General features: G+C 40.5%; 1 long non-coding RNA gene across 1 annotated transcript; it reads left to right on the top strand.

Annotated features, from left to right (window-relative positions):
* Nucleotides 1–40,339: 40,339 nt before the first annotated feature.
* On the top strand, nucleotides 40,340–172,325 carry LOC134608057 (uncharacterized). Its single transcript, XR_010090712.1, has 3 exons — nucleotides 40,340–40,413; nucleotides 102,756–102,965; nucleotides 172,253–172,325. It is a non-coding gene; the product is annotated as an uncharacterized LOC134608057 (long non-coding RNA).
* Nucleotides 172,326–288,358: the final 116,033 nt, after the last annotated feature.

Raw genomic sequence — 288,358 nt, forward strand, 5'->3', positions numbered from 1 at the left:
TTAGCAAAGTATTTTTTCTTACATTTATTACTGTGAATGGAGACACAATGCTCACATATGATGCATTTGTACAGAGCACTGGACAATTTGAACTACAAAGAATGGCATTAGGAAGGGTTCATATACGCAGCCTTTAAATCCCAAATGAATTCTTTGGAGCTCTGCATTTAATATCCCGCAGCAAATCCAACCACCCTCAGGCCTCATCTCACACTCATACTCATTGGAGCTCTGCAAATGTACCAGTTTAGGGATTCTTTGTGGTCAAAGTTCAAGTGTACTGGCTCTATGAATGATCACTGGGCACAGGGGCGGTCTGGGCCGGGGGGCAGGGAGGCAATTGCCCCCCAGGCCGCCCGAAATTCTTTTAGGACCGGCCGCGGTGGGCCGGCCCTTTAACCCCTTAAGGACACATGACATGTGTGAAATGTCATGATTCCCTTTTATTCCAGAAGTTTGGTCCTTAAGGGGTTAAATGCTGCAGCCGCCGAGCGCTCTGTAAAGAGTGCTCATACGGCTGCAGCAGCTTCTCCCCTCCCTCCCCTCCCCTGTAGCTGGCCGAGCCGGTCTCCGGTCCGCGGTCCCGGCCGGAGTGATGGGAAGGTGCACACTAAGTGTGCACTTCCTGTCAGTCCGGCCGGTTACAGGAAACAGAAACTCCTGTTCCGCGTGGAGTTTCTGTTTCCTGTAACCGGCCGGACTGACAGGAAGTGCACACTGAGCGTGCACCTTCCCATCACTCCGGCCGGGACCGCGGACCGGAGACCGGCTCGGCCAGCTACAGGGGAGGGGGTAAGAAGAGGGGAGGGGGGGAATAAGAAGAGGGGAGAGGGTGGGGGGAATAAGAAGAGTGGAGAGGGTGGGGGGAATAAGAAGAGGGGAGAGGGTGGGGGGAATAAGAAGAGGGGAGAGGGGGGATAAGAAGAGGGGAGGGGGGATAAGAAGAGGGGAGAGGGGGGGAATAAGAAGAGGGGAGGGGGGAATAAGAAGAGGGGAGGGGGGAATAAGAAGAGGGGGGGATAAGAAGAGGGGAGGGGGGATAAGAAGAGGGGAGAGAGTAAGGGGAATAAGAAGAGGGGAGAGGGTGGGGGGAATAAGAAGAGGGGAGAGGGGGGATAAGAAGAGGGGAGAGAGTGGGGGGAATAAGAAGAGGGGAGAGGGTGGGGGGAATAAGAAGAGGGGAGAGGGTGGGGGAATACGAAGATGGGAGGGGGGGGATAAGAAGAGGGGAGGGGGGATAAGAAGAGGGGAGAGGGGGGAATAAGAAGAGGGGAGAGGGTGGGGGGAATAAGAAGAGGGGAGAGGGTGGGGGATAAGAAGAGGGGAGAGGGGGGGTAAGAAGAGGGGAGAGGGTGGGGGGAATAAGAAGAGGGGAGAGGGTGGGGGGAATAAGAAGAGGGGAGAGGGTGGGGGGAATAAGAAGAGGGGAGAGGGGGGATAAGAAGAGGGGAGAGGGGGGAATAAGAAGAGAGGAGAGGGTGGGGTGAATAAGAAGAGGGGATAGGGTGGGGGGAATAAGAAGAGGGGAGAGGGGGGATAAGAAGAGGGGAGGGGGGGATAAGAAGAGGGGAGAGGGTGGGGGGAATAAGAAGAGGGGAGGGGGGTAAGAAGAGGGGAGGGGGGATAAGAAGAGGGGAGAGGGTGGGAGAATAAGAAGAGGGGAGAGGGTGGGGGGAATGTGGAGAGGGTGGGGGAATAAGAAGAGGGGAGAGGGGGGTTAAGAAGAGGGGAGAGGGGGGATAAGAAGAGGGGAGAGGGGGGATAAGAAGAGGGGAGAGGGGGAATAAGAAGAGGGGGGAGTAAGAAGAGGGGAGGGGAGGGGGAGAGTAAGAAGAGGGGGAGAGTGAGGGGGGAGTAAGAGGAGGGGAGGGGGGAGAGTAAGAGGAGGGGAGGGGGAGAGTAAGAAGAGGGGGAGAGGGAGGGGGGAGTAAGAGGAGGGGAGGGGGGAGAGTAAGAGGAGGGGAGGGGGAGAGTAAGAAGAGGGGGAGAGGGAGGGGGAGTAGAGAGAGGGAGGGGGAGTAAGAAGAGGAGAGGGAGGGGAAGTAAGAAGAGGGGAGGGGGGAGTAAGAAGAAGGGGTGGGGAGTAAGAAGAGCGGAGGGGGAGAGTAAGAGGGGAGGGGGGAGTTAGAGGGGAGGTGGAGAGGGAGGTGGGGAGTAAGAAGAGGGGAGGGGGAGTAAGAAGAGGGGAGGGGGGAGTAAGAAGAAGGGGTGGGGAGTAAGAAGAGCGGAGGGGGAGAGTAAGAGGGGAGGGGGGAGTTAGAGGGGAGGTGGAGAGGGAGGTGGGGAGTAAGAAGAGGGGAGGGGGAGTAAGAAGAGGGGGGGGGAGTAAGAGGGGAGGTGGGGGAATAAGAAGAGGGGGAGTAAGAAGAGGGGAGGGGGGAGAGTGAGGGGGAGTAAGAGGGGAGGGGGGAGTAAGAGGAGGGGAGGGTGGAGAGTAAGAGGAGGGGAGGGGGAGAGTAAGAAGAGGGGGAAAGTGAGGGGGGAGTAAGAGGGGAGGGGGGAGTAAGAGGAGGGGAGGGGGGAGAGTAAGAAGAGGGGATGGGGGAGTAAGGAGAGGGAGGGGGGAGTAAGAAGAGGGGAGGGGGAGAGTAGGAGGGGAGGGGGAGTAAGAAGAGGGGAGGGTGGAGTAAGATGGGATGGGGGTAAGAAGAGAGGGAGGGGGAGTAAGAGGGGAGGGGGGGTAAGAAGAGAGGGAGGGGGGAGTAAGAAGAAGAAGAAGGGGGAGTAAGAATAAGAGGGGGGAGTAAGAAGAAGGGGGAGTAAGAAGAAGAAGGGGGAGTAAGAATAAGAAGGGGGAGTAAGAAGAAGAAGGGGGAGTAAGAAGAAAAAAGGGGTAAGAAGAAGGGGGGTGTAAGAAGAAGAAGAAGAGGGGGTAAGAAGAAGAAGGGGGAGTAAGAAGAAGTAGGAGGGTTAAGAAGCTCTAAGGGACAGAAGGGACAGCTCTATAGGACAGGGGGCAAGACAGGGAGCTCTTTCACACTATGTGCACACACACACACACAATGCATCCCTATACATACACAGAAACACACAATGCATCCCTATACATACACAGAAACACAACGTGCTTCCCTTACACACAGAGAAACACACAATGCATCCATTACACACACACACACACACACACACAATGCAACCCCCACACAAAGACAATGCATCCTTTGCACACATACACAGAAACAGACAATGCAAACACACACACACACACTGCTTTTCTTACATACCCACAGAAACACAATGCATCTCTTACACTCAATGCACACACATACAGATACACACCTTGCATCCCTTATGCATACAAACACAGATTCACACAATGCATCCCTTACACACAACCAGAAACACATAATACATCCCTTATACACAAATACACACTGCTTCCACTACACACAAACACACTGCATCACCTGCACAAACTGGTATCCCTATAAACTACATACCATAAGCACACATATTAGATCCTCTACAATAACTCATAACACATCCCCTACACACTCCACTCCCTGTGAGCGAACTCATGGGTGGGTGGAACATATAAGTGGACTTATGAGTGGGCCTTATGGGCATACTCACAGTCAGGCCCTGGGGCCCAGACCTTGAGCTGTGTAAGAGGCCCACCAAAAATGGAGCTGCTTCTAATTCTCCCAGAACATTGAATTTTGTGACCACAGTTGCAAACAGCCTCCAGAGATCCTGTTCTACACCAGACCAGTGGAGCCGAACTGCAGCTCATCATCATCCTCATCTAATTGTAAGTAGGCAATCTAGTATATTATTAGTGACACTAATCTATAATTTACCTCACATTAAAGGGACACTATAGCTTAATGAAGTGGTTGTAGTGTCTATAGCTGGTCCCTGCAGGCTTTTTAATGTAAACACACACTGTGTGCAGCACTGGCGTTAGTTCATATGGCAGATAATATGGGTGGGGCATTGTGATGTCACATGGGGGGGCGGCAAATTTATATTTTGTCTAGGGCGGCAAAAATCCTTGCACCGGCTCTGATCCCGGGCAGGTGCACCAGTCTACTGGTGACCCACAGGAGGGGAGGTCACTGATTGCACTGCACTCTCCTCCTGCCCAGACCCGTCTTGACCGCAGTGCAAGTGCCCTCTGCCCTCTGCCCCTAATTTACAGTGGCTCACACTCACAACAAGCAGTGCCTGGAACCCTTTGCAGAGACGGAAACAAAGAGGTTCTGCGGCAGCTGGCCGTCCTGCAAGCATTACATTAAATAGCTGTTCCCCATGCAGCCACAGGTGGCGTTGTGCTGGGAGACTGTGATTACTCTTCACTTCCTCCCAGCCTACAGAGCAGCGCATGGGGGAGAGAGAGGAGGAGGCATGATTTAATCTTACAATACATCCTCTAAGCAAACCTTTATAAATTTGGGGGGATCAGCTCTGTTTCCACAGTTTATTGGTGTTTACTCTGATGTCTGTATTAATATTGAGGGATGTCTAAGTAGTAACGTCAGTGTGTGTCAGCAGGGCCAGCCGTTGGGGTGGGCAAGCTGTGCGGTCACGCAGGGTGCCATGACAACAGAGGCACCCGGCGGCCAACACAGCTCAAAAGTTGGGTACACCAGCATATTTAATTTAAACGATTCACTGGTGGTCCACTGGTGCGCACCAGCAGTAGGTGCAGTCAGATCATATCCTCTCCCTCGTGGTTCCAGCGCTCAGTTAGTGAGTCAGAGCACAGGCTCAGAGATTCTCAGCCTGTGCTCTGACAACATTGAAAGTCAGAGCCGTGAAGGAGCGGGTATGGCAAAGAGCTACTGATTAGCATAACATCAATATCCGTTATAAAACCAGGAAAAGGTGGGCATGGATGGTGAACTGATTTGGTGGCGCAATGGGCCACTTGACTGGTTTTGCCCCCCAGGCCTAAGGCTGCCAGCCCTCCCCTGACTGGGCATATAGACAATGGAGAAATATATGCACAAAACAAACAAAATTTGCCAAGGCCCAATATTTCTGTGAAAATCTGAACAATAACCTATCAAATCCTAGAAACTTTTGGAAAGTCGTAAATAAATTACAAACTCCCCCAATCCACTCCCAACTCTCCACTGTCAAAGTGGATAACCAAACCCTGCAACTTCCCCTAGATGTAGCAAATGCCTTTAACAATTATTTTGTCGGTTGCTCCACTGCCCTAATTGCCAAGCTAATAAATGACACGCATCCTGGAACTACAAATGTTGATCAGGCCCCACTAAATTTGCAAAGGCCCAATTTTAGACCTTTACCTATTAGTGTCATTAACAAACACCATAATAATTTAAAAATGAAAAACCAGTCCGGACCTGATCAAATCCCAGCAATGCTGTTGAAGCTCAGTGCGCCGGCAATTGCTAAACCCGTCGCAACCCTAATTAACGAATCCTTTTTTTTTTTGATTCTTTATTTTTGTTGTGCATATGTTAACAGATCTTCCTGCACTGTCGCAGTGAGCAGATGCAGGAATGCATAAAAGACATAATGAAACATGTTACATGTTATATAAAACTCTTTAAACTATTGATTTCTTCCATTTCGATGAATCGGCACATTTTTTAGTAAGGTTTGAATACGAGTGAGATAGTTGCACACATGGTTAGTGAAGTAGCTTGAACATTGATTAATCAAGTTTGACCTATGGGTACAATTATACATGGTGGTCATTGTGTGCTATTACTATGTGTGTGGCTATGCGATAACGTTTGTGTGATGTATGCTTGTAAGTCTCGAGTGTCTATAAGGAAAAATAATCATGAAATTTGCCAGACAGGCAGGCTTGTCATTTTAAGGTTAATAGGCAACAGGTTAAAAGTGGGGATGCCTGATGCGTGTAGTAAGGCACTATACATATCTGATAAACTTATTAACAGGATGTTAAACAGGTGAAAGCGATCAAACAGAATAGAATTAAACTTTTGGGAGCTATGTCGTTGGTTAGTCTCTGTTGGGGAGGCTGTAGTGTGGTATGGATAGCGTCCATTATAACAGAGGCTTTGGGCATGTACCCCCGCTGTTTCCCGTGAGTTCTCTTTCACCCTATGCCCAGCGCATAGAAGGGTGTCTGGTATATTTGGAAGTCCTGCCGGGGCACAGCAAGGCGCAGAGTAAGGAGCTCCAGTGACCGTCTCGCCCACCTGTTACTGTAGGGGCCCGTTCCGATGAAGTGGGTAAGTAGAGTTTCTCTCCGGTATTCTGGGGCTCTCCGTGTTGTTGAGCGGGTTCGGAGCTTTGAAGCAGGCTTGTCTGTTGTTGTCTGCTTTGCAGGTCGTGGCTTCATGCGGGGTGTTTGTAGGCCACTTCGAGCTGGCTTTACTGCGTGGTGCTTTCCCGCCTGTTTGTGTGCCAGCAGGGGGAGTCTTCGCTTTCGGCACCATCTTTTAGGTCCCTTTGGGTGGAGGCCTGTGCGTCTGTGGTGGAGAGATGCTGTTTTTTCATTAGGTGAGTGCACTGGGGCTTTGGTATGCCGCTCTTTATTAGCCAGGTGTGCCCAGAAGGCCTTGAATACGGAATCCAGCTTGGTCAGAGTGGGGTGCCATTTGAGGCAATAGTCGTTTCTGCATGCGGCATCCTCCATTGTATGGGCCCGCTTGGCTAGGGGTTGCCTGTGAGGTTGCGCTGCCTGGAGAGGTTGGACCGGGATCACAACCACCGGTCCCGAGGGGGGGGAGCGGGTAGTCTGTGGTTTGGTGCCTCCGGCGTAGGGGCGAGGGGAGCGACCCCCCCAGCTCTGTCCACTGCAGGCCGCGGCCTGCCACCATGGGTTCTCGATTGCGGGAAACACTTGAGTTTGGCATCGAGTGATTCACCAGGGTGCCCCCATCATGAGTAGCGTACCCCAGTATTGTTTTAGGCATGAAGTCTGTGAGCATTTCCCTATAAACAGTCTGTGTGGCAGGAGCTCTTCCACCATGCGACCGTTCAGCTTGCAGGTCAAGCCCCGCCCCAACGAATCCTTGGTGTCTAGATACATACTCAAACTTTGGAAGACTGTAAGAGTAGTGCCTATCCATAAAAGTGGCGACACTACTTTGGTTTCTAACTATCGCCCAATATCATTGCTCTCTGTGTTGTCAAAAATCTTAGAAAAATGTGTCCATACGCAACTATGTGAGTATTACCAACAATCTAACTATCTGACCCCTGATCAATCGGGCTTTCGCCAGAATAACTCCACTACAACTGCCCTATTAAAAGCTTGCAATGACATCCAAACTGGCATAGAACAAGGAGACCTAACTGGAGCTATTTACTCCCTCCCTCTCCAAGTCACGTGTGGTGTTCCCCAAGGTTCCATTCTCGGCCCCCTACTATTTACAGTATTTATAAATGATCTGCCTAATGTCTGCAAATCCTTAAATGTACACATGTACGCAGACGACACAGTAATCTATGCAAGCAAATCCAATCTACCGCAGCTTGAGGCTGTGCTCCAAGACCAGTTTACAGAGGTAGAAAAGTGGATTGCAAAAATAAACTCTTCCTAAACACTGACAAAACTGTCACAATGATATTTGGAACAGTACCTAAATTACACAAATTACACAATTCCCACCTATCCATCAAAACAAATAGCACACTGACCGCAGTCCACTCTTCCAAATACTTGGGTATGTTGTTAGATCCCAATCTATCTTTTGGCCTTCACATAGAAAAACTTGCATCTAAACTTTATCCAAAACTAGGTGCCCTATACAGAAACAAATCCTGCCTAAGCCCTACAGTAAAGGAAAAGATTGTACAGCAAATGCTGATGCCAATTATTGATTGTGGGGATGTAGTATATGCATCTGCACCGCAATCCCACATTAATAAACTCAATACATTGTATAACTCGTTCTGCCGATTTGTGCTACAATGTTATTATATGACCCACCATTGTGACATGCTAAAAGAACTAAACTGGCTGTCGCTGGAATCCAGATGCACCCTTTATCTTTCCAGCCTTGTGTTTAAAAGCTTTTCTGGGAAACTCCCGCCCTACCTGAGCAAAATGCTGTCTTTGGCTGTTCCCACCTCCTATAACCTCCGATCCAGTACCAGCACTTTATTTAGTCTACCTCAATACAAAAAGAAAGCAGCCCGATCCTCCTTCTCCTACAGAGCACCTCAATTATGGAACGACCTCCCGCACACTTTAAAATCTTCCCCAAGCCTAAAGTCCTTTAAGAGATCCCTCTCTACATACCTCAAAACAGAATGCACCTGTCATGGTGGATTATATATTTCCTGTTCTATGTGAGATTTTTTATTTATTGTGTATTAATATTGTTTTTGTATTTTATTGTACCATCATGTATCAATGCAATGATTTGTGGACCCAGGACATACTTGAAAACGAGAGAAATTACAATGTATCTTTCCTGGTAAAATATTTTATAAATAAATAAATAAATTTAACATCCTGCAGCAAATCCAACAACCCTTAGGCCTCATTTCACACTCATACTCAGTGGAGCTTTGCAATTAACATCCAGCAGATCCTACAACTCTCATGTACTGACTGAAGCTTGGAAGATACTCCACCTCATTTATTCTCGCATTGCTACCATATTAGCATGTGTCACTATAGAATTGTTACCATTTATACCTGGATTTTTCCACTGTAATTTTCTATGCATGCAGTTTGTATTATTGTCATTTAATGTTTCTGACCAATATTTCATGTAGACAGTTATTAATATTTTGGGTGTTAGAATTTGGTTACTAAACTTTTCAATAGTATATAACACATGGCTACTCTACCCTCCCCTCCTCCCCTTCTCCCCCTCTTCCCAGCTGTAAATACCTTCATATAACTGTTCCATATCTGTCCTTCAGGCCCCATCTCACACTCATACTCAGTGGAGCTCTGCGTATAACTTCCTGCAGCAAATCCCACAACCCTCACCACTTCCCTCCCGCCCATCCAGGTTCCCCCTAAATATATTATTATTATTATTATTATTATTATTATTATTATGATATTTATAGAGCGCCGTCAAATTCTGCAGCGCTTTACAATGGGTAGACGAATAGACATGTAGTTGTAACCAGACAAGTTGTCTGATTGTAGAGATCTTGTCAGTGAAGTGAGTTGCAAAGTCTGAGGCGGTCAAGTTAGTAGGTGGAGGAGGAGCAGCAGGGCGAAGAAGAGAGTTAAATGTGTGAAATAGTCGTTTGGGTTCGCGGGAGAGTGTGGTTATGAGGGTATTGAAGTAATTAACTTTTGCAGAGGAAAGAGCCAAGCTGTATGAGCTCAGCATAAATTTATAGTGGAGAAAGTCAGATGCACAGTGAGACTTTCTCCAACAGCGTTCAGCAGTTCTGGAGCATTTTTGGAGGTATCGAGTGAGCTTGGTGTGCCAGGGTTGTTGTTGGGGGGGGCCTGCGGCGTTTACATGTACAAGGTGCCATGATGTCTAGTTGAGAGGAGAGGGTGGAATTGTAGAAGGAGATTGTAGAACTAGGACAGGTGAGGTTTGAGGTTTGAGATAGGTAAAAGGAGAGTTTGGAAATTAGTGTAGAAATTAGTGGAGAAATGCTCTAGGTCAAGACATTGGAGGTTTCTGTGAGAGTGATGTTCAGATGGTGGTGTCAATTGGGTCTTAGGTATGTCAATGTCAAAAGTCAGCAGATGGTGGTCAGATAGAGGAAAATTAATATAGGAGAGATTAGGGCAGTACAGGGGTTGGTGAAGGCAAGATCAAGAGTGCTTCCATGCTCCTCCAGCTGCTTGAAATTCTCCCTCAATTACCTCTCTATTCCCTTTATATTTTACCAATAGCTGCTTCTCTCCATTACCTCCAAATGTCCCCTGCTACCTCTTGTCTCAAATCCCCATTTTATCCTTTAGATTGTAAGCTCACAGGCTATCTAGCTAAGCACTTTGTATAAAAGAGCTCCAATGGCTAGTTATCAGCTTACAGACAGGGCTCTCTCGACCTCTTGTATTTGTCTGTGTATATTGTACGTTCTCCACTAATTGTACAGTGCTGCGGAATCTGTTGGCGCTTTATAAATACCAGTAATAAATTAATAAATAAATCGTAACCCTGTGTTTCTTTCTGCACACAAAGCTGACTTATTTTGGCAGACTGATACGGTACCAGGGGTTGGCTAGACTATTCACCTCTTATCCAGCTGTGCGAGAGACCTTCCCTGCAGCTCCCATCCTTCTTTAAGAGATCATGCTTGTAATTGGTATAGCACAAGTATTCCAAAGAAGCATCTTCCTGCTATCTGATTGACAGCCAGAATATGGCAATTTAGGAGTTTCCTAAAAGTGTTGCTTCCTTGAATTGGCACTTTTTAAAAGTACAAAAGAAGGGCCATTCTGTTAAACCATAAAGCACTGCAGATCTTAATTGTTCAGTTTTGGCATTTGACTAGAAAGTGTAAAGTGTCAAGTTTATCCAGCAATATTAAATCGAGGCTCAAGTGTCAAGCGAATATACTAATATCCTTGGAGGAGAGATGGTAACTAGTAAGCAGGTACATCACGTAGCAATACCGGTGGCTAGTGCAAAAGGACAGAAATATGCTCATTTTAAGTAAAGCAGATGTTCCAAGGTGAGGAGGTGCACATAGAACATAGAATAGAACATAGAATGCACATATAAGGAGATGTGATTATACCGACACCGATGCCAACTAGATCACTGAGTGGCAACACAGTGCAAATAGTAACAAAAACAAACAGTAAACAAAACTGCAAACTAAAGGATGAAAGGATAAAGAATAAAGGAGCTGAAAAAAAAAGTTTTTACAATTTCACCACTGAGTCCTGTCCCCCACCAGGGTAAAAGGGAACCAATGTGGTAACGTCCCAAGTAGATCTTGATGCTTCTTTCTCATCTGAGAGCCATAAGAAAGATGTAGGCCACTGGTGGAGTGGTAGCTTTAAATATTTTTCTATACTTAATGACTGTGAGGGACCTCGGAGCCATCCAACTGTATGACATGCCTGCCACTTGGTTTAGTTTCGAGATAATGGAAAAATCTAAGGTGACGTGACTTGAAGTCATAAGTTACTTTCCCCTGGATGAGGCCATTAAACAATGCTTAACCATATGTGTCTGACAAGGCAGAATAATATCTTGAGGGGCATCAGAAGGTGCGTGAGGAATCTTGGCAATCCGATTAACACCATCAAAAATAAAATGCCTGGCTTACGCTTTGTGGGGACTATCAAGGGCACCAGGCAACTTTAATGTGCATCATTTGATAAATCAACAGAGACTATGTCTGCAAATATTATTTTTCAGTTTGGTAGAATCCCATGGATGGATATTCCAGGTTAGTTGTGCACTTAATGAAAACTATGCATTAAACATGACAAGTTTCTGAAAATAACTGTCTTTGAAACTGAAATATTTATATGGTGGATTTTCCTTGATAATGTTGTTGGCTCGGAGCAAAACTCATTTTTCCATTTTCTGAAAATAATTGAACCTAACATATAATTCACTTTGTCACAATTTGATCTTTTTAATGTATTTCATCTGAGTGTTTGGATTAAGACGCACACAAAAAAAAAAACCTACCCAATTACCTGTATGGAAATGTATTACCCACAGTTATGCTACCAAAAAAAACAAAAAAAAAACGAGGGCCTTAACCCTTTTTGAAGAAAGTTGGACAACTAATCACACTGATGCGTTTTGCACAGAAATGTGCAGAAATGTTCTTCTACAAAGGCTGGAAAAAGTTGACTTTTTGAATGATTGACGGCAAATTTATCAGTGACGATTGTGGCTGATTATATAACTGACTACAGAAATCACACAAACCAGATCAAGGGTTCTGACCATCAGAGACCAAAGGGGATTTAAAATTTTAGATTAATAAAGGTAGTTTGTTACAATTCAAGGTAGTATTTACTAAGAACTTAGCTGAGACAAAAAAAAAGTATTAAATAAAAACAAAGTAAAAATCTGCACTAAATAAAAAAAAAAGTATTAAAGGGAACGAAAAAAGGTGCCTTCCAGAGGAATTAAATATGGGCAAATAAATAAATAAATTACAAAGTGTTTCCATTAACTAATATATAAACATGAGCTGAAACCAGTGTGAAAAGACATAAACTGTACGCTCGCATATAAAAAACTTTAAAAAGGGGGGCGGGGCCTGACCGGCATGGCGGACGGTCGCAACTCGTGGGAGCTCCCAACTAACCTACACTCCCAAGCGACTTGCAGGGGCTCCCACCGCACGAGAACCGATCCAAATAGAGACTTACCTACCGCAGACGACGGCTGGAGTGTCCCGACGCAGAAAGACAGTGCGGAGCGGCTGCAGCCTAGCAGGGGCTCCGGGCGGGAGAATCGGCCGGTCTCCCAACCCTTGCCTCTCCTGCCTATAAGACCACACAGGGTCCTGCTTCCCCCCCACAGGGCCGGGGGGGGGGATATCCCGGTCCACCACACACAGCATAGATCTGGTCCCGACCCAAATACAGGTGACCAACATGGCCGAACGGAGATAGCTGTGACAAACGCCACGAGGGCGCTCGACAAAGCAGAGGACAAGCTGGGACATGATTCCAGGTTGGAGAGAATCTTCCGAGATTTTTGGCACAAACTGGAAGTGCTGATGTACCGCCAGCTCAAACCCACCTAACTACCAGCTTCCCGCACAAACGCCAGCCTGACCCGCTGCAATTAAACAAGCAAACTGAGATAAAACAAAACCCAGCTTCGCAGAGGGGAAAAAAGGCATTCAAAACCCAGGCCGGGATACCCAGCTCAGTCCGTGAGACTCTAATCAGGCTTAAAGATTTCCCTCCAGGCCCAAGGCTACACCCACAGCGGCAAAGGAGCAGTGATAACAAATCGTGACCCACAAACCAACGCCTCCGCTACTTAATGGAGGCTACTACGGTGGGCCGTCCATATTGCCTTCCCAGGCCAAAGACCACAAGGAGTCAATCTCCAATACACCGACCACATCGCCGGAGGCTTGTCAGCCGCTGGCGGCGGCATAACACCCAAGCCCCACCTGGCGCCCGACGAAGGGACGACCCGGCCTCTCTGAGCAACCGAGTCGGTGGATCACAGGTGCAGGCTTTCATCACGACCTGGGGCCAGAAGACGGCCACCGCCAACCCGCACCATGCCCCTGGGGCTTGTACAGAACGACAGCACCACCATGCCCACTATGCCAACCTGCGCTGCGGCTCTACCCAGCAGCGGTATAGGCTGAACTAGCCCCTCAAACTGAAAGTCCCGCCAACGACACTACCGACCGAGGGCAACTGGGGACCTAGCCGGAACAGCCCGCATGGACTCTCCTTGCTAGACTTTGACACACAGATAAGCGCACCAAGCTGCACAAGGGCATAAATTCACAGCCACATACAGCTTGTGGGCCGGTAGTCGGAATACCACGTGCAGTTATGCTTTAAGTTTTAATGTTGTCTTATTGTTGGTTAGGCATAGCACCACGGGTATAGATAGGGTATGTTATGTTCTATTATTATGTTATTACACTCATGTAAACCGACCCTCGAAATATAGCCTGTAAATGACAAGCGCATTAAACCCACGAACATGCCATGTTGGCCCACAGTTTAGCCTTAAGTACCCAGTCACCCTATCTGTGCTAGGCTGAAAAGCTGCTGCAAATGCGTGCTTCACGGCTAAAATGTTCAGATATGTATTGTTCAACTTGTTAGTATAACTATGCTACACTTTATTAACATAAAATGAGGCTGACACTCATAGGAGATGCCATATTGGGTTATCTTGCTCCCAATCTGTACAAAAATGTGCATTCCCTACTCTTGATTCTGTACCCCGACTTATAAATGCCTCAATAAAAGAAAGATTGACAAAAAAAACAAACTTTAAAAAGTATAAAAATATTGGGGGCGGGGCTTGGCCACCATGCTGAGCAGCCGCATGGAGAGCGAGCTCCTCCCTTAATTCGATTTAACCACCATAATCCAACACCGTCGCACGAAGTATAGCCAACTTGCTTGAAGTGCGGCCTGGTGTGGGCCCATCCGGGAGCTGCGGCCAGACTCCTCGGAGGGACTTCACCGACGAAGCTGCGGCTGAATCCCGTTTCCCCCCCTTTGGGCCGGTGGGGGTTATCCCGGTCCCCACAGAAGCTGACTGCGTTAAACCTGCTGCACCTAACTCCAGCGGCAACCTCAGCCTCACTGCTCCCTCAAGATGGCGGATACACCTGGCCCAGCCTTACAGGGCCTAGGCCCATCCCAGCCACTTACTCGAAAATCCATGGACACTGTCCTAAATCGTCTAGACGCAATCTTCCAGGGCTTCTGGCAAAAACTACAAGAACGGCAGAGATCCCAAGCGGCTCAGCCCCAGGCAGACAGGCAGGACACCATTACAATGGAGAAAGGTGGGAACCCTCAACGTAAGGCAAGACAGCTTACTTATCTGGTCACTAACCCTCTTGGGTCGGGAGCCTCCAAGGGTGCCACCCCCAAGCTCAAAAAACAACCGCTGAAGATAACGGCCCCAAAGTGGGTCCGCAGAAGGCAGAGCGGAACACTCCTCCGCAAAATGGCGAGAACAAGGTCCCATCCACTACACACATCCTACCCCTGTCCTGACCAGACTCGAGCGAAGCACCAGCGACCTGCCAGTCATGACAAGCCAGCGGCGGAGAGCGGCTGTCATGGATTCCGCAGCCCACTGTTACACAAGCTGGCTTACCACAATACCGGCCTCCCACGGGCCCGAACTGCAGGGAGATGGTCCATGCGGATCCTGCTGGGCTGGAGCCATGACAACTTCTACGCTCAAGTGCCTCTCAGCCTGCTGAAAAATCTCCCAAGCAGGGTGTCTGCTTTACCTCTGCAGGGTATCGGCTGAATGGTGATCGGGACTGTACCTCTGGCATAGTGCTGGTATATCACAAATGACCTTCTAATGAATAAGAGAAAGATGTATATTAGAAACCCTATGTTTGACTTCTCTTTTAACACACAATTTAGTTCAAAGGCCTTTGACATACAGAGAATTATTAGAAAGCATTGGGGGCTATTAATCGAAGATGATTATTTGAATATGCAGATTCCCCAAATTCCGAAAATTATTTTCAGGAAGGGAACGAATTTTAAGCAAATTCTTGCACCTAGCACTTTTCGATCAGAAAATAAAAAAGTCATAAATAAAGTAGGTTTCCACACATGTGGGAACTGTATTAGTTGTAACCATCAGTGTAAGGTTGTTTTGAGCTTTAGCAGTATGCAAACTAAAACGAAGTTTAAAATTAAAAGTTTGGTTTCCTGTTCCTCAACACATGTTGTATACCTCATCACGTGTGGATGTGGGTTGCAATATGTGGGGAGGACGGGAAGGAAGGCTAAAATCAGATTCCAAGAACATAGGAATATTATCAAAAAGAACCTGTTAACCACACTCAGTGCCAGTGCACTGTAATAAATGCCCTTCTTTTAATTTTAATACTCTTCAGTGCATTATTATTGAACAGGTAGTTCTGGATGAAAGAGGTGGTGACCTTGGATTATTGTTGAGGAAAAGAGAGGGTTACTGGATACACAATTTGCAAACTTTGCAACCAAGGGGGCTGAATGTGGATTTTGATTTGGTCTGTTTTCTTTAGGACATTTTGTCTTGTCTTGTTAAGACATGTTTAACTGTATTTTCTTTTGCTGCTGTTTTTAAGTTGTCTTTATTTTATTTTATTTTATTTTATTTTTGGGATGTTTTTACAATTTAAATGTGTAGGAGAAGGTTTGTTGTTGCTTGATATTGTGTTAATCACCAATATGTGTGATATTGGATTGATATTGGATATGTTAACTTCCGTTTTTTTGTATTATGGCTCTTCTTCCGCCCTTATGATGAGTGGTGGAACGCAAACTGCTGAATGGAACGCATCACAACTTCCGGTTTTGGTCCGAGAGTGAGGCTAGAATCGCATTTCCGGTGACGCCATACGGATGCACCCGGAAGTACTGAAAGCGACGAACCCGGAAGTGTGTTGCCGATAGGCCTGGATACATTGCGCGCCATAATCAGATGAGTTTTAAAGAAGATTGGGACTTGAAGGACTCTCATGCTGACAAGGAGTTTTATTTTCCCCTGAGGAAGTTCAGGTTACTGAACGAAACGCGTAGGGCTCTTCTATTTAGTGCAGATTTTTACTTTGTTTTTATTTCCATATGTTTTATATTCTGGATAATGTTCTTCCGGTGTTCCTGACTCCGGAATCCTGTGATTGAATTTAATGATGTGCCGTTTTTCCACTTCAATTTTGTAAGTGTATATGTTTATTAAAGTGTCTATTTTGACTAAGATACTCTGCACTATTATTTTTTATATTTTTTCTCCTTCATATTTGCCATGATGTTCCACAAGTCCTGAAGTTTATGATACGCCTACAATTAATTTTGGTTTGTCAGTGTGATTATTGCATTTACTTTCCATCTTTAAATTGCTGCAAAAGTTTTTCTCTGTTATTATTGTATTGTAGATTTTCTGTTTTCCATATCATTTTGAGGACTGTGAGGAGTCCTTATCTACAGTACTTGTAGTACAAGGGTAATTGTTTTTAGAGTTTTTTTCTCTATCTGTTGCACACTTAGTGTGTGTCTATTTCAACGTTTCGGTGTATCTGTAGATTTTTTGTATTTGGTATACCACAAGTAACTCTAGAACCTGCTGAATATTTGTGTGTTTTTTCTTTTTTCTCCCTTTTTTATTTTCTTATTTGTTTTTTCATTATGCCTGCTATCCACTTATCTTGTATGAGATGCCTCTTGGTCATATTTTATTTTACTTTAGTCCGTATACATTCTGCTGCCTATGCAAATAGTCTTTAACCAAATGATTGCTTCACAATCAAATGTCAGCTAGTATAGCCTGTTAATGTTCATGTAGCATGTTGATAACCCCCTGACATAGCGAAATAAGCTTGTTTAAATCGCCTATACCTTAAACTGGGTCGCTACCTTAATGCCATACCTGCAAAATATTGTGATAATGTTGCACTTGGCAGGAGGCCAGTGAACCAATACTATCTGATAATTTACAGCCCGTGACAGGTTTTATTTGTAGCTTGGCATAACCTTGCCGTTTTACTATCTTAACGCAGAACCATAAGCATGTCCCACAACCTACGTTCTTATCCCTATATACATGTCACATGCATAGAATAGAAGCTCTATCTTAAACTCTCATCTAGACATGTTCTGACTAGCTTGTACCCCATAACACTTAAAAATGTGCAGTACAATCAAATGCCTTATATATGATATATGCTGTTCAACTAAATGTCTTGCCACTGCTGTTGGGGCAATGCAAGAATGTTTGTCACACTTATGCACACAAAAATAAAGAATTAAAAAAAAAAAGTATAAAAATATTAAAATATAAACATTGTGAAAATATAAAAAGATTGCTAGAAGGTGCAGCAAAGTCTTCATCATCTAGCCCTTGCGCATACGGTAAGAGGATAACAAAGTGAATAAAAAAATAAATAAAAAAAAACCCAGGAGCAGCTGTAGCAGGGATTTACTAAAGGAACACGCCAAACACCATAACCACAACAGCACGTTGTATTGGGTCATTGTGTTTAAAGTACTCGTATTGTTTCCTTAAGCAGGCCTGAGCTTGCATGTCAAGCTTTGGGCATGTTATAGGACACAATCTGAAGGATAAGTTGATGGCATTGTCATTAGATATCATTGAATGAAATTCTATCACACTATTAAGGGGCTATAACTTGGACAGGAATTCTGTCTAATAGGGGCATGCCTATAAAGAAGGTAATGCTTAAAGGGGAATGATGCTGATGGTCCGTAGTACATCACTTAAAGTCATTACATTAGAAAGACATAAAAAGAGTCGTGCAAAAGCTTACTTATTCGATACATATGGCTCAAGTACTATAGTACTGTAGTGAGAGAAGGTAATTCAAGTTCATGCCCCAGTATGATAAGTATTTGCCCTGGCCCTCAATTAATGTTAAAATTGCTTTTAAAAAGAAAAAAAGTGTAATATTATTTTGCTTTATTATCATTCATGCATTAGATATCAAAAAATTCAGAGGACTACATAAAGTAGCTAAAGATTTTATAACTTTACATGTGTTTGGACTGGACTATACCCAACAAGAGAGGAGAATGGATAGATACCGGATGGCAGTCATAAGAGGTGGCCTGGCTTAATGTAAAATAACAAAGGGAAATTGCAAAAACAATAAACAAGCCAAGGTACTGGAGGAGGGAACATGGACACACCCGCCTCAAAGTTATTTTAATGCAGTTTCCCCAAAGTAATGGAAATATACGGGGGGAGAGGTGGGGGGGGGGGTTTATGATTATGAAGGAATTCATGGGATACTGGTCTTTTTATTAACCCCTCGACCCTACAAATGAGATGAAGATAGACAAGACCTCTAAGACTAGCTTGTACCCCATAACACTGCTCATGGAGGCGGGGTGGAGGGACGGGAGGATGGAAAAATAGGATCACTCCTGGTTGCAAGGTTTTTTAAATTAAGCAATTCTATTTAATTTATTATTTATTTATTTTTATTTTTTTGGCACTTAACAAACTTGCAGGTTTGTGTGTTTTTTAATTTTATATTGCATCAAACGTTTACGAATACATTTGACAGTACAGAACGTTGTAAACCACCCACCCCAACTCATTTTATTCCGTCGTCAAACCATGGTCTTTAAGGTCCCTATGCAGGCATGAAACATTCAACGTATATAGTATGTGCATCTGTACAAAGCTACACTGTCACTAAACGAGAATAATATCACTATTTTTGTGACTAGATACCACAACGATGCTATTATCTGTGTAAATTAACATGAAATCTCTTAGCAAGACATGATACATTTTTAATGAGTGCAATTTAATATATCTTTTCATTTTCATGAAAATAGATTACTGCCATTCCTTTTAGTCTACTGAAAAATAAAATATAAAGAAAATACATATAAAAGAACGGTGGACGTTACAGGTTATTCTGAATGAATCCCTGAGGCTTTCAAATATAATGAGAAAATATACTCCACTATAAAATAACAATACATTAGCATTTATAAGAGGCCCTAATTGTCTGAACATGTTACAGTTTTTCTCATATGATAATTGCCCAGCTCGATATGTTTGTTCTTGCTAGATGATTGACATTTTCATAAAAGTGAACTCATGAACTCTGTGTGATTATTCACTGTACTGGAACTATGTCATTTTCATCACAGTAAATCCTTTACATTAATCTGTACTGTCACTGCTCAGCTCCCACATGTACTCTCTCTTGTGCATTTAAATATTTCGTGTTTTTTGCTGTATCAGATATATTTCAATCTTGAGAGACAGACATAAGTTGATTCGACAGAGACATAGACAGACAGACAGATAGATAATAGATAGACAGAGACATAGACAGACAGATAGACAGACAGATAGATAGATAGGTAATAGACAGACAGACAGACAGATAATAGATAGATAGATAATAGACAGATAGACAGACAGACAGACAGACATATAATAGACAGATAGATAGATAGATAGATAGATAGATAATAGACAGACAGACAGACAGATAGACAGACAGACAGATAATAGACAGATAGATAGATAGATAGATAGATAGATAGATGTGGTGGATCCCAGCCAGTCCTTCTCCAGCTACCAGGACACTGCCCAGAAGGTACGTTTTCCTTTCTACTCCAGCTGGATAGGCTGCCCTTTTGTAGTGATTATAACCCTGTTGGGATAACGGAGTGATGCAGCTTTCCAACTCAATTGGTATAGTCTTTCCCTGGCAAATGCACAAAAACACTAGCCGAAACGAAATGTGGTGGATTAGAGAACTTTCTTTAATAGGAAACACAGAAGGCACATATATATAACATTGTTTAAACAGTAAACATTTAACAGACAATCAAAGTCCTGGGTTAATGTCCAATTTTCCAAGATCGCACTATTTGATTGCAGTTCATATCCTTTATAGGTTTCCCAGGTGCTTATTTAAATATCTCAGCTTTCTGGTGGAGCTCCCTGCTACACCTAATCAAAGGCTATAGACAAGAGATCTGCTGCTTTTGCTAGTTATTAGCTATCCCCATAATGAAAAAATGCATATGTTTTCATTGGGGGTATATATAGTGATTTTATTTATTTTTTGTATTTGGACAGTAAACTCTCCCTTTAAACTATCAATGGATAATTATAAAATACGTAAAAATTACAGATCACATAATATAAAAGTTACAAAAATAAACCTTGCATTAAGGACAAATAATGACCTCTTGGGGTTCTATGGACAATATGAACCAGTCAGCCTATGCTTTTATGGTTTATGGTGTATCTGATATGTCATAAAAGCATACTTTTCTCATGACACACAATTCACCATTATGTATCTCCTCTCAGTATACAGACAGAGAGGGAATGTGCAATTAACACATATAAAAGGAAGCATAGAACAAACAAAATTAAAACAATAAAGTAGGACTTTTCAGGATAAAATGAGACAATCAGTATGCTGGCTTTGTTTTGTTGTGTGTATTCTTAGAACTGATGATCCAGTAAATGACTCATATCCATTTACACTCAGAAAGCCTATGCATCATTTTTGTTAAACAAAAGTCCAGACAAGTGATAAATAAGTTGATACAAGAGTTCAATGAATTCATGAAAAAGATACATAATCTTCATTTAATTTAGAAACTTTATACAGCCATCAATAGATTATGCGTGATAGTCTGAGCTCATATCACATCGCTCATCATATCCTCTATGTATAGTTATTGGAATTAGAAAAAAAAAGCAGGATCAGCTTGTTAAAGTCATACTTGGCCTGATGTCTTCTATTAGATCCAAGAACTGGCTGCCTCGTACATTATTTATTTTATGACATGTCTGTGATAATGAAATAGAAGGATGAGTAATTATGGTGCTAAGTGACCCCTGAGTGTTAATCTCTTAACCACAACAGCATATTTCCTCACTATTGGTCTCTTAGTGAGAAAGTAAAATGATCACTTTTCCTTTGGAGTAAACAGCTGTAACAGTGGCAAAGTGTTTACAATCTACATACTAAGCATCGTGTCTCTACTGTTTAACCCTCTGCATTTCAGTGGTCTATGTCTACAAAAGGGTTACCAGTGGCCCAACTGTGTGTGGGATAAAGGATTAAAAAACTCAGTAATCAGTGACTGAGCTAAACTTAGATTCTTACTAATGTGGGTTCTAAGCGTGAGATTGCCGGATGGTAACCCAACCGCTGAGCTATCCCTTTTCATTTAATTGAGGTAATTCCATAATGGGCTATGCATCTAGAAGTTGAGTCAATTATATACAATATTACATATGCCTTTTTTATCCCCACAAAATGTCAAGCAGACCTCAAATGGCTTGCAGGTTATCAACTGGGGTGGTCTCTTTTTTTCTTTTGTGGGAATGGAGGAGACAAGGGAACTCTCCAGACAAGGCATTACGGTAAGCCATACTTCTAAATTTACCAGCGAAATGTAACAAAACGCAAACATAATTCACATTCAGAATATACATATGTATCTTCATCTTTATGCTAGATACGAAACAGGTGCAACTACTACATTTTAATTGACTGTGGAAAGTCTTTGCTTAAAGGGATTCTCCAGTGCCAGGAAAACAAACCTGTTTTCCTGGCACTAGAGAATCCTGGAGTACCCCCCTCCCACCCACCCTCCATCCCACGTTGCTGAAGGTGATAAAAAACACCTTCAGACACTTACCAGAATCCAGCGCTGATGTCCCTCGGCGCTGGGTCAGGCTCTGCCCACGTTCCTCCCCCATCAATGGTCACCGGCGGGGGAGACCTAATGCGCATCTGCGGCAATAGCCTTGTGCGTGCATTAGACCTCCCCATAGGAAAGCATTATTCAATGCTTTCATATGGGGATTTGTCTAAGAAGTCGGAAGACAGCCACTAGGAGGACTTAACCCTGCAAGGTAATTATTGCAGTTTATAAAAACTGCAATAATTACACTTGTAGGGTTAAGGGTGATGGGAGTTGGCACCCAGATCACTTCAATGAGCTGAAGTGGTTTGGGTGCCTACGGTGTCCCTATAAGAAATGTAAATCCAGGAGACTGCACAGCTCAGGAGAGTTAATGAATGTTCCTTCTTAGGAATCAGTAGTGGAGGAGGGGAGTGTCACCTGGTGGACCACAAGTAAAAATTCAAAACTCCTTACAATTTAGGGGTGCCAGGACACTCCTGGCACCATAACCACTACAGCAAGCTTTGAGTGTTAACTTTAAATATTAAACTCAGCAGGAATCATAAAGACAAATGCACTTACAATGTATCTCCATCACATAGATCTGATAGGTGGGTCAAAATAAAACCTTCATCTGAAGACTAGCTTGTAGCTCATATTAACATATTATATCTAATGAGAGCCTGAATCAAAGACTGAATCAAGACTGAATCAAAATACCTAATTCCTTGTTATCTTGAAAAGCGTTAGCAATGCGGTGAAGGAAACAAACGCATACATTATTTAGGATGTAGTGCTTGGATGTCAGCCGTAGACTGAATTTACCAGTAGTAATCTCTTCAGTTTCCTCAACCTATGGTTAAAAAGCAGTAAGTAAGTCTAAATCCAAGACTCACATTCAAAGGGCTTCATAAGGAAATACTCGTAGAAATACTCATAACTGGTTTCTTTGTTAAAAATGGCTTCTTCTATCAAAAAATACCCTGCAGTAGTACAGGTGGTAAATCCCTATTAAAACTGTCCCATACAGTCAATAGTGAAAGGTGAAGTTTAAAAAAACTTGTTTTTTGAGTTTTTTTGGGGAGTGGGAGCAGGGGTAATATGGAGATTTTTTATTTTGCTTTTTGTGCAGCATTGGAGTTGTTCTTCTAATGCTCTCTTCAGATGAAGGGCGAATATTTAATTCTACGAAAATAAACAAAACGAGCATATATGAAAGGAAAGTGGAGGTCATTTACTCCAACTCTAACTTTCATAATAGACATGTGCAATTTGTTTTGTCCGAGTTTAAATTTAGGCGAATTTCGGCAATTTGGACATTGGGATGCTTCCGAATGTCTGAATTGCCGAAGTGCTGAATTCCCGAAAAAAAACATCAAATTTTTTTAAAATATATTTTTTACACCTTTTTACCTTCTGGTTGCTTTCTATAATGAAAGTAAGAGCTGGAGCGAATTACCTCCACTTTCCTTTCATATATGTTCGTTTTGTAGGAACTTAACATGTATGGCTTGGAGGAAAGACGAGGAAGGGGGGGATATGATAAAAACATTTAAATACATAAAGGGAATCAACACAGTAAAGGAGGAGACTATATTTAAAAGAAGAAAAACTACCACAACAAGAGGACATAGTCTTAAATTAGAGGGGCAAAGGTTTAAAAATAATATCCGGAAGTATTACTTTACTGAGAGGGTATTGGATGCATGGAATAGCCTTCCAGCTGAAGTGGTAGAGGTTAATACAGTGAAGGAGTTTAAGCATGCGTGGGATAGGCATAAGGCTCTCCTAGCTGTAAGATAAGGCCAGGGACTAATGAAAGTATTTAGAAAATTGGGCAGACTAGATGGGCCGAATGGTTCTTATCTGCCGTCACATTCTATGTTTCTATGTTTGTTTGTTTTCATCACTTATAGGAGTTACCCCCACAAGCTTCATTAACAACCTGACACACTCTCCCTATAATATACTCTATTACAGTTATTCAATTCTATTATGTCTCTATTATGTCAAATTTCTAACGATGCAGTGAATAATTGGTTTCTTAGAAATATACTGACCTCTGGAATTGTATGTTTATGTCAGACATGAAAGTGTTGCCAAATGAAATGTCATTAGATTAATTTGTTGATATTTCAAACTTGGTTACACATAAGGTCAAATTAAGGCAACCGTGTTATTTTTTTTTTTGTACCTATAGTAATAATAATAAAGGCACTATTTATATTGTACCTTTACCACTCTTGAAATACTAATTAAATAACATAATTATCTCTATCCACTGTATAGCACCATTGTGTTATAAAAGAATGGGCATTTTGTGAAAATATATCTGTGTCAGATTATATTGTAATTTGCATATCTGGTGAATGTTAAAGGGACGCTCCACTTCCCAAATACAAAAATAAATAAATATCACAGTTTAGTAGATATACCCCCAATGAAAACTTCAACTTCAAAAGCTGCAGATATCTTGTCTGAAGCCTTCACAAGCCCTCCCTTTCTAACCTTGCCTAGACTTTCTGTGGCTGTCCAATCACAGACTACCGAATGCAGCTCAATGAGAAATCTTTGCACGGCAGGTGCTCTGGGTAACCCCCTGCCTCATGAGTTAAAATTGACTTTGCATACCAAAGCATTGTAAAACAAAATTTAGCCCACTTTGCCCCACCACCACCCACATAAAGAAATTGCGTGAGAAAGCCCATTGGAAGAAGTGGCGATGCCCACAAGGGACAGGTTCAGGTAGGTAAATCTCACCTAGACCTGCCCCGCCAGCTACTGGCACCATTAAAGTACACAGACATTGACAGTACCACTTTAATTGTGTCTCTTCGCATCCCTGGACTGTAAATGATACCCCTCCCATACTACAGTAACCTTTGTAGATCAAACTGCATGGTGGCATTCTAGCAGAAAGCCAGGGGAGAGGGAAGAAGGTGTAGCTTTGGGTACACTTGGAACACAATGATAATTATTTTTAGATTATTTTAGAAACCTGCAAAGATATGTTTAATATGGATGCTTGATGCAACTGAATTTATTGTATGTGGGTACTATGTCCAATAGTGTTTCTTCACATTTGAAATTTACCATAGTGAATAACCCTGTACATTAAGTTAAAAAAAAAAAAAAAAAGAATAAGAGACCTTGGTAATAAAAGGATTAATCTGCACAGTTTCCTGGGGGTTTTATAGTCCAATCTATAGAAGACATTTTATACCACACAAATGATGAATCTACTTTATGGTGAACTGTTTCAATGCTGATTTCTTTTTCCCAATTAAACTCACTATGTTATAACCATTTTGTGCACTCGTTAAAACCACCTGCTTTCCCTTCTAATTTAGGGTTAAAATAACAAAACTGGATATGTTTTTTTCTGATGTGGTTGTTTTGTCCTAAAATGTACAATTCCCAATTCTCCATGATGGATTTTAGGGGAAAAAACTCCAAAATATACTATTAAAATGCATCTTTAATTGTTTGAATTAATGGCAACACTAAACAAAGTATAGAAAGTTCTTTTTTAACCCTCTGTGGATTAATGTAAAGATTTCTTTTTTACTGGTCTGCTTCCATTTAGAAATGACATTCCACAAGCCAATATATGAATCCCAACCAACCTTAAAAAGACCGCTCATGCTATGTGCTTTTTTTGGCCTAAAGAGATGTGTAATGGTTAAAATTCACAGAGGGGTTTCTGAAAATATTGGTTTAAGTGAAACATAGATCTAGGTGTGGACCGCAGAGGAAGAATGTTTCCAATCCTTTACATTTACATAGCTGTCTGTATATGAATATACTGTAAAGTAAGTGTTTAGAAAAATATAAACAAAGTTATTCTCCAACACAAACCCGGTCTCACCTTTGCAGGTCTCATCATCATGGACCTGTCATACACATATGGTGTGGATAACAAGATCAACCTCAAGAAAATACTGTAGCACGACTGTCACTTCTGTGATCATTGCATTTTTCTGTAAAGACCTCCCAAGGTGACATGTCTGCTTCCATGGTGTCACCCAGGGAGAGGATAAAGGGTAATATACATATACATGAACCTCTTTCCTTAGAATGGACAAAATCATTTTCAGCTCATAGAGATCATCATGCTGGTGTACTCTCCCTTGTGTGCTACAGTACATAACAGGGCTCAATATGCAGCTACCCAACATGAATTCAGCTTACTATATATGTTTTATTATTTCGACTGTTTACCAAAATAAATTCAAGTTACAGTTAAGGATGAATGGGCTTAAAGTGCAGGTTTACGTCTCTCAGCTTAAAGGACCACTCTAGGCACCCGGACCACTTCAGCTTAATGAGGTGGTCTGGGTGCCAGGTCCTTCTAGGGTTAACCCATTTTTTCATAAACATAGCAGTTTCAGAGAAACTGCTATGTTTATGAATGGGTTAAGCCTTCCCCCTATGTCCTCTAGTGGCTGTCTCATTGACAGCCACTAGAGGCGCTTGCGTGCTTCTCACTGTGATTTTCACAGTGAGAGCACGCCAGCGTCCATAGGAAAGCATTATGAATGCTTTCCTATGTGACCGGCTGAATGCGCGCGCAGCTCTTGCCGCGCGTGCGCATTCAGCCGACGGGGAGGAGAAGAGGAGGATCGGAGGAGGAGAGCAGAAGGAGATCTCTCCGCCCAGCGCTGGAAAAAGGTAAGATTTAACCCCTTTCCCCTTTCCAGAGCCGGGCGGGAGGGGGTCCCTGAGGGTGGGGGCACCCTCAGGGCACTCTAGTGCCAGGAAAACGAGTATGCTTTCCTGGCACTAGAGTGGTCCTTTAAATTTGAGGGTATTCACATCCACACTGGAGGAAGTGTTTAGGAATTACAGCTCTTTAATATGTAGCCCCCTCTTTTTCAATGGACCAAAAGTAATTGGACTATTGACTCAAAAGCTGTTTCATGGACTGGTGAGGGCAATTTTTTCTTTATCAATTTGGCAGGTAAAAGGTCTGGAGTTGATGCCAGGTGTGTCATTCACATTTGGATGATGTTGCTATGAACCCACAACATGTGGACAAAGGAGCTCTCAATGCAAGTGAAACATGCCATCATTAAGCTGCAACAAAAAAATTAAAAAGAAATCCATATGAGGGATAGCAGGGACATTAAGAGTTGCCAAATCAACACAAAAAGGCCTGGATGTCCACGGAAACAACAGAGGTGGATGATCATACAATTTTTTTCCATATGAAAGAAAAACCCCTTCGCAACATCCAGCAAAGTGAAGAACACTCTACAGGAATTAGGCATATCATTATCACCAGAGTAAATACAGAGTTTTCACCATAAGTTGCAAATGATTCTTAAGTCTTTAAGAATGGAAAGGTCACATTAGACTTGGCCAAAAACATCTAAAAAAGACAGCCCGGTTCTGGAACAGCATTCTTTGGACAGATGAAACTGTACCAAAAACCATGGGAAGAAATAAGTATGAAAAAGGCTTCGAGCGGCTTATGATCAGAAGCATACCACATCATCTGTAAAACACAGTGGAGGCAGTGTGATGGCACGGGCATGCATGGCTTCCAATGGCACTGGGTCACTAGTGTTTATTGATGATTTGACAGAAACAGCCAGATGATTTCTGAAGTGTGTGGGGCTATATTGCCTGCTCAGATTCAGACAAATTCAGCAAAGCTGATTGGACAGTGCTTCACTTTACAGATGGACGATGACCTAAAGCATATTGTGAAAGCAACCCAAGAGTTTTTCTAATGCAAAGATATGGAATATTCTGCAATGGCTGATTTAATCACCTGATATTAACCCGGTCAATCACTTGTTGAAGCCAAAACTGAAGGCAGAAAGACTCACAAACGAACAGCAACTGAAGACAGTTGCAGTAAAAGCCTGACAAAGCGTCATGAAGGAGGAAACCCAGCATTTGGTGATGTCCATACATTCCAGACTACAAAGGATTCTCGACAAAGTATTAACAATTATTATTTCTGATTTTGTTAATTTGCCCAATTACATTTGAGATCCATAAATAAGGGGACTGTGTATGAAAATGATTACAATTCCTAAACGTTTCATGTTATGATATTTTTGTTCAACCCCTTTAATTAAAGCTGAAAGTCTGCACTTCAACTGCATCTTGATTGTATTATTACAAATCCATTGTGGTGACATACAGAGCCAAAATTATAAAACTAACTGTACATCCAAGGTCTGAAAAAAAAAATTACATGTTGAAATCCACAGTGCTGTGTTTACCTCTATGGTGGAACTTGGTGCCCATAACTTCGCTCTCTGACTATCATTGTTATAAATGCAGCTTTTTTTCTGTCATTAATTCAAGTTAGTGGTAGAAAAAAAAGAAAGAAATAAACCCCACTCCCTTTTACCGACATAAACCACCACTACCTTTCATGAGTTGCTATAGCAATGAATTGCTAAGGCAATATTTGTTTTATAGATGCATGTTAAAACTGCAAAATCAGGGCTCGAGTCCTGCAGGAACGCATGGGAACGGCATTCCTGCACTTTTTCCAATGCAGGAACGCCGTTCCCGTTCCCGTTCCCAGTCCTGCAGGACCTGCCCTGCTACCTGCACACAGGGCCCATCACACGCTGTGTTCCCTCTCCAGCTCTAACTCTCGCGAGACCCGCCGCTGTGAGAGCGTTGCCACGGGTTACCATGGCAACGCTCCGCACAGGCGAGTCTCGCGAGAGTTAGAGCTGGAGAGGAAACACAGCGTGTGATGGGCCCTGTGTGCAGCGGCTGGCTCCCCCACCGGACCACCAGGCGATCTCCCCCCTCCCTGACAAGGTAAGAAGCAGGGAGGGGGGAATAAACTAAAAAATATACACACAAAGTTTTTTTAAAAAAATGCTCCCCCCCCCCTATCATCCAACACACACACACCCATCATCCAGCACACACACACACACACACACACATCATCCAGCACACACACACACATCATCCAGCACACACACACACAAACATCATCAAGCACACACACACACACATCATCCAGCACACCCACACACACATCATCCAGCACACACACACACATCATCCAGCACACACATCATCCAGCACACACACACACACACATCATCCAGCACACACACACACACACACACACACACCATCCAGCACACACACACACACATCATCCAGCACACACACACACATCATCCAGCACACACACACATCATCCAGCACACACACACACACATCATCCAGCACACACACACATCATCCAGCACACACACACACACATCATCCAGCACACACACACACACCATCCAGCACACACACACACACACACACACACACATCATCCAGCACACACACACACACACCATCCAGCACACACACACACACATCATCCAGCACACACACACACATCATCCAGCACACACACACACATCATCCAGCACACACACACACATCATCCAGCACACACACACACATCATCCAGCGCACACACACACACACATCATCCAGCACACACACACACACACACATCATCCAGCACACACACACACATCATCCAGCACACACACACACACATCATCCAGCACACACACACACACACATCATCCAGCACACACACACACACACACATCATCCAGCACACACACACATCATCCAGCACACACACACTGCATTCATTATACACAATCTGCACTAATTACAAACACACTACATTCATTATGCACACTCTGCACTCATTACAAACACACTGCATTCACTATACACACTGCACTCATCCAGCACACACACACACACACATCATCCAGCACACACACACATCATCCAGCACACACACACTGCATTCATTATACACAATCTGCACTAATTACAAACACACTACATTCATTATGCACACTCTGCACTCATTACAAACACACTGCATTCACTATACACACTGCACTCACTACACACACACTACATTCATTATACACACTCTGCACTCACTACAAACACACTACATTCCCTATACACACTGCACTCACTACACACACACTACATTAACTATACACACTTTGCACTCACTGCAAACACACTACATTCATTATACACACTGCACTTATTACACACACTACATTCATTATACACACTCTGCACTCACTACAAACACACTACATTCCTTATACACACTCTGCACTCACTACAAACACACTACATTCATTATACACACTCTGCACTCACACTGCACTCACTACACACACACTACATTCACTATACACACTTTGCACTCACTGCAAACACACTACATTCATTATACACACACTGCACTTACTACACACACTACATTCTTTATACACATTATGCACTCACTACAAACACACTACATTCATTATACACACACTGCACTATATGCATATGAGTGTAAAAAAAAAAATGTTTTAAGGGGGAGGGGTGGGAATCTTGGGTGAGTTCCCACACTTTTTTCCCCAGGACTTGACCCCTGTGCAAAATGGTACATTTTCAGGTGAGCCTTGTTTTTATTATGTTCTTTTTTTTATTAATTACCTCTATATTGATTGAAAGAGGGGTGAAATAAGTCTGCCTGCATAATAAACAGAATACATTCCAAGTTATAGCTATTCAAGTTTTATATAGAGCATGGGTCGTCAACCTGGTCCCTACCGCCCACTAGTGGGCGTTTCAGGATTCCAGGTGGGCGGTAGGGATTTTCAAATTTTTTTACAGATTGGGTGAGCGGGTGGGTGCGAGCCGGCGGTACCCCTGCGACCGGGTACCGCCATCACCACTTGCGGCCCCGGCCCGGGCGGCAAACCGCCGGGGCCGAATATGGAGGGGTCCATCGGGTGGCCCATGCTGTCAGGGCCACCCGATGGATGTGGATTGTGAGGAGGCCCGGTCAGCGCTGGGCGCTTTAACAGCGTGACCGGGCCCCCTGTGATGACATCATCTCTGCTGGGAGGAAGTGATTCCCCGGTCACTCCTCACAGCATACAGACAGCCTGCGCGGGAGGAAGAAGGAAGAGGGAGTCAGAGTGGAAACTCTGACTCCCATCCACCTGATCCACCACTGGACTCCAGGGAAAGTCACCCTCCTGCACCTTAAAGGTAGGAAACAGGAGGGTGACTTAAATATGTGTGTTTGTTTGTGTATGTGTCTTTGTATGTATGTCTTGTGTGTGTGTGTCTGTATGTGTGTGTCTGTATATATTTGTATTTTCTTTGTATGTATGTCTTGTGTGTGTGTGTGTGTGTGTCTTTGTATGTATGTCGTGTGTGTGTGTGTCTTTGTATGTATGTCTTGTGTGTGTGTGTGTGTCTGTCTGTATGTGTGTCTTTGTATGTGTCGTGTGTGTGTCTGTATATATGTGTGTCTTGTCTTTGTATGTATGTTTCTTGTGTCTGTATGTATGTGTCTTTGTATGTATGTCTTGTGTGTGTCTGTATGTGTGTCTTATGTATGTGTCTTGTGTGTGTATATGTCTGTGTGTATGTGTGTCTTGTCTTTGTATGTATGTCTTGTGTGTGTTTCTTTGTATGTATGTCGTGTGTGTGTGTCTTGTGTGCGTATGTGTCTTTGTATGTATGTCTTGTGTGTGTGTATGTGTCTTTGTATGTGTCTGTCTGTATGTGTGTCTTTGTATGTGTCGTGTGTGTCTGTATATATGTGTGTATGTATGTGTGTCGTCTTTGTATGTGTATGTTTCTTGTGTCTGTATGTATGTGTCTTTGTATGTATGTCTTGTGTGTCTTATGTATGTGTCTTGTGTGTGTATATGTCTGTGTGTATGTGTGTCTTCTTTGCATGTATGTCTTGTGTGTGTGTGTCTTTGTATGTATGTCTTGTGTGTGTGTCTTTTGTGCGTGTGTGTCTTTGTATGTATGTCTTGTGTGTGTGTCTGTGTGTCTTTGTATGTATGTCTTGTGTGTGTCTTTGTATGTATGTTTTGTGTGTCTGTATGTATGTGTGTCTTTGTATATGTCGTGTGTGTATGTATGTGTGTCTTGTTTTTGTATGTATATGTTTCTTGTGTCTGTCTGTATGTGTGTATGTCTGTCTGTCTGTATGTCTGTCTGTCTGTATGTATGTATGTCTGTATGTATGTGTGCCAGTCTGTTATAGTGGGATACCTAGCTCAGCCTTCCTAATGGGCATTGCTATAAGGAAGGTTAAAAAAAGGCAAAAAAAAGGTGGGGAGGGGAATTGAGGAGGGAGAAGAGGGGAGCTGACGCACAGATGAGAAATCATATTATGCGCAAACAGAGAAGTCGTCTGAATATCACCGAAAGAGGAGACCTTTGTTTGTTCCTTACGAAAATCGAACCAGATATCAAATATTTAGTCTTGCAGCATCAAACTCAAGGGTCTCATTAATCACTAGTAAAGGTAATTTAAATTTACTTTATTGTTTTCTCATTAAACTTTATAAAGTTAAAAACATTATAAACATGCATTAATTGGAAATAAAAAGATAAATGTACGTACACCCTCCATTCGAAAAAAAATATTCTGCACTTGCGCGAAAACTGGTGGGCGGTAAGGACATTTTTTCAACCAAAAAGATGCATTAGTGGGCGGTAGTTAGAAAAAGGTTGACTACCACTGATATAGAGGAATAATTCAATATGTTTTAACATACTAGGAATCTTTTTACTTAAAACAATTTACTTAGTGTAGCACTAATGGGTTTATTCCGTAAACTTAAAATGTGAAGAACTGCCAAGGAAATTGCAACGTTTAGGCAAAGTTGCAATGGTTATGGTGTTCAGAGTGTAATGGTATCCTCCTAGGGTAAGTAGTCAAACTGTTTAAGAACAGTTTCACAGCTTTCTTGGTTCACTCTGGGTGCCCGTCGCAGCCTTCCCTCCCTGCCTTCCCTAAAAGAAGCTTCTATTAGCTCCACTGAGCTAAGCCCGGTGAGGCCCTGTATGACCAGATTTAACACAATGGCAGATCTACCAGCAGCAGGGATGACTGTGGTGGGCACCCAGCATGACCCATGTAAGCTTTCAAACCATTCTTAAATGGTTTGACTTATTATTTCTGAAGGCTGCCAGCCAGGGGCGTTGCTAAGTTCCAGAAACACCTGGGTCTTCAATTTAAAGGAATATTTGATAACCCTTTCACTAACAGAGAAATATAAGAGGCCCATGCTGTATAGCTAGCTATTCATTGTAGTCCCACCACGCTACCTAACTATTAGAGAGGCAGCATCTGCCCCCTTGAGAGAGTTACCTTGGGGGCACCAATTGTCCCCTAACAAGCCTGGGAGAGCACTATACTGCCCTATAGTTTATAATAGGAGGCTGTTTTACTAACTGTAGAGATAAGCTGCACACCTGAGCACCATAATAGATACAGCGAGCTGTAGTTGCTAAAAATTCTCAAAAAAAGCCTTTACACTATGAGAATGATAGAGTTTAGAGACAATGCTGCTTATTGTTATTTGTGCTCAATACAAACATGTATTCCTGTCACTATAGGTATGAAAACACATTTTAGGCCCTGGCCCCCCCTGACAGCTAAGTGAAAGGTTAGATTACTCAGTTTTCTTCCAGTGCCGTGCAGCCTGTCGCATCTGGCCCCACCCATGCTCCATCCCCCCTGGCTGAAACAATGCAACCCTCTGAGGAACGTTCAGTGTCTCCATGCATGCAGTGGCGGATCCAGATCCTGATCTCGGGAGGGGCACTTGTAGATTATTTAAATGAATAATCTAGGCACAATAACCACTACAGCTCAGTGTAGTAGTTATGGCGCCAGTAGTGCCAGGATCCCATCCCAAAGTAAGTAGTCAAACCGTTTAAGAACAGTTTGACAACTTACCTGGGGTCTGCTGGGATATAGGGCATAGGAGCAGTGGTATGTGTTAGGGGTGAAGTGTGTGTGTAAAAGGTGCAGTGTGTGTGTGTGAGCGATGAAGTGTGTGTGCGAGTGGTGAGGGCGGCAGTGTATGTCAGGGTTGCAGTGTGTGTGTTAGGGGGCAGTGTATGTGTGGGGCAGTGTGTGTATGAGAGAGCTGCAGTGTGTGTGTGAGCGGTGCAGTGTGTATGTGAGGGTGGTAGTGTGTGTTAAAGTTGCAGTGTGTGTGTGTTTGGGGCAGTGTGTGTATGGGGGGCAGTGTTTGTGGGGCAGTGTGTGTATGTGGGGCAGTGTTTGTGCGGCAGTGTGTGTAGTGTGTGTTTGGGGGCAGTGTTTGTGGGGCAGTGTGTGTATGTGGGGCAGTGTTTGTGCGGCAGTGTGTGTAGTGTATGGGGGCAGTGTTTGTGGGGCAGTGTGTGTATGGGTGTGCAGTGTGTATGGGGGCAGTGTTTCTGGGGCAGTGTGTATTGGGGCAGTGTATGTAGTGTGTGTATGGGGGGCAGTGTGTGTATGGGGTGCAGTGTTTGTGGGGCAGTGTGTGTAGTGTGTGTATGGGGGCAGTATTTGTGGGGCAGTGTGTGTAGTGTATGTATGGGGGCAGTGTTTGTGGGGCAGTGTGTATTGGGGCAGTGTATGTAGTGTGTGTATGGGGGGCAGTGTGTGTATGGGGTGCAGTGTTTTGTGGGGCAGTGTGTGTAGAGTGTGTTTGGGTGTGCAGTGTGTATGGGGGCAGTGTTTCTGGGGCAGTGTGTATTGGGGCAGTGTATGTAGTGTGTGTATGGGGGGCAGTGTGTGTATGGGGTGCAGTGTTTGTGGGGCAGTGTGTGTAGTGTGTGTATGGGGGCAGTATTTGTGGGGCAGTGTGTGTAGTGTATGTATGGGGGCAGTGTTTGTGGGGCAGTGTGTGTAGTGTGTGTATGGGAGGCAGTGTTTGTGGGGCAGTGTGTGTAGTCTGTGTATGGGGGCAGTGTTTGTGGGCAGTGTGTGTAGTGTGTGTATGGGGGGCAGTGTTTGTGGGGCAGTGTGTGTAGTGTGTGTATGTGGGGCAGTGTTTGTATGGTGGGGAAGGAGGGTAGGGAGGCTTTTTTTAAATTTAATTAAAATAAATATACTCTATGTCCCTCTTTCCTTCTTACCTTTACTGGGAAGAGGGGGTGGGGGGGCATTTCTGGATCCCTGGTGGTCCAGTGGGGATTCCCTGGTGGTCCCAGTGGTAGGAGTGAACTCTAGCCCGTAGCTCCAGGGCTAGATTTCACTCTCGCGAGATTTGGAGCGTTGCCATGGACCCGGAGGAGCTGCAGGTAAGAGCTCCCAGGTCCTCTCTCCTCCCTCTCCCTCCCTGCTGGCTGCCAGCACAGTGCCTGCGGACAATGCCAGCCCTGAATTAGCCGGCAGGGGAGAATCTGGGGGGGGGGGGGGGGGGGCAATTGCTGAACATCAGTGTGAACACACTGAACACACTGTGCAGCACTGACCCACTGAGTGACTGCCACTAAAAGTGTCCCTAGGCAGTAATGCAAGCATTGCCTTTGACATTGAAAAGCCTGCATGGAGAGGCAGTGGAAACCCAAACAACTACATTAAGTTGTAGTTGCTCTGATAACTATAGTGTCCATTAAATTTCTCCAATTTCTTCTTTTATCATCTGTGTAGAACTATCCACCATGTTTGATTTGTTTCTCTCCTTATTAGCTTTCATACCACCCACTTTATGAGATAATTTGTTAACAATGAAGAATAAAGAAAAAAATTTTACAAGCAAAATGCCAAGCTCTCAAACTCTCATTGTACTTACCTTCTGTATTTACTAAATTGTTCCTGTGCAAAAAAAACTTGACACAGCTATATTTGGTTTTAACATACTACATGACCCAACAGATACATCATATGTTATGTAAATATTGCTGGGGGAACAGGTGTAGTGTATATCTTCATTTTACAATGTACTCATCGATGCATTGCATTGTTTTAACCCCTTAAGGACACATGACGTGTGTGACACGTCATGATTCCCTTTTATTCCAGAAGTTTGGTCCTTAAGGGGTTAAGCACAAATGTTAAGAATTTTTCCTGAATGTCGCAATTTGGAGTCACGTTTAGAGTTTAATTAACAACCTCACAATGAATGTTTAAATAAGCTGAACTTAAAGAATAGCTGACTTTTTCCGTTTCAGTAATTTTGACTTTAACCCCTTAAGGACTAATGCTGAAAATTTTCCGTCACGCTGGCCTTGCTTCTGAAGCTGTGTCCTTAAGGGGTAAAATTCCTTGAATTCACCTTGAACAACCCTGTAAGTGTTAAATGATGTGTCTAAATTAGACCTTTGTATGCTCTCTATATTCTAGCACACCTTTTTGATTACATTTAAACAGAACACCCCGAGCACCATAACCACTACAGCTTTTCGTAAGGAGTCAAACCTTTTTTTGAATTGTTTGACTTCTTACCGGAGTTCCTTTCCCTTTCCTTTCCCCTGTCATAACCAAGCACTAATATCTCTCTTTAACCAGACCCAGTCTATTATCCAACCTGCAGAGAGCTCTGGAGGTGTTACCAACTGCTACATGTGTTGATTCCATTACAAGTAAAGATTTGTCCTAATTGGCAAGATTTCTTATCTGTAATTTTGAATTAGTGAAGAGCAAAAATGTAGGGCCTTAGCATGGCAATAGTGGATAAATGAAGTAAATGCTGTTAGTGCATTAACCCTTTGTATACACATGCCAATTAGCAGGGCATGCATTTCAAATGTCACTGTCAAAATGACAGATCTTGAACGTCAAGCTTGTTAGTGTCATTAGTAAATGGTGGTGTGTGGAGAGCACAGCATCGTTTCACCTTGTTTAGAATGACTGCCTTTACATCTCACTCCAGGCACCAACACATGTTTATGTTTATATTGGCAGATAGCCTAAATAATGAGCTATGTTTCTTTCATAACCAATGTTGTATTTGCTGACAACAACAAAAATGATTCACAGCATTCTGTATCTTGATCCTGCCTACTCTGTCCCATCTTTTGAATCATTTAAAAAAAATATTCCTGGTTGAAATACATGTTCAATCCTACCAACAGTCCTGCTTTGGATGGGACAATGCTGATTTCGGGGACCTGTCCCACCATCCTGATTTAGTTAACTAGTGTCCTGGCAACTGTTTCTGAGCAGCACAGCACTCGTGAATCATGAGACTTGCTCCCCTAGTCCTAATTGCATACCTTCCATTAGCCAGTAGAATAACACATATGTAAATTTCAGCCTATAGAGTCCTCCCCCAACAACGCCAATGGTCATCAGTAAACCCAGCAAAGTAAGGAATTGTAGTTCAGCCAACAGCTTTTATAGGTATAAAGCTAGTAACTAGAAACACCTTTCCTGTCATTTGCACAATAGTCTTTGATGTCTGCTAGTTTGCCCTTTACATCTGCACTTTAGCCATTCAAGTTCTGGTTCAAACACCTTAACATGCCAGGAAATAAATTACAAGGCTAATTATATAATGTGGATGTGCACAAGTTAAATAAATTTAAAGAACTGTCACTTCATTTTTTTTTCTCAAAAACATTTTTATTAGTGGAATCAGATATAGTACACATATACCTTATAACAATATCACAGATTCAAGGTGGCTCGCAGGCCCATGATAAATTATAGACATGTGCAATTAGTTTCGTTCCGAATGTACATTCGTAAAAATTTCATGACATTCGGATGTTTACGAATGTCCAAAGTGCTGAGGTTTCGAAGCGCCGAAGTTCCAAAGTGACGAAGTTCGATAGTTCAGAAGTGCCGAAGCTCTGAAGTGCCGAAGTGCCAAAGTGATTCGGATTTCTGAAAAGTGGCAAAACAAGAGAGAGGGAGGGAAAATTACGTGAATAATTACCGGAATCTTGACCAATACGCTAATTCCTTTTGTGCAATGTAATACTTGCTTGCCCAATTTGGTTTCACTATTCCTTGTCAAATAAAATGAGCACATTTTTGTGATCGATGTTAGAGGACAGCCAATTAATGGTGATTTTGTCACTGACACTTGGCCAATAGAAGCACACAGAGTCATTGAGGTGGAATAGTATATAAATCAGGCTGTCAGGGTGTTGGCTTGCATTCATGTGACCAGACTTCTTGTGATAGCACAAGAGAATGAGAGAGATAAATGATATTATCTATAACAGGGATGCCATGTCTTATTATTATTATTATTATTATTATTAGCATTTTTGTAGCACCAACTCATTCCACATGGCTTCACAATGTAATAAAGGGGGAAATTTAAAAACAATTGAGATGGGAGAGTAAATACAGGAGAGAAAAAAAAGCGTGGAAGCAGCATTTATTACAGATTGTTGAAAGGCAATATGGTTTCTGGGGAGGCAATTTTGATAATTACAGTAGTCAACGTGAGAAATTACAAAAGCATGAACAATCTCCTTAGTAGCAACTTGAGTAAGAAAGGGGCAGATGCGTTCAATGCTTCTAAGGTGGAATTGGAAGGATTTGGCAACAGACTGGAGCGCTGTAGCGTTATGGAATTTGCTGGCGTTATATAAATAATAAAATAATAATAATAATGAAGTGTAAAGGTGAGGCCATAGTCAAAGATAATGCCAAGGCAGCGAGCTTAGAAGATGGTCTTACTATCAACTTACAGGGAGAGTGACTACTGAGGTATATTATTATAAGCTCAGTTTAGAAATATTGAGTTTTAGAAAGTGGAAGAACATCCGGTTGGAGAAGAGATGGCAACTGGTGGCACATTCTAGGACAGCGGGAGAGAGGACAGGGAAGGAGAGGTATATCTGGGTCTTATCGGCATACAATTGTTAATGGAATGCAAAATAATTAATACGTGTGTCTATAGGAGCAGTGTAAAGAGAAAAGACGGGGATCAAGTACCGAGCCCTGGAGGACTCTAACTGGGGGAGAATGAGGGGAGGAAATGCTACTAGATGTGGTTCACTGACTGTACAGGCATGGATAGGCTGGCTGGGGAGCTCAACAAACCAACAGCCAACTAAATATCCATGAGCCTAAGGTTAATGCTGTAGGGTGGCCGACATGTCTGTGCAGAACTTCTCTTTTCTGTGCAACCATAAAGGATAGTGAAACTGATGCAGAGATTTGATGTTACGTCACTTTCTTCCTCTGCCCCCCCCCCCGCCCCCCCGATCCCCCTACTCATAGCCCTACTGCCAGTTGTGCAGGGCTATAGGCTGCACAGACAGTTCAGCCACACTACATGAAGAAAGATGGAGATAATAGGGGGAACTGGGAAGAAATAATGGGGGGCTGTTGAGAGATAACTGGGATAGATAATGGTGATACTGGGGAGAGATCATTTGGAGAGAGATAATGGGGAGCGATAATGGAGGAGCAGGTGAGAGATAATTGGGAGAGATAATGGGGTGCTCGAGAGAGATAATGGGGACCTGAAGAAAGATAATGAGGGGCTGTGGAGAGATAATGAAGGTAGCTGGGCAGCGATACCTTAAATTGCACACACAGAGGTACACTGTAATACACACAATGAAATTGCATACACAGACACATCAACATACTCATATATTTACATTAGATACACACGAACACCAACAAACTCACATACATTGCATACAAAGGGATCAAACTAGACACATACTGACATCACCCAAACACTGAAATACTAACCCAAACATACTGATATTTCCCACATATAGGGACACTATATGTACACATAATCACATTTTCCCCATTTGGTCATTGTAAAAGAGAATAATAAATTCCATGTACCACATTATATGAGGTCCATTGTTTGTGCCCAATGTTTGTGCCTGTGTGTATGTATAGCTTTGGGCTCCCCATTCCTACTTCAATGCACTATCTGGCCCCAATAACAAGCAAGTTTGACTCCCCCTTCATAAATGCAATGATTTCAGCCTGGAGCACCCATTTAATGACACTGCAAATGAGAGGTTTGTAGTGTCTCAGTGTTATATAAGATGTTAGACTAAGGGGCACCTGCCTTCAACAGGACATGTAGTGTCCATAAATACCAGCAAAGTCTGTCTTTGAGAGTGATGAGAGTTACAGTCCACAGCATCTCCGGTTCTCTCTGCTTTATGAGTACAGAATTGCAGTGTTGCTCACTGCTGTACCCAGAAGCACCATCATATTTGGTGTTTGGGAATGGGGTGGGGGGGGGGGGGGTGGATATAACAGATACAACCGAGGCTCACAATATTTCTGTTTCTACAACAGCTGGAGAGCTACCTGTATTCTACACTTGCTCTGCACAGCTTGGAGCCTCACATGTCACACTGCCAGGCTGGCACACAGCCCTGCACCTCCACAGGCCCCTGTTGGAATGGAGATATTTCTAGCAATGCCCATTTGAACTCCTGTAACCTTTCCATCTCCCCATTCACTGACAGTAAGCCGGGTCTAGTCCCACATGGCACCAAACCAGGATCCCTGCTCCCATGCAAGCCCTGTCACCATCACCTAACATCCTACAGCTACAATGTTACAAGTTACACAGCCCACTGTCTGCCCCCTGTCATGGCTGGCACTGCCTTCTCTCTTGATATTTCTGATAAATAAAATAGCATTGCTGGTTGTTGATAAGCCCAGCGATCTGTCTGTCTATTTCCCTGTGTGTGTGTGTGCGTGTGAGGAGGAGCATGCTGTGTCTCTGTGTGTCAGCTCTGTATAGATGGGAAGCAGAGGCTGCTGCCTGTCCCCTCCTCCCCATGCTTTTCTCCCCCGCCCTCCCTATCCTTGTTCGTCCTACCCAGGCAGGGTCATTTCAGGACAGCCCAGCGCCCTGCTGCAGGATCAGCTGTAGACCTCTCCTCCTCCTGCTGCCTGTTCTGCTGCATCTGACTGTCAGGTGAGAGCTTTTCCCCTTATTTTCTGCTTATTCCCAACATGTGTAAGTCCAGGCAGGCTCCCGTGTGTGCCCTATGGCCCTGGACCCTGTGGGGTGCCATGCAATGATTACACCAGCTATGGCCACAGTGCAGATTCTACTAGAAAAGTATCCTGTGTACCCAGATTGTGCAATAATATCACAGGTCCCTTTTGGCAGGGTAGGCACAAGGTGACATCCTCTCATTATGTTTGACGCCTGCCTTTCCATTTGTAAACAGGTTTTAGTTTCTCTAGTGACTGATCCTCCAGTAACACAGGGAAATGTCTCTCTCTCCCTCTGCCCATGGGTCTATCGGTACAATATCTGATATAGAAGGGGAGACTGATCAGCATAGAGACAGTAGAATTGTTGTACTGTATGTGTATAAAGCTTGCAGTATCCCCTTGGAACGTTGCGGTAGGACAGAATGTAGTGACAGCTCACCAGACACATTGTATACTGTACTGCACATAGCATGTGTGTGGGTGTCCTCTATAGGAGGGTTTGCATTACTGTTGCACACACTGCTTTAGACACTTTCTCGGATTCTAATGATGTTTAGAAAGGGCCATTTTGAAAGATGCGTGGGATTGAAAACGGTATAAACATGCCTCTTTGTAATTGAATCTTGTGTTGCTATTGAAATGTTTACCACTTTCGTGTGTGTGGTGTTTTGTGTCAGAGTGAAAGACCCGTAGGCAAGGTATGATACAGCACTGTCTGACGAAGCCAGGATGCTTGTACTATCCCATTATACTGCCATTCGACATGTAAGAAAATACTGGGATATATTTTATACAATAGAAAGTAAAAATGTAAGAATTGGATTTTTAGAACATTAGAACTTTTTTTTATCGTTTAGAATTTTAGTGCTGCTAAAAGAAAAAAATACCAGTGTTGTGTCAGTTCACTTTGTTCATTATTTTCTTTTGATAAAAACGTAGTAGGGACATTGACTTGTATACCATGACAGGTTGTGAATACCATAATGGGATTTAAATTCACCTGGGATTTTAGATTCATGATTATGGGGCTTATTCACTAAACAATGGATTTTACTGAATTGGAAATTGAATTTTAAAACGTGGGCAAAAATATCTGTGCTGTGACTAGAGTTGAGTTTGAATTTTTTTTTTTTAAATCAGCACCTTTTGCTTAAAGTTTGTTATTCAGTTTGGAATTGACACAATTCCGTGTTTAACTAGTGATCAAAGTGATAATATTCTGAACATTACGCAATAGTTTGGCAGTGTTAATGTTTACATTCTCCTATATAATTCTATACCATTAACTTGAGGGTTCTGAACTCCTGAGGTCTCTGGGATCTTTGAAAATGCTGGTCTCAATAAGGGTGACCCAGCCGGTGATCCCTCCAAAAAAACTAACTTTGTGATCAGCAAAGATTTATTTTGTCTTCCTTTAGTTTTCCTGAAGAATACAGCGTGCTCTTTGCTGCTTACAGGGCGTCCTGAATTGTTCATGAAAATATTTCAGAGAGACAGGTCAGATGAGAAAGTGTGCCAGCCAGTCTTTTATTGCAGACATTTTTGTGTAAACTAACCTAGTTACTTACATGCCCGCCCCCCTCCTCCCACCATGGGCATTTACAGACACTTGGGCGCTTGCCAACTTTGAAGTTCATATGCTGCAAGTGCAGCTAGCTTGTCCTTGTTTAAAGGCCTCCACGCTTACAGATTTTGCTCCTGTTGCTGTTATTTGGGATTGATAGGTAACTAGTTACTCGTCCTTGGGGGGCTGCTACAATAAATCTGTTTTATACCATTAGTCAGGCAGAAGTGGTCTTTGATATCTTGGCCTTTCAGGTCATCAATCTTATTGGGATTACCAAGCACTGTCGCTATGTTCCTGAACAGCAGGCCTGGAGAATTCCCCTCATGTGATCACACTGTTGCTCTTTTCATTTTACTTTTAATTGGCTCCAAATGAATAGTAATTTATTTTTAATGAAGGCGTAAGAGATTGTGTATGGGACAGGATTTGCCAGTACAAGTTGTACCAGCTTTTTGCTGTTGGATGTGGAATGGGACAAAACGTATTTGTAAAAAGTCCCAGTTAGAACTGAAATATCTGTTGTAAAACACTGAATTCCTTTTTTTTTTGTAATGTTGATGAACCGTCGTCTTGGAGACGGAAGGTGTAGTTCTCATAGTTTTATTTATTTATTTATTTTTTCTTCATTGTTTGTAGGTAACAAAAGTTTTTCACTAAACTAGTAATTATGGAAAATGTACAAGATCATTTTAATTGTGTTTAATAATTAACAGCTTTATTGAATATGCACATGGTACATAACTATGTACAATATAAAAATGGAGCTATATTATAGCAGAATGGAGCATTATTCAAACCATGAGATTTTCTAGAGTGCTATTTAATTCCAAAGGAACAATATAGCGTTAGGACCACAAACATGCATTCATAACGCTTTAGTGTTATACTTCCTATTTAGATTATAGGGCTCCTTAAATTTAATAAAAGGAATAGAAAAAAAATGTTTAACTTACCGTTTTTCAAGCATCGTGTCACAGTTCAGATCCTCTTCCTCCATCGCTATCTGATCTTCTGATTCTTCTTGCGATAGAGAATCATTACGGACGAGAAGCGCATGCGCATACAATCAAATGCTTCTCATAAGGAATAATTGAATCCAGCAAACAGCGTTTGATGAAGTTCACCATCATCATGGACATCGAACGTCACATGATCAAGGTGGACGTTTCTCTATTGGCTGTCAGGAAGACAGTTTTTTAGAGGTGCCTTTAAGCCTGCAATGAAAGCATTGCCATTTGTACAAAACAACAATATTTCAATTGCCGAACTAAAAGTATAGGGCCTCCGCACCCAGACTACTTTAATGGTTCTTTAAATATTTAATAACAATATATCAAAGTATCAGAAGTGTATGTAAATATTATAGCTATGCATTGTTTTGTCTTGTGTATGTGTTATTGCTAATGAAGTAATTAACATTTTTAAAGGGAAACTATAGTTCCAGGAAAACAAACTAATTTTACTGGCGCTATAGCTTCCTCCTCTGTCAAGGCCCCCTCCCCCCCCCCCCCCCCCCCCGTGGTGCAGATGGGGTTACCCCTCCTGTCACTTACCTGGGTCCAGCGCCGATCTCCTTAGGCGCTGCTTCAGCTCTGCCCGTGCTCCTCCTCTGGCGACAGGGAAAACCTGATACGCATGCGTGGCAATGGTCACGCTCGCATTAGGATCTCCCCATAGGAAAGCATAATTCAATGCTTTCCTATGAGGATTCCGGTTACGCTGGAAGTCCTCATGCATAATGTGAGGACGTCCAGTGTCGTTTAGACGACCAAAAGTCGTCTAATGATCGGGAAGTCCCTCTAGTGGCTGTCTGGCAGATAGCCACTAGAAGAGGAGTTAACCCTAGCAGGTAATTATTGTAGTTTATAAAAACTGCAATAACTACATACTCAGGATTAAGGGTGATGGGAATTTGCACCCAGACCACTTCAGTGAGCTGAAGTGCACTGGGTGCCTACAGTGTCCCTTTAATCTCTCATCAATAATGGTTTTTGAACTTCTTTCTTGCTGCCGCAAAAGGTGACAACTGAAAATAGTGGGCAATTTTTGAAAATAAACAATAATAATCCGAATAGCGTAAGGAGCATTTGTGGGCAAGACCAGTGGTAGGCAACTTTTGGCACTCCAGATGATGTGGATACATCTCCCACGATGCTTTGCCAGCAATATGACAGTAAGAGCATTAGAGAGATGTAGACCTCTACGTCTGGGATGCCAAAGGTTGTCTACCCTTGGGCTAGACAATAAAATAGCATTGTATGTTTGTATTGGGAGGAGAAATGGCTTAAACTTTGATGCATTTTTACAATGATTATGTCAACTAAAATTGCTTCTATGGTTAATGTTATACAAATTCTGCACACTCTGACCACAATCCCATAGCTGTATGTAGAGGGACTGCATACATTCTGATGAGTCAAGCTAAACCTGGTTTTGGTTTGGTTTTGCTTGTTTCTCACAATGAGTAGTGGAACACAGAATACCCTGCAGCATTTAGAAAGCATTCTGTACTACAGGACCTGAGCTTGGTGATATTTAATGTCAATGTTAGGGTTGGTTGCAAATCCCAATTCTGGACAATTTTAATGCAGATCAGAAAGGAATAACTGCAAAGAGGACCTGCATACTCAAAGGCCCATGTCTTTTTTTTTTTTTGTTGACTTGCTATCAGTGTAAATTGATGGGAAGAGAGAGTGTCTCAGTAGACCCCGTTCCCTTCCAAAAAATATTGGAAGGATTTTATTACGTTGTGGTTAAAATCTTCTTGGGGCTTACACCATTCAAGAATAATGTATCTGAAGTCTCAAAGATATATCTGCATTCCTTGATAATGAACTGATACGTTCTTCACCTTAAACTGGTGGAATAAGAGTTAGTTTTGACACCATCTGTGCCAGAATCATCTGTATTGCAGCCACATGTCACCTTTCTTTTTGCCTGTCCTCGGTGAGTGGATTAACTCAATTTCAGTCTTACATCTTCACAATGAAAGTGTGAAAAGCGGAGACGCCTTGCTTTTGAGAAGAATGCACTGTAATAGAAGTGAATTGAAGCTGGAAATATAAACTTACATACTGCACATACTGCATAGTAAATATCTACTACCTTCAATATATCTGACAAACAAGTATACTATGAGTGAACTGCACAGAGAAAACATCTTAAAGTTAATTTGGACCAGGGACCGAAGCCACACACATTCTGGCAAGACGTTTTCTGCAGAAAGAGCAATCAGTCGATTAAGGCCATTAATGGGTAGGTTTATAGTTCGTAACCACATGTATAGTTGTCACTCTGTTCTGTCTGTTCGATGTTGACACTGCTCAAGTCACACGGGTAATCTGAGTCTCGAATCTGTATGACAAACATAGCTAAGTTCCAGAAAGGCAAGAACGATTCTGCATTTTAGTAATAATGTGATAAATGTGTGTCAGATGTGATAACATATTTCTTGCAGCTTGTGAATTGATAGATAGTGAATAATCTTTCTATAAAAGAAGACTCTGTGTAACCTAACCGATACAGTTTGCTGTAGTGGTCATGCTGGCTAGAGTCCGCTGGTTCCATGTCTTAGTTTGATATTAAATAGTTTACAAATTGCTTGATATATTATAAATCAAGAGTCTTCCTAGTGCCTGGAGAATGCACCCATTTTGGCCGTATTGATTATGCAGAATTACCACATTCATTGTTTGAAACTGCTGGGCTAGCTCACCTCCAATACGCTCACAATCAGTATCGTGCAGGTTGGATGAAATTGACACTGATCATTAAGTGCAAATCCACATTAACAATATTGCTGAGGAGCAGAGTTCCTTCGGAACCCAAAAGACCCTTGGTTTATGTCAAAAGGTTTTGTATTAAACTGAGGGATAGCACCAGGGTACTACAGGCAGCATAACCACTACATGAAGCTGTAAATACTTTAAACAAAAGTATTCAGTATAGTTGCAGATATCTGTAAAGCAAGTCACATATAAGCAAATGAAATGGATTCATAAATAGGCAACATAGCATATTTAAAAATTAGCACAATGCTGTCAGCTGAATCCATTTGGGTTACTCACTAACTTTGTATCTTTGTATTGTCAGGAATTCACTACGTACAGTGGGATTAGGGGTGGCTGAACCTTGACTTAGAGTTCAGATCTGACTCACGGGGGTATCAGCCCTTTTTTCAGTGCTGCACAGACTGATAAAACTCTAGAGTGAAGTAGCTTCTTCTGTACTATACAGACACGAGACAAGGTTGGATATGGCATGGAGTATGAACTAATGCATGCTTGTTAGAGAAGTCAATAAATGCAGTCCAAACACCGACAAAAGTCTTATTGGTAAACTTGAAGTATTTGCTCCACTATCCCTCTGTTCTGGTCAACAGTTTGACTCTAAACTGATAGACAGCATCAGGAACATGCTGCCACCATAACTGACACGGCAGGCATCAGTGTTTATGGTGCTGAAGGCCAAAATAGCTGATGTGGAACCATAGTTTACTTCATTTCTTTAATTTATCTATTTTGGCCTAAAATTTGAAGTTCCCTTTATTCACTGTTTAGTAAATGACACTGAATGTGTCTAACCTATCTGTAGCAAAAAACAAGTTGGAAGACCATGACTTCAAAGTTTCGGCGTGTGACATGGGTGCAACATTTGTGCTGATTGCCTAACAGCTGGCACCAAGTCAAGTCCATTGCATAGTCCACTGTGCAGCTCAACTATTGAATATAAATAATCAACTAATTTTAACTTTTTAAATTGAACTGCTGTATTAAGACATTAAAGGGACACTATAGGCACCAAGACAACTTCAGCTCATGGAAGTGGTCTGGGTGCAGTGTCCCTATTGCTCTTAGAGAAAATAAGGGGGATGAAGGAGACAGAGGAAACTATAGTGTTAGGAATACAGATTTGTATTCCTAACACTATAGTATCACTTTAAGAGCAGTAGTCAGTCATCAACCCATAGGGTAAGACAATCCACCCAAAAAATCTCCAGAAGGTAAGGCATAAAATAGTAGCATTTCTTGTAGAATTCCAATATAAACAGAAAACTGGCACGACAAACTAGGAGAGACTAACCACCACTCAGACGAGAGCCGCCTAACGCGTTTCATGCCACTAAGATACTTACTCATGAATAGGACCTTATTTCTTGGAGACCTTTGGTGGGATTATCCCACCCTATGTGTAAAAGTCCGACCACTGCTGTGAATTGTTATTAGGAGAGTCTCCTTAACCCCTGAACTTTTATATATACCAATGGATAAGGTAGGATTAATTTATTCTGTATACGTATACAATTGTTCTTTTAGTTATTTATTTTTTACATATTTTTTCATTTCCAGTGCACTTTGGTTATAATTTAGATGCACCTAACTCTAGATTACGTTTTTGAATCATTAAAACTTGCGAGGCTTAGAGAATCCCCCAACTTTAATTGTAAAATACAAATTAGGGATTTTCTTCACGAACAGCTGTGTTATCTTGAGTAACAAATAACATCATCTACTTCACAGGACACATGGCAAAATGCCTTCTTTATATGGTGCCAGGGAAATTTGCCCAATAATAAAGTACACATACCCACTGTATGCTGTTGCTTCAAGGCAGTCTCTACAAATTACTATTAATTTACAATGTTTCCACTAAGAAAGTGCCATCTTAATTTTGATGAGCAGTTATACAAATAGTTTGATAACCACATATCCGTTTAGAAACAAAAGTAGGTCTATATTAATGGTCCATTCGGTAGCTAAACATTTGTTTTTAAATGGATACGCCATTGCCCAAATACTAAATAGATTAAAAAAAACACGGTTAAGTAGATATACCCCAAATGAAAACTTGCATCCATTTAATTATGCATTTTATTTATTGGAGGTATATATAAAAACAGCTTGCAAAACTGCAGATCTATTGTCTACTGTCCAATCACAGACTTCCCAATGCAGCTCAATGAGACGTATTTCCACAGCAGGTGCTCTGAGCAATTGCTGCCTCTTGAGTTCAGTGAACTAAGCTAACCAAACCAGGAAGTAAAAGGGCCTATTGTCTGCTTGAAAAGCCAGGAAGTAGTAAGCAGTATAATTTTTAAAAGTGTCAATTTTTATTTTAATCTGAAATTTTCCCAAACTGAAAAAAAGAGGACACACTCTTCACACATACAGCTTCTCAGCAAGATAAAGTGCTTTAAGGGGCTAGGTGACCCTTTAAGTGCTAGCATTACAACAGTTAAATTCATATATGCTATCAGACTATAGATGTTGTCATGCTTTATTGTAGTCTTTTAATATATCAAAGTACCAATAGTTCTATGGCTTTCAGTAGGTGTCCAGATGAAGCCCAGTCATCTGAACACATTTGCGTTTATACACTATTTCTGATGAAAGAAATTCCAGTAGAAATCTCTCAGAGATCCCTGCAAAGCTATATACAGAATATATAAGCAATATGAATTGTTTAAGATTAGAGTTACATTTTAATAAATAAAAAAGACAGTAGACAGTATGACACAATGCTCACTCTCTACTTCCGCTTACAACTTTGATTTAAAAAAAAATGCTAATTAGTAGACTTGTGAACAAATGTTTTCGGAACAAGTCAAATGCCTGCCAATCTGTAGACAAATTAATCGATTTGTTTAGATTTGCCTAGTGAATCGATTCGTTCATCTGAAGAATGACAGGTATTTGATTCGTTCACAGCAACAGAATGTAGCCCAGGGACCAGCAAAGCTAAGGGAATGGGCCTTGACAGAGCTAGGAGGTAGGCATATAAGAGTGGTTGCTATTTATTGGATAAGGTGTCTGTGGGGGGGAGGGCTTAAATTGAAATCAAATATTAATAATGGACATTTTAGATTAGGCGCCATTTTAGTTAGCCAGACTTATATGGATTATTGTTATTTTATGTTATAGGTCATTGTCAATGGGTATAGTAGTGTTAAAAGTTGGGGTGAATTCATGTGTCTATGTTAAAATTGGGTATGATTGGCAATGACCCATTTTGTTATTGATATGTTTAACTGTACATATATATTTTATTAAAGCCGTGATATTTTATCCACTTTAAATATGGTGTCTGTGTCTTTTTGGGGGTTTAGGGTTATTGTATTCATGATGTATGCAAAAGGACGACTATGCACATGTCAAGGGATTTGTGCACAAGTCTACTAATTTGGTTCCCAAAAAAATGTCCTGTCACTTTAACTTCCTCCACCACAAAAATATCCTACAGTTTAAGCTTTGTGAATTTCTTTAAGTATAAGATTTCCATCAATCTCCCAATTGATTATATCCTTTTTTGATGATAATCTGTTCCTTGAAGAACATATGCCAACATGGAGTGACCTTCTCGCTTAGCATCAATAGCTCCATACAGCACTATAGACCATCATCGCTTCTTATGGGGTTAAAGTAGAAACATAATATGCTGACACATCACATTATCAGGAATTTTGCAGATAAATTGCGTCTAATATAAAAGATCACGTTTAAATGTGAACATGAAGTATCTTTTCGAGCACTATAGTACTTTCTGCATTTTTTTGTTTTGCTTAAATTCATATACTGCATGCTGTTGAAACGCCATTGTATTTTACCATACTATCTATTAAAGCGACACTGTAAAAAACACTTTTTTACTATTATGCCACATGTAGATGGTCTTGGAATTTGTAACCAAAATTGTTTTTGGATGCTATTAAATTATTTTTGGTCTTAGACAATATCAAAGACTGTAGAGAGTGTTCACCTGCATAATCAATGTTGCACTCACATGTGCGTGGAGGTGTGGAGAACAGTCACAGGTATCTCCCATTCAAAAAAAATAGACAGACGTATGGTTGTATTGCACCTGTCTGAGTGACCACAGTCTATTTCTATGGAGAGAGCATTGGACATGTGCTGGAGAATGTTTCTCTCATTGGTTTCAGTTGGAAATGAACCAAATAATGGAACACTTCGGCACCATAAACATTCATTACTAACCCCGTAGTCTCTACTCCACTGCTTTTCTGCTCTGCCCCACTGTCCTCCTGCTTTCTGAAATTCTTCATAAAAGAAGGTTCAAGTAGGTCACTTTCAATCTTGGAGTAAAGATGCTGTGACGCAGTGCCCTTCGCCACTTGTGCCTGGAGAGGACTAATTGCCAGCCTCCTGCCTTGTGACTATGGCCCCTGGAATATTTGGCCCTTTAAAAACGTTGTTTGGGCATATTGGATTTTATTGTACTTTTTCTGCCCCTTTAAATTGTGTTGGAGCCCTCAGGAAGTGCTAGGAGCATCCTTCAACAGAGGTAACCAGTCGGGGTGCCAGGTGATCCGTTACAGATGCAATTAAAATAAGCCTCGTAATTAATTGCTCACCAGTTAGAGGTGCCCTGGGTTTTTATACCCAAAAGAAACCTGCATGTTTTTACTCGGGTTGGGGCTTTTGAAGCAGGTTACCACTAGAAGCAGCAGAACTGGTCGATGAATTCTGAAAACTGCAAGTTGTGCGGTTAGAAAGTAAAAGTTATAATTTCAAATGTAGCCAAATGAGAACTATAAATATTACTGCCTTTTAATAAGCCAGACACCGAAATAGAAACTCTTATTATTAAAGGTTACACAAGGCTTTGTTTGCGCTGAATACTGTATAACTTGTGACTAATGTACATGTACTGTACATTAACTTTTATTGTTCCTTCTTATCATTTTAAAGGCGCAGTCTATATACCTTGTTCATTGTATTACCAGAGAAATATTTAACTTCCAGCAAATATAAAAGGAGCAAATGAGGCAACATTAAGCCATACAAAGGTCACCCCCTTAATGGAAGCCTGTGTTTTCTAGCCACGGAATGTTTTTATAAAGAAAATACAAACCTTTTGTCCTACGTCATTGAATATCAGTATTAAACCACAGAAAGGACAGCTCTTTATTATTAACACTACTGTAGCCAAGGGTATATCGGGGCTCCACGGCATTTATTACTATGGTAAGTAAATTTTAGTTTTTTTTGCAGATAGAGAGGGCAAAATTTGACTTAAACAAACATACAGTAAGTAGTTGTGGTCTTATAATGGGGACGTTTCAAGATTTTCCAGTCCCCTGGAAAGTGAGTATTTATAAGATTGTATTCAGACAGAGAATACATATATTTTGATAAGAAAAGTATATATACATACACCTAGGTGCTGTCTTATCTGCAGTGTTAAATCATTTTAAAACGGTTTAACAATTAAGTTCTGTGCTCAAGCACCTGTCACACTGCCCCTTTGTTTTTTCCATCGGGAAGCATTGGATTGCTGGCCAGGATAGGCTGAGAACGTCTTTCATCCCACCACTGGCTGCAAAACAGTGCTTACCTACTAGCAGAGCGGCCAAGGGAAAGACAGACAAGGTGACATGACAAGCATCCGGGGACAGAATTTTGGTGGTGAACTATTTCAAAATGGTTTAACACAATAAGAGGGACTGTGAAAGCTTACTGTCTAGCCTAATTAGAATTAGGTGATTGAGCTTGACCTGAGGTAGTTGACCCAGACCAAAAAACACCATCAGTGTTCTGTGCCATACATCAAATCTACATAGTTGACATTTTCTGCTGCCCTTGAACTTAATAACATACGTATTCCTTCATAGGACATCATGCATCATCATTCTCAGGCAGAAAAGAATGCAAATGGACAATCGTACTGCAAACACAAACCTTGATATGATTTTTATTTGACTTTTTCTATTATCTTTCTTTTATAACCAAACCTATACAAGGCCAGCTATGCTCGTATTACCACATTAAAAAGTTGGGTGATGTAACTGTAACTTATGGACTTTTTAGGATTTACTTTCCTGCTGCTATGGCAAACGAAGCCACAGAATTTATTAGTGTCCTTTCATTTTTTTGCTTGACTACTGGCTTGAATGTATGTGTCCTAAGGAAAATCTAAACACACTTGATGTGATTAAACATGAATTATTACTGTGTAGTGTTTTGTGTACTCATTAAGTAGCAGGAATGATTTCCCAATGCTGTATTTATTTGTAATAGTGTTATAATTATCACGGCATCATTAAATTAATCCTGGCCATTTTTGGATAGTGATTTCTTGTACAATTACCTGCAGTTTACATATATTTTTCAAAATATTTTATTGGACTATAGAAAGGATAAAGAAAGTGAACAGGGGTGTTGGGGATCTATATAGATAATTCATTGTAAGATAAGTTAAAATAAACAAGACAAGTAACAACAGCCAAACAAAATATTTATTTGAAGGAACACCATAGGGTCAGAAACACAAACATGTATTCCTGACCCTATGGTATTAAAAATACTATAATACTATATTTCCTGGCAAAAGCTCAGTGGATACTGGCACTAGACTGCGGGAGGGCCTGAGAGCCTGCAAACTTACCTGCATATGGCCTGCCATACTGCCTTGCACAAGATGGCGGATGCACCAAATACTGCCACTCGAGACCCCTGGAATCTATTGAAGTGCGGCTGGATTGGATCTTCGCTGCTTTGAGTAGAAGAACCGGACCCCTCGTCTGCTGCAGAACTCACCTCCTGGTCACCACCGAATCAAGCTGGGCCTGTCTCAGCGCAAGATATCGGTATATCCAGGCTTGTATCATGGGTCTGCCAGGCCCCAACCTGCCAGTGCTTGCCAAAACACCTAGGTGGCCGGGCTACGCTACCGCCACACCAGGATGAGGATCTTCAGCGGACAATCCCCAGTGCTTCACCTACTTCTCCAGAGGCAACGAACACGACGCCTCATTACTTTTTGCTCCTCTCGGGACATTGATCACAGTGCTGTGAGCATCAGGATCAGTGGGGATCGCATGTGGGCCCTTCTTGCTCCCTAGGGCTGGTGGAGTGGCCAGCTCTGGCTAACTAGGACTGTGTCTAGCTGTGGGGGTAGGATGACGAGCACAGGTGTCGGTTGACCGCATGTGTAACGACACACTTAAGGGTTGTGGTCCACATTCGGCCTCCCCCTTTTATATTATTATTATTATTATTATTGCCATTTATCTAGCACCAACAGATTCCGTAGTGCTTTACAATATTATTAGAGGGGGGATTTAACTATAAATAGGACAATTACAAGAAAACTTACAGGAATGATAGGTTGAAAAGGACCCTGCTCAAACGAGCTTACAGTCTATAGGAGGTGGGGTATAAAACACAATAGGACAGCAATAGCAATCAAATAAGGTGGGAGTGAAGCAGAGCTGGAGGAGAGAGTAAAGTGCTGCCATTTAGGAGAGAGCAAGAGACAGGTATGTGAGATAGAGGTTACTCTAGGAGGCCATAAAGAGATGGGTTTTGAGACACTTCTTAAATGATTAAAAACTAGGGGAGAGTCTGATGGCGGTAGGCAGGCTATTCCATAGGAAGGGAGCCACCCAGAGAAGTCCTGCAAGTGTGAGTTGACCATACGGTGCGAGCAGCGGATAGGAGAAGGTCACGGACAGAGCAGAGAGACCGAGAAGGGACATACCTATGGATCTGTGAAGCGATATAAGAGGGGCTAGAATTGTTCAGTGCTTTATAGGTATGGGTTAGCACTTTGAATTGACTCCTATAGGATACAGAAAGACAATGTAAGGACTGACAGAGGGGTGAGGTGTGAGAGGACTGACTAGAGAGGAATATTTGTCTGGCGGCAGCATTCATTACAGACTGTAGTGGGGCAATCCAGCTTTTTGGAAGACCAATTAGGAGAGGGTTACAATAATCCATGTGGGAAATTACTAGAGCATGGAGAAGCTCCTTAGTAGCATCTTGCGTAAGAAAGGGGCGGATGCGGGCTATGTTTTTAAGATGGAATCTACAGGATTTGGCAACACACTGGATGTGAGGCTCAAAGGTGAGGCCAGAATCAAGTATGACGCCAAGACAGCGCGCTTGCAAGGATGGCCTTATGTGTATACCACTAACTTGAAAGGAGAGCAAAAGAGGAGGATCAGTATTAAGAGGAGGAAAGACAAGGAGCTCAGTTTTAGAGAGACTGAGATTCAGAAAGCGGGAGGACATCCAATCGGAGATGGAAGAAAGGCAAGCAGTGACACGTTGCAGGACGGCAGTGGAGAGGTCTGGGGAGGAGAGATATATCTGGGTGTCATCAGCGTACAGGTGGTAGTGGAATCCAAATGAGGTAGAAAGTTTGGCAAAGAGAAAATAAAAGGGGACCAAGGACAGAGCCTTGGGGGACTCCAACCGAGACAGGACGAGGGGAGGAGGTTTCATTAGAAATGGAGACACTGAATGAGCGTTGGGAGAGATAAAAGGAAAACCACGAGAGGACAGAGTCACAGAGACCAAGCGATTGAAGAGTTTGAAGAAGGAGAGCATGATCAACGGTGTTAAAGGCAGCAGAGAGATCAAGACGAATTAGTATGGAATAGTGGCCTTTGGATTTAGCTGCGATTAGGTCGTTAGTAACTTTGATAAGAGCAGTCTTACTAGAGTGGAGAGGGCGGATGCCAGATTGAAGAGGGTCAAGGAGAGAGTTGGAATTGCAGAAGTGAGACATACGGGAAAAGACAAGTCTTTCCAGAAGCTTTGAGGAAGAAGAGAGCAGGGATATGGGATGATAGTTAGACGGGGAGGACAGGTCAAGAGATGTTTTTTTCAGGATATGTACTACAGTGGCATGTGTAATGTCAGCAGGGACAATGCCAGAGGAGAGAGCAGTTGAAGATGTTTGTTAAGGAAGGCACAAGACGGGGAGAGAGATCGGATAAGGTGAGATGGGACAGGTTCAAGCAGGCAAGTGGTGGGGTGAGAGGAAAGGAGAAGCGCAGCCACCTCTTGTTCAGTAGCCAGGGAGAAAGTCTGAAGGGTAGGAAGGGCATGATCTACGTGTGGTTGAGAAAGAGAACGGCAAGGTGGGGAGAATTCTTTCCTTGGCTGTTCAATCTTGTCGGTACAGTAGCATGCAAAGCTACTTTACCGACATAATTAACACCATATTATTAACCCCGGTTTCTCTGGATTGTCCATCCCGTAGTCATCTGCTTTAAAGGAACAACATTGCGATATCATTATAATTTCAGTTTTGTTTAATTTTCGTTTACCAACATCATGATCTGTTAGCTACTCTAGCTTACAGCAGTAGGCCTACTAGCATACCACAAAAGTCATTATACGACCAGATTTGCTTATTCTGTGCTAATTGTATACAGCTCTTTATCGTACATATACCTGACAGCTATTTATTATACTGGTGTTCTTACTCATCAGAGCCATTGAGTATTACTAACACAGCATGATTTATTATATACAATGCTTATCATGTCTTGTCTCGGTTCTTAGACAAAATGTTTGCATATCCTACTCATATAGACATGTTTGTCTATCGTGTATCTCTCTGTATTGTTAGCAAAAAAAAAAAGAGGCTGTCATACCTAGGAGTTACCTACAAGGTGTTTGATTTGTGTTGAACTAATATAACTCCTTTTTTTTCTGTAATTCATGATTCAACTGCCTCAATAAAGAAAGATTGAAGAAAAAAAAAAAAAAGTAAAAGAAATAAACATTAAACTCTTAAAATCGACAGGATACCAACTCAATATTAAGTCAAATGTAAACAAGTTTCTGGGCCTAGCAAGCATCTCCCATGAGATTTTGCTTTTAAGTTCATGAAATACAGTAAATACTGTAAGCTGTCAAGATGTCCGATCCTTCTACTAAGTCTGGATGCAAAATTCATCAGAAGTATTGAAAAACATTTTTTTTTAAATATTACATGTAGCACAGCTAATTATAAATTTATATTCATTTATTTGGATTGCATACATAATTGTTTAGGTTTATTGATGACAGTTTTTTTTTTAATTTCAAATGGTAACGAACATTTTCTAAAATAAAATTAATTAAATTTTTTTATAAATAATGCTTGTTTTTTGTTGCTTATTTCTAACAGTAACTAAATACAGGGAAAAGCATAACCAAAGAAAATTGATGAATATTTTTAGATATACATACTAGATATATCATACTCAAAATTTTGTCTTTTTAATTTGTAATTGTTTTAGTAATATTTAGTCCATATATCTTCAAGTACAGGAAAATATTTTTTATCCTGATTTCTCCAAATGAGAAAATTATTTTCTAACTGAGGAGTTTTGCTGTGTCCTGCTCCCCTTCAAGTGGTATTTAATTTGTACCTCATGGTATAGTTTTTGGACTTTTCCATTTAAGGCATAGACTTATGTCTCTATTTTGCGGTTTATAAGTACCATAGCCTATTTTTATGTCTGGTTCATAAAACTATATTTCTTGGTTCAACCTGTTTTAGTTTTTTGTTTTCCACTATCTGTATTATTTTGGGGTTTCTGAGGAAATCCCCTGCATTTTATGCGAGCTGCCCCCTATTTTTGTTTAGTTATTAAGCACTGGTCCACTATCCCTTTTTTGAGATATTTTTATATATATATGCATTCATATTTAAAATCAAATATTTAAATAAAAAAGTATGCTGGCTAATGTAGCCACGAAGGACATATTTTCTCAATACAAAACCTACTTAAACAGAGGTGAGTTGTTCAGAAGGAACATGTGAATGAAGACTAGACTGTTGAGATCCCTTGATTATTGGAATTTGGCACAAAAAAATATGTATTCCTGACTGAGTTGTAAAAACAAAATTAAAAGATTTCAGAAACTGTAAAGCACAAACTTTGCTTGTCGAGTTGGAATCAATTCTCAAACCACCGCACGTAATAAAAATAGAATCTCCAAATGTAGTTTACAGTGCGGTGCTTTAGATTCCAATTACATCCTCTAATTTCTCGCGTACTCCGTTCTGTAGAAATTTTGTGACTTCTGCAGGGAAGATTTATAAAACCACAGACTAATATTCTGTTAGCTCTCAGTGCTGGGTGAGGATAAAATAACATGCCAACAAGTTGCCAAGGTCTGTAGTATGCAAAGCAAGATGTGTATCTGTACATTTATTCATGCTGGAAAAAGATGCATAGACATTCAATAGGAATCAGCACATATATCATAATTAACACCTTTACAGCCCTACGGCTATGCCAGGATATTTATTAAGATATATCAGGATATGTCCTAGATTCAACAGAAGTAAATTGGTTTAAGTGTTTCTAGGGAGAGAGGAAGAACAGAAGGGGCTGTTGTTTGGGTCAAATACAAAGTTTGCACTTTTCTCCCAGGTAACTTGAAGAAGTTTTTGCTAATGTCATTATACTGAAAGTATTTAAGTTTAAACCTCTTGCAGTCAATAAACTTCAGCAGAGAGTTCACTAAGGGAGATTGAATCAGTCTGCTTTAGAATATGTAGTCTAATTGTTCATGGGGATGTGTAAGTCATTTTTGTAACTTTTTATTTTTATTTTAACATTGAGTAACATTTCGGTAATACTAAGCGTAACCAATATATGTATTTGGATCAGACACTTTATAATAATAAAAAAAAAAAAAAACATTGAATGTTATATTTGGCATTATGTAGAAATGACTTGCAAACAAGGGATCTTTAACTGAATGCCAAATGTAATTCTTGAGCAGAACTTAAAGTTTTATGTAATCATTTGATTATGATATAATGCACATGTGTAGCTGAGATAAACAAGCGTTGATTTCCTATTTGGCATTAAAGACATGTGTATAGCAACGGCTTCCATTTAAGGGGCACATATCAATCATCAACTGTGCCAATATTCTGCAAATACGTTATATTGTTACATTTGTATTTGCCTATTGTCTATAACTACTGAGAGTAGATTATTTTTATTTTTTTTTTAAAAAGGTTACCTGCATGCTACACCAAATCGTACCAATTTAAATGAAAGCTGTCATAATTTTTATAATTATTTAAAATAATAGATTGTATTTTTTTTATGTATTATTTGTATATGTATTATTTTTTAGTACATCTCCTGGATCACTCTTGCTGTGTGGTGTCAACCATCTTTAAGAGTATTTGGTCAAAAGTACAGCTTATAGTGTGTTTACAAATTATGATATCAGGCGCAGGCTCAGGGCATGTAAAAAATGGACTCTGGGACAGTTTCAGCAATAATTAAAGTGATGACAGTTTTCCCATTAATGACAGAAGCATTTAATACTATTGTATAGCCACAAAGTATAAGCTCACTGGCCAACATCAATAGAATCATGTTAGTGGAGTTCTAGACTAACCTGGTAGCTTTCAACTCAAAGCCGAATCCTCTAATGAGGCAGAATGCTGATAACACCTTGCAGATGAACTAAGTAAAGAGGGGACACTACTACTATTTGTGGTCAGAGACAAAGGCTGAAGAAAACAACCTTAACCCCTTAAGGACCAAACTTCTGGAATAAAAGGGAATTATGATATGTCACACATGTCATGTGTCCTTAAGGGGTTAAAGGAATAGATTAGGCACCATAGAAACATATTTGAAATTACATTGTTATAGAGCCAGGAGGTCCCTGGAGTTGGCTCACCGTTTGAAAACGATTTAACCCCAAAATCTTTGTTTCTGGATTGAATCTCCCTGCCTATCTGCCCTTCCATTTTCTAAAAATCTCTAAACCCAAAGGCTGTTGCAGAATCAAGCCGCAGCGCTGCTGGTTGGCTGAGAGTGGTCAGCCAATCAGTAAATCCACATAAATTTTTGCATTTTTACATTAGTAGTAGGGATCGACCGATTATCGTGAGTCCCGCAGCTGTCAGAGCGTTGCCATGGGTTACCGTGGCAACGCTCCACGCGGCACACAGGCCGCAAGATTTAGACAGGGGAGCTGAAGGGAGCTGCTGGAAAGGTAAGTAAGCATTTGCTGCTGGGCCCCCACTGCACAGTCCATGCCACCGGACCACTAGGGAATACTATATCCCCCCTCCCTCGTAAGAAGCAGGGAGGGGGGACTAAAAAAATAAATAAAACATTTAAATATATATATAAAAAAAAAAAGTAAAATAGAAAAATTTGCCCTCCATCCCCCCATTTTACACAAATGATATCCCTACACAAACAAACAAACACACACTCTGCATTATATACATACACACACTACACAAACACACACACACTCTACATTATATACACACACACTACACACACACACACTCTGCATTATATACACACATGCTACACAAACACACACGCACTCTACATTATATACACACTACACAAACACACACACTCTGCATTATATACATACTACACAAACACACACTCTCTGCATTCATTATATACACACACTGCATTCACTATACACACACTACACAAACACACACACCGCATTCACTATACACACACATCACAAACACACACACTCTGCATCCACTAAATATACACACTACACAAACAGTCACTGCATTCACTATACACACACTACACAAACACACACACCGCATTCACTATACACACACATCACAAACAAACACACACTGCATCCACTACACACACACACTCTGCATTCACTATATATACACTACACAAACACACTCTGCATTCACTATATATACACTACACAAACACACTCTGCATTCACTATATATACACACTACACAAACACTCACTGCATTCACTACACACACACACTCTGCATTCACTATATATACACACTACACAAACACTCACTGCATTCACTATACACACTACACAAACACAGATTATCGGTATCGGCTCTAAAAAAAATCAATATCGGTCGATCCCTAATTAGTAGTAATTTACTAATCAGATAAAATATTTCATAACTGTGCAAATATATATTGACAAATAAACTATTTTAGCACACCACCTTATTGCGTGTTAATAAAGTACAATTTTCTTTTATAGAACTGCTTTCCGTAAATTTAAAATTAGTGGTCGATCTTGCCTAACAATTGCAGGATTACTGTTGAGTTAACACTAAACACAGTGCCCATAATTGATGTCTATTTACTAAACATAGATTTGTGATAAGAGGATAAGTAACTTAGAAAATGTAGTCCTACTTGGCTGATTTTGAAAACAGCTGCATTGGAGACTTTTCCAACTTGGCTGTGTTGGACTATGTTTTGTAGTTTATTTGATATTTAGAGTGTAGTTAATAAGCCCTAATTGTACTTGTACATTGTAATCTTAGTAAGCAGCCTCTTAATAAATTGATGTGTGGCCCTCCTATCCACTTTATGAAAGCTTCGCTTACAGAGACATTACACTGTGAAATTACCCAAATGAAAAAACGAATTTATTTTACCTGACAGCATAATGAATAGGTGCTGTCATGCAATATATTACTTTTTTTTTTCTTTTGGAATAAGACAAATATTGCTTCCAAACTGTAATCAGGTATAGTAGATATCACAACCTTCAATTATGTACCATAATGTCTCATTATCACACAGTGTCCCCTATCATTTCCTGTACTGTAAACATTGGCCTTTTCTTTAAATTTGCTCTGTGATTACATAAATCTGGTTATTAGCCAGAGTGAAATCTATCCTATTCTATTCAACGTGGTCACATGGGTTCAGAGTCTCTGCCAAGCTATAACATAAAGCACGCAATATAAGGATATATATTAGTTTTACTGCATTATTAATTCCAACTACAGTAAAAAGAGATGTTATCCCAAGGAGTATAATATGTAATATAATCAAAAATGCTATGGAGACTTTGTTTGCAACAAAATAAACTTTATTGGTAAGACAAATTGAGTCAAGGTGAAGGGAGGACACAGGGTAAATATGGGTCACACTACCAAAAATACTTATTGTTCTGGTCAGTTGGTGTGTCCCGTAGACTAGTTTAAAATGAACAGTGGCCCTTTCAAAAGAGATAGCGAATGCAAACTTTAGAAGAAACTTTTAAAAATTATAATTAATATGGGGTATGTCCCATATACTTGCTAATGTAGGTCTTGATTTAATATCAATATATTAAATTTTTTATAGATATTGATATATATATATATTTTTTTCAATTTGTATTTTATTGAGGTTTCTCACACAAAACACACTATATCAACTTATGGTAGAAATATTATGTTAAGGACAATGGTCAACAATTTCTTATTCCAGTCCATCTGTGTAGGCTTACATCTTTATGGTACATCGTTTGGGGATGCTTCATGTGGGGACCCTCTCGTGGACCAGTATATATGTGGGCTGCCCTGGGCTTGGGGTCTCCCTTCCAGTCACAGGTTAACTAGGTGCTAATGCCCCCCCGTGCAGCGGTGGTAAATTAGTGATTATATTGTAACCATTTACCTCACCTCTGAGCATTCTCTGGTTTTTTTTTTGGCTGTAGGGGAGTGTGTTATGTGTTTGTCTTCTGGTCATAAGAGAGACCATGACTTCCCCTGTCTGGGCCAGCTTTGCAATGTCGTGCGTTGAACAGTCTCCCCGTGACCTACGTGGTCATAGTGGGGGACTTGTGACGGCCTTAGGTGTGCAGTGTGTGGGGGTTTAGCGGTGTGCGCCAGATCTGGCTCTATGTACCCTCTCTGGGTCTCTCCCAGTTACCTGCAGGCTTCTGAGGAATGCCGCTTGGTCTCCCTGGGGGGTTAGCGTATATGTTTCCCCTTCCCTCTGGGCCACTAAGTATCCCTCAGCCCCCCATCTATATTTAATGTCTGCCTCCCTCAATTTTTTTGCCACTGGTGTGAGGTGCCTCTTTGCCATTAATACGGCAAACGGGAGATCCCCATATATGGCTATTATTGAGCCCTCAAATCTGATATTTTTCATCTCTCTGGAACGGGACATTATGGTGGATCTGGCTGTGATGTCCTTGGTGACTGCAATAACGTCTCTTGATGCTTCCTCTGGAGCAGCTGCCGCCTTTCGGATCTGAAACGCTGCGGTCACCATTTCCATGCCAGCACTTCTCGTGGCTCCTATGTGATGCAGTAAGCGGTGTATGAAGGGCAGTAGGTCTTCTCCCTGGATTCTTTCCGGCACTCCTCGAAGGCGTATGTTCTTCCTTCTGTGTCTGGACTCCATCACCGTCACACTTCTGGCAAGTGTCTGGACCTGGTGGGTGAGTTCCTGAATCTCTTTCTATGCTGTTTGTAGCTTTTGGTCTCTGGCTCCTTCTCTGGCTTCCCCGTCCGCAATCCGTGTGCGCAGGGTTCTGAGCTCGGCTTGTGTTGCACGTAGGTCCGCCTTCCACACTTGCCTCATTTCTAGCAACAGGTCCTTTATGACCCTTTTGGTAGCCAGTGAGGAGTCCTCGTCGGATCCGGATTCGCTGTTGTTACCGCTTGCAGGGCCAGTCCCGGTATGTTGCTCTGTCTCATGTGTTTCCTCAGAGGCTTCGCTATCGCTCAGCTCTGCCGGCGCCATTTTAGGAGCGGCCCGTGGGTTAGGCCTTTCAAATGATAGCCTGATATCAGGCATTTTACGGGTCTCCTGCATTTTTTTTTTATTTTTTTTTACGCCCCAGTGTGTCTACTGGGTGGGGGTTTCCGTTTTCCTTTGCTTTTGGAGCGATTTCAAGGGTGATCAGTCAACTTTTTTATAGTTTCTCTGGCAGAGCTCCTTTCAAGCATGTCTTGCCTGCAGCTTAGTCAGCCACGCCCCTCGATTATTTTTATTTTATAAGGGATATATATATATATATATATATACATACATTTATATATACATTTTTTTTGTAATACTTTATTTTTGCGGATTATTGCATAAGTTACAACATGTGTATTGCTTGAGTACATGATAATAAAATAAATGCAATGACAATAGAACCACATTGCAAAATACAACCCAAGTTTAAATGTTATTTGCCTGAAAAACCCTCTCTCCCCAGACTAAAATAGATGGTACCCTGTCTCTGGGGGTTTGCAGGTAAAGAATTATGTGCCCGTAGGCTTATTATCGTGGTGCTATTAGTAGGGGGTATATTCAAGGCACGTGCGGGTAATTTAAGTACAGGCTGATAAACCTTTGGTAACTTGTGGTTATAACTAGAGTAAACCAATGTATAATAATAAGGCCTAGATCAGAAGCTGAGCGTGCAGCATTAGGCGTGAATTAAAAAGAAAAATAACACAGCTTTTTAAAAAATAGGGGGAGGGGGAAAACTAGAACAAGGGGATACACCATTTGCTTACGTAGCCAGGGTAGATAGCAATAAAACAATATATGAAATATGTGAGCTCATACTGATTGTCCCGGTAAAAATGGGACACAGATATCTGCAGTTATCAAATAGGTAAAGTAGGTGTCTTCAGCACTTCCCTCTGGGCACAAAGGGAGTGATTCCTGAAACAGTCCAAGATGGATGATGTACTGTCAATGCCACATTTACTGGTAGACCAAAGGACTGAAAGACAGCAGGTGCTTCAGAAAGTTATGATAGGAGGTGCGTCTTGCCGACTCTGTCCACCATTAATCAATGCCAGCCCCACTTGTATGGAATTGAATTTCCATAGATTGCTGGTTGCGGACGCTCAAAGGACACTGCAGGGAAATCCCGCGCGGCCCCCATGAGTACCCCCCCAGTCAGAGTACCATACAAATTTTAGCAAGACATCCCAAGATGCATCTTGGGGTTCTTTAGTAGCCGTGGTGAGACGAAAGCAGTGGTCGAGCCCCAATTGTTTTGCTTGCTTGGATGTCCATAAAGTGGCAATAAGCCTCTGGCAGTGATGGGGAGTTCAGATCCAGAAATCGAAACTTTGTGGATTCTCAGATTTCATGTCTTTGCTCTGTCCACCATGTTAGCTCTTTGCACATTGCCTTTGCAGCTATCCTAGTGCAGCATCAGTAGCTGTTTGCTCTAGTCTGACACCCCCCATGTCTTCCTCCACCAACACCACACGGCTGGTGAGCGTGGAAACTTCCTAGTGGACTAATGCCATATCTGCATTAAACATGGATTTTATATCTATTTTATTTTTATATCAGCGCCTTGATATCGGCCTTGGTAGATGGAGCAGAGTCTCCTGACTCCAAAGATGCTGGTGACACAGGTCGTGCCCGTGATAGGGCTGGGAGGTTGGCAGGAATGCTATTGTTGCCCAAAGATGGCGAGGTGTAGGCCTCAATGGGCTCCATCTTGGAGGTTTCAGGCTGTGAGTCATGTGCATGAAAACCCTGGTATCTTGGGAACCTGACCCTGGGTACGCTCGCTGTTTTTTATTTTTCTTCTCCATGGTGCTGGGTACCCGGGTGTCTCTTCCAGAACCTGGTAGTGGACGAGTGATGGTAAAAAGCCATTTGGGTAAGTGTACAGAGCAGCCACAATGTGCGTCCGGCTCATTTGGGAGATGGCTCCACTCCACTATTTTCATATTAAAAAAAAAAAAAAAATTGTAAATGTTTGTCTTAAAGTATTAAGTCTTCTGAAAATTGTATCCAAAAATATTAAATCAAGGATAGATTTTTATAACTTTAGCTAATAATCTTCAACATTCTAACATTCTATAATGAAGGTTTTGTTATCCATTGGCATATGTAGGTATCTAACTAGGGCATGCCATAAAAGCGAGTCCAGATATCCTGAGTGATCAAAAAAAGGCTTGGAGTTGAAAAGATAGAAAAGGTTGAGGAAAGAGCAAGAGAGAAAGGAAATGTTGAGAGGAGGAACATCCTTAAGACCATCGCTAAAACCATAAACCATAAAACCCTAAAACATAAAAGAAAAAAAAGTATCTAAAAAAAACAGACAGCATTATTCACTTATCAAAGTTCCATGGGTTGACCATGTAACACTCCAATAAAATTAAATCGGGCAACTCCTAGTCTTCCGGAATTAGTGCCTCACCCAGTGCTCTTTCCACCGGTATGCCTACTTCTTAATTGATTTATTAAATTATATTGTTTTTATAACACCACTCTGATCAAGACACCAATGTATTTTCCTGCATGGAAGCTATCTGTTCGGTTTATTCAAGTGGGACAAATTTGCTGGCTTTGCCACCCTAGAGTAGTCTGTGACTACTGGCCATACTACAAGTTTAGAAAGGTCCATCTATGAAATAATGCACCAGAGGATCATCAATGCTATTACGAAGCCATATGCATATTCCAGAGCATATACAGCACTCAGGACTTGAAGGTGGTCTACCAAGTGCTGTCTACTTCTGAGTGATGCTGAATAATGTGTGTACGTATTGTTCTTTGCCAAATCATGTCAAGGAGCCAAAGTAACTGAGAATATAATGAAAAACTCTCATAATACAGTTTATAAATAGAGGAAATAGACTAAGAAAATATTGCATGGGATTAAAATGACACTCCTTTATATTATTGTAATATGAATAGATGATGCATTCTCAAGCAGAATTGAAAAGTGAAAAATGTAGGTTAAAGGCAGATATAGTTGGTCAGTATTGTGTACATTGTGTTTATCTGCATGACAGCCATAATGCAAGTTTTGTGTACTTTATACATATGAACGCACAGATCAAAGGTAGATGACTGCACTATAGAATTTGTATGGATTTTACTGTATTTTTTTTATACATTTGGTGATCAAAACCTTCAAATTCTGCAAAGACTTCCCATTATCTGTTTATATGTTAGGTGGGTCATTGGGCGTGGGAGTCTATTTGCAGTTTAAAGAATGGAATAAAATTAGGAGATGCAAGGGGGGTCCCAGTGGTAAGTAAATATAAACAAGTTAACACACACATGCACAAACACACAAATTACAGTACAAATAATAAAAAAAAAAAGCTTAACCCCTGATTCGTGATAAAAGATTGGGTTCTCATGCTATTTCTATAGGTTCCTATTAACTGGAAATGGCACATCGTATTCGTCATGCACAGGCAATTATCTACAGTAAATGGCTTAGTGTTGCAATCCTGCCTTCCTTGCTAGTATTTCTCCTGCATAAAGTATGACCAAGCTCTCCAGCGTTCAATGTTTTTTATGTGCAAGTGTCTGTACTTGACTGTTTGTGTTGTGAAGTTCAAGGCCAGACCAGTTCTCTGCGCAATTATTTGTAAATGCATTTGCTTTGAATGAGTGAAGCTGACTGCAGTCAAACAGTTCTCATTTTAGATACAATATAGAGCAAAATGTGTTACTCCTAAGGTTGTTGTCATTAATACTTTTTTTTTTTAGATTGTTGCATTGTTTGTAGGAAATTATGAACTCTTTTAAATAGTCGCTAAAGAATCTTTGTTAATGAAATAAATTTCTTGCGAACCCAACAATATCTACATATTATTGCTCATGCATCACTTTCCCACACTTTACTAAACCATACAAGGTTCTACATCAGGGGAAGGCAACCTTCGGCATTCCTGATGTTTTGCACTACATCTCCCATAATTCTCTCACAGCCATAATGCGGACAGTGCATCACGGGAGATGTAATTCACAATATCTGGAGTACCAAAGGTTGCCTACCCCTGTTTTAGGTCAATGTGACACGATGTGTAGAGCTGTGGTTACACTGCATTGCAACTCTCTGTACCCGCAGCCAAATGTTGTTGATTCCTTCCTTGGGAAATGTGAATGGTAACTACAGATGCTGCTCACTTACCGACCGTATTCCGTTCTTACGACTAGTTGTAAAACAAATTGGTCTGTAAGTAAGACAAATGCGCACTAGTGCAGGTCCATGTTCTGGGAAATTTCCCCCGAACGTAGATGTATGCACCAGAGCAGGAATCCCTCTAATATATGAAATTTAACCGAATATAGACCAGCTCTATAACGTGGGGAATTCTTTGAATCCCCACGCTAGAGAGCTGGTCGTAAGTGCGATCTGTCGCAAAACGAGGACCGACTGTATGCTAAAGCTCAATGTCTGTGAATAGCATTGTGACGATTCTAGAGATGTTTGCATAGCTCCTTCTCCATGCTCACATCCTGCTAAAACAGTAAAAATAAAAGCAGGTTTAGAATCATGGGTGATGCAGTTTACAGACACACGCAGTGCAAATGTTAACCTTATAATGTAATAATTATGCCCAATTCTAATTAAATGCTTCACAACATATGAAGAAGGAAATCAGGTTTTTGTGGTTTTTATCTTTTTTTATTGAATTCACAGAAATCAGTTCAATTCATTTACTGAAAGGTTGTTACATTCCACCATAAAGTAATGTATGATTTTACTGTTCAAATTACTGCCTGTCTTCAGAATGGATTTATTAGCGTCTTACTTGGTGATGAATTCTCAAAAATACAATATTCATCATAATTATCATTTCATGTGAAACTATATCTGTTATTGTCAAGTGAAAGGTCGGTATATGATTTCAGCACAAATTATATGTTCATTAACTGGTTATTTGAGTCACATTTTTTTTTAAAACCATAACACAAACTCAATAAGCTTAATTGACTAGTCATGGATGAATCCAAGCCTTTGCGCATAGATACGATTAGTATGTTTTGATACATATTAATTGGGCTGTAATGAGTGTCACCGTGAACTCATTCATATGATTGAAAATGTGTTTTTATCATCAAAATACGATTGTCAATATAAAAAAAAACCTTTAATTAAAAGAAAACTGCCATAATTTTTTTGTATTATTAAAAATGGAAGATTATGTGCAACACGTGGCATATTCCTTGCATTCCATATTAATTAATTGCCATGGAACAATGGAATGGGCAAGACTTAGCCTTAGTGGGTAGATAGCTGGAAAATTAGCTTCAGTGTCTATGAATTGTGTATTAGGTTGTGAATAACATGATAATTGAATGGTAATAGTGGTGTGCTAATACAAAAATGATGTGTTTTAAAGTTTTTTGAAATCAGTTGGTTTTTAATCAATCCCAAGTTGTGAAACCATATTGTTTTTAGACTAAACAACGTTTTGCTTGTTTAGTAAAAGTTGTTCAGGTCAGGATCTTATTATTATCAATTAATTGGATAGTGGAATGTTTAAAAGTGCATTGTTAATGCATTGTCATGCTATCACTTGAAGTCTCTTTATAGGAAACAACTTTTAGTACATACATCCCAATGGGCCTGGGTTCAGTGGAACAATCTCAAATTTAGTTTTCAATAGACTTTTATTTAGCAATATGTTCCATAAAAAGAATGTCATCACATAATCTAACAGAAAGGAAAAGAAAAAGCTTAGTACCATATAACAAGACACACCAATTGTACAAATTAAAAAGTACATTGACAAGTATAACCAAAAACATAGCGTTGCTACAAGAAACCCATGCAGGCACAAAGATAATATAGTGCTAGGGTAGATTATACCCTTGTTATTTTTATTACATTATCAGAGTAAAGGAACCAGTCAGTCTACCACCCTTCACAAACTCCGTAGCACATTAATAATATCTCAGTGAAGCCCTAATCAGGTTACAGCTGTGATCCCCACCCTGGATCCCAATCTCGGCCGTCCAAAAAAAGAGAGGAATTCAGTTTAGCTTTTCAGACTTTGGAGTCAACATGAACATGCTCCTGTTATGTTCGAGGACATGGTATAAGCTTACACGCAGAGTGAGTTGGGAGAAACACTTGGAAGGCGGGAAATGTGGGGCCATGAACACAAAGACAGTAAGCTGAGAGAAAGAAATAAGAAAATGGAAAAAAAAAAGAGGGGGAAGGAGGCAGGAGCAAGGAAGCGAAGAGTAGTGGAGTAGTGGGCAGACCTGTTGAGCCACTTTCCAAGCGATCTCAGATTTTGTATATTCCCTCCCAGTGTTTCTGTGTTGATCCCTGGTGTCCCGTGTATGAGCACACCTGGGTAATGACCCCGGTCAGCATAACCTTAGAGCATCAGTATACATACTCACACTACATAAATTGCTGTCAGGTTATTCGGTACAGTGTGCACCTTGTCAGCCCTCAGTGGGTGAGGGCCAATATGTCTGTTTGTTAGCCTGGCATGCATTTCCATTTCTCCTTTTGGGGGGTTCTGCCCATTTTAAGCTTTGCCGGTGAATGCCTGCTGTGTTTCCGGTAGGCGCAATAGGTCCACCCACTCCCATTCTAATATCATACCTCTAAACATTGGAAGGTATGTTTAATCTGTACATTGTGTTAGTCAGACTCATAGCACATATATTGTTATTGCAACATTAGTGTAGTTTTTATTTTTTTAGTTAGACTTGTTGGATGACCAGTAAAGTGATATTTAGTAAATTTGTTGGTGATTCTGCAGAATAATGTATTGATTAAATCCATACCAATACGAATTTGAAATTGACATCCAAACAATTTGTGAATGACAGATTATCTTTAAGCAACACTGCTAATTCAGATGTTATTATATGTATCTTTCATTCATGTGGATGTAATATACCTAGTTAATTGATTATAAATGAAAAAAATATATATATATAATATTGTTCCATAGAAATATGTATATACTTTGTTAAAGGAAATATGTACGGTATATACTTTAAGGAAATCTTATAAAAAATATTCATGACTTTCATGAAAAGTTAATTTATTCATACGTTTTATTTTGAATAGAGAAATACACATGATAATGTTCATGTGAAGGGTTGCATTGCTGTAAGTTTGAATTGTGGAGAACGGACACGAGAATTGTGAATTTTCAGCCAAAATAACTTAGTTGGAAAAACAGTTGATTTGGAGAATTTTTCCAGTTTCACCTTTTTTTGTAATAAAAATTCTAGTTCCCTTTGCTGGTTTTCCCTTTTTAGTGTATAAATCCAAATGATGTATAGTGTTGTCAGGATCAATATATTTTCATAGCCTATTTTCCCCCTGATCCGTAGCCCCCCACACTGTGCGGCAAGCCTCCTTCTTGACGGAGTACTCCCTGATCTCTCGTAGGTTTTAGCACATTGAAAGGCTTTCTTGTTTACTTTAATAACAGTGTTGCTGGCTTGAGGAACTAAGTGCCGTTCTCTAGCCAGTAATATGTAAATGGAAAGAAAGTAATCAGGGGAAAATACATTAATAGTGTTTTGTTTTTTCCATTCCTTGAACAACACCCATGAGTATTGCTGAAACTCTAAACTTCACCTGCACGAATAAAAATACCTACTGAGAATTTGTGCAATTTCTCAATAGGGTTTAGCTAATTACTGTATGGAGATCTCTTACCTTCATAATAACATAGAACATATAATGAGCTTACCAGGTTTTTAAAATAATTTGAATATTTTTTTGAATGCTCTGCATATCCTTAACGAATCTGTTTTAAACTGGGAATCTGTATGACTCTGGAGTGAATTACATTGTACGCTTTTAATGATCAACAGATACAGAACCAAAACACAAGTTCAAGGAGGCAATACATTGTCAGGTGTAAATAGGATTATTTACAGGTATATGGGATTTGTTGAAGAGTTTGATATTAGTGTACCCGCAGGAAAAGTAGCACATCAACAGAGGTTTCACTCGTATTATTATTATTTTTAAAGCGCCACCAAATTCCGGGGCGCTGTACAATGGGTGGACTAGCAAACAAGCATTTGCAACAAGACGAGTTGGACACACAGGGACAGAGGGTGTTGTGGACCCTGCTCAAATGAGCCTATATTCTAGAGCAGTGATGGCTAATCTTGACACCATAAATTGTTTCTGGACTACATGACTACATTTCCCTTGATGCTCAGCTAGCTTTTAGAGTCTAAAAGCAAGCTGAGCATCATGGGAAATGTAGTCCAAAAACAATTTATGGTGTCAAGGTTAGCCATCACTGTTCTAGAGCGAGGGAGGTTAAGTAAAGCAAGAGTTAAGGGCAGTATGTATTTCATATGCGGGAAAGGTAGGTTGCTAGAATGGCTTACAATGAAGGCTTAGTGTTTTTTTGGATCACACAGTTGCAGGAGCGGAAGGTGTGGGGAGTGAAAGCTAAGAACAGTTTAATTTATATGCTTTTCTAAACACGTGCTTTTTAGAATAACGCATCTTTCTGTTCAGTATAATAAATGGATGCAAGTGATTATTAGGGTTATTCTCTAAAGTGAGATTTGCTAAGACTACGGACAAGTATGCATATGCAGTAGAGATGCAATTGTTTTTCTATTAATCTAAAATTATGGATACTCTAATACTCTCTAATACATCTCCACCCCCACAAGAGAACCTGCAAGTTACACATTTGAATGTAAAATAAAATAGGAGGAAATATAATTTTAACAATCTTAACACGGGGGGAGACAGGGACGTGAAAATCAAATTGCAAGATTTAGGATATGATAACTAAGCTGTGGATGTAGCTGGAGTTGGAGCTATTTTTCCAAAGCCGGGCCTTTTGCCTAAATTTTACAATGTGTGTTTCAATGAACTACATCTCTGGGTTTAGTGAATAAGCCCCAACATGAGAAGCTCATGTGTAAATATCTAGTTTATAACTAGCTGCTTAAATGTTTGTTTTAGGACTAAGCCAATTCAGAGAACAAAGTGTATAGCCATCTGTCAGATTCGGTGTGACATTGAAATCATGGTAACGTCTCCCCAGAAGGCTTGTTGGTAATCTGAGGGGGCTAACCGATTTGATGAGCATTATGTAAACTAAACTGGTTCTCACAATTATAGGCTCCATGTGTGGAGATAGAACAAATGTCATGTACAAAGCCAATTAGTGGAGCTTTTCTCTATACTACAGCAGCCGGGTTAGCTACTGGGCCTAATTTAGATAAGCGTCCCGATGAAAGATATAAGGCACATGAATTTGCCATGCTATAACTTGAGCCAGCTGCTTCATTACATTAATTTTGTTGGTAGCACTACAAATATTTATGACTTAAATAGATGGAGCAGATCCAATTTTGTAAAATATATATATATATTTTCTAAGCACCTACCCATTTGCTCTTGGCATTGGTCGGGAGTAATTTTCCTTTACAAACTGTACTTTCTGTATGGCAAACCATTTCACTGGACTGAAAATATGGGGAAGTATTGTCGATAGTTGGTGCTAAAACTATGTCTTCTCCTATCCTCTATAATATATTAATATTCATAAGTCACCCTGGCCACCTGTCACCGATTTTACACCAAGTTCCTTGTGTAGAACATCCCCAAGATGTAGTTTTGTTAAAACATGCCACCAGACGTGGCTGGCTTATCTCAGTTCTGCTTTGATGGACTGGTTACCTGCCCGACCTGTTCTATGTTGATATTGTTGCACACAAGCCTTTATTGTGGGTCGTAGCAATAAATCAATTACTTTAAGCACTTTTTGATAAGAACTTGTGTGGTATTGTTTTATATCATAGCTGCTATACTGGAGTAAGTTATATTTGTACATCATTTAATTTAATTTGTATATGCATCATTTGTTTTGCGTGCTATGTGTTGGAATACATGATACTCAATTCAATGAGGTAAAATGGTTATAGTCGCTACAGTGTCCCTTTAAGTGAAATTAAATTGCAATTTTAAAAATCAAGTCTGAGCGAGGTCATAAACATGCTGACTTGGAGCAAATCAGACAGACAAGATAATAGGAAAATTAAATTAACCCAAATAATAGGTGTGGTTTTACTTTATCTTACGCAGTGTTTCTGCGTATTAACATGAATAGTGAAAATTAACATGAATAGTTTCCTTCTGCTTTGAGTTTTGATGAGGATTTACACTTGGCCTCTATTTATTTTATATATATATATATATATATACACATCCTTGCCTGACATAATATTATAGGAAATATAGACCTGTATTAGTTTAAAGGCACATTGCAAAGTATTTGGTGCAAGGAGGCTCTCTTGTCCTGTCTCCCTGCATGTTTGCCTATATTTGCAGCAGTTTGCACAGATATATGTATATATATTTTTAAGCCTGACCCTTTTCTCTCTAACTTTAAAGGAGGAATTTCAATCTCCTCCTTTCACTATACAAATATTTGTATGGGATTTCCTTATTGTACAATTTCCCACATCCCTAATTCAGCTCTCTGAGACTGCATGTATGCATGGTCAGCAACTTGGACGAACTTTGTTTACGACCCTATTCACAAAGCTTTTAATGGGAATGCAGACCTATAAACAGTCCCACTTATGGCCGGACAGTGACATTTTTGCAGTCCTGTCCCCGATCCTGCATCAGTACCCTGGCGTCTTGCACCTGGGGACATCAGGGAGCCCGAAACCTTTTTTTGAACAAGCCTGTCCATTATGGGTGTTACCAGTGACACAGCTCGCGCCAGAGGTGATGTCCCCTAGGGCCCCACCCCAATTCCATGCCACCCATTGTTGGGAGGTATGAAAATGTTAGTTAGCAGTCATGATGTAGCTGCTATCAACTTAATGACCAGATCTATTCATCGGATGTAATGAATGAAGCTACTGCTGTGGGCTGAGCTGCATATCCATGCACCTGCTGGACAGAGGTTTAGGAGTGAAGATCTGATCCCGCAGACCAGAGTGAAAGGCCGATTGTTGGACACTATTCCTGATTTAGGATTGGCTGTTTGCCCGTCTACTTTCAGCAACAGCAGCAGTAGGGACTTAAAGGATCCCTGCATTGAAAATGATTTTATTTTGTAACAATTTAGTATCTGTACCCCAAAAGAAAGTATGCATGTATTTTTTCTGCATTTTTTTTGAGAAAATAAAGTAAAATAGGGAAAAAAAGGTCTGCAACATGTGCAGGCTCTCTCCTCTTTCCACAGCATAGAATTTCAGTCTGTACTGGGAAATACTCCAATCAGAGACTGCTCATTGAACTGGAGCCATAATCGCGTGTGCACACGCACACACGTGATCGCGACTTTCCTATGCTTTTCAATGAGCTACAATTTCGCTTAAATGCTTTATATATGTGGAGTGTTAGTTTAAGTCCCATTTTTATTTGTCATATACAATTTAATAATGGATTATCTATATAATGTGTAAAAATGGCGGGAAACGTTGGAATGTACGTTTTATAAGATTAACTTTACAGACACTGCACATAGCATATTTTATTCCTTTACTTCATGAAATTGTCCGTATTGTCTCATGTGAGCTTACTGGAAACTTTTCATATACATATTTTTAATGCTCATTCCTTTTATGGTGTCCTGCCAAAACTGAGCCTTGCAAAGTTGGATGTCAATCTGCAGCTATACTATTTATTTTTCCAACCTAGTTGCTCTTGCAGCTGGAAGCTGTTAAATATGTTGCTTTAATCAGGAACATTTGTTGTGGTGAGATATAAAGTATATATATATTTTTTCTGTCCTGGTCAGCAAGTTATTCTGACTAATTATGTCCTCCCACATAGCCTGAATAAAGAGGTGAAGGAGTTTACCGTATTTATCGGCGTATAACACGCACTTTTTCTCCCTGAAAATAGGGAGAAAATCATGGGTGCGTGTTATACGCCGATATCCCACATTTACTTACCTGTCTTGAAGCGTGGGCCGGCTTCACAGCGCGCACCGCGGAACTGGAACTTACATTTCAGGTTCCGGTTTCCGGCGGGACTGAAAGGAAGTGTGCACACTATTGTGTGCACACTTCCTTTCAGTCCCGCCGGAAACCGGAACCTGAAATTTAAGTTCCAGTTCCGCGGTGCGCGCTGTGAAGCCGGCCCACGCTTCAAGACAGGTAAGTAAATATGGGACAGAGGGAAAGTGCACTAGGGGACACTATGGGAGGGGGACACACACACTATGGGGGGTGGAGAATACTATGGGGGGGGGGGGGGAAGAATACTATGGAAAGGGGGGGGACACTATGGGAGGGGGTGGAGAATACTATGGGAGGGGGGAGAATACTATGGGAGGGGGGAGAGAATACTATGGGGGGGGAGATTACTATGGAAAGGGGGGGGGACACTATGGGAGGGGGTGGAGAATACTATGGGAGGGGGGATAGAATACTAGGGGGGGGGGAGATTACTATGGAAAGGGGGGGGAACACTATGGGATGAGGGGGGGAATACTATGGGAGGGGTGGAAATTTCCTGGAATTTCCTTCTGGAAATGAGGTGCGTGTTATACGCTGGGGCGTGTTATACGCCGATAAATACGGTAATTTGTTTCATTATTTGCAATTTTTAGACCTGTAGCTGTAACGACCATTAACCCTCTCATTGCCAAAAAGAAGAGTTGATCCTAGACCAGGGGTAAGCAACCTTCGGCATGCCAGATGTTTTGGACTACATCTCACATAATGCTTTTACAGCCATAATGCAGATGGCCTGTGGGATATAGGAGGTCTTGCATTTAGCCACATTTAATAAGGAGTATAATGTCATGCCTTCTCCTACACCACTACAAGAGTGTGTTCAAAGGGACGGAGAGGCTGGCTTGGTGTCAAAGCGACAGCCTTACGGTGTCATTATCCAACTCTGTTTGAAAGTGTGTGCAATCTCCCATCAGGCACTCAAAGGGTTAAGCTAAGGTTTTGCCCCTCTTCGTAATGAATGAGTAGCTGTTGCTACAACACAAAACACCGCAGACTTAATTAAAGTCACACATTACAACTGCAGAAATCACAGCTTAAGTGCAAATTAGGAGAATTAGGATCTCATTACATGACTTTGAAAGCCCTGCAAGTTCTCCTATTCTTTAATTTGTGAAGTAAAAAAACTGCTCGGATCTGTGGGCCTTTGAGGAATGCAGTAAGCAACCCATTAACTTAGTTCTGTATTGATGTAGAAAAGCATTAAAGCAGTGAAGTGATTGCAGATTCAAGTTTACACAGAGACATGCAAAGCAACGTTGATTTCTCTTTTGGTTTCGCCTTTTAGAAAGTATTCACGCCAATTTGGCTGGTTGCTCTATGTATAATTCATGAAGGCCAACCAGACTGGGCCCAGATCAGCTCAGTGGTTTGGAGTACTGACGGTAATAGTTACATAATTCAGAGCATGTGCTGACATTTGGTGCACTTGTTCTTTTCTAAACATCAGGTATCACTAACATGGTGCATGGGTTTTACAAAACACACCATGAAAGCTTCAGTATCATAAAACGTACAAGTTAGAGAATAAAAGAGAAAGAGGAGATTGCTAGGATGATTGAGATGCACATAGGGCTGTTCTGTAGAAAAATAAATCCGAGATTTAGAAACATAACAATGAGGAAAAGGTGGCACACTCGGAACGTGCATTTCGCAGGAATGGTGCTGCCGTAGAGACTAAAATGTATATATAATGCAGATTTAAGAACAGCGCACACATAAATACACCATCTAAAATGTTATAAGGCTACTTAAAATCGCCTATCTCAGCAAACAAATATGAGGATTCAGTTCCACCATATGGCCATATTGTGTTAAGCCCACCACTACTTCACAGTACCCAATATCGGTGAGTCCTACATGATTCAAAAGTGGGAGACAAATTAAAAAGTGCTAGTGCATCTTAATAATCTATGGTAAGCACTCTCAGTGCCACCATAACGGTTATCCCAAAGGAGGGGAAGGACCCAACTAGCTGCACCAGCTACCGCACAATTTTCCTCCTTAACACAGATTTAAAACTCTTCGCTAAGGTCCTGGCATTGAGAATCGGGAGGGTGCTTCCACGTCTGATCCACCCGGATTCAACCAACATGGAGAAGGCCTTCGACCGGGTGAATTGGGAATTCATGCTTGACACACTGCAGACCATGGGCTTTGGCCCCCACATGCGATCATGGATCTCCTTCCGCTACATGGAGCCCAGTGCGCAAATACGGATTAATGGGGCATTATCCCGACCTTTTACAATCCACAACGGGACGCATCAGGGGTGTCTTTTCTCCCCCCTCCTGTTTCCTGATCAGACGGAATGGGGGTATCACGGGGTTCTTATATCATGGAATGGTACCTGGGTATCTAGCTAACTAATGAGTTAACCCAGCTGTACCCCGAAAACTTAACACCCATACTGCGGACACTACGGTCAGATGTCAAGAGATAGGAGGGACTTTACATTTCCTAAATTCGGTCAGATAATGCCATTAAAATGAACCTGCTGCCCAGACTGCTTTATCTCTTTCAAACCATACCGGTTGTACTCCCTAGAGCCTTCTTCCAGTCTATCGGGTCGGCCCTGATGAGGTTCGTGTGGAAGGCAAGATCGCCAAGGATAAAAATATCACAACGGACCATGACGAGACGCCTGGGTGGAGTGGATCTCCCATCAATCCTGACGTACTAGCGGGCAACACACCTCCTGCGACTCATGGATTGGCACGCGAAAGACACACAGAAACTGTGGAAACCACTGGAGAAAGCTCAAATAAAGGGTGCCATCCCCGCCCTGCCATGGACGAACAATCCGCTGAAGAACGCGACTGCCCGCAAACACCCTCTAATCAGCACGACCCTCAAAAGTGTGATGCTCAGTCAGAAAAACACTACAACTGTCCTCTACCCCCTCCCCAGTGACCCAATCACCCATAACCTGGAGGTAGCCGGGGGACTAACGCCAGCAGACTTGAAAGGCCTCACAACGTCGGATTGGATCAATGGAAGGACAGCCTGACCGTCAAGTCCCTTAACACGCTACTTGGAGAAGGTACCCCCATTGGTCTTCGGAAATACCGCTACCACCAAATAACGCAACACTTCAGTTCACTACCAGGTGCGCACCTCTTACACAGAGACCTCACCACATTCAAGCCACAACATTTCTTTACTCTCTACTTCTGACAGCTAGCAAACTGGCTCCTATGATCTATATGTTGGCATGGGAAAAGGACACGGGGGTCGCGCTGACGGATAACCAGTGGGAAAAGATACATGAACTGGCCCACCGAGGAACAGTAGACACTAAACTACAGGAGCTCAACTACAAGATTATTACCCGCTGGTACAGAACCCAGACTCGATTGCACAGAATGTTCCCTGAGCACTCCAAGTCGTGTTGAAGATGCGGGCGAGCAGTTGGAGGCACCCTGCACATCTGGTGGTCCTGTCCGACAATAGTACCATACTGGCAGAGGATACACTACCTGATCAAGGAAATCACTGATTCAGACATAGAGCTGCAACCACTACCGATGCTGCTCCACCACACAAAGCTCCCAGTCCCCATTTACAAGAAAGGCCACACAAGACATCTCCTAAACACGGCTAAAGCACTCATAACCGCAAAGTGGGGAAAACCAGAAGCACCAACGATTAAGGAATGGCTAGACTATGTAGAGACAGTACACAGCATGGAAAGTCTCACTGCTGACATAAGGGGCAACCAGGAACGATGCGCCCTGCTCTGGACCCCATGGATCGCCTACACCTCCTGCAGGGAGGGCGGCGCCAAACCACTTACACAACTCTACTCAACCACCCATACACCCACATCGGAAGCCCAACCCCCCAACAACAGCAGAACCACCCAAATGGTGGGAGAAGCCCAATAGACTCACTCAAGATGGAGAAGAATGAGCGTGGCTCTGGGAGGGACCGGGAGGTATACTGCATGAGGGTGAGTGCTGGGGCAGTACCAGAGAATAACCCAAGACAACGGAGAGTCTCCTACTTCTCCTCTCCCCACTGCTTGTCTCTCTCTCCACCCCACTTTTTATTTCTCACCTCCCTCCCCCTACTTAGTAGGACGCTGCCATACTTGCATAATCGCTTGTTAGATAATTAGTGTACAAATACACACTACCTGTGGCAAAAGACACAATATATTGTACTGCATCCTAACACAGGAACCCTGTCTATTGTAAAAAAAATGATTGTGTTTATGTTCATTTTGGACCCCTGTTATGTATGCCTGCCTAGATGTGTTTGACGCAACTTTAAAAATAAAGATTGTCAAAAAAAATTATAATCTGTGGTAAGAGCATTGTGAAAATATGTATATATTGCAAAATGAATGTGATCAAAACAATTTAAAAATAGTGTAAAAACTAAACAATTAAAAGTGATCTAAAGTGCTTTATTGTACATACTCACAATGCATATCATATCTTCTCTATATCAAATAAAAATTATTAATAAAGTGACACTGCTATCCAAAACCTCCTCAAATTTATACTTTCCTGTGGTCACCTCCAAAGAGGCACCTGAAGCTGGTGGCATGGGTCGGGGTGCTCAAACCAAAAGGAATCTGGTCTGGACTCCAAAGTTACCTAGTAAAAGAGATTTAGAAACAGATCTGATGGAAAACTTGTTTCAGATTTGCTGTTACAATTTATATTTTCTTTGTGGGAGTCTGGAAGAACAAAACTCAGAAGAAATGTCTTGCCAAGTGACCACTGAAGTCAAAGAGGTTAACTGAAGAGCTGTTTGGCGATTGATGTAGTTAAGGCCCACTATACTATGCCTGACACTTATAGATGAGTTCAATTTGAATGCAGCCAAGCACAGTTCAAGCAGAACTAAACTTTATTTATGGACTCCTTACCTGTAGATTGCAATTCAAACAAATGTTCATTACAGTATGGGGTAAAGAAGTAGAGCAGTGTCATGGTTTGCATCAGCAGAAAAAATATAGGATTCTCTTGTTGTGGTGATGGTATAGGGGGATCTATAATTCCTGTATGCCAACCGATTGGTCGTTTATTTTCACCTCGCTTCAATTATTCAGAAGGTTTTGGCTTTTTAAAAAATGGATTATAGACTCATTTTAAATGCCACATTGACTCTGAACATTTTACATTCATTGTAATCAAGGAATGAGATGGAGTATAGACTTTTTAAAGTATTTTATTGGATTCGATTTCCCAGATGCTTCTCTGCACCGACCAGGACATACATTTAGGAAAGTATATATTACAGTATATAGGTCTGCTGATGATTTCACTTACCTGAAAGGAACCTCATCAAATGTAAGTTAATAAATGACAGGTTCACTTTAGCTTCATATAAGATTTCAAAACCTCAAAAGACTGTCAGGCAAGTCAAGGCATTTATGTGGCGTGGGCTCAAATTATGATGATCTGTCATGTGGGCGCAGTAGAACACAAATTGCTTCACATTAAACTATGTATACACCATAAAAAAAAAAAATGAAAAAAAAACAAAAACATACAAACGAACCTTTGCCAAATTTTAATGACCAATCCATCTTAAAACAAAAGTAAAAAAACAAGAGCTCAGTGACAGACAGCAACAAACCTCCACAAATAAATGAGTAACATTAATATAATTGTGTGCCTCTTAATTGAAGTTAATGTCTCATTTATTAGCTGTGTTCTTAAAAAAAAAAAAAAAAAACTTGGAACAAAGTCTGGTGCCGAAATGGAATGCGGCTTTGTGCGCATTCGTAGGGTTTAAGTGTAGCGGTCAACTAACAAGCACAATTTGGCGCTGTGCCTGGCTCCCAGACGAGGGAGGGTTAACCGACGTCTAGCATCATTTATATTAAGGAAAACATGCTCATATGATGAAATATTTTGTCTTTGATAGCAGCAGACTGCAACGATCCACAGTCTGCTTCAAAGAATGAATACTTTGAAAAGTATGTTAATTCTCCAAATATTGTTTACAGGGCAATTAACTATGCCAATGTGTTTTACTTTAAAATTAGATTAATCTCACGTCCTAGCTTGAACCTGTTTTGGAGAGATATCTCCAGTGTGTGACAAAGGCTTTTATCTGGATATCACTTGTATATTGTCATCTTTTTGTTGCATATACTTCTGTCATTTGTCTAGCAGGATTTTTTTTTGACTGCTTTAATAGTTTTGCCTGTGGGATGTAGAGAGCATGAGAAGGATACAGACAATGAAAACAATTGTTGGCACTCTGTCTGCCTAGTAACCAGTGCGTTGTAACCTTCTTTTATTTTGTTTTTGCTTACTTTGCGTGATACTTTCATAGTTGGAATAAAGCTAAAATATTTCTTTAAAAAAAAAAAAAAAAACAGTTTCCAATATATATAGGACAGGATATAGGCAGTCTCTAATAACGAGACTTGAGGTCAGCGATGGGACAGTCCCTCCAAACCTAGAATGGCTGGAATGCAATGTGATAGTCAGGCACAATGCCGTTTTGTTTTAGATGTAAATTATTATTTCAGTATTTCAACTTGTCCCCAAAAACACATGCTAACCTAAGGTTTGGCCCAGTGTATCTGTTTCTGACCCTTGTTTGCCAGGAAGCCCGCACAAAACTCTTTGTTCTGGGCAGAGGAGAAGCCTCTGTTTAGACTCACTCTTCCTAGTTACTATATCAACCTGGCCACCATCCAAATTGGACTTTCCTATTAAAATCCTCTATTTATCTTATTCTGCAACTTTTTTGCTTGGGACTGCCCTAATTTGTCCAGTACTACAACCTTTCTTCCTCTGCAGAAATATGAAAGGGTGATCCTGCGGGTCTTTGACTGACCAGTGTTCTAGCTTCTTTCTAAAATTCGATCCAGGTGGCAACCCAGGAACATTCTTAAGTGCTATTTTATTTAACTTCTCAAGTCCATTCCGTTATTTGTGGACTCTGAATTCCCTATTGGAGCTGATTCTTCACATTTATTGCACATTTTTATCCCCTTTTGCATGTCAATGCCTTGTTGTGCCTTCACCTTATTGGCCAATATCTTCCACAGAAAGACTAAGAGGGATCGTATGATTCTGACCTACCAATGTTCCCAGGTTTGGTTTACAGAAGGATATCATCTACGTAGCAACCCAGCAACTTCTTGTATTCTTGAAAAACATCCAAATACTTAAGTATGTATTTGACTTATTACTTATCAGTGTAAATGATGTAATGTTACACGCTGTCTAGTATTTTTAAGGACAGTGTCTAGTTTGTGTTCCTTGTGCCTGTAGCCTGTAGTTCCTGCATTGGTTTAGGAGATTAAACTAGAATTTACTTGCATGCTTTATATAGACACTCCTACGGAGTTGTAATTTATTGACTACACTGGTAAAAATATATAGCACCTCTGTGACATCTAAATAAGCAAATTCTGACTAATAATAATTCATCACGATAACTTAAATTAAATCTATATCTTCTCCTGGTGAAATGAATTGCTTATTTAAAAAACACGGGAAAGTAGTATTGACAAATTTAACTGCATTGTTACCATAGTAGCAGACAGATTATTATATTTTTTTGTTATTTTCATGTATTTAAAAGTGTTAAGGAAAGGACATAGTAACAGATATGCTGAAATGTTCATAGTTTTCTGGGCTTAATGTGCAGTAGCAAACCATTAACATTTTCTCCATGTAGAATATCGTATTTAATACTACAGTGATTAAAATGATACGCTGTTCCAAATGTGTGTGTTTATTTTGTGTGTTTATTACATCATATTAAGTAGTATTTTGTTTTGGATCATTTGCAGTTGGTTTACAGATGTGATGTATTAATGGTCTCCTTCTGCCATGTAAATATTATGTAAGTTTCCAGCATTACTATTGAAAAATGCAGATTTACCAAATTATAACTTTTTCTTCCCAAAAAGTATTATATTGTCCTTTTGAAAACCGCAATACAAAAGAGTTTCGGTGTTACTGAGACAATTTTCAGAGGTACCTCTCCCCTTTTTAGGGTACAGTTACCCACATAGTTTCACTGTTGGCATTTCTAATTTTGGACCCAATAGAATATCTAGGCTGTGATCTGGCAAGAGTTTGAAGGTCTACATGCCAATGCCAAATTAAAAAAAAAAATGGAAAAGAGCTTTGGGAAGTGTTTAACCAGCCAAGCAGGAACATTGCTAGTCTGGGCACATATCCAGCACTCTATTTCAGGTCAGCCAGTGTGCCTAATTCCTTCTACTGAGGACTCTTCCAAAAGTCTCTGTATCAATATTTCTATTATGTACACCAGAACGAAAGCTTCTCAGACACTATTTACAATTCAACATTACATTCCACTTTCAGACTAAAGGTGGTTGAAGTACCTCAATTAAATAACATAATTAAACCAGCATATTCACTTGAGGGTCTTTTATAAAGATGTAATCTTAATACCATAAGGCAAAGAAGGGACTATGATGTCTTATGAAAGAACCCATTTTTGGCAAAAATGTACCAAATTTGCTATTAACTGCTGCTTTTGATGTCTGATGGAACAGGCACCCACCAGCACATTGGGTAAAAGATGTCTATGGACTTTCCCTATGCATAAGTTAGAGCAAGGGTAGGCAGCCTTCAGCACTCCACATGTTGTGGACTACATCTTCCATGATGCTTTGCCAGCATCTTGGCTCTAAGAACACTATGGGAGATGTACAGTCCTGGGAAAAAGAACTTTGAATTCTATTGTTTTGCTTATCAGGACTTAATAACAATCATCTGTTCATTAGCAGGTCTTAAAATTCGATAAGTACCCAACCTTGGATGAACAACAACGCATTACATATTATACAGGGCCATAATTTATTGAACAAAAATAAAGCCACAACGTAGAAGCCATGTGTGAAAAATACCTTATGATTCAATAGATTGTAGAACCACCTTTAGCAGCAATAACTTGAAGTAATACGTTTTTGCATGACTTTATCAGTCTTCCCATGACTCTAGTCCACAACATCTAGAGTGCAGGAGACTGCTTACACCTGGGATAGAGGATGTGTGTTGGATGTCGCAAGATATTACTCAGACCCCTATATTGCGTAAGAATACAACAGTTTCATGGCTTCTGGCACATGACGTCATTGGGAGTGAATAGAGATTAAATGGAAGATGGTGGCCCAACAGAAGGCGAGCCTTAGGTAAGTATATCTCCTTCCATTTTTTTTTGTAAATCTTTTTATTTAAGTGTTTTCAAAGTATAAAGAACACGTATTTGGTAAGCAGTGTGAAACTCGCAGGTTTCTAAAATTTGACGGAACATATTATACAGTGGGATGTGCAAATCTCTGCGGAGTCAGCAATAGGGAGACTCGCAGGTCTCTTAGCAGGTTAAGTATAAGATTCGTACGTTATAGGTAGCGTAGGTGCACAACAGTGTGGAACGATGATATCACACAGAATAATATGTAGAAAGTGACTAGAGGGTATCACGTGATATGATTATGTGCTAAGGACAAGTATAGCTTGTATCGAAACATGCCGTTCTCAACGAGCTATGATGCAAGATGTAAGTTAATCAACAATGCGCTACTAGGGCGATTAGGAAATGAGAAAGGTGGCTCGCAGGCCTCTGTTGGGTTCAGACTCGCAGGTCTGTAGTGGTGTCGTCAGGTAAACTCTAGGGCCCATGGATGCTGGGGTTACTCGGGGGTGCGTTTCGCAATCGTCTACATAGTCCTCAGGTAGTCACCTGTTCACATTAATATATGATTCGGGCCATAAACACCCTCTAAGCTATAATAGTGGGAAGTAGTTTCCGTTCTGTGACTATGCGTATCTAGGGGAGATGCCCTACCCTCAGTTTTGGTGATGCAATTGGTCGTGGCTTTTGTTGTCACCCCTCTCGGCAGAACCTGTGGTTCGCGGGTATCCCTGGTTGCAAATTACATTCAGTTGTCGTTGATAGTTTAGATGTCTTGTGTGAGTGATTGTGTTCAGTCAGTGGTGTGTGTAACCGTGTTATCACAGGGTGAGTATGAGGTAAGTCTATGTGGTACCATACCGTGAGCGGTAAACCAGTGTTGTCTCTCATCTCGACTCCTGGTGTGATAGTGCGTATGTCTAAGTTTATCTCGCATTTCCCATAGCGCCTCGCGAAGGCCGAGTACATAAGTGTCATTAGGGTGTAATAGATGGCATGGTCAATGATGTGTCCCTCTGATCCCGTCCCCTGGGCCCCGGGACCCAGTAGCTGAGCTGCTGCGGAGTTGGGGAGAGGTAAGAAGGGATTAGATTTAGAGGGAAGGGGTGTAGGGTGTGTTGATCTGCGTCAAGTGGGGCCCACGACTGCTGTCCCTCCATTAGTGTGTTCAGGAGCATCTCCTGTTTGTCTATATCAGGTGATATACATGAACCATGGAAGCCACATCTCCATATGTTTCGTTTCACGGCCGGTCAGGGAGGCGTGAATGTCTTCCGCCCCGTGTATGTCTTCCACCCTGTTGATCCATTCTTTCTTCGTTGGTGTGTCGCATTTTTTCCAGTGTGCTGGTATGTTAGCCTTGGCGGCGTTTAGCTAGTGGAGCTAAACTCGTACCTTGCAGAGACTTCTCTTTGAGTTGCATTGGGAAAATTAAGATTGGACAGCCACAGAAAGTCTTTTATTATTATTGCCATTTATAGAGCGCCAACAGATTCCGTAGCGCTTTACAATATTATAAGGGGGGTGGGAGGGTGGGGGGATATAACTATAAATAGGACAGTTACAAGAAAACTTAAAGGAACGATAGGTTAAAGAGGACCCTACTGAAATGAGCTTACATATAGTGAGTTGTTTTTTTTGTGTAAGTTTTTTTTTTTTATTTGGGCAGTGGAGTGTCCTTTTAAAACAAAAAGTGTGAAGGTCTGTATACAAAAAAAGGATGAAGGTCTTTTCAAGTGTGGAAATAATGTTTATCACATATGCAAGCATGCTATATTAAGGAATTGCTCAGCTCTTAGTGGGGTCGACTAAGCATGATCTATCCAACAAGTAAAACTGGGATAGTGATTAGGGGTAGAAGTCCTGGGCACCAAAGCATTTGTGGGCATGATTATAACTGCACTTTTATGACCTTCCACTGTTATGTCTCAGCATCAGAATTGTATAAATGTTTCAAGGTCTCAAACATTTACTTAGGAACAAACACATACAAACTGCATAGCATATTTCTATTCTAAATAATGAAAAAAAATTAAACTACAAGAAAAAAAAAGGTTCTTTATAACGTGCTGTTTCTTGTATATGAAGGATAATATAACGCAAAAAAATAATCTGCTGGGAATTCTCAAGGGGTACACTTAATGTATTATTGACCTGTATTTATGAAATTAATGATTGTCTAGACTGTGTATTTTAATGCTGTCTAATCTCACCCAAAGGCAGTTTGCAGGAAATTATATCTCTCAATGGTCTTCAAGATGAGTGATATAAAATTAGACTAGAGTTATGCTTAGATGAGTTTTCAACAAAATATACAGCTGAAAATATTTGTGCATATATACTTTCTATATACTTGCAGGCAATAAGTAGTTAATCTGATTGGAGAATTCCATCAAGAACTATTATCTTAAAGTGCTATAGACATAATGAATGTATAACATTATTATCGTTATATTTTAAACTTGTAACTTTACCTGAGAGCATGAGATACATTGTGTATGGAAGCAATCAGGAAAATTGCACACCTCCCGCAAAGGATCCAGAGTTATAATATGTCAGTGATACAATGGCGGTCGAGATGGGGCAAATCAGCAAGGCAAACAGTCATGTGCACAGTGGCGCAAGAATGATTTCACATTGGAAGAATGTGAGGGCATTTAATAATTGTGCTGTCATTGCATTTTTTGAAATAACATAATTGATTCTTGATCATTACAATCTATCTTTAGGCGTTAGATGGATCCAGCCGTCAGTTAGTATCTGCTGTCTAGGGAAAAGAAATCCAATGTCATAATTCATAAATCTGGAGGAATTTCTATATCAGCAAGTAGCCTGGCAGGTTTCAACTGCCAGTATTGATAAGTGGATGGAAAACAGGGTTAGTTGCTAAAGTGAGAATTCAAAGTGCGTTCAGAGTAAATTTCAGATTTTAGGGCAAAGATGCATATCTGATTTAGAGAATTTTTCCAGTTCGGCTCATTTTGCCTTGAATTTGAATTTGAATTCTTCCCACTTGCCCAGTGCCACCACTCATATCTGGTGTCACAATAGCGTGCATTTAAAAACCAAAAACTTTTTTCACTGTTATAGATTGAATAGCAGTTAGTTGTCTGCAAGCGTCTGTGTGTCAGGCCAACAGCGTGTACTCTGCCAGTGCACAGTTTCACTGTAATAGATTAAATAGCAGTTAGTTGTCTGCAAGCGTCTGTGTGTCAGGCTCACAGTGGATACTGTGCCCACTTGCCCAGTGCCACCACTCCTATCTGGTGTCACAATAGCTTGCATTTAAAAAACAAAATTTTTTTTTTCACTGTAATAGATTAATTAGCAGTTAGTTGTCTGCAAGCATCTGTGTGTCAGGCCAACAGCGTGTACTCTGCCAGTGTGCACAGTGCCACTCATATCTGGTGGCACAATAGCGTGCATTTAAAAACCCACAAACTTTTTTTCCACTGTAATAGATTGAATAGCAGTTAATTGTCTGCAAGCGTCTGTGTGTCAGGCTCACAGTGGATACTGTGCCCACTTGCCCAGTGCCACCACTCATATCTGGTGTCACAATAGCGTGCATTTAAAAACAAAAAACTTTTTTCACTGTTATAGATTGAATAGCAGTTACTTGTCTTCAAGCGGGTGTGTCAGGCCAACAGCATGTACCCTGCCAACCTCTGCCAGTGCACATTGCCACTCATATCTGGTGTCACAATAGCGTGCATTTAAAACCAAAAAACTTTTTTCACTGTTATAGATTGAATAGCAGTTACTTGTCTTCAAGCGGGTGTGTCAGGCCTACAGTGTGTACTCTGCCAACCTCTGCCAGTGCACATTGCCACTAATATCTGGTGTCACAATAGCGTGCATTTAAAACCAAAAAACTTTTTTCACTGTTATAGATTGAATAGCAGTTAGTTGTCTTCAAGCGGGTGTGTCAGGCCTACAGCGTGTACTCTGCCAACCTCTGCCACTGCACAGTGCCACTCATATCTGGTCTCACAGTAGCTTGCACGCATAGTACCACTAATCCAAAAAAAAATGACAGGCAGAGGCAGGCCACCCCGCAGGGGCCATCGTGGTCGTGGTGCTGTGATTCCCTTTTGCCCTAGAATAATGCCCAGTTTTCAGAGGCCACGTACCCTGAACTTGAAAGGTTCTGAGGACATAGTTGACTGGCTAACACAGGACATCCAATCTTCTACAGCTTCCGCTCGGAAACCTTGACGCACCATCCTCCTCCAGCTTAGCTTCGGGCACCTCTCAAGATACCACTCACCTGCCTGCCGCCACCACCAACACTAGCACCACAGCCACTTCACTTGGTATGTCAGAGGAGTTATTTACACATCCGTTTGAAGAAATGAGTGATGCGCAACCATTATTGCCAGAGGATGTAGATAACAGGGATATGTCTCAGGCAGGCAGCATTACACACATGGACGTATGATGATGATGATGTTGTACCCGCTGCTGCTTCCTTTGCTGAGTTGTCAGATACAAGTGAAGCGGTTGATGATGACAATGCGTCCATGGATGTCACGTGGGTACCTGCTCGGCAAGAAGAAGAACAGGGCGAAAGTTCAGATGGGGAGACAGAGAGGAGGAGACAAGTTGGAAGCAGGGGGAGGTCGTCGCAAGGAGCTAGTGGCACAGTCAGACAGCATGCATCGGCACAGCCCGACAGCACGCCAATCAACGCATGCTGTGTCCACCACCAGAATGCCGTCATTGCAGAGCTCAGCAGTGTGGCATTTTTTGTGTGTGTCTGCATCTGACAACAACAATGCCATTTGCAACCTGTGCCAAAAGAAACTGAGTTGTGGGAAGTCCAACACCCACCTAGGTACAACTGCTTTGCGTAGGCACATGATCGCACATCACAAACGCCTATGGGATCAACTCATGAGAACAAGCAGCACACAAACTCAAAGCCGCCATCCTCCTCCTGGTCCAGCATCTTCAGCCACGTCAACCAGTGCTGTCCTCCTTGCCCCCTCTCAACCATCCGCCACTCCGTCTCTCGCCTTGAGCAGTTCCCGCTCATCTGCCCACAGTCAGGTGTCTGTCAAGGACATGTTTGAGCATAAGAAGCCAATGTCAGAAAGTCACAACTTTGCCCAGCGTCCGACAGCTGGCTTGTCTGAACTATTAGCCCGCCAGCTTTTACCATACAAGCTGGTGGAGTCTGAGGCGTTCAAAAAATTTGGAAGGTACCCGGACGAAATTTCTTTGCACAAAAGGCAATCCCCAACCTGTACTCGATTGTGCAAGTAATGGCATGTCTGGCACACAGTGTTGGGGCAAGGGTCCATCTGACCACTGATACCTGGTCTGCAAAGCATGGCCAGGGCAGGTATATCACCTACACTGCGCATTGGGTAAACCTGCTGACGGCTGCCAAGCATGGAATGCGTGGCTCTGCAGAGGAGTTGGTGACACCGCCACGACTTGCAGGCAGTCCCGCTGCCACCTCCTCTACTCCTCCTACTCCATCCTCTTCCATAACCTCCTCGGCTGAGTCCTCTTCTGCTGCTGCGTCTTGCTCCACATCAACGGCACCCCCCCAGCTCCCCAGGTACTATTCTACATCCCGGATACGGCAGTGTCACGCCGTCTTGGGTTTGACTTGCTTGAAAGCAGAGAGTCACACCGGACAAGCACTCCTGTCCACCCTGAACGCACAGGTGGAAAAGTGGCTGACTCCGCAGCAACTGGATATCGGCAAAGTGGTTTGTGACAACGGAACAAATTTGTTGGCGGCATTGAAGTTGGGCAAGTTGACACATGTGCCGTGCATGGCACATGTGTGTAATCTGATCATACAATGCTTTGTGCATAAGTACACAGGCTTACAGGACGTCCTGAAGCAGGCCAGGAAGGTGTGTGGCCATTTCAGGCATTCCTACATGGCCATGGCGCACTTTGCAGATATCCAGCGGCAAAACAACATGCCAGTGAGGCGCTTGATTTGCGACAGCCCGACACATTGGAATTCAACACTCCTAATGTTTGACCACCTGCTCCAACAAGAAAAAGTTGTTAATGAATATTTGTATGACCGGGGTGCTAGGACAGCCTCTGGGGAGCTGGGAATTTTTTTGCCACATTACTGGACGCTCATGCGCAATGCCTGTAGGCTCATGCATCCTTTTGAGGAGGTGAAAAACCTAGTCAGTCGCACCGAAGGCACCATCAGCGACATCATACCATTTGTTTTCTTCCTGGAGCATGCCCTGCGAAGAGTGCTGGATCAGGCCGTAGATGAGCGTGAAGAGGAAGAGGAAGAGTTGTGGTCACCATCACCACCAGAAACAGCCTTATCAGCATCGCTTGCTGGACCTGCGGCAACGCTGGAAGAGGATTGTGAGGAAGAGGAGTCAGAGGAGGAATGTGGCTTTGAGGAGGAGGAGGAAGACCAACCACAACAGGCATCCCAGGGTGCTCGTTGTCACCTATCTGGTACCCGTGGTGTTGTATGTGGCTTGGGGGAAGAACATACCTTCATTGAGATCACTGAGGAGGAGGAACGGGAAATGAGTAGCTCAGCATCCAACCTTGTGCAAATGGGGTCTTTCATGCTGTCGTGCCTGCCCTCGTATAAAAAGGCTGAAGGAGAACGACCTGTACTGGGTGTCCACACTACTAGACCCCCGGTATAAGCAGAAAGTGGCTGAAATGTTACCAAATTACAACAAGTCGGAAAGGATGCTGCATTTGCAAAATAAATTAAAAAAGTATGCTTTACACAGCGTATAAGGGTGATGTCACAGCACAACGGGAATCTAACAGGGGAAGAGGTGAAAGTAATCCTCCTCCTCCCACGACCACGCCGGCAAGGACAGGACGCTTTAAAGATGTGTTGTTGATGGAGGACATGCGGAGCTTTTTAAGTCCTACGCATCGCCACAGCCCTTCGGGATCCACCCTCAGAGAACGACTCGACCGACAGGTAGCAGACTACCTCGCCTTAACTACAGATATCGACACTCTGAGGAGCGATGAACCCCTTGACTACTGGGTGTGCAGGCTTGACCTGTGGCCTGAGCTATCCCAATTTGCGATAGAACTTCTGGCCTGCCCCGCTTCAAGTGTCCTGTCAGAAAGGACCTTCAGTGCAGCAGGAGGTATTGACACTGAGAAGAGAAGTCGCCTAGGTCAAAAAAGTCTAGATTACCTCACCTTTATTAAGATGAATGAGGGATGGATCCCGAAGTGACTGACAGTGGGCGATACATTCGACTAAAAAAGGCCTGATGAGATGAGCTGCCTTGGGCTAAAAATGGTGACCCTATGTAGGAGGAACAGTCCCTATTCTGCTCTGTGTCTGTGTGTATCAGGGTCCCTGAGGACAGGTGTCAATCCATATCTGCCAAGTGACCCTATGTAGGGGGAGCAGTCCCTATTCTGCTCTGTGTCAGTGTGTATCAGGGTCTCTGAGGACAGGTGTCAATCCATATCTGCCAAGTGACCCTATGTAGGAGGAACAGTCCCTATTCTGCTCTGTGTCAGTGTGTATCAGGGTGCCTGAGGACAGGTGTCCATCTATATCTGCCAAGTGACCCTATGTAGGGGGAACAGTTCCTATTCTGCTCCGTGTCAGTGTGTTTCAGGGTCTCTGAGGACAGGTGTCAATCCATATCTGCCAAGTGACCCTATGTAGGAGGAACAGTCCCTATTCTGCTCTGTGTCAGTGTGTTTCAGGGTCTCTGAGGACAGGTGTCAATCCATATCTGCCAAGTGACCCTATGTAGGAGGAACAGTCCCTATTCTGCTCTGTGTCAGTGTGTATCAGGGTCCCTGAGGACAGGTGTCAATCCATATCTGCCAAGTGACCCTATGTAGGGGGAACAGTCCCTATTCTGCTCTGTGTCAGTGTGTATCAGGGATCCTTAGGATAGGTTTCAATCCATATCTGCCAAGTGACCCTATGTAGGAGGAACAGTCCCTATTCTGCTCTGTGTCAGTGTGTATCAGGGTCCCTGAGGACAGTTGTCAATCCATATCTGCCAAGTGACCCTATGTAGGGGGAACAGTCCCTATTCTGCTCTGTGTCAGTGTGTATCAGGGTCCCTGAGGACAGGTGTCAATCCATATCTGCTAAGTGACCCTATGTAGGGGGAACAGTCCCTATTCTGCTCTGTGTCAGTGTGTATCAGGGTCTCTGAGGACAGGTGTCAATCCATATGTCATGGTGTCAATATGTCATATGTCAGGTGTCAATCCATATCCATTGTGATTTAGGAATGTTAGGTGATTTATGCCTTTATGGATTAAAACCAGACTCTGCATCAACTATGTAATTTTCCATGGGAGTTTTGCCATGGATCCCCCTCTGGCATGTTAGTCCCCTTGAAACAACTTTCCCATCACTATTGTGGCGAGAAAGAGTCCCTGTGGGTTTTAAAATTCGCCTGCCCATTGAAGTCAATGGCGGTTCGCCCGGTTCGCCGATTCGCAAACGTTTGAGGAAGTTCGCGTTCGCCGTTCGCGAACCAAAAATTTTATGTTCGCGACATCACTATTTGAGAACAGATAAATATTGCATCAGTGACAAATAGAAAATATCTGCTTCTCTATCATCACCGACAAAATTGACCCTAATATCTGGATCAATCTGTCTTTTTTCTATGTCAATCTATATATATATGTGAGTTATAAAAACATGTGATATTTAAAGGACCACTGTAGGCACCCAGAACACTTCAGCATAATGAAGTGGTCTGGGTGCCTGGTCCAGCTAGGGTTAACCCTTTTTTTATAAACATAGCAGTTTCAGAGAAACTGCTATGTTTACAATGAAGGTTAATCCAGCCTCTAAAGCCTCTAGTGGCAGTCTCATTGACAGCTGCTAGAGGCGCTTGCGTGCTTCTCACTGTGAAAATCACAGTGAGAAGACACCAGCGTCCATAGGAAAGCATTTACAATGCGACTGGCTGAATGCGCTCGCGGCTCCAGCCGATGACGTCGCTAGGAAGAAGGAGAGGAGGAGGAAAGCTCCCCGCCCGGCGCTGGAGAAAGGTAAGATTTTAACCCCTTCCTCTCTCCAGAGCCCGGCGGGAGGGGGACCCTGAGGGTGGGGGGACCCTCAGGGCACTATAGTGCCAGGAAAACGAGTATGTTTTCCTGGCACTATAGTGGTCCTTTAAAAAGGTATGTGCATGTAAATATTAATTTTATTTGTTCTAATCATTCAAATATGAGTTTGAGGCAGGATGGGTGCAGATCAGAGCATCCCATCACCAGAAACATATAAAAATGTACTGAAATGCACCTGTTGGTATTAGTTGAAATGTAAACACAGCCGCCAGTGATTGTATGTTAAGGAATGCACGCTATTTGTCTTTTCATTCAGTCTAAGGTAACATGAAAAGCTCACGAATGTCAACGGGTAATCTCTAAAAACAAAACAGATTTGCTGGGTGTTGGCCAGTTTTGCAGAATGTCACACACACTCGTGCTTTGATAAATTAAATAGAAAATATTATACTGTATATTAAAGTGACATGAATCTTTCACTTCTAACTTTATTAACAGAATGTAAAGCTAAATGTTTTGTTAAAAACCTGAGGGTTGTATAATGTGGTTATTATTTAAACATTCTGCCATGTGAGAGCTGCTCTGACTTCTGTACGGTTGAGCGGAGGTTTATGGGATAAAAGCCTCATAGACCAGAAATAGCAATTCCTGATTGGTCAGAGGGACTGTCTGCTGCAACATATTGCCTATGGGAGTGCAGTAGCCAGACATACTTCAAATGTGCGTGTACATTTCAATTTATTTGGTTTTAATCTTTTATAGCATAAGGGTTAATTTTTCAACATACTTTGTGCCTTAATAAAGTGGCAATGTGCGTATGATACAAGCAAACACTAAACTTATCCTGGCTACAGCATGTTTGAGTTAAATCAGATTTTTGTTATTATTGTAATTATAATATTCCTTTAAGAGATACATTTGAAGAAAAGAAAAACTATATAGAGGGTTATATTCTTTATAAAAAATGTTTTCATTTAATGATTCCCATGATGGGATGGTCTGTCATGCTGCTATCTGTGGACCTGCCAGTTGACACATCAGATTCAAGAAATGGGGTGATCAAAAATATCTCGAGAAAATAAACCCAAATTATTACACAGTAATAAAATTTTCCCAATTATATCGTATTTCCATCCTATTTGTTGCTGAGACGTAAAGGGATGCTATAGTGCTAGGAATACAAACCATATATATCTAACACTACAGCTCCCTCTTCCACCCCCCTCCCTCGCGTTCCCTCAGCCAACAAAGGGTTAAAAACCCTTTATTTACTAACCCGATTTCAGCACCGATGTTCCTCGATTCTGAAGCGGCGCTCCGCCTCCTCCAACGTCATTTGATAGTGAAGGGGGAAAGACTAATGTGCATGGGCGGCATAAGGCCCTCCCCAAAGGAAAGTATTGAATCAATGCTTTCCTATTGGGATTTTACTTACACTAGATGTCGTCATGCGGAGTGTAAGGTCATCTAGCATCAGTTATACGACCTAAAGTCGCCAAGCATTGCAGCATTAACACAGCCTCTAGTGGCTGTCTTAATGCTGCAATATAAACATTGCGGTTTCTCTGAAACCACAATGTTTTACATTGCAGGACAAAGTGTGACAGGGACATTGTACGCAGACAACTTCAGTAAGCTGAAGTGGTCTGAGTGCCTATAGTGTCCTTATTCGATTTTTGTTTATTTTATTATACTTGCTACTATCTTTGTCACCTCTTCTCTGGACCTCTTCTCTATTATTGCTATTACCTTTGTCAACCAATAAAATAAAAAAGTGGTTCTGCAAAGTGTGATTGCACTTAAAAGAAACACTCCAAGCACCATAACAACAATAGCATACTGAAGTAGTTATGGTGCAAGGAGTGTCTTGGTGCCCTTACCCCCATGTAAGCAGTCAAGCAACGAGCTGGCACACACAGAGTTTTTCTATTACACAGACATGCAAGAAAACATAACCCCTAGTACTACTGATTAATGTGAGGGGCACCGCACATTTTCATGAACTACATTTTGCGCATGTTTTGAGTGGTGATTACCTGAATGCCACAATCACTCAATCCACCTTGTTTGTTTCGAAGGTGAAAATCAAATTAGGTGAAAACAGGCGAGGTGATCCTTCATTGCTTGCATACAGTAAAGTCGTTTTTTATAGCTTACTGATCATGTCAGTAGAAGGCGAGATAGATATTGGAATAAATGCCTTTTTATTTTTCGTTCTGCCAATGTTGTGGGAAAATAGTACACTGCTACACTTATCATGCAAACAGAAGGTTATTATAGTGAAGGAGTGTGGGAATTTTCCACTTCTTGCCATTAAGTTAGGAAGAAACTGTGTTTACATCACTAATCTACTGTTTCTGGAAAAGTATATTTTACATACTGTGGAACATGACACCTGGCAAAATGCTTACAGGAAATATTCAGAGTCTCTACAGTCATATTGCTACATTTTTAATTGCTGAACATGGGGATTAATTACATTTCATTATATGTTTGAAACATAACTTGCCAATGTCATCACAATGGTAATTATTTTACTAGCTAAATTTATTTCAACAGTTATATTGACAAACAAGTGTAACATGTTAAAACATAAAAGCTGCAAATATGGCTGACTTAAATTAACACAGTAGCGCTAAGAATACATATCAGTATTCTTAACACTACAGTCCTAGTGCCTCTTAAAGGGAAACTATAGTACTAGCAAAACAATGTTGTTTTCCTAGCACTTTAGCTCTCTATAGGGCCCCTTTCTCACACTCGCCCTCCTACCACTCCCCCCCCCCACACCCGCCCACATTGTGCTAAAGATGTTAAAACCCCTTCACCTTCTCTCTGCCGACGTCAATCGCAGTTAGACTTCCTTCATAATAAAGCATAATGCTTTCCTATAGGGTTTTGGGTGATGTTGGATATCCTGATGTTGAGCGCCTATAGTGTTCCTTTAAAATTTTGTCCCGTCCCCCCCCCCCCCCCATCTGCGCAAAAAAATAAAAAAACACAATTAACAAATTACTCACCCTTTCTCCAGCGTTGAGTCTCCATTGGCACTGCTGTGACCTCCACCTCGGGTTGTGTCATCCTGCAGTACAATATGTCCTATCACGGCAGTAAAAGGTGAAATTACATAGTTACATATTTACACAGGCTGATTAGGCTGATGTGTCCATCAAGTTCAGCCTTCCTCACATCTGTTTTTTGTTGTTGATCCAAAAAACCCAGTTTGAAGCACTTCTAATTTTTCATCATACTTGGAAAAAAAATCCTTCCTGACCCCAGAATGGCAGTCAGATTTATCCTTGGATCAAGAAGCTTTTATCCTACAATTGAAAAATTATATCATTGAACATTCTGTTTTTTCAAGTATGCATCTAGTTGCTGATCAAACATCTGTACAGCCTCTGATAAAACCACTTCTTCAGGCAGAGAATTCCACATTGTTCTTACAGTAAAACAAAACAAAAAAACTTTCCTTTGCCTTAGACTAAATCTCCTTTTTTCCAGTCTAAACGCATGACCTCGTGTCCTATGTATAGTCCTGTTTGTGAATAGATTTCCAGACAATAGTTTGTATTGGCCCCGGATATATTTTATAATGTTATAATTTCCCCTCTGAGGTGCCGTTTTTCTAAAAAAAAATTAAATTTGTTAACCTTTCTTCATAGCTAAAATGTTCCATTCCTTTTATTAATTTTGTAGCCCGCCTCTGCACTCTTTCTAGTGCCATAATATCCTTCTTTAGTACAGGTACCCAAAATTGTACAGCATATTCAAGATGTGGTCTTACCAGTGATTTATAAAGAGGCAACATTATATTCTCATCTAAAGAAATAATGCCCTTTTTTATACATGGCATATACTGGTCTTAGCCTCTACTGATTGACATTGTGCATTGCTGCCTAGTTTGCTGTCTATAACAGTTCCCAAATCCTTCTTGTGTGTTGTTATCCCTAACTCACCATTATTTAGAATATACATTGCTTGTGCATTCTTTACCCCAGAGTGCATAACTTTGAATTTTGTTTTGCCTTTCCTGCATTGATATACAACAGGGGTGCCCAAAAGGTAGGTCCCCAAATGGTGTAGAACTACAACTCCCTTGATGCTTTGCATGCCTCTAGAATGCTTTGGAATGACAAAGCATCATGGAAGCTGTAGTTCTACAACATTTGGGGATCTACCTTTTGGGCACCCTGATATACAAGCTACGGCTGCCGCAATGTAGCAAGGATAAGCCAGTAAAGGCATTATTTACTAATATGTATGTATTACAAAACAATACACAAATAGGCTGTATTGCAATATTTTATTTAAAAAAAAAACAAAAAACATAGTGACAGTTTTCCCTTAAAGGGAAGATATCGCCAGTTACTTGGTCCCCTGCTCTCCTTACAGAGGTTGGTGTTACACTTTGCACCCCTCCTCTGTTCTTTGCTGATTTGCCCTGTTTGGGGACAGTTCCCAAAGCAGGTGAAAACCTCATCCATGACACCAGCATGCTGGCTTTGTTGTTAGTGTGCTGGCGTCTGGAAGGAGTGACGTGATGTCACTACATTCCATACTCCCTAGGCAGCGCTAGGAAAGAGAGCAGAGGGACCTTCTGTGCGAGGTCTCTTCTACTCTCCCTGACTCTCAATTCCTCGTCATTAGGGGGGGGGGAATCTCCCATCTGAAAAAACTGCTAGCACAAAGTATAGATAGAATCTCAAGTTATTTTAAAGAACTAAAGTAGTTTTGCCCGTGACAGGTTCCCTTTAATGCGAGAATATAGATAATAATGAAGGTTTCACAAACCTCTCACCAGTATATTGTTTTGATAGTAGGGTTGTTTCGGTGACTTGGCCATTAAAGTAAAAACTTTATTTTGTTAAAGGAACACTATAGTGTTAGGAATACAAAGCAGTGTTTGTATTGCCAAAACTAGAGGAACCCTCTGTCCAACCCCATCCATGTGCCCCCCACTCAGTGATGTAAAGGGTTAAAAAAAATGTTGTCACATACCTGATTTCAGTTCCGTTGCCCGGACGCCTTCTTCACCAATGTCAGCCGATGGGGGCCTATAGTGCATGTACAGGGAGCACCGCACGCACATTAGGGCTTCAATGCTTTCTTATACGGTTTTTCCTAACAGACTAGATGTCCTCATGCAAAGTGTGAGGACGTCCAGCATCATTTCACAGAAATTAGACAAGCTTTCCTATGGACGTCAACTTCTTCTCACTGTGATTTTCACACTGAGAATCGCGGAAGCGGCCTCTAGCGGCTGTCAGGTAGACAGCCACTAGAGGCTGGATTAACCCTTAATGTAAACATAGCAGTTTCTATGAAACTGCTATGTTTACAGCTGCAGGGTTAAACTAGAGGGACCTGGCACCCAGACCACTTCATTGAGCTGAAGTGGTCTGGGTGACTATAGTGGTCCTTTAAAGGAGCTGGGACACTGCACCCAGACCACTTCACTGAGATGAATATTTTAACATAATATTTTTTTACTTTTATATTTAATCTCATTCTCCACTTTTGGAGGCATCAGAGAAAAGTTCTCAATTAGCACATCATAAGGTATTCTTGCTCTGCATAAAATGACATTCTTATGCTTAAATGAGACCACTTCAGGAGTGCTTGTGCACATACAAGCCCTTTGCTCTGTATGGGCAGAAACACTTTGAGTTTCTTTCATACTGCACAAGCACATCTAATCGGGTATCCTTTTAAGTGGTATACCAGGATAACTTCTGAGTGGAGTCATAGAGGCCCAAAATCAGGACAGACCTGCCAAGTATGGTTTGTTGGTATAAAAGCAGCTGCTTACCTTGTTATTGGAATGCACTATTCCAATTGGCTGTACTAAATGTGTTATTATGACAACCTACATTTTGTTTGAATTTGGCTGGAATTTTGGCAATCTGCATTCCCAAAAATACTAGCAGATTCCAAATAACATTAAGTAGCGTATGTTGCAATTTTTGTATTTATTTAGTTATTTACACTACTACACAAATATTTCAATATAATGTTTGCATTCTGCTGGAATTTTGGCAATCTGTATTCCCAAAAATACTATCAGATTCCAAATTACAATAAGTAGGGTATGTGTCAATTTTGTATTTTTTTACGCTTCTACACATATATTGCAATATAATGAATAGAATCTCTATTAATTCATACCACTACCCAGGGCTGCCATCAGGTACACGTAGCACACCTGTAAGGGGTCTGGGCCACTCGGGGACCAGATATATATAGCAAATCTCTCTCAATAGATAGAGAAATCTCTGTCTGCTCTGCATCCCTTAAACACATACTGCATGCACTATACAAATAAACACTGCATTCAATACACACACTACATCCACTATACACACACTGTATCCACTATACACACACTACACTCACTATACACACATTGCCTCCATTATATATACACACACACTATACTCCTTACACTCACAGTATCTACTTTACAAACACACATACTTTATCCGCTATACACACATTGCCTGCACTATATACACACACTATATCCACTACAAACACAAACTCTATCCACTACACACATATTGCATCCACTCTACACACACTCAATCCACTATACACACCTTTCCTTCCTCACACACATACATACACTACACCCCTACATACACTGTATTCATACCAAACTTTCCCTAAACACACTCATTAAATCCCCTACAAATACACACCAAATAACATTACCGTAGCTCTAAGTGCCTGTGAGGTGGTGGTGAAATGGATGAAAGGCTCTTTAGATGGACTCTGGGCCAGTCCTGTGGGCAGACTCAGGGAGTGTAAGGGGCCCCAAAATTCCTGATGACAGGCCTACCTAACAACCACAATATTTCTGAAAGGAAATAATAGATATATAAATAAATACAAGATTCTAATTTCTATGATTTTATCCACCCCTCCCCCTTAATTTGTATGTGTCCTATTCCATATTTTAAAAATTATGTAAAATATATATTTTAAAAAAATACAAATAAGTTACTAGTAAAGGGGTTAATTAGGTATTGCTTAGTTTATGTAATTCAAGCTTCACTCCAAATACCATTAAAACCTATTTTGTCATTGAATGATCCATTTGCCACATGTGAGATTTTTCATTCTGTAATACAGGTTTCTTGTGTAGATTACAGATAAGAAATCTTTCTACATGTATGTTCAAAGTAAAAAATATTGGAGATAGCATGTGGATCATTTATAAAATTATGTGAAATAGAAGGCTAGGACTAACGGTGGGGTAAATTACAATCCAGCATCCGTAAGTGTTTGAAAAGTTTTCTGACCTTCGTCTGGAATCTTGAGGAAGCTTCTAAAGTGATCACACATCCAGAACACACCATTTTACTGGCGGTAATGCTGCAGAAGTCACAAAATGTTGTTGTCTTAAAACTTTGACTATCGTAACTAATGATTTACTCGTGAATCTCACTGTCAAGCTCAATAGGCCAATATTGTGATGTTAAAAGAGAAAAAAAGCAACAAACCAATGTCATTCTTGATAGGTGTGTAATTAACTTACTATACTTGTTTAGTAAGTTACTATGCAGTTAGATATAGGGCTCAATTTAAAATTCTGGTGCTTGCTTACAAGTCTCTACATAATGCTGCTCCAACCTACCTATCCTCCCTAATACACAAGTATGTCCCGTCGAAGCCCCTACGCTCTGCCAAAGACCTACGTATATCCTCTGTCCGTACTCCCACCTCTAATGCTCGCCTCTAACATTTCTCCAGGGCTGCACCTCTTCTGTGGAACACCCCTCCCTTCTCCGTTAGACTTTCACCCAGTCTTCACTCATTCAAAAAATCATTGAAAACTGACTTCTTCAAGAAAACATATTAATTAAACTGTTAGCAGGTTTTTATCCCTCACCCTCCATGATTCCTCTCCTGCAACTGTCAAAATTACCTACTAAGCCCTCAGTCAATACTTTTCCAACAACCTACTTCGTACCCCTACGTTTACCCTTTGTGTCACTATACCCCACTCCCTCTAGAATGTAAGTTCATTCAGCAGAGCCCACCATCTCTCTGTTCCTGTACTTGGACAGTTTTGGTTGGCAATCCCGCTGTCCTGCCAAGCTCTACCACTGCCCGATTTGCCATTTGGGAGGTATGTACATATACATTATACATATGTCATTATAAGCACGCAGAAATAATGATGCATACACACTCCACCAAAAACAAGGGAAGGGGGCTGCACACAGGAGGGGTAAGGGGATTGCACAGAGGGCAGGGGGAGGGGTTGCAGTGCTGCACACTGGGGGGAAATGGCTGCACACGAGGGAAGGGGGTTGCAAAGAAGGGGGTGAGGGATTTTCACACACAGGAGGTGAAGGGGGGGCATACACACAGACACACATACATATAGAGACATACATACAGACAGACACACACATACATAAAGACACACACACACACATGCAAAATGTTTAAGTCACCCTCCTATTACCTACTTTTTAGGTGCAGGAGGGTGACTTCCCTGGGGTTCAGTGGCTCGGGCTGGTGTTCCCCTTTGGTTTAAAGCTTTGTAATTTTTGCTAGTATCCTGGGTTCAAGTTCTATTATGGGCAAATACATTTTTTTTTTTTTTTTAGATATTATGATTTTTACTAAACCAGATAACAATACATATTCATTGAATATCTTATGTTATATGAATCAACAAATAAGAATCTAAACGTATTCACTCTTCTTGCATGTTCACTCCATAGAGACTCAACAAGTGAAATTGATGTAGTTTATGTTTCAGTAATGGCATTTACTAATTATAGTAAGATAAAATGGCAAAAGAAGCATTTAAGTGCAATGGCCAACCATTTTTAGAAGTTTGACAACAAAAATGGGACTGTCTCGGCACCCAAATCCTGAACCCCTCCTCTTGCCAAGATAATAAGTAATTTCACTTTTTCATTGTCAGTACCATTTTTAAAATTTGTATCACTAGTGGTGTGCAATGACTTAAAGGGGACAAGTAACCCCAGCATCAAGACAGTTGGCTGTCCAGCCCAACAGCCATTCGTAGATGTCCACACCCAGAGAGCTGCTGGTGCACTTCCCTATGGATTAAAATACCCTTGAGTTGTATACTGCCTTTAAAAGTTGAAAAATACTTCTGGGAAAAACCAGGGGAAAAAATCTTTGATGCTGGGGCAGGTTCAGAAAGCAAAACTCTCCTTCTGGATTTAGAACTGTTGGCAAACAGCGCATACCTCCCAGCGTTCCCAAGGTTAGTGGGACAGTTCTGAATTCGGAGTGCTGTCTACTGACTTTGCTCTCCTGTGTCCGATATCTGGGGAAACCAGGATCTAAGTCTTAATAAATTACAGCACATCGTTAGACATGCACATGCTGTGCAAAGTGCACTAAGGCCATTAAGGGTATCACAGCCCTCCCAGCATAGTCTGCCCTGAATGGGGCCGGCCAGTGTGGTGTGCATTCATGAAATCCCTTTTGCTGTTTTCTTACACTTGCAGGATACATTTTGTTGATTTATTTAATGTATATTCCATTCATGTTGTAGATGACTTTGTGACTTTGAAGAGTACTCTTGAAGAGTGGTATATTGGGTTAAATATCTTGCTATTTTTTTTTATTGCTTGCGGCCACCCAAGAATAGTGGGAGTTTGAGCACAGGGCTTAATTTTGTGTGTGTTTTTTATATTAATGATATTATACTCGAAGAATGGTTACTGAGCTTGTTTTCTAATAGACAAATAAGTCCCTAGTGCCATATACATAATCTTGATACTTAGTAAAAGGTCTCTAAGGACCACGGCTCTAGAATCAGCTGTGGTGATGGTATACGGAGTGTAGTTTAAAGTGTATAGCCACAAGAGGGCAGCATGTGGAGTGCAGTAAAGAAAGGCTCTTATATGAAAATTTTTTTTTTAATTTAGCTGCACTTGCGCTGCATTAGACAATAATTACAGGGTATTTGAACCCATATTCAAGAGCTTCAATATTGCACTGTGCATGCGCAAGCCTGCTAGGCTGTCTGTCATCCAGAAGCACAGATTGCACTCTCTAGACACTGACTTCAGCTATGCCTCCATTTGCCCCATTCTTGATCCAGCACTGCCGCATACTTGCCAACATTGTCAGGTATGTAGCTGTCTATTTTGTAAAGTTTCATATGTTGGCATTTTATAAAAAATCAAGCATAACTACATTGTATAACTACTGCACTTACTGTACCTCCTTTCATTTTTAATATAACCTGCATAGTGTTAAATTGACCTGTTAGCATGTTATAAACTATGTATGTACACACATTTTTATACATTCTTTTTTTTTTTCTATAGGGATACTCCAGGCTTCATTACCAATACAGCTTATTGAAGCAATAGTTCCAGGAGGCCATGGATTCTATTCCACCCATTTCTTTCAAATTATAAAATGAATTATTCCTTTGCACCCAGAATTTGGCATCTCAACTGGAAAAAGATACAGTCAATTGCGATTTGATTCAGCCGAACAGTTATACCAGTTCTCTCCATCTATCAGTACAGTTTGTGAGTATATATAATCAATAATTATTTAGTTAATTAACCGAATTGTGATCATCCAAACTAAGCAAGCCAAGGTCTAAATGAAGTCAAAATTGCTCAAAAATGAATCCTCTTGATATGAATTAGCCACACTTAGTGGCTAAATGTTCCTTATTAGTTTAAAAAAACAGATGAACATCTCAAGAATTCCTTCCCAATTTCCTCCCCATTCCCATTTTCTTTGTTTTCCTTCCCCTCAGTGGCTGAACAATTATTATTAAAACATAAGGAATATACAATTCTCAAGTCTGCACCAAAATAGATATAATTAGATTGAATTCAAACACAATGGCCTCAATTTAATGCTATTGGATATGCTTTAACGTTATGAAATATATTTCTTGTGTTTTTTGAAAACCTATTGAATGTTTCAGAACATTTAGCTTTTTACATCTGGAAAAGCACCTGTTTTGTCTTGAAAACCCCCAGCCCTGTTCAAATTTGTGTAATTTGTATGGAATGCTGACTTTTTATTACTGAATTTTTTAGCAGGTACCTGATTTCTCTGAAATTAGTTAGCACATTCAGGCCTATTTTTTAGAAGGTTCATAAAATGAGATTTCACTAAGTACCCGAGTTGCAATTGTGGGTCAGATTTAAATTTGTATAATCAGGGGCATAGTTCCAGCTTAGTGAATAGACCCCAGTATTTATAATGATCTGTTCAGCAATCTTACAGATAGATGCTTTTGTTTGGCATATCTTACTAATTTCTGCGGTTCCATACCCATTTTTAAAGCTCTTTGTTCATTATAACATGGATTTTTTTTGCTGCATACTTATGGATGAATTTGTAATCTGTAGGTAAAATCTTCATTCATGCCTATTTGGCGTGACCTACTCAGTAGTAGAATGAGATCTTAGTTTGGACTGTTAAATTTTATGTTGCATTAAATATCTCAGATTTCACCCCAAACTGCTCTTGACATATTATAAACACAATATTTCATGCCATCATCTGTATCCAGTAGAGAAACTCTGATGCGCTCCACTTGCACTATTACAACCACTTAACAAAGGTGGTGTGTGTATGTTTATATATATATATATATATATATATATATATATATATATATATATATATATATATATAATTGCAAAAGTTCCAGCGAACTCACTCATCCATTAAACAGCAACTTCAAAGCTTACAGGTTTTATTCGTTTTTTTTAAATCTTTTAAAAACATCTAATCTAGGCAAAAATAATGGGAATTTAGTTACAGTATATGATCATACTTTGCATAAGCCTGTCACAAAGTCAATGTACCCCATCTTCGGCAGGTCCTACTCATTCAGCCTAATATCTGCTCTTATGAGATTAACCCACTTACGTAGGGGAAAAAATCTCCATCTGGGGCTCTCTGCAGTACAAGGCTAAATGGGGCACCTGGGATGGACTATAACATCATCAGTCATCGTTGGGTGTGCATGGACAGTTACTGCTATTGAAGCAGGCTGAGTGATCTGATTTCCTCGAACAGACTGTGTATGTGAGAGAGTGATTGTCACAAGCAACTTGTCTTATACATACCTACATCCCATGAGAGTGAAATTAATAAAAGTTTTTCTTTAAGGTGTCTTGTGAGTTCCAAGTGACACGCTAGGCACCAAAGTCACTTAATCTAATTTATAGCATAGGCATCATCCAATGGTTAACCATTTTTAAAATGACACTAAACGAGGGTCCCTTAACTTCTGTGGATCTGCCTCTGACTAGACGTATGACTTAGGCAGAGAGTAAGCCCACATTAACCATACCAATTCATACCAGCAATCGGGGGTAGCGATAGGCTGTAACTGTATACCACAAATTATTATATGAGTAATAAAATTGCTTAGTAAAATATTAAAATAATGTAATGCAATAGGATGAAACAAAACACAGTTTAGCTTATAATACTAATTATTAGAGCATTAGCATAACTAGTTTAGCAAAATAAAATAAATACCACAAATAATAACACATTTACCCTGATTTTCTATGTACGTCATTTGTCATCTGTGTCTAGTTGCTACAGGTCATATGCTAGGTATCTATATGTGACACTTAAAAAAAACCAAAAAAAAAAACAATGATACAGATTTTTCATTGAATTATACCAATATAAATAAACTCAGAGAAAATACATCAACAGAAAGATACTCATAAACAAATTGTATGCAAGAGAAATGTACAGGGATTCTCATTGCGCCATAAGTTAGTGTATTTCAACCAGTGTTCCGCGAACAGTTAACTCTTGAAATATTGAATAAGGAATTTGGCCAGCATAAGACAGGGTTGCAATTACTTACAAACGTTTTATCTCACGCCATCTATGAACTCAACAGGTGTAGGTGGATACAGATCAGGGGTTTTCCTGTGTTTACACAACTTCTCTACAGAATGTACAGAAACAATACAATGTGAGTGTAAAAATACAATAAAATATGAAATAGATTATGGAATAGATCTGTGATAAAATACCAGTGTGAAAATAGCAAAATGCTATAAGAAAAACAGCCTGGTGTATCTGATTTTCAGAAAAATATGCTTATTGGCTGTCAGTTTTACATTCTGTAACGTACTAAATGTACGAGACACTTCAACCATCACGACATTGGATACATTGAGTAGATTATGACATTTGCAACCAGCCTTTTTTGTACCAAAGTACTCTTTAATGAGCGAAAATGTTACATAAATGCCCATATATTTTCCAGGTTTTTCCTTTTTTTTTTTTTAGCATTTACTTAAAGCTTTATTAGATAGAAAAAGATAATTCTATCTAAAATGACTTATAGAGTTTCATTAACTGTCATTTTGGACTTCTAATTTTAATGCTGAACTTTATTAAAGTGAAACTCCTGGCACCATAACTACTTCATCGGAATGGAGCTGTATTGATATGAGAATATCCCAAACGCCGGTTTACCTCAAATGTTAATGAATGTTTATCCCCTATGTTTTCAGTCCCATGACCATTAGCTTAGCCCCGAAACTTCCGTTCTAAGTCCTTTTTTTCTTTATACTACTAGTGAGTAAATAGCATTTTTGACATAGCAGTTGCAATGCCTATTCAAACTGTGTTGGTCTCTAGTGAATTAACGTGATAATTAAATTTAAATAAATCTAAAATGAAAGTAATTGTGGAAAACCTGTAGATGTTAAAACATTTTAAATTATACCATCTGAGCAGCCGATAAGATAAATGATGGGCTAATTCACTAAACAGTGAATTGTAATGAATTGAGAATCGATTTGCAAACTTTAAGGTACAATACACATGAAAAACATGTGCAATACAGCTATTTTAGTGTAACGTTGGCAAGCTAGCTATCACTTCACTACAAATCACCATATAGTGAACAGTGTCAATGCTGAATAGAGATACATTTTAATGACCCCCTTGAGGTACTGAATTGAAATACAAACTACCAAAGCATAAGCATAGAAAAAGAAATCCATTAAAAATCAGAGATGTCTCCCTTGGCTAGCGGTTTCCCAAGCTCCTTGCTCTGAAGAAACCACTCTGATTATTTGTAGCCTTATTCAGTAAAGTGAGAATTCACAGTGCATTTCAAGACAAGGTAAAAATAGCCAAACTGGAAACATCTTCTAAGTCAGGTATGCTTCCAGTTTGGCTACTTTGGCTTTAGATTCAAACAGACTGTGAATTCAGTTAGATTGTTTACTTCAGTAAGTAACCCTGTATTGTTTAAACAGAAAGTGAATTTCACCCAGAAGCAATTTCAAAACCTGCCTGCCCAAAACAACAAAGAATGCATAAGTGCCAAAAAATAAATTTAAAAAATTGCAAAGTAGCAACATAATGAATGTAATGAATGACTCAATTTGTCAGTGTCACATGTAGGGATTTGACACAAATTGATTTCTAAGTAAAATGTAGCTATTGGATTTGTACTATTTTTTTTAAATTCCAAATGGGTTTTATTTTATAATTTACTTTGTATGCTTAGCTATCCTGGCACAGCTAGAGCATTATAATTATTTATTTATATATTAGTATAGCCCTCATTGTGCTGTGTGGTGGGGGCACATGTACACATGTTCACTTTTGAAGAAATGCATGAGTTTAGATTATTTTCCATCAGATGCCCACACGTGCCCACTGTGGGGCATTCACAACACCCCTGACATGGAAGTTCTGTTGAAGGAGGTGTGTTTTATATACTTACTTCTGCTGTATTGCCATTAAAAATACACTATTGACCCCTGAAGCACTTCAGCTTCCTGATATGTGTGAAGAGTATGTCCACTTTTATCATTTTCAAAAAATTACAGATTTCAATAAAAATTGGCGATCTTATAAATTAACTTTGTTACACCCCCACCCCACCTGACAATCAGACAACCGGTCCTGTTACTTCCTTGTTTGGTTAGCTTAGTGGAGCAAAACATGAGAGGCAGCAATTTCTCAGTGCACCTGCCTTACAAAGACTCCTTGTGGAGCTGCATTGGGAAGTCTGTGATTTGACAGCCTCAGAAAGTGTGGGCGGGGCTAGAAGGGGAGGGCTTGCAAAGGCATCAGACAAGAGATCTGTAGCTTTTGCACGCTGTTTTGGATAGATCCCTTTATTGAAAAAAAAAAAACCAGTTATTCTTATTTATTTATTTATTTATGTATGCTTTTTTTATTTGGGCAGTTGAGTGTCCCTTCACTAGCATTTACTGTGAAGTGGGAATGAGAAACTGTAACTCGAAGAAAAGTGACATCTCCACTTTAATTGTTAGACCTACAACGATTTACTGAACAATAGAAAGGATATTGCACCTTACAATGACAATGGTTTCACCAAACCTTTAGGGTCAAGCAGTACCATTATTTGTTACATGCTGACTCGATGGCCTGCCCCAGACTGCCTGTATTTGGATGGCTTTTAATTTGTTGGCTCCGTATTCCAGCTTATTTGATGAGAAACTGTGACTAAAATATTACAGCATTTACTGAGGTTTAAATTAACATAATACTAAGTTGTCATATTAAGAACTTTGAATTTATTTACTTCCTGAAGTCTGCAATCTACAGACATTGGCGAATGAGGTATAAAGTTGTTTTTCCGATGAGAAAATTTTGGAAATTAATTTTGGCATCATAAAAGTGTGAAACGCTGCTCTGAGAGTTGCTTACTATTAAAGCAATGTGTTTTCCTTTTTTCCTTTTGGTAATGAAACATTTTGCTATATGCTTTAAAGTTTATTGAATACTCAAAACATATATCTATTTTTTATGTTTACAACTCCTCCTGTTACTGTGCATATACAGATTATGCAGTGTAGAAATAAATATAACCCACAGGGTTATGTGCTAAATTGAGACTTCAAAATGAATTCAAAGTGAATTTTCATTTATAGTTAAAAACAGCTTGCAGAAATTGCAGTTCTGTTGTCTGCACCTTTTGCAAGGCCTCCCCTTCTAACTCCGCCCAGACTTTCTGTGGCTGTCCAATCACAGACTTCCCAATGCAGCACAATGAGACGTTTTTGTTTAGAAGTTGTTTAAAATTAAGAAATGTCCAAGTTTTAATAATTATATCTAACTTTACTTGCATCTTTAAACGTAAATCATTTGCCAACGCAACGCAACTCACTTTTTAGAGAACAAACATTTAACCGTTACTCTTTTAGATGTTTAAAAGCCTATATTTATATTGATTGTCGCTATTCATTCATAGCACCTTTCTCCTCAAAAATACCAACATCTAGTGCTTTTAGTAGAGTAAAAGACTCAAATGTATCATTATATCTTGGTAATGCCAAAAAAAGAATGAATAGGGGTGTGCGTCAAGATAAAACTTCCAGCCAGGGGACTGTGACAGCCTGCAGCTGAAAGCAATTACAAAGACCTTTAAAATCTGAACTTGCCAGATATTAGCAAAGGCATCACATATGCAAGATAGGCCTTAATAGCCTTGAATTTAGAATCAGAATTGGCAAAGTAAAATGTTGATTTTCTTTACCACTCCTTAAACGAACCTGCTCTGCGGCTTAAAGCATTGCTTTTAATGCTTTAATAGTATTTTCTATGAAGACGGAAATCCCAGATCATAGGAAAATGCTAGTCATGCATTTTTTTTTTTTCACTCCAGGGTGTGTTCTTTTTCAAAAACGGATTCTTTTTATAAAGTTATTGCAAAGGTTATATTCAATGTGCGTGTTGAAACATAGCTGGTATTATCAAGAGATTTTATTAGTTTGGACATTTTGGGCAGATGGTATCTAACAGTATCTGTGTAAGCGACATGGTGTATTATTTATGTTAAAGGGGAGTCAGGTTTTTAGCCAAAATTTCATATCAAGGTCAAAGAAATTTGCAATTGTCCACATACTTAAAGGGACACCATAACCACAATACTGTAGTAATTATGCTTTATGTCTGTGGGCAATATTCCCCATGTGTTGTCTAATCATTTGATTCACTGGCACCCATATCCACCTGTGTTCAGTAGTAAAGGAAATTGTTGTAACTTTTGGAAGAATGAATCTAGTTTACTGTATTTACCAAATGGACTAGTTTATGGTCTTTACCAGTGTTTTTTTTTTTTTGCATATACATATGTATATAACCAGGAGGCTCCAGGCCTAACAGCTGATTATTGGGTCATAGGGGATGGTGCATTTAAATCTGGGCACAGAAAGTGTTCAACTTTACTCGTTGTTTTTTTTTTTTTTTTCTTTACTCCAGAGTTAGAATTTTCATAATACATTAAAGAATTGAGGTTAGCTCTATCCTTAACCTGGCGCGTGACCACGCCAGGCACCATGGCAGCAGGGGGGGGAGGGGCTTGAATAGCTCACCAACTAGTTTGTGCATGCAGGGGCTGATGGTGAAGGGCAGAGTTTGAAAAGCCAGCAAAAAGCCAGAAAAGCCACAAGTATGGGAGGTGGGGGTTGGAGCTAAATATGCTGTGTGTCATTTATCTATACACTCTGTACTCCTTTAACCTCTTAAGGACAGGTCGTTGGGGACCAGGCTCTAAGCGCCGGCGGACAACATAGCACGTCCACGCCGGCCTCCCCACTTACCTGTTTTGTAAATAACCTCAGAGGTAATATAAATAATAATCCTAGTTAGTTACTTGCTTGTTTTCCATTTATAAAAGTCCCAAAAACCATCCATGTCACCCAATCCCATGTGCTGACATTTTTCTACAGAGCATGTCTGTAGACGTTATACCGTCAGGAAATATAAATGTTTTGGACCATCTCTATACAAAGGAACCCAAGACCCCATGTTTGACTGCAAATATTGGGTGAACTGCAAATGCAAATGTCCTGCTTAAAAGAGGTGTATCAGAACCAAATCTCTTGCAAGCACTTCCCACCATTCCCACGCGAATGACATCCCAGGGAGTCCCCCTGCTGCCAATCCGGCCCTCCTGGTCCATGTGATTGCGAGGACCTCACGATCACATGGACAGAATAGCCATCCATAGCAGTGACAGCAGGGGGAGTGCCTAGAATGACAGGTAGTCTCCCTGCTGCCTGTAGAAAAGTTTATTAAAGTTTTAAAACAGTGTAAAATAAAATAATATGTACATATATATATATATATATATATATGTAAACCAGGTATATACATACACACACGCACTAAGTGTATTTTAATATTAATATATATAATTATATATATTTAGATAGATATATATATATATATATATATATATATATATATTAATATCAAAATACACGTATAATTATATTAATTATATATATATATATATATATATATATATATATATATATATATATATATATATAAACTTCAAATGTCCCGCACTCAATGTACCGGTCTTGTACTTGCCTCTGTGCTGCCTCAGCCTTCAATATATACCAATGGAAACAGTGCACTCGAGAGGTCTTCATATGAAAAAATATAATACATTTATTGTGCCAAAATTCAAAGACATTCAAGTCGGACTTTTTTTTTTAATTCTACATATATATTTATGTAATATTTTTACATAATTAAGTCATTTTATTCATTACATATTTGCGGGACCTGCCTTATAACCCAGGTTGAAAGTCCAGAGAATTTAATTTGCTAGCACTATATTTAACCCTGTAACTATCCAAGACACCATAAAACCTGTACATGGGGGGTACTGTTTTACTCAAGAGACTTCGCTGAACACAAATGTTAGTGTTTCAAAACAGTAACGTGTATTACAACGATGATATCATCAGTTAAAGTAAAGTTTTTTGCATTTTTCACACACAAACAGCACTTACACTGACGATATAATTCTTGTGATACATTTTATGTTTTTGAAACACTAATATTTGTATTCAGTGAAGTCTACTGAGTATAACAGTACCTCCCATGTACAGGTTTTATGGAGTTTTCAAAAGTTACAGAGTCAAATATAAGGCTTGTGTTTCAGTTTTTTCACATTGAAATTCGCCAGATTGGTTATGTTGCCTTTGAGACCGTATGGTAGCTCAGGAATGAGAATTACCCCCATAATGGCATACCATTTGCAAAAGTAGACAACCCAAGGTATTGCAAATGGGGTATGTCCAGTCTTTTTTAGTAGCCACTTAGTCACAAACACTGGCCAAAATTGGTGTTCAAATTAGTTTTTTGCATTTTTCACACACAAACAAATATTAACGCTAACTTTGGCCAGTGTTTGTGACTAAGTGGCTACTAAAATAGACTGGACATAACCCATTTGCGATTACCTTGGGTTGTCTACTATTGCAAATGGTATGCCATCATGGGGGTAACTCTCATTCCTGGGCTACCATACATTCTCAAAGGCAACGTAAACAATCTGACGAATTTCAAGGTGAAAAAACTGAAACATGTAACATGCTATATTTGACCCTGTAAGTTCCCAAAACACCATAAAACCTGTACATAGGGGGTACTGTTTTACACGTGAGACATCGCTGAATACAAATATGTGTTTTATTGCAGTAAAAGCTAACAGTATTATGACATTCACAGTTAAAATGTCATGTAGAACTAAAAAAATAACATTTCTTATTTTCTCCCAATTTTTTATATTTTATTCATATAAAATAATGTTTCATAGCTAAATATTTTATGTTAAATGAAAGCCCTATTTCTCCTGAATAAACTTATATATAATAAGAGTGGATGCAAATATATATATATACATTTTTTTTTAAAAAAATGATAAAAACTACAACAAACTATGACTCATTTAAAAAAGTTCAACATGAAGAAATATAGACAGTGTTTTATTGTTGTAATGTTTAATGCCATGTTTCTTTTCTGCTTTAACCTCATTGAAAGGTCATTAGTCATAAAGCACTAATATCACATAACTGATTAACATTTCAAATCGCCGTAGAGGGATAAGTTGTTTCATAAAACAGATGTATTTTGGTTTGTGTTTTCTGCTTTTAAATGACAGACAGACATAAACAAAGTAGAAAGATTGTTGCTATCACTTGTCTTTTTGTAGTTGTTGCTATTTACTTTTGTGCTGTTTACTCAAAAGATTGTATCTCTTGCAATTTTTTCTCAATAAAAAAAATATAAGAAAAACAAGATATTAGCAATACAATCAATTACAAAAGCACAATATATTGGTGGCTGGTGACGTTTTAAGATGGTGGAATGGTAGACTCCACCCACATAATTTGATTTCACCCCCTCCCCCTGGAATCCCCACCTCCTAAAATATTGGACTCATTAGAAATATTAAATTAGCTGTCAAAATGTAACCCCTTCCCGACCAAGGACATATCAGGTACGTCCGACAAACAACGGTCCTTAAGGAACGTGGACGTACCTGATACGTCTGTGGCTAATTAGAGCACTGAAAGCGATCATGATCACTTCCAGCCACTCTAGTGGTATTGCAGCAATGCCTCAATGTCAAGGCATCGTGCAGTAACCCCCCCTGGCTCCCGGACTCCCGAGTGATCATTTCCCCTGGAGCGATCACTTCTAGGTTGCTCCACGTGGAGCCTGGCAGTGAGGCAGAGCATAAGAAGCTATCACTCAGGCTTCCGATGCTCTGCCTGTGCTGAGTGCCTCGAGGGGTAGAGGCAGGGGCGTATTAGCCGCGAGGCAAACAAGGCATTTGCCTTGGGCGGGATTTTCCAGGGGGCGGCAAAAAAAAGCCGCCCCCAAATGCCCAGGGCAAATGTCTTGTTAGCCTTGCGGCACTGCCTGGCGGGCGGGCGGGCGGCCGGCGAGGGAGCACTTCCCCTGAGCTGTCTGCTCAGCTCCCTCGCCAGCCGCAGAGTGAGGCTGGGAGGTGGAGCCGGAAGATTACGTCATATTCCGGCTCCCAGCCTCACTCTGAGGCGCGCGAGGGAGCTGAGCAGACAGCTCAGGGGAAGTGCTCCCTCGCCGGCCGGCCAGCCGGCCGGCCGCCTGCCAGGCAGTGCCGCCCGATCGCCCAGCAGCCACTGGACCACCAGGGAAGAAGAGACACCCTCCCTCCCCAGCATTCCCAAAGGTAAGGAGGCTGGGGGGGAGGGGGGGTGTTAAATAAAAAAAAAATATGTTAAAAATAAATAAAAAAAAAGTGTTAAAAATAAATTTAAAAAAATTTGTTCAAAATAAATAAAAACAAAATGTGTTCAAAAAAAATAAAAAAAAATGTGTTAAAAATAAATTTTAAAAAAATGTGTTAATGTGGGTGGGTGAGTGTGTGTCTGTGTCTGTTAGTGTCTGTGTCTGTTAGTGTGTGTGTGTCTGTTAGTGTGTGTGTGTGTGTGTGTCTGTTAGTGTGTGTCTGTGTCTGTTAGTGTGTGTGTGTCTGTTAGTGTGTGTGTGTCTGTTAGTGTGTGTGTCTGTTAGTGTTTGTGTCTGTTAGTGTTTCTGTCTGTGTCTGTTAGTGTGTGTGTGTCTGTTAGTGTTTCTGTCTGTTAGTGTGTGTGTCTGTGTCTGTTAGTGTGTGTGTCTGTGTCTGTTAGTGTGTGTGTGTCTGTTAGTGTGTGTGTCTGTTAGTGTGTTTGCTTGTGAGTGTGTGTGTATGTTAGTGAGTGTGTGTGTCTGCTAGTTTGTGTCTGCTAGTGAGTGAGTGTGTGTCTGTTATTGTGTGTCTGTTAGTGAGTGTGTTTGTCTGTTACTGAGTGTGAGTGTGTCTGTTAGTGTGTGTGTGTTTCTGTTAGCGAGTGTGTGTTTCTGTTAGCTAGTGTATGCGTATCTGTCAGTGAATGTGTGTGTGTGTATTTAGAATGCGGGGCGGGGGGAAAGGTTGGGTGGGGGTGGCGCGGGGGGAGGGGGGGGGGCGCCTGAGTTTTGTCCTGCCTAGGGCAGCACAAAACCAGGATACACCACTGGGTAGAGGCACTCAGTAAACTAAATAATAATAAAAAAAAATATTTAATTTTTTTTAACCCCTTCCCTCCCTCTCCCATGTACTTACCCGATCGCTGCCGTTCCCCCACCAGCAGTCTGTCTTCTTCACAGCCCAGACAGTCCCTCTCTGCAAAAAAGGACCCCAGGGACCATGTGATCGCTGCAATAGGTGTCTATAGTGCTGCCAACAGGGGACTGCCTGAACTGACAGGCAGACCCCCTGCTGGTGAAAAAAGTTTAAAAAAAAATATAAAATAAACAGTTCATAAATAAATAAAATATATTTATAATATGTATATATATATATATATATATATATATATATATATATATATATAACGTCATGCTAAGTGTATTTTTCTATTAATATATACTTATATTAATATAAAAATACACTTAGAGTAAAATTACACACGTATATATATAATAACTATATATATTGTATATATATATTTTATAAAAAAAGAAATAATAATTAATTAAAAATAAAAAAATATAAAAATATTAAAATGTTTTAAAACATTTTATATATATATATATATATATATATATATATATATATATATGCAATTTTATTGTAATTGTATTTTGATATTAATATATATATAATAATATATAAAATTATATATATATCTATCTATGTATATATAAATAAAATAAAAATAATACAAAATATACATATGTCCATATACAAAATTACATAAATAATTTTATAAATATACACATAGACTTCAAATATATAAATATGTATATATATTTAAATTAGACAAAGTTAGTGTTTTTGTCTAAAAAATTGTTTTTTGCATTTTTTTTATATTTAATATGATTGTAACACATAAGCTTGTGGTGCCCCAAGAGCAGTCCGCAAGCGCTATGCTTCATACAGCATTAGGAGCAGTGATTAACTTGCACATTTCTTCTTTTAGATAAACGAGGATATTCAGGAAGCTTAATTATCATGGTGTTTGTGGTTACAAGCTATATTTGCATGAGTATAAACAGAACAATCTACAGAAGAATATTTGCATGAGTGTAAGATTGCTTTGTGGGTGTTTGGGTGTCATGGTCGGTCTAAAGGCTGAAGTTGTTAAGGGTGCCACGGGTTTCAGGGCCTAGTGTATTTCAGGATGTATGGTAGCAGTCCCCAAGTCTGGTAGGGGTTCGTTTAATGCACGTGCGTGTGTTCTTTCGGAGCTGTGTGGGCTGTTGCGCTCGGAGCATATTTTGTGTGTACTTGCTCTGTGTTGCCTCGTGCTGAGTGTAAGGCTAGTGGGGTTGCCCGGTTGTCAGGTGTGTGTTGTGCGGAGCTGTGTGTGTTAGCGGGTGAGTTTCTTATCTTTTGGATAGTCCAGCACATCAGGTTAGGGCGCAAGCTCTCCGTTAGCCTATGCCGTGGCTTGGTAGTAGATTAGGGGGGGCTGAGCGTGGTCGGAAGGCAGGGATCGTATGAGTCCTCCCCAAAGCCCATGGCCATCAAGAAGGCCTGCATCCTCTGGTCCTCGTGGGGGGCTGCAGTGTGTCCCGTTGGAGTGTTGCCTTTTGTGGCGCTGGGTCCACCGCACTGGTGGCCGATGCTCTGGGACTGTTCCCTGGAGGCCTTCAGCCCTGGTGGGCCCATCGTTCAGTCGTTGGGTCTGCATTATGGAGAGTGCCGATGGGAGACCCGCTCTCTGCTCGCCTTGCTCCTTCCCGCCTACTTGTTGTCGGTAGTGCTGTGGGCTACTCGGGGGAACCTGCTGATTTGTCCTGGAGGCATGTCAGTGCTGCAGTCGGGGTTTGTGCTGTGTACACACAGTTGTTCCGGGTCGTCTCGTCCCTTAATTGCGCACTTGGCTGTGAGGTGTCGGACATCTTGGGGTAAGCTGCCCTGTCTGCAGTGCATTGCAAGGCTGGTGTTTGGGCCTTGCGGTAGGCTTGGCTGTCGCCCATGGGGACCGGGATATCCAAAGGGGGGGGGGGGGGGAACAGGACCGGATCCACAACAGTTTAGAGTTCCTGTCTGGCTCCGTTTGGCAGGATACTGGGGCGGTGGCCATCCACCCCACTCACCGCTGGATGAGGACCCGTCTGTACCAGCGAAGATCTCCCCTTCTCCCCTCCGAGGGACTAGAGCTCTGGGAGCAAGCCTCTCCTCGGATCCGGTAACTCTTGTGCATGGTGGGTCGCGGTTGCAGGTTGTTTAATTTGTCCAAAGCTTGTTATATCAGCTTAACAGGTTGTGGTTTGCAAGAGCTGATCTTTCCTGCGACCCTCCAACTTGGCGGTCCGGCCCCGCCCCCGTTTTTTGCATTTTTAACACACAAACAAATATAAATGCTTACTTTCGCTAGTGTTTGTGACTATGTGGCTACTAAAAAAGACTGGACACACACCATATTGAATACACTGGGTTGTCTACTTTTAAAAAATATATGGTTTGATGGGGGCAAATTACATTGGCCGGCTTCAAAAATATCCCATATAGGACATGTGTGCATGATGACCAGCTGCGAAAATTCCAAGTTGGAAAACTGGAATGCGCACCCTCCAAATAAAGTATTTATAGGCCCCAGAGAACCCGACACACCTATACATGGGTGGTATCACTGTACTCAGGAGATGTTGTTGAATACATATTGGGGTGTTCTTTGGCAGTAACCCTTAAAGTTCTCAGTACATGAATTATTAAATTGCTACGTGTGTCAAAAAAATCACCAAAACTAATTTTATTTTAAATTTGGCATAGATTGGTGGTAAAATTGTTGCATGAAAAGAGTCAAATTACCCTAAGTTTAATACCTTAGGTTGTCTTCTTTTCAAAAATATATACATGTGAAGGGTTACTGAGGGATTCCTGACAGATTTAGTTAATTTTGAAAAAAAATTGTTTGGAAATAACTAAGTGCTACTTGTACTTATTGCCCTATAACTTTCCAAAAAAAGCTTGGACAAAATGTAGAAACTATTTAGCACGGGTGTTTTTTGGCGGTTGTAGATGCGTAACAGATTTTGGGGGTCAAAGTTATGAAATTTGTTTTTTTTACATTTTTTCATCATATTTTATATTTTTTTATAGTCATTTATATGATATGCTGAAAAAAATGGTATCTTTAGAAAGAAAAGTGCTGGGTCTGGGGGAAACATTTCTAGAAGGCACATAGTTCTGGGTCTGGGTAAACATTTCTAGAAGGCACACAGTGCTGGGACTGGGGGAAACATTTCTAGAAGGCACACACATAGTGTGACACACACATAGACACACACACATATACAGAGACACACACATACAGGCACACACACACATACATACAGACACACGTATATACACATACACGCACACATACACACACATAGACATACACACACAGAGACACATACATACATACATACAGACACACATGCATGTCTAAGGTCGTTCTGATTAGCCAGATTTAAAAAAAAAAGCCCTAAATTCTACCCATGCCCAGTTACCCTCAACAGCTTGTCCAGACATTCAATTTATCAGTGTCAGTTTGTGCTGTAGATGAAGACGGTAGAAGAAATTATGGTACTGCAATGCTCTATAGTGCATGTTTACAATGGGAATTTACAAGTTAACCCTCTCCAAAAGAGAAACAATGTTTGTCCTTGAACTCTACTGACAAATCACCTCCAAATCTGAAGACATACTAAATATCTGATGTATGTAATGATCGGCTGATTTTCGTCAACATTTAAGAGAATCAGGATTAGTGTTAACCTAGTAGCAGGAAACATTAGTTAATGATTTGAAGATTCCATCAAAATTCCCCTAACTGGCACTATCCATGGAATGTATATATACAGACTCACAGGAGCTTGTTAGAGACATAACTTATTTCCAGGATTCAACTTGATTTAATATTGTTGGAGAAACTTTCGGAATAGTTTTATATTTTTGGGGAAACTACAAAATATTAAAATTTTGTAATATTCAGATTTTTTTTTTTTAAATATTAAGATTTTTTTATATATTATATATATATATATATATTATATTTGAATATGTTGGAAAAATTATTTTAAAATTATTCAAAAATATTAAATAATTTAGAAAGCTTATCAATATTAAATCAAGACCTATATTAAACCAGACAAATCTTCTTAAAAAAAAATAAAAATAAATACATTTTAATAAAGAATATTGTTATATTTCTTCTGTGGAATTCATATAAGCATTTCACAAATAGATAATATTGTTAGAATAGGTGTTTTGGGCAACCAGTGAAATTATTTACATTTTAGCTTTTTTTTCCCCATACATAGTTTGTGACAAGTATGAATGAATGAGGTGTAAGTGTAAGAGTATGACAATGACAAGTGAAGAGCTGGGCCTTCTAAACAATCTGCAGGGCTCTGGGCAAAAAGAGCAACCTTTGAGCTTCCCGATTAATCCGATATGGCGAGCAGTTTTGGACATTTCTAAGTATCAGCTTTGGTTCTCTTTATATGGGAGATATTTAAAGAGAAAACAAATCGGAATGGCTTGATGTAACTTTAGAAGTTGTCAATTTGACACTTTTCACACTTGTGTTTTTTAAATTTACTATTGCTCTCCAGAAATCATACTCTGAAGTTAAGTTATGACCAAGAGATTACTTAAAACACATTTTTGTTTGGTGTTAAATGTATGGGTGGCTGGGTATTTAAATATATGCCCTGTTTGTGGTTCTCGGAGGAAAAGCTTTTATAAACACTGTTCTGCTCTATCTGTGATTTAAAGATTTGAGTTACTTGCTTAGCTGGGCAATATGGGAGGTGTGATTTGAGTCATGTTTCTTCTAAATGCATAATTCTCTGAAGACTACACTGCCGTGGGGACCTATATACTTATTACTTTGTTTTTATACATTATGCATGAACAAATTTTCATGGAATGTTAATCCTTGTGTTTTGGTTATTTGATATATTAAATATAGTCATATCATTAGGTTTCTTAAAATCTATAAAATCTACTGATTTAAATTAACCGTTGTAATTGGCCACAAAGGTAAAAAGTGAAAGGGAATTGCTCATATTACCGGCTTTTCTAAGTTTAATTTAGTAAGTATGTGGCATATGTATGCAAATTAATATGCAAATATGTATATATATATATATATATATATATATATATATATATTCATAAACTTATATAGATATTGCAAGGAAGTTTCACTTCAGTACACTTTAAGAGCTATGCTACCTTTGACTTGGGTCAAGGCCAGTGAAACATAAAACTTTATTTATAACATGAGTGTTAAAGATGCAATTACAATGTCCCTGGATCCCCTTTTTGGACACGATTCAACAGAACCCCAACATAGCTGGACTCCCAACACAATGAGTAAAGCACAAAACCTCCGCCTGTGTGGATGATATGCTCTTTTTTGTAACTAAAGCCCACATTACACTGCCAAGTATTCTCCAAGAACTAGGGACATATGGTAAACGTAGTCATTTAAAAATCAATATGGATAAATCAGAAATCTTAAATGTCTCTGTGGAGGAAATGGATGCCTCCAAATTTCAGGAAAACTTTCTTTTATGGCGGTGCCCCGGATAGATTAAATATTTAGGGGTTCAGGTACCTGCGGGCCTCTCCCTACTATATCAGCTGAACTTCCCCCCTTTATTAAATAGATTATGGGGTTATTGACCTGCCCAGGCTGGTCAAATATTGTCAAGCCACACATCTGACCTGAATAGTAGAGTGGCGTGGAAGGTCCCGAACATAGTCAAAAGTGTAAAAAGAAGAGGCCGGAGAAGCTCTACCAGGGGCAAAATGACTAGATAGGCAGGAATCATGGCAGCACATACACAGGCACCCATTGATAGGGCCTACATTAGACATTTTGTACACTTCAAGATTTAGAATGGACCTATACATGTCAAGGGGACCTATATACACGCTGACAACCAACCCGGCTTTCCCAGAAGGCATGACACATGATAATTGTGCACTTATACAGGAAAAGGCCACTATTTTTGCAAAAGAGGTGTGCATAGAAGAAGAGCTGAAATCAGTGCATAAGCTCATTCCGGGTAGGCAACTCACACTGTTAAAGAGGTTCCAGTTTCACCAAGTGATGCACTTCTTTCACTCGATAACTCCAAAGAGGGGACTAACCAGACCACTCACACAGTTCGAAAACTTCTGCGAACAACGGGAGCCCCTATATAGCAGTATTTCAGTTTTGCATAGGGTGCTTCTTGTAGGCCCTCAGACCTCACCACTCCCCTTCCAGGTTGGTTGGGAGAGAGAGTTAGCGAAGTCCCTTTCTGAACCACAGTGGTCCAAGATCATGAATCTGACACATCAAAGCTCCTTCAGTTCTAAATTTCAGGAAACTAATTACAAAATTAAAATAAGATTGTATCTGACTCTAGACCAAATTCAAAAATCTTTCTAGACCACTTAGACAGACAGGAAAGAGAAGGGAACGATGATACGTGTGTTGTTTGAGTCTGAGGTACTCCTGCCCTTTTGGAGGAAAGTACATGCGGCTCTGATAGTTGTGACAGAAGAGGTGGTAGGCTATGAGCCCTTAATTATGCTTCATCCCTGACTTCTAAATTGACGGGTGGATTTCAAGCCACCCAATCAGAGTGCTCTGTGTCATTTTACACAGCGTGGGAAAGTTCTTTGGAATTTTCCCACGCTTGTAAAATGACAAAGAGCACTCTGATTGGCTTAAAACAGCCAATCAGAGTGTTCTTAGCCTAATTACAGGGCGGGGCAAGGCTTTATAAGCCTTCCCCCGCCCTGCAGAGCTCAGTCTGTGCGGAGCCCTCCATGGGTGAAGATGGATTAATTTTTTAAGCGTCGTGTTTTTTCTTTTTCGTCAGGAATTTTTTTTTGCGCTCAGGTTTTTTATTTTATTTTAAATTCGACGGGTATGATGGCTTTTTATTTGGCCTTTTTTGGGGCTGAAAAACTAAGATTTTAGAAAAAAGAAGACATCAAATGGTAAGTTGAATTTTTCTTTACAGGTTAGTTATCTTATTCCCCAACACTATTTTTAGGGTGAGGGGGGTAGGTAGGGGATAGTTTTATTTGGGTGGGTGGGGGGGGGTGACTAGGGGTTAGGACTCCTAGTCACCTTGATTGGGGGGGAGGACAGTAGGTGGGGGCCGGGGGGAGGACAGTAGGTCCCCCCCTTATTCTTATTTAGGGCCCCCACCCGCCGCGCAGGGGTGGGGGCGGGGGGTGGACAATAGGTCCCCCCATTGTGGTTTATAGCCCCCACCGCGCAGGGGTGGGGGCAGGATAGTAGGGGTGGGGCCAATAGGTTTTTCTTTTGTGTGCGTGTTTTTTTTACAGTGAGCAGCCACAGGCTGCTCACTGCTTACTAGACATGCCCCTACTCTCGGTATAGCGAGTTGGGGCATATTATTTACTAATACTAAGTAATCTTTACTTAGTATTAGTAAATTTGGCTGAAAGACCAATTTAGGTCTTTCAGCCTTTTAGTAGATAGCTCCTGTAAGGAAACCAAGTTTAGCCAAACCGAGTTCGGTAGTTTCCTCCCGGAAAGTCAGAGCCTAAGGTAGCGAGAGTTCGGTTCGGTAGTTACAGGAAACAAAATCCATACGGAATATAACAGCTGCATAAGATAATTCCCTTGTTACAGCATACGAATTCCAAATAACAGTCAGAGTCCAGGTTCAGGATACAAGCAGAACTAACGTTTATTCACACACATGGCTTTTTATGCAGGTCCCCATGCAAGGGGACATCCCACAGGGAGGAGTAACATTTATCCAATCCCGAACAGTAAAAATATAAAACACACCCAATACAAACAGGCAGTTCCCTCCCCTAGTCCTGGAGATAATCAGGTCTGATATAGTAACAACCTAATTATCTCCAGGCTGAAAGTTCACTATTTTCCCCAATTTCTGGAACACCCCTTTATACCTGGGGTATCCCCACAAATCCTATGTCCCCTGATAGCCCCGATCCGGGTGACCAACATATCCAAATTTCACCCGGATCGGTTCAGGGGTTCGCAAAAAGTATGGAAGTCCTGTGTGACCGGTTCACTGTGGGTGGACTGCCCAAAATAGTTCCAGAGGTTCGTGTGGTTTTGCCGGTCACTTTGAAAAAGGGAAAAAATGAATAAAAGTACCGAATGAATTCCCCTGGCTCCTAGCAGCGATTGTTCCCCTCATTCGTGTGCATATTTGTACCGAATAGCGCTCTCCTAGCTAATCGGTATCACTAGTTCCAGCGTTCGTATGATTGAGACCGGTGTTTGGGAAGTCGTGTGTCCGATTTTAGTTCCAGACACTCGACGACCAAGTCCCGCTGCCTTTGTTTGACGAAAAAAAAGATGGCCGCGGTTTTCTCTGCCACGTGGCGTTCGACAGTACGAACGCTGACCGCACACATAGAGGGTGAAAGTGATGCCGGCTTTGAAGTTAAGTGAGCCAGGGGTGGTCTCTGTTCGGCAGTCCCATCTGCCGAATGAAAAATACACAAAAAAGCAAGAACTATGCAAAAAAATACCGAACAATATAGTCATTTCTTCACAGCTCCCTAATACCGTTGGAATTAGGGAGTTATCTACTAAGCGGCTGCAAGATGTAGCCGCGGCAATGAATAGGATCGGAGTTTCATTCATTCTAACACGAATGGAGAAACTGTTAGAACGCAATTCGGCAGTTTTGCCGGCGTTCTGTCTAAGTGACAGGAAGCATAGTGGGAACAGGGAGGAAAGCTAAGGATCATGGGGAAATTGCTGTGACCACCAGAAACGAAGCACACTTTGCTCCTCCACTGGTCATCGCTGGTCACTGCGTAGGAAACCTCCAGAAGAGAAATAGTCTCTACTTTTTCTTAAGTTTTAAAGAAAACTATAGCAGATAGGAAGAAATGAAGAACAGATCCTGAGAGAGGGAGAGAAGAGGAATCGATTGGGGAAAGGTAAGTTCGGCATGACAGTGCCGCTTTAATGTTGTTTAAATTATGTATTTATTTATTTATAAAATATTTTACCAGGATGGATACATTGAGATTTCTCTCTTTCAAGTATGTCCTGGGTCTTTGTACAAACTATATATATACATATACACACACATATATAAATTTAATACATAAAAGGTAATAAATATATTCAACCATGACAGGTGCATTCTGTGCTGAGGTATATTGCCATAGATCTCTTAAAAGATTTTAGATTGAATGAAGATTTGACTGTGTGCCTGAAGTTATTCCATAATTCCGGTGCTCTGTAGGAAAAGGAGGATCGAGCCGCTTTCTTTTTGTATTGCAGTATGCTAAATATCGTGCTAGTACTGGATCGGAGGTTATAGGAGGTGGGAACAGCCAGGGAGAGCATTCTACTCAGGTAGGGTGGGAGCTTCCTAGAAATGCTCTTATGCACAAGGCTGGAAAGATGAAAGTGTGTCGGGATTCTAGCGACTGCCAGTCTAGCTCTTTTAACATGTCACAGTGGTGGGTAAAGTAATTACATTCTAGTACATAGCGGCAGAATGAGTTATATAACATATTAAGTTTATTAGGGCGGGTATGCGGTGCGGGTGCATACACTACATCCCCATAATCAATGACCGGCATTAGCATTTGTTGCACTACCTGTTTCCTTACTGTAGGGCTTAGGCAGGATTTGTTTCTGTACAGGGCACCGAGTTTTGGGTAAAGTTTTGAAGAGATTTTTTCAATGTGAAGGCCAAAAGATAGATTGGGGTCTAGCAACATATCTAGATATTTAAAAGAACAGACTGCTGTCAGTGTGCTATTTGAATTTGTTCTGATACTCAATTGTTGATTTTGTAGTTTACGTAATTTAGGTACAGTTCCAAAGATCAGTGTAATGGTTTTGTCAGTGTTTAGGAAGAGTTTGTTATCCGCTGCCCACTTTCCTACCTCTGTGAATTGGTTTTGGAGCACAGCCTCAAGCTGCGGTAGCTTGGGTTTGCTAGCGTAGATTACAGTGTTGTCTGCATACATGTGTACAGTTGAGGATTATTAGCTGTTAGCTGTTAATAAAGCAATGCTGGGACAAGGAGAAAGGGAAAAGGCAAAAAGTAAGTGAGTAGAAAAAGGGAAAGAACTAATTCATGCAATGTTTGATGAATATAAGTGTGAGAATTGCAGTGTATAATTGCATATAAACTAATTATGCAATGTCTATGTGTTACAACAGTAAATATTGCTGAACACCTGTTTCAGTAAAATCCTTTATTCACCTTGTCTTTATAAAACATGAAAACTCTTGCTATAAGTAACGATTGTCAAAAAAAAATAAAGATGCAATTACATTCTCGCTATTTATACCTGGCCAATAGAGCCTCAAATGCATTTACATTGTATATTTTGGCGCAAGATACTTAAATATTACATGGATACATTTAGACGCAGTGACTAATGAGTCCGATGAACTGTCTCTCCACTTAGTACTATAAATTTAAACGTGTCATGTTGCGCAATCGCCTGTCTGCTGCTTGAAAGGTGTGGATTTATATCATTGTTGCTTCATCCCACACTGTGAGTTTTGGCTTGAGAAGCACATTGCTTTCCTCTGTGTTTAAAGGGAAACTCCAGTGCCAGGAAAATGATCTGTTTTCCTGGCACTGGAGGGTCCCTCTCCCTCCCACCCACCAATCCCCGGTTACTGAAGGGGTGAAAACCCCTTCAGTCACTTACCTGAGGCAGCGGCGATGTCCCTTGCCGCTGTCTCCTCCTCCGCGACGCTCCTCCCTGTTCTTCCGTCGGCCGGTGGGCGACACTGATCCCGCCCACCGGCCGAGGAGACCTAATGCGCATGCGTGGCAATGCCGCGCATGCGCATTACGTCTCCCCATTGGAAAGCATTGAAAACGAATTTCAATGCTTTCCTATGGGGATTAGAGCAACGCTGGAGGTCCTCACACAGCGTGAGAACGTCCAGCGACGCTCTAGCACAGGTTTCCTGTGCTATAGAGCAGGAAGTTCCCTCTAGTGGCTGTCTAGTAGACAGCCACTAGAGGTGGAGTTAACCCTGCAAGGTAATTATTGCAGTTTATAAAAAAACTGCAATAATTACACTTGCAGAGTTAGGAGTAGTGGGAGTTGGCACCCAGACCACTCCAATGAGCAGAAGTGGTCTGGGTGCCTGGAGTGTCCCTTTAACTATTGTAGACGTCATATTGAATGCACTGTAGAATACACAGCAGAGATTTTGTTTTCTTTAAAGGGGCAGGATTGGTCATTATCCGCCTTCTTGTTTGAGAAACGAAAGAATTAGGTTACACTTTAATAGTAAGTGAATGCTTTTATCCTTTTTTGTTTTGCCCCTTTTTGTTCTATTTATTTAGCAGTGATGGTCTTGAGCTTGGTCCTTAGTATTTCAACAACCCCCTGCTCATTTACAGGTGGATTGTTGAGTTGGGACATAATGCTGGCAAACAAGTTACAGGGCACATTTGTAAACGTTATTCTTCTTAACATGGCACCAATTAACGTTCTTAACATGGCACTAATTAATCATGCAATGTATGCTTTACCTGTGTTAACTGTAAGTTCAGGGCCAGATCTCCCATTAGACAGAGTAGGCACATGCCTACAGGTGCATATAAGATAGGGGCACCACAGGTGCCTACTCTGACTATCAGAATGCTACAAGCAGCCCCTTCAGTGCTTTTCTATATTACACACACACACTTACATACCTCCCAACATTTAAAATGGGCGAAGAGGGACATTTTAATTTTTGCAGAGGGAGCGGGGATGTGGCCAGAGGCAGGGCTGTTATGAGAAAAATTAGGTGGCTTACTAATAACAATTTAAGCATCTAGTATGTCATTTAAAACAAGAACAATGTATATTACTTACACAGACTGATTTCTAAACACATTTATTGTAGTTTAAAGAGACATTACTGTATTATGGCTGTGTAGCTCTGTTATACACTCAAACACACCAACAATATGGAGCTCCTAGAAAAAAATGGACTATAGAATAGAAAAGAGGCACTTGGTGATTTTGGCACAAAATAAGGACTGTCCCTCCTGAGTAGGGACCCCTGGGTATGCACGCACACACACAAACCTATGTTCTCAGAGCACACCGTGCAGTCCAGTTGCTTGCTGCCTTTAAATGTCCAAACGGTTAAAACAGCTGAACATTTAAAACATTTTTTTCTGTATACACGTTTCAGATGAACGAGGGAACGCATTATGCAAATTTTAAAAATGATATGAAATAAAATAAAAATGTAGATCAGAAATATAATCTCTTCTATTTGCGATATAAAATAGATGGCAAAATTAGTTTAGGTTATAAAATGTAATCTGACGATACAGCATGTTCCTACGGAACTCCCTTGTCTTTTTGTCAATATTAGTTACCTATCCATATACCCACTTGCCCAAAGCAGGAAAATATTTAATTACTAGGCACTTAGCTCAAAACTTTATCACCGTGTGAATATTCTGCATTGTGGGAAATAATTTTTACGTGAAAAGACTACAAGCATTCATTAATCTTAAAAAAAAATATGTAACTTTATTATTTTATTTCTTGAAAAAAATGAAAAATCAAAGAGAAAAATATGGATAATACTGTCCCTTTAAAAAAAAATCTCCTCTGTGCAAAGAAAAGTAATTACTGTGTAGGACAGGACTGCAGTGAGTTCTGATTAAGCCTGAATATAAGGCTGAAAGAACAGCAATAGCTGTTGCGTCTGGAGAAAGACTGCCTTGTCAATTGCTGCTGGGTTGATACTGAGTTAGAAAGACTGATGCCAAATGTGTCTCGGAGCGCTGACAGAGCATTAGGCAGGTATGTGCAGAGAGTTGTGTCTGCGTATTTTTGTTATGATTTTATATTTTCTGTCTGTGCTGCAGTCGAGAAAAAAAAAATTATGCTGAATCCAATTTCTTGCATCCTTGTATTACTGCAATTAACGAGACTTGCAGAAAAATCCGATTACTTCTCAGTTTTGTTTGTCGTTCGTTAACATATGTGAGTCCATTTGAAACATATGCAGATTGCTGGTATGAACGTACAGGGCTGGGAGCAGCAGATTAAACAGGTAAGACTGCTCTTTGCCAAAGAAGAGAGTCTTAGACGCTCATTGCTATGTATGAGGCTAAAGGAGAAACTTGTATAAACTCTGCAACTGAGGATTCTGCTTGCAAGATGCTGCATGCATTGAAGTATATATAGGAAGTAAACGCTGTCTTCACCGCATAGTTCATAAAAATAGCATTAGGTAGTTATGCGGAAAGAACGGGTATATTTGAGAAAGAGGAAAAAGTGTGGAAAAATGTAAACACGGTACTAAACAAGAAATCCCTTTATACTCGAGTTTACAATCTAGAGCACAGCTGGGCAAAACTGTTACATGTGGCATGCGTCCGGTTATTTTATTAAAGTGAGGATTGTCGGGAATTCAAAGTAAATTCAAAATGGATTTAAAATTTAAAGCCAAAGTAGCCGAACTGGAAGCTTCGCTGTCTTCGAGGATTTTTCCCAATTCAGCTATTTTGGTCTGAAATCTGGAATTCACTTTCAATTTCCGATAATTCTCATTAATGTGGATAACCATTTTGGTTAGAAAAAGGTCGAGGAATACTGATCCAGAGGAAAATGTGGAGGAAAAATGTGTGGGGGTGAGTTGGACATGCTTGGTGGTAATGCCACATGAATATAACACAGCTATGGTAATATTGATGTTTAGAATCATTTTAAGTACAGTTTGTTACTAATAGCACAGGGCAGAATGACAGCTGAAGTGGAGAACTATAGAGGTACAGTTTGGACTATTGAGGTACAGTTCGGACAGTCTATTTATTAAGTGGGGCAGCAGGGCTGGACGACCCTTAAAGGGTTAGCTAGCTTTGTGGTGTGCATTTTGTAGCTGACACTTACATTGGAGTGGTGAGGAGAGCATCTTGATATGCAGCATGGATCTGTCACATGCTACATAGGGTAGGGTTGGGTGAAATTATAAAGGAAGAACCATCTCAAAATGTAGTGTTAACCTACCACATGCTACATAGGGCAGGGCTTGGTAAAATTTTAGGGCAGAACCTGTGCTTGTGTAGTGGAGACATGGCACACTCTGAATAGAGCTGATCTGGGTGGCATTGAAGAAGAGAACTTTTTTTTTAAATGCCATGTGAACCTGCCAGACACTAAATTGCACAGGGCTTGATTGGTAACACTGCTACTCTGATTGTTGTTTAAGAACCATGATGGTCAGCATTTGGCAAAACTAAATATAGTCACAGTGTAGCAAAGCTCTGTAACAGCTAATGGAAAATTACAGATTGTTTTCAAAGGGCTAGTGAATCAAACAATAGCTTTGGGAGTATAGTACACGTTGAAAAAAACAATTGCGTGTCTACCAAAGAGAATAAAAGGTTAGATATATTCATTATATAATACATTGTAGCTACTTAGAGGGTTAAATACATTTTGGAAATTGTAAAAACATTGTCTATCACTGCCGGATTTTGGGCTTGTAAACTGAAATGTCTAGTTCCAAAACTAAAATTAGAACTAATCCTTGTGGTGCAGCCAATGAATTACTGAAATAACCCTTTGCATCGCTAACCCATTGCTACCAGAACTTTATAGAACAGGTACAGTGTATTAGACAAAATTTAACTGCCCTTTAACTGTAATCAATTGGTGTTAAAGTACCTCCGTTTCAATAAAAAAAATTAACCATATAATGCCCTTCTTATTTAAGCTGGTTGACGTTTGCTCTCTGTTGCTTGGGTACATTTAAACACAAAGCAGCCCAAACTGTGTTGTTTTATTGATACACTGACATCTAACTCTAATCCATTGACCGTGGGTTTGTGTGTAATTCTATGGATTAACGTGCAATGTACTGTGTGGGGGACGTCTCTGACATTTAGCGGGCTAAAGAAACAGCAATATAAGAGATCATATAACATAAATGTAGAAGGGGCATCACAACTTTAAAGAGCACCTGTCATGTAAAAATGATATGGTGTCAGTTTATTGACGTTATAATGTCATATATATATATATATATATATACACATGGTTCTTATCGTATTGCTGTCAAATGTATATAACATTATTGAAGATTCCAATATATACCTCCGTGCTGTTGTCATGGAGATATAAACTGTAGCTGTGCCAGTCAATGTGATACGTAAACACCCACTCACATCCTACCGTGTTCACTGCTAAATCTCAAAATAATGTATACGCCATGTATACTGGCATGCTCTCAAACGGATACACAACCAAACCTTCGGTGAAGTATATTTGTAAAATATACATTTCCTGGCACTTTTACAACCTCATGATATGAATTTACATTTTATTAACATTTCTTTGTAGACTGTAATTGTAAACTGTGCTTGCAAAACTTCCACTGAAACTCACTTTATTTTTATCCCTCCTATATACATCACCTGCCAATATTGTATGGGAGGAAGACATGCATATCCCTCTGCGCAATCTATTAGAAAGCACCAAACCTTGTGCAGTAAGTGGCCGTAGAGGCAGGAAAATGACTGAAAATGTATTCCAGCCGGCACTTGATTCTCTAATGACAGACTGAGTAAAGAAACATTCAGAACCTCTGCCACTGTGCGGCTGTTGGCAGGAGTGCTCAACTGTCTCCCACAGCTAACTGCCACCCATCTTAGTATTCAATTGTTCGTTTTCTTACTCTGGTGGCGAAAGGTTAAAATTTAAAATTAAAGATGAACTCTGTTCACCACAACAACAAAGTGGTTATGGTGCCTAGAGGTCTACGGCGGTGTTTACGTTATGGAGTTAAACCACTTTCGAAGAGTTTACCCACAAAATTCCTCTTGACGACACCCATCTTGTCTGTCTTGTCCTGTCCCAACTCCAATGCAGAAGCTTTTCCCTTGCATGCTGGTAAAAAGGCTGGAAGCATCAGTTGAAGCTCTCAACTTATCAATGACCGCCCATTGAGAAAAATACTTTAGAACGCTCGGCAACAAGGTATTTTAATCAAGATGGCACCCAAAATGTCATCATGCTTAGAGAGTTGGTAGTAGGAGTACTGGTATCAGCATAGTCAGAGACCAAATTCAGTTGCAACTACAAAGACCCCATACCAACAGAGTAGGTGATTCTTGATGTGTGAGATTTACAAGGTAGTCTTATGCTTTGCCACAGGAGAGATTTCTGGTGATGAATAATCACGACGACAAAGAGTTCAGAAAATACTTTGACAGGGACTATTTGAAAACAAGCACCAAAGACAATACTTTGAGAACAGCCACAAATCTAAAATAAGGAAAATAATAAACTTCAAAGGTCTAATATATATGATTTAAACATATTACGCTATGTGGCTATAACTAGGCATCCCTCTTGGTGGACAAAGTGCAAATAATAATGCATATTATTGTAGGAGTTAAAATATATACTGTGGTTATAGTATAACTACAGTTTCATTTTAAATATGTATTAACCAGTGTAAGATATTTTGCATTGTACGTGATTTTGAATCTTCTGAATGTTTCATCATTGAGACACAGCTGTCCGTTTCATGTAAGAAATATTCAATTTAGCATCCATGGCTTTTGAATTATCATAATTCTGAATCCATTGATAAATTATAATTTTTTTTTTTTTTGTACATTTTTATTTTGATAAATCATGATTTTAAAGGAATAGAACACACTTATGTTGTGAGGAGGCATTTGTCGTTTGGAAAGCAAGATTTGCTCATACTAAAATGTTTTCCTAACTGGTTTGTAAAAGTCTAAGCACTCTAGGCACCATCCCAACCTATTGAATAGGTTATTTTGCAAATAGGTCAATTGTCACTGTATCTCTGCACACACGTGACTTTTAGTAAAAATCACTGCTGCTATAAATTTTCGATTTCCAAAACCCATCTAATTCTTTTGACCTTCAGCAACTGTCAGTTGAATTCCATTCTCAACTCGTAACCACCCCCTGCATTCTCCTGTCCCTCTCTGGCTATCTCCTTGTATAACACCATCCCCACCTCTGTCCTGTAAACTGCAGCCCTGCTCAAAACATACACCTCAAGGTGGGCATGCCTCCATCCTTGGCACGCTAAGTTGACCCACTACCTACAAATATGCTAAATGCGACTCAGCGAAGTCTCGCTACATGTCAGACTTTCTCCATTACAAATTTATGTTACGCTTATACAATGCAGCCCTCTTCCTTGCTAAACAGTCATACTTTTCTTTTCTTATTAATACATACTCTCAAAATCCACAGCATCTCTTTGATACCGTCAACTCTATGCTTTGCCCTGCTGTGACCACCCTCATAGTAACATTATAGCTGATAACCTTGCATGTTATTTTACCAACAAGATTAGTCAGTTAAGGAAATACTTCTTCTTCATTCACTCTCCTCCCTCTCAACCTGACTTAGGCTGTGCCTCTACTACTCTTGAATTCTTATTCCCGACTACCGAATAGCCTATTTGATCTGATAGCATAACTACTCTCTTTTCTTGTGGCATTGTCCCCTCTCCCCTCAAACATGCTTCCTAAAAAGCTTTTGACTAGTCTTCCTGTTCTCCTCTCTGCTGTCTTGGATACTGTCTTTGTGACACTGTCCTTTTTTGGATTATGTGCTATCTTTAAATTTTCACAAGTTTCACAAGATATTATTTGTAATATTTTGTCCCGCAATTATCTCTACATCCTTAAGTGTCCTTTTCTGGTAACACCTCCTCTCATCATCCAGTCTCAGTTGGAGCCCTCCAAGTCTTCTGATTTCTCTCTGTACTGCCTCTCTTATATTATTTAAGGCTCACTGATATATGTGGTTTACTGATATATAAGTTCTTTCTAAACTCACAAGTAGGTTAAGCTTTATTTTTGACTTATTCTACCATTCCATAAGGCTTTCTGAAAATGAAGTGTAATGTGGGAAGTTGCTGGCTGCTGTGGTTTTGTAAGACAGTGGGTCTAAATCCCAGTCATCTCGCACTTCTTAAATGAAATAAAATCGAGAAGTGTAGTAATTAATGGTTCTGAGATTGTTTTACTTTTTAAAAACACTGTTTAAATCTTTGAAGTTCAAAGGAATGTATACCACAATGCTTTGCAGAAAGCTGTGTCACTAAGCATAATAAGCATAATATAGCAGTAGCTATTGATGTGTTTTAATTCGAGCTGTGCTTAAAGAATTTATGCAAGATGTCCAAAAAGAGGAGTGAATTTCTATATTGTTAGCACCCTGCGTCCCAAACACTGAAGTGCCTGCTAATGTATTGACACCTACATCCTTCTTTTTCAGTCCTGCTTACCTTTTCCAAGGTATATTATGCTCAAATCCAAAAACTCCATTGTTGCCCCAGAGACTGCAAATGTTGAGTATCCAAATTAGTTTTGTGTCACACCGTGTTATTAGTTCATCCTGGTAGGACCATTCACATGAAGTGCCCATCTATCATATCAAGAGAAGTTTTAAATGACTTTGTAGGCTTGATTATCTATTCACTGTTGGCTCGCTGGAAGCAAATTTTAGTAGAGATGGACTAACACATTTGCTTTCTAAAGCGCTATAGATTACGATGGTGCTATACAACCCATGTTCTGCTACTTATGTTTGTATTTGTGTCCCAATCTCTCACCCCCTCCCCACTTCCCGTTAGTTTGGGGGTAAGTATTGGTAGTTATACTCTGGCCTTGTGTTGTTATTCTGGGTTTTGTAGTTTGCCGTCTGAAGAGAGGTGGAACTTCTCCTTACACGTGGATGCGTTTACACTGGCACTGGAAAACTAACAAAGGAGGGAACTCTTACATAAACATTCCCCATTTTGAAAGTGCCTTCACAGCACAGGAAGTAGTGTGTTTTCAGACATTTAGACTTCTGCAACTGTGACAAGCAACCACTGTCTGTCAGGCTATAGACACTTACATCTAACACATGTATGTGGGCTTACCCTACACACTGGTGCCTATTGATGGCTTGCATCAACCAGAGTCCATATTGGACAGTTGCTAATGCTGACGACACCTTTACAGGTCTATCTCCTTGCTTAGTGTTATCTTAGCCCTGTAACCCATGTGGTAGGGCTTGGCCGTATTCGATCTGTAGCACTTCTTTTCTGAACTGCACATATTCAGATAATACTTCCATTGCAGAAGGAGTAATCCAGTGTATCAGCAAACCCAAGGCAAGATGTCAAACCCAAGGTTAATGGCAGAAAAATTATTTGGAACGCTAACTTGGATTGATAGCGGAAAAACAATGTGACAGATAAGATTTTGCTCAGTTTAGATTCTAAGGTTGTTAGAATATAAACAGTCAGTTTAGAGAGTTAGATAGTGTTTATGAGAAGCTATTAGCACCCATCCAGATGGGTTACCTAATTAACTAAGGAACCCTTCCACATGAACCCTTATACGGTTTATCTCTTCTACTAAGTAATATGCAGTGTTACCCTGCATTCATGTTCTTTATGTTAACGTTCTGGTCTTGTGCTTATACTGAGATCACCAGACTTTGTCCTGTCAGGGACCCTGTAATACCTGTTAAAGGTCCTCTAAGTCTGTATCTTCTGTGTCTTACGGATAAAGACACAACTGCGACAGTCTTCTTTTTTTTCGTGATTGCAATATGTTTGTTATTGAAACGCCAAAACAATATAAATTAGTAATTACGCTGCATACCTTCCTTTCATTTTGAAATGTATGCCAATTTTTTGAGCAGCTCTGAGTACTGATAATGACTGCGTTGACTCACATTTCAAAAATATATTGAAGAGAGACTCCTGGGCAGTTTCACGGAACACTGATGTATACTTAACATTGTATTTTTGTAATTTTCTTACGCTTAATGTGAGACTGTGTTAACTTGCTATGGTGACCACTGGTACTTTCTCTATTTTAACATGCTTCTCTACAAAAACTATTCAATTACAAGGACACTACAGTCTTTAGCTTAATGAAGCAGTTTTGGTGTATAGATAATGCCCCTGCACTCTCACTGTTTAATTGTCGGCCATTAATGAGTCAAATAACTTTGTTTACACAGTCCTCGTCACATCTGCATGTGACTTGCACAGTCTTCCTAAACACTTCCTGTAAAGAGCCATCTTAAGTTTAAACCTTTTTTATTGCAGCCTGTTTAATTTAGAACTTCTTATCTCCTGCTCTGGTATTAGCTTACTATATACTTCAGCAAGTCTAGGTCGGTATGGTTCGAAGAGTAATTGATGATGAGGGGATGTATAGGATTTCAAAGAGAGATCCCACAAATTAGTTTCTATCAGACTACAAAGCAATTTTGGATATGGGCCGCAGTGCGGGGTTGCTATTGGATGAGAAATATGGGCTTAACTTAAATTCTCAAACTAGAGTAGTAACTTTTTACTGCCTGCCCAGAATCCACAAGTATTTGATCAATCCTCCTGGCTGCCTCTGGGATTGATAATTTAACACAAAATGGAAATATATACATTGACAGGATTTTGAAACCTTTTGTGGAAATCCTACCCTCATACATCCATGACACTAAACAGGCCCTGACCTTCCTCTCCAGACTAAAGGATCCAAGGTCAACTAGTCTATTTAGTCTGGACGTCCTTGTACTCCTTCATCCCGCATTCATATTAAGTTTTTCCTGGACAAGAGGAGGGACAGCCACCAAGCTAATTAGGTTTACGAAAGTACTACTCGAGTTTATCCTGACACACAACTATTTCTTGTTCAATAACAAGTTTTACCACCAGGTGAGGGGTACTGAGATGGGGACAGCATGTGCCCCCATCGTATGACAACCTTCACCTTGGGTGGTGGGAGAAGTTGTACAATCAGAGTTGTTTACCCAATATCTATATGTGGTGCTGATATATTTCACAGTTGTGTGCTGCGGTGCTCCCGGAGAGTTTAATAGCTTTGTATCCATCCTAATTGAAAACTATCAGAATTTGAGATTCACCTCTGAATTTGGTGGCTCCATACTCAATTTCCTAGACATAACAATTTCCATCACAGAACATGGCTTGATACAAACGACTTTGTTTAGGAAACTGTTACCCTCCAATCGCCTCTTCAGATGGGAGAGCTTTTATTTTAGATCCCTGAGGCGGGGCATACTAACTAGCCAATACCTCAAGGTTCATAGAAATTGTAGTAACATTAAAGATTTCAAGATCACAGCCAACATTTTAAAACAGCAGTTTAAGGAGAAAGGCTACCCCAGTAGGTGCATTAAGATGGCTACAAGAGGGCATTGGAGATCTATAGCAATGAGCTTTTGGGTGTTTGGCTTCCCATGGAGTACAAGGATGTAATCAGAATGATAGCAACTTATGATGCGGGATGGAATGTAATGGAACAATCTATGCAGTGTTTCTGTCCACATAAAGGGGTTCCTTGGCCCATGTGAGAGTATCATGGCTGGTGGGTACCTTTAGGTGCGGTAAATGTGTGGTTTGTATATTTATTAAACATGATACTTAGAAAGAGACAGACAGTGAGTGGCACCAAACTTTTAAGATCACCAGTTTCTTAAATTACAATACTACAGTTATTGTATACTTACTTACCTGTGATTGCATTTTGAAGTATATAAAGAAATAGTGGAAGTGCACTCAACCCTTCATCCAGGAATCCAGGGTGCTCCACTGGACAAGTCCCAGTGCCAGAATGGACCAAATATGAAATTTTTAATTGTAGAAAATAATCCAGGCACTCCAACGGATTCCAAAATATAAGCAATTTTATTAGAACTAGAAGCTACACAGCAACGTTTCAACCCCTCAGGGTCTTTATCAAGCTTGATAAAGACCCTGAAGGGTTGAAACGTTGCTGTGTAGCTATCAAGCTTTACAAGCTTGATAAAGACCATGAGGGGTTGAAACGTTGCTGTGTAGCTTCTAGTTCTAATAAAATTGCCTATATTTTGGAATCCGTTGGAGTGCCTGGATTATTTTCTACAATTAACAATTGCATTTTGAAGTATGTGAGTAAAACATTTCACCCCTTGAAGGAAAGGATTAAGGAACACATAGGGTCTCCAAAAAGGAATATCGAGACTCCTATCTCCAGGCACCTGAGGGAACATCACTCAGGGGATCCAAAGGGGCTAAGGTTCTGTGTGTTAGAGTTGGTTATACGCGACCAAAGGAGAAGCAATTTCGAGAGACCCAAGGGTGTGAATGATGGTTTCTCATTCTCCCATTATATTTAATCCTTAAATAAATATTGATGCACTTTGATCCTAAAATCATTAACTTGGTAACTTGAACTTGCTGTTTGTTAATTTATATTCTTTGAGATCCAAGGATTATACCTTGGTTGTCTCAATTTCCCAGTTCTGTTCTGATAGTAATACTGACTGGACTTTTGGTGTTCCTTAAGGACTGGGTTGGTCACAAGTGGCTTGGGGGATTTCCCACTGAATTCATCGTTCTCTCTGCTAAGTAGTTTGAAGAAACACTAAAGCATTAGGAATGCAAACTTGTATTGCTAACACTATAGTGTTAGTCCTTGTGCGATAAAAAACCATAAAATAAAGCTTATTACTTATCTTTTTCATGTACCGAGGCTCCCTTGGTGCTGCTAACCTTTCCCTAGATGTCATGGAGGAGGCATGGCCTCTTCCAAGATGGTGCAATTAAATACTTCTCATTGAGAAGCATTTGAAGACCTGATGCACATGCATGGCAAGCACTTAATGCACACCCAAACTTTGTGTGTAGGGTTAACAGGACAGAGACATTGCACCCAGACCACTTTATTAAGATGAAGTGGCATGAGTGACTTTAGTGTCCTTTAAGTATGAACAATTTTGCTGCAAAATGGGCAACAAAGAAATATTACAATGCATAACCTGAAAACAAATATTTTCATAGATTTATGTTGGTAGCAGAAATGCAGTTGTGAATGTCATCACATTCTGACTCATGATTTAGAAGAAGCTCCTGGCACATACCAGTCTGAGATCTGTTGTCCCTCATGTTTTTTTTTTTTTTGTACTTATGCAGGTTTTTAAAAATTGGCAAAAAAAAAATTTGCATGTACAGAATAATAAAATCCCATGAGATTAGAGTCAGATGTGTCACCAAGAAGAAGTATGATCGTTGCCCAAGTCTAGAGTGAATATTTTTCCAGTTGTACAATGCCCTTCAGACAGTGGTACATAATGTAAAGAAGTTCCTGCTTGATGTTAAAAAGCTATAAAAAAAAGAAGAAAACACAAAATGGATATTTTGCCATAAATATATATTTTTTATAAAAAAAATAAACCTCAGTCATAACTGATCTCCTTTAAACTTGTCTAGAGAAGAGACAGAACCCAGTGGCTGTATTCCATAAAAAAGGGGGAGTTAGACTTATCTCAAATTTAGAAAATACTCTAGAAACTGCCTTGCAACGTTTTATACGCAGATATCCTCAGCCAGAATAAACTAGACTGTAAGGGAACTTCAAAACATGATATTTTGATATGTCACAAATACTTAAAAATAGCATGGTGTTAGTTATTTAACAACCTATTGCAACATAACTGTGTATTAAAATGTCTGTATTGAACCAGTAACGTCCATACTCAGTCACTGCTGCCACAGCTATCTGGTTTATTCAGACAGTCCGGGATCAGTTTTCCGATAGTTATGATGGAAGGCTGCTGGTGTCTAGCTTTCGGGACAGTGCAGATTTTGTTTTTCAAAGACAAGTCCCGCATATTCATCATTTTACATCTCAGCCCTTAAAACATGCTGGTCTGCTGCTTTGATAGCAAGCCACAAACTGACCACAAATCTGAAGAACTCCTGTATATTCATTCAGTACTTTGTGGTAACGGTGTTGCCTTTCGTTTTGTGGAAACTTAAACATACTACTTTTATAAATAGATAAAGTATCAGAGGAATCAAAAGATGACTAACCATGTTTCACGCCACAAAATCAACACATGGAAGCTTCCATACCAATACCCGGTGCACATAGAAAATACCCTTGCCAAATTAAATAGTTGGTCAAGTCTGCATGTGTTTAACAAAACACGTTGCTGTTTTCTTCATTCTGGCTTTAGGAAATCCTTTCATTATGGAAAGCTAAACTGAAGTTATGACAAGGGTAGACCAGAACAGGCATGAAATGGTTAAACATGTGTATGTAGTCTGTGTGACTTGCGGATTTGTATAACGCAAGCCAGCTGTGTCAAGACAACTCCCAGTGGGCCATTAACACGGCTCTTAGCTCTAGAGGAGAACAGAATCATCGCAACTGAAACATGCTAATTTTTTTTGGAACAGAATAGCACCTCTTATTAGCGTGTTTGCATTTATCTGATGGCCTTTTTCTTTGGTTACGAAACAGACTCACAGCTATTATATGAGTAGGTGGCAAGCCAGACCACTCTGCCTTTCTTCCAACAGCAAGAAAATGTCATAATTTTGTTTTAGGCCAAGAGCCTGGCTCGTAGTAATAAACCCAGTGTTTCCCTTGTAACTCCTAAAGTTTGTGAGGCTGCAATCACTTGAAATCAGTTTTTTAAAATAAAGAGTGTGTGAGGTTAGACGTTATTATTTACTAAAATGAGAATTCTAATGAAATTCAAAGTGAGTTTCAAATTTAAGGCCAGAGTAACCAAACTAAAAACACTGCTGACAATGTTTCCAGTTATTTTGACCTTAAATTTGAAATTAATTTTGTATTCTCATTTAATTGAATAACCCTGATTGTGTGTGCTATTAAAGGGACAGTCCAGACCCAGAAAGCACTTTAGTTTGTTGAAATGCTTTACGTGAAAAGATTGTGTCCTCTTTTTTTCATTTTACAAAAAGTGCAGATTCCAATAGAAATTGACACTTTTATCAATTAACTTTGTTAATTGGGTTCTAGAACGTACAGTTAAATCCAGCTAGGTGAGTTAAGTTGTTTAAGAAATGAAATGTCCCATCCCCAAAAGGTTCCATTACCGAGACATTGCACAGAAATTTTACAGAGAAATGTGGTTACCTTCCTTAATTTGATCACGCCAATTTTACTAACATTTGTATTTATGTGCAAATGGTTCACGTTCGTAAATGTTCAACAAAGCTTAAAAACATATGTACCTATCAGGGTATATCAACTTATTTAAAGGGCTAAAACTACCTCCTATATGCATGCTCTTTAAATCATTTACAAAGAATTTATAAAAAAATAACAGCCATAAAGCTATAAAGAAAAATATAAAAACAAAAAATACATGTTTTAAAGTACTTTACAATATCATAATAAACTCTAATACAAATAAAAAAAAGAAAACCCTTATGTTTTGGTAGCCACCTGTTACTATTCAAAAGAAAACCTTTTTCTTTTCTTTCCTGCAATCTATTGGAGCTTATTGTGGTCCGGTAGTGATACTAATATTTGGATTATTTTGTAATTTTATTTGTGTCTGCTATTTGTGTAATATCTTTGTTTATGATGCAATAAAGTACATAGTGTACAGCCTTGTTTGTTTTCATTCTGCTGGTTTCTGGTATTTGGAACATGGCTTAGAGTGTTATATATAGTTGCTGAATTATCTTGTTGTGCAGTCCTATTTGTTATTATTCCATAAACTATTGTCATGTCTGTTTCGGAGCATCTCCTCTATAACCGCCATGCATTGAGAGTGAATAACAAAATCCGTCTCTAATAGTAAATATGGGCCATTTTTCAAGCTTATGGTTCCTTGATAGACGGCTGAATACACAATGCACTCAGTGCATGCTTACCGAAACGGAACAAACTTAAAGTAACAACAATATTTCATTTATATATTACGCATACCTGCCAAGGCGTCCATCCTAGATATATGTGATTCGCAAAAAATAATACAACTGCTGTAGAAGTAGATGCGTTACGCAGTTTGCATTGTATAGATTTTGTTGATCTGAGTGTTTTTGTTAATGATTATATTTTTTACATTTACAAATAAATGTGGAATGCAATTTCATGTTTAAACGCACGTGCAAAATCAGATGCAATAAATAAGTAATTTTAAAGTATTTGAAGGGTATTTAGCAAGAAATATAGATTTTATTTTTATTTTTTGCATTTAATTTTGTATCCTCCCATTATAATAAAGTATGCTACTTTCTTACATAACTTCATCTGTTTTGGCAACGGAGGTTAAAAAGTCCCCATCACAACCCCATTTTTATTCCTCATTTCAGAAAGGGTCCAAACAGTACGTTCAGTATACTGAATGTAGTCTTTCTTGACCCAGACAACTGGGTGAAAAGGGATAACATAGTGAAATTACGCAATTGTAGTCTGCTCTTACCTTTACAAGTCTACAACAATTAAACATGCAATCTGTTTCAGCAAATCAAATCCGATGGCTCATTTACTTTCTGTTACGTTGTAAAGCAATATCAAATTGCTCTCAAAATATTGTTTTTTTTAAACTCTTTTCTGGCAAAATGTAAGGAAGTAGCAGAAGGACTCTATTTCACCTGAAATTGTTAAAGTCATAAGAGTGTTGTTAGTGTTCTCCTTTTTTTTGTCTGTTTTACTATTGTTTTTTGTTTGTTTTTTGTTACTTGATAATACCGAGTTTTCCTTTGGACTAATCTTGTATATATGTTTACCGTTATCACTTTGTTATCTGATTTTTACCTATACTTGTTTTTTTTTTTTTTTAAATGTGTTGCTTTTTTCCTCTTCAGTTGTTAGCTTTTCTTATCTCTAAGCTTGCCAGTGAACATTTATTGCATTGTAAAAATAAATGTAGATCATAAAAGGATTAAGGTATTTTCTCAATCCAACAGTATTTTTGTGGAATTTCACTTTAAAGAAATTGTTTTACTGCTGTGAAATGGTACGATGCTATTTGGCGCAACATTGTGTTTTGTTTTTATATATGCAATTTTTAAAAGCAAGGGTGTAAAAGACATTTGGTGTGGAGGCACAGAAATTATATGGAACCACAAAAGGCAAATGTAAGTACGTACACAGTCAGAGAGCTCCACAACAATAAAACAAAGGTCAGCGTGGGGTGTGTAAATGTGACTTCCAGAGCTCCACAACTTTAAATCTTAAAAGTGAACTGCGGAGATCTACAACAATAAAACTTCAATTCATGTACAGTGGGCATCAAAAAGCAAAAACTCTCTTTGTGCTGCTTTCCCAAATCCTCACATTCATGAAAATGAACCACAATTTCACTGATCTCCTTGGAAATTCCTGGTGGTAGCAGCAGAGCTGGGTGGTACGCATAAAATGTAGGTATTTGTCTATGCGGCAAACACAAGTGTGAGGACTTGGGGATTTGTCCCAATGCGTTTCCTCTACACTCAATGTACTTAAGATCCATGACTTACACAAGTCAAGTAGACCTTACATGTGATAACTGCACTTTATAATATTAACATATACTGGGCACCATTCTTAAAGTTGAACAACCAACAAGGAACGGTCTATTGGTATCCATGGTAACTGACCTATACCATAGCCTGCCTTATATGAATAATCCCCAGAATTGCACAAAAAACAAACAAAAAAACAAAACAAAAAAACACACCAGAATAAGTATGAATTGAGAATACAAATTGAATTTCAGATTTTATACCAAAAAAGACAAACTGAAAACCAGACTGACTTGTCCACAATAAATTCTTCAACGTATCAATTTAACTTCGTAATGCACTTTGACACTGGGAAGAGTGCAATTAAGGCATTTTGTAGAGTTTTTTGTAATGATATATTACACTGCAACTGGCGAATTACCAACAGGCATAACTTTACAATCTAAGAATGGTTAAACTCACATTCTCATCACTTGAGTCTTTTGTCCAGAAAGGCAAAGAACCTTTGTATTAGAACGTTTTGTTAAGATATAGAGAGCCATTTACAAAAAGGTCCTTGTAAAATGTTGCTTTCAAATAAAAAAAAAAATGCTAAAAAAACTTTGTGCAAATTTCAGATTTGCACTATTTCACTAAATTGTTGTCTCAGATTAAAATGTGCAATGAATCACAAAAAGATTGGCGAGGCTTAGCACAATACAACTCCACACACACATATACAAAAAAATTACTGTTATGCATCATGTGTGTAATTCAGTTTGGACTTTGAGAGGTCCTTCTTAGGCATAGAAATTAAAATCATGTTTCCACAACTCTCCCAGAGTGTGACATGCAAATAAGTAGATACAGGCTTTGTGTTTCGGACGTTATGGTGTATTTCTCCACAAACACTAAGGTAAGACAAGGGCTGTTTTTTTTTTTTCAATTTATATCAGATCTATGTATGATATAAATGACCTCAATTCTCAAAGAGACTGACTTTTGTCCCAACTATGCATGGTGTTGATGGGGTGTGCCGAACACTACATCAACCGTTGCTCATTACCTAGGATATGGTGCCTTTCTTGAGTAGCTCAGTTGCTTAGAACAGCTGTAGTTTGCAAAAAATCCAGAATAATGGCTAATCGTGTCATCTTGTAAAACTGTTTCATTTTAAATTGGACTAAATCATTTCTCTAAGAGAATGAGAGAGCGCGAAATAGAGTATACACATAATTATTGTAGCATATAATGATACATACTTTATTGGCCTAATTTGGGATTTATAGACAAGCATTTTAAGAGTTGCATCCTCCCTAGTCCAAGCTTGTCTATGAAAACCTAATTAATCCAATAAAATGGTTTCCTAGCCTATCAAATAATTCTCACTTTACTGAATAACACTGCTAGTTTTAAACGCTAAAAGAATATATAGGGATTGATAGATGGATGGATGGATGCATGCATAGGTGGATGGATGAACAGAGGGACGAATGGATGGATGGATGACTGGATAGATTTTAAACAAAACTTTACTCCCTTTATTGCACAATTAGAAACAATGACCCTGTAATGATATTGATGTTACAAAGTTTTGGAGTCCAGTAGCCAGATCAGCAATGTTTTCTGCCAGAGGTAGCCACTACCCAGGTAGTTGAGCCCCTGAGCCTTGAGTGGCCGTCTGGTCTTAAAGGACCACTCTAGTGCCAGGAAAACATACTCGTTTTCCTGACACTAGAGTGCCCTGAGGGTGCCCCCACCCTCAGGGACCCCCTCTCGCCCGGCTCTGGAAAGGGGAAAGGGGTTAAATCTTACCTTTTTCCAGCGCTGGGCGGAGAGCTCTCCTCCTGCTCTCCTCCTCCGATCCGCCTCTTCTCCTCCCCGTCGGCTGAATGCGCACGCGCGGCAAGAGCTGCGCGCGCATTCAGCCGGTCACATAGGAAAGCATTCATAATGCTTTCCTATGGACGCTGGCGTGCTCTCACTGTGAAAATCACAGTGAGAAGCACGCAAGCGCCTCTAGCGGCTGTCAATGAGACAGCCACTAGAGGACATAGGGGGAAGGCTTAACCCATTCATAAACATAGCAGTTTCTCTGAAACTGCTATGTTTATGAAAAAATGGGTTAACCCTAGAAGGACCTGGCACCCAGACCACCTCATTAAGCTGAAGTGGTCTGGGTGCCTAGAGTGGTCCTTTAAGCAGAGATGGGAGACTGGAACAGAGAGATAGTAATCGTCGTGAGGCAAGCCGAGGTCAGTGGGAAGGAGAAGCAGCAAAGTCAAAACGGTCCAAATTCAGCAACAGGTAGGAGAAACAGGAACAAGCTTGATTAGAGAGTACAGGAACCACAATAATCTGGCAAAGGTACAGAGACAGGAAGTGGCTTTTATAGGCCAAGAACCAGACACATGACCAGACACAGCTGAAGAGGCTTGTCACTGATACCAATGCTTGTAGAGTCAAGGTAACCAGATCTCATGTACATTTGCAAAAGGTAGGCTGGTGTACTGGTAAGGAAGAGGTTTAGCAGCATGTAAACCAGGGTTTGAAACCCAGTAGAGTCAGTTCCTCACAGACCCATTCTCCCTGGTACCTCTCCTGACATATAATTAAGAATTAAGAAGTGTTGGCATTAACAGGCAAATGAAAACCATGGTAGCACAATAAATGTTAGATGTGTGTCTGCAATGGTAAAAGCATCAATAAAAGAATCATGCAATATAAAAGATACATAATAGTGATATTGGGTTAAGGGAACTGAAAGCCATCATAAACCACGTAACATTTTATGATGTCTGAAAAATGTAGAAATAAGTGTAATCAGGGATAATTTATCTATTCTTTTTAGCCAAATTTCCACAGTAGAGACATCTACTAAGAGAAGAAAATAATTAAACAAATTGGGCATTAATTTAGCAGATATTAAAACTGAGAGATGCGTCAGTTTTTTAGATATCCTGCCCATATTTATGCAGATTCTGCTAGCAATGACCTACTGTTTTACACATAACTTTTCCATCAGAAGAATATTTTAGTAATCATATTCTAAACTATATTTCTTATGGACTTTCTCTGTTCAGGAGGGAGCAACCCAGAAAAAGCATGTTTTAGTACTTACCCAATCGCCCTGCTGCTCCGGACCAAATGAGCAAGCCACGTGCGTTGTTCAGGAAGTACCACTTGCATTTGGACTTCCTTAATGCGCCGAATGTGCCGATGGGGACGCGAATGCCATGTTTCAGTATGATAGAGAGAAGGACACTGCATCATTAGCAGTGCCACGTCATCACTGCGACCCCGTTCCGGTACATTTTGTGGTCACGGGTGGCTTGGACCAATCAGTGTACATCATAGGGTTTAAATAATGTTTTAGCTCCATTTTTCCTTACCCTGCCATGGTTTCCTATCAATGCCTCGTAAAGCATGTTATACTGTTCCCTGATTTTTCGATTTTGGCTTTCCATACTGACTCTGGAATCCTGACTTGGTTAGTTATATATTGTTTTTCCGTATTTCTGGTATCTTGATCTTGACTTGTTTTACGTTTACGCTTACTTTCATTTTTACATTAAACCTGGCCATTCTAATGTTTGGTAATATGTCCTTTCTGTCTACTTGATCCTGACCTATACTTGTAACTTGTGTAGGATAACCGTAACATAGGATACTTGACCCTAATCATTTAGCCTTAGTTTACAAAATCATTCATTTAAGGGTACAGTGTGCTTATATGCCCCAACACGGCTATGGAGCAACTTCCTAGATTTAGCTGTAAAATGGAGGAAGGGCTTTTACAAGGTGGATCTCCAGATTCGTACATCTTCTTACTGTAACACTCTGTCCATTTATCTGTTTCATCCCATCTCATGGTGTTATCTGTACATCAAAGGGGAAGACCTGTTTTAATTATCAGCAATCGCAATAATGGTTTCGCTGCAGCTCCATGCACCCAGCATTCTCCATTGCACCCAAGCATCCCCATGTGCTTTTCTTTAGAGGTCTTGTGACATAGTACCAAGCCTTCAGATGAGCCAGATACCTGATCAATTTACTGCATTTACCTTGGGCATCAAAGTGGTTGGAGAACATTTCTACGTAGATGCCTGGTGTCAGTATTCACAAAGATCTTCGTTGTAAACAATAAATGAAATGATAACAATATATCTTCCAAAAATGTGTGTTTAAACTTTGTATATTTTGTTGGTTTATGTGATGGGTCATTGAAGAGGAATCGATTTACCAATCATGCGGGAGTGGGGGAGGGGGCCTCTCAAATGTTCATTTTGCGAACAATAAATACTTGGTGAATTATTCTATTTTAGTTGTTGTAGCCTAAATTTTGTAATAGTTAATTTCCTAATTTAGTGAATAACCCTGTTAAAAAACTGTTCTATACTACTTTGGATCCTGAAGATACAATAATAGCTAGCTAGAGGGATATTATATTTACCGAGGTTAAAGATTGCAAAACCTTAGACAAATACTACTTCCAAGACTCACGGCTTTTTAAGCACTGTGTTGATTGAAATATTTTTGAATTGAGTACAAAGCTAAACAGGGCAGTCTCAGATTTCTAACTAAATTTCATGTTATCGAACCAGGTGGCTAAACTGTTCTCTGCCATTAAACTGTTTCTACCATTGTGCCCTTGTGACAAATCTGTAATATATTAACTAGATTCCTCAATATTCAAGTAACACCTGGTTCTGCTACCTGTGAAGTAAACATACGATGTGAAAAGGCATTTTTGAGCTATGTCCATGTAATTAATTATTTATGTTGCTGTAGTCTGTATTACTTTCCATTAATGATATAACCACAGATAGAAATATATTTCCAGATATCGATGTTGCGCTGTTAAAGATAAATTGTCAACATTGTTTGCTATAAAATGTTATTAATTATATAGCTTCTGAGTCTACTATTGTAATACAGCAATGCTTCCTGCAAGCTATGACAATGTTCATCATTTCGACTGAGAACCTTCCTAGAGCATTATTCAAAATTTTTAATAATTCTCCTTCTAAAGCGCCATATTTTTTTTACTTGTCTGTATATGTATATTGGATATTGTAATAAATACGCGTAATGCATATATATTCGTAAATACCTCTTTTTAAGGCGTATACTGGTTTACGGAGTTATTGGGGAGGTAGCTTTATTCTGTCTACTCCTGGGGGTTCTCTAAAATCATTGTGGGATTGTGAATTTTGGATTGTGACCAAACAGATAAACACCATAACATAAGTAAATTTCAGGTATGTACTGATATAAATATAATAATCAAAAAAACACATAAAAACTTTATACCTTATTTTTGAACTGCCAGTATATACATTTGGAACAAACATAGACCGTATGGATAACGGTACATGTATTTTATTTTGATTACAAGTTTGCATAGTGTTCGTGCATATTTTATTTCTTTATCTTGCATATATGATAAATATATAAAAGTGGCTCTAGAACTTTAATTGGTTAATAATGGGCCAAATCCCAGTTGGTCTAGGGCAGAATTGGCAACCTGTGGCACTCCAGATGTTTTGGACTACATCTACCTTGATTCTTTGCCAGCATTATGGACTCTAAGGTTTCATAGGGCAGCCAGAAGCCTTCAATTTACTGTTGTAGCCCAATCACGTGGCCACTGGCCAACCAAGGAGCATGGGAGTTGTAATAGTGGATAGTACGGAATTTCTTGGTAACTCTTAGTGAATGCTTCGTCATTCTATCGTTTGTTTCCCACAGGGTTCTTTTTTATGAGAGTGTTGCTTTGTTTCTTGCTTAATATTAAATAGCTCTTTGTCTTTCAAAATTCCATAAAAAAAAACAACAACCCAATTTAAAGGAATTCAATTGTTTTCAAGCCAACCACCAGCTAGCTATTGAAAATATATTATCCAGCACAGAAATATTCAGTTAATCAAAGCTTTAAGATATGTTATTATTTTTATTATTTTATTATTTATATAGCGCCATCAAATTCTGTAGCGCTGTTCGCTATGTATGTATTTAAAACACTCACGGTACTATAAACAAGTTTATTAATTGGAAATTTCATATATTGGGGAAACAATTCAGTCAGTCTTTAATTGTTTTAGATTAGTAATATGGGTGAGACAGACCCAAACTTGCGGTCTTTAATTTTCTTTCTCCACCAATATTTAAATTATATAGCAACATGCTATTATCTGCTCAGTCTTTCAGGACAATCCTTTATCTATGGGAATTCAATCTTGCTGTTTGACTAGCGCAATGGTTGTCCCACCTATCTATATATCTCACCGCCACCGAGCAGAGACATAATGCCGTGGTATGGTAGGTCAGGGCTTGGCTGTGGAATGAGCAGAGCTGTGATGTTCACATGTATTTATTTTGAGGTTTCCCATACATCATCCAGTATGCAATGCTACTCTAAACTAATGGCAATCCCATAGTGAATGCAACAGAAATTGGAGTTTGGCTAACAAAAGTACAAATAAAGATATTATACATTAAAAACTTCTCTTTTGTTCATTCAGTTACAGTTACTAACCAAGACTTACTTCTGCATTTTATTTTTTTTTCATGTTTAACGGTTAGAGGATGGTTTTTATTAGCCAGAATTTTTCACATTTTATTATTTACACATTTTTCTACTATGAATGTCAGAGAATTTGGTGATAAAATATGCATATGTTGAGATGTTTTATCTCTGGACAATTGGATTAAATACACACTCAGATCATTATAGTAGATATATTTTTGTTTAAAAGAGAAACTCCATGTAAAATAATGTAATAATAAGTGGACGTGCCTGCATGCAATAAGTAAAATATGACACCTCTGTAATATAGCGTGTTACCTTTATTGCTATTCCTCATTACAACAAATTAACTTATATACATTATTAAATACGTTAGTCAGTTCCATTTGATGAGCATTTGCAGCGTGTTAAGGTTTGGGTATGTCTAACAGACATACCCAAACCCAAAAGCATATGCAATTAATGCATTATACATATAGTTGCAATCAAAATTATTCAGCCCCATTGAAAATCAGGTTTATTGTTACAATTTACAGACTATCAAGCTGTTTGCAAAGAACAAAGCAAACAAACGCAATCGAAATAGCTCAACATAACAAATGCTTCAAGTGGTCTCCCCAAATTCAACTAAAAATGCAATAAACCTAATTATCAATGGGGATTTAATTAATTTTGAGTACAACTGTATAAACCAGGGCTTGACAAATTTGTTTGGAATCTAGGAGCCAGCTAAAAAAGTTAGGAGCCATATAAAAAAATCCAATTCTTAAATTGTTAGTTGTTCTAGTGTATGCAGCCTGTCCTTGCAGGCTTTTTCAACGTAAATACTGGCTTTTCAGAGGCAGGACCAGCCATGGTGAAACTGGCATGGCTTGGGAAAAAAAGGGGGGGTAAAAACAACTTTCACCTGTGATCAGAGGGGGCAGGCACCTAAACTGACACACCCACTCTGACATACATACACACACAGGCACACACTCTCTGACTGAGACACACACACACACTGACAGACACACACACAAACTTACCGAGACACATACATACAGACACACACACTGGCAAACACTCACGCACACACATACACTGACAGACACACACATTCTGACAGACACACACTCTGAGACACATACGTATAGACACACACACTGACAGACACTCACGCACACACACAGACACTGACAGGCACACACATTTTCTCACATACTTACTAATTGCTATTTTTATTGAAATCCACACAGCCTCCTTACCTTTGGGAGAGCTGAGTGGATCTTTTTGTGAGGACCAGTGGGGCTGCTCTCTAATCTTCGTGCAGTTCCTCTCTGTTTTCCTGCGCGCTCTCTATAATGATGCCGGGGCTGGAGTGACATCATATTCAGTCTCCCGGCATTACTAAATAGCGCGAGGAAGCAGAGAGGAACTGCTGGAAGATTACTGCTCCCTCGCGTGCCGCCTCCATGCTCCCCTTGCGTCCTGGGATTTGTCAAGTCATGGTATAAACACACACACAGACACAATAAAATAATTATTAATTCTATGTATATTCTATACCCTTAAACATTTTCCAATATTCAGTTATTTATATGAATAGTGTATCTTTGTTATGGATGGCTACAAGTATGTATATATATATATATATTTATGTGTGTGTGTGTTTATATATGTATGTATAAAAATATTAAAACCAGTAATACCAAACTCCCCAGAGCCAGTACTATTCAGAGGATTTGAAGCACGGTTGTCTGTGTGGTTAATTTTCTGGCAGGAGATCGGCTGCAGTGACAATGCCAAGAAAAGTCACAATCGTGATCCTGCATCTTTCCCTGGCCCCCAGCATCGAGCTCTGTACTGAAAACATTACATTGTACCATTCTCCAGTTCTGCTTTTAAACAAAAGCCTATACACAGGCCTGGTGTTCCACATAACAGTGCAGGTAATAGCCAACTACCATGGTATATTAAAGGAGCTTAACACTGCTCCCATTCTTACTCTTCCAATTCTCCATTTACATTAAATATTCCAAAGATGAGATCTGGATAGAATTTAGAGTTGTGTTTGTTTTTGAATTGAACAACAGACGTAGTAGAGAGTTACACAATTGTGTTCCCCTGAAACTAAGTTGTTGCCACAATCTTGGTGAATATTTTGCCATTGTTATGACTTGGTTTTACTGTTACTGTTTAAAGATGATCTGTCATATCACGGATCCAAGCATTTGTGCATCTGTGCTCCCTGATGGAACCAGGCATTTTCGGAGCTGGGGATCAGCTTTATGTACCACTTTACTAACGGCTTGCTTCTTTTTTGTTGTTGTTTTTTTTTTTTTTAAAGGAAGAGCAAACTAAGGGGGGGATTCGGAAAATGACAACATTAAAAAAATTACCTATCCACTTTAACATTTAGACAATGAGGTGGTAAGGAGATAAAGAAAAAAAAGATCATATCAAGAAATTTTTTTTGGATCCTACCACCTCTCATTCATTAATTGCCTATTTTACTTTTCCTATTGTTCTGTACTCTCATCTTATTATTTAATCCCCTTTTCTGCCACCATACCCCACTCAGTACTGTTCTTCCCATTATAATGTAGAATCATTCTCCTCTTTTTTTTGTTCTTTATTTTATTTGTGCATAGGTTAAAGAGACAGGTTAAACAAAAAGATCATTAGGAATAGTGTAACAGTTGTGTGACATAAAAAAAAATGCACATTTTTTGTTAGTGGGAATAGTGATTAATCACACGCTGACAGACAGAGGCTATAATTTAGCAGTGGAAATAAAGATAACAGACTGCAGGTATATGCCAGTGTATTATGCTATGCACTAGAATGACTCTGGAGTTCAGGGCAATGGTGGTTAAGACCCATCTCGAGTATGGTCCCAGTCAGCCGATACCCTTTGGCCACAAATTACAGTCCCGCAGAGTAACAGACAGCAGGTATGCTTTAGGCCCAGTGGGTGTCAGGTGCCGGACAGTGGGTATATGCTAGTACAGGCGGACGCTTCTTAAAGACCTAGAGCGTGTAAAAGGATCATCCGCTGTTGTAGTGCTTTGGCAGTTTGGTTTTCCTGCTCGAAGACAAAGACGGTATGGTAGACGGGCTCTCCATGTTGGTCTGCAATGTGTGCCCCGACGTCACCCACACTTTGAGGGACCATTGGCGACCCCCGATCTTGCGGCCACCTCCACCTGAGGGGCGTGAGACACCCACCGATTAGGGCACCAGAACGGTGAGGAGGCAAACATTCGCTTGTAAAGCTTGTCCCAAAAGGCTGCAAATATCCTGTCTATACTGGGCAGGTTGAGTGGCTACAGGAAGCCCAAGAGGGTTCAGTGAGTATCGCGGCGTTCGTAATTTTGGCAGGAAGGTGAGATGTTTGCTCCACAAGACGTTCTGCAGGTCGTTATATATGAGGTGAGTACACTGCTTTTGCTGGGATATCCCTCACCAGCAGCAGGAGGGGGTACCAGGTGATCTGCAGTCGTTTCAGGTTCTGGCTGAAGGGAACAATGGGCGGAGAAATCAGCCACCTCTCCCGCGCCCATGCCACCACCTAGGACGCAAAACAGTCCAGCCACTACAGCTGTGCCAGGAGAGTCTGTGGTTCATCGATTATGCTCCCGCGGGAGTGCTGAGGTATACAGCAAGCAATAAGACTGGTTTGCCCGGTAAAACAACAAGAATAAGAGTTAAAGTCGGCTTTTGGTCCGGAGCTTCAGATCGATGTGACTTCTCAGAATGGTTGTCAGACCCCGCCCCCACCTTCTACACTTTTCTGTATCTGTCTGTCCATCTATTTGGATCTCTCTGGCCCCTCTTGTGTCCTTTCTAGCACCTATTATTTTTTTTCTACCATCTATTTCTTCTCTCTTTTTTTCTAACTTGTATCTACGATTGCACTTCTCTGCCATTTGAGCTACACTTTCTCTCTCTCTCTCTTTTTTCCCGCAGAGTTATCCTTTTCTCGCACTTCTCTTGCATAAATGGGTGGATTAAGACAATTCACATTTGAGATGCACTTAAACATTATTGACTAAACTGCAGCACATAGTATAGAATGTCCGTTTGTCATGCCTTTTGATTTATAGCTATATTCTATTATCCAAGTATGTTTTCAATTACTGCACCAACACGGATACATTTATCAAAAGACGTTTAACCCGACCGGTGGAATTAGGGAGGCTATTTAATATGCTGAAAATGTATGCATGCATGTATGTGTGTGTGTGTGTGTATACTGTATATATATATTCATTCTTCCCGACAAGTGATCGTCTTATGTTAGATAAGAGGAATGCTTATCAGGAAGTCCTAATCGGCAGGAAAATGAGTGCGTGAAAGAGGAAATCTTCTTAATGAGCCAAATAAGTGTCTAAATGAAGTGATTGCTATAAAACAATTCTAATGACCTAATTAATCATATACTTAGAGATCAATCCATTTATTAATGTCCCTTGTATTTTGATGACATTGAAACCCTATTTGTTCAAGGATACATTTTTTGCCAAGTATGAAACTTCATTGTTAAGCAAATAATAAGAAAGGCTTTAGTCTAGATTGTTATTGCAGATGTTTATAGAGCAGTCGTGGAGCCTCACCAGTGTTTAAAATGCATTTACAGGTTATAATAACTTTACATTAATCTATAGAGATTTGTGTGATCTGTTAGATGACATGAGCTATAAAGTAATTTTTTATTAAAATTACCTATACTTTCTCTTTAATTTTGCCTTAAAATATGCATGCTGTGGGGGATCAATAATGTTAGTGCAGCCCTGTGTATTTAACATTTTCCATATATGTATCCAATAAAAGATTAAATGGATAGTTTGCATTGAATTTCATTTTCTGTATGATATATAGAGCTTTGCTGCTGGAGCCCACTGTCATTCATAATTGGGTTTGTTATATACCATTATAATCATTCCACTGTTTATCAGCCATCTCTGTAGTGGGCTAATTGCTTGGCCAGCAGTGATGTTACTGTGACCAATACCTGAACGAAACTCATCTGGAACTCCAACGCCTCTTCTTCTGTCCAGTAGGACATGAATGCTCACACGTGCTGCCCCATCCACCACTCAACGCTACAGGATTCTCTTCTGTTCAGTGTTACTGTACCTTATATATCTTTATCATAAAGTTCATCAGGATGTGGTAGCAGTGCCTAGAGTTTTGTTTTGTTGTTCAATATGAAACGTTATACTTGTTCTTCATAATAAAAACCACATTGTTTTGTCTTAGTATGTATTCAGGCATTGCTTCCTTTCATATTAGTATTGGCACACTTCCTTCTTCCATATCTTATTTCTTTCTTTTTTTTTTTTTACCATCTGTGTCTGAATATTTTTTCATGTTTCCAGTGGATCCTATCTCGTAGGTGATGACCATATCATTGGTGGGCCAGCAAGATCTCCCCATAACTTTTTTAATCAATACATGAATGTGGAGGTTCTGGTCAACCTAGTACTAAATGTGGGAGAGATTGGTCATAACTCTCCTGGCATAAAATGGGCAGAGTAACTGTTGTTTGGCACCTAGTCTGATTGACACATGGCTGGTCTTAATGCTTTATGGCCATTCTAATCTACACCAAAATTAGTATAAAAATGTGAATAATGCCTTTTATAGATTTATTCAGTTTATAGCTGTTTCAATACACCATATTTAAATGGGGTGCAGCAATTCGACATACAAGATAAAAGTGAAAAATCATAGGGGGGAAAGGTGCACAACAATCCCAAAACTACCTTTATTCAGGAAATACTTAAAGCTCTTTCTATGGGGTCACTTTTATGCCTTTCTTTGAATGTCTTGAATGGGTAAGGGTGTACTTATAATATATATTGCATTATTTGCTTATTACTTTCAACAGGCAGTTTATGTTTTAGAACATCACACTGCATGGATGCGGCATCATTTGTGGAATTATTTCCCGTAATGATCGGAGAATAATACACAAATGACCTCTGTGGAGTTCGAGGACTCCTAATATTGGGCAAAACCTGATTATTAGTGATTATTTGTGGCAACAGCCTCCATTATAATGAAAGTTGTTGTCCGGTAACTGTAATTCCCACTAATCTTCCAGTAAAGCCCCCCTTAAGCCCTACACTAGTCTTCACTATCACTGAACATTTACCTCTACACTACATTATCACTAAGTATTAACCCCTATTCACTATACTATCACTAAGCATTAACCTTTTCACAGCACTAAATTATCATGTAAAAGATATACATCGAGAATCGTGTATTATGGGGAAATAATGCCATCTCTGTGTTCTAAAGACCTTCTAATGATATATTATCATATTTTCGTAACTCCTCGTTTTTCCCCCACTATATATATATATATATATAAATATATATATATATATACAAATCGTTGGGAGTTTTGCACTCCAGCTCTCCTCCCAGTGTCTGCCCGGTGCACAGCTGCCCAAAAATATAGCGTCCAAATGAAAAGCTAGTACTCAAGGACTTCAATAACAAAACTTTTAATCCAGTTTGTCAAGTGGTCGACGTTTCAGTCCACCGTTGTGAACTTTCTTCAGGACATGTCTTTATTCAGACAGCACCCTGTAAAGTTAAGCACGTGGTATAAAATCTAAATCAAAAACATGCTTTATTTATCTGGGCAAACAATGGATGATTTCTCGGTTGCTATGCAAGTAGTCCAATTTTATGAGCAGCACAGGATAATCTGCTTTTGAAGTAAAAGAATGACTGTGATTTTATAAACGTATGCTTGCTTTGAAAGGATCACTTATTGTCATTATTGCTTAATCATTAACATCTTTCAATACTGGTTCTCAGCTCAGTCCTCATAGAACCCTAAAGGGTGGGGAAGCACAGGGGAGCCATTCAGAAATATAGATTATATTCTTAACAGAGTGACACACCTTTAGTAATACAGGAGTAGCCAGGCAGAGGTTCTTTGAGGACTATTTTGCATTTTTTAGGAAACATTTAAAGCAACATAATCACTACAGTACTCTTTAGTGGCTATGGTACCAGGAGGGTACCTATCCCCACCAATGTTAGTAGTTATACCATTTACTAATGGTTGACTTATTACCTGGGGTCTGATTGACATTGCTTCCCACCTCTTCTCTTCCATTCTGCTAGGAGCTTATGTTAACTATCCTGGACTAAGTCCTGCAATGCAGGGACAGCTCGTTAGCTGACAGTATCAGCTGATCGCTCTCAGCTAATGAGATGACACCTGCACATTGAAACTTAGCTCTGGCAGCTAGTGGCATCTAGTGGACTCCAGGTAAGATATCAATCCATTCTAAAATGGTTTTATTACACAATTATGGTGCCAGGGCACACCTGATACAATAATTACTACAGACACTGTAGTGGTTATGGTGCCTGCAGTATTATGTTAAGATTTATTTATTACACATACTCATTGCCATACAGCAGCATTAAGGGTGAGCTTAGGCAAGTTGTCTTTGGGCTGATAGACTGAAGAGCCATGTGGGCCAATACACAGGGCAACAGCTGACGCAGTGCCTGGCATTGCACTGTTTTAACAAACATTTCTAAAATGCTGTCTGGAGCATAATGTGCTAAGATAGGGTTTTTTTTTTTTGCTTGTCTTGTTAGATAATAATAATTCAAATATTTTAACGAGAGACATCTTCATAGGCACATTGTGTACTACCCAACATAACAATTACAAAACCAAATGTAGCATTGGATGTAACAATAATGTGGCTGGTTCAATCTTCCAATGTTACCATTTATTTTTTAAAGCCACTCTTTCGAAAATGTATTGAGAAAATATCCTCTATATATGATCTATGCACTGAAGACATTACTTTTCATATGGAATAACGCTGACATTTCCCTTTGGGCACAGTCTTTGCTGTGAAAATGAGTATACCGCCTAAACTCATCTATTTATTCTGGCATATCTCTGCTCCATTAAGAAATCTAACATAAATAAATGAGAAGATACAATATACTGCTTTGCCTAATCTCACAAAAATAGATCTCACAAAAAATAGATGATTTTATTCTCTTTATTCAGAATAAATCAGCTCATTTAGCTATAATGTTCTAGTAATGATTCTGATTAGACCATTTAGTTCTGCCCTCAATTTTGGGTAAAATATCATTACCGCTATCGAATCTATACCAACATCCAAATGCATTGTAGAGCATTAGGGTGTAATTCAATACTTAATACCTTAGGGCTAGGGATGGGGTTAGGGCTTGGGTTAGGCTTAGGGAATTGCCGAAGTCCTGAAGTGCCTAATTCTCGAATTGCTGCAGTCCCGAATTTTGGATTGCAGAACCGTCCCAAAATGCCGAAGTCCCGAATTTCGGAAGTGCCGAACTGAACCAAATTGTTTGCCCATGCACATCCCTATTCAAAACTGAGCTAACCCATCATGACTCCATTCTCTTCAACTTTGGAAGAGCAAGTTGGTTCCTTCTGGTTGTCTTCTAAATGTTAACTACTTTGAGAAGCCCACAGAATCCAGCCTGTCTATAGTTTAATATTTTCTGGTTGACAGCAATAACTTGAACTTCTTAAAATTATGGATTTTATCTTTAAGGACGCCAACTTAAACCTTACCATTATCTGAATATTTCTACTCCTGTTAAATTACCCTTCTATAGGTATAGCCACCTCCATGCAATTCAACGTTTTCTCAAATGTACTTTTTAAAATACATGTAATTGATTTCCATATTACATTCAGATCAAATGATGGGTTTCCTATTTTTTGAGGTTTAAAAGAAACAAATTGAATTGACATTATAACCACTCAGACCATTTCATCTAATTGAAGTGGTCTAGTGCAGTGCCCCTGCCCCCTTAACACTGCAGCTGAGAAATTATAGTGTTTTAAATTGCAGGGTTAAGACAGCCAGAGGTGCTTCTTGACTTTTCACAGGGTTTAACTTGGAAACAAAGCTGCACGACCTGATGCTTAGCACGGGGACCTCCAGTGTCTTGCAAATTCAGCCAGGAAGGCATTTATTCATGCTTTCCTATGGGTAAGGCTTAATGCGTGTGACGCATTAGGTTCCCCTTGCGCTGACGTCGGATGAGGTGAAGACAGAGCTAGCACCAAGCAAATTTTATTTTAACCCTTTGATGGCTACATGGGGAGGTGGGGGCAGAAGCAGATGAACACTTTAGAGTTGGAGCTTTTTATTCCTAACCCTATAGTGTTCATTTAAGACATATGCATCATCAAAAACATAAACCACCACACTCTACATCAAGGCTGCCCAACAGGTAGATCCCCAGATGTTGTGGATCTACAACTCTCATGATGCTTTGCATGCCTTTAGAATGCATTTAGAAGGACAAAGCATCATGGGAGTTATAGTTCTACAACATCTGGGTATCCACCTGTTGGGCAGCCCTGCTCTACATAGACATAGCTATCTTCAAAGCATAGGCGTGCGCACGGGGTGTGCCGGGTGTGCTTGGGCACACCCTAATCCCCGTGGCACGCCTATGGATTGAGTCCTGCAGGAATGGAGTTCCTGCACTTTTTGAGCAGGAACGCCGTTCCTGCAGGCACTCAGCGCCCCAAATGCCCCCCTTCCTCCCCCTGTCATGGAGGGGAGGGGGGGCAAGAGGTGATGGACCCCAACACCCCCCCGGTCGGGCGGCTCTCTCCATATCAGCCGCGGCGAGGGAGCTGTGTGCTCTCTGCTCCCTCTCGCCGCGCGCCGTTTGCTGATAACGGGAGCCGGAATATGACGTCATATTCCGGCTCCAAGCTACAGCAGACAGCCCGCGCGGCGAGAGGAAGCAGAGAGCACACAGCTCCCTCGCCGCGGCTGATATGGAGAGAGCCGCCCGACCCACTGGACCCCAGGGACAAGTCCACGCCAGCACTCCAGGTAGGGAGGCTGGGTGGACATTTTTTAATTAAAAAAAATAATAATGTGTGTGTGAATGTGTATGTGTGTGTGTCTGTGACTGTGTTTGTGAATGTGTGTCTGTGAATGTGTGTCTGTGAACGTGTGTGTGTGTCTGTGACTGTGTTTGTGTATGTGAATGTGTGTCTGTGAATGTGTGTGTATGTGTGTGTGTGTGTGTCTGTGAATGTGTCTGTGACTGTGTGTGTGTGAGTGTATCTGTGTATGTGTGTCTGTGAATGTGTATGTGTGTCAGTGTATGTGAATTTGTGTGTCTGTGAATGTGTGTGTGTCTATGAATGTATGAGTGTGCGTGTGTCTGTGAGTGTATGTGTGTCTGTTTGAGTATGCGTGTCAGTGTGTGTGTGTGTGTGTGTGTATATATAATATATATATATATATATATATATATATATATATACACACACACACACATATACATACACACACTGGAGTGTATATTATTTTTTTTTGGGGGGTGGGAATCTTGGTTCCCACACTTTATTCCCCAGGATTTTATTCTCCCCTTTCGGCTCACGCAGAACCGGCGCTGAGTGTCGGCTCTGCTCTAAGCCTCCATGGGCCGGCGGGGAGATCAAAGATATACCTCACCGGCCCACAGCAGCATGAAGGGAGGCAGGAGAGGACCCGGGGAGCTCTAGACAGCAGCTCCGCCAGGTTCCTCTCGCGAGATCTGAGCATTGCCGCGGCAACGCTCAGATCTCACGAGAGTTAAGTCTAGCCCCGCAGGCTAGAGTTCACTCTCCACTGGACCACCAGGTGTGGCACATGAGGTAAGAAGGGAGGGGGGGTATTTACTAATCTGCCCCCACCTCTACAATCTGTCCAAACATACAGCACACACACACACATACAGCACACACACACAAAAAGCACCTACAGACATACAGCACTCTCACACAAAAAGCACAAACACAGCACCCTCACACACACAGCACCAAAACAGCACCCACACACACACAGTACACATACAGCACCCTCACACACACAGTACACTAACCGCACCCTCACAAACACACACAGCACCTTTACAAACACACAACACCCTCACACACAGCACACTAACAACACCCTCAGAAATACACGACACCCACACACATCACACAAACAGCACCCTCACACACACAGCACCATCACACACACATCACACAAACAGCACCATCACACACACATCACACAAACAGCACCCTCACACACACAGCACACTAACAGGACCCTAACAAACACACACACAAACACCCTCACACACAAACAGCACCCTCACACACACACACACACAAACACCCTCACCCACATAGCACACTACCAGCACCCTCACACATACACACACACAGCAGAACCATTACACACACCACCCTCACACACACACACACACACACACACACAGCAGTGTATGTATGTGTGTGTGTATGTATATATATATATATATATATATATATATATATATTTATATATATATTTATATATATATATATTTATATATATATATATATATAAATATATTTTTATATATATATATATATATATATATATACATACATATACATGCGGCGTGTGTTTGTGCTTTAGGGTGCACACCCTAATGCAATAGGCTGCGCACGCCTATGTTTCAAAGTGATTTAAACATGTTTAGTATCTCCTTTAGTTACTCATGCATGTTTTTCTTGTGCACTTATAGACCAGGTTGGTGTAGGTGGGTATCTCCTCAAATTGTACATTATAGTTTAAATGTACATCTACATGCATAAACTGTGCAACAAGCAAAATGGATGTGGGTGCTTGTAGTGCCCCTATGAGTTCTAGAAATGTTTAATTTGGAATTCCTTATTTTAACATGCTTTGTTCATTCTGAAATTAGTTTAACCCCTTAAGGACCAAACTTCTGGAATAAAAGGGAATCGTGACATGTCACACATGCCATGTGTCCTTAAGGGGTTAAAGAAATAAAAATAGCAAGTACTAAAAATCAGTATAGCAATGCCTCAGGCATAGGCAACCTTCGGCACTCCAAAAGTTTTGGACAGCATTATGGGTGTTAGAGCGTTATGGGGGATGTAGTCCACAACATGTGGAGTGCCAAAGGTTGCCTATTCCTGGTTGCCTAAAGCATTTTTATAATATCCAATTTTTGCAACATAAAAGAAAAAACACAAAACTTAAATATAAGACTGTACTTTTTAACGTTTTGTACTGAAAAAGATTGTATAACACATAAAAAAAAATATGGTTGGAAACATATCTGTTGTGTATTACGAAAATGTTTGCATTCATTATTGAAATGCATTACTACCTTAAAAAACACTCTGTGATTAGCACAAAGCATGCATTCAAAAGCTGCCAAAATCCAGATTCAAACAGCATAATGTAAAACTTCATCCCCTTGCTTTCACTAACCCCACCATTCTTTAAAGATCGTTTTCATCTGTCTTGTGGCTCTGCAGTTTTGTTAACCCTTTGATGACAGAATAACATATGACCTGTTTCTGGTAAATTCACTTGGCGACCCTCTGGATCTGAAAGGGTTGAATATATATCCAACCAAATCTATTTGAAACGTTTCTTTATCATACTGAATACAGCATTTGTCGCTTGTAACAACTTCGGGGGATTTAACATCTCTACCGCATGCTTTGATTTCCAGTGGTCATTTTTTCACGCACACTATTTAATCAGTAACACAAAGTTCTAATTGTTTTCTGCTTTTTGTCTTTTTGCATGGAAGTCTATTGTTGCCATTGCAGCAAAATGAAGTGGTTTTATATTTTATATTTAGTGGTTGACGGTCATTTTTGTATTGCCATCACATGATGACTCTGAGAAAATGTAAACATAGTGAAAGTTTTGAATTCGTCATGGCGGTTTAATGTGGTCCAAAAAAGATCCCCTTTGAAATATATATATATATTATAACTAGTAGTATTGCTTTTTTTCAGTTATGGTTAGCTTTATTTAAGTGTAGTATGCTAAAGTGTAAAATACTGATTCGTATCCCTTTTCTAATGAACTACCAAAAGTAAAGCATTTAGCTAGGTAAGGACCCTTAAGCCAAACTTTAAATGTTTCATAATGTAAGGTGCTTCTGACAAAACGATTTCTCTTCAAGTGCCATTTATTTCTGAATCAATTCATTTCTAACATCTGTATTCCTTGCCCCTTTAAATGCACCCTATGGCATACATGTAAATTAGATTTAGAATCACGTTCTATGTGTGTTTTATGGAAAACCAGGTGCTGTGTTTTAAGTATCAGTTGCGTTCTCGAGGATTCAATCGGCTTTTTTTGGTTTCATGTCATTCGTGTTTTAGAGGATACTCATAAACATGAGCAAACTCATGATTAAGTCATCCTACTGAGAATGCGTGTCATTGTTTATTTGTCCGTTGTGTTTTAGACTATTTGAGTGTCTTTGTTTTATGTATCAGTATAGAGAATTCAAGTAGTTTTAAGTGCCAGTTGTTGTATTCTAGAGGACACAAATGGTTGTGGGTGCCAGTTATGTTCTACAAGATTCAGGTTGATGTAATTTATGTATCAGTCATGTTTTAGAGGATTTAAGTGGCTGTACTTTATGTATCAGTCATGTTTTAGAGGATTTAAGTGGCTGTACTTTGTGTATCAGTCATGTTCTGGAGCATTTGAGTGGCCGTGTGTTATGTATAAAGTCATGTTATAAGAGATTCAAGTGACCAGTTTTGTATCAATTGTATTCCTAGAAGATACGAGTGGTTAACATAGAAACATAGAATGTGACGGCAGATAAGAACCATTCGGCCCATCTAGTCTGCCCAAAGTTGGGTTTCATGAAACAGGCAGAGAAATGTTCATATTGTTTATGAAGCTGAAATAAAGTTCTAAAAAAAAGCTCTTGTGCATTTCAGTTCAAGGTTACGTCTTAATAGCCAAATGTCATTAACACCAGGTCCTTAGGAAGCTTTAGGAAGACAATGGACACATTTATCATAATTTAAGTAGTTCTGGAAATACTAACATTATATTGTTTGCATCATATTAATGTTATGTCTATGTGTCAAACACATTTCCTGTGGATTTACAGGATTTCAGCTAATAGTATAATATAATAATGGCTTGCATCCCACACATTCCTCTGATATATTGTTACAGCTCTGCATATAAAACTCTCTTGTATTGTAGTTGTGGTTTATTTTGTGTAATTTGTTGATGTATAGCAGGTAGATGGGACCCTAACTGGGTTATAGCAATAATATTAATCATTGTAATGTCAGATGGGTTAAATGAGTAAGTATATATAGAGCAGAGCAGTATAAGGAGTACAGAAATAAACTGGAATATAAATTCAGTCTACAGGAATAATAAAGTGGACGGCAACATGAGCCGCTTAGATTTTTGACTGTCAGATATCTAAAAGAAATTAGGGTGAGGTGTTAAACTCAAGTCCTTGCAATTTGCAGAAATACTGGCAGTGCTAGTCAGTAAACCAGAACGTGTGGTGAAGTGCCATGGAAGAGGGACTTTATAGCTTAAAATAGGCAACGTAAATCTCAACTATGTTTTGCATATCAGCTATTTTGGTCTAATATCTGCAATTGTTCACAATTCCTGTTTTAGAAAAAAACAAAAAAAAAAATTTTTTTTTTAGGATCCCAGCACAGGAGCTTTGTCATTTCATAAATCTGTAAAGTAATGGCTATCTAAGAATTTGGGGAAATGTAGTTCCCAGAAAGCTAATGTGCCAGGGCATTGCGTCTTGCAGCACCAGGCCTGGTACAAGCATTTTCACAGCCCTTGGCAGCTATTCATTCTGTCTTCCTTTCTTGTTTTGTGTGTTGTATGTGAGGAGGTAGTGTGTGCTGTATTGGTCATGCTGTGAGTGGTGTGTGGCATAGGCTATGAGTGATGTGAGTAGGGGCTCTGAGTGATGTATGGTAGCCACTGACGTAACTGATTGCTACGTGAGATATGATCTTCAATTGCTTGATTAGATGTTAATAAGGAAACTAAATGATTACTGGATTTAAACATCATGTGTACTAAACTTCACCACCTTGAGCCACGGTATATGTGACTTTGCATTGCAATCAAAATCTATGCTGGTAGAAATGAATAATTAATGAGTTTATTAGTTTAACAGTACATTTTTGTGACTTGTAAATCAATGTTGCTATCTGTGGGCCCAGACTTCTGGGGATACTATTGGCACCCAGGCTACGTTATCTCATTGTAGTTATCTGGGTACACTGTCCTTGTCCCCTTAACCCTGCAATGTAAAACATTGTAATTTTAGAGAAACTGCAATGTTCTCATTGCAGGGTTAAGACAATCTCTAGCGGCTGTCTACCAGATAGCCACTAGAGGTGCTTCCTGCAGTTTCACAGAGTTTTACCCTTTGAAACAGGACTGTACGTCCTCAAGCTGTGCATGTGGATGTCCAGCATCTTCACAATCCTTATAGGAAATTATTGAATCCGTGGCCTAAGGTGCACGGGATAATTGAGGAGGAGGTCCATAAGCACTAGAATCATGTAAGTAAAAAGGGTTTTTAATCCTTTCATGGCTGGGGAGAAGAGGGTGGGTCCGTGGTGGCACAAGGACACCGTAGTGTTAGGAATGCAATTTTCAAAATATGTTTCAGCCAATATTATGTAAATATGCTTGTCATTTCATAATAAATTGCACTCGCAAAAATAAAAGGGTTAACTCGGGGTTATCAAGCTCACAGGCGTTCATCATATATTTCACGTAAGCTTTATAGAGAAAGTTTGATGTGTGCTCTTCACAATTCACTGTTTAGAGAATTATTTCCTAACAATTGTCCGGGTTATTCATTGAAGAGTGATTTCTTTCATTAGAGAATAGGGAGGTACAAAGCATGTAATATATATTTTTAGGTTTGCAATGGTAGAAAAAGCTTAGAAAACAATGAAAAGGGATTTCTTTATTTTTAAGGTGAAAATAGCCAAATTGAATACATAGCTAGCTTGAAGATTTTTTTGTCCAATTTGGTTATTTTGTCCAAACATTAAAGTTTTTTAAAGAAAATATCCCTGAAAAGTGTAGCAAACGATACTGAAACTGCAAAATTTCAACAAATTTAAACTGCAAAATTTCAACAAACATGTCGATTTGGAAAAATGATCCCACTTCGCTCTAATCCCAGCCTTGCTGTTTTATTCAAAATATTATCATTAGGTTTTCAGTTTGGTCAATACACTGTTTAGTGAATAAATGCCAAAGTTTGTTTCCTAAAGAAAAGGTGGTAAATATTAAATGCAAGGAACTCTCTGCATTAATCTTCTGGTTATTATAAAAAAAAGTGATTTATGATATTCTTTTCAAATTCTGAAATGGGAGTTTCTCAGTATGAAGCTTTCAGCTCAGCCGAGAAGTGTTCTCTTTGATCGTAAGATTGTTTCTCATGAAAAGAGGTGTCTCATTTTTGCGTCAAAGTTCCATTATGATATACATTGTATATTGAGAACAAGAATTACATTTGAATAACTTTGTTCTACCCAGAAGAAAAATCGGGATATTAACTTGTCATGAAGAGAGAAGACAGCCTATCATAAAAAATGTTATCCTCATAGAAAAACAAACAGATCTCTTGAGAAAAAATAAATGTTAGTCTGGTGCCTTTAAATAACTTCACAATAATAATCAGGGCATAAAAACGGACTATAGGGTGCAATAACTTTAAAAAAAATTAAATTTCAGAGGTTAAGGTAATCAGAGCGCCAGGAGACTTTTTCTTTATCCTTCAGTGGCCTGCAATTTCTTTACGTAAACATATTCGTTTATATATTTTACTTGTAATGTGTTTTACTAGGAAGAATTCACTGACTTTTATCCCTTTGTAAGTCTCACACGAACAAAATACACTATAAAAAACACATTTTGCAACAGGACAATATTAAACCCATTGATTACAGTTAAGTTTCACTGTAGTTATTTTATTATAACAGATATTTTTCATTATGAAGATAGCAAACCCTCTTAAAACAGTAGTTTCCTGGAGATGACCTCTTCAAAGAATGATTGGAAAGTATTTCCTGAATACAGTTGGTTAACCCTGAGCATTTCACAGAATAAAGTGAATTCAGGATTTTGCTTACCAAGTCCAAGGAACGTAATGCACCCCTATGTACAGATTGTCATGTCCCAAAGGTCACTTTTGTTTATTGTGGTACATAAGGGACAAGGTAGTCGTAGACACAGTTTCTCCCTTTTTGTGTGTTTTTTATTTTTTTTTAATTCAAGGTTTTGGACATGGTTAGTACATACAGTGGTAAACTGTTTTGTCTCCAGTAGTGCAGTTTGAAATGAGATGAGAAAGTATCACATCATTTTGTAACATAAGCATGACGTTTGAAATGGCAGCATTATGACATAACAGAGTTGCTTGGTATCGTAGTACATTTCCTGGTTTTGTATAAAGTAACCTTTGTAACATGGGTATAAACATTGACATTTTCGGGACAAATTTGTGCCTCCCAACGCCTGGGTCCTATTACAATATCGTAATTGTGGGCCGGTTCGTGTATCCTTAGAGTGAGTGAGTGGTAAGACGTTGTGGCACTGTGTGTTATGTCTCATCTAATTGTGGCAGTGCAGTGCCATAGAGTGGGCTGTGAAGAGGTAGGCTAGGTATTTGCTAGGTCGGTTGTCTTGCCCTGCGAGGTGTCTAGATCTGAAGGTCAGGCTCAGGTGTGGTCAAGGTAGGTGATCATATATTTTGCTCGTTGGTAGTCTAAGGTATATGTGTGTGTGGTATTGGGTAGGTTTCCTCTTCGAGTTGAGGGGGAGATGTGTGTGTGGTTGACTCTGTGTTCGTTTATTTCGTATATTGTGTGTTTCACTGGTGGGTTGGTTAGTGAGGGGGTTACTGCAGTTGTCCGAACAGGTGAGGAGGGGTGGGGTCAGTAAAGGGGAAGAAGGAGGAGTGCGGGAGATTTAGGTGGAAAGGAGGAAGGTCCAGGCAAGAGGGGTGCGTGAGTGAGGGTGAGGGTAGGTGGGGGGTGGGTTCTTAGTCCCCGCCCCATCTCCCCACCTCCCCTCTGGGCCAGGTCCAGCATTTTCCGTTGTTTGTTGGGGTCGTGTTTTCATTGGTTGGTGATGATGTCGGTACGGAGTTGGTGGTTCCGCTGTGGTTCGTTGGTTCAAGTGTTGCGTTGTCCAGTGTTTCGTTTCTGTGTACATCTAGTCCCTTGAGTCCCTTCTGCTTGTTCGGCGCCTCTCGTGTTAGTATCAGAGGATAGCCACTGGAGCCAGTGGTACCATGTATCGTGGTAATTCCGTGAGTGTCCTGCTGCAGATAGGATCAGCTCTTCTATACGTCTTATGTCTTTCACCCTGTTCATCCATTCTCTTAGTGTTGGGGCTGTTTTTTTTGTTTCCAGTGTCCTGGGACAAGGCTACGGGCCGCGTTTAGTAAGTGCGGTATAGCTGTTTTATTGCATCTGCGTGTTGGGAGTGTGGTTAGTTGAAGTAGGTATCAGTTTCTCAATTTTTATGTCAGATTTTTTTACATTGTTTGACAACAACTGGAGGTTTCCCCAGCTCCCAGAATCTGCCCAATCTATTTGCCATAAGGAGAGGCTTAAGGGAAGCTGAAATGGTGTACGGTGATTTAACCACAAAGGTAGGGCTGGAATGATTTGGCACAGCCGAATCCTGCTATATGTCAGTACTCAAAACCTATCATTCCACATAGTGAGGAAGCAATGCATGCTCACTCTTTAAAAATGTTTTCAATGGATAGTGCGAAAGTGAACCTTCCTCATTATAATGTTCCAAATAGGGGAAACCGAATGGTCTGTACCCATAGATTCCTATCACTGTAACCACTACAATCAGCTGCAATCATGTGTTTAATTTCCAGTGTACCACTTCTAGGGACACCAGAGAAATCTCCCCAGTATACATGGCTAGCGTGCATAATTAGATACGTTCATGCTGCAAGTTACTCTCAGGGCTTTCAGCCCATATTACAGAGCTTTAATAGTGCTGGGCATGGGTTGCCCTCCATGAAGTTGACCAGGGCAATTGCCTGTCAGCCTGGCAAACATTTTGGGCAAAAAAAAACAAACTTGGGGGGGGGGGGGGGGAGGGGGGGGAACCGATCCATTGGCTTATCACTAGTCTGCTCCCTATGGTAAATACATATCATTCGATGCTAGGAGTCATGCAGATTGGAATGTTTATGTCCAGTTTATAAAACTAGTCTTGAACTTAGTAATATTTGGATATTAATATTAGATCAGAGATAGGCTAAGCAATTATGGAACTTTGTGATGTGCCCATTTTTTTTTTAATTTGAGATGGGTATCTACATTAGACCTGAAAGGCAAAATATGTTTTTTGTATGCTTCATTTCATCATATACAATGTTTTTTGCATTTGTTTTGTAGGAATTTGTACATTGTAGTTTTTACTCTTGACCACCAGGGGAAGTGGTTTACCCCATTTTATTTCACACCCATTAATTAAGAACTTATCTGGATTTAGCGGTGTGCTCCTAAGTGTTACTATGTTTACTAAGTACTTACTGTCTTTGAAGAATATGCAAAGACCCCAGCAGATGACAGCTGTGTTAAGCTTTGTATGCTTTGTTAACATTTTTGTAATTCATATTTAAGTTAAGTTTTCAGATATAAATCAAAACGTGCCAAAACCAGTATAATAAATAATGGGATTTTTCTAACCTCTTTTTATGAAAGGGTTAATGTTGCTAGCTACAGCAAACAATGGTCACACGGAATCACGGCTGTGTCCTTTTCAATGTATTGTCATTCATCTTATGAGCAGTGTCACAGTGTTCTTGTCAGTTTGCAATAGTGGCTGTTATGTTCTCATATATTAATATTAATGAAATCTGCATTTTCCCAACTACTGGCATACAGTTCCTGTCACCTTCAGCCAAATACAGATATAAATTTTATTGCCGTCTATAATTTATGATATAAATAATAATCTGGGCTTAATCCTTTAACCCCTTAAGGACACATGACATGTGTGACACGTCATGATCCCCTTTTATTTCAGAAGTTTGGTCCTTAAGGGGTTAAGGAACATTATGGGGTCAAGAACACAAATGTGTACACCTAACCCTATGGTGTTAAAAACATATATAGGATTCATAGTCCCCTGTTGCCCCCCTTAAATAATAAGAAAACTTACCTTATTTCTAGCTCTGCGTGGGTGCACCGGCGCTGGCCCCACCCCATTTCCTTGGCTGACATCATCAGAATTGCTGACTCAGCCAATCAGAATGCTTTCCCATAGGAATCAATGCATCTCTATGGGGAGTGTTCTGCGTCTCCATGTGGAATCTTGGTTAAACTCCACCCTTTGCCAATGATTCCCAATTTTCCTGTAAGAAAGGTAATCCTTACTTTTTATTATCTAGAAAACAAACAAAACATTTAAAGATATAAAAGTTGGGGGACAGGGGTAGAGGAAGCAGACAAGACCTCTGTTGAGACGGAGCTGTTTGTAATGGGGGTTACAGAATATGTAAAAACGTGAGCTAAGTGTAAATGAAACGTGAGCTAACTGTAAATGACAATGCCAGGTTTTCCATCTACTCACATTATTGTTCTGTGTCTGTGCATAGTCATTCGCATTACTTTTGTTAGCTAGTTCCACCTTTCATAGGATTATCATGGAAAATGGTATAGGACTATAACTGACATTTACTGGATCATATGGCTTGCAGGGATGACAAATGGAACATTGCTATCTTTTGATCTGTAGAAAGTTCAGCTTGTGTTACTACATATGGAAGACGTATGTATGTTCAACATGTGATCTTTTGTGATCGTGTGCCATGTTCTGCGTACTCCAAGCTTTCATGACGCTTCCTGTTTATTCATTTATGTGGTTAGTTGGCTTTGCTAATCTGAATACTGCAGGTTTGTTGAAGATTTCTATTAATCCTTTGCCAGAAGTTTGTTGCGTTATACAACAACGTGGTGCTTAAAGTAACACTAACCCAAGTTTGCTTTATTTTATAATGTGTATGTTCTGTGAAACATTTCTCCAACTATCTAAATCAATCCTATGTTATAATGTAGCAGCAGATGCCTTCAGCATTCTGTGGCTTGTTAAGGTTAGTCCATTTATTCCTCGTTTTCCATTAAAAAACGCTTAATAATGTTTAAAATCTTTATTGTGTGGTTTTGCGGCTCCTCTATTGTTGTGTGTTTGCTTTTTCCCTTTATACATTGCAGCAGTTATTTTATAGTGTTGGGTTTAGAGTAAACTATAGCTCTTTGCAAAAGTAAGGTGCGAGGGTTTTAACCACATTGATATATTGCGGAGAGCCTAAGGATAGAGCACCAGGCATAGGATCCTGGTGACACACATAAAACTAGGATCTTTGTTGGAAAAAACACATCTCTCAATTGTAATGAACAATTCTAAATATATATTTACTGAACAGTCATCACTGTTTTTAAAACTGTTTTTGACAAAAAATGTTCTAAGTGGCAGTTAATTTAGAGTTCAAATCTAACTGTGTTTTGAAAAAAATATAAGGTGCTTACAACGAATGATACATTTTCATTTAATAAAACTCGCATGATCATGGGATCTTTTAAAAAGCCGTAGGCTATAAATCTTAGCCGATCGACAGCTCAGAATTTTGCTAATACTTTTAAAGTTTACTGATAGTCCCAACGACAGAATTCATGGACTGTAAATCAGACCTTTCCCAAATATTGTTAAACTATTGCAGCCATAAATATATTTCAACATACAGTTAGATCTGCTTTATATATGGACTCATTCATCGTGTGCACTGTTCACAACAGGCTGTTCAAACCAAGTTTGGAGACGTATCATGGGACTTACAGTCCAAAACCAGCTGCGGGCACACATGTTCTAAATAAAGATTATGGCTAGGATTATTTATTACTTTTATTTATCTACTTTGCTATATATATATTTTTTATTAAGCTTAATTTTATGTATATGTTAAAAAAAGTGAAGAATATTGAAAATGTTTCATATAATGTTTGCTGGATGTGGTGAAACTTTACCTTGGAATATGATTCTGATGCATGGTCAGCTTTAATAATGTTATGCTGTTTGTATGTCATTGGTTTAAGTGGTGAGATGATATGACAACAAGGAGAAGGGGCAAATGAGGATTCAGCCAGGCAGGAATTTCTGAAGGTTATATATACATACGCACATACATAGACCATTATGCGGTATAGATCAGCTTTCTCACTTGGCCTTAAATATGCATCATGTAAAGCGACTGACACATTTTTCCAGGAGCAGAACTGCTAACATGTTTATGTAATGCAGTGGTTCAATCACTAAACCGGTGATTGAAAAAAATTGAGAAGGGAATTGCAAACTCTTTGCCAAAATATCCAAACTGGAAAAAAAAAAATCAGATCAAATGCTTTACCCATTTGATTATGCATTGTCTAATTTTGCAATTCTATTATTTTTGGATTGCTAAATAAACCCAATGGGTATACTAACCCCTGCAAAAACAAGGATTTTGCTAGATTCCTCGACGATTACAGCAATTAGCTATTTAAAAAACATGCAGAATAGTAGGATTTGACACGCTTTTTTTGTAAATATCTTTTTATTTGATTTCCAATTTAACATAGCAGTGGCCAATGGCATGTGTTGAGACTCACAGGTCTCGAAATGAAGGTCATCAGTAAACACGCTAACGTAAAACATTCGAAAACACACAGCTTACAAAATATGACTTATGGCATGAGACACGCAGGTCTCCTTTTCACATTCAAAATTAAGAGAAATATACAAACAAAAACAAAAAAAACAACCTTATTCAGTTTTCTGATTTTGTATGAAGGGTTTAACATAAATAAAGGTTAACAAAGAAAAGAACAAAAGACAAAACAGGGTTAGGGGGTGTTGCCCCAGTATAAAGTTGTCAAGTCTGGATTTGACACTCTTAGTACAGTCGTTACTTGCTGAGTATTTAATAAAATATATATGATTGAATGTCTGTAAAATAAAAAATACTGTACAGCTTGTGGGAACTCAGTTAAGACAAAGATGACATTGTCTGTGTACATTACGACAATTTAAAACATTGTACATGTACACGTTAAATATAATCCAATTTCAGTCGTAGACTTGGTTACACATAATAACCTGAACCACCGTTTGCCAAGGCTACAGTAGAAAGGACATGGATTGAATGTTTTCAATAAGGTATTAATTATAAAGATGGGATGAACAGCGATGAAGCAAATGTGAATTCTGTCTCTGGCTGTTTGTCAAGTGTTTGTACAATTTTGGCTTTCACAATGGGAAAAAAAGCATTGTGTCTTAACAACTTAAAGATTTTAGAAATATGAAGGGGGAAAGGCAGTGAAGTCAAACAGGAGAGCAAGATGATTTTTCTTCTCCCTCTCGCTTTTATGAGTCCAACTTCAGGTCTACTAAAGCTTCTTGATCTAGCAAGGTTGAGAGTCTTTGCAGCTCTCTGGTTACTGAATTCCATTTTCCCTGATCTTTAACCTGTGGTAAATGGCTGGAGATCAGTCAAGCTATAATTTTACTGTACTTACAGCAGTATAGGTTTCTTCTCTTATAGGGACATTGGAGTTCACAACAGCAACTGGAGAGCCACACGTTACCACCCCTGGTGTAAGAACAAAAGCAGATGAGCAAAATAATTGGCAGACAAGTTTGTAAGGAGTGATTCAAAATGGGATTTTAAAGAGGCTTTCACTTTCTAAAAGCAGAGCTCACATTTTTGTTGTCAACACAATACAATTGTTGTTTTGTTTTTTTTTTTAAAAATTGGCTTAAAATTGTTATATTTTTTTTGTACTTCTTATAAATGTGATGTTTTATAAATGAAGGCATTATTTTACCTTTACTACTTATATCAATATATCATCCTCCTTGCACTATCAGAACGCTGATTGATGTTCCCCAGCTGTACACGTTAATAGTTGGCCAAGGTCAGACTCTGGAGGGATGACAGTCAAGTATCACGATGAGGTTTAAAAAAATTAGAGGAGGACTCACTCCTTAGAAACGAATAAACATTTAGATTGACCAGACAGTTGCTTTTTAAAAGAAGAACCACTAGATGATATAATACATTTTTTCCTTTTGCAATAAAGCTAAAGTGAGATGCATTTTTAAAGTACAAAACATAGCATCAATGTAAACAATATATTGTCAACGATAGCCCAGAACCCTTTTAACATTCCAAATGCACAACTTGTCATAGGAAAGAAAATCTGAGTTTCCTTAATCTAATGCATAGCTAAAATGTAGGATTTCTTCCCATAACTATGATCCTCTCCATTTACTCTCTGCAGGCATGTCCCCACCTGGCCATATTTTGTAGCACAAATCGACGCTAATCGAATATATGAATTGAAGAGTGCAAAGAAAATTGCTTACCCTACACCAGTGCTCCCCAACCTTTTTATCGCCCGCACCGGTAAACGTTTGATAATTTTTCCGTGGCCCACTTGTTTTGATTTAATAAGACAAAATAAAAACAGTCACATATATTAAAAAAAACACACAGACACATACATAGTCAGAAAATCACAACAACAGTCACATGAAGACATAGACTCAAAATTGTTGGTTCAGGGTCCCACACATACGTAGACTGAATGTATATAGCATGTTCATGTGAGAGTTAATAAAAATGGGGTACAGATGAGGGTATGTGACAGACAGGATAGGTAGGTAGTGTTACACCAGCAGACTAATGCTGATGTAACACCACCTATACTCAGCAGCTTCTTTCCCAGTCACAGACTGGGGGAGTTTCTGTGGCTGGGAACTCAAGGCTGTATTTCAGTCTCCTACCTACCTTGTCCAGAGCTGCCTCTGCTTCCATGCAGTGCCCCTTCTCTCTGGTGCCCGATCACAAGTCTCCTCTGTCCCTGGTCTCCAGTGCCGGCCTCTAGTGGGCTGGAGGTTAATAGCAGGGAGTGCTGATCATAACTTCTCCCTCGAGGTTCTGGCGATGTGTGGAGTCAGAGCGCAGGCTGGGAATCTCTGAGTGTGTGTAGTGTGTGTATGGGGGCAGTGTTTGTGGGGCAGTGTGTGTAGTGTGTGTATGGGGGCAGTGTTTGTGGGGCAGTGTGTGTAGTGTGTGCATGGGGGCAGTGTTTGTGGGGCAGTGTGTGTATGGGGCAGTGTGTGTAGTGTGTGCATGGGGGCAGTGTTTGTGGGGCAGTGTGTGTAGTGTGTGTATGGGGGCAGTGTTTGTGGGGCAATGTGTGTAGTGTGCAGGGCCGTCTATAATATGATTAGGACCCTGGGCAATGCATTTTCTTGGGCCCCCTGGGCCCTGCCCCTCCTATCCCTCCCCCCAATTACGCCCAATGCGCAATCACACTGACAGACGTACTGGCACATACAGACACAGACAGACATTAAAACATTCACAGATACACACTGACACACAAATATATACTGGCAGACATACTGACACACACAGACATACATACACACACAGACAGACACATACACTGGCAGACATACTGACAGATATACTGACACACACAGGCACATACACTGACAGATGTATTGACACACACACAGGCATACTGACATACACATAGACAGACGTACTGGCACATACACACAGACAGACATTAAAACATTCCAAGATACATACTGACACACACATACACTGACACACAAATATATACTGGCAGACATACTGACACACACACAGACATACATACATACACACAGGCACATACACTGACAGATATACTGACACACACAGACACATACACCAACAGACGTATTGACACACACACACAGACATACATACACACACAGACACATACACTGACAGATATACTGACACACACAGACACATACACTGACAGACGTATTGACACACACACACAGACACATACACTGACAGATATACTGACACACACACACAAACACATACACTGACAGATATACTGACACACACAGACACATACACTGACAGATGTATTGACACACACAGACACATACACTGACAGATATACTGACACACAGACACATACACTGACAGAAGTATTGACACACACAGGTCTACTGACATACACATAGACAGACATACTGACACACACAGGCCTACTGACATACACACACACATACATACATACACAGACAGACATACTGACACACAAGCATACATTTAGCCACCCTCCAGGTTCTTACCTTTTTCTGGAGGGTGGATTCCCTGGGGTACAGTGGCAGGCTGAGGCAGATAGGAGTTCTCCTCTGGAACTCCCCTCCCTGCCATTCTCCTCCCGCGCGGCTGTGCTCTCCGTCGGGAGGAAGTGACGTCACTTCCTCCCAGCCGGTACAGGAAGGGGCCTGGTCACGCTGTTTAAGCGTCACAGCGCCAGACCGGGCCCCTGCTCACACATGCTCCCCGGGTGGCCCTTAGTGCATGAGCCACCCGGGGAGCCTCCTCAGCGTGCGGGCCGGTGCACCGCCGGGTCCAAGGGGGGCTGCGCAAATCGCGGGGCCCACGGGGCAGCTGCTCTGGGCCCCCCAGGAGCAACTGGGCCCGGGGCAGCTGCCCCGTTTGCCCCGCGTTAAAGACGGCCCTGGTAGTGTGTGCATGGGGGCAGTGTTTGTGGGGCAGTGTGTGTAGTGTGTGCATGGGGGCAGTGTTTGTGGGGCGGTGTGTGCAGTGTGTGTATGGGGGCAGTGTTTGTGGGGCAGTGTGTGTATGGGGCAGTGTTTGTGGGGCAGTGTGTGTATGGGGGCAGTGTTTGTGGGGCAATGTGTGTAGTGTGTGCATGGGGGCAGTGTGTGCATGGGGGCAGTGTGTGTAGTGTGTGTATGGGGCAGTGTTTGTGGGGCAATGTGTGTAGTGTGTGCATGGGGCAGTGTGTGTAGTGTGTGTATGGGGCAGTGTTTGTGGGGCAATGTGTGTAGTGTGTGCATGGGGCAGTGTTTGTGGATCAGTGTGTGTAGTGTGTGTATGGGGCAGTGTGTGTTGTGTGTGCATGGGGGCAGTGTTTGTGGGGCAGTGTGTGTAGTGTGTGCATGGGGGCAGTGTTTGTGGGGCGGTGTGTGCAGTGTGTGTATGGGGGCAGTGTTTGTGGGGCAGTGTGTGTATGGGGGCAGTGTTTGTGGGGCAATGTGTGTAGTGTGTGCATGGGGGCAGTGTGTGCATGGGGGCAGTGTGTGTAGTGTGTGTATGGGGCAGTGTTTGTGGGGCAATGTGTGTAGTGTGTGCATGGGGCAGTGTTTGTGGATCAGTGTGTGTAGTGTGTGTATGGGACAGTGTGTGTTGTGTGTGCATGGGGGCAGTGTTTGTGGGGCAGTGTGTGTAGTGTGTGCATGGGGGCAGTGTTTGTGGGGCAATGTGTGTAGTGTGTGCATGGGGGCAGTGTGTGTATGGGGGTAAGGAGGGTAGGGAGGCTTTTTTTGTTTAATTTAATTAAAATGTTCATGTCCCCCCTCCCTTCTTACCTTTACTGGGAGGTGGGGGGACATTTCTTAGTCCCTGGTGGTCCGGTGGGGAATCCCTGGTGGTCCGGTGGTGGTGAGATGAACTCTAGCCCAGTTACAGGGCTAGAGTTCACTCTCGCGAGATTTGGAACGTTGCCGTGGTTACCACGACAACGCTCCAAATCTCACGAGAGGAGGACCCGGCAGAGCTGCAGGTAAGAGCTCTCGGGTCCTCTCTCACTCCCTCCCCTGCCGGCTGTCAGCACAGTGCCTGCGGACCGGGGAGGGAGATCTCTGATCTCGCCTCCGGTCCGCAGGCACATTGCAGGGCTGGCACTTGGGCAATGCCAGCCCTGCATTAGCCGGCAGGCTCGCACACCCCACACCCCTGGGCGGCCCGGTACCGTTTGATCCACGGACCGGTACCGGTCCGCGGCCCGAGGGTTGGGGAACATTGCCCTACACTGCTGAAATCCATTGCATGCGATTTGAGATGTGTTAAATTCGGTAAAGGTATGAAAGCCTATATGTCTACATTAGAAAATGTCCTTTCTTTCATTTAAGACACAATATCTTGCCTAACACTATATGTTAAACAACTCTGTGTGTAGGAAGGGCAACATGACCAAACCCCATATTAACTTTCTTTTTATAGAGATCAGTTATACCGACACCTTTAGGATTTCTAATTAAAGGACCACTATACAGGAAAACAAACTCGTTTTCCTGGCACTATGTAGTCTTAGGTCCCCCCCCCCCCACCCTCTCCCGCTGGGCTGAAGGGGTTAAAACACCTTCCGCCACTTACCTTTCTCCTGCACTGGGCTCCCTTGGCGCTGGTGACCTCTCCTCCTCCTGCAGACGTCAGCGCTGAATGCGCGCACACATTCAAACCACCCATAGGAAAGCATTACTATATGCTTTCCTATGGACGTCAGCGTCTTCTCACTGTGATTTTCACACTGAGAATCGCGGAAGCGGCCTCTTGTGGCTGTCAGGGAGACAGCCACTAGAGGCTGGATTAACCCTCAGTGAAACATAGCAGTTTCTCTAAAACATGCTATGTTTACAGCTGCAGGGTTAAAACTAGAGGGACCTGGCACCCAGACCACTTTATTGAGCTGAAGTGGTCTGGATGCCTATAGTGGTCCTTTAAGTCTCATCTACTGTGGACAAATGAAATCAACTACTTTTAATGGACAGATTAGTTGTATACCAGGGATTTACTGATGGTCTTAAAAGAACAGTTTACCTTGTTATTGAATCTTTTTTTATTTATTACTATTTGTTTATTTTCTCATTATTTTCTATTGTTTTTTTGTACTAACTCATGGCACATAGGCTTATTATTGGATGTAAAACAATCGCCCTAGTTTTATATAGTAGTAATAACGGTTGTGTTTTAATTGTATTATAGCACCATCACCACATTCTTTCATTTAATAAAACCATGTAAAATTAGATATAGCACAAAGACATCCAATATTGGCCTTTGACTGATGCTGTAATTTAATTCCCAAAATCTACATAGTGATTTATAGGGCATGATGGGAACCTATGCTGTTGTGTGACTTTTATTATTTTCTGAACTACAAGTGGTCCTCACTTTACGACCTACCTGTTTTACAACGGCTCGCACTTGGGAAAACTTCTGCGAACATAGATTTGCGGGATTACCTGCGCTAGTGAACTGGTCTATGTTTGGGGGAATTGCCCCGAACGTTTACCTGCTTTCTTGCGCATGCTCGCTAGCGCATTCTCACTTACCGACCAATTAGTTTTACGACCGGGTTGTAAGAACGGAACTCGGTCAGTAAGTGTGGAGTGTCTGTTGTTACTTTTGGTCAGAAACCTTAACCATGGCAGCCAAGGTTTTTTTTTTTATTTCCCCTAGGAATGTATCATAATGGGCTATGTCTCCTGGGTTCATGAATTTTTGGCAGTCTTTAGCAGGGCCATTGGGAGCTTGTTTGAGTATGCTGGAGTACAAAGAATCAGTGCTGATTATTTACAGATAAAAGGCAATAATGTGCAACAGTCACTAATTAAAACACAGCAACAATCCCCCAATACCAACGATTACCCAATTGGTAAAAAATGTCTAAATAAAATGGCGAGTGTTCAACACCACAAATACAAACTTAGTGTGGATACTTCTCTGAATTATGTTAAAAATAAATGTCAGATCTCTATGAAAACATAATAAGGAAATCCACATAGTGCATTATTGTTATTATATATACACTATTAGAGGCGCTACAAAGAACCACTCACATTTACCAGAGCCTCAGCTCTGCTCTGGCTTGGATCACTTTTATTTGGTAATATCACCAAGTAGTCTCCCCACAAACGATTAGCTTCCAATATTCAGGAAAAGCAGAATCTCTTTTTTGCAGAAATAGGATAAAACACACTTTATTGTATTACAAAAGAAAAAGCCATAAATATGACATAAAATAGATAGATAAAAGCACAACGCGTTTTGACCTCTGTCATTGTCAAATTGTCAAGTGCATAATTGTAATGTGAGTTCATACGATATATATATATATATATATATATATATATATCCATAAGCAGGAAATTGAAAATTGTGACTTTGCTTGACGTCTTCCCGGCGTTCCCTTGTTCTAAGGTGCATTTCCGCTTCGTTCTTCATAGTAATCTCCCCAAAATGACGTCTCTTCCACGACGGAGTCCCAAGCCTCGCTTTCGTGCCTCTCATTTGGAACGCGTTGTGCGTATGTTGACACCTACATCATACATACATAATAGTCCCTCTGTATAGCGTTGCATTCCATCCGACACATGTGTAGAAGGTAAGTATATCGTGGAGCAGGCAGAATTACCTTTAATTTGTTGTATACCGAAAAATGCCAAGTGGCTTGGATCGTTATTGTGATAATCCAAAAAGTGTTGGGAGACACAATGCTTACAATAGCCTCTGCTAATGTTATATATATATATATATATATATGTATATATATATATATATATATATACAAGTGTAGTGGCACTCACCCTTTCAATGAATAAATAGAAAAATGCCTTGGTGCAATCCCACGCTGGGTATGTATAGCAAGAAGGAAAGAGATGCACTCTCAGGTCTTTGTAGAAAAAAATCAATATTATTTAATAACAGGTAACATACATCTGATCAGATGTATGTTACCTGTTATTAAAAAATATCGATTTTTTTCTACAAAGACCTGAGAGTGCATCTCTTTCCTTCTTGCTATATATATATGTTGTATCTTGACCTTCAGCTGTCTAGATGTTCTTTCGAAATACTGAAGGCCACACGGACATACGAGAACATATATACAGTTTTTGGATATGCATGTTAAAAATGAATTAATAGAACACTTATTTGTTACGTGAGCATGGAAAAATTCTATATTTTGATTACTTGTGTTGCTTATCAGGAAGCTAATCTATTACAGTCTGGGACTTCCAAGCACTTTGATAAATTAAGTGTAATTTTTTTATAAATACACCATTATTTCACTAGCATTACTTTACTTTGCTTGTAGACATATTTCCTTTGAACATGTCATTATAAGCGTTTTTCAAGTGAATATTTCAACAGTTTCATTAAGCTAAAAAAAAAAAGATAGACAAAATGCTTTTCTAACAATCGTGTTTTCAACCTTAATATTTGTTTAACAGATGTCCGTGGTGGTTAGCTGTTGACATTTTACTGGAGTGCCTAGCCAGCACTTATTTGGGGCATGACAATGCTGTGTTTGTAAACCGTGTCATATTTCCATTGAAATTCTTGGACGTAGCTCCCACAGTGGCAATTGTCCAATCATGTGCAAAGTTCGAAGCTAAAACACGGTAGATGTGCCAATAATATAGCAAGCTCTTGATGAACAACCTGAATTTAAGAGTGGTTGGATTATTCATTTTTTGTGGATACGTTATTTTTTTTCCCCCACCAGGTACAGCACATTTTAGAGTATTTGTAAATCATTAATTTTTTTAAAGAATATTTAGATTATTTATTTATTTTCATTATTTTAGATTACTCCCTTATTATAAATATTTCTCCTCCCTTTCATATACCCCTGCAAACAGAGACTTCCATGGCATCAGAGACTTTATGACTGCTAATATCATAATCCCTTTTGGAGACATCACGTCTTTGTCAAATACTCTTCTTTCTATTCTCTGCCTCATAATGTCTACTCTAATGAGGGATGTATTTTTCTTTGTCAATCTTTCGCTTCCTCTGGTTTCCTTCCCTACACCTTTTTTACTAACTTGCATGATTGGACCTTGTCTGTAGACGTATTTCCCAAATAAAATTCAATTTCTAGATGGCGACCTAATGAAGCATTGCTTTCTGATTCTATCATAGTTATGGAGACAACCAGGATAGATAAAAGGTTATATGGGTTCTTATTTTATTTTTAAAAAAAAATAAAAACAATTGTAGGAAGGATTTTTCTCCAGAATCAATTGTGGTTCTAAAAAAAAAAAAAAAAATCTGTAAAAAATTAAAAAGAAAGCATTCAACACTAGACCTAATGTGATACCCTAAATCATTGCTGGTAGAGAAAAACCCACAACCAATTCAAGACGTGCTACCCTGCAAGATATAAATGGAGTTAAACCAAACAAACAAAGAAACATATCTGCTCATAAATCTTATTGTATTTCAGTGGGGCAACTTTGACAGCTATGTAACAAAGCATCTGCATCTTCTAGGAAAGTGACAAACACAGGTTATCCTTTCTCCATTAGCTTGTCTTCCTCTCGTGAAACATATACGTTGTAACCTAGAAGGACTGAGCACACTACACTTACATACTTGTACAGGTTATTGTTGTGGGTGTCATTTTACCAGGAAGTTGCTGTTTGCCTTACAACTGGCTAGTTTTGGACTTCAAATTCATCAGTTTCTCTAAAATGTTACCAGTTCTAGTCTAGATTAATTAAAACATATAAAATGTCTCAGAAGGAGGAATGTCTTAATGAGGAATTTGTTTTCTTTTTTTTTCTCAAGTAAATAATATTTTTAAACACAGGCACAATGAGCTTTCCATTTGTTGCCCCATAAGTCTTACTCATCCAAGGTTACATATGTCATCTGTTTGTTCCCAGGACAGGACACACATCAAAACAATAAAATAATGAATATGTATTCTTTCTGGTAAACATTTATCCAAATTCCAGGTACTAGAAATGTCTTTGATTTGGCACTTGAATTCCAACACAGGTTCCATATATAACGGAGGGAAGAACTTTAACATGTTTTACAATTCTAACACATAATAAGATTAATACTTGCTTTTTAAATTGACATATGTTTTCAAACACCGTTTTGCACTAGGACCTTTGCTAGTATAGAAAAGGACACGGGCAGTCAACAATTAATGGTTTATTTATGATGTTATTAGAAAGAACCCTTCAATGGAATTATTTTCCCATCACACAATCTTCACCATAAAGTAAATCCATCCATCTATCCATTCATCAACACATCAATCTATCTACCTAACTATCTATCTATCTATCTATCTCTATAAATCCATCCACCATACACCCATTCAGCTATCTATATCCTATCTATCTATCTATCCATCCACCCACGCACCTTACCATCGATCCATTCACCCACCCACTCAGCTATCCACCCACCAATATATCCACCAACTCATCCATCCATTGATACATTCATCCACCCAGCCATCCATCCATCCATCCATCCACCCAACCACCAATCCAACCACCCACCCATATATCCATCTATCTATCCATCTATCTATCTATCTTATCTATCCATTTATTTTGTATTCCCCTGCTTTTTAATAATTACTTTCATTAATGAGTTGGATTTTCAAGTCAGCTTTTAGTATTTGATTTGTAATTCAGCTATAACATCTGGATATATGGACTATATACACATTGCATTCGTATTGTTCTTTTCCCAGTTCCCTTGAAAGATGCACTGAGAATAATGTCCACTTGTTCAGCTAGTTATTTCCTGTGGGAAATGTTACGTCAGCCAGAGGATGTTGCAAGTGGAGAACATTGCTTGTTTCCAAACGCTCAGTGTCTGCCACATTTAGCAGGTGCACTACAACAATTTGTATTGTGTGAAAACAGGCTGGCTGCGGAGTTCAACAAATTTACCTTCCTTTCGTCATAAATCTGTAATTGGAATGGTGTTTATATTGTGACGCTATAATACCAACAATAATAATAATATAATAAAGCTTGTAATAAGGAATAGTATATTGAGATTATTTTGTTACCTGTTTTATCCTGGTGGTTACATGTTATTATTCCCCAACTCAGTCAAACTCATTTTACGTTGAGTTGAATATTGCAGGAATAGAACTTGTGACCCAAATGCTTTTGTGGTCAAAGGTTTTAATTGATACTTATTAAAAAATGTGTTTCATCTCTCTGATATCTTCCAGGGTAGATTTTCCTATCTTTGAATTTCTTACACATTCAACTTCTATGATAGTAGGTTTTTCTATTAGTTGGCTACTTCCAGAGATGTTTTTTCTATATATTTTTTTTCTTCCAGAGTAGGTATTTTTTCATTTGTCTGTTAAACCTCTTCCAGAATTGCTTTTCATATATCCTTGATCTCTCTACTTTAGACCTTTGACTTCTTACTCAGAAGGTTTTTCTATCTTTTTTTTTTTTTTTTTTGTGAATCTTTCTTTTATTATGGCATATGCGTCATGGGGTACAGAAGAAAAAGAGGAGGCATTGTGGGGTAATACGAGTATATGTTAACAAGATGGTGTGCAATGCACCTCAAAGAAAGATTGCCATGTTTTGTTTTTTTTTTGTGAAACACTCATGCAAATAGAGTAATACACGTTTGGTTGAGAAACAATATTAATAAAGATAGGCTTCATATTCAGGTTTAAGGTTCATGGCTAAACACGATATGACAAATAGGTCTAAAATGTGACAATGCTCAAGCTTTTACTGTAAATTTAAGCCTATATTAAACACGATATAAGAAGGAACAATCTAAAGTGATGATACCGTAAATCACATTATCTAGGCTAAGCATCGCTAAAGGGACGTTTGTTTAAGAAACTTATATTTTAACACGCTTGATATGATTCAGGCTAACATGTCTAGATTTACGGTAATAGGAAGATGGTGGACGTCTATATATTTAGCTTGTGACTAAAACAAGGTAGATCAATTATGCCACAGTGAAGATATTCAGTAGGTAATGGGATTTTAACTAAGACATAGCTGATTACAGGTCCACAGTAGCTTAATGAGTTCTAGGGGAGACATCAACAGGGTTACACCCGGCTGCGCTAGGGTGATAATTAGGCCTATGGGAGCGTACAAATGAGCAGTAATTGAGACAACGAAAACAAATAATGTAGGTAACATAGGAGAGGAACCAAACGTTGTAATAATGGGACCATTCGAGGCATATTAGGCTGGGTTGCAACGAGCAAAGTGCCTGAAATTAAGTCCAAGTCCCTGGTGGGTCAGCTGATGCCGTTTTGGGGCTGAGTATTTGCCCCCTGCGTTGGTCGGTGAACAGGCTGATCTACGGGTAGGTTAATTATTAGGGAGCACTAGTACCTCTGGGTATGAGACAATCAAAAATGACAATATAAACACTTAAGTCCCGTTCTGTTATCTAATACGGTCACTGGCAGAAGAGGAGCTGCAGCCCCCACCTTATACCATTAATACGCTTGTACAGGCAGTCCAAACCTTCGCACGGCACGGTGGGAGTTGCGCACTGGAGCCCAGGGCCCGGTTCGGCATATCTGTGATTGTAAAGTCCCTGGAAGTGATAGAGTGCCGCAGTTATGCCAGGATTGATGGCCTCTCCGGAAAAACGTAATAGGTAAAAGTGTCAGTCGTTGTGGTGAAGTTAATGTCTCGCCTGCGGTCTGGTCTGCATAATGGCGGTCAGTTCCTAGGTGAGGTTGATCTTTTCAGCCGATGCCGGTCCTGGGTGATGGGTTGGAGGGCTGTGTTGCTGAGCAGGTCGAACGCCCTGACTTGGCTGTGCTTGCTAGATGGGGTATATGTCCCGACAGCAGAGTGGCTGAGGGATCTGTCCGGCCCCAGGGGGCTATAGTGCGCTGCTCCCATGTCGGAGCCTTCTTCCGGCCCCAGGCCTTTGTGGAGGGCTGCATCTGTGTACCACAGGCTCGGTGGCTTCGTGAGTCCGAGGCTTTCCCGTATCGGGAGCAGTGAAAGACCCGGGTGGACATCCGCCGCCAGCGGCGGGCGGTCTTCCTGCGAGGTGGGCGATGCTGTGGAGGTTTCCTCCTTTGGGCCCTCAGCCTGGGAAGGTAAGTAGGAGCGGTATGAGTAGCAGTTGTGCCCAGGAGCAGTCGCTCCGTCTCCAGCCCAGCATCCGTCTTCTCCCTCTCCGATTGTACTGGCGTTGTCTCCACCATGTGGAAGTAGGGGGCGACGTCTGCCCTACCGCCATCTTGTTCGCTTGAAGTGGGGGCGCTGCGTTGTGCTACCGGAGGCCTCGTTGATTTGGGCCTATTCAAGTGTGCCGGTTGTCGCTGTGGGTCGGGCGGTAGGTGGCATGAAGGATGGTTAGAGGTTAGTGGTAGCGGTGTCCCCTGTCTCATTCTGTGCTCAAGCTTGAGCCAGAAGTTTGCGAATATGAGTTCCAGGCTTGACAGGGGGGCTTGTTGTACCTCGTGTCCGCTCGCTGGTCGTGCGTTCTCCGCCATCTTGGATGGACCCTGCGGCCCTCTGATATGTTCCTCGCTTGTCAGATCGTTTTTCCTGTCGCTTGGGTGGACCGGGATTACCCCCGCCGGTCCGGGGGGGGGGTTACAGGGCTGCCGTGTGCTGCGGGTATCCTCCATGCGCCTCCAGGCTGAGGGAGCGGCCGCCTCCCCCGCCCGTCGCGCACCAGGCCGCAGTGCCTGTCTCGGTTTCGGCAGATCCCCATCGGGTTTCCGGGTGGCCCATCTCGTGCCCCCTGGAGTGGGTGGCAGGAGGGTGTCTAGGGATGCCGCTTGATTTGCCTGTGGGGGCCCGATTTTCGCCTTTTCGCCGAGTGTGTGCGGGAGCTCGAGGAAAACACGTCTCGCCGCCATGCTTGTCAGGCCCCGCCCCCGGTTTTTCTATCTTTAATCTTTTTCCAGAGTAATGTTTTTCATTTTCAATATTTTCCAGAATTGCTTTTTCTTTAAGCGCTGATTTTTGTATCTTTGATTTCTCCCATTGTAAGGGTTTTTTTTCTATCCAGTTGTTCAAAGCTCTTCCAGCTTTGACATTTTCCAGGGTTTTCCCCCAGTTACTTTTTCTACCCTATATTTTTTTTGTTTCAGACTCTTTATTTGTAATATTCTGAAGAAATTCTTCAAATTTTTAATAAAATATGAAGATGTCCTTATATGGGTTCTCGATTTAGACACACTTTTTCCCATTACTTTCATTATACAATACTGCCATTAGTGTTATTTTCTTTGTTTTGTTTCCTCAAACCATTACTGAACAATTTTTGAAGTGTCTCAGTCTGCATTATTCTGCTGAAAGAGGTCACTGTCATCAGGGAATACCATTGCCACAATGGGGTGTACGTGGTCTGTAACAATCTCTAGGTGGTACTTGTCAACATCCATTGTCAGACAACCTCCTTCCATTGCTTCACAGTCCAGTTTGTATGCTCCAGTCCCCATTAAAGGTGCTTCTACAGTGGACAGGAGTCATTATGGGCACTTTGACCAGTCTGCGGCTATACAATCCCATATGCAGCAAACTGTGGTGCACTGTGTGTTCTGACACCTTTCTATTATCGCCAGCATTTAATTTATTCAGCAATTTGAGCTACACTAGCTCTGTTAGGTCAGTCCAGGTTGGATAGCCTTAGCTCTCCACATGCATCAATTAGCCTTGGACGCCCATGACCCTGATGCTGGTTTACCAGTTATCCTTCCTAACACTACGTTTGGTAGGTACTAACCACTACAAACTGGGATAACGCCACAAGACCTGCCGTTTTGGAGATATTTTGACCCAGTTGTCTAGCCACCAGTGTTTAGCCCTTGTCAAGGTCACTCAGATTTTTTTTCCCTTATTTTTTCTGCTTAAAACAAAAGAACGGACTACTCACTTGCTGCCTAATATATCCCACCGCCTTGACACGCACCATTGTAACAATATAATCAATGTTATTCATTTCACCTGTCAGTGGTTTTAATGTTGTGGTTGTTCGGTGTATGTAAAATAGCCTTCTTCACCTTTACCCAGAGTAAGTGGCTTCTTAAGTGGCTTTTGTGGACACTATTTTTTGCATTGAAGGCATTAAAATAGCAATAGTGGTTTCAAGATGCATGAATTGATGTCTTCATCATTGAAAGCACTTTGCTTTTTTCTTCCAGCCAAGCTAAATTAAGAGCATTATTTGTAGATAGGTGTACTGGTAATTTAAGTATTTTAATTGTTTGTTTAAATAAGATAAGTACATGCATTTTAGCTGTATTACAAAAGCGGCATGAGGTGAATAATAATCCTGTTTAATGAAAGGCATGGGTTATCTTTATACTTATACTAAAATTATTCATGTTTAGTTTTTACATTAATGAAATAAGACACTGCTTAAAATTTCAACATAAATTGAATCTAAATTATATTTTTTTATTTTTGTTCTGGTGTGGTTTTATTTTTTGTCCTTTATTTTTGGGAATTTGGTCTTTTTTATAGTAAAATTGGGGAACTGATGGAGGGGCAGGGTTGTCCTTTTGTAGGGCAGGTGAATGTAAGAAGACAGAAGTTGGTCACTAGTTTGTAGTTAGAGTGAGCAGCCACTGGTAGATATGCTCCCATCTACAGCATGGTAGTTAGGGGCATCAGGGTGGTTCGAATTCTCCATTATACTAATATGGAGATGATATTGACCCACATAGGCTTTTTATTTTTATTCATTTTTTTGAATAAAAAAACAACAACTATTTGTCCCGGCCAGTGGCCAACTGGTTTGGATTTTTAAAATTCGGGTCTGGATTTCATCCATTTGACATCTTAGAAAAATGCTAAAAATTCGGACCAAATTAAATTTTGTTTGGAGTCTGCTCTGCAAAATTCAGGCATTGTTAAATAGTCCAAACTTTGAATTGCTAATAGACCCATACAGCACCGGATGGTTTTGCCGTATGGACTTTAGTGAATAACTCTGTACATATTTCTGCTTACAGCAAAATCTACCAGAGAACCTGGTTCTGATATTCTGTATGCTGCGTGCAAAGAAATAATAAATTATAACATTTCAGTGAAAGATTTCCTTTTACATTTGTTCATTTATTTTACAAATATACAAGTCACCATTAGCTCCAAGAAGCAGTACAAAAAACACATTTTTTAGTTTGCGGCTATTTACATAGAATAAATATATATACATATATAATGTACGTATTTCCAAATTAAGCTCTGTGGCCTTGTATCCCCGCAGATTGAAATATTATGTCATGGAAAATTTCAGTGTCCCCTCTGGCATGGGAAATTAATGTAAAACAGAGGGCTGTTTTTTTTCTAGCTAGACTAAATTTATTCTTCGATTACGTATACTCTAACACATTTTCGAATTTGGAGACGCATATACATAGAGAAAATTTATAGGTTGCAGAAGGGGTAAAGAATAAATTGTCTCCATGGATAGAATCTAGAAGCAGCGCATGATATATAGTTCAATGTGCAGATACTCCCTTTTAGTGATTATGATAACACTTCAGACAATTTGCCCTGCATAAAAAATGATGTATATAGACTATTGGATTTCAGCCATGGTAATTTGCAAGATACAGGGCTTTCATGTTAGCAATTTGTTTATGCAATACATTTAGAGATTTTTGGACTATGAGTTATGCTTTGGTGTGATAGAGAAAGAACATACATAAACTACTACCCTGTTTACCCTTAAATCATAAAAAACAGCTGCTTCAGTATATTTTTATATGATTGAGAGTCATCAACCACTTTGAAATGAGCAAACACTTAAATCATGGATGGAAGTTGTTGTCTGCAGAATGAAATGTCAAGGGCGGTTTATTCCCACTAACAGTGAGATGCAGTGAATTCAATTCCAGGTTGCAAAACTCAGGCCAACACTAGCAGGGTTATTCTCTAACGTGCGAATATTCCAGGAAATCAAACAGAATTTCACATTTCAAGCCAACTTGGCTAACTTAGAATATGTTCCCAGCTTGGCTATTTTATCTTAAAATTTCAAATGCAATTTTAATTCCCAGCAATTGATGCTTTAGTGAATAACCCCATAGGAGTTAAAGGGATACCCCAGACTGCTGAAGCACTTTAGCTTTCTGAAAAGCTTTATGTGTGAATAGTGTGTCCTCATTTTTTTAAATTTTGCATAAAGTGCAGATTTCAATAGAAATTGACACTTTTATAAATTCGCCTGGTTACACCCATCAGGCTTTTAAGCAGACAAAAGGTCCAGTTACTTCCTGGGTTGGTTAGCTCAGTGGAGCTGAACTCAAGTGACAGCAATTGTCCAGAGCACATGTTTTGCAAAGACTTCTCAATTAGCTGCATTGGAATGTCTGTGATTGGACAGCCACAGAAAGTCTGGGCAGGGTTAGAAGAGGAGGATTTTCAAAGGCTGTAGACAAGAGAACTGCAATTTTTTTCAAGCTGTTTTTATATATACCACCTATAAAAAAATGCATAATTAAATACATGCATTGTAAAGTATCCCCTATACTCCGACTGAGTATATCCGTGAAGAATCTCCCGAAATCCAGGCATAGAAGTGATTATAGTGAATATAGCTCCCATTCCTCCCCCCTGGACCAGAGAGTAGACTGTAGTACAAACAATCACACAATGACATTGGCTTTTAGGTCCAGGACACTCCCACATAAAACAGGATAATTTCTCATCTGTACCTGGGAGATAAGTGAGTTAAGTACTGTATTAAACTCAATTATCTCCAGGTACAGAAAACATCTAGTTTTACAAAAACTCCAAAAATGCTTTTAAACACACAAAAAACATAATTCGTAAATGATCATAAAGGAACCCCCATAGTTTATACATCCCTGGAAAGCCTGGATCTGAGCGCCCAAAATATCTGAAAAGTGCTCAGATCCCACGAATACAGCCGAATCATGTGACCGACTTCTCTTGAGGTGCCTGCCCAAAAGAGTTCCACAGTTTCAGAGGTAGTGGTCTGTCAAGTACGGGAGTTATAAAATGAATGAAAAGGCGAACGGTTTCCCTGGCTCTTTGGTAGCATTTGTTCGTGAGATCTATTCGAACAGACCTACTGAACAGCGCTCTCCTGGCTTGCCGCGAACAGAAGCAGGCATTCGTATAGTTTTAATGGTGTTCGTGCTGTCCAGTGTCCATCTCGGAGTTCCAGGCACTCGACGACCAAGTCCTGCTGCATGCTTTCGTGCGACAAGATGAACGCCGTTTTCTCCACCACGTGGCGTTTGGCCACACAAAGAGAGAACTAAATTCTTGTGGTTTCTTTGAACTTAATGAGCCTGGGGGGTGGTTGGTGTTCGGTACTTTATAGTCTCGAATGGTAGAAGAATAAGGGAATCACAGATTAAGTTAGGAGGCTAATTGCTTTGGATAAGGCAAAATAGGGTTTTTGCATGTTTTAATTTGGGATATATCTACTAAACAGTCATTTTTATTTAGTTAGTATTCAAGCAGTGAAGTGTCCCTTTAAACTCAAGTTTTGTTTCGATATAGTAACTTACAGGATTATTCAATAAACTAGAAATTTGTTGAGAATAGCAACATGAATTAAATGAACACTCTGGGCACCATAACAACTTTGTCTGGAGGTCTTTTGCTCCATCTTATGTTGTAGGGTTAACCCATTTTGGTGATATTATACCTAAACTCATGGCCTCTCTGCCTCCTCCTCCTGCCCCAGCATCAAAGCAGAAACTTTTTCCTTGGGCACCCGTGTTTGGTTGAGAACATCATCTGAGTCTCAACCTATTACTGACCTCATATTGAGTTAAATATGTTAGAAAAGTACAGTGTTATTTGGCCTTGTTGCCCCCCATGTGCAAAAAATAAATATAAATATAAATAATAACTAGTCACATTTTAAGCCAATGTAAGCTGTATTATCAGCTGTACTGTGATCATACAACCCTGTGTCATTTACCAAAAAAAGAAATCAGAAGTAATGTTCTTAGACGTTTATTTTTTTTATTCACTAAAAATGACATTAAATTAAATAATGGATATAGTTTTGATAAGAACTTTTTGCTTGGATTTGCAGGTTACCCTTCAGCATTTGGACAAGAAGATCAGAGCATCTTTCAAATGAGGTACAGAATTTGTCAACTGTGATAAGATTTAATGAACTGTCTCAAGAACTGAATGTATGCGGATAGTGTAGAATAACCATCAGGACCATGATTAGATTTTCTATTGCATGTGGCTTATTTACTAAATGAGTAATTTTGAAGAAATCAAAACTGTTGTGCATTTTATACAGAATAGCAAAAGTGTTGAATTAGTAGAGTCCACCAATTTTTGTTATAGCTATTTTCAATCTCAGATTTAAAATTTTCTCATCAAATCTTTGAACTTCTCGGTAAAGTAAATACACCCCAGACGTGCACTTTTTGCACTATTTCAACGTGAAGTTGTGAATACATTTAGAAGACAGGCAAGCTAATATTTGATTAGATCGGTCTCTGAGTTAAAACAAACGGCAGCACGATCAAAGTGCAATGCTAATGCATAAGCCTGTGTGATTGCTAATTCTTTGCTCATAGTAAGAGTTTTATGTTTTTGCTATTTAGAATTTAATATTTAGTTTATTCTGAAGGAATCAACTGTATTAACCCTATCACCAACAGTACATAATTTTCCTCGTGTATAAATATATTGTTATTTTGTTTCCAGAAAGTGTATATGCCTTTCGGTAATATACTAATCAGATTTTTCTGTATGATGCAATGCTATACATTTTAAGGAGCAACCTTGACACCATAACAACTGCACACTGATGGGTCAACTAATATACTCAGCCAATGAGTGGCATTAAAATATAGATGAAACTAATGTGGAAGTGGAAAATCCTCATTGCCAATTCTGGCAAGTGGAGGTTAGGCTGCAGGTACCTAGAGGTCGATTCCCGTTTCAGTCTTTCAAATTTAAAATGGTTTGACCAAGAATTGGTAGGACTGCACCTGCAACATAATAGCAGCATAATTTCTGACGCCTTTCATAATATTGTAAAGCGCTGTGGAATATGTTGGCGCTATAAAAATACCAATAATAATAATACATCACAGGTTGAAGGATTCAGACAATTTAGTGCATTGATGATGCTTAGAGATGACAGATGTGTAATTAAACTATAATTTTCTCATTTAAACATTTGAAGCGGTATATGTTGTTTTCTTTAAGTTAGGTGGCTACAAATAAACATTTCAAGTCTTGTGTACATGCACATTTATTAAGTTATCAGTTTTGATGTTATAGTTACAGTTACATATTTGTCATTTATATTTCTGGGTAATCAATAAATTGTTAGAAATGTGTTTTCTGTGCTTTTCAGGACATTTTAGGTGCTGAAGTTGTTGAGTGTATGATGGTTAGAAGAGTTGTGATCTGATCTCTGAAACTTATTTTTTGTTTCTCTTTAAATTCTTTATTTTTGGTTCGTCATCATCTCATTTGCAGTTTGAACAATACAAAATATATGCATTTATTTTGCTTGGTTAGATACAGAGGTGTTTACAATCAGTGTTTCTGGTTTTGTTGTCTGGTTGATGCCTAAGGAGTGATCTTCTTCGGTTCCTAGGCTTTATACATTGTGACAATATATATATATATATATTTTAATGAAATAACATAGTAACCATTTCATTTAAATAACGTATTTGTATCTCACTGGATATAAAAAAAAAAGAAAGAGGGTAAACAGGTTGTGTAGATGAGGATATAATTATATCCATTTGAGGTTCGGGGATCAGGGTTGACTGTGCGGGCCTTCAGTCAGGGTTCAGTATTTTCCTATATATGAAGTACTCAGTGTGAGTCCTGCTAGGGGTATGCGCTGGTTCCTTTGTTCTGCCTTGCTGGAGGGTCAGGGTTGGGATTCTTAATACTGGGTATCAGGAATTATGTGTTCGCCCCTCCTAGCTCCCGTCCCCTAGTCCCCCCAGTCTCTGGCCATCCACAGTTCCCAGGTTTTTTCTACTATTTCATTTTACCTCTTACTTGCGCTTTCAGGTTGTCCATAAGTCGTGTGTCTTTAATTTTATGGATTACCGCTTCAATGGAGGAGGTATCCAGTTTTAGCCAGACCCGTGCAAAGGTTTGTCTGGCAGCCAGGTTAATTTTGTGGAGCAGTGTTTGTTACTGTCTTGGCCAGTCCTCTAGTGGTCTGGACAGTAGGAATACCCACAGGTCTCGTTTTAACCTGCCTCTGAAAGATTTTGTCTAGCAAGTCGCCCACTTCACCCCAATATGACTGCGCTATACGGCATTCCCACCACATGTGTGCATATGTCCCTCTCTGTCCGGATGCCCTCAAACACCTATCGTCCAGGGTTTTGCACATATGATATAACTTCACCAGGTGGTATACCATCTGAGCATGGTCTTGTACGACTGCTCCTTTTGGGTGACACAGACCGAAGTGGTTTTCTTTGCTTCCCAGATGTCTCTCCACTCTGTGCCCTACAGCACCTCTCCAAGGTCAGCTTCCCATTGGGATGTGTAGTGCAACTCTCCCCAGTCTGTATTATTGGAGCTCAGGTGGGCATATACAGATGTGATGAGTCCCTTTAGAGGGCTTTCATTTAAACAAAGTTTTTCAAAGCCAGTGTCTTGGGGGCTGCTAATTTTACTAGTTTTTTTGGAGCAATGTCCCTGATCTGGAGGTACCTGAAGAAATCAGAGGGTTTTAATGAGGCCTTTTCCTTCAGCGTCTCAAAAGGGATAATTTGGCTGTCCTCGTAAAGATGGATAGCTCTCTGTATCCCTGTATATTCTATGTTTTTGTTATCATGTGCTTTCATTCCCGGGGGGAAGGCCGTGTTTTTTAATATTGGCATCATTGGCGAAGGTGTGAAACTTGTTTTTTAACAGAAGGTATTCAAACATTTTTCACTATAGTTATTATGATAACACCATATAATACTAACAATACTACAATAAATGTAAAAAGTATCTGAACAGTAGGATTTTGATTGGTTTAATAAATTGCTCATTGGCCATTATTAACACATGACAGATTGTAGTTTGCCCCAATGTTTCTAAAACAGGGCTCGATAAATCCCAGGCTCCAGGTCGCCATGGCACCTAGGAATTTTGCCTTGGTGCCTGGGATATGCAAGCCCCTTAACTCCAAGGGGTGCAGGCAGCCAGCGGAAAGCTGGGGGATTTTATAAGAAGCTTGGTTGTCAGGGAGGCAGGCGACATGCTGGGGGGTTGTGGAGGCGGACAGCATGCTGGAAGGTCGTGGAGGTGGGTGGCTGGCTGCGCGAATAGTAGGCGGGTGGCGAGGGAGCTGTGATGTCCCTGCTCTATTCCCCCACATGGCGCTTAATGAGACTGGTACTGAGATATGACGTCATATTCCGGCCCCGGTTTCACTAAGCGACACGCGGGTGAGCAGAGCAGAGTCATCACAGCTCCCTCGCCGCCCGGCAGAAATACATGCAGCCAGCTGCCCACCTCCACGACCCCTCAGCATGCCGCCTGCCTATATGACCCCACAGCATGTCACTCGCCTCCACGACCCCCCACCATGTCGCCCACTGGACCCCAGGTATTAAATCAAGCAATAATGTGTGAGTGTATGTCTGTCAGTGTGAGTGTATGTCTGTCATAGTATGAGTGTGTATGTATGTGTATCATAGTGTGTTCTGTCATGGTGTGTGTGTGTGTCTGTGTTATGGTGTGTGTGTATATGTATGTATGTCTGTCTGTCATGGTGTGTGTGTATGTCTGCCATGGTGTGTGTACAGGTGACCAGACCCCTTCCGTTCGTAAAGGAATGGTGTTTTTACTCACTTTTTTCCCCATGCCGTGCTGGTCTCCCCTCGACTGGCCCTACCTCTATTATTATTATCTCAGCCAATCCAATGTGTTGCCATAGGATTGGCTGCAAAATGCTGCACCAATCAGCATCTCCTCATAGAGATGCATTGAATCAATGCATCTCTATGGGGAACGTTCAGCGCCTCCATGCAGAGCGTGGACACGCTGAATGTAGGTGCAGCACTGACACAGGAAGCACCTCTAGTGACTGTCTGAGTGACGGTCACTAGAGGTGTCAGTAGGAAGCAATGTAAACATTGTCTTTTCTCTCAAAAGGCAGTGTTTACATTGAAACGCTGTAGTAGTCCTGGTGACTAGAGTTTCCCTTTAAGAATTGTATTTTCAAATCTGGCTCCTAACTTTTTTTAGCTGGCTCCTAGATTCAAAGCAAATTTGTCAAGTTCTGTTCTAAAATAATGATTGCTATTCATACTATTATACTTTTTATATTTGTTTTGGAGTGCTATACGGTGGGATACTTTTTTTTTATCTCATGACTGCCTATTTCCTACCGATACAAAAGTGTTCAGGTGCTTCTTTGGCGCTTCTGACTATGATTATCATCTGAGGAAGACAAAAAATGAAACATGTTGTACATTCATGTGGGCTAGCCAGTGGTGAGATGCATTGATTTTTTTCCTATTTATACAACCTTTTTTTCTGGCTTGTTGTATATCTTACAGCCTTTATTAATTTTTTATACTGCTTCTATAATGACATTTTTTTTATATTTGGAAAAGTCTACTGCAGTGCAAGATTCTGTTTGTTCCTATGATTTTCCTAGTCCTCGAGGGAGCTTTGTGACACGGTATATATGGAGATGGCTCATGGGTCTACACTACATGAGTGGTTTTAATTATGTTGCTCTTTTTGCTATTTCTATTATATATTAAAATCTGAAATCACAATTTGTTTCATCAGATATAATATTACATCTCAATATTCATGATTTTATTGAAGAAGAGTATTATGCACTTTTTGGAGGTCATTTATCACTATTAAAAGCACTTTGCACAATTTGATTTCTTCCAACCTATGCCATACCCATTACGAAGATTTAAATAGCAATATCAATGGCGATAGACAGGACTAAACACCTGACAAAGACCATAGGCAGTCAAAACATAGCAAGAAATGCCATAATAATGGAAATTAGCATCAACAAGGACTTTAGAGTTGGCGTCTGTGGTCTCTGTGCCTAGGGACATTTTAGATGTAAGGTCATCTCTTGAAATTAGGATGAATTATAAAACAATACAAGACTTTATTTGATGTACACCAAGCTAACTGGGTGTTCTACAGAACTCTGACTACTGTGTACACACCCCACAAAAAAAATTAAAAAAAATATTTGACTCTTAGACTATTTAATTTTACTTTTAGCTTAATTATATAATGACATTTTAGAACATAAATAGACAAGTCTTAGCTTGAAGATGTTTCAGTAATGGACTTTGACAAGTTGGAACATATATAAATACTAAAGTAATGCTCATTTTGGCTATCTTCTCCAGCTTACTAATTGACATGGTTGTCAGAACTCTGGCGATAAGTTAAACATAATGCCACAAGTCATTCCTTATTTGGCAATTCTAAAATGTTCTCATAGTGGCTAAGCCAAGATGGAAGTCTTTCAGTGCTTTCATTAAAAGGATAGAGCAGGTCAAGGTCATGTATGTGTCAAAGAGTCAGTTTCATTTATATAGCTATGGTGTTGAAAAACATTTGGACACATAGCAACACCGACATTACAACAATAGATGTCTAAATATTGATTTTTATTTTTTTTTCCCTAGGAAATTCTTCTTTGCCGAACTGAAATATTTTCTCTAGTTTTTTTCTTGTTCATATAAATAAATACTGGCTAAGTAACTGCAACTAAATATGATCGGTGTGTCATATTTAGGAATACAACTGGAGCAATTCTAAAGCTTTGTGTTAAACAAGGACCAATTACCATCGATACGCTCAGACTGTGTCTGCTGATTGCTCCAGTTTTGCCATTGTAAATACAGGATTCTATTTATACAGATAATATATAACATGTGGCCGCGGTACCTTCAATGACCGCACTAAGTTTCTTGTATAAATAAAAACACAATACCTCCTATAGGTGCGAAAAGGCCTCTTGCTTATTCTGACCCCACTGAGGTATGGGATAGTTGCACATACATGAATATTGATGGAAAAGGCAATGTAAGTTTAAGTAATGGGTATTCAGTGTAAGCACCTAACAAATTTGCCTTAAAGGAACTTCTCGTAACCACAATAACTTCATTGAAATAACGTTGTTATGTGCCAGGAGCAGTTGCTTTCTTAATCGAACGAGGTTAAACTTGTTTGACCAAAAAGGTTGCTTCCTACGCCAGATCTGCAGTTCCCCGAGCAGCATCCAGCTTCTGAAATTGAATTTCAGGAAATGCGAAGTGCCGCTCACAGGATTAAATCCCTGAATCTTCCCATCACCTATAAGTAACCTAAGTTTGACGCTCTAAGCCAATTAGTCGCTACCCATTCCTAGGACAGGTACATACTCAACTCAGCAGTGGAAGATAGCTACACTATCACTTATCCTTTTCACGGTTTCGAAGACGGACGTTGGTTTGAAAGGCGGTTGCAATGCACAAATAACTTAGATACTCCCACTGCGTGCGCGCGTGATTTAGACTCTTTGTTTACATGTTCTTCAGAATGGCCTCATCCACAAGCCAAGATGTTTTAAATGTCTTTACTGTGTTAGACTTTATTCAGTATACATGGAGGTCATTCTAGGTGTAGAGTATCTTGTTTCTCACATCAAACTTTGGTCTTCCATCCTTCCTTTTGTGACCTTGATCTCTTATTTTCAACTCCACTGATATTAGCGTCCAAGTTCAGAGATAAAATCAGAAGGGGCAGTAAAAAGTATTTTCAACAATAGCAACCAAAGACCCCTTTAGTGTGAAATGTATATCTATTTGAGGCTCTGAAAAGGAAAAATAAATAGAGTGATGAGGGGGAATCCCTTCAAATGGTAAATTGTCTTTTCAAATCACAGGGATTGGTATATGTGGTATTGTTTATATGTATATCATTTTGCAGAACCTTTATGTTTACTGAATCGTGCTCATATTTCTATTAATTTAGAGACAGAAAAGCAAAAGTAGATTATTTTTTAATATTTTTTTTTACAAAACAACTGTCCCTGGCTAGTTTCATGGGGATATCTTTGCTGGTTCTTGAGTTTTTGCCAGTTTCAACTCTGCGTCTCAGTACTCCTGTCTCAATTTATTTATTGCCTGCCAATAAAGTTTAGACATATTTATGGATTGCTAAATCACGATTGTTATTTTAATATTAAGCAACTTAACAGAATTCACATATGTGTAACATACTTGTGTTTATTTTATAGGCTTTAAAAGATAGACATTCCACACTTTATATTCAGTTTGGGGTTTTATTCAGTAGAAGCTAAATGCAAGATGGAACATTAGCTTGTGGGTCGTTTTTTTGTTGGTTTTTTTTAGTTGTTTTTATTCCTTCTTTTTTTTCTTTTAAATCAAGAGAATAAATCCATATGCTAGAATTATGCGTTAGCGGGGGAAACATAACATGCTTCAAGGAAAATGAGGAATTGGTTACTGTGCCAAAAGAGTGAAAGTCAAACTCAATATGTACTGACATTAAATAGACTAAATACATTATATTGTTCATTAGTTAAATGTGACTACGATGACTTGTCTCTATGTTTTTTTATTCAGTATTGTCAATGTGCAGGTTCTGTGCGATAAGCCTGTCTAGGCACGTACAGTACCTGAAAAGGAACAGCTTGCTGCAGTGGGATGAAGGCCAAGTCTGACAATGAACATAAATCAGTAAGAATGGCTTCACCCATTAACCCTTTGGGTTACGGCTGCCAATAGTCCCGGACCAATGAAAGTCTTTAGGCATATGATCAATTAAAGGGACACTCCGAGCTCCAATACTATTTTAATGCATTTGATGGGTTTTGGTCTCATTAATATGTTGTATTTATGCACGCTCAAATCTTTATAGTTTTTGGAAAAAATAAATAAATGTTTTGTAGAATGCTGCACCATAAGCCTGCCTCTTTAGCCACACCCTTACACTCCAGAAAAAGACTTCCGTATTAAAAGGGTATGCTCACAGCTCAGGCCCCGACCGTACTGAATGATCTGAACTACAAAAAAAAAAACGACATTAGAAGAAGTGAACACCCTGGGAGACATACAGTAAGGATATCACTACTTTGCAGTTTCTCTGACTGTCTGTAGCCAGGCTGTGACTTAAAAACAGCTCTCTCAGTGAGACTGGGTGCATACCTTTGATAAGGAAGTCTTTCTGACATGATGGGGTGTGGCTAAACAGGCAGGCTTGTGATGCCACATTTTGCAAAACATTTATTTATTTTATACATAAAGTATAAAGCAAAAAATACAGCATATTAATGAGACCAAATGCATTAAATTAGTATTGGTGCCCGGAGTGCCCCTTTTGCTACATTGGGGCTCTCTGGATTCTTTAGCCTGCTTTTTTTGCTTTTAAAAATGTAATATTACCACATGCAAAGTATATGCACACTATGTTCATTCTTTTCGGTGTCCCCCATATTTACTAATAAATTACTTTTCAATTATGTCAATAACGAGCTGTACACTCTCAATGCATAATGATACCTTGCTTCCTGTTAAATTTAATTCCTACAATTCAAGTAGAACACTCCTCTCTTGTTACATACTAACCCTCGTTACCAAATCCGTCTCAACCTCGTTTGAGCAGGGTCCTCTTCATCCTATTGTTCCTGTACGTTTTTGTAATTGTCTCATTTATTGTTAAATCTCCCCCTCCTATAATATTTTAAAGCACTACAGAATTAATTAAATAATGTAAATGTGTTAATTTAACATTTATACATGCTTATACAAAAGCGTACTCATTTGCAAGAGGAAGCTGGGGTTACTGGACCCTCCATTTTAATTCAGACCTGTCCCACTGTGAAGTCTTCTTCTCTTAGTGGTGCCAAAAGCAGTGAATAGCTCCTTCAATCCCACAGACAAACCAGACCAGGCTTAGTGCACCTTAGTGGCAGAAGCAAAGGGTTTGTATCCACCACAATGTTTACATATAGCAGATAAAGCTATCATACACCCAACTACCCAATTTTCTCTTTTGCCAGATTTGGCTGTGTGCCTTAAAAAACCTGAATTGTAGGCGACTCAATCACTAAATCTCTACCCTGTTCTACCCCCTGCTAGCCTCATAGAAGAGTGTCTATAACGAGTGATCACTGAGACTGGAGACGGCACTTTTGTGAGGAAATACGCATTACAGTTCACACATTACAAACACATTTTTAAAAAAAAAAAAATTAAAATAATAAAAAATAACAATGTGGAAACAGTGATTATTTCACTAACAATATTTGTGTCACACATTCCATTAAATTGCTACATTTTATTGAAGTGTAGACCCACATCTTAAACGGTGATCACATATTCCCCACTGTAGGACATAACGTGCTAATATTTTTAGAGTTCTTTTTACGAGTTTCTGAATTTGTGCTGCTGTATTGGACTGATAGAGTTTAATAATCAAATCAGGAAATTTACCTTAATGTAAAAATAAAAAATGTACTTTTTATCAAAAACATATTAACATACCAGCGGCATCTATATTTCCAAACCGCGCACAGTGTGCACTTTTGCTGTTAACGTACAGGAATGTGATGTTCAAGAATTTACGGCCAAGCATTGCCTATACATAGACCTTACCTCCCAGAAGAGTAAAACCTGCCGTTTGCTGGACAAAGACCAGTGTAGTAAAAATTTTATTTTTTCCCCATTAAATAATAAAGCTTAGAATTTGCAGAGTATTCTCAAAATGCTAAAGCAGTGATGATTAAGCCCTCTAAATATTCACTTTATGGCTAAAATTTACAAGGCGTTTTATGTGTGTAACCTTTGAAAATACTGGGTAAAAACAAAGTAGAATGAAAGGATTGTCTGGGATAAAGCAGCACTATCTGTGTTATTATACAGGAAAATGAATAAATACTCTAGATACATAAATAAGTTAATCATATATTTAGTTCTGAATTCCTACCATAGAGATTATTTTTATCACTCAAAACATACCTGTTCTGCCTTATATCCTACTAGCACATCTTGTCTATGCTCCTGGAATAAATGTGTAACGTTTTGTATTGCTTAAAGCGTTCTACTAAAACCTAGAAATGTTATCCATCCCTATTTATTTTAACAATTATGATTCACCAAGTTTTAGCCTCTTGTTTCAGTTGCAGGATGGACCCTTTGCATGTTCACTATTTAGCTTCTCCAGGTTTCCCTAGATTAAGTTACAATTTAATTCCAAGGCTTCCTGTGAAACACCCCAACTCTACAATGGGATCCAATTCAAGTTCCCAATTCTATGGTAAGTTGCAGACCGATGTTGTTTGTTCCCCTGAGTTTGAAACCCTGAGTCACCTACTGGGGAATTTTCCAATATATTTTTAATTGAATTTGCAGAGTACAGGTTTGCAAAAACAATGTCAAACGTATCCCTGTTGGACATCCTATAGCAGGTCAGCAACCTATGGCACGTGTGCCAGGGATGGCACTCTAGGTGCCTTTGCCCGTCACTCAAGGCTGCTAGAGCCAAATAAGTAGCAGATATCTGCTAGTCCAGATCGAGTGGTGATTGCAGGTGGTGAGGGGCAATCCTCAATTTATGTAGCACTTAGAGTAGGTGATCTCAGATCACTTCCTCCCAGCACTTGCGAACAGGAATCTGAACTGCAGTAGAGCAGCCCGCAGCAGCTCCTGCCCTTGACCTGTAGGCTGTACCTGGTCAGTCCGGTCCCCTCTGGAACCCAGGGAAACCACCCACACTGCTAGATATACAGAGACTGAATATACTCAGCAAAACAACTACAATAAGCTGTTCTGGTGACGATAGAGTCCCTTCAAATGTAACCACCCCAAGATAAACAAACTCTTTCCTTCGTTTCCAAATAAGCAGTCAAAGCCTAAACCTTAAAAAAAATAAAAAAAATATTAAAAATCTAAAAAATGTACAAAAAAAACGTTACCTTAATCCTACCTCAAAAACAAAATGCCCCATATACCTCACGACAAAATTTAACCCAACTCTAACACTAAACTCAGTAAATCTATAAACACTGCTATAACAACTATAATCCCTCTCAAGATTTAAACCCTCTCTAACCTTAAAGCCATCTTTACCCTAACCACTTTTAACATCATTTTAACCATGCATGCATATACACAGCTGCACACACTCCGTATACTCACTCATTGTATACTCACACATTAACCCCTTAAGGACACATGACATGTGTGACATGTCATGATTCCCTTTTATTGCAGAAGTTTGGTCCATAAAGGGTTAAAACCCAATACATTACGAGCAGAAATATGCATACATATGTAGTTGTCAAATATCAATATGTTTTTCGATGTAATTTATTCATTAAACTCACCTTTATTGCCTTTATTGTTTGTTGTGTGAATGTGAGTGTGTTGGGGGCTGGCATGGGGCACCTAGCATATTCTGTGACAATGGGCACCTGACGTGTTAATCCAGCCCTGGTAAGTATGCTTTGTATGCCCACTACAGCCCGTATCACCAGCCCAGGACAGTCTCTCTCAGTATTTAGTGTGCATCACTCCTGTGTGTGGTCTTAGTAAGAACAAAGACTACAATAGGTGAGAATTATACACATACCAGGAGCGATATCCTGCCAGGTGGCTTGATGATGATGTTCAGATTGGAAAGTTCTGCTCATTAAAATTCATTACTTCATTAGAAACAGTAATACAGTAGAAGTAGGAAACAAGTGATATCCTAGTATAATCTGTCATCTCCTTACGAGGTCTGTAAATGTCCATATGCAAACAGATAGCATTCTACTTCTCAGTAAAAAGTTGTAGCTCCTGTGAAAGCACAGGAACAACTAATTCATTCTAAACCATACTTTCAGAAATTAAAATGTTTTATAGGCAATTATTTTCCTTAACTACAATTTTACCCAGCATTTCACTGACCCCCACACAATTCTACAATCAATGTTCATATTGTGGTGGATGGCTTCAGGGCCCGAGGGTCAGTATATATTAGCTATAGCCAAGGACATCTGCGAAGTAATGCTAGCCTGTGACTTGGTATGCTGGTGTGAATTGTGCATTCTGCAATAAGCAATGAACATTGCAATGTAATGTCCTTCAAAGAACCTGGACTCAGATACATTAAATATTTGGCACCATTTCTACATTCATCATTAAACACCAGCCTACATTACACACTGATCAGCTACAACATTTATATCGTTATAATTATATTGTTACAATGGCACCTGTCAAGGGGTGGGGTATATTAGGCAGCAAGTGAACAGTCAGTTCTTGAATTTCATCTCTTGAAATAAGGAAAAATGGGCAAGTGACTTTGACAAAGGCCAAATAGTGATGGCTAGACGACTGGGTGAGAGCCTCTCTAAAACGGCAAGTATTGTAGGGTGTCCTCGGTATGAAGTGGTTAGTACCAGTGGCAGCTCTAGACTTGGCGAGGCCTTAGGCGAGACTCATTCATGAGGCCCCCACTAACACCATTATTGAAAAAATAGCAGTAAGAGGTGGGGTTACAGGGTGAGGGGGGAGACAGGTGGGGTGAGAAGAGGTGACAGGTGAGGTGACAGGGTGAGGGGGTTAGAGGGAGGTGACAGGAGGGTGGCATGGTGAGAATGGGTGAGGAAGGTGACAGGTAGGGTGAGAGGGGGTGATAGGTGGGGTGACAGAGTGAGAGGGAGGTAACAGGGTGAGGGGGTGAGAGGGAGGTGACAGGTGGGGTGGCATGGTGAGAATGGGTGAGGAAGGTGACAGGTAGGTTGAGAGAAGGGTGACAGGTAGGTTGAGAGAAGGGTGACAGTTAGGGTGAGAGAAGGGTGACAGGGTGAGGGAGGTGACAGGGTGAGGGGGTTGCAGGGTGAGGGATGTGACAGGGTGAGGGGGTGACAGGGTGAGGTGACAGTGTAAGGGCGGTGACAGTGGGGGGGTCACAGGGTGGGTGACAGAGTAAGAGGGGCTGACAATGTGAGGTGGAGTGACAGGGTAAGAGGGGGTGACATAGTGTTAGGGGCTGACAATGTGAGGTGGAGTGACAGGGTGAGAGGGGATGACAGTTAGGGGCTGACAATGTGAGGTGGGGTGACATATTGTTTGGGGAGTGGCAGGGTGAGGTGACAGAGTAAGGGGGGTGACATAGTGTGGGTGGTCACAGGGTGGGTTACTGAGTAAGAGGTGGGGTTACAGGGTGAGGGGGGTGACAGGTGAGGTGACAGGGTGAGGGGGTTAGAGGGAGGTGACAGGGGATGGCATGGTGAGAATGGGTGAGGAAGGTGACAGGTAGGGTGAGAGGGGGTGACAGGTGGGGTGACAGGGTGAGAGGGAGGTAACAGGGTGAGGGGGTAAGAGGGAGGTGACAGGTGGGGTGGCATGGTGAGAATGGGTGAGGAAGGTGACAGGTAGGTTGAGAGAAGGGTGACAGGGTGAGGGAGGTGACAGGGTGAGGTAGGTGACAGGGTGAGGGGGTTGCAGGGTGAGGGGTGTGACAGGGTGAGGGGTGACAGGGTGAGGTGACAGCGTAAGGGGGGTGACAGGGGGGGTTACAGGGTGGGTGACAGAGTAAGAGGGGATGACATGGTGAGAGGAGGTGACGGGGGTGGCATGGTGAGAGGGGGTGACAAAGTGAGGGGGTGACAGGTGGGGTGGCAGGGTGACAAAGTGAGGGGGTGACAGGTGGGTGGCAGGGTGACAAATTGAGGGGGTGACAGGTGGGGTGGCAGGGTGAGAGGTTTGACAGGTGGGTGGCAGGGGGAGGGAGGTGACAGTGTGAGGTTGTGTGACTGGGTTAGGGGGTGACAGGTGGGGTGGCTGGGTGGGGAGAGTGACAGGTGGGGTGGCTGAGTGAGGGGGGGTGACAGGTGGGGTGGCTGGATGACAGATGGGGTGACTAGGTGAGGGGGGTGGCAGATGGGGCGACAGGGTGACAGATGGGGTGACAGGATGAGGGGGGGGGTAGGTGGGGTGGCTTAGTGGGGGGGTGACAGGTGGGGTGTCTGGGTTACAGATGGGGTGACTGGGTGAGGGGGTGGCAGATGGGGTGACAGGGTGAGGGGGTGGCAGGGTGACAGATGGGGTGACTGGGTGAGGGCAGGGCCGGCGCCACCTGTAAGGCGTTCCTAGGCAGCCGCCTAGGGCGCAACTTACCAGGGGGCGCCGGATCCCTGTCCCCGCTGCGCCGCCTGAGCGCTTTAGCAAGCCCCAGGCGGCGCAGCACTGCTCATGGAGGGCGGCCGGGTTTATGACCGGCAGGAGGGAAGCGCAGAGCGCTCCCTCCTGCCGGTCTCTCCATGTAGCGTGGCCGGGCGGCGCGGAACGCGGGACAGGAACCTTTGGGCAGGAGGGGAGGGTAAGGACCACTAAGGTGGGGGGGGGGAGTTTAAGGACCACTAAGGGAGGGGGGGGGTTTAAGGACCACGGAGGGGGGGGGGGTTAAGGACCACTAAGGGAGGGGGGGGTTTAAGGACCACGGGGGGCGGGGATTTAAGGACCACGGGGGGGGGGTTTAAGGACCACTAAGGGAGGGGGGGTATAAGGACCACTAAGGGAGGAGGGGGTATAAGGACCACTAAGGGAGGGGGGGTATAAGGACCACTAAAGGGGGGGTGGTATAAGGACCACTAAGGGAGGGAGGGGGTATAAGGACCACTAAGGGAGGGGGCGGGGTATAAGGACCACTAAGGGAGGGGGGTATAAGGACCACTAAGGGAGGGGGGGTATAAGGACCACTAAGGGAGGGGGGTATAAGGACCACTAAGGGAGGGGGTATAAGGACCACTAAGGGAGGGGGGGTATAAGGACCACTAAGGGAGGGGGGTATAAGGACCACTAAGGGAGGGGGGGTATAAGGACCACTAAGGGAGGGGGGGGTATAAGGACCACTAAGGGAGGGGGGGATAAGGACTGTGGCGAAACCAACCTCGCCACTGGGCCCTGGAGAAGCCTGTTTGCTAGCCTCCTACCTACTGACTATGGCCCCTGGGTTATTTGGGGCATATTGTACTGTATATTGCTGCTACTGGCCCTTTTAACAGCATCTATGGACATATTGGGACTTTTGGGACTACTGTCCCTTTAAGACTGTGATACATATTCTAGTGTACTGCCTGTAATATTATATGTGTATTTGTGTGTTAAGCTTAACCTGGGATATGTATGCAGCATTCACCTGATTGTTCGGTAGAATCACTCCATTCATTATATTGAGTGAAACTACCGAACAACCAGACCACCCAGGAATAAGTGTGCCTCCAATTACAGTTTGCAACAATGTTGCAAACGGGTAATTGGCAATCAGTGTAATGTATTCTTTGTCCTCTGGGTGGCCGCCATTCGGGAAACAAACACGTGGCGGCGGCCATCTTAAACTACCGAACAGCGGTGTTTTGCCGTCGAGTGTCTGGAACTAAAATCGGACACTTGACTAGGCAAACACCGCTGAGACCTCCATACTTCCAGAAATTCGTATAAAAACTACCGAATGGCCCGCCGTTCGGTAGAAAGAACCCCTCAAACAAGGGAATTCATTCAAACCCTCTCCAGGCTCTATAACACAGGCAATTCGCCTGTTTTCATTCCCTTGTTTGTGACCGACCGCAGGGCCAAAATGCATGGAACTGTTTTCGGATACTTTACCCATGCGGTCGGTCAAATCTTTGGAACCCCATATCTCCCGAACCATTCATCCGAATGACTTGAATTTTGGATATGTTGTCCCCCTGAATAAGGGCTATCCAGCGATGCTGGATTTTAAGGTGTACCCCCGGGTTTTGGGGTACATCCAGAACTTGGCTGAAAAGGTGTACCGGATAATTGGGTTTAATGTTATCTGAGGGGAGGGGATGTGTGGGCTGAACCATGTATGTGATTGGTTATTTTATGCCTCCCCCTGGGTGTGGCCTGTAAGTGTACAAGTGTAATAAAAGCCAGGCTGGATGAGCCAGGCAGGAGTTCCTGTTTTAACCTCAAAGTGATGTGTCGTCTCATTATTGGGGGAAGGATTTATTGTATGCTGTTCCAGTTGACTGCTAGGGGTACAAGCCTATTCGTATGGTTCCTATTCAATGGTCTACAGCATTCATACGCTTGGGAGAATTTAAAGGTTTCTTGGATTCGGTGATTATGGTGTCTGCCAGAGTGCTTGGAGTCCTCAGGAAGCGCTAGGAGCATCCATTAACGGAGGTACCAAGTCGGGGTGCCAGGTGATCCGTTACAAGGACCACTATGGGAGGGAGGGGGGGATAAGGACCACTATGGGGGGGGGGGATAAGGACCACTATGGGAGGGAGGGGGGGGGATAAGGAGCTCTATGGGAGGAGGGGGATAAGGACCACTATGGGAGGGAGGGGGGATAAGGACCACTATGGGAGGGAGGGGGGGGGATAAGGACCACTATGGGAGGGAGGGGGGGGTAAGGACCACTATGGGAGGGGGGGTAAGGACCACTATGGGAGGTTGGGGGGGATAAGGACCACTAGGGGAGGGGGATAAGGACCACTAGGGGAGGGGGGATAAGGACCACTAGGGGAGGGGGGATAAGGACCACTAGGGGAGGGAGGGAGGGGGGATAAGGACCACTAGGGGAGGGGGGATAAGGACCACTAAGGGGGGGAAGGACCACCAAAGGGGGGTAAGGAGGGAGGACTACTAAGGAGAGGGGAGGAGGGTGATTACCACTAAGGGGGTGGGGGGAGTAGGGGAATGTCTACTAAGGGGTTTGGGAGAGGGAGGACCACTAAGGGGTTTGGGAGAGGGAGGACCACTAAGGGGGGAGGGGGGAGTGAGAAGACCACCAAGGGGGACTGCAGAGGGACAGGGGGCCAAGGGAGAGCACTAAGTGACAGAAGGGGAGAACACGGAGGGACAGAAGGGAAGGGGAAATCAATAATTGAGGGGAGAGCACTATGAATATTTTTTTTAAAAAGAAAGCTGTTCCCATCTCAGTCCCTATCCTACCCCACAAACCCTCTCTTTTACACTACACACATACACAATGCACCCCCCCCCCACACACACACAGAAACATACAATGCATTCCTACTCACACACAGACACACCCGAAACACACAATTCATCCATTACGTTCTCTTACATAATTAATGCACCCCTTACAGACACACACTGCATTCAATTACATACACAGAAACAAACCTTGCACCCCTTACACACACACACACACATACACACACACACACAGAAACATACAATGCATTCCTTACACGCAAACACACACTACATCCCCTATAAACACACTACATTCCTTACACAAATTGCACACATAAAACATCCCCAACTCATGGATGGGCCATGTAGGTGGATTTATGGGTGGGCATTGTATGCGTATGCCCCCTGGGGGCCCAGACCTTGAACTGTGTAAGGGGCCCTAAAAAATGGAGCTACTTCCTGTTCGTTAATTGTTGTGAGCACTGTTAAAAACAGTCTCCAGAGAGCCTCTTCTACACCAGACCTGTGGAGCCAGACTGAGCCCATCATCAGCCTCTTGTCCTCATCTGGTGGTAAGTAGGCAATCCAATATATTATTAGTGGCACTAATCTCTAATTTACCTCACATTAAATGGATACTATAGTCACCAGAAGCACTACAGCATAATGTAGTGGTTCTGGTGTCTATAGCCTGTGCCTGTAGGCTTTTTTTTTTCTTTTTTTTTAATTCTTTATTTTTGAGCAGACGATTTTGAGATTGACCGTATAAGCTTTTACATTTATGCATTTGATATCACATTTACTTGTATAGTTTTACAGAGCGTCAGCGGTAAAAGTTACATTATACATTTTATATACGTTGCTTTTCCTGTATACATTTTCGTCTGTTATTTTCTATTTTGTTGGCAAGCAAAATCAACTATGTACAATAGCATGTAGCTAGAGGGTAAGGTTGGGAAGTAGTGTTTCGGTCTCTGGCCCCGGAGGGTGTGTGACCGTTTACCTGCCTCCCGTTAGTTGCTACTGCTAGTAGATGTTGTGATTTATTCCCTCGTTTGTCAGTTTATGAGTCACTAGAGCTTGCATTCAATAAAATAAAGTTAAGAGGAAAGTAAAAAGTAAGAGACAAGTACATAGATATCCGTAGTTGCTGAGGTTGCGTTTTCTTTGTGTTTTTCGGGTTTGATCCCTCACACGTCCGGTGGTGGTGCCGCTGCCACCCGTCCGGGTGATGGGGTGACAATTGGTAATAATCGTGTTTTTAGGTTTCCGCTGTTTGAGCTGCGTGGATGCTGCCCTGCTCCCCGGGTTGCTCCCTTAGATGTCGTATTGTTCCCATAGGTCCCATACTTTTTGGAACTTAGGCATTGTGTTTCGTACCTGGGCGGTTAATTTATCCATTATATAGTTATCTCGCATTTTTATTTTGACCAGGGATATACTCGGGAGGTCTGGACAAGACCACTTTTGTGCCAAGGCCCTGCGGGCCGCCAGGTAAAGCATATTGAGTAGCCTTTGTTCATGCCTGGGGAGGCCTTCAGTGGGTCTCGAGAGTAGGCACGCCCAAGGGTCCACTCCCAGTCGTCGTTGTAGGATTTGGGAGCTAAGTTCTACTACATTGCGCCAGTAGTTTGCTACCTCTGGGCATTCCCACCACATATGAATATATGTTCCTTTCCCCCCACATCCATGCCAGCAGTCATCTGTGGGGGCCTGTAGGCTTTTTAATGTAAACACACTGTCTTTTCAGATAAGACACTTTGTGAAGACTGGCGTTGGCCCATATGGCAGAGCATATGGGCGGGGCATTGTGATGTCACATGGTGGGCTGGACATATGAGGGGGCGGCAAAAATCCTTGCACCGGCCCTGGGTGAGGGTGGTGGCAGGGTGACAGATGGGGTGACAGGGTGAGGGGGGAGACAGGTGGGGTGGCAGATGGGGTGACAGGTGGGGTAGCATAGTGACAGATGGGGTGACTGGGTGAGGGGGTGGCAGGGTGGGGTGACAGGTGGGGTGACTGGGTGAGGGGGTGGCAGATGGGGTGACAGGGTGAGGTGGGTGACAGGTGGGGTGGCAGATGGGGTGACAGGGTAAGAGGGGTGGCAGATGGGGTGACAGGGTGGGTGGCACGTGGCAGGGTGACAGGTGGGGTGGCAGGTACCTTTTTCCCTAGTGGTCCAGTGGTGGCAGACTCCCTAGTGGTCCAGTGGTGGCAGTCAGACTCCCTAGTGGTCCAGTGATGGCAGTCAGACTCCCTGGTGGTCCAGTGGTGGCAGTCAGACTCCCTGGTGGTCCAGTGGGCTCTCCGATCTGCAGTATGCAGAGCTGCAGACCACATGGTGAAGGTCTCGCGATCTTCAGTCAGAGCGTTGCTGTGGTAACCCGCGGCAACGTTCTGATTGGCTAAAGATCGCGAGACACTTCAGTCTGCAGCTCACACCCGGCAGAGCTGCAGACTGAAGGCTGGCTCTCCCGAGCAGACTGACAGGAGGGGCCTCGCACCCGGCGGCATACAGGGGAAGCCGCCGGACCCCCTCCTGTGTCGGGTCCTCAAGGGCCCGACATGTCAGTCTGTCCTATGGCGGTTTAGGCGGCTGCGAGGCCCCACACAGCGCGAGGCCTTAGGCGGCCGCCTAAACCGCCTAATTAGAGAGGCGCCTCTGGTTAGTACCTACCAAAAGTGGTGTAACTAAGGATAAACAGTGAAACGGCATTAGAGTCATCGGTACCCGTTGGGAGTGAAGACTATCCCGTCTGGTCCAATCACACAGAAGACATGCTGTAGCTCAAATTTCTAACGACCTTAATGCTAGCCATGATAGAAAGGTGGCAGAACACACAATGCATTGAAGTTTGCTGTGTATGCGTAGCTGCAGACTGGTCAGAGTGCCCATGATGACCACTGACCCCTGACCAAGAGGGGCATGAACAACAGAACTGGACAATGAAGCAATGGAAGAAGGTTGCCTGATCTGATGAATCTGATGAAACTTTTTCTTTGAGATCAGGTGAAAGGCTGGGTGCGTGGTGCCCCCCCAAAAAATGGCAGGAAGACACTATGGGAAGAAGGCAGGCCAGTAGAGACAATGTTATGTTCTGGGCAATGTTCTGCTGGGGAGCCTTGAGTCCTGGCATTCATGTGGATGTTACTTTGACACATATCATGTACCTGGAGATTGTAGCAGAAAAAATACATCCCATCATGGCAATGGTGTTCCTGGATGGCAGTGGCCAGTTGCAGCAGGATAATGTACCCTGCCACACTGCAATAAATGTTCAGGAATGGTTTAAGAAACATGGCAAAGAGTTCAACATGTTGCCTTGACCTCCAAAGTACCGAGATATCATTCCGATTGAGCATCTGTGGGATATGCTGGAATAACAAATCTGATCCATGGAGGCCTTACCTTGCAACTTGCAGGACTTAAAGGATCTGCTGCTAATGTCTTGGTGCCAATTACCACATGGCACGTCCGGAGGTCTTGTGGACAGTGGCGTAACTGCAGGGGGGCAGATGATATAGCTGTCCCAGGCACAAATATCAGGGGAGGGGAGTTGCTGAGAGGAGTGGGCCGACTGACCACCTTGGTGCTGGAATATGACTTCACTCCAGACCCAGCATCACTAGCGTGTGAGGGAGCAGTGTGAGTACCTGGAAGATTGCAGAAGTCCTCCCTGGACACAATGACGAAAATCCCCACTGGAGCCCAAGGAGAAGACTCATACTAGCTTGTGTATGTCTGTGTGTGTGTGTCTGTCAGTGTATGTGTGTGTGTCTGTCACTGTATGTGTGTGTCTGTCAGTGAGTGTGTTTCAAATTAGAGAGATTGTGTCTGTCATTGATAGTGTGTGTCAATATGTATGTCTGTCAGGGAGAGTTTCAAATCAGCAAGAGTGTGTGACTGATCAGGGTAAATGTTAGTTCTATATCATGGGTGTCAAATTAATGCACTTCATGGTTTCTGAGTATTTCTGCTTAAACACAAGTGAAATTTAATAAATGTATTAATTTAGTAGTGTTACTTTGTTGCATAGGCTGAAAAGAGCATGTGTCCATCAAGTTTAGCCTTTCTCACATTTGTTTGTGCTGTTGATTTATAAGAAAGCAAAAAACTTTTTTTAAACACTTTCCAATTATGCTACAAACTAGGAAAAATATTCCTTATTGGCCGCCCTAGAATGGTAGTCAGATCTCTCCTTGGATCAAGAAGCTATTACCCCACATATTAAACATTATATCCCTGAATATTATGTTTTGCAAGTATTTATCCAGATAAAACCCTGAGAGAATGTCACATCCGTATTGTTTTAAATGTGAAAACCCTTTCCTTTGCCTTATACTAAAACTCCTTTCTTCCAGTCTCAATGTGTGACCTTGGGTCCTATGTATAGTCTTGTTTATGAATAGATTTGCAGACAATGGTTTCTATTGTCCCTGACTATGTATGCATAATGCTATCATGTCCCCTTTGAGGTGTGAGGTGCTGTTTTTCTTAGCTAAATATATTTAAATTTCTTCATAACTAAAATGCTCCACTCCTTTTAGTCATTTTGTAGCTTGCCTCTGCACTTTTTATAGTGCCATAATATTCTTCTTTAGGTGTTCTTTACGAACACCGCTGAAACCGCCGACCTCCCTTCATCTGTTTCACCTATTCATACAAACGATGGGCTGTTCGGCATATTTTCATACGAACAGAGCCACCCTCAGATAGCCATCCCATGGAGCCAATTCGTATAACGAAAGGACTATGTGAAAGACTTTGGCTCCATGGTGATTGAACTGTGTACATAGGATCTGAGCGCTATTTCGGTAACTTTGTGCGCTCAGATCCCAGCCATCTGGGGATACATTAAATGTGTGTATTGTATTTGGTAGTTTAGAAGTTATATATTTTTATGTATTTTTATTGCCATGTATAAAATGGAGTTTTGCCTCTATCCTCGGAGATAATTGAGTTACTTCCCAATTATCTCCAGGATAGAGAGGAGGGTCCTATACAGCTAAAGGGGAATGATTATGTCTGTAACACTGTGATTGGCTACTGTACTATTCTTGTCACAGTTTTCCACCAGGTCCCCTAGGGGAGTGTTCACCTGGTGGAAGACCTGCATAAATACCAGGCAGGTAGCCCACATTAAACCAGCTCACTGCTTGACCATCAATACGGAGCCTCGTCTCGTACTTGGGGGGATTTATTCGTATGGTTTCTCCTGTTCGGCTGTTTGGAGCACTTGTATGGTGTGGAGTATTCGTATGGTTCCTGTTCGGCTGATTGGAAGGTTCGTTAGCTGTCTCTGTATTCATAAGGGGAACATCCTAAACGGCTTTAACCCCTTTGATACCCGGGGTGTCGTTACAGATCCGTATCGAACGCCTTGGCAAAATCCAAGTAGATCACATCCACTGCAACACCCTGATCTATACTTCTACTTACCTTACTTTTTTGTATAATGCAATTAAGCTGGTTTGACATGAAATATTTTTCATAAAACCATGCGGATTTCTGCTAATAGCAATGTTTTCCCCAATTAAATTATCCCTTAATAGCCCTTCAAATACTTTCCCAGCAACAGAAGTTAAGCTCACAAGTCTATAATTTCCTGGCAAAGCTTATGAACCCTTTTTGATATCTACCCATAAAGCTTCCACATTGTCCCTGCCACTTTCCACTTGCTTCATACTCTTGTATGTAACCATTTAAATTCACTGCCCAGTTGTGTGTCTTATCCCTCCATGTTTCTGTTATGCCTATTATGTCGTATTGCTTAGTGTATGCTATATAGACGCTAGTTCCCCCATTTTATTATTTAGGCTCCTTGCATTAGTAAGCATACATTTATATACCATACATATATTATTATGAGTCACTTGTACTTTATGTGAATTTTTATCACTATTACATTGCCCCTTTGTGCTGAGCTAATGTCCGTGTTGAATTATAGATAGTCAGAAATTCATGTCTACTTGTAGCCTGTTGAGATACTCAGCTATTCACTAAAGGTAATTCAAAGTGAATTTTGAATTTAAGGCCAAAGTAGATGAACTGCAAGTCTGGTTGACATTTCCCAATTTTGTCTATTTTCTCCTTAATTTTGAAATTTACTTTTAAACAGCAAAGTTAATAATGCTGTGTGTGTGTGCTTGCTGCCTTGTCTGTTTGCCTTCTTCATACGACTCTGCTCAATTTCTTGCGCTATTAGAAGCCACCTTAAACTGTGGTTTGTTATTGTTAGACCTGCTGTATGGTTGCATAATTTCTGTGGATATGTATATTTTTAATACCAGCATGAATGATTTGGGGTCTGCAGGGAGCCTAGCTAACAAGCTAGTTTAGTGTGTGGTTAGTTGTTTTTTTTTTACACATAAGACTTTTTCCATACTATTTGAAATGCATATTTTACAAAAATTCATGTGTAGAACATATTTAATTGACCGTGAACTACATTTTCAACTCTTTCAAAGAACATGACAAATATGACCCATAGGAAAGATGAGGAAACTCGTTCTTGCGATACAAAGTATGTATTATCCTTTAAAATGGAAGCTTCACCTATAATAATGCAACACAAATGTATTATGTAGAAAGTAACAGTGATCCAATGGCCCGGTCTTGCATTACAACTTTGACCTGTAATTTTGGGTACATGGTTGCAACTGGTTACTCTTTAGTTACCTTTTACACCTATGTTTGTTGCTGTATTACTGGAGGTTGTTGTTTGAATTAAGTCATTGTTCTAAGCATCATAAATATCAATAAGCTTAATCATAACCATTATAGCCTACTGTAGTGGTTATGATGCCAGCAGTACTCTGGCCCAGTTTTCTGTTAATGGGGCAAACCGTTTGCCCTCTTATCTGGGTCCCACTAGGTGATGATGGTCCTCTAGTGGTTGGTGATGTGCATCCGACTTGTGTAGTACCGCAGAAGCCATATGCCGATCCTGTAGTCCGTTCATTGGCTGAGAGCATCAACTGATCATGCTCAACTAATGAATGTCCCTCTGTACATAAAAATGTGCACAGAGTTGACAATAGCTGGCTTTTTTTTCGGGTTGGTTAATAACATCTCAATGACATTGCCGGAGGTGGAGCAAAATGCTGCAAATACAGACTCCAGGCGCCATGACCACTTCAAAATGCTGAAGTGGCCATGGCACTTGAAGTAACCCTTATTATGTACATGGCATTAACTTGTCGTTCTGACCCTTCTTCAGATATGGCTAAAGCAAACCTTCCTATCTCTGCATTCACTGTTTAAATTTCATCTCTGTTTGGACAGAAGTGATAGCACTAATGTGGAAGCGATAACTTGTGCTTTAGCGATATCTAAGAGGAGCTGGACCACCAGTGCCCTCGGGACCCTGGTAAGGGTGTAAAAACGTTTGAAAATGGTTTAACTCTTACTCGAGGGTCGGCATAGGGGGACAGCATGCTGTAGTGGCTATGGTGCTTAGACTGCCTTTCAAGCTTTAAATTACCTTGTGAAATTAAAACGGTTTTAATTTGCCACAAAGTAGATGATATAATTCACATGTTTTATGGATGACATTGTCCCTTTAAATATATTTGCTGGCAATTGGACCTTGGATTAAATTTGTTCTGGAACAGATTTTGTCATTTAATGTATGGTTCTTTATATGCTGAAACTAAGCATTAATTGTTAAGAAAACAAAGAAAACAAGGTTTAAAAAACTATATAATAAAACTTCCTTATACTTGGATGCATTAACAGGTAAAATTATTTTCTGTATTGTGTGAGTCAGCCTTTATTTCGAGGTGTGTGAAAGAAGATATGAGAAGGGAGTTACACGATTTAGAGATTAGAATAGAATTAATTTGTACTTATTTCCTTCTCTGCTTTCATTTGGTTTCAGTCAACTCCTCCATGTCTGAAATGATAATCATGTTCCTATTAAGACATCACGACTGGCACAATTTGCATTAATGAGACAGAAACGATAACCCTTCCATACACCCCAAATTATCCCACTGTAGCGTTACTCACCTTTCCCAGGGGCCGGCCGCGGTCCTCTCTTCAAGCCGCGCGCGGTCCTGCGGCTGCACGAGCCGCGTGCGGCTCATCCGACGCTTCAGGCAGGAAGGCGGGCAGTGACCGCGAGATGCGGTCACATGTCCCGCCTGAATCTAAGAGCGCGCCACGAGTCTCGGGCGCGCTCTTAAAGAGACAGTGGGAGCCTAAATTGCCAAAAGGCTCCCATTGGCCCCTGTCATCCCACACACCCCATACACTTACCTTTTGGGGGTGTGGAAGTGACAGGAGCCAATCACATTAGTTTTGAACCTATTTATACTTACCCTTTTCCCTTAGTTCCTTGCCCTATCGTGGTTTCTGCTACAGTTCCCTTTAGTGCTTGTTGTGTTCAGTTGTGTTCCTCCGTATTTGACCTTGGCTTTGTATTCTGACTTCGTTTTCGCTTTATCCTTGTCTGTACTGTTTGCCGGCTTGCTGATTCCTGTGTACCAGTCCCCGGCTAGTTCTCGTTTACGCTGTCTCTTTGTGCCCTTGACCTCGGATCGTTCCTGACTCTGTACTTCTCCTATTACGTCGAGTCCGGCCACTCTAAGGTCCGGTAGACGTATCTCTCCTCTGTGCTGTCTTCTGTTTGGCTGGATCCTGCGTGTAGGGGTATATTCTCGTTACATTACGATAGGGCCATGGACCCCGCAGATTTAGCTCAACAGATGGCATCTCATGAGGCTAGATTTGTAGAGCAGGATCACCGTATGGATCAGATAGCTCAGGCTCTCCAGACGCTCTTAGCTAGAACCATTCCAGCAACCGCACCTAACCCTCCCACACCCCTGCTTCCTGAAGTATCCACTTTGCCTACTACTTCGGCCCATTTAACACCTCCTCCTAGGTATGGAGGGGATTCTAAGACTTGCAGAGGGTTCATTAACCGAATAGAGTTTCATTTTGAGATGTATCCACGTTCATTTCCCACAGAGAGGTCTAAAGTTGGGTTCTTTATGCACCAACTTACCGACAAAGCACTTGAATGGGCAAACCCTATTTGGGAGGCTAATGGACCTATGGTGCATGACTTTCACAGTTTTCTTACAGCATTTCGCAGAACTTTTGACACTATGAAAAGGTCTAAAAATGCCGCAAGAGCATTAATGAGGGTTAAACAGGGTTCTAGGTCTGTGGCTGATTACGCTATACAGTTTCGTACTCTTGCCTCACAGGTAGATTGGACCAACAATGGGTTAGCTACTGCCTTCATGGAAGGCTTATCAGACTCTATATTGGATGAGGTAGCAGCTAAGGAGCATCCTGTTGCTTTAGAGGACCTTATTGACTACCTCATCGATATAGATAATAGGATTCATGACAGGCTCTATACCAAGAACAGAAATAGACGTTTTGTTACACCTATTCACCCCAGAGTTGATACACCGGAGAGTGTAAAAGTATCCGAAGAGGAACCTATGCAATTAGGGGTTGCCAAACTCTCTGATAATGAAAAATTACATAGGAGAAGGGAGGGACTCTGCCTATATTGTGGTAGGAGAGACCATATGGTAAAGGAATGTCCTTTGCTCCCGGAAAACTCTCGCACCTAAGACCTTATAGGGGACTGGCCTTGGGTGTGATTTCTAAGTCTCCTACATTGCCTCCTAACCGATTGCTTCTCCCTGTTTCGTTACATATGGGAGAGAGTTGTATAGTTGAAAATATATACGCCTTGGTTGACTCTGGGGCAGCCGAGAATTTTATAGACTCTGGTTTTGTAAAGAAAAACAACATTCCCATCAGGGAGAAGGAGATACCCTTGGCCGTTGAGGCCATAGATGGTAGACCATTGATATCTCCAGTTGTTACTCATGAGACTGCACCGTTACACATGTACACAGGGGTTTTACACTATGAAACCATTCGGTTCCAGGTCATCACCTCTCCCTCTTCACAGTTAGTGTTACGGTATCCATGGTTACGTGCCCACAATCCCATTTTTGACTGGGAGACAGGGCAGATAAAATCATGGAGTGAGGCCTGCCATGAATCGTGTACTATTGAAGTTACGCCTGTGAATTCTATTAATGTTCCTACCACTCCTCCTTTGTCTACGGCTATACCCTCTCAGTATTTATCTTTAAAGACTGTCTTTGATAAGAGAGAGGCTGACAAATTACCGCCTCACAGACCCTACGATTGTGCTATTGACTTGTTGCCTGGCACTATACCTCCAAAGGGCAGGGTGTACCCCTTATCGGTTCAAGAAAACCGTGTCATGGAGGAATATATTAAAGAATCATTAGATAAGGGATTTATTAGGAGATCCTCTTCTCCGGCTGGAGCGGGGTTCTTCTTTGTATCGAAGAAAGAAGGTGATTTAAGACCTTGCATTGATTATAGAGGTCTTAATAAAATCACCATCAAAAATGCTTACCCTATACCATTAATAACAGAATTGTTTGACAGGCTCAAACATGCTACGGTATTCACCAAATTAGATCTTAGAGGAGCATACAATTTGATATGTATAAAAAAGGACCATGAATGGAAGACAGCCTTTAACACTAGGTCAGGTCATTATGAGTATACCGTCATGCCATTTGGGCTTTGCAATGCCCCAGCAGTATTCCAAGAGTTTATTAATGATGTCTTGAGAGACTTTATTCACTCATTCGTTATTGTGTACTTAGACGACATTTTAATATATTCTACAGACTTACACACTCATCACAGACATGTTACGACCGCTCTGAAGACCCTTCTTGCTAATGGTCTTTATTGTAAATTAGAAAAATGTCTATTCGACCAATCTGAAGTCCAGTTTTTGGGGTATGTGATTTCCGCTAAGGGTTTTCGTATGGATCCCCGGAAGCTCGCTGCTGTCATAGAATGGCCTCTGCCGCAAGGTCTAAAAGCCATCCAGCGTTTTCTGGGTTTCTCTAATTATTATAGACGTTTTATCAAAGGTTTTTCGTCTATTGTAGCACCTATTACTCGTATGACAAAAAAGGATGGCAATACTCGTGCCTGGTCTACCGAGGCACTTCAAGCTTTTGACTTCCTTAAGACTACGTTCGCCTCTGCACCTATTTTACAGCATCCTGTCCCCTCATTGCCCTATATACTTAAAGTTGATGCTTCAGATATCGGGGTAGGTGCTGTTTTATCTCAAAGAGAGTCTCCTGAAAAGCCATTGCATCCTTGTGGCTTCTTTTCTAAACAAATGTCCAAAGCAGAGAAGAATTATGATGTGGGTAATCGCGAACTCCTTGCTATCATTTTAGCACTCAAAGAATGGAGACATTTGTTAGAAGGCACTAAGGATCCCATCCTCATATTTACGGATCATAAGAACCTGTCCTACCTTAGCGAAGCTAAAAGATTGTCTTCCAGGCAAGCTAGGTGGTCACTGTTCTTGTCCCATTTCAATTATATAATCACCTATAGGCCAGGTGATCGGAACACTAAAGCGGACGCTCTGTCCAGACAGTTTGAAACTATTGACAAACAGGAGATTGATATTACTCCTGTCATTCCCCCAGACAGGATAATAGCAACTACTGTATTATCTATTTCCTCGTCCCTATTGCAGGCCATACAAGCGAAACAAAGCATGGCACCTAGCGAGAGGCCTAATGATAAATTGTTTGTTGACGTTCCCGAGAGACGGGATATTCTGTCACTATATCACGATACTAAGACTGCTGGACATCCTGGTATTTCCAAAACAGTGTCAGCTGTTTCTCGGTATTTTTGGTGGGATTCCTTACGAAAGGATGTCACTGACTATATAAGTGCTTGTACTACTTGTGCCTGTATGAAATCCTCTCGTAGAGTTCCTTGTGGGCTGTTGCATCCGTTACCCGTTCCCGAGAGACCTTGGTCCAACCTATCTATGGATTTTATTGTTGAATTACCCCCTTCGAATGGTAACACAGTCATCCTGATGATAGTTGACCGGTTTTCCAAAATGGCTCACTTTGTGTCTCTTCGCAAGTTGCCCACATCCAAGGAACTGGCCCTTATCTTCGCTAGAGAAGTATTTCGGTTACATGGCATTCCCTTATCTATTGTGTCCGATAGGGGTAGCCAATTTATTTCCAGGTTCTGGAAGGCCTTTTGTACAGAAATGGGTATTTCTCTCTCGTTTTCTTCCGCTTACCATCCCCAGTCTAATGGAGCTGCTGAACGTGCCAACCAGTCTCTGGAGCAGTACCTCCGTTGTTTTGTGTCTCACCATCAGGACAATTGGTCTGACCTGCTTCCTTGGGCTGAATTTGCTCGGAATAACGCCACTCATGATTCTTCCGGCCAAAGCCCTTTTTACGTCGTCTATGGCCAGCATTCCGTTGTTCTTCCGGCTGCATTCTCCTCACAGGGCATGCCAGTTCTGGATGAACATTTGGCTGGTTTGCGTAATACTTGGGAGCAGGTTCAGCGTTCTTTGGTTGACTCTGCTGCTCGCCAGAAGGTTCAGGCTGACAAGCATCGCAGAGCGGCTCCTTCCTATGTTGTGGGGGACAGAGTTTTGCTTTCCACGCGGAATATTCGTCTCCGGGTGCCTTCTATGAAATTGGCTCCCCGCTTCATTGGTCCTTATCGTATTATACATAAGGTTAATCCCGTTTCTTATGCCTTGGGTCTGCCTAAGAATCTGCGCATACCTAATGTTTTTCACACCTCGTTGTTGAAGCCTTACGTGCGCAACCGCTATACCCGGCATGCTCCTCCTCCTCCTCCTGTCTCTGTGGAGGGTCATGAGGAATTCGAAGTGTCTGCTGTTCTTGACTCTCGTTTCCTTAGGGGTCGGCTTCAGTACTTGGTGCATTGGAAGGGTTATGGGCCTGAGGAGCGCAGTTGGATTTCTGCTGATGCTGTTCATGCTCCCCGCCTTGTGTGTTCTTTCCATTCACGTTTTCCTGCCCGACCTAGTCCTGCCCGCCCGGAGGGCGTGTCCTCAGGGGGGGGTACTGTAGCGTTACTCACCTTTCCCAGGGGCCGGCCGCGATCCTCTCTTCAAGCCGCGCGCGGTCCTGCGGCTGCACAAGCCGCGCGCGGCTCATCCGACGCTTCAGGCAGGAAGGCGGGCAGTGACCGCGAGATGCGGTCACATGTCCCGCCTGAATCTAAGAGCGCGCCGCGAGTCTCGGGCGCGCTCTTAAAGAGACAGTGGGAGCCTAAATTGCCAAAAGGCTCCCATTGGCCCCTGTCATCCCACACACCCCATACACTTACCTTTTGGGGGTGTGGAAGTGACAGGAGCCAATCACATTAGTTTTGAACCTATTTATACTTACCCTTTTCCCTTAGTTCCTTGCCCTATCGTGGTTTCTGCTACAGTTCCCTTTAGTGCTTGTTGTGTTCAGTTGTGTTCCTCCGTATTTGACCTTGGCTTTGTATTCTGACTTCGTTTTCGCTTTATCCTTGTCTGTACTGTTTGCCGGCTTGCTGATTCCTGTGTACCAGTCCCCGGCTAGTTCTCGTTTACGCTGTCTCTTTGTGCCCTTGACCTCGGATCGTTCCTGACTCTGTACTTCTCCTATTACGTCGAGTCCGGCCACTCTAAGGTCCGGTAGACGTATCTCTCCTCTGTGCTGTCTTCTGTTTGGCTGGATCCTGCGTGTAGGGGTATATTCTCGTTACACCCACGAAGATCATAGTTTAGGTCGTAGTTGACTAGAGTAGAAATGATAATGTCACACAATGTTCTGTAGCTATTGAATAGTACTAGCCCTTAGTAGACTTGTGCATGTAGTTGAAAAACAAATTGTGATTAGTCCGCATTTGGGGCGACTGATGATTTGTCTGAAACCCTGAATTCTGAAACGCTTTATGGATGGGTCACAAAATAAACAAAATGGACAACGGACAAACTATTTTATTTGTTTCGTGATTTGGAGTCCTGTCCATGGCACCAAAAATAAAAACCGATGGAGACAGCCTCTAAATGTTTTTATGTCCAGATCAAGTGAGAAGTGAACAATAGAGAGAGGAAAAAGGAGGACATTTTTAATATATAATTAATATATAAATATAGATTTATTTTGTACTGCCCCTCCTTTTTTCTCCCTCTGTTGATTACTATTTTTTACTTGAATTACGAACCAAATGTTCCACAAATGTGCCTACTAGTGTACTGCAAAATATATACATAATATTTATATTGTAAATGTTTCAGTACACTCATTGGTCAATTTCCACACCATTGTGGTTTGTCTGAATGTTTTTTCATATAGACAAAATTCATCAAACCAAAACACCATATAGGTGAATCTCAAATTGCCTGAAACAATTATATTCATACTTCTCCAAATTCCTTTTTTTTATCCATGTCAGAATAACACGTGGTTGAGTTCCTCCCTCCAATAGCTACCCTGTCTAAGTAAAAAGCTAAACTGTTAAGCCCTTAGAAAGGAAAGAGAACCTGATGGTCCAGTCAAAATGGCCAAGACAAGAGAAAGACCCAAGGATAACTATATTTTTTTATTTTCTAGTGAAGCATGGCAGGATTGTCTCTGAATAATACCAAACATGCTAGTGGGAGAAAAGGAGCATTTAAAGGCCAAGAAGTAGAGGACAAAACAGACTTAATTCAGTTAGTGCTGAGAGAACACCTCTACCAAACATGTTCTCAATTTATGAACCCATACCTAATGGTAAAGCGATGAGCAGGTATCCGATAGATGACTACCATTGACATCCATAGTGTGACTGGTCTCATGCTTTGTCGCAGTAAAGAGCAGGAAGGCAACAGAAACCCAAATACTTACCTGAGTATATAAAAACACCACTTCCTATGTCTGTCAGGATTGGCTTAGAACCTAAATGTACAGACTATAACACAATAAATAGACAAGGCATATACTGGTCCTTAGAGTGGCTAACGGAGTCAGAGAAAGCCAAGGTCAAGGACAGGAGAGATACAGATAAGCGTTATAACAAGCCACGGTCAAAGGATAGCAAAAATCAGAATAAATTAGTATACAAAATAAATTCGAAACCAGGAATAGGAGAAATAAGTCATGTGCTCTGGGGCTACAAGAACCACAAAGGGGAACAAGGAGTGGGAGAGTTAAGTATATATAGGTAGAGCTTAATTTGTATTGGTCAATGTCACAAGTGAATTCCTTATGATTCGTGGACGGTAGAAATCCGTATTGGCATACTCCTCAACTTTATTTTTGTGCACTGAATTTGGTCCGACAGATTTGCCAATAAGACCTCAATTTGGTCTGGTGAATTAGCCATTCTGACCCAAATTTGGTTGCCCATAAAACCCGCAGTGTGCGAGTGTTCAGCTTCTAAGACAATGCGGGGGGATTCGGATAAGAGGTAAGCGAACCCGGCAGTCTGTCCTTTAACAGACACTTCTGTGTGTGATGTCTTCAGTAGCAGTACTTCTAACTATTTTATAAAGATCACTTACCTATTTTATAAAGATCACTTACCTGTGACATGTTGGCGGCTTCCCTCATTTGTTAATGCAGCAACTGGAACTCATGATAGTAGAGTTCCCTGCAGTTACTAACTATACTACCTGTACTTCTGCTGGCCTGACTCCGGCTGGTTCTGATAACTCTGTTACAGTCTGTGCTATTACTGTCACTTCCTTGGACATCTAAGAACTGGTAATATTCTACTTCATCTCAAATTATTATCCAGCAGATATCCTGTCCCCAGGTTTTCTGACTATTGCTTGTCTGGACTGGCCTTTGGGCAAACCAGGCAAATGTCCAGTGGGCCTCAATGGTCATGGGCCAAAGGCTAACTATATTGTTAAACATAACAATTATTAAGAAATACATTTTAATATACATTTACTATAATTTTTTTTTCACCTTGTGTCTCTCTAGCTTCAATTTATAAATGTAATACTCAGAGAGGGTTTAATTGAAGTTTTTATATGGATTTATTTCGATGTAAGCAAAGTTGCAAAGTTACATGCGTGCTTGTTTTTTTTCAGTTCTAGCTAGTGATGTCCCGAACTGTTCGTTGGCGAATAGTTCCCGGCGAACATCGCTTGTTCGAGTTTGCCACGGACGTTGAACGCGAACATCGCTTGTTCACGTTCGCCAAGGATGGCGACCACATGCGCTGTTCGGTCCGCCCCCAATTCATCATCATTGAGTAAACTTTGACCCTGTACCTCACAGTCAGCAGACCCATTCCAGCCAATCAGCAGCAGACCCTCCCTCCCAGACCCTCCCACCTCCTGGACAGCATCCATTTTACATTCATTGTGAAGCTGTATTCTTAGTGAGAGTAGGGGCAGTGTAGCTGCTGCTGATTTGATAGGGAAATTGATAGCTAGGCTAGTGTATTCAGTGTCCACCACAGTCCTGAAGGACTCATCTGATCTCTGCTGTAAGGACAGCACCCCAAAAAGCCCTTTTTAGGGTTAGAACATCGGTCTGCTTTTTTTTTCTGTGTAATGTAATTGCAGTTGCCTGCCTGCCAGCCTGTGTGTCAGGCTCACAGCATATACTGTGCCCACTTGCCCAGTGCCACCACTCACTCACTGGTGTCACACTAGCTTGCATTTAAAAAAAACAAAAACTTTTTTGACTGTAATATAATAGCAGTCAGTTTCCTTCACTAGTGTGCGTTTCAGGGCCTGCCCAGTGCCACCACTCACTCACTGGTATCACAATAGCTTGCATTTAACAAAAAAAAAAACTTTTTGGACTGTAGTATAATAGCAGTCAGTTTCCTTCACGAGTGTGCGTTTCAGGGCCTGCCAGGGCACAGTGTCACACCAGTGCAACTCATATGATGTAACAGTAGTGTACATTTTATTAAAAAAAATAAAATTTTGACTGTAATAGATTGAATAGCAGTTAGTTGTCTGCCAGCGTGTGTGTCAGGCTCACAGCGTATACTGTGCCCACTCGCCCAGTGCCACCACTCATATCTGGTGTCACAATAGCTTGCATTTAACAAAAAAAACCTTTTTGGACGGTAATATAATAGTTGTCAGTTTCCTTCACTAGTGTGCGTTTCAGAAGCCAATGTCACAAAGTCACCCCCATGCCCGGCGTCTGACAGCTGGCTTGACTGAACTCTTAGCCCGCCAGCTTTTACCATACCAGCTGGTGGAGTCTGAGGCGTTCAAAACATTTGTAGCTATTGGGACACCGCAGTGGAAGGTACCAGGCCGAAATTTCTTTGCACAAAAGGCAATCCCCAACCTGTACTCGATTGTGCAAAAGGAAGTAATGGCATGTCTGGCACACAGTGTTGGGGCAAGGGTCCATCTGACCACTGATACCTGGTCTGCAAAGCATGGTCAGGGCAGGTATATCGATTTTAGGAAGCGGGAGATGGAAAAAGATGCTTGGTCGGTCCTCCTACTTCAAATTTGGGGCACTGCGCGTGCAATCTAATGTGCCACCAGTGTATACAGGTGATGCACCTACACCATGGCTCAAAGTTACTGCAAATGCTAACAAACATTCACATTACCTACACACACAATCAAACGTTTTGTGTACTCCAGCCTCATTTTTCCCAGTCGGATCATTATAAAAACTATGTAAATAAATTAACTGACAGCAAAACATGTTTTGGGTTTTTTCCTCTTTCTTAAACCGTGAATAGTAAGGACTAAAAAGTTGGAAGCTCATAAAGCTGTTTGGGGGAGGGGGCAGGAGTGCTTTTCAATGTCATCCCCCCTATAAAAAATATCTAATAGGGATGACCCAAACTATGGCCTCTTCATTCAATATATGTGTGCATTTCAATTATATTTGTGGAAAAATGTATTGCCCTTGGCATCTTCTAGGTTAACCTAAAACAAAATTAAATGCAGACTGGTTACATGTTCATTGTTACCACTCATGAATGTTATATAATTGCAAACAGTTTGTTTGTTTGTTTGGTTCCATGCCTAGTGTCTATTCATTGTTCTCTCCAGCAGTGCTGTCTTTTGTTTTTAGCAAATATGAAGAATGAGAAGTCTGTAAACTTGGTACTGTCTTTGTTTAGGGGCACAATCAAGTTCAATTGTATTATAGAAGCACAGCAAGGAAATCCATAGCTATGACTAGTGTCAATCTAGTATTGAGTCTGCAATTGAATAGAACGAAAATTGTATCTGTTACCTTAAACGTCTTTTAACATTGAATACATTATCTAGTTTTTACTTAGTTTCGATGGTACACTACTCTCATTTATTCCTTCATTCCTCCTGTAGATGGCTTAGGGAGGAGTAACTTTAACTTTCCAATCCTTTTTTATGAAAATTATTTTCATATTTAGAATGCCTTGTTGGACATTACTGACTTACCCTCTGTTATTTTGCTTACAAAAAAAACCCATATAAGAATGAGAATTAACTTATTACCTATAAACCAGCTCAGAGCGAATCTCTCCAAACTGGCTTCCACAGCCTCATCACTGACTCCCTCACGAGGTCCAATCAAATATTTCTTATAGAGGGGATGGAGGGAGTACAAGTGAAGAAGGGGGTATAAATGCAGGAATTCTGCACATTCATATTCCTGCCACCCAGGGCTGGTGCTAGACTATATTGCCAGCTTTGTGTGCCTTTTTCTCCCCCCAAACCCTTTGTTTGTCTCCTTTTCCCCTTCCCCAGCCCCTCGGTGTGTTTCTCCCTCAAAGTACCTTTGTGGGCATCATTCTCCCCATCCCCTTTTTATGTCTCCCAATCCCCTGTGTGTGTTTCTCTCCCCCAGACCCTTTGCACCTCTCTTTTCCTTCCCTCGTATTTCCTTCCAGGCCCTCTGTGTGTGTGTGTCATTGTCCCCTTCTCCAGTCCCTCTGTGTGTCTCTGTGGTCTCTACCCCAGTCCCTCTGTGTTTGTCATTGTCACCTTCCCCAACCCCTCTGTGTTAATCATTGTTTTTTCCACAGTCCCTCTGTGTGTTACTGTTCCTTTCCCCAGCCCCTCTGAGTGTCTATATGTCCCCTTCCCTGCCCCTCTGTGTGTTTCATTTTCACCTTCCATAGACCCTTTTGTGTGTCTTTTTCATCTGTATCCTCTACCCGGTCTGACAGGAAACTGCTCATTGCTCCCAGTGAACACTTCCTGTCAGATGTGGTAGAGGATACAGAAGATCCTCTACCCGCTGTCTGCGTGGCCACACTACATGAAGTGACTGGCAGGAGGGGGAACACAGTGCTGTCCACTCTTCTCCTGCCAGCCACCTAGAGCCTGGACATTATGCCCCAAATCGATGCTTACTAAGTGGCTGCCTATTTTGCCTAGTGGTTGTGCTGGCCCTGCTACCAACCTGACCACTTCTTAAAGCAAAAGTTGTTATGGTTATTGGAGTAACTGCAAAAGTGGTCATGGTGAGTTATCAAACAAGTACTCTCTCAGTTAGGTAATACAGATCTGGTATTTTTTATTTAAATATTAAGGTGTACACTTTTTATATCACAAACCTGTACATTTCTATTTTTTACTGGTTATCTTTTTTAGATCCTACGTCTTCTTAGCCAATTGCATGGTTTTTAAATCCTGATGCTCATCAATTCCTCTGCATATAGTATGTGATGTCTTAGGTGATTGTTTAAAACAATGGTATTTATACAGGTATCGCTTAAGGAACCACTGGTCATGTGTGCTACATGCATGCTACAAAACTATTTTACACTGTTCAACATATTGCGGAAGTGCTGTTTATGCTCTTTGCATCATTACCTTACAGAGGGAAGTTCAAGTAAAGTTTGCAAACAAAATAATAATTCTCCTACTAATACTCTATTTGCTATTTTACACGTTATACTCTCTTACGTTTCTTTACACATGTTAAAAAAATCTAGGAACGATGATTTCCAAAAATATTTTGCACTGGATTAAAAATTAAGGGCGATTGTCTCTTACAATTGTCTCTGCTGGCCTGTGAAATGTAGGATTATAGAAGGTCACAATTCCTGAACTGAGGAGGAAATATATAGATCAGCAAAGAGGATGGTCAAACAAATGAGACTGGAATGGGAAACAAAATCAGGGGCTGGAGGAAAAAGAGTCTGGTTGAAAAAATAAAACGAGTAGTAATTGAAGAAATGGATCTCTTTCCAGTCATGTTGATCTGCAAAGGTACCGTGGTGTAAGACCCAAGATAAAATACTGATGTTATATAGATACATTTATTCCCATACCATCGTCTTATCTAAAGCCCAGCCATGGAAATATATTGTGCGTGTGTGTGATTTTAATACATATACATAACTCTCAAGTCTTCCTATTTATAAAGGACAGTCACTAGCTTGGGGCCAAATCTCTCTGCCCCTCTTTTTTATTATTATTATTTGTATAAAGTGCCAACAAATTCCGTAAGGCTCCATATTGTTGGTGTGTCTGAGTGTAGAACAGAGCAATAACAGAGTGTATAACACAGCAATCATACTTCCAGTAATGTGTCTTTAAAATGCAATAATTGTGTTTAGGAAACAGTCTGTGTAAATAAGATTTGATATAAGATATGAGTTATGTCCTTATTCTAAATTACATGTGAGTTATATAATTTATTAGTAAGTCACCTAAAATGTCTCTTAGTAGCCCTGCCCCTGGCTACACCGCCAATCACAACTCAAGTAAGTGTCCCTTTTTGTCCGTTTGCCACGTTGGAAGATATGCATATATATCACTTCCCCTCGCAACAAGCAGGTTGGTTTATCAAAACAGGGCTAAAGTTAGGGAGCTTCTTAGCTGTACTATTGGCTTTAAAGGTACACTGTAGGCACCACCATTGCATCAGTGTCTGGAGTACTCTGGAACTGTCCATTCAGTATTAAACCATTTTCAAGCAGTTTAACACTAAATAAGGGTCTATGACCACGCACAGCACAGCCCATACTTGAAGTGTTGCTAAGGCAAAGATTACAAGCCTCTACTAGCCATACCAATTCATACCAGCATTGGATGCTGTGATAGACTAAATGCGGTCAGCTGACACTGCTTCTTAATTAGCCCAAGCAGCACAGTGGGACTCTCATTTAATGTGTACTCCAGACACTATAAACACTTAGCTCAGATAAAGTGGTTACAATGTCTGCAGTGACCCTTTAAACAGGTTTTGCAACAGTGTCCGAACTCTAATCACCTCCTCCAAGGACTAAAAAGTCAAACAATTGCCAAAGTTGTGTTATTTTACTTTAAAAGTGAAAGTGTAACAAATAGTCCTATGCAATGGACCTCGCATTAGTGTATTCGAGAGGGTGTGACCTCACCAGCATAATACTACTCAGGAAATAACTGCTGGTCTGGGAGAAATCAGGAAAAGTTATCAACCTGCTTTTGTTACAAGCCAGAAATAATGTCAGCGTTTCCTGTTAGCGTTTTTTTTTTTTTAACATGCTCAACTTTTATAAACAGATACAAAACGCTTAATTTAATTGTCTATTAAGTTAAAGAGGGAGCAATGCATTTTTTTTTCTCCATCTTGAAGGATTTTACAGTCTCTTTTATGTGATATATACTTAGATTCTCTCTCAGTTGTAACTGTTTTGGTTTCAAGGAAAACAAAGTCTCTTTTGTTCAACTCGATCCTATGTTATGGAGAGTGTGAGGCCACAGAAAAATCTTAAAGAAGTAATATGGGTGCCATGTCCCCCTCATTTTAACCCTGCGATGTAAAACACTGCTGTTCTTCAGCAATGGCAATGCAGGGTTTAAATGCCTGTTATAATTGTCAACCTTACAGCCAACAGGGATGCTTCTTCCGAAATAACCGAGTGGAACTTGGCTCTTTCAATCAGTTTGTCTCATACAGACTATCTGATTGGAACAGTATGGTGTTTAATATGAGAAGGCACTGGGTTGGCTGAAATTCTCAAGGTAGATGATCTCAACCAAGGAGGCAGGGCCAGCAGCGTGGGATAAAAGGTAAGTGATACATTTTTAACCCTTCCATTTAGTTGCAATTAGGTTGTCTGTTGAAATCAGTCATATCTCCATATAACATGAGTGATTCCAATATTCACAAACACCTGATCTGTAATTTGGTTGTTCCAATTTCCCTGATGCAGACCAGAGGAATCTACAATTCTAACAGATTTTACGAAAGTGAGAAGTCAAAGTGAATTCATAGTGAGCTTTAAATTTAAGGCCAGATTAGCCAAACTGAAAGCCTAGCTGGCTTTAGAGAATTGTTCGGCTATATATATATATATATATATATATATATATATATATATATATATATATATGAAAGCCTTATCTTACTTTAGCTGCATTTTGTTTTGTTTTTTTTGAGCAGGGAATTCCTGTCACAATTTGGTTGCAATTCACTCGCTGCAGCAATCAGATCCATTTGAAAACAGGCATCTATTCAGCTCAACAAGTTGGTAGTCAGTAAAGTAATCCGCAGAAGAATTTTAACAACCAAATACATGAGACTTGATCTGAAATAAGCCAAATTTGCAAAAGCCAATTAAAGGATCACTATAGTGTCAGGAAAACAAAGCGGTTTTCCTGACACTATAGTGCCCTGAGGGTTCCCCCACCCTCAGGGTCCCCCTCCCGTTAAAACCCCTTCAGCAGCTTACCTTAATCCAGCGCTGGGCTTCCTCGGCGCTGGTGACCTCTCCTCCCCCGCCGACGTCAGCTCCCAAGTGGAGCGGAATGCGCATGCGCGGCAAGTGCCGCCCATGCATCCAAACTGTCTATAGGAAAGCATTTCTCAATGCTTTCCTATGGAATTTCGCATCCAGCATCGCAGATGCGCCTTTAGCAGCTGTCATGAAGACAGCCACTAGAGGTTGACTGAAACTGCTATGTTTACATGTGAAGGGTTAAAACCTGAGGGACCTGGCACCCAAACCACTTAATTGAGCTGAAGTGGTCTGGGTGACTATAGTGTCACTTTAAGTGTTTAGTGCATAGATCCTTGATAGTATTTGGGGAAATTTGAAATAATTCTGAGGCAATTCACCACTTTAACCATCCTCTAACTCTAAATTGGTTCAAATTAACCCCACATCCAGGGTGAGGGGCATCACATACCTTCTGATCTCATGTAATGATTTATTACGTTTTAGTTTGTGTACAGCTATAGTGAGTAGCAGTTTCTTCTTAGCTATCATGCAGTTGGGTTTCCCTCCTCTTAATTGGGTTTTCTACAGAACAAATATTAAAGGAACAATGTAGGCAATTTAACATGGTATATCTTATTGAAATTGTTATAGTGCTTTCAGTGCTGGCCACCCTGGCCTACCCCCCGAAAACTCTTTATTAACCTATATAGGGGGCTCAGAAGCACGGCTTTAAGACATGCCTCCAACCCTCTGGGTATGAGAGCTGGGAATCATACTGTAACATACCGTTGTGTGCACATGCGCAGTGCCATCACAGTTTGTCATAGAGAATCATTGAATACATTTTTTTTTTATTGAGTCCTAGCCACACAGCCTTCCTACACACTTCCAGAAAAATAACCTTCATATTTTGGTTCCTGTAATGGACAGTCTGTTTAATTCAGAATGTACTTTCTCCTGATCTGTTAGTCTCCTAGACCCTGCAGGAACCTCCTTTTGGGATTAAAGTTTAATTTACAGAACAGGAGATACAAACTTTTTAGGTTCAAGGCGCCTTTAATATTTCAAAATTTTTCCAAGACACCCCAAGTCAAAATTTCTAGGTTGCATATCAGTACAGCGCTGCGGCATTTACTGGCGCTATGGTGTAATGTACAGTGTTGGTGTTTGAAGAGGTGCTTGTATATAGTTTTAGTGTTTTGATATAGGGGTGTGTTTCTATTTATGTTTGTGTTTGATTGCAGGGGTGTGTTTGAATGTTATGTTGACTTTTAAATGCGGGTGTACATTTGTGTGAAGCATTTGTGTTTGAGTGATGAGGTGTGTTTGTATATCCTTTTGGAGTTTGAATGCAGGGGTATGTTTGTACGTAATATTTGTGTTAAATTGCAGTGTGTTTGTATGTTGTGCTGATGTATTACTGCTTGGATGTATACACATACACTACAACTTACATACATACTTACAGAGATTTACATGCACACAAATTCATATAGACACTGACACATACACACACACTGACACATACACACACCTTAACAAACACATACACCTGGCACACACAAGCATTGATACATGCACGCACCATGATACAAATACACACTGACATTAAAACACACACAATGACACACAGATGCACAAACACAGACGCATATCCTGACACACAGATGTGTGTACACACACAGACACACACTGACACAGAAGCACACTGACATGTATACACACACAGACAGATGCACAACCTGACACACACACACAGATGCACAACCTGACACACACACAGATGCACACCCTGACACACACACAGATGCACACCCTGACACACACGCACACACACACACACATTCACACACTCATAAATACACACACCCACACCCACACACACTCATACATACACACACACACACTCATACGCTCGCACGCACGCACACAAACACACACACATACATACACACACACTCAGAAGTGATATTTTAAATTTAATATCTCTTCGTGCTCCTCTCCCCTCATGCTGCAGCTGCCTTCTCTCCCTCCCATGCTGTCTCCCTGCATGACGCTGGGAGGAAGTGACAAGCTGTCACTTCCTCCCAGCCAGCCGACATTACAGGTGCCCAGTCACGGGGCACACAGTTTAGGAACCACTGTTCTAAAGCAAGTTAATATCTGATTGATAATGAAACCATTTTTTTTTTATGCAGGATGTGTCATTCACAGCCAGGGGATGTGTGGCTAGGGCTGCATAAACAGAAAAAGTGTTTTAATGCCCAAATGGCAAAGGATTGAGCAGTGAGACTTCAGGGGCATGTTCTATACACTAAAGCTGCTTCATTAAGTAAAAGTTGTTTTGATGCCTATCCTGTCCCTTTAAAGTCAAAATAGAAAGCATTCTATAGATCATCTGTGATTTCACTTTGGCAGCTCTTTGAAAATTCAATTATAAGCAGGGCCGGCCTTAGGGTTTGTGAGCTGTGCGGTTGCACAGGGCACCATGACAGCAGAGGGTGCCATGTGGCCGACACAGCTCCCACACTCCCTGGGTGAGATGTGTGAGGGAGTGCACAGAACTCTCTTATAAAGTTGGTCGCAGTTGCGCTATGTAGCGCGGCTGTGCTGCACCTGGGGGGAGGATTTCATTATCCTCCATCCTGAACTATTCAATAAGGCAGGGGGCGGAGCTAAATTAACAGGGGGGGCAGAGCTACACGAGCGGCAGAGGCAGGGCTAAACACAGCGGAACCTGCTGCCTGGGAACTTGTGGACACTGTGGGTGGGCTTCCCTGCTACAGAGGCTCCTATACACCAGGGACTGCAGTCTCTGCTCCCCCAGCCAGCCCATAATGGAAGCAGGTACCTTTGTGTCTATGTGAGAGACTGTCTGTAAGTGTGTGTGTGTGTGTGTGACAGAGACTGTCTGTAACTGTGTGTGTGATTGTGTGAGAGAGACTGTCTGTAACTGTGTGTGAGTAAGATATAGAAACTGTATGTCACTGTGTGTGTGAGAGAGAGAGACTGTCTGTAACTGTGTGTGTCTGTGTGAGAGAGAGACTGTAACTGTGTGTGTGTGAGAGAGGGAGAGACTGTAACTGTGTGTGTTTGTGTGAGAGAGACTGTCTGTAACTGTGTGTGAGTAAGAGAGAGAAACTGTATGTCACTGTGTGTTTGTGTGTGTGAGAGAGACTGTCTGTAATTGTGTGTTAGAGACTTTCTATAATTGTGTGTGTGAGAGTAACTGAGTGTGTGTATATGTGTGTGAGAGACTGTCTGTAACTGTGTGTGTATGAGTGAGAGATAAACTGTCTGTAACTGTGTGTGTATGAGTGAGAGATAAACTGTCTGTAACTGTGTGTGTGTGTGTGTGTGTGTGTGTGTGTGTGTGTGTGTGTGTGTGTGAGAGAGACTGTCTGTAACTGTGCATATGTGACTGTAACTATGTCTGCTTGTACCTGTGTATGAGACTGTCTGTAACTGTGCATGTGTGACTACCTTTAACTGTGTGTTTGACTATTTATCTGTAAGTGTGCGTGACTATGTGCCTGGGACTTTCTGCACCTGGCTGTATTTGACAGTGTATGTCTATAACTGTGTTCATCTAACCGTGGCACATGTGACGCATGTGAATCTGCAAACATACACACCTGCATTCACACATGGGCCTACATGCATGCTGTTATATAAATTAAATACCCATCACACAAATCCAATTATACCAATCAGTGAAATATATGCATACATATATCACACACACATGGTCGGCGCCACCGTTAGGCGAACTAGGCATTTGCCTAGGGCGCCAGCCTGCTGGCGGCGCCCACCAGGATATTTCCTGGTGGGCTCCCCCTTTCTTAGGCCGCAGCGCTGGGCGAGCGTGTGTCTGTAAGCGAGTGAGTGTATGTCTGTTAGTGAGTTTCTGTGTGTGTGTCAGTGAGTGAATGTATGTGTGTCAGCGTATGTGTGTCTGTCAGTGAGTGTCTGTCTGTCAGTGAGTGAGTGACATGAGGGGGTTGCAGAATTGATCTTTGCCTAGGGCGGCAGAAATCCTTGCAGCGGCCCTGCACACACAACTAATACACCCATTACAGATATCACACAGCAAGCAACCACCATACATATCACACACGGCCATTGAGCCTCGCACAAATGTAATAAATTCCCTTTACATAAACTATACATAAATGTGACGATTTTTTGCACAGGGTGCCATAAGGCCGGCCCTGATTATAAGTCACACTTTAGTAAAAACCCTGTGTTATCTGACATCTGCTGCAGGGCTAGAAATGATCAAGCAAAATCTGCTAGTTAAAATGGTAGCAGCATGCAACAGAATGTATTTGGTAATCAATAACAAGCATCAGTCACTTGTAAAATGGTAATGTATGCATTAATAGGAAATAATGCTCCCTCATTAAAGAGTTCGAACCCAGCCTTTTATAGGCAATGACAAAAATTACAGACTGACTTTTAATTGTTGTTTGATTTGGAATGTGCCTTAGAACACAAGAACAGACAGAATAAGGTTCGATGTATGATTTTTTTTTTTTTTTTATGGAGAATAAATTAGCAAGCTCTGGCACAGCTCTGGATAGAGAGAAAGCTTGTCTGGTTAAATTACGCTGATTGCTGGGGTTTTTTAATTCAGAAAAAAAAATACATTTTTTCTTAATTATTAATGTATAAAGATCCAAAGGCACATACAAATTACAAGGAATAATTGTAAAATACATTGCAAGGAAAAATCATAATTTATGTGTTCAGTTTCTTCCAGTTATCAAAGAATCCACGCTTTTGACTGGGTGCCAGATATTCATTTGATTGCAGGATAGCTGCCTACAATTTCTCTTGTGGTAATGCTTTGTGGGAACGAAACCAGCTGAGCCAGTCATGTTATTCTATGTATTTTTTTTTAATTTAGTAAAATAGTCTTTGTTGATTGGCTAAATTCACAATTCTTCAAATGAAATAGGGAAAAGTTTTATACTGTGGGAAAGACTTGGAGAATGTTTGTACGGATTATTTTAACAAGGTACACTCTTACTTCAACATAGAATAGAAGTTTGTCAGGTGCCAACATGACTGCTTTCAACGGTGGGTACACAAAGTAAGTGTGTGTTTGTGTGTGTGTTTGTGTTTGTGTGTGTGTGTGACTGTGTGAGTATGGTGAGCTAGGATCTTTCAGTTAAATGTAAATTGCAAGGAGTTCCTAGTGAATGAAAAATGAATTGTGAAATCTGGGCTAAAGTAGCTGAATTGGAGAAATTCATGTCATATGTGTTTTGAGTTTGCCAATTTTTTCTTTCGATATGTTTTAAATTAGGCAATTTGTGCATTCAGTTTTAAAATCACTTTCAGTTCCTATTTGCAACTAGTCTAGCGAATAACCCTGTAAGGAGCTACGTGTATCTTGTAAAAGATCACTTTTTAATTTCAAACTTTTCAAATGATTTACTTATTTACGTTGTGTGAAGTTTTTCGCCTACCGAGTGGCAGAGCCTGTAAAATACATTTTAATACATTTTAAACATATTTACAAGAAATTGACTGCCCTATATTTAGTGCCATTTCAGAGCCCTGTATTACCACTGGGGTTGTTTTGAGGTAAGGTGGAGCAAATGAAATGCAGCACTTGTGTCTGTTGTGTTTAGAAGCACTTTTTAAGTTTTGAGGCATTGAAACATAGATGGGCTGTGTTTTCTTTCGTATTTTATTTTGAAATACGAGATATTTTTTGAAGTGCATATGACCGATTTTTCCATATGTGTTCAGGGCTAAACTGCATAGAAAGAATGTTGTATTATTTGCTAATGTAATTTGTAGAATAAGTTTATTTATTGAAAATAATGCTGCCTTCTATTAGACAAATTATCCTTTTTCTGTTATGGTGGGAAAAAAAAACAGCTGCTATCAATGGGCAAAATATAATTGATTTAATGTTTGTCATACAGTCATATTTATATTTAAATTGTCTATTTTGAGTTGGAGATTTATTTTCAACTTTTACCTAAATTGTGTCAGTTGGAAGTCACTGCAACCCTCTATATCAGGCTTCAAGAAACTCCGGCCCTCCAGATGTTGCTGGACTACAACTCCCATGATTCTATGAATTAAATAGATAGGCTGAGAATCATGGGAGTTGTAGTTCAGCAACATCTGGAGGGCCGGAGTTTGGGAAACCTGCTCTATAACTCTAAAGTTAAATTAAAATGCTGGTTCAGTAAAGGGGAAGTAGCAAGAAACCCAAAATAATTGATCGGGAGAAGTTTAACTAGTTAGCAAAGAGAGGGGGGAGCTTGCTGGTAGTACTTTATATAGCGTGCCCTTATCTAAAATAATGCATACCCCTGACTTGCAGTGTCACATTTGATATTAGTCATGTATAGTTATGCCAAGGCTGATTATTTTACCAGTGATACGAGACAATATGTAGACAGTGTATATCGGTGTGTACAATATGGTGTCCAATCCTAGCATGTGATATAGGAGGTATGTGTCCTGTGCATGTCTAAAGGCTATGATACCCCTCAAATACAAGAAATTATATGAATCTATTATTTCCCTTGTTATTGTAAACGTGCTCTCTCTCTCTCCCATTTGTGTATGCATTCCTGCTTCTTCGGCTGAGGCTTATTCAGGTACAAAAAGTAGGACCCTGTGGCAAAAACATGGACTTTGATTTGATAAAACGATGTAAACAACAAGACTGGTTGGTGTCTTAGACACAAAAGTCTTGGGGAGAGATTTGAATCCGCTAGGCCCCAATAAACTGCTTGGCTGCTGGAGTGCATGTGAAGTGTTATATGTCTCCCCCCTCCATTCTGTTAGTATAACATCCAGCTTCTTAATTAAATTGAAAGTGTTTTCCCAAAAACTGTAGTCTGGGCTCTGGGCACCTCCATCTTAGCTCCCTATGTGTCAGTGATATAAGCTCTGTCCTTTGTGTCTGGCAGTCATTATAGCAGTCATTATGTGCCCCGGCTGTGCCTAGATCAGACTGGTTTATGATGTCATTTGCTAAATGTTTCATATATATATTTAAAGGAAATTAAAGCCTCACGTGAAACATTACAGTTTAACACAAGTTATGGGTGACTTTTCAATGTTTTAATAAATGGTGTATTTTCCAGAGAAGCAACAGTTCTCCTTTACGTTTCTCTGCCAAAAGTTATATTTGTTTGAATATCACAGTCATGTGTCATATTTCTTCTCAAAACTGTCCTATAGGATATGAAGTCTCTGGTATTTCTCGGTATAAATGTGTTATTGTCGTATAATTACATTTAAGTAAATGTGAAATACTAATCTCTGAAACTCAGGAGAAAACCAATACTTATATTTTATATTAGACCATTAAAGATAACTTTATACATTTTTTTTTTTTATTATTGAATTTTTTTGTTAATAAATTTATTTGTTATGTGTCTCTTCCAAGACTCAATACCTGAAGGATTGAAAGTAGATGAGATTACACACCGTGATTTCTCATACTGTATTAAATAACACAACTTCTTCATTTTGCGGTTCTTGCTTGATTTGTATAGATTTCTAGAGTGCAGGGAATTGCACAAACTTAATCAAATACAATCTGAAAACCATGTTTTAAATAGTTGACAGACATGTTAAATAAAACCATTCAGAAACACCGACATTTCGAGGGAGAGTATCACTAGAGAAATATTCTTTTTAAACAAACGTGTATCATATGAAATGAAACTCGGTAATAATTGCTGGGAATAGCATTATTAATAGCTTGTTTGTTTTTTTAAAAACCCTCGCACTTTGTGTTACATTTCCATCCTTAATTTATCTGATATCTCCTGGAACTGGTCCACCTTATATGAAGTGAAATCTACAAGCTGTGCTTTGTAATGTGGTCCAAATTAGGTCACTCCTTTCTCCAGAGAGATCCATAGCATGAACAAAATATCTAAAACCATGCTTTTAGTAAAGCCTGTTGGTCTAAATAGAGAGAAGCCCCATTTATAGCTTATTTGAAGACTAAATGGAAAGCACCAGACAGTTCAAAGATCAGATTCTGAAAACATTGAAACTTAAACTAAAAGTTAAAAGATCTTCTTATGATTCTGAAAACAAACTATTAAGAGGCTCTCTTAAAGTTACCTTCAGTAATATTTTTTTATTTGATATCATTGTTAACATTAAAAGATATATGAAAGGAACAGCCCTAGGCACCTTTCCATGGAAAGTAGTCAAACTGCTTGTGAATGGTTTGACTTCTTACCTGGTGTCCGCTTCTCTCCTCCATCACCGCCAGAAAGCCCAAAGTTCCTAAACGGGAACTTCCATTAGCTTTCCTGAGCAACACCCTGCATAGAAGCAGGGCTCAGCTAAGGCCAGTCAGACAGTGATCTGTGTAGACCTCAAGTTGGTTTTTATGGTGCTTGAAGTGTTTCTTTAAGACTTCACTCATTTAAAGATAAAACACACCAATGAAATTAGTGACATAGTGAAATTCTTTTCTGGTCTATTTCCTACAGCATTCTCTAATTACCCAGTAATAATGTCTCTAATACTTGAAATGAGCAAGAGGCTAGGTGCAAAGCCAATCAGTCATTAGTACTATTCCACTCATTAGGTTCCCATTGATAGGCTGAGAGATTCATAGACACTGTCTCCTTTTAACGTCCGACCGGCTCATCCTTCCCCGTACTTTAGTATAGAGAAGAATAAAGCCAGGAGACAGAAATGCTGGATACTGAAGTCACAATCTGACTCCTTCAGTGGGCCTTTGCATATTTTGCAAAGACCCCGATGGTGATTTTGCTGCTTACAATGCAACGGCCCTGAGGTGCAGGGAAAGGAAAGCTAAACTAATGCTGTCCTATCAGCCTCCATGTCTATCCTGTAGTTCCTCTTTGACTCCTAACGCTTCTGCCAGGACCCTACATCAGTGCTGTACTCTTGTGCATGAGAGAGAGTAAAACACTGTATATGGCGGATCTGGTGGGGCTTCACAGCAGTAGCTCCGCTTTTTGTCAAATGTAGGAAAAATGCGTAAGAGTAAGTTGTCACTACTTTGTCTCATATATTTTTTTACTGCATTGGAATTTTTGCAAAATTCCAACACCATCAATGTAAGTATTTCATGAACATTTTGTTTTTATGAAATAGTCTTTGGGGGGAAGGGGGTGAGGGGTGAGGCGTTAGGGAGGGGGTTCTTTAACCCATTGCCAAATGCTTGAAATGAAAGTAAAAAAGTGTCTGGACTCTACTGCCACATAGCTACTTACATCAACTTTAGTTGTTATGAGGATGCTAGTGGTCCATTTAATATTGATGACCACTACATTGAGAACCCTAAACACTGTGGATTTCATACTATGGATATAGTCTGTTATAAACGATTAATATACATCTGACAACTAAATTGTAGATTTACCATAAATGTGAAAGGGAGAACTGCTATTCATTTAGCAGAGTTAAGTTTATTACATTTCTGGACTATATTCGTAATCAGCTCGTCTATGTAATGTCACTATGTCAGTGAACAAATATCTTTATTACATATGCTTTGGATAAAGTGAATTGTTGTTATTATGTGTATTTTACATTCTACATATTAAAATTAATCATGTTTGTTTATTCAACCATGTTTAAACAGTATAATTATATGAACTCCTTATATGTCCTTAAGTAACCATTCCAGAAGACCATAAGTGGCTGCATATAATGATATTATTTTAAGAATTTTTTTTTTTTTTTTTTATAAATTGCACCTGGGAAATTGCCTATGTCAGCCAAGCGCCTGCAAATAATTTGGAAATGGCATGGGACAGCAAGCTTCATTTTACTAATTACTCACTATGTTGGGATATGCCTGTGAAGATGGATGATTTATTTATCTTGTTCAACTTACAGTTTTATTTGAGAGTAATTATTAATATGAATATCAGTGTCTGAATTTGGAACACTTCTTGGAAAAACAAAGTAGCCATAATGTTCTATGATACTGGTTCCATATGTGCTCAGGTTAAAACACTACATTTTTTGGGGGGTTTATTTTTTTTTTACAATTTAGTAGATATACTCACATGCTTTGTTTATTGTTTGCATGTTTTTTTGGGGGTGTATGGAAAAACAGCTTGCAATCAGAGGACTTTGATTGGTTGGCTTACATTAGACCGAGCCCCACGGTGGGGGAAAGGGGAGGACATTATGATGTCCACTGTTATTTTACAGCCCCATCCCCACAGGCAAAAGCTCCCCAGTAGCTAGAATTAAATATTTAGTATTTTCGGGGGTCATTATTGACCTTTCGCATTGCAAAGGGTTTTTGAACGATTTGATAGCAACCGGTGCTTTGTGAATCTTACAAATCCTACATTTTGTATGGGGTTTAATGCAAAAGCACAGATTTTTTAAATTCTTTATTGAAGTCAGGCACCAACAAAGCATTTAATCACATATACAGCGTACATCATATTTAGTACCCATTTTAGAATACTGTAACGATATAAAAACAAAATGTAAAATATAAATCATAATTTTGTTGTTATAGCAGTCGAGGACATGTTCAAATGGACATTATTTTGAGCCAAAGGGTATTTTTTACTAACCCCTCACCTTCTTTACCAAATCTACTTCACACATTGGCGCGATATGGTCAAGTGTCCTACTAAAAAAAGTAATGTGAGCAATACTCAGGCTCTCCCTGTTTGTCTCTCTAATCAGGACTGCACTCCTCTCCAGAGGGCTTACAATTTTGATATCCATAAGGATAGAATTTCCTGTTTAGGTGTTCACCTACTAAGTCTACACACTCACTTATAAAAGCTAACCGTTATTATCTCGTATGTGGAATACACTGGAGTCTTGGATCAATCTGGAAGTGTCATGGTTTGGCCAAATAAACGCCCTTAATATGTCATTGTTGCCATTACCTTTACGCTTATTCCACACGCTGCCTATTCAATTACCCACCTTTCTGTTGCAACAATTCCAACATATATTTAATGCACATGTATTGACTATATAGATTCTTCAAGAGCCCAACTATTGCCTATTACTCTGGGATCTGAACTACCTCACTGGCTCAGTATAGACAATGATTATTTAGCACCATCAGTCTTCCCTCCAGGGACCAAATAGTCCCTCCACACATCTTTCCTTGCACTAAATTTTCACAATTCTTTTGGGGATCTTGTCATTCCTTTCTGTGGGTTCCCTATCTTCCCTTCCCCCCTCCCCCCCCCCCCCCCCCTCATCAGACGTTCACCTAAACTCGTGGTGGTCCTGTGGAATCTTCTGAATCTCACAGTTGTTTAAACAACACTGCTAATTGTTATCCCTGTGCCTACCAGGAACGCGGTATGCTTGGCACCGTGTTTATTTCTGTGTATTTCAGTTTACCTGTGTTCGGCTTTGTTCCTATTTTGATATATTAATTCACCTTTGTACCTATGCAAATATTTTTTGATGCCCACCGACTGTTAATTCCCATAATGTACTCTAAGTGACCATCATTTTTCCTTTTAATTTATTTATTTTTTCTTTCTTTTTTAATGCTCAATTAAAATGATACATTGGGGGGAGGAGAGGGATCAAAACATTAGCTGACATGCAGAAATCAAGATAAAGTGTGGCGCTTAATTACTATTACTGGTTTTAAGGAAGCAAAATACTTTTAATCACAGTTGCTTTTGTTATTTGTATAAATAAATTCTATTTGTATTACATAAGCAACATATTGTACTTACTTACACCTTTACATGCCTATGTCAAAGCTATGCCATTGTAGATTGCCCTGTTATTATATGAATGTAATGATTCATTTGAAACAATTAACACCATTGTATCAGTCATTAAATATCTTAAGTCCATTTTAAGCATGCATGCCTCACAGCATGCAGCTTTTTGTTGGATGTGGTGAGGGATCAGATCCAAAAAGACTGATGGAACACTTACGTTTTGTTGCTATGAAAGAATGATGTGATTTGAAACCAAACAATTCTGACAGTATTTCTTTAGTGAGATTCAAATGGTGACTCAGAACTGGTGGAGCTATAAGAGGGTAATTTAGTGATTGATGTACTAATATCTAAATGAGGAATCTGATCTATTATCTGTTAATAAATGAATGAGGTTTGTACCAAAGGATTGTGCTGGCATTTTCCCCCTCATTTTCTACTGATGTCACAACGAGAGTACTTTAACATTTTAAAGAAAAATAAGACAACAGTATTTCATCATATTTAATCATACACGTTATAGAATTTAGTAATTTGTGCCAGGCATTTTCACATTCTCTACTGTTCTTAGATTGAAACACATCCCAGACATTACATAATTTTATTAAGGATTACTAAGCATACAATGATTGCAATTCATAGAGTTGAGTAAGAAAAATCTGACGAGTTGAGTCCAAATAGACTATAACGTGCTGTGTTCACCCACAATCAGAGTATTTAAAGTATAGCATCAAAATATATGTATATATCATTAGGGGGCGTTTCTCACACCTTATAAATAACATTATATCATTTGGTGCCAGAGTCACATTTTTTACATTACAGATTTTATTTATTTTGATTGCGTCTTCCACTGTGATACTAATTCCTACTGACACCAAAACTTGCTAGTTTGGGGGTAACCACGCATGTTCTTATAAGAAACATTAAAAGATAGGAACTGTAAAATGTATTTGTACATTGTCTACTAATCCCAGTTTTTATTGTAGTAAAAACAATTGTGTGTTTTAAAATAACAATTGATTAATTAGTTAAGGAAAACAATGCATGATTTGTTTGCTTGTTTTATTTGATTCCCCTCTGTGACGGAAGTAACCTCGCCAAGGGCTGTTGGAGGAGTCTGTTTGCCAGCCTCCTGCCCTGTGATGCTGCCAGGTGCTGAGTAGCGTGGCCGAGCGGTCTCACTACCCAGCACGAGGTTCAGTTTGTTACACCCTCCCTTTCCCCCAAAATAATTTTTTATATATATATATATTATGAAGGAGGATTATATGGTAAAATTACAATAGTTGGATGTCAAAGAAAGTAGAACAAACCAGATGCTAAAGTTTTAGTTCTCAAGAGACATGCTATAAATGTGTCCCTGCCAGGGACAGGCTGGCTTAGTACCTTACCATGCCACAACATATAAAATAGGTGAAGAAAAGTTTCATTGTAGGGCATGCGAATGGAGATGTGGTCAGCGGTCGGGGTTATTCCATGATATTTTAGGAGATTTTCATTGTTATTTACTAAAATGAGAATTTAAAGTGGATTTTAAAGGCCAAGTAGCCAAACTGCTATTGTGACCTTAAATCTGACATTCACTTAGAATTCTCACTTTAGTGAATATCCCTGAATGTGCCATTATAACCATTTATGTAAGTGGAAATACAATTTAGAACAATCACCTAATCTTTAGACGTGTACACTAATAGATTTGTACACAAATTTGTTTGGCCAACCTGTTCATCCAAATCAAAAAACCTTTTACTTCTACACACAAACAAACTGGTCTTCCCAGAATTTTTCTGTGGGGTCTCTTCTTCATTGAAAAAGACTCTACAAGTAAATTTCTGGATTTATTAATTAGTTCAGTTGTGGATTAAAAGGATTTTGATTGGGACAAACCGGCTGACACATTTTTGCACTAGTCTACTGGCTAATATATAAAAATGTGTATTGTTTAAAGAGTCACACCAGGGAGCATAGCTGGCAAGTAACCTGAATGGATGTATGAGTTTTTAGCTCTCATGGTTTCTCTCCTACAACGTTGCTAACCCACTAACATCAGTGTCAAAGAGTGGACACACAAACTGAGTTAAGTCTGTCAACTCGCTAAGACCATTTTTTGGTCTTATGGTGAATTATCTCAGCAATTAAGTAGACTTTATAGGCTTGGGGTTTTCTTCTCTTATGGTGGCTTCCTCCTTTGCCATTATGTAATTATAAGACACAGAGGGATCTCCTGTGCTCTGCTGCGCAAAGACCAAAACATATGAGACAACCAAGGATGATGATAAACAATGGCAAACATTATCCGATCTGAATTGGCCGGCCTATCTGCTGAAGTTACAGCTCTCAAAATGAGGATGCTCTCAGTTTAATCAGATGTACAATTGGCTGACGCAGTCAGGATAACTTGCTTTTGGATAAACAAAGACTTCTTTATAATGTCATTCATAGGGGTAGGGGTAAGCAACATAAGGGTCCAAGGCCTCTTGGAGCATCAAGAAGATTAACAGTTGAAAGAGACACTTTGTTTAACATGATATTGCGATGGGATACTCCAGTGTCTATGGAATTTAATAGAAAAAGCAGAAAAAGTATTTTTTGGAGCTAAGAACCTTTTGAAGGTAGTGCTTCTTTGGAGGTCAGTCTTTTATCCTCCTTAGTGTTCAAGTAGACAAAACTTTAGTGCAGATAAGGAATTCTCTTGTTGCTGTCTCATGTGCAATAAAACACAAAATAAACCACCAATAGTGTAATCCAGTATATACAATATTTTAGGTAAAATTAAGATAAAATATACTCACGAGAGAGCTTCTAATCAGCTCTTAGAAAATGCTTTGAGCGGTACAATCCCTGCTCAAGGATAAATCTGGAGCTGTCCTCTTTTGATGTGCACAATGTAAACGGCATATGAAAGGAATAAAATGAGATATAGTGCTCACTGTTTCAAAAAATAGTACTTTAAAAAAATATATATAAACTCTACTTACAATTTCAAGAACACCTTTTGCTCAATGATATCAGCTTAGGTGGTATGATCCCCACCAAGGATATATGTAGGTAGATATGGAGGTTCTTTGAGATTAAAAATAAAATGGAGCCACAAAATATGGGACCCCTGGTTCTATGAATTCCCAATATCTGCATAATGGGCCAAAGCCACACTCACTCACCACTAGGCGCACCACACCACGATAAGAACACTGCCTACCACCGACCCCCGACTGGGGCACACCCCCCCCTTTTTTTTCTCTCTCTCTCTCTCTCTCTCTCTCCTCTTCTTCTTCTTCTTCTTCTTCTACTCCCGCCTCCCCCCTGCACCAGCCCCCCACTCCACCCCTACCCACGTACCAAATCCCCCAATACTACTGCTGCAGGCCTCGCGGCCAGCAGCATTTAGGCACAATGCATTGCGGACCTCGACACCTCATATCAAGGACCCATACGAGGACACAACCCGACAGACTACGTCTATAGACTAGATGACGAATTGCTCTTCCACAGACCCAAAGAAAACCTAGAACGACTACCCACAATCAGATCGACTAGATAGACACGCATAACACCAGGAGACCTCAGAATCTGAACTTACCTCACCCCCCCCCCCCCCTCAACTGACTGAACCCTTCGACAATACCACCCAGTTCACCCCCACCCGTTAAGAAACGAAATAGATGCACAGTCGAAAACACGTTGAATACGCTGCAAATACTGTACCCTCTGTAAACTTAAACTTGTAATACTTTCGTTATCGAAACAGCGGAACGACTCACGCTAAACAGTGTATCCAAATGTTCATTGCATGATTGTACCATTCTCAATGCATCAATAAAAATAAAGAATTATAAAAAAATAAAAAATAAAATGGAGGATAAAAAATACGTAAAAATTAAACATAAAATTTTGAGGGGAAAAACAATGTTTACTGTAATATACCACACAAAATAAAAACAGATTAAAAAGTCCTTCTATACAATCACAACGCGTTTCACCCATAGGCTTTCTCAAGTGATAAAACATGACATCGCAATGCGATACTACAGTGTCTATGGAATTTAATAGAAAGGGTATAATCCTTTGAGTAGGTCCTCCAGAGGAAGCTGTGTGCTGCCTTCATTCATACACTCTGAAAGACTGTATTATGCAAAGAATACTAAATTACTAATACTAGAGATATGGAATCTTGGGACTTTCAAGGAGCAAGAATGCCATATTCCAAGATCTGTTAACCCAGTTATTGGATGGAAGGGATTTGCTCATGGTTATCTTATTGCTGAGAGACCACCAAGCCCTCGGACATTGGGTTTAGCCATTCTTCTTGCAATCATGACAGAGCAACACACAATATGAATGATATTTAGGTGACAACCTTAAAAATCAAAGTGGTGGTGAGTTGGTTACGATGTTGAGAATATGATAGTACAGAACAAGGCTTATACTATACTTTCAAAAATGTATTCATATGTGAATAGTAGATTAAAATGTTACCTTTCAAAAATATATCATCTTCAATAGTAAATTAATTCGGTTTGAGAAATATGTCGGTCAGATACCACGTTACATAGTTATTTGCAAATTGCCCATAATCCAGTTATGATCCTACACTGATGCTCTTTTTAATCTGATCTGAAACTGCATGATCACAGACCAAATCTAAATTAATACCAGTCTTTCGTCCTTGCCAGTTTGCATTATGTGCGCAACCTAAATGAGTACATTCTGTACCCACATTAAATGGAAAAAACTTACATTTATTTATTTAAGAATAATTTTTTATAGCTTCAGGAATGTTTGACTTCCTCTTTGTTATTTTCTGACTACATTGGAATGTTTTATTTAAGCAGCGATGTAATACAAATAAAAGGTTACTGTACTTTTAGTGTACATTTTATTAAATTTGCTTTTGTGCTATTTTCGTATTAAAATATTGAATGGTTTCCATTAGCTCCTGATTATTATTTCTTTCAGCTGTGAGACTTTCCATAAAATTATTTCAATACAATTCTAATCCTGTATTTGTATTGTGCCAACACGTTAAAGGGACAATGTTACCTAGATTGCCCCGGTGCCATCCCACAATTTTATGTAAATAATTTTCAACACTTTGGTATAAACTTTGGCTTTTCTTAGCACCAAGGACTTCTCCATCTCAGCCACTTTAATAATGCGGATCTTGCATCTGGGCCTCGAGCAGGTCCTGCGCGGACACCCGCTGGCGGGAGCGGACCTTCCTCCCTCACTCTCACAGCCTGACCACACAACGTACATTCCGGCTATGGGGCGTCGATCCCAAAAACCTCCGGCTGAGCGGAGAGACATCAGGTTGCTGCTGCAGAGACCCGCGCCACCTAAAACAGTATCCACACCCGCGGAAGACCGGCAGGCAGCTGGCTGCGCTTCCAGCCTGGAACAAAGAAGACCGGAGACTCCTCCAAACACACGAGCACCGCAGCAAACATCACCAGAGGCACTAGATGACCCGGCTCCTACTACCAAGAAAGATCTCAAACTCCTACTAGCAGAAATACACAAGCTCCTAGCAGCTGATTCAGCCCTCCTCAAAACCGAAGTGCGGGCCATCACTGACAGGGTGCAAGCCACAGAACAAGACATAGTGAGCGTCCAAACCCACCTGACAACGCTAGATGACACAGTGCACCAGCTCAAATACTAACAAAAAATTATAGTGCTCCAGTTTATTTCAAACCATTCTTAGTTTGATATTAAACCAAGGGATGGTTGTACAGCTCTGTATGAAAGAAAATCATAAAAACTAGCTTTATTGGTAACAAACTAGTACTGAGCATTATAAAGACATAGAGCTGGATACTTGTAGCACAGTAAATGTTAACTCTGCCCACTGATTAGCAATTCCTCCATAACCCTTTTATGCCATTAAGACGCTCCATGCCGTCCTACACAGAGTGGGCTTAAATACCTTTAGGATGGCATGTGACATCCTACAGATTTGGTGTGTCCAGGGTTAAATCCCTTATCACTCCAAGAAGCCACTTGTATCAATGGATACCTGGTGCTCCCCTCTGTCTGCTGTGGCCATTTTTAGTGGCCCCAGACCTTTTGGTGAGCTGCTTGCAGTGTTGGAAGCAGCTCTTTAAATAGGCATTTTAAAAGATTGTGGTGTGAGCAGAGTTAAGTCCCTGCTCACATCACTAACCAATCAATGGATACCTGGGACTACTGTTAGTCATCTGTGGACATTTTTAGTGGCCCTAAACTGACCGTTGAGCTCTGTGCAGTGCTGGAAGTGCCCACTGCATAGAGCCCTTTAAATGTATTCATAAAACCATGACTGAGAGCGATCACTCAGTTTCTTTCTGGGCTGCAGGCTCTTTTAGGGAGACCCTCCTGGGTCTGAATATACCCTTGCCCGGCTTTTCCCAGCTGCCCAGCACCAATCTCTGTCAAGAAACAGGGCAACTTCATAATTACACTAACTAGTACGACCAGTAGATGGCGGTCAAAGACCACTATCTACTTTGTTAAATAGTAAAACCCATTTTCAATTATCAGAATTAGGATTGGGGTTGGTGGGATTTGGGTTAGATTTAGAGGTAAGAGTAGGGTTTGGATTTGAGCTTGTGTTAGGGTAGGGCTATGGTTATCTTTAGGGTTACTGTAGGGTTAGGTTAAGGTAAAGGTGAATGCTGGTTATTAGTTAATGCCGTTTTAGGTTTAAAGATAGTGTAGGGTTGAGGTTAAGTGTAAGATTAGGGTATGCATGTGGTTAGAGTAGGTTTAAGCATTGGGTAAGAGATATGGTTGGTACAGCATTAGTGTGGAGGCTGGCAGAGCCACCATCAGGAATGTTGGGGCCTCTAACACAGCTCAAGGTCTTTCCCCCCTCCCGGGGATCCGCCTCCAAATCCCGCCCACAGAACCCGCCTCCTAATCTGCCCATAAGGAAGCAGTGTTTGTAGAGTACATGGAAGGTGTGTGTTTTGTGGATGCAGTGTGTGTTTGTGTATTGGCTGAAGTGTGTGTAAAGTTGACACGGTGTGTGTTAGTGCATATGTAGTGGATGCAGTGTGTGTGTGTGCATATATATATATATACACACACTAACAGGCACACATACTGAAACAGACATACCACACACATATAGACACATACTAACATACATACAGACACACAAGCATGCATAAGGGCATACAGACACACACACACACACACATACATACATACATACATACACACACACACAAACATACATACTGACACACACATACATACATTCAGACATACACATACATACTGACATACATACATACTGACACACATACATACAAACATACTGACATACATACATACTGACATACATACTAACACAAATACATGTTGACATACATACATACATACGTGCTGACATACATACTGACACACATATGCAGCTCATTTTTCAGCCACCCTCCTGTTTCTTACCTTTTTGATGCAGGGGGGTGGCTGTAGCTGATGGTAGTCGGCTGGCTCTTATCCTCCGCTCTGTCTCTCTTATAAGTATAAATGTGGGGTAGTCCAATTTTTTCCCATTTTAACATTTTATTCACATGGAATGTTGTGTTAGGTATACATGTCGGGTATTGAAAATAAAAGCCCTTTCTGTCCTTTAAAATATAATAGGTATGGAGGGCACTTTAAGAGAAACCCTTAAGTTACAACGGAACAAAGCTATAGTTTAAATTCAAGGTTTCCTTTTGGTGTAGAACGTGAAAAAGCCTCTGTCCTTAAGGGATAACAGTCTATGAAAAGAATGCTGTTCAGTAAGCCTTACTCTGCTAAGAGAATCCAACCCATAGAATGTTACAGTAAATTTTCCATCCACATTTCATATTTTTGGCAACATTTTGAAGATAATTATTCATGTTTTATAGATATCTTGATGCACATTGCAAAACATATTCTTATAGGAAAATATGAATTATCTTTCCACTTTGTTTAATAGCACTGAAGAATTACACTCTTTCATAAATCATCAGCAGAACCAGTAAGAAAAAAAACATAGTCTGTTATTTTCAGATATACACAGCATTTAAAAAAAAAAATCTTACATTTTTAATTGAACTTGCGATGTTACATAGAAATGCCAATATAACCGTATTGGGTAGCTAATATACAAAATATGTGTAAAAATACAATGGCTTAAGAAGCAAACGCATATCCAATTTAAATTGCGGGTTGGAAATCTTAATATCCTTGAAAAAGGATGGGGTAACAAGGTTTAAAATGAGACCATGCTACCCTTAGACAACGCTTAGGAAGGAGCTTAAACAATACTTGAGAAAGCATGTGGTGCTAGGGTGCCATTTCATATTTGATAACAACATTGGGGAGGGGGTGAGGAGGGGGGTATTAAGATATATTACTGTACAGAGAGGGGCAGGAATAGCACTGAGTCAATGATATGGTATAGGAGATGGGGTGGGGAGGGGGGTAGGGTTGAGAAAGGAGATCGTGAAGAAGGGTGAGAAGTTGTAAACCTGATTTAAGGTCGGAAGAAACCCAAGGATCCCACATTGAGTGGAGTATTTTGGGCAAATTACAGTGTGAGGCTGTTATCGTATTGATTTCCATGACTTTGTTAGTTTTGTTTATAACTGATTTGATGGGGCAAACTCAGCAGAGTCCCCACAACTCAGCCAGTGTTTTAGGAGAGCAATTTTGACACCTATGGACACTCCTAATTTCCAAACCTCTACAATCCATCACGATTGCAAAAATATCCACTCTTGTGAAGGATAATTGGGGTTGGGAAAGTAGAAGTACCCATTGGGTCTGTGGGAACAGCGGTCTTAGTACTCTAGAGATAAGACTAGATACTTTATGATAAAAAGAGTACCAGTTTTGGCAACTTCACCAACAGTGCGGATATGGCCTACAGAGCTTTGAGTGTCACAAGATTTATTTAAGTTTGTGTATTTTAATTTTTAATCACTGCATTTGTTTTGAGATTTTTATTTGCCATGTTAAGGACTGGTTTATCAAAGCAGAACTGAGTTAACTCCCATTTTGAGCAAAAATTATTCCCAGTCTTAATGACAAGATGGTCAGTTTACCAATAATGTCATGTTAGGTAGTGGAGAGGATAGTGGATTCATGGAATAGCCTTCCAGATGAAGTGGTAGAGGTTAAGGCATTGAGGGAGTTTAATCATGCGTGGGATAGTCATATGCTAGCTATAAGATAAGGCCAGGGACCTTATGAGAGTATTTAGAAAATTCGGCAGACTAGATGGGCCAAATGGTTCTTATCTGCCGTCACATTCTATGTTTCTACGTAGCTTAAGTGTTCTGAGTTAAGACTCCAAAACATATTTAACCTTCTCCCTTTTTATGTAAGCACAACTTCCAGGTGATCAAATTATTGCCTTGTGATTCTATTAACAAGCACTATATTAAACAATGGCGTCTGCTTTTGTTTTGCTGTTGGCTTTTAAATATCTTAACCCTTTAAATCCGGAGGACGTACTATTACGCCCTGCAGGAGCCGGCTCTAAACGCCGGCGGGCGTAATAGTACGTCCTCGCCATAATGGCCGCCCACGTGGCCGGCGCTAATCGCCCGCTGCAGATCACGGTCGGGGGGGATGCCTGGCCCCCCAGGCAACCCCCCCCTGTGGCCGGTGACCGCGATCTGCAGTCTCTGATCGCAGTGACAGGCTGTCACTGCGATCAGTATTCAGCATGTGTCGATTTCAAATCGGCTGACACATGTGACCGGCTGCTTTCCCCTTGTGCAGATCACGGTCGGGGGACTTACCTGGCCCCCAGGCAGTCCCCCTGGGGTCAGTGACCGCGATCTGCTAAGTCTGAGATCGCAGTGACAGGCTGTCACTGCGATCTCAGAGCGCTCTGATCGCAGTGACAGCCTGTCACTGCGATCAGTGTTACATGTGTCAGCCTATTGGCTGACACATGTAACTGGCACAATGATCCCCCTGCAGATTGGAAGGGGGGAGTGCTTGTACCACCCAGGCACTTCCCCCCTGTGGTCAATTACCCAATCTGCAGGAGGTGATCACAGTGACAGGCAGTCACTGTGATCACTGATCCTGTGTGTCAGCCAGTGATGTGAAATCACTGGCTGACACTGTCTCTGCCCCTCTCCTGTGAAAAAAATAAAATATTAGTTAAAAAAATAAATAAAAAAATTACAGTTACAAATAAAATAGACTTAGATCATATATATATATATATGATCTAAGTATATATACACATACACACACATTTACATATACACAAAGTGTATTTAAATATATATATATATATATATATATATATATATATATATATATATATAAATATCAAATTACACGTAGACTGATACTGATTAAATATATAACGGAAAATTCCTTCATACTTACCGTAATTTTCATTTCCTGATAATTAGTCATGGCAGCATATACTTTTGGGTAGCTCGTCCCCTCACAGCAGAAAGGACAGGAAATAGAACTCTGAAACTGGTATATATAGATCCTCCCCCTACCCATCAGGCAGTCTTTGTAACTAGCTTCACCTCCTATAATATATGGGTGGGACCGTAATGCTGCCATGACTAATTATCAGGAAATGAAAATTACGGTAAGTATGAAGGAGTTTTCCGTTTTCCTGACCATTATTCATGGCAGCATATACTTTTGGGGAATACCCAAGCAATACATATAGAGGGAGGGACAGAGTTCAAAAACAGCCAATAGCTATAAAACCATTATTGAGCTGTATAAATCATAGAAGACCTTAAAAATAGAATCATAGAAGATTATACAAAGCCAAACAAGAATCAATAGGAAATGGTCATAAAATCTGCTCAGACAAGACAATTTACCCTAGAGGCTGCAAGGTCAGCAACCTCCTGACATTCAATATCTGAAATATCCTGAATAGATATATAGAGTCAGATAGGAATTAAGGCCATAATAGCATAAGCCAGAGAAGGAAAATGTTACTGATACAAAACCAAATAGCTATCAAATCAAAACCTCAACAAAGTTATAACTTCCAGAGATCATACTGGAACAAGCAGATAATGTTGGATGAGAACGGACACACCATGCTATTAAACATGGGGAGAAGTACACTGAGAATCTTACTACTTTCTTACTACTTTCTGGATGTATTCAATAAAGACGATTCACATCGCTTCCTTTTGCCTTGTGAACTACTTACCTGAAGATAAAGGAACAAATCAATATCTGCCTGTCAGAAAGAGGCAGAGCCTAGTAGAGAAATAAGAGTGTTATTAAAACACTGCAACAATGACCCGATGTTGGTAAATTCAGATTCACAACAATACCTCACCCAGTGGATGAATTGATACAGCAATGATCAGTCACAGGAGAGGAATAAACTAATAGCATTACTAGGCAAAGGCAAGAAGAACCATATACAGATTAGTTGAGGAAATAAAGAAATATCGGTATGAACCATAGAATTTGTGGCAACTAATAATTTATAAGGAGGCCAACCATGTCAGTACCTATATTTGTAAATAGTACAGATTATGCCAAACAGATTCACATTTATTAGAGACTGTTGTGCAACATAAGAAATATCTATATATACACCCACATATGAGGCGAGATACTGATGGGAAAGTGGTAACCAGAGGCACATTATACATTGTGGCAACAGACACACAATAAGCAGGGTAGTAGAAGATATTCAGTTATCCTTATGAGAACAACAACCACATACTTACTCTTACCTTATCTTCAGACAGTGAAGAAGGACTTATGGCAGAGCCTATGATGATAATAAGCAGCTTGTTATATCTGCAAGATATCAACGCCAATCCAAACATATAATCCACAAATATTAAATCAATGCAATGTTAGGAGTGACCGTAACTTATACAGATCTAGGTACAGAGAACATGAAAAACATATCAGTCAAATGTTTGTCATTAATAAGTTGCATCACATTACATTATGCAGGATGAATCAACCACTTAAAGCCACACGTTGGTTGTAATTCCAGATATAAGGACACCTAGAATAAACCCCATGAATATCAGAAGAGAGGTATGAAATGGAACTACCTGTTTAGGGATTTCCTCTATAGTTCAGGTAGCAGGTGAATTTTACCTGAAATAGTAAACCTGGTAGAAAGGACTGGGGACTGGAAAGACCTTAAAATATGTGCAATACACAGCATCAAAGTTACCTGAGCATATGAGCCTAAAAGAATACCTTTATTGCAGAAAAGAATTTATAATGTTCCCCTTCACAACAGGGGAATTGGTCAGGAGTTTCTGATCATTAACTCATTAAGAACCAAAAGCATGCCACTCCTGACATATCCGAAAAGGGCTTGCCAGACTTCAAGGACCCCAAGGGATAAAAGAGAATAAAATTTATGCTTTAAGGAAATTAATTCAGATTTAAAGACTAAAAGGTTATGACCAGGTGAAATAAAAAACAATATTAACAGCTTTTAAATCAGGTAATGGCTTCAGCGTTACCTACTTGTGAGATCAATTATTAGCCCAATTTGTACTCTTGCAACTAGTATGATCTACTTAGCTGTGAATTAGTAATCAGCATATATCTAAAGGTAAAACAATGTCACCAATTAAAAAAAACATTCCCTATCTTGGACAGAGAGGAGAGGATACCTGGTAATAGAAAATCTATTGTCTCATGAATAATTACATAGATGTGTACACACACAAAAAAAATAAATTTATATTGATTCTGTTAAACAGTACCATGCTTCATTTTGGAAAATCAGGTCTCTTTCTTTCCTGGGAGAGGCACTCAGACAGGTTCAGTAACACCTGCACTCTACCTGAAGTGGTAAAAATGTGTTAATTGCTTATGAAACACCTTTGGGAGAATGAATCTAATACAAAGCCAGCAGCAGTATGTTCCCTTATTTACTTCATTTAAAAAAAAATAACTGAAATTGAAAATCCACAGTAGGCAATAATTACTTACCCAGTATACTAGTCCATTTGTATTTGCTAGAATTGAGCAGTGCTACATTTCAGCGCAAAACAGACCTTAGATCATTCGTATATACTAAATCCACCAATGCCGTATATAAATTGGGGTTATATAATACTATCAACCTGCATACAGATTATATGAATCACATACCTTGTGAGAGATTCTAACAGCACCTTATGCACAGATATATCATTTACATAAACTGAGTCTGTTGAAACAGTAATCATACATAGCCTGCATCTGCTATAGAGTGACACTATGCCTGTACACATAATAAGATTATATGAGTGAGATAAATTGAGGCTGTGTTTTAACCGAACTTCATACACATATTACACCACTCACATATACTGAGGTTGTGACTCACAACCCACACATAGAACTAGTATTAGTTTGGATTCATATAGCGGAAGTGCCCTATATCATTCACATATATTGTGTTTCCACGAATACATCAATCATATAGGGAACAGATACACTGAAGCAATGTCTCATATAGAGCATGTAGAGGACGTATACTGAGGCTGTGTTTCCACAGCGACTCAGAGCATACAAAGAACACACACTGAGGCAGAGTCTTCAGATCAACTCATACACAGACAATATAGTGGATATATATACTGAGGCTGTGTCCCCACAGCAACTCACACACAGAGCATCTTTATTGTAACTCACACATAGAGCCTATAGTGGGAACATATACCAAGGCTGTGCTTTCACAGCAACCAACACATAGAGCATATAGTGGATACATACACTGATGCGGTATCCCAATAGTAACACACACAACATATAGCGGACATACACAATGAGGCTGTGTCCTCATAGCAACTCCCATAGAGAACACATAATGGATACACATACTGAGGCTGTGTCCTTACAGTAACTCATACATAGAGCATATAGTGGATACATATACTGAGGCTGTGTCCACACGGTAACTCATACATAGAGCATATAGTGGATGCATATACTAAGGCTGTGTTCTAATAGTAACTCATACATAGAGCATATAGTGGATGCATATACTGAGGCTGTGTCCACACAGTAACCCATACACAGAGCATATAGAGGATACATACACTGAGGCCGTGTTCTCATAGTAACTCATACATAGAGCATATAGTGGATACATACACTGAAGCCGTGTTCTCATAGTAACTCCTATAAAGAGCATATAGAGGATACTTATACTGAGGCGATGTCCTCACAGTAACTCATACATAGAGCCTATAGTGGGTACATAGAGTGAGGCTGTGTCCCCACAGTAACTCATACATAGAGCATATAGTGGATAAATATACTGAGGCTGTGTCCCCACAGTAACCCATACCTAGAGCATATAGTGGATACAAATACTGAGGCCGTGTCCTCATAGCAACTCATACCTAGAGCATATACCGGACACACACTGTTCATACATTACAGCATAAAGTGGAAACATACCGATGCTGTACCACCACTAGATTATGTATGGATACTGAGGCCCGGTGGTCTCCTGTGCAGTATATTCTTCCACTGTCTGCAAAAGCCTGCTTATTTGTGATAATGCACAGATAACAGCAATCAATGCCACATACCTTGATAGAAACAAGTGTGTGTGTGGACTTGGAGTTAGGTTTTTCAAAACCTGTCATATACATATGTGTACTTCAAACAGACATCCAGGAAGGTTCTCTTACCTTGGATATTCCTCTGTCACCAGGCTGTGGAATTCCAGCAGACTTTATACAGCCAGGATATCCATTATTAGCACTCTTTTTCTCAGCGTCTTATTGCATTATCAGCACTCCTTTGCAAAATGTCTCCTTGCATTATCAGCACTCTTTTTGCATTATCAGCACTACTTTGCCCAATGCATACTTGTATCATCAGCACTCTTTTGGGTACATATACCTGTACCAAACATCCTTATATAAACTTACCTAAATGCTCACCACACAAATCTCCTAAATGTGACCTATTTGTTAGAAGGAAGCCAAAATAAGCAGCTGGGAGGGACTGAAAGAACAGAGACCCAGGTGCCTATACTAGTTTTAATCTAAATTACTAATGCACTCACCTGAACCGTTGCAGGCCTGTGTTTCAGCAAAATGGGGATTTGAACAACTGACAGCCTAAACTGTTTAAACTATAGGCTTCCATCTGTACCCCATATGCCATTCATCATCACCATACAAGGTGGAACACAAAGAATAGGTATACCCCGGCAGTCCCAACTCTGTTGGGCCTCATGTATGCAGTGTACCGCTGTCAACCCTTCAGGGAGAGTGATAGGTTAGACTCCTGATTGCTGAAGGAAGTACCCAGGCTGGCAACTCCTACACATGTAATGTTTGCTGGGTCTTCAGGGATAAAGTCTTAGACTCAACTGGGCCACATATATGCAGTGGACTACTGTCATCACTTCCAAGAGAGATAGGACAGACCCCTGGATGCTGGAGCATGTACCCAGGCTGGCAACTCTTGCCGGTATGCTGTTTGCTGGGCTTCATGTAGACAGTAGATCACATACATCCCCTTAGGGGGTACCCAAGCTGGCCTGTTGCTGGGTCTTCAGGGATAAGAGGCTGAACCCTGGCATGCAGTGGACCATTTTCATCCCTTTCAGGGAGAGTTTGGGTCCGACCCCCGGTCACTAAAGGGGGTACCCAGGGTAGCAACTTTTCATCTTAGTGCGTATTGCTGGGTCTTCAGGGCTTAGAGGCTGAACCCTGGCATGGCTACAAAAATATTGCCTGGTGAGCATAAAAGAAAATCTAGGCCTGCATAAGCAGACTCCTTCCAAACTGCTTGTGAAGGACAGGAAAAAAGACTGCCTGATGGGTAGGGGGAGGATCTATATATACCAGTTTCAGAGTTCTATTTCCTGTCCTTTCTGCTGTGAGGGGAGGAGCTACCCAAAAGTATATGCTGCCATGAATAATGGTCAGGAAATATAATTATTGTTATATATATATTTATATATAATATAAAAAAATATATATGTAAATACGTAAAAAAATAAAATTAAAAAAATATTAAAAAATAAATAATTAAAAAATATATAGATGTGTGTTATTTCGTTCTAACTGTATTGTGATATTAATATATATATATATTTATATCAAAATACACGTAGAACGAAATAATATATATATCTATATACATAAATATATACGTATATATCACTATATATATACCTATATATAAATAAAAATATTTTAAAAAAATTATATATATTTATACGTATATATACACATATGTTTATATATACATACCCGGTATATTAATTCTACACATATATTTATGTAATAATTTTACATAATTAGGTATCCTAATTAATTACAATTAGCGGGACCTGCCTGACAACCCATGCCGAAAGTATAGGGAATTTAATTTGCTAGCACTATATTTAACCCTATAACTTTCCAAGACACCATAAAACCTGTACATGGGGGGTACTGTTTTACTCGGGAGACTTCGTTGAACACAGATATTAGTGTTTCAAAACAGTAAAATGTATTACAACGATGATATCGCCAATAAAAGTGACGTTTTCTGAATTTTTCACGCACAAACAGCACTTACACGGACGATATTATTGCTGCAATACTTTTTACTGTTTTGAAATACAAATATTTGTGTTGAGCGAAGTCTCCCGAGTACAACAGTACCCCACATGTACAGGTTTTATGGTGTTTTCAAAAGTTACAGCGTCAAATATAAGGCTTGTGTTTCATTTTTTTCACATTAAAATTCGCCAGATTGCTTACGTTGCCTTTGTGACCCTATGGTAGCCCAAGAATGAAAATTACCCCTATGATGGCATACCATTTGCAATAGTAGACCACCCAAGGTATTGCAAATGGGGTATGTCCAGACTTTTTTAGTAGCCACTTAGTCACAAACACTGGCCAAAATTGGCGTTTTTTGCATTTTTCACACACAAACAAATACTAACGCTAACTTTGGCCAGTGTTTGTGACCAAATGGCTACTAAAAAAGACTGGACATACCCCATTTGCAATACCTTGGGTTGTCTACTATTGCAAATGGTATGCCATTATGGGTGTAAATTTAATTCCTGGGCTACTATACAGTCTCAAAGGCAACGTAACCAATCTGGCGAATTTCAATTTCAAATGTAACACGCTATATTTGACCCTGTAACTTCCCAAAACACCATAAAACCTGTACATAGGGGGTACTGTTTTACACGTGAGACATCGCTGAATACAAATATGTGTATTGTATTGCAGTAAAAGCAAAAGTATTTTGACATCCACAGTTAAAATGTCACATAGAACTAAAAAAAATAAAAAAAATATTTTTTTCTCCCATTTTTTTATATTTTTTTTATATTAAATTATGTTCCATACCTAAATATTTGATGTTTCCCCTGAATTCCCCTGTTTCCCCTGAATAAAATGATATATAATAAGGGGGGATGCATTTAATATGAAAGAGGTGAATTACGGTTGGACAGACATATTGCGCAAATGCCAGGTTTTGTTTACGTTTTGTTCTGTTCACAACTTGTACATTTGGCTGCGGTCTTAAGGGGTTAAATAAAAATCAAAACAAGTGAACCTTAAAAAAAAAAAAACACACGAAAACATAAACCGAAAATAAACGTATACTCTAAAGTCAGCCTTCGATACAGTTACTTTTTGTAGTTCTTTTTTTATATTTTATTTGCTTATTTATTTTCTTCTTAAACACATTCATGAGAAAAAACAATCTCCCATGTTATATAGACAGTCTTGGGAAAAAAATCCTTGTATGAACCATTTAATAAAGCAATGTGATGAACATGCCCTGTGTACTGTTTTAGAGTATGAAGAGATTCATGCTGTGACAGGACACATAATCAGCGCTTTCTTCATCCTGCAAGGTTACAGACAGAAGGTGACTCAGTGGAGCTTCCAATTAAAGCATAATAATTGGTTGGAACATTGTTTTCTGCCAAACTGGTAATGCAGTATTAGAAATGCTAGATTCTTAATTTTCACTGTTGTCAAGCAGCAAGAAAGAAGACGTGCAGAAACAAAATGTTGGTGTGTTTGCATGTATATATGTTTGTGAACATGATTATGTTATGCGTCAATATATAGTGCATTCAGAAAGTATTCTGATAACCTTAAATGATGTCACGTTTTTATGTTGCAGCCTTATACTACAATTGTTAAAATTATTTGTTTTTAACATCAGTCTATGTTCAGTACCCCATAATGACAAAGCAAAAACACTGATTTTTGCATACGTTGCAAATTTTTTACAAATAAGAAAACTGAAATATTACATTGACGTAAGTATTCGGACCCTTTGCTATAACACTTGAAATTTAGCTCAGATGCATCCCATGTCTCTGGATCATCGTTGAGATGTTTCTACACTTTTTCTTCATACTAAGTATCTTTTTTTTTAGCTCTGATTTGTCCATTCCTTGTTCGTACCCTGACTATATCACTTTGTGATGTTTGTTTCTTTATCACTGTGCCTCAGTACGCCATAGCAATAAAAACTCATCATTTGCAGCATAACTCAGCCATGCAGCCATTACAAGCACAATAAGTCAAACTGATCTTGTTTTAATCCTCCCCGAGACACTACAGAACAGAACCGTTATCTTGGGAAGTCCAACTTTTAATAAAACTGATCCCCTTGTGATATGTCCTGTACCTTCCTCGAAAACGGGCTTGCTGAAATTAACAAATATATCTTTGCACCTGCTCCCAAATCAGTTTAGCAGAAAACAAAATGTCATGTTTGAAATATCCTATTTAGTGATTGTATCTGTAACTTTGTATATTTAGATGTGCATGTGTTTGGTTTGGGTAATTGATAGTGAGTTTAATTAAAGAAACTCTTTATGGATTGAAATGGTTATGGTGCGTGGGGCCTTTGGTGTTGGGTCCTGCATCACTACTGAATAGTTCTCTAATTATTTTTATTTTTTTAAATTTCCAGTTCCCAGCAGCCTGAAACCCAGCCCCCAGTGGTGAAATGGCTACACTCCATGCCATACCATGGATTGCGGGCAGTGATTGACTGAGATCAGTGCTCAGTTGGCATAGCTACGCCACCAATATATCATCATTGGAGGACAGGCTTCAGGGTGCCATGGACTAAAAATCTCTGCTAAATAGTAACTAAACTGTTTTGTAGTGATGTGAGACCCATAGCGACCTCAGTACGTTAATGTATTGATGGTGCTTACAGTAGTCCTTTAAGAAAAAACTGAATCCCTCAGAAAATCTAGTGGAGGTATGAGATGGGAAGGATGCCATCAAATCATAAAGGTATAGATTTTAGAACTAGATGTCTTGTTTAACAATGATTTGGGGGAAAAAAACATATTTTAAAACAATTGGTTATCTGATCCACATGGCTTTTAAAGCAATTACATTTCAATAAGATTTTGTAAAAAATCTAAGTGAAAAGTCTTCTACTGAATAATTGTTTTTCCTTTGTGAAAAATGCATGTTATTTTATATATTAACATGTGAGATCAGGCAGCTTAAATGGGTTTATGTTCCGCTACTGTTAGCCTCCCAGTTATAGTTCTTTTTTTTGCATATAGAAAATTGCAAGGTGCAGTATTCTCCAAAGGAGTGCATATTTGTTGTGAAAGGTTGCCCCCTGCCCTCCATGATAACATGTCCTTATTTAGTCATCAGGACTGAGCCTGCACGGACCAGCATATCATGGCAAGGACCATATGAACAATGAAAGAACTAATGGAGTTAAATTGGAGTTCATTGAGTAGCTTACTTAATTTGCACTAGAATATTACATTCTTACTGACCCATTAACATCCCTATAGTGCACAATGCTTTTCACTAACTAGCCAAAACATATATCAATTGGGTACCAAAGAACCGTGGTTAGTGCGCTTACATTTATTTAGTGTATAGTTTTCCAGTAGCTGCTTTACACTCTAGGGGGAGTCTCCCTCACCCGCTATAACAAACTTGTGAAAAAAAAGATTAATATATGCCTAAAATTGGATAAATACCTCTCTATGGGCATATATTTAAAGTGGAGCGCTCAGGTGATATATATGATAATTATTTTACTTACATATCGTATGGTATTGACATGTGATTGATATAAAAAAGGAAAAAAGGGGGAGAGAATCACATAGTGTAATACTGTAAAGTTAAATTTCCGAATATTCGTAAATAAATGGGTTCAACTCACATAGATTAGAGCCTATGTTTGGACAGGCTCAAATCGCACTCGTTTCTGTGCCGTCTGGTGGCACATATATTGTTTGTGATTTGTGTTAATTGTAGTGTAGTTCATTTTGTCAGGAATGTATTCCACTTTGAGCTAGGCTATATATTTAATCTGTATTGACCTAATTCTTTCATTTACATTCTGGTCCTGGTTTCTGCAAGGTCAGGACGTTTTTTGCAGCCTCGGGCTGTAACTTGCATTATATCTATATGTTTATGTAGGCATAGGCAAAAGAAATCGTTTCAAGATGCACTGCCTTTCTCTGTTTCTGAAAAGATATCCTCTCTATTTAAAAGACATTTATTTTCTACATCAGCAAAGCAGAGAACCAGTAACACACTGTTCAATTTCCTGTGAAAAGCCAAAGAAAACTGAATACAAAATAGATCTGGATACTGACAGCATTACAGTATCACAATGGTATCTGAAACCATTGCCAACACATTAAAGACAAACTGATAGTCCTTAATAACTGTGAGTTGAATTGTTTTCATGTGGGAGCTCTGGATGTAAAATATTCTTGATCAAAGCTTAAGCATTGCCCACTTCTTTACTTACAAACAGATCTAACCACAAAATAAAGGCTTTCTCAACTTCAAGGCATTTTTGTGCCAAACTGTTTGTCAGAGATTATCACATGGAGTATACATATACCATAGATCTATTCACAAAGGGCACAGCTTGAAAAAGGCTCCTGTGTGAGTCGAAACCTTGCCTTTCTACTCCAATAAAGTCTGCATATCTGATAAATCCTGTGTGTACCCAGACTTCTATTTTCCACATTTAATATGCTATAAATATGATATAAAGTAGTATATCTAGTTCATGTGGCACCATATTGTTGATTCTTTTATTTGATTTGTCCTGTTCTCTTTTAAAATTTTGGAAACATAGTATGGGGATTGGCATACAGTGTTAGGATATCTAACATTTGAGTTAGACGTTTTAGATTTAGGGACCACTAAAATAGAGAAGAATTTCATCCCTCACAGCACCAATCTCATCACGAACGCCTTTACATTCCTGGATGAGATCATCATTACTGATCAGCTCATCCTATACAATGTTTCTCCCAAAAGGATAATTGGGGGGTTGGGGGTTGGCCGCACTACGCCAGTCAGTATCTCCTCAGGTGCTGAGTTTCGGTCCTGCAAAGATTGCTGGCACATTATAGGAAGTACATCTAGTGGCTGCCTTAGCAACATGAGTAAACACTACTTTTACACAGAAGAGGCAAGGCAGGGTTTGCAATTGATTAGGTGTGAGGACAGTGGTTATGGTGGTTAGAGTGTCCCTTTGAGCAAATCATTGAAGCTTAAATGACTAGGATGAGGGGAAACAGAGTAAATTAGCTCCTTGCACCACGACCTATGTAATATGTATGAATGGTTATGTCCCTTTTAATAACCAGGCTCTTCTATGAATGAGTAATTATTTTACCATTGTATCTATTGCCCATTAAGTCGATGGTGATATCCAGCCATAAGTTATTGATGACTATTGGATATATTCCTATATACTTTGCTTACTAACTTGGGCTTTGAAGAAACTATACTGACAAAGTCCAGAGTTTACTGATATCAGCTTGTACATACCAGCCAATAGTCCTGGATTTGGCATGAGGGTCATGATTTTAGGCTCTGCCAATCCCAGTTTTTAATGTGGGGTCCCACATCTGCGGCTCTAGAGAAATATTTCCATAAACCAGAGAGCATGTGCATGATTAAAATGTCTTTGCGTTATTCAAGGCAGTTCTACTCATACAATAGTGCTGATCCATTGCACAACACATGGGCAGCTTTTTTGGCTGCTCTGCAGTAGTACCTTTTATAGCGATTGTCTGTTATACTGGGTGTCTGTCACATACTAGTGTGTTGTGCATGTGTACCACTAGGAAACATCCCATTCAAAACCACAAGCACTGCTAGTCCTGGGAATCCCATCACTGACACACTCTTAAACTAGAGAAACCCCCTCCTCCTCCCATTACTTGTATCTTACTTAACTAATATTGGCCCATATGATTAGGATAGTTTAAAAGCACTGCCTACCTCTTCACAAAATGTATGCATGACAGTTACCTATACAAACTTTTTTGCCTGCTTGATTAGACCAATATACTTTGGGAAAAAACACATACTGAACAAAAATATTTCCATTTTCATGAATGCAGATTATCACAAAGAAAATGTCACTAGTTACATAGAAACATAGAATGTGACGGCAGATAAGAACCATTCGGCCCATCTAGTCTGCCCAATTTTCTAAATACTCTCATTAGGGCCCTGGCCTTATTTTATAGCTAGGATAGCCCTATGGTAATAATAAATAAATCTACTGCACAGATTAGTTTTAGGTAGTAAGATAATGCCAGGGACTAATGAAAGTATTTAGAAAACTGGGCAGACTAGATGGGCCGAATGGTTCTTATCTGCCGTCACATTCTGTGTTTCTATGTTTCTATGATCAGGGAGCAGCGCCTGTAAAGGAATTCCCACGCTCAGAGCGATATGGAGGAGGGAAGGAAAAAGACACGGATATAGTGTAGTATATTGAGATCTTAAGTGATGGTAAATGAAGGGAAAGGAATTGCACTTACAATTTTCTGTAGCCTATACTCAGCTCCAGATATGTGCGCCTGGACGGTACAATCCCCGCCTATGGATATGTAGATGGTCCTTGGATGTCCCCAAAAAGGGGGTCTCCAGTGGTGGTAGGGTATATCTCCTTTCCAATGGCAGTAGGCCGTTCGAATAATTGGTAATATATAAAAAGGATAAAAACACAAAATATTGCTCTCTGGATAATGCAAAATAAAATGATTAAAAAAATTTAGGTATACTCACAAGTGCAGAGCAAATAGGATATCGCTCAATATATGTAGGCATAGGTGGTATGATCCCCACCAAGGATATCACTCCTCAAGTCCTCCAGTGGGGGTGTTGGAGAGAGTAAAAGGAATATTATAAAATAAAATAAAATAGAATAAAAGGATAGGCTTGGAGGCTCCAATAGCATAAATGAGCTATCTTTATTGGAGATAAAAAAATAGTAACATAAAACAGCTTTAAAAAACACTAATGCGTTTCTCCTGCAAAGAGGCTTTATCAAAGTGTTTGATAAACACCCGAACACTTTGATAAAGCCTCTTTGCAGGAGAAATGCGTTAGTGTTTTTTAAAGCTGTTTTATGTTACTATTTTTTTATCTCCAATAAAGATAGCTCATTTATGCTATTGGAGCCTCCAAGCCTATCCTTTTATTCTATTTTATTTTATAATATAATTCCTTTTACTCTCTCCAACACCCCCACTGGAGGACTCGAGGAGTGATATCCTTGGTGGGGATCATACCACCTACGCCTACATATATTGAGCGATTTTTTTTAATAATTTTATTTTGTATTATCCAGAGAGCACTATTTTGTGTTTCTATCCTCTTTTTTATATATCACCAATTATTCGAATACCGGCCTACTGCCATTGGAAAGGAGATATACCCTACCACCACTGGAGACCCCCTTTTTGAGAACATCCAAGCACCATCTACATATCCATAGGCGGGGATTGTACCGTCCAGGCGCACATATCTGGAGCTGAGTATAGGCTCCAGAAAATTGTAAGTGTAATTCCTTTCCCTTCATTTAACATCACTTAAGATCTCAATATACTACACTATATCCGTGTCTTTTTCCTTCCCTCCTCCATATCGCACTGAGCGTGGGAATTCCTTCACAGGCGCTGCTCCCTGATCCTACTACCTACATCCATCGTACCACCAGAAAAGAAGAGACTCTGGTTTTTGGGAAGTTTCAGCAGCCACATACTACAATTGCAAGTACTGATATTCCACCTACCCCTCCATTCACAGATTAGTTTTACTTAATATTTGCTTGGCTATATCTGTGTTGCATAAAACACATGATGAATTCTGGGTTGAGCTGAAATTCCTTAAATGTCCACAAGATGTCAGCATAATTCATTTGTCTGTTTATATAGTACACTGCTGTAAAAAGTCCAACATACCTTCTCTTCTGAAATTTAATTCTAAACATTCAGCAATTAAAATGTAATAAAAGAAAACTAGAAAAGCTATAACATATGTTGGGAAAATAAATGTGATGAATAGGAAACTGAATGTAGCTTTTCTTTTATTACAATTCAGAAGTTAATTAGCAGTTTCCATGCTTGAAAAAACTAAACACATTAAACAAGTGATTATTTATTTATAGGAATTTCCTGCATAATAATAAGTAACATAATCATAATGACTGCGTAATACCCTTGGAGATCCATTTCGCTACGAGCTGTAAGTCACCCGAATTTAAGCCGATTGAGTGTTTGTTCGAATTCCTAATTTCCAAACTGCAGTGGCCAAAAATGTTTGTTTGATTCGAGAGTCAGATATAGATTCTTGTTTTTGCTCCTCTTTTTCCCCCAACCTTTATTTACTTTTTCTCACTTGATTTCTGAACTAAATAGCAGGAAAATCCTCATATCTGTGTACTGCTAAATATATGCATTATATTTATATGATGATTCTACTTATATTATGTATATATTTTGCAGTGCACTGATTTGCCTGTTTTCACTTCCTTTTGGTTCATCTGATTTTTTTTTCCTCAATCTTTTTTAGCAGACAAAATTCTGACGGACCGAGTTGCCACATGAACTAAAAAAGTTTTTCTGGAGTGCACAAGTCTGCTGCGTTACTGTCTCTAGGGTCTGAAAAAAATATGATGCCAGTACTTTAAGGTGCTAGTATAGGGTAGTTGCTTAACCGTGTGATTAGTGAAGTCATCTGTTATTGTTTGGAGTAATGTTGCATTTAGAAACACAGCTCTTTTTCTAAATCATGCTTCTTCCTCTTGAGGAAGACGTAGTGCCGAAACATTGGGCTGTTGTGGTCTCCAGCTCGGGTCAGTATACCTGTTGTTTCACTGGGTTTATGCATTGAGCACTATGTTTGCCTAAAATGTATGTGATTATTTGTAAGATGAATACTCTGTATGTTTGCACTTTATTACTTATATGTGTTTATTAATGCATTATGTGAATAAAACTTTTTGTGCAATATGGGTTTGGTATCTGATAACCTTTAACCTGTAGGGGACACAGGTCATTCTTACTCATTTAGCACCCTGCACTTTACTAAATGCATGATTCACAAAATTAGCCTTTAACAGTTGAGCGCTTGCTATATTATTTTCGTATATGCGTTTTTTTATGTGACCAGATCATTGAATAAACCACCTGTTAGAGGATAATCTTCAAAGTCGACATGCACATGGGTAACCGTATTTCATTTCTTAACGGGGGCATAGGTGGGGCTTTAGGAGTGTGCCCCATCAGTGAATCGGTGCTCTATGCATTTCTACCAGAAATTCCACCTACTATCATAAATTGTGGTTCACGAACCAACGTTATATTTCAATTGTGAATCCATAAAAAAAAAAAAAGGTCTATGGATTGAGATGATAGTGAATGGAAAATGTTCATAATTAAGTGTATTTTATATAGAAAAACAAATGACACAAACACAGGATTGTTTGCCTTTTTGATCAGAGCATGAGTATGTTAGAACAAAGAAGCCTTTGCTCCTCTCTTTTATTTTCCTAAGTTCATTGAGTCCCTTTTGTGCTTTAAATCTATAATGTTTAGAAAGTCCTTTGATTAGAGAGTCCATCTGAAGAGAGATATCTGTACTTCAATACAGGGATTTAATGGACCTATTCAATTCTAACAGCTTTCAATTTAGCTGGTTTTGAGGCAAAGCATTTATTTTTCGAATATTAAATTGTTTTACAAAATAAAATATTGAATGATAGTTCTCCCGGTGGCTGTGCAAGTGGAGCATGGGTATATGCGAGTACACAGTTAGCATTGACTTTAGAGGCCCTGTCCAAGGTACTAATTAATACACAAAGTGGGTGGAGAAACCATAACTAGTTACAGCAAGTGCTGAATGTTAAATCATCTGTGACCCCTGTCAAAGGGAATGACTATGTTTTATGTAGATATACCCTATTACATTACAGTCATTTAAAAGAATACTCTAAGCACCAAGACAACTTGGTTTAGCTTAAGGAAGCAGTTTTTGTGCATAGACCATGCACCTGCAGTCTCACTGCTTAATACTCTACCATCCAGGAGCATTAGTAGTAGAGATGGACATAGGTGCCTGGTGGACTTCAGTGAGAACTGAAACCATTCAAAAAATAGTTTACCTACTTACAAGTTACCTAGTACTTACTTACTTTGACTACTTACAGTGGTGAGCTCCAGAGCACTCCTCGCGAGCTTTGGTGGTTATGGTGCTTGGAGTGTTTCTTTAAAGATGAGATCCCATAATTATTTTCATGCCGGCCTGTAAACAAAATCTCAATTTACCTTTTCACCCTCACCCCATGAATCAATAAGATATATTGTACAGATATTTTCATCAAATGCAGTTTTTAATGGTTTCCAAGACAACATCCATTTGGAAAAACAAAATGGCACCCAGACATCATCAGATTATTAGATTATCATGATGTGCACCATTTGTTTCTCTCTCTCTCTACACTTGTGGTTTTTTTTTTATTATGTTTACCTCGTGAAATAAACTCTGTTCCTTTATACCTGCTTATGGCATAATAAATATTGTCCTATAGTTTTCTGTCACTCAAGGGCAGGTTTACATTTAACATTTTAAGTATAAACACATTGCTGTAATTTGCTCTGTGTTCAATTTAGACAAATATGCAGGGAAACTGACATCTAAAATGAAAGATGTTGGCATGAACATGTACAGATTATTCTAAATTCAGTTAAAAACTGTATTCACCAACTCAGCTATTTAAACAAATGAACATCTTATGCTGTGTGTGTATGGGGGGGGGGCAGGTTGTATGAGGGGTACAGTGTGTGTGGGGGGGGGGGTGCAGTATGTATGGGGGGCAGTGTGTGTGTATGGGGAGCAGTGTGTGTGTATGGGGAGCAGTGTGTGTGTATGGGGGGCAGTGTGTGTGTATTGTGTGGTGTGGGGTCTGTGGGGGTAGGAGAACAAACTAATAAATATATATATTTAATTTTTTTTATTAAAAATAAAAATGATGTACCCCCTCCCTTCTTAATTTTGCCTGGAAGGGGGGACATTTCCTGCAATCCCTGGTGGTGACAGTGAACTCTAGCAGCCTCAGGAGCTGCTAGAGTTCACTCTCGCGAGATTCGGAGTGCTGCCGTGGTAACTGCGGCAACGCTCTAAGCTCGCGAGAGGAGAACCCAGCAAAGCTGCATGTTAGAGCTCCCCAGGGTCCTCTCTCCCTCCCTCCCTCCCCTGCCGGCTGTCAGCAAAGTGCTAGCCGGCTGGAGAGGGAGATCTCTGATCTCCCCTCCGGTCCTGCAGAGCCGCCAGGGGAGAGCATAGTTCCCGGTGCTATCATCATAGTACCGGGAAAATAACTCGCGGCTCCCCTGTGTGCCTGCTGGGGCACCGCGGCACACAGTTTGGGAACCGCTGGTATAGACCATGAACATTGAATCAAAACATTGTTTTATATCTTCAAGTCCTCTTGATCACCATCTTTCTTTTACAACAAATTGCACCATAGTTCTAGTAGATATAACCTATTACATCTGTCAGCTAAATTGCAATCCCGACTCGCCTCTGCCTTAATAAATTTTATTTTCCCCACTACCCCAATACACACACCGTTTCTAACAATAGGTTTTCAAAATCCTTCTCCCGTTACTAAGTAAGCAATTATTTTCACATGTCACATGATTCACACCATTTCACTGTATTGAATACAAACAGCAGGTTTGCAAGCTCAGTTATTTAACACCAAGTGCCCTCAGTCCATCACTGCAACAATGTCACCAGATCCAGTCAATCATTGTTATAAGTCTTGCCCTTTTCTTATACTTCATGGAAGTGAAAAAAACAAAATAATGTTTCTCTTCGCCTCCTTATTTGCATTGTGTGCCCTGAACTGAACTGTGATGTCAATTGTTAAATCTTATATTTTTTATAATATTATAATATACATTTTAAGAAAATGGAGCTTCACATGGGAAAACGTTAACAGAAGTTACATGTGATTTTCAATATTTTATTTAATGGTATATTGACAGTTCTGATTGATGCTAAAATTTATTTTATGATTGATAAAGCCCTGTTTCACAAAATAGATATGCAAGTTTGATTCCTTTTTCAAATTAGCTTAAAGTCTAAATAAAATAATCATACACGTTCATATAAAATTAACAGGATCTAAATCCATTTCTTTTTTTTTTTAATTCTTTATTTTTGTCGTGCATGCATCACCAACATTTACTCAAAGCTACACCAGCTTCTGAGTGCAATTTACAGTATTCAACAGAATCACAGGTAGACACAGCACAAATTTTAGATTATAACAAAGAAAGGAACAATTAAAGAAAGCGACACAGTCAGTTAATGTTGAGTTGGAGAGCATGTAGCGTTCCATACATGGACAGGACCAAAGTCCGTTGTGTCAAGCATATGCATTCTCACCTCCGATGTTACCCATTTACTTAAGAAGAGGCTTGCAGACCCTGGGAAAGGCCCGGAATATCGTCAAGGAAAATCTCGATACAGTGCAGCCAGTGTTCCCACCCATACAATACACATGTAAATCGTCATCACGTGCCTATCTCTTGCCATTGCCCAAGGCGACCGCTGCTGAAAGTGAGGTAGTATAGAGTGCGACCGGTGCGGCAGTTAGGCCGAGTTACCAGTCTCCATCAATGCCCAACTTACACATAGATTACATTGCTCGTCCAACCGCGTCTCCGGGTCTGATAAAGGTGTAACATTAACTCCACCTCCCATGGAGAATCCAGAGGGAGGGGTGCAAGAAACAAGAAAGATAAGAAAAAGTAACACAAAGAAAAAGACGAGACTAAGAAAGGTGGAAAAATATAGTAAGGTGAGAGAGAAAAATGAGAAGTAGAGCAGCTGTTTAAAAAATAGAGAGCAGGTTAGATGTGGGGAGAGGAAGGGGAAGGGAAAAAAAGAGGAGGGGGGAGGAGGGAGGCTTCCTGCGTGAGACCCTGCCTACTTTCACTAGATAAAATGCCGTCAAGCTCAACCCGAGCCCAGTGGACCACTGTCCCATGGCTCCCAAATCTTTTGAAACAAACCTGTTGTCCCTCGCACTCTCGCATTCTCTAATCCTAGACGTCACTCCGGAAAAATCGGGGCCTTCTGGGGAAAGCCACGCGTCTAAATCCATTTCTATTTAAGACTTAAATATAGATATTCTTTGCTCAGTCTTTTAATAGAGAAGGTTTTTATTGTGCTTAATAAATGCAAAGTAGTAAGGATTATAATAGTGTTAGAATTATAACCTTATTTACTTGGCTTTTTGATTTTAATTTTATCGAATCAAAGCAACGAATGATGGGTTACTAGTGGTTCAAAATGGGTGCCACACTGCTAAGAAAAAAGAAACAGGAGAAAATTGATATATTTTATTCTTAAAATGTCTAAAATGTTTCCTTTTTCAAAATCTTACATGTTTTGCATTTTAAAAAGAGAGACTATAATATAGTAAGTATCTAACACTAATGCCTAGCTATAGGTCATCCCACGAGACCGCGGGAGCATCCATAGGTCAAGTCTCATATAGATCAAACTGCAACCACCATAACTACTGACTTCTGCTTTTTCAAGTGGTCATGGTGGTAGGAGTCTGTATGTGCAGTGTTTCTGCATATTTGATCTGAAGCCTATGACTAAGTGTTCATACAGCACAAATCAGTGTTGTGTCTGCACTTCTAGCTCATCCATCACACAGAATCTTGTTGTTTTACACTTTGTTGTATTTGCTAATATCATCAGTACCTGACAACGTTTATTATCGCCCTGGAGCAAGTGTATCTCATATCCTCTGTTCTTCCAGGATTAGTTGCATCAGTTGTAGAGAGAACTTATGTTTGTCTTGAACGCATTGCTAAAACATTTAATATTTTATGCTCCTTTATGAAATATTCCTGTTTCCTAGAAATCATTCTTTATAACCATTTTTTTGTTTTGTTTTTAGGTTCTATGTGAGGCTTAGAAGAATGAACAGAACCACCAATCCATAATGCCTAGCAGTATGTCAGGTAAAGAGATGCTCAATTTCACTGATGATTTATTTAATATTGTGTATTTACATTTATATGTCTTCAGTTAACAAGAAAGTTTTCTCTTGTTATGTCTTTTATGAATTTTGTTGTGATTTTTATGAATTGTGTATGTTTTTTCATCCTTGTATGTAGTTTAGATATATTATTTTATAGGCATAGGTTTCTCCTGCTTGTTCTCAATATTTGTGCTAGTAACATCTATCTGTACAGGGAGTGCAGAATTATTAGGCAAATGAGCAGGGCTGCCATCAGGGCATGACAACCGCAACGGTTGTCATGGGCCCGGCGGTCCTGGGGGGCCCGGACTGCTCAGGTCGTCCGGGCCCCACATTCAGTGGGAACATACCGGGTCGCAGGGGGCCCTGCGACCCCGGTATGTTCCCACTGGGCCAGCCTCTTCTCCTGGGGGGCCCAGCAGCCGGTCACCTCAGGGCCCCCCAGAGGCTGGCCCTGCTGACACCCGGCGGGCGCGCGAGGGAGCACTCTCCTCTGAGTGCTTCCTCTTCAGCTCCCTCGCGCACCGTACTGATGCCGGAGCCGGAAGATAACATCATCTTCCGGCTCCGGCATCAGTACGCGGCGCGTGAGGGAGCTGAAGAGGAAGCACTCAGAGGAGAGTGCTCCCTCGCGCGCCCGCCGGGTGTCAGGAAATTTGAGTGAGTGGGGGTGGGGTGGGGGGGAGAGGAGAGGGAAGGGAGGAAATTTGAGGGAGGAGGGGAGGGAGGAAATATGAATGAGTGGGGGGGAGAGGGAGGGAAGGGAGGAAATTTGAGGGGGGGGATTTGAATGAGTGGGGGGGAGAGGGAAGGGAGGAAATTTGAGGGGGGGGGAGGGAGGAAATATGAATGAGTGGGGGGGAGAGGGAGGGAAGGGAGGAAATTTGAGGGAGTGGGGGTTGGGGGGGAATTTGAATGAGTGGGGGGGAGAGGGAGGGAAGGGAGGAAATTTGAGGGAGTGGGGGGGAGAGGAAGGGAAGAAATTTGATGGGGGGGAGAGGAAGGAAATTTGGGGGGGGGGAGAGGAAGGAAATTTGAGGGAGGGGGAGAGGAAGGAAATTTGAGGGAGGGGGGAGAGGAAGGAAATTTGAGGGAGGGGGAGAGGAAGGAAATTTGAGGGAGGGGGAGAGGAAGGAAATTTGAGGGGGAGGGAGGAAGGAAATTTGAGGGAGGGGGGAGAGGAAGGGAGGACATTTGAGGGGGGGAGAGGAAGGAAGGAAATTTGAGGGGGGGAGGAAGGAAATTTGAGGGAGGGGAGAGAGGAAGGAAATTTGAGGGAGGGGGAGAGGAAGGAAATTTGAGGGGGGAGGGAGGAAGGAAATTTGAGGGGGGAGGGAGGAAGGAAATTTGAGGGGGGAGGGAGGAAGGAAATTTGAGGGGGAGAGGAAGGAAATTAGAGGGGGAGAGGAAGGAAATTGGAGGGGGAGAGGAAGGAAATTGAAGGGGGGAGAGGAAGGAAATTGGAGGGGGGAGAAGGAAGGAAATTGGAGGGGGAGAAGGAAGGAAATTGGAGGGGGGGAGAAGGCAATGAGAGGGAGGGGGAAAAGAAGGAAATTGGAGGGGGGAGAAGAAGGAAATTGACGGGGGTAGGGGGAGAGATTGACATCCATCACACACACACACACACACACAATGCACCCCTTGCACACAGAAAAACACACAATGCATTACACACAGACACACATACACAAGAAATGCATCCCTTACACACAGCAACACACAATGCACCCCTTCCACACACTCAGTGCATCCCTTACAGACACACACACTGCATCCCATACATACACAAACTCACCTTGCAGCCCTTACACATACAAACACAGATTCACACAATGCATTCCTTACACACATCAGGACATCCCCCCACACACCCCTGTGAACAAACTCATTCGTGGAACATGAAGGTGGACCCTGGGACCCAGATCTTGAGCTGTGTAAAGGGCCCTCAAAAAATGGAGCTGCTTCCCGTTCTCCCAGAACATTGATTTTTGTGACCACAGTTACAAACCGCCTCCAGAGAGCCTGTTCTACACCAGACCAGTGGAGCCAGACGGCAGCTGAAGCCCATCATCATCCTCATCTGGTTGTAAGTAGGCAATCTAGTATATTATTCGTGGCACTAATCTTTAATTTACCTCACATTAAAGGGACACTATAGTCCCCAGAACCACTGCAGCTTAATGTAGTGGTTCTGGTGTCTATAGCCTGTCCCTGCAGGCCTTTTATTGTAAACACGGCGGCACTGCAGCACTGTGTTAGTTAACATGGCAGATCATATGGGTGGGGCACTGTGATGTCACATGGGGGGGCGGCAAACTTTACTTTTGCCTAGGGCGGCAAAAATCCTTGCACCGGCCCTGCAGACACTGCATCCCTGTGGGCGGACTCGGGGGGGGGGGACTCGGGTGCAGGCGCCAGGGGGCCCAGACCTTGAGCTGTGTCAGGGGCCCCAAAATTTCTGATGGCAGCCCTGCAAATGAGTATTTTGACCACATCATCCTCTTTATGCATGTTGTCTTACTCCAAGCTGTATAGGCTCGAAAGCCTACTACCAATTAAGCATATTAGGTGATGTGCATCTCTGTAATGAGAAGGGGTATGGTCTAATGACATCAACACCCTAAATCAGGTGTGCATAATTATTAGGCAACTTCCTTTCCTTTGGCAAAATGGGTCAAAAGAAGGACTTGACAGGCTCAGAAAAGTCAAAAATAGTGAGATATCTTGCAGAGGGATGCAGCACTCTTAAAATTGCAAAGCTTCTGAAGCGTGATCATCGAACAATCAAGCGTTTCATTCAAAATAGTCAACTGGGTCGCAAGAAGCGTGTGGAGAAACCAAGGCGCAAAATAACTGCCCATGAACTGAGAAAAGTCAAGCGTGCAGCTGCCAAGATGCCACTTGCCACCAGTTTGGCCATATTTCAGAGCTGCAACATCACTGGAGTGCCCAAAAGCACAAGGTGTGCAATGCTCAGAGACATGGCCAAGGTAAGAAAGGCTGAAAGACGACCACCACTGAACAAGACACACAAGCTGAAACGTCAAGACTGGGCCAAGAAATATCTCAAAACTGATTTTTCTAAGGTTTTATGGACTGATGAAATGAGAGTGAGTCTTGATGGGCCAGATGGATGGGCCCGTGGCTGGATTGGTAAAGGGCAGAGAGCTCCAGTCCGACTCAGACGCCAGCAAGGTGGAGGTGGAGTGCTGGTTTGGGCTGGTATCATCAAAGATGAGCTTGTGGGACCTTTTCGGGTTGAGGATGGAGTCAAGCTCAACTCCCAGTCCTACTGCCAGTTTCTGGAAGACACCTTCTTCAAGCAGTGGTACAGGAAGAAGACTGCATCCTTCAAGAAAAACATGATTTTCATGCAGGACAATGCTCCATCACACGCGTCCAAGTACTCCACAGCGTGGCTGGCAAGAAAGGGTATAAAAGAAGAAAATCTAATGACATGGCCTCCTTGTTCACCTGATCTGAACCCCATTGAGAACCTGTGGTCCATCATCAAATGTGAGATTTACAAGGAGGGAAAACAGTACACCTCTCTGAACAGTGTCTGGGAGGCTGTGGTTGCTGCTGCACGCAATGTTGATGGTGAACAGATCCGAACACTGACAGAATCCATGGATGGCAGGCTTTTGAGTGTCCTTGCAAAGAAAGGTGGCTATATTGGTCACTGATTTGTTTTTGTTATGTTTTTGAATGTCAGAAATGTATATTTGTGAATGTTGAGATGTTATATTGGTTTCACTGGTAAAAATAAATAATTGAAATGGGTATATATTTGTTTTTTGTTAAGTTGCCTAATAATTATGCACAGTAATAGTAACCTGCACACACAGATATCCCCCTAAAATAGCTATAACTAAAAACAAACTAAAAACTACTTCCAAAAATATTCAGCTTTGATATATTGGGTTCATTGAGAACATGGTTGTTGTTCAATAATAAAATTAATCCTCAAAAATACAACTTGCCTAATAATTCTGCACTCCATGTATATTATAACAGGGCTTCACAAATTTGTTTGGAATCTAGGAGCCAGCTAAAAAAGTTAGGAGCCAGTTTGTTTGTTTTTTAAAGGGACACTATAATCAGCTTAATGTAGTGGTTTTGGTGCCTACACCCTGTCTCTGTAGCCTTTTCAATGTAAACACTGCATTTTTACAGAAAAGGCAGTGTTTACATAGCTGCCTACTAAGACCTCTAGTGGTTGTCACTCAGACTGCCACTACAGAGTCCTGTGTCAGTGCTCTGCATGGATGCGCTGAATGTTGCCCCTACAGAACATGCGCAATATCCTCAGCAGTGGCTTAGCTGAGATCATAAAGATTGATGAACTCTGCAATTGAGGCTGGACAAGCCACAGCAAAACCTGCACGGCGTGGGGAAAAAAGGTAAGTAAAAACACCAATCATGTGATCGGAGAGGGGCAGGTATCTAAACAGACACACACTGTCTGACAGACATACACACACGCACACACTGACAGAGGCACACACACGCACACAAACTGACAGAGACATACATACACACACACTGACAGACAGACATACATACACACACATTGACTGAGGCATACACACACACTGACAGAGGCATATACACACACACACTGACAGAGGTATACACACACACTGACAGAGGCATACACACACACACACTGGCAGAGGTATACACACACACTGACAGAGGCATACACACACACACACACTGACAGAGACATACACACATACACTTTCTCAAACACTCACAAATTTACATGTTTTATTTTAATCCACCCAGCCTCCCTACCTTTGGGAGAGCTGTGTGGACTTCCCCTGGGGTCCAGTGGGGCTGCTCTCTCTTCCTGTGTGAGAGGGAGCAGCAATCTACCATGCAGCTACTCTCTGCTCCCTGTGATGCTGGGGTCGGAATGACGTCATATTCCGGCTCCCGGCATCATTAAACAACGTGAGGGAGCAGAGAGGAGCTGTAGGAAGATCACTGCTCCCTCGCACGCTGCCCCAGCCAACCACCTTGATGCTCCACTGAGCCGGCCGCCTCAATAAAGGCCAGGGTGGCCGGCTAAAACACTCACTCAACCAGCAAACTCCAGGAAGCCCAGGGCGGCCGGTTACAACACTCACTCAGCCGGCCGCCTCCATGAAGCCCAGGGTGGCCAGCTACAATGCTCACTTAACCGGCCGCCTCCATGAAGCTCAGGGCGGCCGGTTACAACACTCACTGAGCTGGCCGCCTACATGCTCCCGCGGGTGGACAGCCAGCTCCATTATTTGCCCAGCCGGGCGTTTTAGATAAAAAGCTGACAAATCCCAGATGCCAGGGCAAAATGTTTAGTCACTATGGCGACCTGGCGCCTGAGATTTGTCGAGCCCTGCATTATAATATATTGCAGCCAAAATTATCTATGTTTTGGTTCAGATGCTTAAAAAAAAAAAAACCACGTTAAGCACCATAAGAACTACAGCACATGGTAGCAGTTATGGTGCTTCCTCCCCGCCCCATTGTTGTTTTTTGTTTCTCACATCACAATAGAATGAATCACATGATGCAACTCGTTTTCAGAGTCGTCATAGAAAACAAATATATATGAATGAAACTTGCAATGTGAGATATTCTGTGAAATAAACATATAGCATATAAAACACAGAAAGAGCAGTAAGACATACTATGCATAGCTGCAGTATGTGTGATGTGAGAGATTTTTTAATATAGTGAAACGAAACAAAACACTTTAGGTCAGGCACATAAAGGAAAATCACAATAGGGAAAATATTGTGAAAGGCATCACATATCATGTTTTTAACTGAATTATACAACAACACAAAAAACAGGTCAGCCAATACCATCCAAAGGCAGCGAAGAGTCCCACCAGGCGAAATGCGACTGAAAGGCTATAGGCCCTGGTGTGCGTAGGTGCCTAAAAAAACATTAGCGTTGATTGAGGCTCACTATCTGAGTTGGTGAGAGTGGCTTCACGGCATCCCCAGTCATGTTGTCAGCCAGTCCCACCAGGCTATCTCTCAAGTAGAGTAAGCCACTGACTATGGGGCTTCCAGGCTCCCCTATTTCTGTGATACTAGATGTGACCGTGCAGCATGGCAGTGATGCCCTACCCCATACTTTGACTTCTTACCTGGGAACCACTGGGTGCCCCTCCCTGCCTGTACTACTTCCACTGGAGAGCCAAAAGCTAAATAAGCAGGAACTTCTATGGGTTTGCCTGAGCTAAGCCCAGCAGTATAGGACTAGATCATTGGCTGAAAGTGTCTTCTGGTTGACCTCGGCTTATGGACTAAGCCATGCATTGCTTTAAGCTCTCTTCCTCTGAGGTTGTGGAGGCAGGGAGCAGCACTTGGTGGACCCAAGAAAAGTCAAACCATTCAAAGGAAACCAGACCACTCCTGGCACTATAACCACTACAGTGGAGTGTAGATGTTCTTGTACTTAGAGTTTTCTTTTAAAGGAACACTACAACGTAAGCACTATAAAACGGTATTCCTGATGCTATAGTACCTATAGTTAACTATAGGTCCGCCCACCCACCATTGAGGGAAGGTTTAAAACCCTTTATTTCTTTTATTTGATTCCAGCGCCGAGGTCCCTCAGAGCTGGCTTTGTCTCTTCCTCCTCCGAAATCTTGGTGATGGGCGTTAGTCCTTGCTCATCAGAAAGCATTGAATCATTGCTTTCCTATGGAGATTTTGAAGATTCTGGATGTCCTCATGCAATGCATGAACTTGTGAAAAGGCAGGAAGTGCCTCTTTCTGGAAGACAGCCATTACAGGCAGTCTTAACTCTGCAATGTAAGCATTACAGTTTCTATGAAACTGTAATGTTTTACATTGCAGGGTTAAGGGAACAGGCACTTCCCCCAGACAAGTTCAATGAAATGAAGTGGTCTGCGTTTCTATAGTGTCAATCTAATTGGGGCCATGGTCGTAAACAAGACTCCTCCATTAGGAGTTTTACTCTTAAACGTTAGTTGCAAAAAGAAACCGGGAAAAGTGTTTTGACATTTGGAGCTTGATCCGATGTTTGAAAAGGTGATACATACTGGAAAAGTCACTGATACACGTGCGTATATTATCCCTAAGCATAATCACGTCCACACTATTCATTCAACAGGTAAAGAATACAAATAGTTTTCATTGCAAATCATCTAATTATCATGCCTCTATTTCTGTCTATCTATCTATTTAGCTACCTACCGATCTCGTATTTATTAGATGTTGGCCTCCTCTGTTTTGATTGTTTATTTTGTTAAGTTAACACTGTCTCATGAGACAGTTACTGTATTTTATAATTAGACAGTTGAAACTATGACAATGGAATGTCTCAAAGGACTTGAATATGGTTAGAAAGGAAAGTAGTACATTTTCACAAAAAGATAATCCTGAATATGGTAGAGTTTGACACCAGATTTCGGGTCTACGTCATTCAATCTTTCGAAGAAATAAACCTTAATTTTTCTACATGTTTTGCAATATGTTTTTTTTTTTTTTTTTCTGTTGTTATTTTTTGGGCTTTACATCAGAGAATATATATTTGGCATTAACAAGTTATATAACTGAAAATGCCTTTATTTTTATGGATTGGTATTTTCAAACTGATGATTATGCTTCATTGGGTTCTAAATCTTTTAGTACTTTTAGTAATTTGCAGCAGAACTGCCCATCACATATAAAAAAAAAAAAAACTCTCAACCAAAAGTTTTTACACGTCATTGGAAGACTGTCAGTACTTTCTTGTAGGACTTTTTGATAAATCAAAAACTGTGGATAATAAAATTGGGAAAAAGCAGATTTTAGGCAATGTATAAATTCACCAAGTGCGCTATTCATCCACTTTCACTTTTTTGTCCTGAAATGTACATCTCCCTTGTCGATTGTTTGCAGTTTCTGGTTTATGGATTATCATCTCTAATACATAAACGGTTAATGGTCTTAGCTGCCTTTAAAGGAACACTATAGGCACCTAGACCACTTAATCTCAATGAAGTGTTCTGGGTTCCATGTGCACCCCTCTTAAATATGACAGCCACTAGAGGCACTTTCATAAAATAGCAGAGTAAAACTCTCTGTGTGTCTATCTGTCTGTGTGTGTGTGTGTGTGTGTGTGTATCTGTATGTGTCTGTCTATATGTCTGTCTGTTTGTTTGTATGTATGTATGTGTGTCTGTCTGTCTGTTTGTATGTATGTGTCTTTGTATGTATGTTTGTCGTGTGTGTGTGTGTCTGTATGTATGTGTGCCTGTCTGTTTGTATGTATGTATGTATGTGTATTTGTCGTGTGTGTCTGTATGTGTCTGCATGTGTGTGTCTCTTTATGTATGTGTGTGTGTGTGTGTGTCTGTCAGGGGAGGGGAGAAAGAGGGGCGGGCCCATGGATCAGTTTGTGTATGTGTGTTAGTCTATGTATGTGTGTGTATGTCTGTTAGTGTATGTGTATGTATGTGTGTGTGTATGTCTGTTAGTGTATGTGTATGTATGTTAGTGTATGTGTATGTGTGTTAGTCTATGTATGTGTGTGTATGTCTGTTAGTGTATGTGTATGTCTGTTAGTGTATGTGTGTGTCTGTTAGTGTATGTCTGTTAGTCTATGTATGTGTGTATGTCTGTTAGTGTATGTCTGTTAGTGTATGTGTATGTATGTGTGTGTGTATGTCTGTTAGTGTATGTGTATGTGTGTGTGTGTATGTCTGTTAGTGTATGTGTGTATGTCTGTTAGTGTATGTGTATGTATGTGTGTGTGTGTATGTCTGTTAGTGTGTGTGTGTATGTCTGTTAGTGTATGTGTGTATGTCTGTTAGTGTGTGCGTGTGTGTGTGTATGTCTGTTTGTGTGTGTGTATGTCTGTTAGTCTGTGTGTGTATGTTAGTTCATGTCTGTTGGTGTATGTATGTGTGTGTTTGTGTCAGTGTGTGTGTGTGTGTGTATGAGTGTATTTACGTCTGTTATCATATGTACATGTGTGTGAGTGTATGTGCTTCTGTTAGTGTATGCATGTTTGCGTGTATGTGCTTCTGTTAGTGTATGCATGTGTGTGTGCGTATGAGTGTATGTGCTTCTGTTAGTGTATGCACATGTTTGCCTGTATGTGCTTCTGTTAGTGTATGTTTGTAAGTGTCTGTAAAATCAGTGAGAGTCTGTTTGTCATTTAGTGTGTGTGTGACTATTAGTGTGTGTCTGTCAGTGTGTTTGTGTGTGTCTCTCTGTCAATGAATGAGTGTGTGTCAGTGAATGTGTGTGTGTGTCAAATCAGTGACGTCTGTGTGTTTGTCACGTAGTGTGTGTGTTACTGTCAGTGTGTATCTGCCAGTGTGGGTGTCTGTCAGAGAGTGTGCTTAGAGGGACACTATAGGCACCCAGACAATTTCAGCTCATTGAAGTGGTCTGGGTGCAGTGTCCCAGTCCCCTTAAACCTGCAAGTTTAATTATTGCGGTTTCTCAGAAACTGCAATAATTACCTTGAGGGGTAACTCCACCTCTAGTGGCTGTCTATCAGACACTAGAGGGACTTTCGGGTGGTTAGGTGACCAAAAGTCGCCTAACTGATGCTGGACGTCCTCACCCCTGTGCATGAGGACATCCAGCATCTGTTAAATACCCATAGGATTTTAACCCCATCAGTGTCGAATGAGGGAGGGGGGGCACTACAGGGAATTATAGTGCCAGGAAAACAACTTTGTTTTCCTGGCACTATAGTATTTCTTTAAAAGGAGCAGGAAAAGGTGGAGTCTAAAGAGGAAGGGGTGGGTTCTTAATCAGGAAGCGGTGCGCCCTTGACAGGAAGGGGTGGTAAATTTAGATTAGGGGGTGCTCCGGTATAGTCATGCCTAGGGCAGCACAAAATTAAAATACACCACTGTGTGAGTGTCTGAGTATGTGTGTGTGTCTGTGAGTGTATGTGTGTGCACGCGTTTATATATGCATACGAGTGGGTTTTTTTTTGGTGGGGGAGAGTTCCCACACTTTTTTCCCCAGGACTTGACCCCTGCTATAGTCACCAAAAATGTTTAGCTTAATGAAGCAGTTTTGGTGTATAGATCATGGCTCTAAAGTTTCACTTTCAATTCTCTGCCATTTAGGAGTTAAATCACTCTCTGTTTAGGCAGCCCTAGCCATATCTCCCTAACTGTGGCTGACACAGCCTGCATGAAAGCAAAATGGTTTCATTTTAAATCAGATGTTAACTTAACTTTGAAAGTTTTTATCTCATGCTCTCTAAATTGAACTTTAATTACATGCAGGAGGCTCCTGCAGGGCCTAGCAACTTTTTTTTTTATCAGAGAAAGAGATGAGAAATTTTTAAATAAAACAGAATTTGCAATAAAGGAAGTGTACATTTTAGATGACTCTGTACAGGAAGTGTTTAGAAAGGCTGTGCAAGTCACATGCAGGGAGGTGCCTGTATAAACAAAGTGATTTAATTCCTAAATGGCAGAGAATTGAGCAGTGAGGCTGCAGGGGCATGATCTATGCACCAAAACGACTTAATGAAGCTAAAGTTATTTTTTGTGACTATAGTGTCCCTTTAAGGTAAGGCTGACTTTAACACTGTGCAAAAGCTCTTGTTGCTTCTGTCTCTCTAACAGTGTGGTATGTCCCTGTATCGGAGCTCCCTCCAGGAGCTCGTGGCAAACGACCAGACCACAGGGCGTTTGTCACAGTCCCCTTAATTGTACTCTCACACTTGTTAAAGGGACTTGTCTGTGAAAGTGCCACAGCTTTACAAACTTTAAAATGTTAAAAGTAATATTTTGGTATTTTTTTAATTTATTGGCATATTATTAATACATTAAAAATATAGGTTACGTCCTGCCCAGTGTCTTTAATTGTGTACAACTATGAATCTGTATGTGAATGACACAGTGTTGTGCTATTTTAAATCTAAAGCTATTGAATGTATCTACATGTATCTATATCAAATGTGTTTTCTCAGTATAAATCTACGAGGTGAAAGTGCCTTTGTTCTGATTTCAATACAAGCCTCCGAAGATACGGTATAATAGTTCTGATGGAATATTGTGCTTCCTCAATGTAAGCTTATGAGGTTAAATTGCATTCATCCTGATCAAATAATGTTCTTTCAATATAATTCTATGAGCGATACAGTATATTTATCTACAGAAGTCATCATTCAAGTCTATTGTGATTTTTGTAGATAAATCATTTGGATATTTTTTCCAACATTAATGAGTCATTTAGAAAGCTTATTAAATTGAGATCTATGTGTTTGAGGCTAATGTAATGAAAGCATTGCAGAAGAAGTGAAGCCGATATTAAAACTATTGTTACGCTGTTATTGTTAATAAATAACTTGCATAATCACCCACTAAATGCAAACATTTATATTGAAATAGGAATTTCCTAACACTTTGATATAACTGTTACATGCATTATATAGGCTTCTGTTGAGGAGGCACGCAATTTAACAAAAATAAATAATATATTCAAGAACATTCAATACAATAAAGAAGTAAGCAAATAAAACAAAGACTAATGAATGTTCTGTGGGACATTCATTCACCCAACCGAATGTTATTTCATCATCATTCCGAGGATTGCAGCATAGAGATGGACATTATTGGATGACCTCACATACATAACATGATTGGATAAGAATACATATGAAATTAAGGTATAAGCAGAGCATTGAGACAACAGCTTAGAACAGATGTAAAACTGACAAAATGAAAACCAGACCTACAACATAATTTAATTGTATACACATTAACGGCAATTTGTATTTAATATAGAAGTGACATTTTAAGACAGCATTGCTATATAGTGTATGTTGATTGGGTGCCCATTTGTATACCAATTAAAAGACATTGTTTGCCTCTGTGATCAAGGCTATTCATTATTTCAGTATTTTTGAGCATCAGGTTCTAAAGCCACCTGCTCTAGCTTTTAATTTCCCTGTGCAAAAATTGGTGCTTGGAAACACTACTATGAAGATCAGAATGGAACCTGATTTTTTTTTTTATCTGGGACATGGACTGCATGTTTGTTTTCAGTGTAATGTACATATACCTTCCTGCAGTCCCAGGTAGGACAGTCTGATTTTGAGATGTTGTCCCATTTTCCTATCTTTGCTCTCTGGCGTTCCCCTTCTGTGGAACCAAGCCCTTATGCAGAGCAGGGGGAGTGCATCTTACACATGATTGCATTGTACAAAGTGCAGAGGGGGCATTCAGCCCATACACAGAAAACTTCAGAAGCACTCTGTGTATGAGCAGTCATCAGTGGTGCTGGTTTAAGATGCTTGGATGGATCACGCTCGGCAGGAAAGTCCCAACTTTTGGGTGCTCTCCTCGCTTAGTTCCCTGATGTCCCACTTTTGGGGACTGTCCCCAAAAGGCATAGTGTGAGCACCTCATTAAATGCACTCAGGCTTTGTACAGGGCACAATGACTCTGGAGAAAGCACTGAAATAGTAAACCCTGCAGGGTCTGCTCACTGTTTGATTGGCAGCCTGGTCCTGTCAATTAGATGGGTGGACCCCCTATTTCCAGAGGGTCTGCCCCTATAGGTGAGCCAGTGAAAATCGCAACACTTGTCTGCCCCGTTTTCCCCCATCCCACCGGCGTCACGCTACAGAGGCCGCTGAAATTGTGAGGTATAATACATTCACAGGCCAGCTCCCACTTGCCTATCCCCAATTTAATCTCTCAGTGTGCCTGTAGAACATTTTAAAATATGTATAGTACAAATATAAATGCATTTATTTAACCCCTTAAGGACACATGACATGTGTGACATGTCATTATTCCCTTTTATTCCAGAAGTTTGGTCCTTAAGGGGTTAAACACAGCAACATTCTGAAAATGCCTACAGAGTTTAAGTTAAAAAATTAATTTTTTACCTGTTGCAAGCTCATATGGCAGCCATATTAGAATTACATCTGTTATTTGTTCAGGCGGGTGGTTTTTCAACTGCATGCCCGTTAAATCAATTTCCTGAGAAAAATGTTTACTTAAAATGTTGAAAAATATAGGCGTCTTTGGTGTACAGGCACCTAATAGTTTCATGTACTTTTACAAGAGTACATTGTGTGTTTGCATTTATGATTAAAGGGAAAATAAACAAGATTGCTTTTTTTTAATACTTTATTAACTATGATATTCCAAAACGATTCACTCTTTAATTCTTTCACCCAGAAACAAGAGCCAAGAGGGATTCCACAGACTCGTGCAGAGCTGAAAATTCATTGTGTAAATATTCCTGCCATTATTTTTCTTTACTGGTAATTAGAACTAAGCTACAGAGCTATTTTAGACTACTCTACTTTGTGACTTTTCGAGTTCCATGAAAAATGTTCAAGTAAATCCACATGTCTTCCTACCCAATCAACAGACAGCATACTGTTTAGACTAATTTTATTCAGGGTATATAGTGATAGCTGTGAATTTGGCAAGTTTTAGTTTTTTTGTTTCTGAAGAATACAAAATGGTGAACCATATGTTTTGGCAAAATAATGCAACTCAGGGCTTCTGGAGACATCATAATAAACCAAGAGTGCAAAAATCGAGAACTTTTATGAATGTCTTAACCCTGAGATGTCATTGTTTTCCGCCAACCCCGTTATGTATCTTTTTTATTACATGATAATTTAGTGTTAGGGTTTGGGGGTAATATAAAAGGGACACTGTTGTCACCAGAACAACTATAGTTTAATGTAGTTGTTCTGGTGAGTATAGTCAGTCCGTGTAGGCTTTTTGCAGGAAACACTGTTTTTTCAGAGAAAAGGTAGTGTTTACAATACAGCCTAAGGACACCTCCAGTAGCCAATCCCCAGATGGCTACTAGAGGTACTTCCTGTGGCAGTGCAGCACTGACATTCAGTGTCTCCACCCTCTCCATGGAGACACTGAACTTTCCTTGGGTTCAATGCATCTCTATAAGGAGAAGCTGATTGGCCAGGGTGGTGTTCGCGCTCTGCCCCACCACCATGGCTGAGATCATCAGAATTGACAAGCTCAGCCAATCAAATGCTTTCCTATGGAAAAGCATTGTGATTAGCTGAAATCATCACTTCTGATGATGTCAGTCAAAGAGGTGGGTCAGAGGCAGAACCAGCACCAGGAAACTGGAATAAAGGCAAGAATTTATTATATTTAGTGGGGAAAGGGGGCTACAAAGTGTTTTTAACACTATAGGGTCAGGAATACATGTTTGTGTTCCTTACCCTATAGTGTTCCTTTAACCCCTTAAGGACCAAACTTGTGGAATAAAAGGGAATCATGACATTTCACACATGTCATGTGTCCTTAAGGGGTTAAGGTGAAGGACCATGTTACTATTGGGGGGGAGTTTGTGGTTCTTTAATGTTGGGGTAACATTGAAACATACATGTCAGAATCTGCCATCAGTGAACACAACTCACACGAATCTTAGGCAGACCTAGATGCATATGTTACAGTAATGTTTTCAAACTAGTTACACCATAATGTATAACATTGGTCAAACTGTGCATTACAAGAAACAATGCGGGGATCCTGGCACCCACTAAAAAGTTATTTTAATTATATATATTATGTTAACACTTGTGCTCTAATTCTTAGTTAATAAACCAATCATGATAATAGTAGCAATTATATAATAATACACAATGTCAATATAACGATTATAAGACAGGAGAATCATTGGAAGGCTTCTTATGGAATTCTTACTGAACATCAGAGGGAACAAAGAGTTAAATACCAGTTTTGGGATTTTTGCGTGGTCGGAAAATCACGTTTTGCCACTGTGAGCTTTGGAACAGTCTTAAATTGAATGCTTGTAAAAATGTTAGGCTGACAGCAATCAAGCCTGAAAGATATACTTATCCAAGGTTGCAGGTAGCTTTTGGCAGTGTGCAACTATGCCGTGTAACTATTTGTGCTTTATAAGTTCAGCTCTGTAGCCTTGATAGTCTTACTCCTATTCTGCTTACTGCTGTACAACTGGAGTTATGCATACACAGGTCGAATGAATGCTGTGATATATTGTCCAATGTTATATAAACATAGAAATAGGAAGAATGCAAAAATCACATTTTGATATGCAATACAATATAATTTTGAAAGTGTGTCTGGAATGTCTTTTTTTCAAAAACATTTTTAAACATTATAGTACTGTAAATTTGTACTTGTAAAAATATCAATAAGAGGAAATGCTATTGGAAAATTGATATACTATTATCCGGTTCCTGGTAATTTGATGCTTTTGTGATCCAGCCATCATGGTCCGTATTAGTACAATGACAAAGCCTGATTTAAAGAAAGCATGGAGATGGAATGGCTAGATGTTTAGAGGAAGCTGTTGAATTGAAAAAGAATGTGTAATGCAATTGAAAGTACAGCTTGCACAAAAGAGACAGAACTGAGACCCAGGGAGTAAAGGAGTAAAGTGAAGATCATTTTCTCATTATGCCTTCACCAACTGAGAAAGTAGTTCAAAGTTTGGGAGAACTGGTACAGATTTGAAACAGATATGATTAAAAAAAAAAAAAACAGAGGAAGGGGTAGGGGGGAGCTGCTTCTATAGCCTGTAGACACAGCAGCTCCAGTGTAAACCTGTAGTGGTTATGGTGATTGGAGAGTCCCTTTAAATGTATGAGGAACAAAATGGAGGAACTAGTGTTTCTGTTGTATATATGTGACAGTGTGACATGTCTGGTATGAAAGAATTTTCTGGGATTTACTACATATAAACTGATAATGGAACGGGTATGCCATCCCTGGATATATCTGGAAGCCTTTTAAATTCTTTATTTTTAGTTGGCATTAAGTCAGATTTTCTGGCCCAATGTGATCTTAACATACAAGGTATATAATATCGAATAAACATTATTTTCAAGTCTTTTAGACAACTAGTGATACCATGATACAAAGTTACACAACCTTCGATAGTACACAATGGTCTCATCCTCTCTGGCTTGGTGGTAGTGCACAACTAGTCAATAATAGTTTGTATGTTAATATACACAATACTGCAGAAAAAATACTGGTCTAGCTGTATGATATACATCTTGGTGATGTACGCTCTGGATATCGTGTCCCTGACCCTTGTTTTCTTATTCTGTGCATTGTCATTGTGGCATCTTAATTCCGGGGGGTGTGGAAGCCTTTTAAATAGAAATGTGCACTGTAGATAAGAGAGAAGATAAGGAGAGTACAGTAATTGTAAGAAATTTCTAATAACCACCATGCAACAATAAAGATAGGGAGGATCATGACAATGGTGGTTAGGTTTTAGCATGTGAGATTTTAATTACGGTACCCAGTTATTGATTGGTATATTGGGATTAGCAAGGTTGGACAAGCTAAATGACAATCACGTTTTGATTATTGGAGGCACCAACGGGAATAGAGCCTGTCTGGATCTGGTAATATCTAATAACCAATAATTCAGAGCTATTTTCATTGCTTTGTGAGTGCTTTGGAATAAATATAAACTAAAAGTAAATATATTGTAGGGGTCTTGCATGACTGGTCAGATCAGGTCTCCCAGAGGGAATAGAGCAGATATTTAAGTTGACCTTTTTAACGTGGGTTTATCACTTGCTAGGTTTTCTTTTATGTTTGATTGTTTTTTTTATGGCATGTCAAAAGTTTTTTTTTTTTAATTTAAATGACGATTATTTCGGTTTTCTAAGTGTACCTGAAGAAAAGCAGACTGGGTCTCTGTTGTGACATTCTAGTCTCACAGATTATTGCTTGTCTTTTTATTTTTTTATTATTTAGTTAACTATTATACAGAAGCAAACCGTGATAAAATGTGTCTATTTGCAGCTATAATTTACATGTTTGTGCCTCCTATCTCACTAGCGTTGTGCTAGGGAATTAGATCTGCTGGCTGAGCTCAGCTAAGTTTGGAAGCCAGCCTGCCAACCATTATTGTTAATATCTCAGATCGTTACACTGACTTTACAGCGTAACTGGATTCAGCAGCAGCACAACTAATTATACCACCTAGTAAATCAAAATGATAGTTGTTAAAAAATCAAGTAAAATGGGTCAGAAGCATCATATAGAATCTATAAGGATGAATGGATTTGGAAAAGGACTGATAGAGACCACCAGAGAATCATACATCTAAATGCGTTTCATTTGGACAATAATGGACTTTCTAGAGGAACGGGAAAATAAATGATTAACGCCCAAGTAATACAAAGCTATAGCACTTGGGGATTGCAAGAGCTTGCCAACGCTTTAAATTAAAAGATTAATAAACGTAAAATATTCCATATATTTTTTTTAAATAAATAGCAGCTAGATTGATTACAGCATGCTAAAAAGTGCAAAAACAGTCATAAAGTAAACTGAGCCGTGAGCAATAGAATAAACATAAAATATACTAAAATAATAGCAGATGGGGGAAAAAACTTTTCGCA

Source organism: Pelobates fuscus, chromosome 4, assembly GCF_036172605.1.
Source record: "Pelobates fuscus isolate aPelFus1 chromosome 4, aPelFus1.pri, whole genome shotgun sequence".
In the NCBI taxonomy this organism is placed as follows: Eukaryota; Metazoa; Chordata; class Amphibia; order Anura; family Pelobatidae; genus Pelobates; species Pelobates fuscus.